At 39.1% G+C, this 246,233-nt stretch overlaps 3 protein-coding genes, 3 long non-coding RNA genes and 1 other non-coding gene across 13 annotated transcripts; 2 read left to right on the top strand and 5 right to left on the bottom strand.

Annotated features, from left to right (window-relative positions):
* Positions 1 to 13,080: 13,080 nt before the first annotated feature.
* Positions 13,081 to 42,696, bottom strand: C12H2orf73 (chromosome 12 C2orf73 homolog). The gene is made up of 5 exons (XM_045162235.1): positions 41,166 to 42,696; positions 36,942 to 37,149; positions 29,465 to 29,618; positions 16,803 to 16,918; positions 13,081 to 15,030 (listed from the first exon to the last, which is right to left on the bottom strand). The coding sequence occupies exons 1-5, from the start codon at positions 41,189 to 41,191 to the stop codon at positions 14,662 to 14,664; spliced, it is 873 nt and encodes a 290-aa protein (XP_045018170.1). The 5' UTR covers positions 41,192 to 42,696; the 3' UTR covers positions 13,081 to 14,661.
* LOC112578053 (60S ribosomal protein L23a) lies at positions 33,710 to 36,948 on the bottom strand. Its single transcript, XM_045162236.1, has one exon. It carries the CDS (start codon positions 34,973 to 34,975, stop codon positions 34,568 to 34,570), a length of 408 nt encoding a protein of 135 aa, XP_045018171.1. The 5' UTR covers positions 34,976 to 36,948; the 3' UTR covers positions 33,710 to 34,567.
* A 6,694-nt stretch (positions 42,697 to 49,390) lies between the features above and the next one.
* On the top strand, positions 49,391 to 51,200 carry LOC123464763. The gene is made up of 3 exons (XR_006639788.1): positions 49,391 to 49,498; positions 49,987 to 50,061; positions 51,062 to 51,200. It is a non-coding gene; the product is annotated as an uncharacterized LOC123464763 (long non-coding RNA).
* Positions 51,201 to 51,970: 770 nt separating this feature from the next.
* Positions 51,971 to 245,173, bottom strand: ACYP2 (acylphosphatase 2). Of its 7 annotated transcripts, XM_044925908.2 has the most exons (6): positions 244,920 to 245,173; positions 228,181 to 228,197; positions 226,402 to 226,511; positions 85,498 to 85,645; positions 68,675 to 68,779; positions 65,004 to 65,653 (listed from the first exon to the last, which is right to left on the bottom strand). In XM_044925908.2, exons 1-5 carry the CDS (start codon positions 245,059 to 245,061, stop codon positions 68,675 to 68,677), a joined length of 522 nt encoding a protein of 173 aa, XP_044781843.1. In that variant the 5' UTR covers positions 245,062 to 245,173; the 3' UTR covers positions 65,004 to 65,653. The 7 variants fall into 7 exon arrangements, with proteins under 7 accessions (XP_044781845.1, XP_044781842.1, XP_044781843.1 ...); XM_044925910.2 differs by lacking the exons at positions 65,004 to 65,653; positions 68,675 to 68,779; positions 85,498 to 85,645; positions 244,920 to 245,173 and adding exons at positions 51,971 to 54,059; positions 62,354 to 62,489; positions 244,595 to 244,913; XM_044925907.2 differs by lacking the exons at positions 65,004 to 65,653; positions 68,675 to 68,779; positions 85,498 to 85,645 and adding exons at positions 53,895 to 54,059; positions 62,354 to 62,489.
* Positions 101,238 to 101,365, bottom strand: LOC112578279. Its single transcript, XR_003102577.1, has one exon. It is a non-coding gene; the product is annotated as a U6atac minor spliceosomal RNA (small nuclear RNA).
* Positions 108,299 to 133,325, top strand: LOC123464765. Its single transcript, XR_006639790.1, has 2 exons — positions 108,299 to 108,347; positions 133,168 to 133,325. It is a non-coding gene; the product is annotated as an uncharacterized LOC123464765 (long non-coding RNA).
* On the bottom strand, positions 167,860 to 203,520 carry LOC123328481. Its single transcript, XR_006543332.2, has 3 exons — positions 202,342 to 203,520; positions 200,529 to 200,638; positions 167,860 to 168,115 (listed from the first exon to the last, which is right to left on the bottom strand). It is a non-coding gene; the product is annotated as an uncharacterized LOC123328481 (long non-coding RNA).
* Positions 245,174 to 246,233: the final 1,060 nt, after the last annotated feature.

Genomic DNA, 246,233 nt, shown 5'->3' with positions numbered 1-246,233 from the left:
GCTCCAAAATCACTGCAGACATTGACTGCAGCCACAAAATTAAAAGTCACTTGCTCCTTAGAAGAAAAGTTATGACCAACCTAGACAGCATATTAAAAAGCAGAGACATTACTTTGCCCACAAAGGTCCATCTAGTCAAAGCTGTGGTTTTTCCAGTAGTCATGTATGGATGTGAGAGTTGGACTATAAAGAAAGCTGAGCAGCGAAGAATTGATGCTTTTGAACTGTGGTGTTGGGGAAGACTCTTGAGAGTCCCTTGGACTGCAAGGAGATCCAACCAGTCCATCCTAAAGGAAATCAGTCCTGAATATTCATTAGAAGGACTGATGCTGAAGCTGAAACTCCAATACTTTTGCCACCTGATGTGAAGAGCTGACTCATTAGAAAAGACCCTGATGCTGGGAAAGATTGTGGGTGGGAGGACAGAGGATGAGATGGTTGGATGACATCACCAACTCAATGGGCATGAATTTGAGTAAACTCCAGGAGCTGGTGATGGACAGGGAGGCCTGGTGTACTGCAGTCCATGGGGTCACAAAGAGGCAGACATGACTGAGTGGCTGAACTGAACTGATCCAGTTATCTAGCACCATTTGTTGAAAAGACTATTCTTTAAATTGTTTTGGCACCTTTCTTGAAAATCAGTTGACTAGATGTATAAGTTTATTTCTGGAATCTCAGTTCTATTCCATGAGTCTGCATGTCTATCCTTGTCCTAATCCACACCATTTTGATTTACTGTAGCTTTGTGTTAAGTTTTGAAACTAGGAAGTGTGACTACTCCAACTTTGCTCTTCTTTTTTAAGGTTGTCTTGCCTGTTCTAGCCCCCTTGCATTGCCATATGAATTTTGGAATCAGCTTTGATTTCTTTAAAACAAAACAAAACAGGCACCTGGGATTTTGAAAAGTATTGTATTTTCTCTGTAAACCAGTCAGGGTATTTTGCATTTTAACAATATCAGTTGTTCCAGTCCTTGAACATGCACTGTCTTTCCACGTATTTAGATCCTCTAATTTCTTTCAACAATATTTCATAATTTTCAGTTTAAAAGACTTGCAGTCTTTGAAACACTTATTCCTAAGTGTTTTATTCTTTTTGAGAGTGGGATGGAAATAGAATGAGTTAAAATACCATAGAGCTTACTGTTCTCACAGAGATTGTCATTTTTACTGAATGAATGTTCTTCTGGTTATAGTAAGCTTTTGGTTAATTTTCAAAGTTTTGAAGTAATTGATTTCAACCACTTTTGCCAGTGTCTCATTTCTTTCATGGAGAAATGAATTTTCCCAAAGTCTTTTCTACCAGAAATCAGAACTATTATTTATACCACTGCCTTATTTTGGTTAACCTTCTGGTCTCTGTGGAAATTTGAGACACAGAGACAGGTGACTCAAAAAAGAAGTATGAAGCAGAAGTTTATTGGGTCACAGGGCATCTTGGAGGCTTTATTAACAGACAGATAAATTGGGTTAAAATTGCCATTACTTGGACCACAGAGTGGTGTAACTAAGACGTGGTGTAACTAGATGTGGTTGCTCCATGAACCAGAAACGAGAGAGCCATCAAGTGTCCAATAATAAGGCATGTTTCTTTGTACAGGTTCAAACCAGGAGGAATATCATTACGTCCAAAATCTAAGAATGACAAATGTATTTTAAGTGTCAACTTTAATCAATTTACAGTTATAACCTGGTGTTGAGAAGATTCTGTGATCATATGTGACAGTGCCTATCACTGTATGAATCTAGTCCAGCTAGAAAATAATGACCACTGAAATAGGGTGAATGTGGAGAACAAAGGGATAATTTAGGAAGCTGTGGGCAGAGTTAAATGAAGTTAATAAGGAGCATGCTGTACCATAGCCAGAAATAGTGATGACCACTTCAAGGCCAAAAGGACCTTTGATAGGATTGATTAAAGAAATGAGAGTTTTATTGACTGATACACAGATCTTCTTTTTTGCCATTTCTTTACCACAACTGAGATTAGTTGTAGTAAAATCAAGACTTTGTCCTTTAAAATTTCAGAATTTCTTCTTGAAAATGCTTCGTTATACTTTTAGAGCTAAATAAATTAAATTATTACATTCTTCTGTCAAACATTCCAACTCTATCTAATGTAGTGAGAGGTGCTATATTACCAGGCCATTTCTCTATAGACCTAATTATCTTGCTTAATCCTCACAACAGTATTGCTTTGTTTGAGGGCCTCTAAGATTGTTCTCACTTCTGACACTAACTGCAAGTTCTAGGGTCCCCAAGATCACCTTTTGTTGTTCAGTCATGCCTGACTCTTTGTGACCCCATGGACTGCAGCATACCAGGCTTCCCTGTCCATCACCAACTCCCAGAGTTTGTTCACACTCTTGTCCATTAAGTCAGTGATGCCATCCAACCATCTCATCTTCTGTCCCCACCTTCTCCTCCCGCCCTCAATTTTTCCCAGCATCAAAGTCTTTTCCAATGAATTGGTTTTTCTCATCAGGTGGCCAAAGTATTGGAGCTTCAGTTTCAGCATCAGTCCTCCCAATGAATATCCAGGGTTGATTTCCTTTAGGATTGACTGGTTTGATCTCCTTGCTGTCCAAGGGACTCTCAAGAGTCTTCTCCAGAATTACAGTTCAAAAGCATCAGTTCTTCAACATTCAGCCTTCTTTATCATCCAACTCTCACATTCATACATGAGTACTGAAAAAACCATAGCCTTGACTATCTAGACCTTTGTCAGCAGGGTGATATCTTTGTTTTTTAATACAGTGTCTAGGTTTGTCATAGCTTTTCTTTTAAGGTGCAAACGTCCTTTAATTTCATGGCTGCAATCACCATCTGCAGTGATTTTGGAGCCTGAAAATAAAGTCTGTCACTGTTTCCATCTTTTGCCCATCTATTTGCCATGAAGTGATAGGACTGGATACCATGATCTTAATTTTTTCAATGTTGAGATGTTGAGTCTTAAGTCAGCCTTTTTACTCTCATCTTTCATCTTCATCAAAGAGGCTCTTTAGTTCCTCTTCACTTTCTGCCATTAGGGTGGTATCATCTGCATATCTGAGGTTGTTATTTCTTCCAGAAATCTTGATTCCAGCTACTTCTTCATCCAGCCTGGCATTTCGCATGATGCTGCTGGTGCTGCGAAGTAACTTCAGTCATGTCTGACTCTGTGCGACCCCATAGACGGCAGCCCACCAGGCTGCCCCGTCCCTCAGATTCTCCAGGCAAGAACACTGGAGTGGGTTGCCATTTCCTTCTCCATTTTCATGATGCACTCTGCATATAAGTTAAATAAGCCAGGTGACAATATGCAGCCTTGATGTACTCCTTTCCCAGTTTTGAACCAGTCCATTGTTCCCATGTCTGGTTCTAACTGTTGCTTGTTGACCTGCATACAAGTTTCTCAGAAGGCAGGTAAGGTGGTCGGATATTCCCATCTCTTGAGGAATTTCCTACAGTTTGTTGTGATCCACCCTTAGGTCTAATAATTTGCTAGGAGTCACAGAATTCACTAAAGCTCTTATACTCATGGTTACAGTTTATTACAGTGAAAGGATACACATTAAAATCAGCAAAATTAAAAGGTGCATAGGGCAGGTCCAGGAGAGATCCAAACATGAGTTTCCAGTTGTCTCCCCATGGAATTGTGGACAGAACTAACTTCTCTCGGTCCTATGTTAGAGACACATGAAATATTATCACCTGGGATTTTGTGTCCAAACCTGGGTTTTGGTGTCTAGCATTTTTATTGAGCTTGGTCATACAGCCATGGTTGACTACCTCCATCGCTGACCTTTGTCTCCAGAGCCAATAGTGGTCAAACTAAAACTGCATGGCCCAGGACCCATCCCCAAATAATCATATTGTTGCAGTGACTATCTGGCATGGCCCAAGGTCCTTAGGTCAACAAAGACACACTTATCAGTCAGGGTATTCCAAAGTCTTAGAAGTGACCTCATAGGAGCCAAGGGTAAATGTCAGTCCTCTGTTTAGGCAGGGTTAATACTTTATTATACAAACATGTAGGGTTATAGAATCCTGATTTTAAAAACAGAATGGAGGAAACCCTTAAGGCAGGCAGACATCTGATCGAGATTTTTCTTTTGTCCTTGTAGCTCAATGATACTTTAGTGTATATAAAAATTACTATACCACAAATTTCATGTTCTAGACATCCTAAATGATGTGAAGGACTTTCAAAGGACTTTTTTACTTTACAGCTTGACTTTTAAAAATACCTTCTCATTATACCCAGCTCCCACCACAATGAAATACTGAAGCCTCTAAATACCAAAGCAGAAATAAGCATAAAGAAACAGAAACAACCTAAATAATGAAATTTTTTTTTTTTTCAGAAGAGCTTAATTTGGAAACGCAGCATCCGTTAGAGCTGCAATTAAGATTCTAGCCTTAAAAACTCCATTAGGTAGTAGGCTTCTTCAACTCATTTGCTTGTGATTGTGAAACAAAGAGCTGAGAACTCTGGGCATCATTTTTGGCATGTTTCCTTCTAGTGCAAAGCTGACTAGAGAATGAGGAAATGTGATTACCTAAGAGTAAAATGTTAGGCATTCTTTATTTACAGAATTTAAAAAGATAGTTTACAGAATCATTTGAAGAAAGTTTTATAATAAAGAAGTTAATTGGGCTTCCCTGGTGGTCCAGTGGTCAGGAATCTGCCTGGCAATGCAAGGGACACCAGTTCATCCCTGGTCCAGGAAGATCCCACATGCTGCAAAGCAGCTAAGCACATGTACCACAATTACTGAGCCAGCGCTCTGGAGCCCACGAGGTGCAACTACTGAGCCCTCGAGCTGCAAGTACTGAACTGTGCACCTTAGAGCCTGTGCTCCACCACAGGAGAAGCCATCACAATGAGAAGCCTATGCCCCACAACTAGAGAGTAGCCTGTGTGCAGCAACTAAGACCCAGTGCAGCGAAAAAATTGAGTACATAAATCTTTTTTCTTAAAGTTTCCCAAAAAAGTTAATCATCACAAACAAGCAAAAAGTAATAGGAGGAGAAGGGGATGATAGAGGATGAGATGGTTGGATGGCATCACTGACTCAATGGACATGAGTTTGAGCAAGCTCCAGGAGTTGGTAATGGACAGGGAAGCCTGGCATGCTGCAGTCCATGGGGTCATAAAGAGTCAGACATGACTGAGCGAATGAACTGAACTGAAAAAGTAACCTATTTTCTCTCTTCCTCACAAAGTTCACTCTTTCAGAGGTGTGCAGTCTGGTTATACATCTTTGACTTTGTTGTACATATAACAGCACTGGGCTCTGCCTTCCTGGATGAAATACTAGAGATCATCTTGATATAATTTATCAGCCAATGGCATTCTCTCCATAAATCTTAATAAATTAGTAATGAATTTCTGTGGTCAAAAGGGCTTTTTTCCCTTCCCTTTTTACATTTTGATTTATAGTATGCCCTTTCCTGGGTGATTCTCCCTAATGGTTACATGTAGCCTGTGTCCTCTTTACACCATAAATTCAAATACCCAGTGAAATATCCTCTTACTAATAAGTATATTTTTTGTATAACACATTAGTAATTAACTTGGCTAATTTGCTTTTTCAAAAAACAAACCTTTGTTGCACAATAGATTAAACCAATAGTTTCCAGACTTTATGATTTCATAGACTAGGAAAATTCCCAAAGTTTTTTTCTGGGGGAACTAACATAGAGTTGTCAAATATTTTCTTTTGCCAAGTAAAGACTCTACAAGGAAAAAAAAGATCCCTAAAATCTAGTATGAGAATCATTTTACAAAAGAACATTTTTGTAGTTAATATATGAGTTACTCAATATGATTTACTGATTTGTCTTATTTTTCTACTTACATCCTACTTTTTATGTCCAGGTTCAAGATCATTCTTTTAGTAATAATTTCAGAGAAGGTCAGTGGGTAATACAGGGCATTACTGTAAGTGATTAAAACCATGGACTCTGGGGAACAATGCCTGTGCTTGCAGCTGAATTCTACCAAAAATTTAGAGAAGAGCTAACACCTATTCTACTCAAACTCTTCCAGAAAATGGCAGAGGAAGGTAAACTTCCAAACTCATTCTATGAGGCCACCATCACCCTAATACCAAAACCAGACTAAGATGCCACAAAAAAAGAAAACTACAGGCCAATATCACTGATGAACATAGATGCAAAAATCCTTAACAAAATTCTAGCAGACAGACTCCAACAACATATTTAAAAGATCATACATCATGACCAAGTGGGCTTTATCCCAGGGATGCAAGGATTCTTTAATATCCGCAAATCAGTCAATGTGATACACCATATTAACAAATTGAAAGACAAAACCCATATGATTATCTCAGTAGATACAGAGAAAGCCTTTGACAAAATTCAATATCCATTTATGATAAAACAAAAACAAAAACAAAAACCCTCCAGAAAGCAGGAATATAAGGAACATACCTCAACATCATAAAAGCCATATATGATAAACCCACAGCAAACATTATTCTCAATGGTGAAAAATTGAAAGCATTTACCCTAAAATCAGGAGCAAGACAAGGGTGCCCACTCTCACTGCTACTATTCAACATAGTTTTGGAAGTTTTAGCCACAGCAATCAGAGAATAAAAAGAAATAAAAGGAATTCAGATTGGAAAAGAAGAAGTAAAACTCTCACTGTTTGCAGATGAGATGATCCTCTACATAGAAAGACTCCACCAGAAAATTACTAGAACTAATTAATGACTATAGTAAAGTTGCAGGATATAAAATTAACACACAGAAATCCCTTGTATTCCTATACACTAACAATGAGAAAACAGAAAGAGAAATTAAGGAAACAAATCCATTCAACATTGCAATGAAAAGAATAAAATACTTAGGAATAAATCTACCTAAAAAAGCAAAAGACCTATATATAGCAAACTATAAAACACTGATGAAAGAAATCAAAGAGGACACAAATAGATGGGGAAATATACCATGTTCATGAATTGGAAGAATCAATATAGTGAAAATGAGTATACTACTCAAAGCAATCTGTAGATTCAATGTAATCCCTATCAAGCTACCAACAGTATTTTTCAGAGAACTAGAACAAATAATTCACAATTTGTATGGAAATACAAAACCCCTCAAATAGCTAAAGCAATCTTGAGAAAGAAGAATGGAACTGGAGGAATCAACCTGTCTGACTTCAAACTATACTACAAAGCTATAGTCATCAAGACAGATTGGTACTAGCACAAAGACAGAAATATAGGTCAATGGAACAAAATGGAAAGCCCAGAGATAAATTCATGCACCTATGGACACCTTATCTTTGATAAAAGAGGCAAGAATATACACTGGAGAAAAGATAATCTCTTTAACAAGTGGTGCTAGGAAAACTTGTCAACCACTTGTAAAAGAATGAAACTAGAACACTTTCTAACACCATACACAAAAGTAAACTCAAAATGGATTAAAGATCTAAACATAAGACCAGAAACTATAAAACTCTTAGAGGAAAACATAGGCAAAACACTCTCTGACATAAATCACAGTAAGATCCTCTATGATCCACCTCCCAGAGTAATGGAAATAAAAGCAAAAATAAACAAATGGGACCTAATTAAACTTAAAAGCTTTTGCACAATGAAGGAAACTGTAAGCAAGGTGAAAAGACAGCCTTCAGAATGGGAGAAAATAATAGCAGATGAAGCAACTGACAAAGAATTAATCTCAAAAATATACAAGCAGCTCCTGCAGCTCAATTCCAGAAAAATAAACAACCCAATCAAAAAATGGGCCAAAAAACTAAACAAACATTTCTCCAAAGAAGACATACAGATGGCTAACAAACACATGAAAAGATGCTCAACATCACTCATTATCAGAGAAATGCAAATCAGAACTACCATGAGGTACCATCTTATGCCAGTCAGAATGGCTGCTGCCAAAAAGTATACAAATGCTGAAGAGGGTGTAGAGAAAAGGGAATCCTCTTACACTGTTGATGGGAATGCAAACTAGTATAGCCACTATGGAGAAACAGTGTGGAGATTCCTTAAAAAAACTGGAAATAGAACTGCCATATGACCCAGCAATCCCACTGCTGGGCATACACACTGAGGAAACCAGACTTGAAAGAGATACGTGTACCCCAATGTTCATCGCAGCATTGTTTACAACAGCCAGGACATGGAAGCAACCTAGATGTCCATCAGCAGAAAAATGGATAAGAAAGCTGTGGTACATATACACAATGGAATATTACTCAGCCATTAAAAAGAACGCATTTGAATCAGTTCTAATGAGGTGGATGAAACTGGAGCCTATTATACAGAGTGAAGTAAGTCAGAAAGAAAAACACCAATACAGTATACTAATGCATATATATGAAATTTAGAAAGATGGTAACGATGCCCCTGTATGTGAGACAGCAAAAGAGACACAGATGTAAAGAACAGTCTTTTGAACTCTGTGGGAGAAGGCGAGGGTAGGATGATTTGAGAGAATAGCATTGAAACGTGTATATTATCATATGTGAAATAGATCTCCAGTCCAGGTTCAATGCATGAGACAGGGTGCTCAGGGCTGGTGCACTCAGATGATCCTGAGGGATAGGATGGGGTGGGAGGTGGGAGGGGGGTTCAGGAGGGGGAACACATGTACACCCATGGCTGATTCATGTCAATGTATGGCAAAAACCACCACAATATTGTAAAGTAATTAGCCTCCAATTAAAAAAAAAAATGCATGTGCTTGAATCCCCATTTGGCTACTGACTAGCTGTGTGACCTTGGGCAAGTTACTTAACCTCCCTGTGTATTAGTGTCATCATTTCTAATATGGTAAATATAAATAATATCTTAAAGTGTTATGGAGATTACTGAGTGAAAACATACAAAGCACTTAGAATAGTGCCCTGTAAAATTATTACATAGCACTTGCTGTTATTATTAATCTGTATATGTTAGAAAATGTCCATGTTTTGTCTTCATTCTTGAATTACAGTTTAATTAACCATGAAATACTATGTTGACCATTATTGCTTTCAGCATTTCAAGATACTACTCCACCATCTTCTTAACATCTGTTGTTGTGAATGCAAAGTCTGTTGCCATTGTGATTGCCTTCCCTTTATAGGCAAGAATCTCTTTTCTCTATTTGCTTCAAAGCCTTCTTTCTTTATACTTGATGTTCTGTGGTTTCATTATTATGTGTTCATGTGTGAGTTTAATTGCATTTTTCTACCTCAAAATTATTTGCTTCTACAAATTGAAGACTCACATCTTTCTTCAGTCCTAGAAAATTCTTAATCATTGTGTAAATTAGGATGAGATTCTGCTGCAAGTGACAAAAGCAAACCAAAAAACCCAGAAAAACTCTGAATCAGAGTAATGTATATAAGATAGAAGTTTCTTTCTCACATAAATTAGGCCTTCCAGGTGGTGTTTGATGATGCCAGGGGCTCAGGGACCCTTCTATTTTATTGTTCCACTGTGCTCCACAAGTAGATTCTCTGCTCAAACCTTAGCATCTGCATTCCAGTTACTAGGAAGGAAAAAGTATAAAGAAGGGCCTGCCTCCTCCCTTTAAGTATATTTCTGGAAGCTGTTCTGCCGTTATAGTTATATCTCAGAAGATAGTCATATGGTCAGTCCAGACACAAGGGAAGCTGGAAAATACTGTCTTTAGTCTAGGCAACCAAATTCCCAGATGAAAATGGGTAATTCAATGAATAAGGCAGAGGGAGAGATTGGTTACTGGAAACAAGTAGTAGTCTCCCTCATAGCCATTTTTCTGGTTGCAGATTTCTCACGTATTCCCTCTATTATGTCCTTCTGGAACTCTCCGTAACATTACATTCTGACTAACATTCTGTTCTCTTTGCCTCCTTCTAATATGTTTTAATCTTTTTATGTTATATTCTGTGAGATTTATTCAGCTTTATCTTCCAATTTACTGGTTTTCTTTTGAGCTATGTTTTGTCTACTGAGTTAAGTTTTTTTAAATGATATATATTTTATTGAAGTATAGTTGATTTCCTATACTATATTAAATTCAGGTGTACAGCATGGTGATTCAGTATTTTAACAGAGTATACTCCATTAAAAGTTATTACAAGATAATGGCTATAATTCCTTGTGCTACACAGTATATCCTTATTACTTACCTATTTGATACATAGGAGTTTGTATCTCTAAGTCCCATACCCCTAATTTGCCCCTCTGCATTACCTCTCTCCTTTGGTTACAGCTAGTTCTTTTTTTTTTTTTTTTACAACTAGTTGTGTTCTGTATCTGTGAGTCTGTTTCTGTTTTGCATATACATTCATTTATATTAGTTTTTAGATTTCACATATAAATAATATCATACAGTAGTATTTATTGTTCTTTGACTTACTTCACTTAGTATAATACTCTCTAGGTCCATCCATATCACTGCAAAAAATGATATTTTTTTATCTTTAGAATTTCTATAACTTTTTCCCTGAAATATGCCTGTTATTTTTTACTGTATAGTTTTTATTCTTTTATGTCTCAGATCATTTAAGTGTACTGTACTTACTTCATAGTCTCTCTGCCCTACTGTCTGTAATTCTTGGGGGAATGAATTCTCCTAACTTCTTCCCATAAAATAGACACACACACATGTGTTAGTCACTGATATGTGACTGATAGTCATAGTGTTAGTCACTCAATCTTGTCCAACTCTTTGCAACCCCATGGACTGTAGCTTGCCAGGCTCCTCTGTCCATGGAACTCTCTAAGCAAGAATACTGGAGTGGGTGGCCATTCCCTTCTCCAGGGGATCTTCCTGACCCGGGGATTGAACCCAGGTCTCCTGCTTTGCAGACAGATTCTCTACCATCTGAGCCACCAGCAAAGCCCTGTGTGTGTGTATGTGTTTTCATCTCATCTTGGGCATTTCTTTCTATACTGTCTCATGTATCTAGGATTGTAAAGGGTTATTATGGAGCAGTTTTGTATTTGTCTCTGCCTGCAGCCTTCAGGTTTTCGTGGTTTGTGCCAGCTTTTCTATTGCTACCTCTGTTTCAGTTTCCTGCACTATTCATGAATGCACATTTGGCCTACACACCTGTGCACAGTTCAGTTTGGGAGATACATCATGTGGGTGGTAATCATTCTGTTCTCTCCCCTAATTCTCAGGCTAATGAGAGGAGATATTCTAGAATACTTTTCAAAGCAGCATATCTCTTCTGGAATCCTGGCTGTATGTTAAGCCCAACTCCACTGCTTGGAATCTCAGCTCCCTTTTCAGCTCAGATATTAAAATCCCAGCCCTTAAGTTCAACTTCTGATTCCACTTCTTCAGTTGCCTCTTTAGCCTCACCCTTTACTCACCACTTTTTAGCATTCTCTTTATTTCTGGTATTTGAGAATTTTAATTTCTTGTTTTAGTGCTTAGTTGTGTATTTCAACTTTTGAAATATATTTTATTGAGCTTTTATCTGTGTTAGGAATGATTGGTGTTTTCCATATCAACTTAGTCCATCATAGTGATAAAAAGTCTGGCAAAGAGAATTTTAAACCCCAAAGCAATAGAATGAAAATCTTTCAATAAAAGTGTTGAAATTATTTGCCTTGATATTTCTTATACTGTCTTTGTTTACTCATTTGTGATGGGCCAGCATTGCCCTGTGGTTGACATTTCAGAATTAATGGACAAGAGCATTGGGATTAGATTCATGTCCTCGCTCTGTTGCTTGCTAATTGCAGACTTGGGGAAATTACTTAAATTCTCTGAGCCTATGATTAGCTGTAAATTTGACATATTATTATTTGCCTGCTTCATAGAAGTTTTATAAGGATCAAATGAGATAGTAGACTAAAAAATATGTTAAAGCTTAAATCACATAATGTAAATTTATGATATTATTAATAGCAGTGTCAAGGATTGAAACCATTAACACATTCGTTAAGAAGGTTTTAAAATATTATGTGAAGAATTATTGTTTGTTTGATTTGTTATTGTTGTTTAGTTGCTGAGTTGTGTCCAACTCTCTGTGACCCCCATTAATGAAAAAAAAGATCCTGTTTCCTGGTAAAAGCTATCATTCTATGAAAATACCTAATAAGGGAACTACATGGAAACATTCAAATATTCTGGCAAAATTTAAGACCAGCACTTACACTGACAGGCAGTTATAAGTTTAATAGACTGTGGAATTCATTGTGGAGACAAAGACTCTTAGCAGTTAAAAACAGAGAATTGAACCTGAAAGTCATCACTGCATTTTGTTATTGTTTATTCAAACAATGGATACTGAAAGTCCAATTACTATTTTGTGCGGAAACATAAAATCTTTATATAATGCAGAAAAGATGTCCTCATACTTGAAAATATTGAAAATGACAGACCTAGCCTATGGCAGTAGTCCACTAACTGGATCCAGACCCTCTATCCTTCACTAAAGCATATTGTCTAAGGCAGAAGGACTGTAGCAATGCTCAGTGATTATCAGTCAACTGCGAGGTCTATCTCAGAGTATCTGTGGTCTACTCATAATTAAAGTACTAAGTTTACAAATGATTTACTTAAAGAAAATTAAAGATTGACTCAAGATGGCAGACTGATCATACACCTCTATCACTGCATACCAAATCTCATGTGTGTGAGAGTCACTCAATCATGTCCAATTCTTTTGCAACCCCATGGTTGGGGCCCATCAGGCTCCTCCATCATGGGATTTTCTAGGAAAGAATACTGGAGTGGGTTGCCATTCCCTTCTCCAGGCGATTTTCCCGACTCAGGGATTGAACCCAGGTCTCCCGCTCCTGCATGGCAGGCAGGCCCTTTACTGTCTGAGCCACTGATTTGGGCTAAATCTCATAAAAATAGTTAAATATTGGAATTCTTTTAGTCTGCCTTGTAATGCGACACCAGCTATTCCAGAGTTCTGGCTTTATGCAAATTTCAGTTCCAGCTTTCTACTTTGGAGGCTACAAGGTTCCAACTCTGCTCCAATGTGAATTAAAATTCAAGTCCACAGCCTTTAAAAAAAAAAAAAAAAGTGTATGCTTTAACAAAATTTTTTTCAAGTCCATAGCCTTTAAGACTTCTCTCCAAATCTACTAACAACCTCCATTCCTTTCCCCAACATACAGTAATGAGGTAGTCTACAAATAAACTTATTTACAAAACAGAAACAGATTGACAGACAGAAAAAAACAAACTTATGGTTACCAAAGGGAAAAGAGAGTTGAGTAGGGGTAAATTAGGAGTTTGGGGTTGTATTATATCTAACTATTATATATAAAATAGACAGGGTCCTCTGGTACAGGGAAGTACATTCAATATCCTGTAATAAACCAAGATGAAAAAAGAATATGTACATGTATGTATAACTGAATCACTTTGCTGTACACCAGAAACTAACACAGCTTTATTATAAATCAGCTATACCTCAATAAAAAAATAATAAGGTAGTCTACATGTGTTGACAAGGAGAGATCGTCAAGATAGGAATTGATACATAAAATAAGCAAGTTCTCTGTTTTGGAAATGAAGGTTTCTCTGTTTTGTGAGCTGGGCTATGAATTTTATTGTTTCATTTTATTCAGCATTTCAACGTATTTGTAATGAAAAGGATTCACTATTTGGTTTAATTTGCCATGTTGTAAGAAGCAGAAGTCCCCAATACACAAATATTTAATAATGGCATTTGGTTGTTTGCAGTCTATTAAAATGTCTTTAGTGAGGGAATAAAGATATACCTAGAGTCTTACCAGTACTATAGATAATAGAGTGCAACTGATAAGTTCCCCTGGAAAGTTGTTGTGTACGTAAATACTCTTTTAGGCATCAGAGGAATACCTTACCTACTTCCACTTGTGTGCAACACAACACAGCGATACAAGCAGCTTATAATAGATAAATTTTTTGGCACAAAATGTATCAAAGAGAATAACTGGAAGAATTAACCATACCAAACTGAGCCAAAAAGGCAAAGAGTGAGTTAGTGCTAGAAATAATTTAAGTAAAATAGAAATCAGTTTAGGAAATATTTTGATATTCTAGGTACTCATGCCTTTGAATTAAGTGGGTATGTTTGTGTATCTTTTACTGGGAGGAATGTTTTTAGTTTTCACACTTTTAACTGTGCATAAAAGGGTTCAAAATTTTAGAATAAGGAGGAAAATTCAAGCATATGGGAGAATGTTATCCTTAAATTTAAATTTTATTTATAGTAATAGTGATGATGTGGTTACATTGATCACTGATCAGTGTGCATGATCTCATGCTTAATATCCTTATGAAGTTGCTATTATCCTAATTTTATGGATGAGGAAACTGACTTCTAGAGAGGTTAAGTAATTTATCCAAGGTCACGTCGCTTTTATGTGCTGGAGCCAAAATTTCAACCCCAGTTTGATTCTAAAGCCATGATTAACGACTGTCTAACAAAGCCTCTCATATTTGTTAGTTACATCCATTGTTGTACATAACAAAGTTGTTATATTTATAAATATGACATAGAAATATGTCTCATCTCTATCACTCATTGAAGACCACACTTGAATTTTTGGTGTATTTTATTATCCCTTTTTCATTTTCCCAAATTGTAATTTTTGAGGTTATTGATCAAAGAAAAAACAAATGTGAGGGCCTGTGTGATGATTCTGAAATTTCTGTACATTCAAAGGTTTATTTTTTTTTCTGAAGAAGGTAATTTATCCTGATTTGTCTTGACTTTTTATTGATGGACTTAAAGGATCATGCCTGGTGAGAAGAGCATTTACTACAGCTATTTGAAAGACTTTTGCAGTCTTCTCCCTTTTCTCAGGCCTTCTGGGGGAGGCATTGGCTGCCACTCTGATGTCTGTTTCTGATAAGTGAGTTTTAGTCTCTAACAACTCCTGGGAATTTTGTCGGCAGAGACCGGGTGAGATCATTTTGCTTTCCGCTGAGTTTCCTTTCTCTGTTTTTTTGGACTGTTCTGATGAGCATGACCCTGAAGCATTCAGTAATACCTCTGTTCTCTCAGGAACTGTTGGCCTACTCCCTGGTTTTATCTCTGTCTGCACAAAAACTCCATGTCTCTGGAAAGGAAAACAAAGTTGATGTTAACCAGGGCACACAAGTTGCTGGAAGACGCAGCTGTGACCTGAGTTCATGTATTAGCTCAAGTCCTGGTTGAAACAGGCTCTTACTTCTCTGCCTGTTCATTAGCTGTCACCTTAGTCTGAAACTGTAGACTGCAGCAGCATAATAATTATTGGTGAACCATTCAAACAAAGTATGAACAACGGTGCACCAGAAAATGAACAGGAAAGAAAAAACAAAGTCAGAAGAACATCTTATTATCTCTCATTCTCAATTTTTCTGTCATTTGGATTGTATGAGACTATTCATATCAAATTTCCTTTCTTGATCTTTGGGTTGCTATGGAAACAGTAGAAACTGCAGTTTAAAGACCTAAGGATTTATGATTGCATCGCAAATATCTATTAGTTCCAACAACTAATAGTTGTTGTGAAATGTTATTATTAGCCATCATGAAATATGAAAACAAACATCTGTAGTTGGTTAAAAAAAAAAAAATCCAGCAATTGGATATTACATTAGTTTCAATTTATAAACCTGATATGCATCCCCCTGCTACACACATACAAAAATTTATCAAATTTCTTTGCTTTCAGTTCAGTTCAGTCGTTCAGTCATGTCCAACTCTTTGCAACCCCATGAATCGCAGCATGCCAAGCCTCCCTGTCCATCACCAACTCCCGGAGTTTACCCAAACTCATGTGCATTGAGTTGGTGATGCCATCCAGCCATCTCATCCTCTGTCGTTCCCTTCTCCTCCTGCCCCCAATCTCGCCCAGCATCAGGGTCTTTTCCAATGAGTCAACTCTTCGCATGAGGTGGCCAAAGTATTGGAGTTTCAGCCTCAGCATCAGTCTTTCCAATGAACACCCAGGACTAATCTCCTTTAGAATGGACTGGTTGGATCTCTTTGCAGTCCAAGGGACTCTCAAGAGTCTTCTCCAACACCACAGTTCAAAAGCATCAATTCTTCGGCGCTCAGCTTTCTTCACAGTTCAACTCTCACATCCATACATGACCACTGGAAAAACCATGGCCTTGATTAGACGGACCTTTGTTGGCAAAGTAATATCTCTGCTTTTTAATATGCTATCTAGGTTTGTTGTAACTTTCCTTCCAAGGAGTAAGCGTCTTTTAATTTCATGGTTGTAATCACCATCTGCAGTGATTTTGGAGCCCCCCATAATAAAGTCTGACACTGTTTCCACTGTTTCCCCATCTATTTCCCATGAAGTGATGGGACCGGATGCCATGATCTTCATTTTCTGAATGTTGAGCTTTAAGCCAACTTTTTCACTCTCCACTTTCACTTTCATCAAGAGGCTTTTTAGTTCTTCTTCACTGTCTGCCATAAGGGTGGTGTCATCTGCATATCTGAGGTTATTGATATTTATCCCAGCAATCTTGATTCCAGCTTGTGCTTCTTCCAGCCCAGTGTTTCTCATGATGTACTCTGCATATAAGTTAAATAAGCAGGGTGACAATATACAGCCTTGACGTACTCCTTTTCCTATTTGAAACTTGCTTTACGTTAAGTGAGTGATTTTACTAATTTGAACCAAATTCCAAATACTGTGATCCAAAATGATGACATCATTCTTTAGTTTTGATTATGACATGTGTTTAAGATTTTCATCCTAATAACCATGTTAGTTTGTTTAAATCAACTTTGAGAAAGATGACTGTGACTTGAAAAGGCTTGGAGTTCTAGCATAAATCTATCCCCCATCATAAACTATTAAATAATTGATTCTAAATACTGTCTCACCTTTCCCCGAATGGGCTCATTGGGTGTTTTCCTGGCATCATATTGATGTATAAAGGAGATGTGTTCTTTAAAGTTCCTTTGAAGGTCTACTGATGCATCAGGAGAGACAAGTGGAACTAAGAGGGAAAAAGATTTTGTAAAGGTCAGGATACATTAGATTTGTATATGGAAACATAAGTATTTATAATATGTTGCTTTATAAAAAATGCAAATGAAACTAAATTGTTTTAAGTATGCAAGGTTACCTAAACACATCTAAATAATACTATGATAGATTTATCATTCTTTCTCTATGAGAAGAACCAAATCAAAACAACCAAATTAGCCCCACATGTGGAATTGCTAGTAATTTAAAAAGCTAATATTAATGCAATTCAGTTCAGTTTAGTCCCTCAGTTGTGTCCAGCTCTGCGACCCCATGGACTGCAGCACACCAGGCTTCCCTGTCCATCACCAACTCCCAGAGCTTGCTCAAACTCATGTCTCGAGTTGGTGATGCCATCCAACCATCTCATCCTCTGTTGTCCCTTCTCCTCTTGCCTTCAATCTTTCCCACCATAAGGGTCTTTTCCAGTGAGTCAGTTCTTCGCATCAGGTGGCCAAAGTGTTGTTGGAGTTTCAGCTTCAGCATCAATCCTTCCAATGAATATTCAGAACTGACTTCCTTTAGGATTAACTGGTTTGATCTCCTTGCAGTCCAAAGGATGCTCAAGAGTCTTCTCCAGCACCACAGTTTAAAAGCATCAATTCTTTGGTGCTCAGCTTTTTTTATAGTCCAACTCTCATATCCATACATGACTACTGGAAAAACCAGAGCTTTGATGGCTTTTAAAAACCTTCTGTTAGATCTGCTTCTTGTACATATACCAACCAAAGTGCTAGGAAAAGCATAAGTACAATTTATTTGTTGTTGTTTTTTTTTTGTTTTTTTTTTTTTTTACTACTAGAAAGGTTTTGAGAAATTTATGCACAAATTGCTCTCAGATAGCACTGACAGATGAACTAGAAGATTCCAGGGCTGCTGCACCTAGAGTTGAACACATAATTCTTTTCATTTCCCATTTACAGAGGCTCTGAAAATTTGCAAGAGTATTAAGCTCTTTAAAAATCACTTTAAAATAATCTTTTAATGTGGGTAATAGCTATCTATGTAGGGGTTCATTATGTTGGACTCTCAATGTTAAAATTTTTTAATTTTTAAAACTCACTTTATTTCTGCTTTTAGCACACACTGTTATATAAGGAGTCAGAGTAACACCCAGTTTAGTGACATAAAATTCTGTCAAGGAAAAAATTAAAAATTTCTCCTTTTTATAGAATAGCATTGAAACATGTATATTATCATATGTGAAACAGATTGCCAGTCCAGGTTCGATGCATGAAACAGGGTGCTCAGGCCTGATGCACTGGGATGACCCTGAGGGATGGGATGGGGAGGGAGGTGGGAGGGGGGTTCAGGATGGGGAACAGATGTACACCCATGGCTGATTCATGTCAATGTATGGCAAAAACCACTACAATATTGTAAAGTAATTAGCCTCCAATTAAATACATTAATTTAAAAAAAAATAAAAATTTCTCCTTTTTATAGAAAAAAACATACATAAGGTAATTACATACATATCACTACCATATCTATGGAGTGATAACAAGAAACTGATACCAGTGGTTGCTGCAGGAGGAAGGAGTTAGCAGACTGGAGGATGGAGGTGGAGAAAGGTGGATTCACTTTCACTCTTCATCCTAATGTACCATTTGAATTTTTACCATATGCATGTATTCACTATTAAAAAATAAAATTTAATTTTTTAAAAAACATGCCTTTAAAATTAGGGAGTGCATATAAAAAGGAAAAATGTTAGTAAATTTACATTTACTAAGTATTCACAAATTCAATTCAATAGTCAGACATTAATATAAACTAATTTTACTAGCAGGAATGAAGCATTCAAACATTTATGTATTACATGATGTGAGATGGCATTCTTTTCCAACTACCAGGAAAAAATGCTAATTGATAACATTTCATTGATTTCTAATTGAGATCAAATACTCAAAACTCATTTTCTACCTAATCATTACCTTTCCTTTAGGATTTGCTATCACACAAAAGAGAGCAGGTGCCAAAAATTTAACAAAAATTTATGGACAACGACTAAATTGAGAAAATTCTAACCATAACATATTTTTCTACCAATTTGGAAAAGACTGTCAGTTTTGGGGTAAATGTCACGGTGCAGCTCACAGAATGTTAGTGTTTTTTCAGGAACATAGTCTGATAACTTTGTGAATAAAATGAAGCTCTTCTAAATTGAGGCATTAATTAGGTGGGATCAATGGAGTATCCAAAGCATGGGCTTTGGGAAAAGATGGATATGTTTTCAAATTCCAGCTCTCCCACATATCCCACCTGTGTCACTGTGGACAAATCACTTCTGTCTCTAAAATGAGGATAATAATACTTCCCTTTCAGAGCTGTGAGGATTAAAGACTGTGTCTATAAAGTCTCCAGGATGATGGACCAAATTAGAAAGGGATTTCCAAGTTAGGCAGCAGGAGAGCTCTTTCATATCCTAACAAAAGGGAAACCATCAAGCATGAATCCAATGAACTATCAAAAGACTGTGAGAAAACTAAAGAGTTTAGTAAACCATACGAAGGGTTGGTGGCAGTTTGGGCTGGAGGATAGGGAGATCAGAAATAGCCAGTGGAGAATAGGTTGAAGAGAGCTTTTCAAATCTGCTCTTGACTTTCCCCTACCTTGCCTTAGGAAGATCACTATTTGCCTGAAGGCAGCAGAAACTGGCAGCAACAGTCTCGCCATCTGTTGTCAACTTAGTAACATCATTGAAACAGCACAGAAATCCCTCCAGGGTAAGGAGCTGATGAAAATGGACGCATGCGGCCCTCTTGGGCATTTCCTCCTCCATCATTTCCCTGGCAACTGTCTTGATTAAAAACATCAAGAGCTTTCTCTCAGTGATGACTCTTTTCAGGAGTTAAAAGGAGAAGGGAGTGGAGCCCTGACTAGAGCATTGGTCTCAGTAGGGACAAAAAATAGAGATGGTCAAAACTGGTTTTGTGGGGCCTGACCTACAGCCGGCCCAGCCTGACCTTCATCTTCTTGCCTTAAATTCACTGGGAGGCACACAATCCAAGCCATGGCCTTTAGCCTTGTCCTCACAGAGCTTGATAATTCCCCTTGTGGAATATGACCTAAAGTTAAACTAGAGAGACACTGTAAAAGAAAGACAACAAAATTGAAAACATATATTATGTGAAGGAGAATTATTAGAACCTATGCACCAAGAATCGGAGAAGGCAATGGCACCCCACTCCAGTACTCTTGCCTAGAAAATCCCATGCACAGAGGAGCCTGGTGAGCTGCAGTCCATGGGGTCACAAAGAGTCGGACACGACTCAGCCACTTCACTTTCACTTTTCACTTTCCTGCATTGGAGAAGGAAATGGCAACCCACTCCAGTGTTCTTGCCTGGAGAATCCCAGGGATGGGGGAGCCTGGTGGGCTGCCGTCTGTGGGGTCGCACAGAGTCGGACATGACCGAAGCGACTTAGCAGCAGCAGCAGCATGCACCAAGAATAGAATAAGCATAACAAATATCCTCAGAGATATAGAAGGTATTAATATAAAGCAAGAAGGAGAACATTAAAAAGAATCATGTAAAATATTAGAAATGAAAAATTAATAGTTGAAATGGAAATAATGAGATAAATAACAACATTTATGAACTAGAAAGTCAGACTGATGCTCTCCTAGAAGACATCTGGGAAGGTTAAAAAATAAAAATTAAAAAGCTGAGAGACATGGATGATAGAAATACCAATACTAGAATTCAGGAAATCTAGAAGAGAGAAAATGAAACGTTTAAAGTAAGGATGATAAATATATCAGAATTAAAATTCAGAGGCCTCAGACTGAAAGGGGTCACAGATTAGCAAACAGGTAGCAGGGTGAGAAGATGGAGCAGGTGAGGCCCATGGGATGCAAATTTAAGGATGCACTTGCACAATGCTGGGAGTGAGTGCCTCCTTACATTTTGTACCCTAGATCTCTCATTTGGCTCACACTCCTCCAAATCCTGCATGGTAGATAAAGAAAAAAAACTTATCTTAGACATTTTATAGAGAAATTTAAAGTCATGTGAGACAAAGAAAAATTTTAAATGTTTTCAAAGAGGAGAGGTAGATTACCTACAAAAGAGTAAAAAGCAGATTTATATCAAACTTGGTAACAACAACATTGGACACATGATAACATTAATATTTTTTAAATATTAAAGGGAAAAATCCTTAAGGCTGGATTTTCTACATCCAGCCAAACTGCCATTTAATTATGAAGCCAGAATAAAAAATATTCGGAGGCAAAGAAGGCCTCAGAATATTTCCCTGTAAAACAGATCACTTCAAAAAATTTCTAGAGGAAGAACTCACGAATAGCAATAAATCAAGAAGGGTTTATGTTTAAACCCTTATGTGCCTAAGGTTTATGTTCAACTTGAGTTTAAACATCAAAGAATAAGTGAAAGTTACTATCTACTATTTAAAAATTAAAGGCTTAAGGAAAGAAATATCTTTAAATTTATAATGTTAAAACTAGAATATTAATTTAAATCATAAGTAGCTATAAACTCTTTCTGTATACACAGACTCCCTTAAAACATAAAAAAGATCTACTGAAACATGAGCCCTTCAAAGGATTAACAACTGGCTTACTTGCACACTTCACATAACAATAGAATCCAGATGACAGTGGAATAATACCTTCCTGGTGTAAAAGCTAAGTAACTGTGGATCTAGAATTTTATATCCAGCTATACTTTCATTCATTAAAGAGTGAGGGCAATTCAGTTTAGACATTTTCAAAGAGAGGTGAAGAGTTGGCCATTCCTAAATTCTAATGGAAACAACTATTTAAAGACATTGAACTAATGTGTTACATTGATGGTCCCAAAGAATCAGGCCTTCCAGTATTCACATCCTTGCGCAGTCCCTCTGTGAATGTGAAATGGACTTGTAATTAACTTCAGTCAATAGGATGAGGCAGAAGCAATATCATGCCAGTTCCAGGCATAAAGTTTAAGAAAACACTGCTTTCTTGAGAGTGTCATGAACTGCCATGTAAGAAGTCCATCTACCCTGCTAGAGAAACCACATTCAGAGACCAAATGCAGAAGGAGAGGCCCAATCATTCCAGCATCCTAGCTGAGTCCAGTCCTCAGATGACCTGTCAACTAAATTAAGCCACTCAAGTGCCCACCGATAAGACCAGCCAAAGAACTGCCCAGCTGAGCACAGCTCAGATTGCAGAATCATGAGCAAATAAAATAATTGTTGTTTTAAGCAACTAAATGTTGGAGTGACTTGTTAGGCACATAACAGCCAGAAAGACTTCAGAAGAAAGTTAATTAAATCAATTAAAATAAATCATTTTTTATATAAGACCTCCCAGAATCTTAAAAGTAGTAACTTAAAAAAATATCTTCATGGAGACTAATAAAGGGGCAGGGAAGGCAATCTAGAGTACAGAAAGAAGTTCCTTACCCAGACATTATTAAAAGTAGACATAACTACCATATTCATTTATGCAAATGTATGAGATTTTAAAAGAAGCCCAACAATAGTGAAGATCATCTAAGTGGGAAAACATCAAAGAAGATATTCAAGTTCTTAGTGGTTACTTAAGAATTCAAATTGGACCCAAAATAATTACTTAAAAGAAACCTTGTTAGATGAGGCTTCCAAAAGTAAGGCAAAGTCTATGAAAAATATTTGAAATCCACTCTCTGTTTCTTGGAAACTTCTAATTAAAATAGGAATTTTCCAAACAAGTTGGTGTCTAGCCATCTATATTTTATCAACAAAGGCAGGATTTGTTCAAGCACACAACTTGCTCCTCATATTAATGGGAACTTAGCAGTTTTTACTTTGAAAATTTTTCTTAACTTTTTGTTTGTATCTACTTAAGAAAGCATTCCTCAGTATAATTTTTCTATTAGAAACCCCATTCTTCAAAGTAGGATTTATTTTCATCTTAAATAAAAGATTATTAATGTAAAAACAACAGTACATATTTTCAAAATACAGTGGAAAAAAAAGAAACTTGAATACAATTATAGCAAGAAATCATTGTTATACCCTGATACAAAAGAAGCAACACAAACTAAAACCTATTTTAGAAAAATATTTTTAGCACTGTATCTGAATTTGCAAGAATGTTAAAATATCAAGTAATTTATAACCAGTCAAAATTTCATTTAAGTTCAAAACACCTCCCTTTAAACTAGATCAGCTTTTCCAATTTATAAAGTTTTATTATATAAAACCAAAAGCGAACACTTACTCCTACAGTAACTGGGATATGATGGAGTATAGCCATTTGTTGAACTGACCATGGATGGCAGCCAGGAAATTGTGTGGTGGTACAAGACATAAAGGGCACTTTCATTATCAGCACAAGATGCCATTACTAAAATGCCAAAAGCCATGCGTAATTAAGTGGGCTGATGGAAAAGAATAACTATGAGATGACTTTTGTTAGTAATGCATGTTTATATACACGTTTTCTGTCTGTATGCATATATATAAATATGTACACATGTATATATACATTAAAAATCTGACATACCGACTGGTTTATATACACATTTTAAAATGTTACATAAACTAAAATCATTCTCATCTAGTATCCAAACACCATCTAAACTATGAATAAATTGCAGGTTTATATTGTGTGTTATTAGTTTAAGTTATATTATGACTTTAAATAATCTACTGAATAATATGAATTATCATTTAACTTAATCAATAAATAATTGTTGAGTCTGGGCATAGTGGTAGGACCTGGAATATAGTAATGATCTTGGCAATGAGAAATACCAATAAAAGAACAAGAGAGAGAGGAAGAGACAGAAAGAGGAAAAAGATAGTACAGTGATAGTAAAGAAATTAAAATGTCTTAAAGCCTTAAGGAAAAAAAAAAGAACTAAATATGAGCAAAGATAATAACAAATTTGGAGGTTGGAAAGCAGATGGATAAGTGGCAGTTGACTTGAGTAGATCCCAGAAAACTGGAAGCTAAGTGCTTGTGGAGGAGGAGGTAGGGTGAAAATCAAATCTAGTTCCTGCCCCAGTGTTTGGCATCAGATGCTTCTGAGGCCAGGAGCGTGCAAAGTGGTTCAAGTTGAAGCTGTAAACTGAAGATAGTTTGAGGGACTCCCAGATTTTCTCTCCCCTACTCCAGGCAGAGCTTGGAGGATTCCTCTTTGAGAAAACGGACAGACCTATAGACAGTGATTATGGTTGTTCCTTTATGAAATGGCCAGGTCCTGCTTGTTCATCCTAGAACAAAGCCTGTCTCCCTGTCTCCTCTTCCACCACGTCCCTTCTTGAACCAGAGAAGAAATAGCTGCTCCCAGAGAAAGTATTGGGACTGACTGGTTAGCTCACAAAAAAGTCGGTAAAGGCAAAGAATCACAGTCAATGATGAAACCATGTCTAGATATTTTAAGCAGTCCATTTACCAAAATTTTATTGAAGTGCAAAGGCATTTTCTTTGAGGAAGTGTCTGTTTGGAATTTCACTTTGTATTTCTTGCACAAACCACACCCTGATGCATCACAGAATGGAAACTTAAGGAAGCTTTTGAAGGAAAATGAGTACAGCGTCCTTCAAGATTTAAAAAATTCGCGCTCTCTCTTATAGTTATTTTACCCACTCTTAATTAGCATTTTTAAGTTAGTGAATGACCTTTTAGCAAGTCTTTTCTAAAGCATTCAACTTTGAATGTTTTCTAGAAAAAACTACTTAAAAAAAAAAAAAAAAAACTCAGATCCTTGGAAGGATCTTTTTAAAACATAAATGATATCACTCTCCCCAGTTAGAGCCTCCAGTTATTTCTCATTGTTTGTAGAATACATTTCAAACTCTTTGCTGTGGTCTGCATGATCCTATTTGACCTCCCAGATTTACCGACTTTATCTCCTGCTGGTCCTGATATCATGGTATGGGGATTTAGAGAAGGAGTACATAACTCAGACCAAGGAGGTAGAGAATACTCTTTAAAAGTCTTGTTTATTTCAGAACCAATTTTCGCCTGTGTACTTGGTTCTGAAACAAACATGACTTTCAGGAGATAAGTAGGTAGTGTCTGATCTGTGTGTTTGTGTTAGTCGCTTAGTTGTGTCCTACTCTTTGTGACCCCATGGACTGTGGCCTGCCAGGCTCCTCTGCCCATGGAATTCTCCAGGCAAGAATACCGGAGTGGGTTGTCATTTCCTTCTCCAGGAGATCTTCCCAACCCAGGTATTGAACCTGGGTCTCCTGCACTGCAGGCAGATTCTTTACAGTCTGAGCCACCAGGGAAGTGTTAAATTTTCGGTGTTGTGTTTATAGAGTGATGCTAAAAGTTGAAAACTACTATATAATATTTACAATATATTAACAATTATATGAGTTTTGTTCATTTAATGACCAAATATTGTGCTAGTACTACATTTCTTTCTCATTTGATCCAAACCCCGGTGCTGGGGTTAAAAGTTCTAGTGTACATGTCAAATAGAATCCTCTTTGCTAGGTTAAAAATGATTTCCCCTGAGATCTTTGAAGACATTAACTCCATTGTGCTCTTCCAGCTGTGTTAATTCCATATACTTATTCTTTAGGTGGTGACTTGGTTTTCTTTTAATGGAAACTTTTAGAATCTTTTTATAATTGTGGTTTTACAGTTTCATAGTGATGTGTAGGTGTGTCTCTTTTTTTTTCCCTTCATATTTTGAAGTACTCAGTGGACTCTTTCAGTGGCTTTCTTTTAATTGGGAAATTATTATTATTTTAGAGGCTGTGTAGAATACTGGTTATTTTTAATTTAATATTTGCTGCATGGCATATGGGATCTTAGTTAGTTAGTTAGTTAGTTCTCCAATGAGGGATCTAACCTGTGTCTCTTGCAGTGGAAGTGCAGAATCTTAACCACTGGACTGCCAGGGAAGTCCAAGTACTGGTTATTTTTACAGGTACTAGAGTCCGAGTGAGTTCAGACACCAGTTATTTGCTGTGTAGCCTTGGGAAAATTATTTTCTTAAACTCTGGTTTCTTATCTGAAAAATGAGAATAGTATTGTGCTCAGTCACTCAGTCGTGTCCAAATCTCTATGACGTAGCCTACCAGGCTCCTCTACCCATGGAATTTTCCAGGCAAGAATACTGGAGTGGGTTGCCATTTCCTCCTCCAAGGGATCTTCCCAGCCCAGGGGTTGAACTGCCTTGGGAGGCGGATTCTTTACCACTAGTGTCGCCTGTACTATTAATATTACATTCCACTATGTTGCTGTGAGAATTGAATGAGCTAACATTTAGAAGGTTCGTAAAGTACCTGGCAGATAGTATCTGCTTAATACATGTTTAGGGCTTCCCTGGTGGCTCAGATTATAAAGAATCTGCCTGCAATGCAGGAGACCAGGGGACACGATTGAGAGACCAACACTTTCACTTTCAATAAATGTTATGTGTGGATAGTTCTCTCTCTTTTATATTTACTCTTTTCTGGAGCTCCAGAAGAGTTGGAACTCCAAGAATGATTCTCTATTTTGTTTTTATTCTCTTATATTTTCTAAAGTTTTTGTCTTTAAGTTTTTTTATGCTCTGTGATATTTTCTTGACTTTAGGCTCCAAACTAAAAAATTTATAATTTGGCATAATTCTAATCTTTGGTTGTCCATTCATAAGTTAAGAATAGGAGAGAAGACCAGTTTGAAATACTGAACTACCTAGCATGGTAGTTGACATCTGGCTGAGACACTGGACTCGAGCAGCCAATGTAGGGAGAGGGTACAGTGCTCATGACTGGAGAAGTTATTTGAATAACCCTCTAATTCTCCCTCCACACTTTCCATTTCGCTTTGTCTCCTGGCTGAGCCTTCAGACACTTCTGTTTTTTTTCAGGCAGATTGTCTCTTCTTGGTTGTATCTCCTTCTATATATTCTAGATTATTGCTTCTTTGCTGTCTTTTATCCATCAACAGTCTTCCATTCCTCCTCACATGTCAGAAAGCACTTCCTTTCATTCTTCTCACTTTTATGGGTCTTTTGTGGGTTGACTGCTTTGGTATCATGTAATAGGGTTGTGGGAGGCAGGGGATTTAGATGTTTCTGCTCAGTCTACCATCTTGAATTAGAAGTGGAAACTTTATTACATTCCTAAAAGAGACACCATTGTTATAGATTATCTCATGGTTTGCCCTCCCTATTGATTGCCTCTCTTGAGGCAGAAATCATGTTAAATATGACCATTTTCTAATATCTGACCTTCAGTCTAGCTGCCTTTTGTATTCTTAACTAGACTGGCCAGTCACTGAGGCCAGAAGGCTACAACTGAGGAACTGTTGACCTCAAAGCAATCCTTCACTGCCTACTGTTGTGTTCAGAAAATTTAATATGTATCTTGTGAACTTTTGTATAGGGTGAGAACAGAGAGGGTACTCAATAAATACATTTTTGTTTGGACTTGATCCTGCACTTCTATTTGTTGTTAAGTCACTCAGTCATTTCTGATTCTTTGCCACCCCATGGACTGCAGCACACCAGACTCCCTTGACCTTCCCCATCTTCCTGAGTTTGCTCAAACTCATGTCCATTGAATTGGTGATGCCATCCAACCATTTCATCCTTTGTCGTCCCCTTCTCCTGCCTTCAGTCTTTCCAAGTATCAGGATCTTTTCCAGTGAGTTGGCTCTTTGCATCAGGTGGTCAGAGTATTGGAGCTTCAGCTTCAGCATCAGTCCTTCCAATGAATATTGAGGGTTGATTTCCTTTAGGATTGACTGGTTTGATCTCCTTGCTGTCCAAGGGATTCTCAGGAGATTTCTCCAACACCACAGTACAAAAACATGAATTCTTTGGCACTTAGCCTTCTTTATGGTCTAAATTCCACATCCATACATGACTACTGGAAAAACCATAGTTTTGACTATACAGACCTTTGTCAGCAAAGTAATGTCTCTGTTTTTTAACATGCTGTTTAGATTTGTCCTAGCTTTTCTTCCAAGGAGCAAGCATCTTTTAATTTTGTGGCTGTAGTAACTATCCGCAGTGATTTTGGAGCCCAAGAAAATAAAGTCTGTCACTGTTTCCATTATTTTCCCATCTATTTGCCATGAAGTGATGGGCCAGATACCATGATCTTTTTTGACTGTTGAGTTTTAAGCCAACTTTTTCACTCTCCTCTTTCACTTTCATCAAGAGGCTCTTTAGTTCTTATTCACTTTCTGCCATAAGGGTGGTGTCATCTGCATATCTGAGGTTATTGGTACTTCTCCTGGCAAGCTTGATGGTGGCTTGAAGACTTGCTAAATGGGGAAGGAAATGGCAACCCACTCCAGTATTCTTGCTTGGGAAATCGCATGGACAGAGGAGCCTGGCGGGCTACTAATGCAGTCCATAGGGTCAAAAAAGAGAATTATTAAAAATTGTATTCCCAAATAAACCCTTAAACATACATAAACTGCAGTTTTTTATTGGAAGTATTCTAGTTAATTAATACTGATGAAGATTCACATTCAGGACAAGAGATAACAGAAATGGTTCTTTATAGGAAATTACCTAGGCTCTTCCCAGACCATGGTAAACCGCCACTCAGCCTTGAAAATGTGAAGCACTATTATCTCTAAACATGTATTGATATTAGTGTCATTGGTCAAATACAATTCACTTAAGTGAAAGAACTCAAGTGAATTTTTTTTTTTTTTGGTAGTCATTTGGGGGAGGAGGGAGCCATGTTTTACTTCATTTCACCAGTAGAGTCAATTGACCTAGACTTTTTTAGTTGGCTTAGAAAAATAGAAATCATTTCTTATTATGATAAAAGTAAGTTAGTAAATGTGGGGGTTGAAAAAAGGCTTGCTAAAAAATCCTACTCCTGTGGCAGAGATGAGTAGGACTGGGTTGAGAAACAAATTGAATAAATGTGAAAGACTTAGATATGATAATGATGCCATCAGGTAAAACAAATTTTAGATCTCAAAATATATGAATAGTGTATAGAACAGTATTTCCTAAATTATATTTTGTGAGATACCAGTCATGTAGATGATCTTCTGAAAAGGATGAAGTTGTCTTTTACATTCAGACATAGCATACTTCATTCCTCTTCTGGGAAATTTATTATGCTTATGCTTAGGATAAGGGTTTTAAGAGTTCTGTAGTAAGACAAAAACTGTTTAACTTTCTAAATTCAGTTTTTCCCTGTTTTGTTTTTTTTTTTTTTGAGCAGTATCTGTAAACATCAGAAAAACTAGTGTCCCTCAGTGTGCACTTTGAGAAATACTGCTTGTTAGAGTTGCCTCCTATTTTAACAGTTACAGTTTTAAAAGTTTGCTGGCAATAATGTGCAGAATGCCACTAAATTTCTGACTTGGAGGCTAGTGTTATCAATGATCATTACAATTTTCATTATGTTATATTAAACATGTTTAGAGCTAAATTGTCCACCAGGAAGGGATGAGAAACAAACTTGTCAAGGGCTGCACTTGTTGCATGTATATTTTCAACTCCTGTAGAGGACTATTTTTTCCCAGGAGGTAAAAGCACATCTAATACATCTTAATTTGATAGCAGTAACTTGAGACCATGGAGACGTGCTAACCTTACCTATTCCGTAAGACGGCTTTTGCAACTTGCTGTGTTTGACTGGAGAAACCAATGGGCATGTTGGCTTCTTAAAGTCACTCCTCTGGGTGCTCTTAGTGTCATAAGGTGGTTGGATGGGATTTTCCAGCCCTTTACCATGTGGCCACCAGTCACCCTTCATGGGAAGGAAAATGGAAACATAACATTGGATATTATAAGATATTTTCATGTGCTGTTTGACGTCTGTGAATTGATTTCTGTGATTGATATCTGTGAGTAATTTGATTCAACAAGTTACTGGATTTTTCTAGTACTAAAATACAGTTCTGAAATCTAGGAATAAATATATTGAGTATTTTCACAACGCTATATTTCTTAAAAGGCATCTAAAAATGCATTATCACATACTTTTCGCTAAAATACAGCAGCTAAGTTCTTAAACTACCTTATATCCACAGATGGAGTGGTAAAAATCAACAGAATAGTTATGTTTCTATGTTTTGTACTATTGTTATATATGTATGTACACATGTATGCCTATGTATTAACACAGTAAACATGATTTAACCTAAATTTTACATTCTTTTCTTTTCCTTTCAGCAGTACAAATAATGTATTATCATCTAAGATGATGGTTTTTTAAAGTTTTTAGTCCATGACCCCTACCACAAAATACATTTTATGTCATGCAAGAGTACCCACTGCATACATTCACATAAAACTAGGTTTCACAAAACAATACTTATTTTTATTACATGCAGTGCTCTTGGTTATTTTTCTATTATATTACTTTATTTTCATTTCATAAAGCTGGTTGCAGTCCACATGGATTTATAACTCACTAATGACTCAGTTTGAAAAATTTTGTTCTAAGCAGAAATTTCTCCAGTGTTACTGAATTTTTCATAATAAAACATTACCTAAGTATGAAGCAAGTGAAGATTCTACATTAGCCCATTTGACAATTTGATCTCTTAGAAGCTGAGAAAGCAGTGAGGTGAATTGTTACTTGTCTTCAGTTCAGTTCAGTTCAGTTGCTCAGTCGTGTCCGACTCTTTGCGACCCCATGAATCGCAGCACGCCAGGCCTCCCTGTCCATCACCAACTCCCGGAGTTCACCCAGACTCAACGTCCATAGAGTCAGTGATGCCATCCAGCCATCTCATCCTCTGTCGTCCCCTTTTCCTCCTGCCCCCAATCCCTCCCAGCATCAGAGTCTTCTCCAGTGAGTCAACTCTTCTCATGAGGTGGCCAAAGTACTGGAGTTTCAGCTTTAGCATCATTCCTTCCAAGGAACACCCAGGGCTGATCTTCTGTCTTAGAACTGACTAAAAAATTTTTCATCTGGTTGATCAGGTAGAAGAGAACCTTGGGAAAAGGGAACTGTGATACCTCAGAGTTCTTGGATATTAGAGAATGAGAATAACCTTGGGTATATTCAAACAGCTACCCGAGGCTTTAAAGGAAGAGATCATCCTTTTAAAAAATCAACTATTATTGCACAGTCAGAGACTTTAAAATATGATTCAAGGGTGATAAATATGAAATTCTAGTAAGTTAAATTCTGAAAATACAATTGAAGCTGCATTGATTTAAAAAAGAAGGAGGCATCTAAAGAAACCTAAATGGCAATATTAGGGAGTTAGGTTTCAACTGAGCTTAATTTCCAAAGAGACCTGTATGTATAAAAAGGTGCACAGTAGCAGATTCAAAGAAAACATACTCTAATGGAGTCGTCTTGTCAGGAGATTCTCAAGCTTAGATAGCAGAAAGTTACGAAAATACCAAAGGAAGGAAAAGTAGGGTATTCCGGGGAAAGAAATCTGTTATAGCAAGAAATCACGGAAAGGCTTAGAATTTGGAGAAGTGTACCTTGCTTAGAGCTGAAGTCAGAGCTATTCAATCCAAGGTTCTTCCTTAAGAGAAATTATCTTCAAACTGAAAAGATGGGATGGGGACTTCCCTGGTGGTCCAGGGGTTAAAATTTCACACTGCCAATGTAGGGGGCAAGGGTTTGCTCCCTGGTTGGGGAACTAAGATCCCGCATGCTGTTTGGGATGGCCAAAAGATTCAATTATTTGTTTATTTATTTTTGACTGTGCTGGGTCTTCATTGCGGCGCTGGCTTTTCTTTAGTTTCAGCAAGCAGGGGCTACTCTCTAGTTGCAGTGCACTGGCTTCTCATTGTGGTGGCTTCTCTTGTCGTGGAGCACGGGCTCTAGAGAGGGTTCTCTACTCACGGGGTTCAGCAGTCGCAGAACATGGGTTCAGTAGTTGCAGTTCCTGGGCTCTAGAGCACAGGCTCAGTAGTTGTGGTCCATGGGCTTTGTTGCTCAGTGGCATATGGGATCTTTCCAGATCAAGGATTGAACCTGTGTCTCCTGCATTGGCTGGCAGATTCTTTACTACTGAGCCACTAGGGAAGCCCCCAAACGATTTAAAAAAAAAAAAAAAAAAAAGGATAGGATGGACATGGACCAAAGACCATGTGCATGAACTAAGCCCTGCACAGTTGAAAAGAGTTAGACCTCCCTTTGCAACTGATAATGAGAGCCAGTAACAACCTGTAACCAGAGGTAAAAATGAATACGTTTGCACAAATCAAAGAATTTTGGAGAGTAGGAAAAACCGGCTAATGCCTCATTTTTCAGAATGAACTTGAAGGTGAATTGCAAAAAAGACTACTTGATGTGGATCCTAGGAATTCTAGAACAGATCACTACACAGATGGCATCTTCTAACTCCCTGGCTCAAAATAGTTTCGTCTTACTGTTGTCAGAGTGCCTGCTTCTTGCTCTTCTCTACTCTGTGATTACTGTGGTGCTCGTGTCCCAGGGTCTAGGCCTTCTCTCTCTGATTCCCAGCACAAGGTGTTGAGGTGTGTACCAGTTCTACCAGGTGTGTACACACACTGTACAGATGAGAAACTGGTGGCAGATGAAGTAACTTCTCCAAGGGGTATCTCCACCAGGTAGCAGAGCTGCACCGATTCTGCCCCATCTGTTGGGTGAGCCTCTCATTTCTGTGCTGCACTGCTATCGCAAGTCTGCTGTGGAAGGCAAAGCCGGACAAACACCAAGTTATTTAAATTATCTCAAAAATAAAATATAAATAAAATAAAAATAAAATAAGTAAATATCTTGAGAAAGATCTTCTATGATAAGGTTTTTTTTAAAGATTATTATTATTTTATTTATTTTTTTGGCTGTGCTGATTGATTCTTCATTGCTATGCTGGTTCTTCATTGCTGTGTTTAGGCTTTCTCTAGTTGTGAACGAGTTGAGAGCTACTCTATAGTTTCAATAGGTGGTGGTGGCTTCTCTTGTTGTGGCACCCAGGCTTAGTTGCTCCACGGTATGTGGGATCTTCTCAGCTGCTACTGCTGCTGCGAAGTCGCTTCAGTTGTGTCTGACTCTGTGCGACACCATAGACGGCAGCCCACCAGGCTCCCCCGTCCCTGGGATTCTCCAGGCAAGAACACTGGAGTGGGTGGATCTTCCCAGACCAGGGATCAGACCTGTGTCTCTCACCCTGGCAAGCAGATTCCCAACCACTGGACCACCAGGGAATCCATATGATAAGGTTTTAAGGTATATTCTTTATATCATCTTCTGTAGATCAGAAATTTATTTGCTAATATCCAAGTTACTAGAGAAGGGACTCTGGAATGAGTGAACCACTATGTCTGGTAGACTTCAGTTTTTTTCCTTAAACCAGAGTATAGCGCAAAAGCTAGCCTTAATGCAGAGATTATTCACCTTTCAAGAAAACTTGAATTTAGAATTTTACCAAAATGGTCTCTCTGGTTTTACAGATGCATATAAGGAAAATAATGAGCAATTTTTCCTGTTGTGATTGATGATTTTAAGACCCTTGGAGTTGGTGAGTGTTCTGATTAGTGTCATCATTTGGATGAATCCTCACTTCAGGAGAATGAAATCCTAGAGTTCAAAAACTTTTTTTATCTTTTCTCTTTCTGGATAGTTTGCCCTATGCCCCAAAAGTCTGATTCCTTCCTAGAAGACTGAAAACGTGTATGCACCCAGATACGCATGCATGCCCATTTGATCCAAGCATTTGCTCAGATTATAAAGATTAAAGGTAAAGGTGGAGGCTTATTTTTTTTCCTTTACTACACGCTGAAGGGGAGGACTAAGGATAAAACTTTACCACTCTGTGTACAATCACTTACATTGGGTTGTGAGGGGCTGATGTGGAGTTATTTATGATAAAGGAGACTGGAAAAGGCCCTCTCTGTAATTGCTTTGTTTAGGTTTTGGGGGTCGGACCACAATCCTGCAGATTGTAGAGGGAGTTTTGCCTAAAGAAAAAGTTGTTCCCCAAACTTTGGACCCAGAGAGAGGATGAAGTCCTCCCTTCCAGTCCAGGGTCCCTGCCCCAGGATGACCAGCACTGGGGTTCCATGGTAGGAAGGTACCTGGCGATTCCTAATGACAAGACTCACTATGATGCAGGCTCCTGGAATGCCCAAGAGCTGTTGTACTGCAGGCCTCTTGGCTACCCTTGGAAACCACTGTGAGGCCATCTCTGCATTATACTTCTGTCATCCCAATATCTTCAGAAATGCATCAGTAAAATTACTTCCATTCTTTGAGAAACTAAGGGAGAATCCTGGGGGGATATAGTGAAAGCAAGTGGGATATCCTGGAGAAACTAGTTAAGAGAATGTTAGAGGTGGTAAGCCAAGCTCTAGAGCAGCCTGGCCAAGATGACTGCTGGTGATGATGGGGGTGTGGTGATGAGGGTGCTGTCTGTGGAACAAAACATTATACTGTAGGGATTCCTAGGGAAATACAGACTTTTGACAACAACTTACACATAGATAATCATATGTTTTTTAGTAGACCTCCGTGGCTTTAAAAAATTTGTTACTAGAGTTACATTGTATCCACATTCCTCTGTATTTTGTTGTGGATCAGAAAGAATGCTGAGAAATACCTCTTTTTAAGCAATTCATACTTTGCTCAATAAAGTATGAGCAATAAAGTTACTCTTTTTTTTTTTTAATAGTGAAAGCTTTTATATTTGGAATTAGCCAGCTGGACTCAGTTTAAATGATCCCAATTTTGTTGGCAACATGCAAAGCAGCATAGTCAGAAGCCAGTCAAACATGCACCTTCTCCTCTCCATCAGGCCTGCTTAGGGTATTGTGCTTAGCCATGTCGGTGTCATAGAGCTTCTTCACAGCCTGTTCAGTTTGGTGCTGGGTGGCCTTGACAGCCACAGTGAACTCCAGTGTGTTGCTGTCCTCTCTTTTCTTCACAGCTGACTTGGTGGTGAGGGGGAATCTGATGATGGCATAGTGGTCAGCTTTGTTTCTCCTAGGGGTGCTCTTCCAAGGATATTTGGGCTGCCTCCTGGGCCTCAGTGTTTTGGGCCATTGGAAGGTGGGTGACCTCCAGATCTTCTTTTGTTTGTGGCTGTGGACGCCTTTCAACACTGCTTTCTTGCCCTTTGCTTTGGCTTCAGCTTTGAGAGGGGCAGGGGCTTCCTTCTTTGCCTTCGGCACCATTTTTGGGAAAAGGCAACAGTTATCCTTGAATTGTGTTCTGTGGAATACTAGTTCTGCAGCATGTTAATAAGTATTATATAAAAGAGGTTTCCATAGTTAAATAGATTTGACAAATAAAAAGATAAGCAAGTTAAACAAGTTTACCACAGAATTTCTCAGAACCTTTATCTGCTGATGTGAATTGTGAAGCTCTCAGAAGGGTATATAAAAATACAGCTTTTCCACAGCATATTTGACTGTGAAGCTTTATTTTGTTGAGCACATAGCCAAAGGTTAGTGCTCCAAAAAATACAATTTGTAAAACACTGACCTAGTATAATTGTCTTTGAAATATCAATATTTACCAATATTTAAAAATATAAGACAACCAAATTAGTTTTTATTGGAACTAACAGAGCTGAAACTTGTTTTTACTTTTTCTAATATCACCAATTTGATGTCCCTATGTAGAACTATATAATTTATTATTTAATTTAAAAATCTTGCAAATAAGTAAAATCAACCAATCTGGTATGCTAAAGACATTTTCTTTAAAAAATACATAACAGATATATGTCAATTTAAATATTTAGGTAACTTTATTTTCTTTACTCATTTTAAAGCCATTATTACTATAAACCAGTTAATTTTTAAAAACCAAGGTAAACTTTATTTATCTATTTATCTTATTATTTATTTCACATTCACACACAGGGCTGTGGTGTGCTGTTTCATGACATGAATAGTTGATGTTATCTATGTAAAGAGAGCTCACGAAAAGCAATCTCCATTTAAATGTTAAGTTAAATCAGAACTATACCTAACCTTCCCTGGAGTAGGAAATGGCAACCCACTGCAGTGTTCTTGCCTGGAAAATTCCATGGACAGAGGAGCCTGGTGGGCTACAGTCCATGGGGTGGCAAAGAGTTGGACATGACTAGGCACACCGACCTTACATGGCAAAGGGACTTTGCGGCTATGACTAACGATCTTGGAAAGGGGAGATTATCCCAGATTATTTTTGTCTAAGGATCCCAGTATAATCACAAGGGTCCTTAGAAGAATGAGGCAGGGAAGTCAGTCAGAGATTTGAAGATGCTATGTTGTTGGCTTTAAAGAGGGGTCTGTGAGCCAAGGAATGCAGCAACCTCTAGAAGGTGGGAAAGACAAGGAAGTGGATTCTTCCTTAGAGCCTGGTGAAAGAACCAGCTCTGCCGGCGGCCAATGAGATTGACTGTGGACTTTTGAGCTTCGGAACTGTTGAGAATAACTTTGTGTTGCTTTAAGCTATGGTTTTAAGTTTGTGGTAATCATTAACAGCAACATAGGAAACTAATACAACAAACCTCAACAAACCTGATTGTAAAAAAATGATAATGGAATATATTTAATATAATAGTGAATGAAAGTGTGATTTGGCTAAACAGAGTCCTGGGTCAGAAATGTGACTGTGACATTTGCTCACTATGTAATCTCAGGTTATGTTAATTTACTATATTAGAGCATGTTTTCACTAAACTATTTCCAATAATATCTCCTAGAAATAGTTGTGCAGATTAAAGGATATAATTTATATGAAACTCTTAGCTCATTCCTAGCACATTGCACACTTTCAATAATTGGTAGCTATTATTTTATAGAAAGTATTTGAATTACTGAGTATCATGGAAAATTTTATAATATCTGTCACAAATACAATATTTTAGAAGAGATTTCTTCAATAGCCCCTCCTCTCCCTAAGCACCGCTGAGTGACTGTGATCCAGTTGAGAAAAACAGTTATTTGGATTCCTTCTATATACATACACATCGTTTGTATGCAAACATTATCTGCGAGTATTGTTCCAGATTACTGCTTTTAACTATTGGATTATAAAAAGTATTAGTCTGAGATATGTCACATCCTTTAAGTAGTCTGTGACAAAATGATCCTGCAAAACATTTCTGAATCTAAATCTATATTTGTATGTAATGAACATCAATCCAACCTGATTTTCTGGCTCTTTCTTGACATCTATGTAGGGAACTGGTTCATTGCATGTTCTTACATTTGTGTTAATGAATTTAGCATAATATACACGTCCTCTCCCAACACATGGTTTTGAATGTTGAATACTTTTTCCAGGTTTTTTTTCATGTTTGAATTCTTCTTTTTCAGTTACATACAGTATACCAGCATCTTCTATTTTATGCTGTCTGAAAAACAGAATTAAATTGTATATCCTTTATTCCAATGAACATTTCAGTGCTGATTGATAATCATATAAAATAAGATGTAAATATATTTCGGGTGTCAAGACAATTTAGGCTTTATTAATAAAAATTAGGGGCTGGTGCAATTAAAATTTGAGAAGGTATCCTCTCATTTGAAATCATATATAAGATAAAGATATTTGTTTTAATCATGATTCTTTATTACTATAATACCAATGCAGTGTACAGACATTTGCTTGGAGTAAAGAAAGAGTAGTGATTTGATCATTCTTACAAATCATGTTTACAGTATTTATTCAGGTGCCTATGTCACATGCTAATTTTAATTCATCTTCTTTAAGTTAGTTATGTAATAAATTTAGTCATCTGGACAAGGTGACAAAGCCATCTATTTAATTTTAAAGGCTCACCTAGCAGAGTTACAAAAGCTACCAAATGAGCACTATTATTTATCTTTTCAGGAAGAGACCACTGTGCAGATATCAGAACAGCTAATTCAATCTCATCATTTTTTGCTGCTTATGACTACCCTGGAATAAAAATAAAAATTACTGATTTTTTCAAATGTTATAAATAAAAATATTTTAAAGTAATAGTTTATTAAAGTTTTTCTCCTTTCAAATGAGCAATAGACTTTATAAAAGGTGCTTTTTAAAAAATTTCAGATACTTGAAAAATAAAGGTAACAAAATATTGAGTTTAGATACTTTTTATGTAGAAAAAAATCAAAGCCCTGACCCATGGAAGGTGAGTGAATAATATTCGAAATTTATAGAGAAAGTGAGTAGTTCTGTTTAGCCATGTCCATGGCCCTACCTTATTTCAAACCATAGCCAAGTCCATCGCTTCTATCTTGTCAGTTTTTCCAATTAAAACCCTCCAGTGGCACTACTGCGGAGAAGGCAATGGCACCCCACTCCAGTACTTTTGCCTGGAAAATCCCATGGACAGAGGAGTCTGGTAGGCTGCAGTCCATGGGGTCGCTAGAGTCAGACACGACTGAGCGACTTCACTTTCACTTTTCACTTTCATGCATTGGAGAAGGAAATGGCAACCCACTCCAGTGTTCTTGCCTGGAGAATCCCAGGGACGGGAAGCCTGCTGGGCTTCCGTCTATGGGGTCGCACAGAGTCGGACACGACTGAAGCAACGCAGCAGCAGCAGCAGCACCACTACTGAAGCGACTTAGCAGCAGCCCCGATGGCTTTCCATTGCATTTACGTTAAAACACTTCATCCTTATCATAGCTCTGAGACCCTGTGTGACCCTGCTCCCGCTAATCTCTTCAGCCACTCAAGCCATTCTCCCTTCCCTTCTGCAGCCAGACTGCCTACCTTCAGTTTCCTGGAACACACTGGTCTCCTCTCCCCTCAGGGCATCTGCTGCACCCCCCCACCCCCGCAGCTCCCTGCACAGTTCCTGACTCATTACCCTTTAGATCTCCAGCTGAAAAGTCGTCTCCTCAGAAGCTTTTGGGCTTCCCTAGTGGCTCAGTGGGTAAAGAATCCAGAAGCTTTTCCTAGACTTCCCCTTCCCACACCATGTATTCTCTGTTTTAGTACTTTGTTCATTTCTTTCATAACGCAAACTACGATTTATCATTTATGTACCTATTTTTGTTTAGTTGTTCTAGTAAGCACTACAAATGTCCTTTACAAGCCATTAAGTTCCATGAAGGTGATGACTGGGTTTCATTCATCATTATGTACCCAACATCCAGACAAGTGTCTTGCCACTATACTGTCTACACATTTCTGGTGAATCTGCTGGACTTGTTTGTCACTCTGGCTTTGTGTTAGCTGTTACACACCCAACCCTCACCCAGAACACATACAATATTCAGGACCCTTGGATTCCAGTTCCCTGTGTCCCAACAGAAGTTGCTCTCTGTGAAGGGTTTGGAAAAAATGATTACCGGTTAAGTGTAAATCACTTCAAAGGCTTTTCCTGTTATCTTTTCAGAAATGAATTTATTTAAAGGCCATTATTTATCATCGTAGACTTCTGGCATCAGTTTTTTCCATCTGCTTCTCATAGTTGTAACCCAGCAGTGCATTTGTACTAGAATCAGGTCCCTAAGGAAAGGACTGTGGCTGTTTGCTCACATACTGATGCAGTCATTTTATTAAGTATTTGTGGTCTGAGTGGCTCTAGATTGACTCATAAATGTGAAATATGGAGTTCTTAGTTATCTCCTACTAGAAAGAAAGCACAGTTAAAAATACTGCTGCTGCTGCTAAGTCGCTTCAGTGTATCCGACTCTGTGCGACCCCATAGATGGCAGCCCACCAGGCTCCCCTGTCCCTGGGATTCTCCAGGCAAGAACACTGGAGTGGGTTGCTATTTCCTTCTCCAGTGCACGAAAGTGAAAAGTGAAAGTGAAGCTGCTCAGTCGTGTCCGACTCGCAGCAACCCCAGGGACTGCAGCCTATCGGGCTCCTCCGTCCATGGGATTTTCCAGGCAAGAGTACTGGAGTGGGGTGCCATTGCCTTCTCCAGTTAAAAATACTAGTGGGCTCTGAAGTAAGTTAGACCTGGGTTGGAATCCCAGCTCTGCCATTTACTATCTGAGCTTTAGTTTCCAATTCTTTGCATGGTAAGGACAATAATACCTATCATAAGACATGTGAGAATAAAATTAAATAATTCATTCTTTCAATAAATGAGTTATATGCTCTGTGCTGTTTGAGGCACTGAGGATACAGAAGCAACAAACGGAGCTTACATTTTAGGAGGTGAAGGCAGTTGAGAAATAAAAAGTAAAGTATATAGTCTGTTAAGTACTGAGGACAAAAATAAATCAGGGAATGGGGGAAAGAAGTCCGTGTATATGGGAGGTAGGTGGCATTTTTAGATAAGGTGGAGGCTGCATTATGAAGATGGCAATGAAGAAAGGAAAGAGGGGAGAGAGCTAAGTGGGTATTTGAGGGAGTGCATTCTAGCAAGGGAACTGTAGCTGCCAAAGCTTTGCAGCAGAAGTACCTGACCTTAGGATGGTGCTTTTTCAAGCGTGGTTCCTGGAGTAGCAGCCCTGGCATCAGTTGTCAATTTGTCAGAAATGCAAATTCAAGGGCCCCTTCCCTAACCTACCAAATCAATCTTTGGGGCAGGTTCCCAGGAAACCCTATTATTCTTATATACATTGAAATTTGAGAACCACCATTTTAGAGACAAAAATAACAGGCTTTGGAAGCAAATAACGTGGCTCCACGACATAACAAGCTGTAACAAGCTGCTTGATTGAATAGTTCTCAAAATTTAGGGTCCATCAGAATCACCTGGAGGCTTTGTTAATACCCAATTATCATGCCCTTCTAGAGTTTCTGATATGGTACATCTGTGGAGAGGAGGGGAACCTCTCCCCACCCCCCAGAATGTGCATTTTGAATAAGTGCTCAGGTGATGCTGACGCTGTTCTGGGGACCACACTCAGAAAGTTACTGCAGATGTAGCAGGGAGGCCTCAGTGCTGGAGCAGAACCCTGTCAGAGGCAGGCAAGTGCAGACAAGGTCAAGGAAGGCAAAGGACACATTGTGTGGGCCCCAGTGGCCATTGTAGGAGCCCTGCCTTTTCCTCTGCAGTAGCCAAGGATGAACAGGAATCTAAATTTATGCTGTAAAAAGACCACGTGGAACGCTGCCTTGAGTGGGAATGATGGTAGAGATGCTGGATCGTGGTGGAGTCTGCATTTATTTTCAAGGTAAAGCCTACTGAATTTGCTAATAAATTAGATGTCAGAAGGAATGGATGATTCAAGATGGTATTGTGTCAAGAATTTTAGGCCAATGCATGTAAAATGCCTGATAGATTGTAGGCGCTCAGTAAACAGTTGGTTTTAAAATTATTGCACTCAATACTAGAAGTTAGAGTAGGAAAGGGGACTGGCAGAGGAAACTCCCTGATGGCCTGAAGACACCCTTCGGATCTCACTTAACCCTCCCCACAGGGAAGAAAACATTTTCGTAAGGGGAAATAGAAAACCAATGCTCAGCACTTACTGCTGCTTATCCTCCTTTCCCTCCATGGGCTCCTACGTCTGACTCGAGGCAATGAGGAGCCTCACGGGAAAACCATGGACTAAACCCTGCCAGGAAAGGGACGCGCGGAGAAACCACGACTGTGACTTGTGCGTTGCTAAGCGACAGCAAGCTGGGTAGGAGGCCTCGGAAAGCGTGGGAGTGGTGGGACTAGGACTGCGCAGGCGCAGTAACCCTGTCGGCTCCGCAGCCAGAGGGTGAGGCTGGTGATGGGGAGGGAGTGGCTGGCTGGATCTGACTGTGTACTTCCCAGACCCGCTGCAAGCTCCGCTCCCTATATCCGGCCGGGCGGGATATTTATCAGGGCCCAGTCTGTCTTTGGGGATCATCAAGGGGCGATTCCGGAGCCTCCCGCTCGGCCCTTGGCCCTGGTGCGGGGTGAGGTGCTGAGTTATTCGCGTCCCTGCATCTCCCGCCCTCTAGAGCCCCGCAGGACGCCACCCCGGTTTTGCCCACGTCTGCCAGAGCTGGTTCCAAAAGGGCAGGCAGGCAAGAGAGAAGCTTGTTTTCCCATGATCCATTAAATACTGTGCAAGTCATGATTTGCTGTTCCTTAGTTGCCTAGTCTTTGCGTGAGAAAGCTTGGCTGTCGCTGTTCTCCATGATTTCTGACACATCCTCCTTACCCTGGCTGGCGGCAAACAGTAAAATAAAGCAAGGGAACACTCATCTCCTACAAATGAGACTCCCCGCATTGTGGGCATCAGCTCCAGCCTGAGCGGGCTTCAGAATCAGGTAGAGGGGGCTGGAGGCTGTGGCAGCAGATCGTGGCTTGTACATATAGCCCTTATCCAAAAAGAACAAGCCTCCTGAGAGAAGCAGCTGATGACTTGCGTCCACTTTCAGGCCCTGGAATGTCTTACCTCATTTCACCATTGCTTCCCAATTTCCACTACCAGAGCCAAATGTCTTTGGTATTGCTCGGGCATCTCCCTAGATACTGGGAAGAGAAGATTCCTTTTTGAATTGAATTCTGCTGTATATTGGACTATGCATATGCATATATTTTGTAACCCAGCCTCAGTCTTAGTATGTGTTTACATTTACCTTGAAAGATATGGGACAGCAGAGGTTTGTTGAGGTAGGATCACAGGAATCATTGTACAGAAATGAGCTTAAGTCCTAAGAGGAAGAAGAGTAAATGAAAAGAAGTTTGATACATAGTGGGCTTCCCTGATAGCTCAGTTGGTAAAGAATCCACCTGCAGTGCAGGAGACTCCGGTTCAATTCCTGGGTAGGGGAGATTCCTGGAGAAGGGAAAGGCTACCCACTCCAGTATTCTGGCCTGGAGAATTCAATGGACTGTACAGTACATGGGGTTGCAAAGAGTTGGACAGGACTGAGCAACTTTCACTTTCTTTCACTTTCATTACTTGGATTCACATCAACTCATGGACCCATAAACAAAGCTGAGTGAGGAGGAATTCATGCTTTAGAACTGTGGTGTTGGAGAAGACTCTTGAGAGTCCCTTGGACTGCAAGATCAGTCAGTCAATCCTAAAGGAAATCAGTCCTGAATATTCATTGGAAGGACTGATGCTGAAAATGAAACTCCAATACTTTGGCCACCTGATGCGAAGAACTGACTCATTGGAAAAGACTCTGATGCTGGGAAAGATTGAAGGAGGAAGGAGAAGGGGACAACAGAGGATGAGATGGTTGGATGGCATCACTGACTTGATGGACATGAGTTTGAGTAGGCTCCAGGAGTTGGTGATGGACAGGGAAGCCTGGCATGCTGCAGTCCATGGGATTGCAAAGAGTTGGACATGAATGAGTGACTGAACTGACTTTCAAAGTGTAGATGATTTAACTCAGGAGCACGGAGAGGAGAGCCAAACATGTACTAAGTCCTCAGTTATTATTATTATTTTTATTGAGCAATTTGATCTGCATATGCCACCAGATGTGTTAAGACTCAGTCAACTCTCATCATTCCATCTACTTTCTATTCCAGTCCTCACCAATCTCTTGAAGCACCTAAATCCCCTCACCGTCAGGGACAATCTCAATTGCTTGATAGGAAAAAAAAGTTTTCTCAACTTTCTGTCTCTCCAAACAACATACTCACCTGCATTCATACAGGATGACAGTTGTTTGATTCTATTTTGAATCATATAGTATTAGTTTAAAATATAAATATATTTATGTCAGTCTCTTTCCAGCTGTTAAGTAGTTCGTGTATGTGTAGGTTTATTAAGGGGTATAAAAAAGATTGTTTAAAAAGAAATTGTGCCTTTTATCTAGTGTGTTTCACTTTTTCTATTTCTATTCAGTGCTTACATTTCATTTAGTCTATGTTTTCCAGTTTCTCCATCTCTTCTTGCCTTTTTTTTGTTTTTTTTTTTTTTGTTTTTTTATGTTCTTTCTCAAGTTTATCAAGCATAGGTCTTTGTATACCTATATATAGTGTATGTAACCTACTATATATATTTTAGAAAACTTATGAATTTTTGCCTAGCTAAAAAATCTATGACATTTTGATTCTACTTGTTTAACTTAGTACGAATAGAATGCTAGATTTCTAATTAAAAAAAACAGATATGCAACAAGCAACAAAGTTTTGCTATATAGCACAGGGAACTATAGTCAGTATCTTGTAATAACATATAATGGAAAATAATGTGAAAATAATATAGGTGTATGTATGTAACTGAATCACCTTGCTGTAAACCTGAAACATTGTAAGTCAACTATCTTTAATTGTGTGTGTATATATATATACACACACACATACATATATTGGAGAAGGCAATGGCACCCCACTCCAGTACTCTTGCCTGGAAAATCCCATGGGCGGAGGAGCCTGGTGGGCTGCAGTCCATGGAGTCGCTAAGAGTCAGACACGACTGAGAGACTTCCCTTTCACTTTTCACTTTCATGCATTGGAGAAGGAAATGGCAACCCACTCCAGTGTTCTTGCCTGGAGAATCCCAGGGACGAGGGAGCCTGGTGGGCTGCCGTCGATGGGGTCACACAGAGTCGGACACAACTGAAGTGACTTAGCAGCAGCAGCATATAAAGAAAAAAAGGTATTCTGCCAACCAACAAGGAAGTCATAATCTATTTATGGATATAGGAAAAAATTCTGAACCACAATGATATTATATAACTCATAGTCACAAATTTTCAATTTCAGTACTGATAATAATACAATATTATAAAAATGTGCTCATCATTTATTATTGAAACATCCTCTGCAGGACACTGAAAAATAATATGGATTTTTATAATAACTATTGACATTTTTATGTAGAAAAAAGTACTGAAGTACTATTAGTTTTTTCTACCATCAACTAGTTAACCTGACCTAGCAGAGACACTTAAACCTCTCTGCTGTAGATTATCACTTCTAACGAGAGATAGTCAGATTAGATTGTCCTTATGATCCATTCTAGCTGTAAAATACAGGATTCTGTTGGAAATTTTTTGTCTGAAATCAATGAACACACGTGGAGCTTTCTCATTTGTGTTAGGTAATTTGGATACTTGTCAGCGAAGAAGAATTCAAAGTGGTATACTTAAATTGTGCGAGATAAAAATACCAGTGCTATTTGAGCTAGAGCACCATATGTGAGGAAACACAATAGGATGCAAATTGCTCATCCAAAATGTTATAGATGCAGAAAATTGTCAACACTTTTTTTCGAACCATAGGAAAATGCCAAAAATAATGAAGGTGCGGTTGTATAACCTGATGGGAAAGCTGAGGCTCAGGAAGCTCCTGCTGCTTCTCAGTTCTTTCTTCAGTGATGGGATACAGGTGAGGATCTCAAGAAGACTGCAAATAAACAAAGCTATCTCTAACTTTATTTATTGTTTTAAAGGTAGGTTTTTTTTTGCCTCATTTACATTTGTTGTAAGGATTAAATTACAAAATACATGCAGATAACTTATCCTCATAAGCAAAGTGAAAAAAATACGAAAGTGTTAGTTGCTCAATTGTGTCCATTTGCAACCCCATAGACTGTAACCCTCCAGGTTCCTCTGTCCTTGGGATTCTCCAGGCAAGAATACTGGAGTGGGTTGCCGTTCCCTTCTTCAGGGGATTTTCCCCACCCAAGTTTCCTGCATTGCAGGCCAGTTCTTTACTGTCTGAGCCACCAGGGAGCATACATTAAAAACTGGCTGTTAGTATTCTTCCTGTTTTTATAGTTAATAGGATAGAAAATTCATGAAGTACATGCATTACATTGTCTTTATTTCATTACCTTAGACTATAAGACCTTTATTAAGCCAAAATACACATTAATTAATTTGAGGGCAATGGGAATGAGAAATGTTAGTGTTAGTTTTGTTTATCTTTGAGGATGGATAAGTTTGGATGAATTACAGATATAAAGTGAAGCGCTCAGTTGTGTCCAACTCTTTGTGACCCCATGGACTATACAGTCCATGGAATTCTCCAGGCTATAATAGTGGAGTGGTAGCCTTTCCCTTCTCCAGATATGAAAGGGACTGTTAATTTCCCTCTGGTCCAAGTTCAAAGTCAATTGATTATATAACAAGTAAGAAGTGTTGTGTCTCTTAAAAAGTAAAGATGCCTAGTATAAATCATATAGATCACTCCAATATAAGTGACCCTGGATGTATTCATGAGTGTGGATTTATTCATGTAGATGTATAATTTAAAACCTTAATTTTATGAAATTTCTTGAAATAACTAAAACAATTACAGCCTGGGTTACTCAAAAATCATTGTTAGAAATCAATAGTTAGGTAATTCACCTGACTGAAGGAAGAAGACTATATTTTATAAATTTGAAGGGTTCTATAATTTCATAACTCAAGATTCATTTTTAAATAATCCAACTGTGGTCATTCATATAGAAACTGTAACCAAGGATGAATGAAAGGCTAGTCTTGGGTGGCTAAAATAGTAGAGGGCCATTTTGGTACTGTTTTAAATAGAGTGATCATGTAGCTAAGATTTGTGAATAGTTGTGGACATATAGGCAACTTCACAGGTGACTCAGTGTAAAGAATCTGCTTGCCAACGCAGGAGATGCAAGAGATGTAGGTTCGATCCTTGGGTCCAGATGATCCCCTGGAATAGGAAATGGCACCTCACTCCAGTGTTCTTGCCTGGAAAACTCCATGGACAGAGAAGCCCAGCAGGCTACAGTCCATAGGATCACAGAGTTAGACATGACTGAACATGCATACATGCACACACACACACCACACACACCCCCCGACATAGAACCTCTTAAGGAAGGAACAATGCAAAATGAAACATGGTTGGGTGTTACCATTATCAAAAAGTTAGAAATCACTAGTCTAAGCTGTCATTTTGATGGTTTTCTGTTTTCATCTAGCTGCTTTTTAAGGCTATTTCCCTTTGTCTACTTGAAGACTTCCAGCGATACAGTCATTTTCCTTGCATGTTATTACCACATCTTACCTAATTATTGAGCTATCCAATATATATTGAGCTCCTTGTATATTCTAGCCTGTTCTCATAGGACCATGAGATTTTAGTCTATTCATTTGAGATTCTCAGCACCTAGAAAAGTACCTTGCATACAATACACCCTATGAGCAAGCTTGCCCCAGAAAAATTCTTCGTTATATAATACAAACTGTACATTACCTTTCATTTTCAAGTGTTTTATGGATACAAATTATAATTGCCCAACAAATTCCTTAGAGAATCTTGACATTTTAAAAATGGTAATTAAAATCACCTTTAAATTTAAAAGTTTTTTAAAACTGAAGTATAGTTGATTTATGATGTTTAAAACTACTTATTAAGCTAAGCAACTTAATATTCTTCAACTCCTGCCCATAAAAAAAATCTATCTTTGATCCTTTGGATGATACAAATTGCTATTCTCTGTGTTTTCCCTGGGGTAAAGAATGAATATTTATTGAACTTCAGAGTTAGTAGACCTGAGTTTAAATCCTAGCTCTGTGATTAAAGCCCTATGATTCTGGGTAAGTTATTTAAATTCTTTGAGGTTTAGATTTTGAATATGCCTCTTATTAATCTTTAAAAAATAAATGAATAAGAAAAGATCCTGAAAGATTAGGGATAAAAGCTTTTCTCTTGTAGGATTGTTATGTTAAATAAGATACGCATAAGGCATCTGGCACAAAGTGGGTGCTCAGTAAGTATGATTTCCCACCACTCTTCCCCATCTTTACCCCTTGTGGAAGATTACCCAGCTAGACAATGATACAGCTGGGATTTGGTTTCAGATCAGTCTCTTTTTTATACTACATTGCCTCTACATCTAGTTTCTCTACCTCTTCCTTTAAACCACAGCAGTAAAAATTGAACATAAGACTCTAAAAAAGGTTTTCCTAATGTCATTATGGTATTATGAGAGTAGGTAAAAATAACTGGGAAGGGTAAAAATTGGCCAGTGTTTTAGAAGTGGAAGCCTCCCAGACAGGAAGCTGCGCTTGGGGAGGAGACCATGATAACCACTCAGTTGTGGGGGAAGGGGAGTGAAAAGTGGACGTTTCCACTATCAACATGTAACATGTCACCATACACAGTGTGTTCTGGCAAGTGTGCAGCAGTTAGAGCTGATGTTTCGGTTCCATGGTTGGTAAAGCAGACCATAACAATCCAAGAATAAGCACACAATCACAGATCACCACCACTCCATGTAAACTCATGACTTTACGTGGTGCCACAATTTCAGACTATGCCAATGAACTGCTAAACAATAGTAATCATTTTTATATGGATGGATGGTCTATCATATGGACCTATGACAGATTAAAAACTACTTTCCTTCTGTACCAAAAGTGAAGAGTTAGGGGCTAACTTAAAGCTTCCATTTTAAAAAAAATTAAGGTAGGATATACCTAAAAGAAATCACAGTTGAGGTTGTAAATAGGAAACTCACTTTAAAAACACTTTTTAATTAATAAGGGTTAGTTTAGTTTACCTCAAATACCTCCTTCAGTTCAGTTTATACAGGCAAATTCATGCCCGACTCTTTGTGAGCTCATGGACTGTAGCCTGCCAGGCTGCTCTGGCAAGAATATTCTCCAGGCAGGAATACTGGAGTGGATTGCCATTCCCTTCTCCTAGACCTGTATCATTCCTTTCAAAGTGGTATGGGGGTTGGGGGAAGTTGGTATGGCAAATGACCATTTCACAAGTCATCACTCTTAAACTATTATTCTAACGTATCCTTTTCCCCTTATGTAACTATAATGGTATTATGTGCTTCAAGCTGTATTTAATTATTTCAGTATTTATAAGATTTGTAGAAGTTTGGGAACTTAACCATGTTTTTATCCTCTTATAGTAAGCCTGGGAGCAAACTATTTACCTATTTATCTGATTTAAGCTTTCTCTCTGCTTCTTTTCTTTCTTCCTTCCTTTCCTCCTTTCCTTCCTTCCTTCCTTCCTCTGCCAACCTCTGAGGCTTTAATAATGGGATGTAAGATTCAGGAAAAGAAATTTCACTGTATTTTAAGAGAAAGTAGGCAGCATTGCAAAAACTTGTTTGCCAGGTAGAGAATAGATATGGGAAATATCACAGTCTTTACTTAATATTTGGATAATGGCTACTCAAGCCCATGAGACTGCAGGGAAGACTTTTGAGCCGTTGTTGAAGGAAATGAATTACCACAATGAACAAGGGCCTGGGCTTCCTTGTTGGAAACCAAGATTGGTCAAGAGTAACCTTTCTGAGCCTCTGTGCCTTTGTCTGTACACTCAGATACTAACACCTACCCTACATGCTGCCACAGGGTTAAAGGCACATTTATACATGAAAGACCTTTGCTGAGCTTTTCTTTATTAAGTGCATCAGTTGGGCCATGCTGCTGCTGCTGCTGCTAAGTTGCTTCAGTCGTGTCCGACTCTGTGCGACCCCATAGACAGAAGCCCACCAGGCTCCCCGTCCCTGGGATTCTGTAGGCAAGAACACTGGAGTGGGTTGCCATTTCCTTCTCCAATGCATGAAAGTGAAAAGCGAAAGTGAAGTCGCTCAGTCGTGTCTGACTCTTAGCGACCCCATGGACTGCAGCCTACCAGGCTCCTCTGCCCATGGGATTTTCCAGGCAAGAGTACTGGAGTGGGTTACCATTGCCTTCTCCATAGTGGGGTCTTAACCTCACCCTCTTGGGGTTAGTTTCAAAGGATGAGGCAGCTCCCTGTGTGTTAAGTACAGTTTGTCTCAGCATGTTCTTTGGCAGCAGCCTCAGCTTAACTTTTGCTTTTTGTTTATATTTTAGGCTCTGTTTGTTTGTTGAGCCTGCTATTAATCCTCTATTTAAGCTATATTTTATCTGTGTGAGAATATTGGGCTGAGAAGCTCATACACAAGGTAATCTGCTCCAAACTCATATTTCTCCCTCTACAGACAGGCCAGAATAGTACAAAAGACAGGACCAAATAATTACCTTTAGACGTTTATTTTAACTGGAATATGAGTTAATTAGATTGGATGAGAACAGAAAGTCTCCCTTATGGGAAAAGAGAATGATTCTAAGTATGTTATTTCCCTAGTGAATGGTTGAGGTTACATAAAATAAAATATATAGAAGCTATGTAATTTTATCTTGGATATACTTCATGGGGTTATATCCCAAACTTTATTTTCTTCCTGTCATTTTCTCTTCATATATAGTAATGTGAGACTTGTGATTTTTTTTTTCTTATGGTGACTCTCTTTAAACTTTTTATTTTAACCTTCTCTAAGAATTTTTTATACTTTTTTACGTAGATTTATTACACTTTTTTTTCCCTGAACTGAATACAAGTGGGACTGAAATTCTACTTCCTATTTTTAATATTCTCTTTCCTCTCATTCAGTATTTGAAGGAATATAGCACAGTGGTTACATACTGTGTCCTGGAATTGAACTATCTCTTAGCAACATGACTTTGAGTAAGTTTTATTTTTCTGAATCTTAATTTCCTCAAAATAAAGTGGTAATAATGGCCCTCCCCTGCTTTCCTCATAGTGTTTTAGTGACACTAAAATTAGACCATCTGTAATATACTATCTGCCACGTGGTTGGTGCTCAGACACTAGTTATCTATTAGCATTACCATCAGGATATAAACGCCTCCAGAGTTGAAACTCTCATCTTCCCCTCTGTGTACCTACCCCCAGGCACAGTGCTTGGCATTCGGCAGATTCTAAGTAGATGCTCCTGAATAAGCAGCCAAAAAGTCCACAAGTTTTATGTAGTCCCTGCTCTTTCTCTTCCAGTCACTGGTTTCTCCCTGCTTCTGTAATCCTCCTAGTTACGGGTATCAGAGGCTGGACTCTTGGAGTATCCAAGACCTTCATATTTTTGGAGGTATAGTTGATATAAAATATTATATAAGTTTTAGGTGTACAACATAGTGATTCACAATTTTTAGAGGTTGTATTTGATGTATAGCTATTATAAAACATTGGTTATATTCCCTGTGTTGTATAATATATGCTTGTAGCTTACTTATTTTATACATAGTGGTTTGTACCTCTTAGCCTCCTGCCACTATCTTTCCCCTCCCCACTTCCCTGTCCTCACTGTTCATCACTGGTTTGTTCTCTATAGCTATGAGTCTGATTTTCTTTGTTGTTATACTCACTAGTTTATTTTTCTGATTACACGTTTAAGTGATAACATACAGTATTTGTCTTTCTCTGTCTGACTTATTTTACTAAGCATAATACCCTCCAGGTTCATCCATGTTATTGCAAATGGCAAAATTTCATTCTCTTATGGTTGAGGGGTATGTGTGTGTGTGTGTGTGTGTGTGTGTGTAGCATCTACGTTATCCATCTATTGATGGACACTTTAGATTGCTTACATATTTTGGCTATTGTAAATAATGCTGCTTGAACATTGGGGTGCATGTATCTTTTTGAATTAGTGTTTTTGTTTATTTTGCAGAAGAGACCTCTGTGTTTGATTGAGCAAGAAAGGTTTTTTGTTTTAATCAGACCATATATTTTTCCCTGGGTGTTATTTCAGCTGTCTCTTAGCTTCGGACTTCACACTCTCAGGAGGAATGAATCTTTGTCTTAGCACTGGCTGCATGTGCCTCACAGCCCCACAGTTTTGATCCTTTGGTCTAAATAGTGTATTCTTTTATCACAAACCATCTTCATTTCTGCTTTACTCTGTTTTGTGGATGTAGTTATGTGGTTATACTCCTCTTCCTTTGGGGAGAAGGAATTTATTTTCACCTTTGTCTGTGGATTAGAAGGAAACTTGCTGCATTTCTGGCACCCCGCGCTCCACCTGCTTTCATTGCCCTGGAGAACAAACTTGCTCAGCAGACTGTCAGGACAGGACCTTGACCGGGACAGTTTAGGGCGGGTTCACTGGATTAAAGGTCCATGCTCGGGGTGGCGCCTGCCCCTGCCCTCTCTTGTACTTCCTGTCTCCAGGAATTGGACCAACGAGACACGGTCTGTCTCAGCTGGCCTGGCCACCACAACCCTCCGTCTTCTACCTGCAGCTGGATGGACCTGACGCAGCAGTCATCCATGACCATGCAGCTATCTGGAGAGGACACAGAATTCAAGGGAGAGGGCATTGGAAGTAAGGGGGCTGACTTTGGCTTCCTGCTCTAAATGATTTTCTGTGATCCAGATTTTACTTGTAATCCACTTTTAGGTCCTTGTCCAGTTAATAAAATCAGTATTTTGTTTGCTCTTTGGCTGTGGTTTCTTGGCTGCATGCTCCTTCAGCAGAGAATTGCAGAAATGAGACCAAAGCCACATGCAAAACCAAATTGTCAACACCATTCTCCATCCAGTACAGCCTACTTCGCAGAACCCTTTTAGACAGCATTGTAAGGATCTTTTTCTCAAAATGGGTCTTTTTACAGCACTGAGGTACATAGCCTGATCTAATCCCCTCCCATTCATGTTGTTGACAAAGGAGAGAGTGCTGTCCTGGGGTTATGGGGACGGCTGAACACACGACCCTGGACACGGGACAGGACACATGAGACTGGCAGCAGTTAATTAGCCACATACGCTGGACATCACGCCATGAAGGACCGCATGGGAACAGAGTGGACAACCAGAGGCTGTGGGAGGCAGGCCTTCAGTGTCAAAAGAATATCACCCCTGGTTTCCACTGGAGGATGAGGCTGGCTGGTTTGAATAATTTTGCAGGCTGGCAGGGAACTGAAACTTGTTACTCAGGGATAAGCAAGAAGTGCATCTGGTCACTTGTAAGGAGGGTTGTTTTTCTACATGACCCTTTTCCTGGGAGCAGACTAGCAAAGAGAACTTAAGATTTATTGGCTATTTGAGACCCTCCTGATTTCATCAGATGTCAAGGAAGCACATAACATCAGGCCTTAATTCTAGGATTTACACCACAAAGACTATAGTACTATAACATTACTAATTACCTCAGAATTTCACTCTAGATGTGTGTTTGTGAATATCTTGTTTCCTATTGAAATTGTGAGCTACTCAGGCACAACCAGCATTTCAAAAACAATTCAGGTTATGGTTTGGGGAAAAAAAATAATTTGCATTAAAATGGTCTTTTGTCACATCTCAAAGTGCTATTTTCAAATTTAGTCACACAAATACCATTTAATACACCCAAGCTTTGTCTTTAGCATGGTTAGATTTTTTTAATGTAGCAAAACTTTTAGTAGTGAGGGATGTGCTGTGTAGAACTTAGACTTGTTTCTGTTAAGAGTTTGAACTCAGGCTGGCAACAATGCCCACATATACACAGATTACTGAATTAAAGACATGTGATATGCCATGGATTGACAGCTCTAATCATTTAGTTACCCACGTTTGCTGACATTTCAGAAAAGTTAATGGGTTTTTTCCCACTCTCTTTTCAAACAATGGGCGAAACAATAAAATGAATGGGACATTAACATTCTTTTAAAAATCAGAGTTAAGCTACAGCCTAAACACCAGAATGCTGATGTCTCAAATGTATTATTCAGACAGCATATTGTAGGCATGAATGGGGCCCATTAAGAGGTCTTACTGTTGCTAAATTGAAGTAGATTGGTTTGAAGAAGGAAATGTAAGGAGGTCATAGACAGATTGGAAGAATTTATAGTATATTCCCTCAACTTTCTAAAAACATCCAATATTAAATCAAATATTAATTTTATTCATCACAATTTAGGTCCATTAAACTAATTTATTTTCTATGATTATGAAAGTATTTATTAAAGTTTATACAACCTAAGTGCAAATTCTTCCCCTTTTAGTTATGATATACAATTAGACAAATGACTGGAAGTTTCAACATTTATTTGATTTTTATATTGTCAAAGAAATCCATGATGTCTCTGAGATAGAATATCTTTTCTGTATTTCTTATAAATAATCCTATTGAGATCCATCACAGAACAAACAAAATATTATTAAAGAAGCTACTGATTTCACTTTAACGTGAAAACTTAAAACTGAACTCCTTTAATTAAAAAGAGATTTCCGTTGCTAAACTCTGTTGGTATAGAAATTTCTATCCAGAGATTAAACACTACTTTTAGAGATTACGTGCTAATTCAGTTTTTAAAGCATTAGAGTTTAATTCTAAAAACTTTCTGGTGAAATCACCACTTATCAGTCCAAATTAGGTATTAGGAATTTAATGCTTACATTTTTAAATGGATGTTTTCATATTATAAAAGGAATACATAGTTATTCTAGAAAAATTTGATGGACATATATATAAATCAAAATCTTACAAGCTGGAGTCAACCACTGTCCAGTTTCAGCGGATTTGTTTCCATTTTCCCCCATCAATCTCGGGCTGTACTGTCCAATATGGCAGCCGCTAGCTGCATGTAACCTCGCCTCCCTGAGCCCCATACTCTCTCTCTCTGCTCTTTAGCAAGGCATCCAGGTGCTGTTTGAATTCCCTCTTTCTGCTCCTGCAGTCTGGAAATCACCTGTAGGCAGAAATTGTGGCAGTTTTAGGACTAACTTCATTTGCTCCTCTTTTTCTCAAGGATCACAGTCACATGCTGCCTCTTGTCCACTGTCCGACAACAGTTTGTCCAGTGTTCTGGTTGTTTACAAGGGAAGGTTAAGTCCATAGGTTTTGTCACTTTATTCTATGTGTCTATTACAATTGGCATATGTTTGGCTTATGTGAGGGCTTTTAATAAAGGAATTTGACCTATTTTTTATATATTATCATGAATATATGGTGGCATGAGTGATAAAGAATCTGCCTGCCAGTGCAGGAGACATAGGAGTTCAATCCCTGGATCAGGAAGATCCCCTGGTGTAGGAAGTGGCAACCCACCCCAGTATTCTTGTTTGGAAAGTCCCATGGACAGAGGAGCTAGGCATACTAAATCCATGGGGTTGCAAAGAGTCGGACATGACTGAGCACACACACACACATCGTGAATATGCAGTCTTAAAACTGTCATCTTAGTTTAAGCCCTGGGAGGAATATTTCTTTTCCTATATTTAATTCAACAAGTACTATTAAGTGCTTACTATGGCCATTCATTATTGTAGATGCTGCAGATAAGGAGATAAAGTAGGGTACAAACTTACACAAATTCCTGCCTTAATGTAACTTACACTGTGGTGAAAGAAAATAAGTATTAATAAAATATGGAATAGTAATTAGTTAGATGGTAAAAAGCACTGTGAAGATAGTAAAGAAGAGCATTAGATAAGGAGTTCAGGGAGTGAGTATTTGACAGTTTAGGGAAGGGAAGGGAAAGATTCACTGATAAAGTGACATTTACCCAGAGAGCAGAAGGAAGTGATGTCTGTGGATGTCTGGGAGAAGAACATTCAGTTCAGAGGAGACAGTAAGTAGAAAGACCTGGGGGCAGAGGGTGCCTGGGTGTTCAAGGAACAGCACAGAATTCCGTATGGCTAGAGCAAGGAAACATGGGAGAGAGTAGCACGAGGTAAGGTCAGCGAGGCCGGATTGTTTAGGGCCCAGGAATGATTTTGGTTTTTACTGAGAGTAAAGTAGATTACTGTCAGAGAGTTTCGAGCTGAGAAGTGACATGATCTGATTTCCATTTTAATAGTATCTCTCAGTGTTGTGTTGAGTTTGGACAGAAGAAGGGAAAAGGTGGAAGCAGGAAGTTCAAGGAAGAGGCTATTATATGGTGACTGAGATCAAGGGTATTGCCTTAGAGTTAGAGATACTTGGATTTGAGCATAAATTGTTAAACTTTTTACTATGGAATATGTAAACAAAAGGAGAGGGAATGGTCTGAGGATCTCCTATGACCCACTAAAGAGGAACTAAAGAGCCTTTTGATGAAGGTGAAAGAGGAGAGAGGGAAAAGCTGGTTTAAATCTCAGCATTCAAAAAATGAAGATCATGGCATCTGGTTCCATCACTTCATGGCAAATGGATAGGGAAAAAAATGGAAACAGTGACAGATTTTATTTTTCTGGGCTTCAAAATCAGTGCAGATGGTGACTGCAGTCGTGAAATGAAAAGATGCTTGCTCCTTGGAAGAAAAGCTATGACAAACCTAGACAGCATGTTAAAAAGCAGAGACATCACCTTGCCGACAAAGGTCCGTATAGTTAAGGCTATGGTTTTTCCAGTATTCATGTACGGATGTGAGAGCTGGACCATGAAAAAGGCTGAGCACTGAAGAATTGATGCTTTTGAACTGTGGTGCTGAAGACTCTTGAGAGACCCTTGGACAGTAGTAAGATCAAACCAGTCAATCGTAAAGGAAATCAGTCCTGAATATTCATTGGAAGGACTGATGCTGAAGCTGAAGCGCCAATATTTTGGCTACCTGATGTAAAGAGCCAACTCATTGGAAAAGACCCTGATGCTGGGAGAGATTGAAAGCCGGAGAAGGGAGTGACAGAGGATGAGATAGTTGGATGGCATCACTGACTCAATGGACATGAGTTTGAGCGAACTCCGGGCGAAGGTGAAGGACGGGCAATTTTGGTGTGCTGCAGCCCACGGCATTGCAAAGAGTCGGACATGACTTAGCGACTGAACAACAATGACCCATTTTAGTGGTTGTCAACTCATGTTTCATCTTGTTTTACCTATAGCTCAATCCACTTCCTGGCCCGTCCTTCCTCCCGCTGGATTATTTTTAAATAGGTGATGGACATTTGAAGACAACAACAGAAAGAAGCCAATGATTTTTTTTTTTTTTTGCCCTGAGTTTTTACCTTTAAGCATCTCAAAATAAAGTGTTGCCACCATCTACAAAGGTGTAGAGTTTGTAGGAGGAGCCATCGGCTAAGGTGGAATAAGTCTACGGGAGAAGTAAATTTGGAACTCAGTTTGGGACATCAAAATTTGAAATGCCTAATAGAAGTCCAGTCGGAAATGTCGAGTAGGCTCTTGGTTAGATGAACCCTAAGTTGAGAGAATAAGCCTGGATGTGACATGGCAGTTTTGTAGTTGTCCACAGGTACATAATACTTGAATTTATGAGACTGGGTGATATTGCCAAAACGATAAGTACAGATTCAGAGGAGGAGATGTCCAGGGCCTGAGTTCTCAGATTCTCCAAAGTTAAGAGATTGAAGAAATGAGGAAGAATCACACAAAAGAAGACTGAAAGGGTGTGAATACTGAGGTAAAAGGAAAGTCAAGTCAGTGTGTGATGTCCAGGAAACCAAGTGAAAACAAGTGCTGATAGTTAAAGAGGAAGACGGAGAACTGACCAGTGGACTTAGAAACTCTGAAATGAAGTCATGAGGAATGTTGGTTGACAGGTGGGGGAACATGGTGGAAACAGATTCAAGAATGGCAGGATTGGATTACAGCAGGTATAGACACTGATTTTCCGGGGGATTGTCTGTAAATGGAAGAGGTATGTGATTGTAATTCCAAGAGTCAAGAGAGGGAGAAATGACAGCACTGTGCGTCAACTACTGGGAAAGATTCATTCAGTGGGAAACAAAAACTGACGATGTGAAAGTGAGAAGGGCAGGGACAGCATCCTTGAGGTTATGGCGTCCAGGTGTCCAGACAGTTCACCTGTGGTAACAGGAAGGAAAGTAGAAGTGCTTGGGCACAAACGTGGGTAGGTAAGTAAATGCGTAGGTAAGTAGGTCAGTCAAGTAGTAGAAGCTTGTGGAAGTTCTCTTCTGCTGGAAACAGAAATCAAAGCCAAGGCTGTGAGTAAGGAGTAAGTATGGACAGGTTGTCTAGGAGGGTGGGAGAGTGAATGGATTAGAGACGCAGAACAGTTACTGGGCAGCAAATAGGTCCTTTCTGAAGTGAATGCTAGAGGGTTTTTCTTAATAATTTTTTACCCAGGCTTTATGTATGGGGCCTCTTTTCAGTAAATTTTGCATAAAACCTAAGTTGTTCCTAACAGTTTAACTTTATACTGTATAGTTTATAGTTATATATGATAACCCAAGAAAGTTTTCTTCTATCATAACTGATTTTTCCTTTTGTTTCAATTATTTTGGCTTTTCCCCCATGAATTTCTATCACTGATTTTTTGATGGGCTCATTGACCTGCTCTCTTTTTTCTATATTAATAATTTGCTTTTTCACATTTTCATCTCCTTTTCCTGATGAACTTTCTAGATTTATTCTCTGGACCAGAGGTTCCTAAAACTGCCAGCTTATCAAAATCACCCGGGTACATTTTTAAACATGCAGATTCAGGGACAAAACCCATAGAAGTCCTAAGTAATTCTGACAAGCAGCCAGGTTTGACAGACACAGGTCTATATCACTATTGAACTTTGCCAGTTACTAATTCCAGGATGTATTACAATTCTCCTGTTCCTTTTTAGGTTTCCTATAGTCTGTTCATGGCTTAGTGTGTGAGTATATGTGTGTTGCTACCTGTCTTCGGAATATAATTTTTATATCCGATCAGTCGTGTCCAACTCTTTGCCACCCCATGGACTATACAGTTCCTGGAATTCTTCAGGCTGGAGTACTGGAGTGGGTAGCTTTTCCCTTCTCCAGGGGATCTTCCCAACCCAGGGATCAAACCCAGGTCTCCTGCATTGCAGGCGGATTCTTTACCAGCTGAGCCACAAGGGAAGCCCAAGAATACTGGAGTGGGCAGCCTATCCCTTCTCCAGCGGTCGGATTACTGACCCAGGAATTGAACCGGGGTCTCCTGCATTGCAGGTAGAGTCTTTACCAACTGAGTTATCAGGGAAGCCCTTATATTCAACTAATTTTCCTTAATCCATATCTTTTTTTTTAATTTGAACATATTCTCCCCAATGGCTCCCTGCTCCTCTTGCAAAGATCAACATTCATTTTACCCTATTGAGGACATATGCAGATGTTTCCTTAAATTTTATTTTTTCCTATAGTAACACTGAGATAGGTACTTCCTCTGACTCTAAAGGCTGTTATTCCATTTACTTTGGCTATAGTGCTTTTTTGAATTTCAAGGCTGACTTTTTTTCCCATTTATTCATCTTTGAATGAAAAGAGTTTGGTTATACACTGGCATTTGCCAGAAGATGGAGTGAATCCCTCTTTGGTCTAAAACCTGAGAATGGTTGATCTGCCCTAACCCAGTATTTTATTGTTGTTTTGCTAAGAGATTTTTCAGAAACTTTAAATTAAAAAAAAAAAAAGATGAGATACATCATAGATACAGGGTATATAAAATCATGTATAAAGTCTGAATAATAATAAAAGGAGCCCTTGTAAGGTTACATTTCCTTGGCTTCCTTGCTTTAAGTAAAGGGACTACCCAGTTAGCTACTACCTGTTCCTTCTCTCTTATGTGTGCTATGATTTAGTTTTGTTATCCTAAATAATGGAGAAGGAATAGTGGTTGGGATGAGAGAAGGGTGCATTCTTTTTTTGCTACCCTGGAAAATAATACCTGAGCAGAAGGATTTCTGTGTCATCTTTTTCTGATTGGTGTAGATGTTGCAGCTTGGAAATAATTGTGCATACCATCTACCACTTTATACCAATTTCCTGGCTAAATATTGCAGGCATGATTCTTCTTAATCCAGATTGATATGCACTGAATTCAGTGGAAATTCAGCCTTAATGCAAATGATCGAATGACTGACTCTGATCCTGCTCTTTAGAATAGTTTTGAAACAGATACTCCATTTCCAATATGATGAATTTCATGCATCTTTTCCTTCTCTATGTGTCCTCTAGTATTAAAAAAAAAAAAAAAAAACTAGAAGGAAAAACAAAAAGATGCCACAATTAGAAACTTGTATTCACTGATTCTTGCATAGTTCATGGTGGCAATATGGAAAATAAAACTAATGAAAGAAAAATGTAGTTTGAGGATGAAATAAGTATCTTGGACATTCAACCAAGAATGTTTACCCTCCTTTCAGCAGAGGAGAAGTTGTAAGTCTTGCTCTCTAGAAGGGGCAAGAACCCACCTTATAGAAAAATCTGCTAGTGAGATCACAGAGTAACTAGACTTTTTAATGCTAAAATTTTAAATTTTTATCAGACTTTGGTTTTATTGAAGACCACTTGAACCTGTTAAGAAAAGGAAAATTACCTTTTATACATGATTCTAAGTGTTAGGTTGACATCTCCAAGATATCCTTATAAAGTTCGTTCAGTTCAGTTCAGTCCCTCAGTCGTGTCCGACTCTTTGCGACCCCATGAATCTCTGCACGCCAGGCCTCCCTGTCCATCACCAACTCCCGGAGTTCACTCAAACTCATGTCCATCGAGTCAGTGATGCCATCCAGCCATCTCATCCTCTGTCATCCCCTTCTCCTCCTGCCCCCAACCCCTCCCAGCATCAGAGTCTTTTCCAATGAGTCAACTCTTCGCATGGGTGGCCAAAGTATTGGAGTTTCAGCCTCAGCATCAGTCTTTCCAACGAACACCCAGGACTAATCTCCTTTAGAATGGACTGGTTGGATCTCTTTGCAGTCCAAGGGACTCTCAAGAGTCTTCTCCAACACCACAGTTCAAAAGCATCAATTCTTCGGTGGTCAGCCTTCTTCACAGTCCAACTCTCACATCCATACATGACCACTGGAAAAACCATAGCCTTGACTAGACGGACCTTTGTTGTCAAAGTAATGTCTCTGCTTTTGAATATGCTATCTAGATTGGTCATAACTTTCCTTCCAAGGAGTAAGCGTCTTTTAATTTCATGGCTGCAGTCACCATCTGAAGTGATTTTGGAGCCCAAAAAAGTAAAGTCTGACACTGTTTCCATTGTTTCCCCATCTATTTGCCATGAAGTGATGGGACCAGATGCCATGATATTCGTTTTCTGAATATTGAGCTTTAAGCCAACTTTTTCACTCTCCTCTTTCACTTTCATCAAGAGGCTTTTTAGTTCCCTTTCACTTTCTGCCATAAGGGTGGTGTCATCTGCATATCTGAGATTATTGATATTTCTCCCGGCAATCTTGATTCCAGCTTGTGCTTCTTCCAGCCCAGCGTTTCTCATGATGTACTCTGCATAGAAGTTAAATAAGCAGGGTGACAAGATACAGCCTTGACGTACTCCTTTTCCTATTTGGAACCAGTCTGTTGTTCCATGTCCAGTTCTAACTGTTGCTTCCTGACCTGCATGTAGGTTTCTCAAGAGTCAGGTCAGGTGGTCTGGTATGCCCATCTCTTTCAAAATTTTCCACAGTTTATTGTGATCCACACAGTCAAAGGCTTTGGCATAGTCAATAAAGCAGAAATAGATGTTTTTCTGGAACTCTCTTGCTTTTTCAATGATCCAGTGAATGTTGGCAATTTGATCTCTGGTTCCTCTGCCTTTTCTAAAACCAGCTTGAACATCTGGAAGTTCACGGTTCATGTATTGCTGAAGCCTGGCTTTGAGAATTTTGAGCATTACTTTACTAGCATGTGAGATGAGTGCAGTTGTGCGGTAGTTTGAGCATTCTTTGTCATTGCCTTTCTTTGGGATTACATTAAGCCACTAATTATATTTTTGTATTTCCTCTTGCATCTTTTTTTATTTTAGCAACATCAAAATAGAAAAGACAACAGAATATTAATTTCAGAAATATTTTAACTACTTTGGACCTTTATGAAGGCCACTATGAAAATTAAAAATGTATTTCTAGTACTCACTTGTCACAATAGTGAAAATGTCTGCAGGTCAAGTACACCTACCACACTGACTTGACAAGAGTGATCAAGAGAATGGGCAATGCATTTGAGTTTAGCACTTATAAAGATTTAGAAAAGACCCAAGGTACTAGATTTGGTGTCTTTGTTGTTTCTTTGTTTGAGGCAGAATTAATCTCAAACTATGTCTTCTGGAGAATCCTAATATAGGAAAGAAAGGAGAGTAGGGCTGCTCTTCTTGGGGCTCTCAGCTGTCCAGCTTCCTCATTCCCCTTCAGTAGCTTTCCTTCTACCTCCTGGGAGGTCTCTGTCTTAATGGGAATCCTGGGAGAAGTCCCAGTTCAGTCCAACTTCTTGACTTTGTGATTGAGGGCACCTAGGCACACAGTTAATCCCTGGGTGGGCTGAGCCCAGAATGCAGGTCTCCTGATTCCTAGACCAGAATACCCTCTACCATACCATGGTGCCTATTTTCAGTTCCCGAAATGAGTTCCAGACATGAAAATCTTGTCCTCTACTATATGAAAAATATTTCCAAATACAAGATAATTTTTAAAAATGGATTGTTTTTTGTCTATATGAGTTTAGAGACATGTGCTTCTGAAAGATCCCTTTGATAGAGTTGAAAATGTTTCATTGTAAAAATGGTGACCACCTTCCAGCAAAGTCAAACTACTGAGGGTTGTTGCCATATCCACACCCATCGCTTAGTTTCCCCTTTTAGTGCTCTTTGTTACCACAAGGGCCTACTTTTGAAGCACAAGCCTTCTTCAGGCTGCAAGGAATTCCCCTTTACCGAGAGATTCCCAGTCTTTGATGAAACTTCAATTGCATTTTCTCAAGCTTAGAAGCCTAATAGCTTTCCTAATAGAAGAATCTCCTGTTTCTACCACACCCTTATTGCTTCTGTGTGCCCAACTTGCTAAAGGATCCATCTTTCACATCTTCCCTGGTAGCTTAGCTGGTAAAGAATCTGCCCGCAATGCGGGAGACCTGGGTTCGATCCTTGGGTTGGGAAGATCCCCTGGAGAAGGGAAAGGCTACCACTCCAGTATTCTGGCCTGGAGAAATCAATGGCCAGTATAGTCCATGGGGTTGCAGAGTCAGACAGGACTGAGCGACTTCACTTTTCAGTTTACAGTCAAGAGCTTTACTTTTCAGATTAGCTTTTTAAAAAGGCATTTTTATATAAATATAAAACATAGTTACCTGCTTTAACAAATCATATTCCCCTAATTCCAGTGTGTTGCTTCTTGAGGAGGGTATTGGCATGTGGAGTGTAGAGACTCCCAGGTGACAGTCACTGGAGTAGAAACTCATCTTTTGCTTAGTTGTTTTATTCTTCCTTTTAAAAAAAAAAAAATGCCCAATTTTGGAAAAATTAAAGCTATCAAGGTTTGTTATGAAACAAAATATGTTTAATACGATAAATTATATAACATATTAAGATAAAATATGATATGTAAATTTAAAAGTTCCTGCATAAGTTCAGTATGAAATTTGCCATATTAACTTCACTGTTAGGATGTGCTGTCTGGTCTTGATAACACATTTTTAAAATTGCTTTACCTTTTTTCTCTTTCTATCCACTCATAACCACCCATTTTTAATCATTATCTACAACATTTTTCATCCAGTAATAGAACTTAGTTCTGTATTAATCATTAAGCAGCCTTGACTAATGTGATTCACTTTGTGCAGTCAGAAGATTGTGCTAGCAGAGTGTGATTTTCTTAGGAAGAGAGCAGGGAAGGGAACTACCAGAGGAAATCAGGGTAATAAAAAGTGACATATTGGTGTCACTTCTGAGATTGCATTTTTCTAGAAGCATTTAGCCTTTCTGTGTGTAAAGAGATACAGATTTCATTTTCAACTTGACTGTAAGAAATGTCTGTTTTACTTTAAGTCAAATTGAGCCTGCCTCAAGCCCCATTCTGGCTGGGAGGTGGGAAGTTGAATCTTTCATCCTCAAAAGGATCATGTAATAAAGAGTCTAAAGGAAACAGAACGTTGAGGAAAGACTTCTCTGGTCTCTTGTCCATACCAGTTCCATGACTGCTCTCCAGGCCACCATGTTCACTGGTAGCCAGGATGTCTTGCAGCATCTGTGGGGTAGCAATCTTGCTAGGGCTGGGAGCCCCTGCACCTTGCATCCAGCTTCTCTGCGTGGACCATAGCTATTCTCTTCTCTGTTTTGGCATCCCCTCAGAGGTGCTATTGGGGAGAAAGGGGAAGGTCTCCATCTCTTGGGACATCCATTGCCTTTGAAGTCTTGGACCATCTCCTTGTCCCCTTTGCTTTTGGCACTTCTGCTTCTCTTTTACCTGCTAAAGGGGTAGTGTTTGTCTTTTTCCTCAACTCACAACATAATGCCCCCTTTAAAATGAAATCTTGGAAGAAAAGTTGTCTTCAGGGGATCTGGCACCAAAACCCTTCTTGAGACAAAGGAACTCAATGACTTGTCTACCTTCCTTGAACCAGAAGTAGCGAAATAGAGCAAAACCCAAGTGAATAACACAACAGAGTCTCCTCTACATGATGAGGATATTAAAACAATAGGAAAGCTCTTTATTCCTTTAAGGGTATTTGGAAAGTTTAAAAAAATCTTTGTCATTCTCTAATGGCATGTTCTCTTATGTACATTTGATATCGGTATTATCATCAAATTAATCATTGTGAGTGAACAAAGGCAGCCCATGCTTCATCTCCTTGCAGCAGATAGAGAAGAGTGGCCTGAAGTCTTTCTCTATGCCATGGAGTGTAGCAATAGAATTTTGCTCCATAGATAGAAGAATGGCTTCTAGCTTGCATTCCCAAGGCATTTGAAATTATTGGACAATTGCAGGGGACGAGATCCAGGAGGCAAAGTGAGACCAAGCGTTCAGGGCTCCACAGAACCCCATTTTCAGTCATAATGGTTGCCCTTTTCCACTTGCTTTATGTATTAAATTCCATGTAAATTGGTTTAATGGATTCCATTGTTACAAAAAATTGGAAATCACTGAAGAAATATGTGAATATGTGTGTTAATCGCTCAGTCATGTCAGACTCTGTGACCCCATGGGCTGTAGCCCGTCAGGCTGCTCTGTCTATGGGATTCTCCAAGCGAGAATACTGGAGTGGGTAGCCATGCCCTTCTACAGGGGATCTTCTTTACCCAGGGATTGAACCAGGTTTCCTGCACTGCAGGCGGATTCTTCACCATCTGAGCCACTAGGGAAGGCCCCATGTAAGTATATATTGTACCTATAACATTTGAAATTCCCCAGTATTTGAGTTAAAGGTCTCCATTTCTCCAGAGTATAATTCTGTGGCGTAGAAATAAAACTTTCCCTTAAAGTACTATGTGGCTTAATTATCATCTGTATGTGAGAATCCCCAGATGACAGGCCAAATTTCGGGGATGTGATATGCTGTGCTAAATTGCTTTAGTGGTGTCCCACTCTGTGTGACCCCCATGGACTGTGGCCCACCAGGCTCCTCTGTCCACGGGACTCTCCAGGCAAGAATACTGGAGTGGGTTGCCATGCTGTCCCTCCTCCAGGGGATCTTCCCAATTCAGGGATTGAACCCACATTTCTTAAAGTCTCCTGCATTGGCAGGCGGGTTCTTTACCACCAGTGCCACCTGGGAAGTCCCCAAATTTGGGGGAACAGTGTGATTTATTTAGACTCTCAGTCCCTTTTCTGGTTCATAGGGCATCCATTATGGGTAGTTGCAAATATAAACCTTGCTGCTTGCCGTATTCTACCATTGTCCTTTCTTCACTCCTCTGTTCACCATACAGAAGATTATGGTTCCTAGAAAGCATTAAGCAGCTCCGATAGAAGTACTGAATCATGTTCTCATTCAACCAGAGTTTTTAAAGTTAACTCTTTATTGATTTTAAGACTATGCTGATCGTCATATACATTTATATCAAACTACTGGTTATTTTGCTGTTGTTAAACAAAGTATTCAACTTTAACAACAAATTATTATTCAGAGGTTTCAGAACTCAATTCAGATAATATCCCCAAATAATTTTTAAGTGGTTAACTTATTATTTTATGTCCAGCCAAATAACATGTATGTCATAATATTCATTAGAATTAAAGATTCCATGAGACAAGTTTAAACAAAATATTCATATTAAGTATTTTGTAATGACACTTAAAATTTTAGAATGCTAAATTTGGCTTGTTAAAAACATTGTTGAGTAAAACTATTTCATTGGCAACCATTTTTAGTAACATAATGTTGCAGCTTTTGGAACAAAAAGTTTCTTTTTTTATCCTATTCTGCTACTGTCACTCTAGTATGCATACTTAAGAATACAGTCTATTCTATTGTACTGTAGAATACAGTCTATTCTATTGTACCGTATAAGCATTACAATTTTAATTTCGCTCCTATTAGTATCGAATATTAAAACTAGAGTATTCAAGTTTAGAGATGGTTTTTTCATTGGAAAAGTTCGTGCGGTCAATGCGAGAACTAGGACTTCCAACCTTGCTCAGCCAGGACTTCCTACAAAAAATAAATAAATAAAAATTAGCATTTTAGTATATATGGACTAGCTGAAATGATCCCACAATGACTGTGATCCCACATAAACAATGGGAGTGTATGTTTAATAAGCAAGTTTTGCATGTAATATAAAAGATATACATGACATCTCTCTCTCAAAGTTGTTCAGTCATGTCTGACTCTTTGTGACCCCATGGACTGTAGCCCACTTGGCTCCTTTGTCCTTGGAATTCTCCTAGTAAGAATACTGGAGTGGGTAGCCATCCCTCCTCCATGGGATCTTCCCAACCCAGGGATGGAACCTCTGTCTCTCACATATACATATATATATATATAATTATATATACAGTATAAATTTTATATCAAAATATCATAGAGTTTAACATATAATCAAATGTGGGCAAAGAAGAGCTAATGACCAATTAAGCATAGTCAACTCCTGATGATTTCATTGTGGAGTAATTTCCCTCCTTTTAAAATATCCAAGGTCATTATTACTTAGCTGTTATATGCAACAACATAAAAATATTTTTTATAAAGAATAAAACAATTCACCATGGGTTTTTCTTATTACCCAGCACATGGTAGATTATATATGCAGGATGAGAGAGAGAGAATAAAAAATGTGATTTTTCTGTAAATATTTGAACAAAATTAGATGAACATCTTTTCTTAAACCATTTTGAATATATATATATATATGCAGGATGAGAGAGAAAGAATAAAAAATAAATGTGATTTTTCTGTAAATATTTGAACAAAATTAGACGAACATCTATTCAAAAACCATTTCATATCACATATTAGCAAAGTAACTGCATTAAAGAGACAAATGTTCTGAAATTTCCTTTGCTTATACAGTACAATCTTTTTTCTTAATTTAGTAGTGATACTGTTTGCCTAATTTATACATTTGGGTACTTACCTGAGATGCTTCATATAAAATAAGATTGCTGTAATATTGCTGACACCTTAGATATTTTAAGGATATTCAAGAATCTTTCTACCTATTAATAATTAGTTGGGATGAAAATTAAGTGGGACTGCAGGTTAATAATAAGCATTTTGGTACAGTTGATAGCTGTTATCCCAGTTGTTGTAGAAACAGTAAGTTTCCTCATATCCCTAAAGGCCTTTGAGGCTGTGAAACTAGTGCTGTGTATAGCTATGCAGTATTGTATGTACCAATCTCAATAACCTTGAATTAAAAATACTTCCTAAGCTACAGTTGTCTGATTAGCTGAAAATTACTCTTAACAGGCTGGAGACGAATTCCAGTGATTCAAATTGCCCTATGCTATTTATGTGTTTTTATCTTTTTGGCTGTACTGGGTTTCCATTGCTGCGCGGGCTTTTTTCCAGCTGCAGGGAAAGGGGGCTACTCTCTAGTTGCGGTGCGCTTGCTTCTCACTGCGCTGGCTCCTCTTGTTGCAGAGATGGGCTCTAGGATGCACGGGCTTCAGTAGCTGTGGCTCTTGGGCACAGGCTCAATAGCTGGAGCACACAAGCTTAGTTGCTGCGCAGCATGTGGGATCTTCCTGGACCAGGGATTGAACCTGTGTCTTCTGCATTGGCAGGTGGATTCTTTACCACTGAGCCACCAGGGACGCTTGCCCTTACGCTACTTAACTCTTCAATTACTATTGGAGTATAGTTGATTTACAATATTAGTTTCAAGTGTACAACACAGTGATTCAATATTTTTATAGACTAAACTCCATTTAAAGTTTATTATAAAATATTGGCTATGTTCCCTGTACTGTAGATTAAATCCTTGTATCTTATTTATTTTACAAATAGCAGTTTGTTGTGACCCTCTTTTTGGTTCTTACTGTGACAGTTTTTCTGGGTAAGGTGAATGTTTACTTCTTTTTCAGAAGATAAGCCATCACCACATTTTCTTTTCTTCAACTCATTTAATTGAAATCTTAAAAATCAAAATTGCATGTGTTGAAAAAGTTTAGTTATTATGAAAAGGGCTGATGGCTTCAATTTTCCCAAATTTCCTTGGAATCCTCTAGAACAGAAAGGCCAGTAACAATAAAAAGCTAACATTAATGAAGCACTGCCTGTTTGCTCAGCACTGTGCTGAATTCTTTACTGTTTCCTTTAACCCACACATTAACTCTGTAAGCTGTAGTCCATTTTCCCTATTAAGTTATTGATAAGGAAAGAGACACAGAAGAGTTAAGTAACTTGCTCAGAGTAGGAGCCGTGTTAGTGTTGACAAGGGATCAGATTCTGGATATATTGATTGTGAAGGTATATAGTCAATAGATTTGCTGACACACTGAATGTGGGTACCAGAAAAAGAAGACTGAAGGATGACACTTGGGTTATTGGTTTGAAAAGCTACTAGAATAGGATTGCCATGTACTGAAATGGAGAGACTGTGAGAAGGGCAGATTGGGGGGAAAGGTGAGAAGTTCAGTTTTAGAATGTTAAATCTGAGATGTCTATTAAACATCTGAATAAGATGCTGAGTAGGCAGCTGGACCCTGAATCTGGCTGCAGAGATAAAATTTGAATTTGTCTGCAGATAGACAGCACTGAAAGCCATAAGAATGGATGAGATCACCAAGAAAAGGAATGTAGATAGAAAAAGAAAGAGGCCTACAAACTATACCATAGGGCATCCCAGTGTTAAGAGCTCAAGAAGAAGAACCAGCAGAGGAAAAGAAAGAATCCAGTGAGGCAGGAGGAAAAGTGGGAGAGCAACTGTGTCCTGGGAGTCAAATGAAGCCCTCAGGGAGCAGGGAGAGATCAATCCGGGCAGTGATTCTGGCAGGTTAAGTAAGGTGAGCACTGAGAGTTGACTGTTGTGTTTAGCGACATGCAGGTCACTGATGACCTCGACGAGAACAGTTTTCATGGAGTGAAAGCCATATCTGAATGGACTCAAGAGAGAATAAGAAAGGAGCTGGAACCAGCGTTTGTGTGTATGAGACAGAGAGAAGTGGAGGGGCCCTCTATGCCATGGCTCCACACACACCATCCATGTTGCCTGCCCTGCCTACTCACCTAGGAGTGTTCCAGTCGTCTGTTCCTTGGAAAGATGTGCTCTTTATGTGCTGCTCTTGCCCTTGATAGGAGTGGTTCAGATCTGTAAATGGCAGAGGTGTTTTTCTGGCCAAAAAATAACCAGTCACAAATTTTTATCTAATTAGTGAGGATGAGATTGGAATGTCATAGTTTTGCAATCCCCCTTAATGTGAAAAGGAACCACATAGTCCAACAGTACCCATTAATTCATTTCAATAAATAATACTGCATGAAAGGTATATTCTAGATACTGGGATGCATACGCAGATATTTAAAATGGGGTTCTTTCCTCAACCTAGCCTTACATCTAAAGCAATTAGAGGAATAAGAACAAACAAAACCCAAAGTTAATAGAAGGAAAGAAAACATAAAAATCAGCAGAAATAAGTGAAATAGAGACAAAACAGCAGAAAAGATCAATGAAGCTAAAAGCTGATTCTTTGGAGGAAAAAAAACAACCCAACAAAAAAAAATGCTCAGAAGACCTAAATTTTCTCCAGAGAAGACATACAGATGGCCAAGAGGCATATGAAAAGATGTTCAACATTTCTAGTTATTAGAGAAAGGCAAATCAAAATTACAATGAGATATTATCTTATACCAGTCAGAATGGCCATCATCAAAATGTCTACAAACAATAAATGCTGGAGAAAAGGGTATAAAGAAAAGGGAACCCTCCTGTACTGTTGGTGGGAATGTAAATTGGAAGGAATGATGCTAAAGCTGAAACTCCAGTACTTTGGCCACCTCATGCGAAGAGTTGACTCATTGGAAAAGACTCTGATGCTGGGAGGGGTTGGGGGCAGGAGGAGAAGGGGACAACAGAGGATGAGATGGCTGGATGGCATCACTGACTCGATGGACGTGAGTCTCAGTGAACTCCGGGAGTTGGTGATGGACAGGGAGGCCTGGCGTGCTGCGATTTATGGGGTCGCAAAGAGTTGGACATGACTGAGCGACTGAACTGACTGACTGACTATGGAGAATAGTATGGAGGTTCCTTAAAAAAGTAAAAATAGAGCTACCGTGCTGTGCTTAGTCACTCAGTCATGTCTGACTCTTTGGGACTCCATGGACTGTAGCCCACCAGGCTCCTCTGTCCATGGGATTCTCCAGGAAAGAATATTTGAGTGGGTTGCCATGCCCTCCTCCAGAGGATCTTCCCAACCCAGGGATCGAACCCATGTCTTCCACATTGTAGGCGGATTCTTTACCATCTGAACCACCAGGGAAGCCATATGACACATCAATCCCTCTCTTGGGCGTATATCAGAGAAAATAATGGTTTGAAAGGATATATGCACCTGTGTTCATTGCACAGTGTTGTCTACAATAGCCAAGACACCCTAAATGTCAAGAAGCCCTAAATGTCCACTGACAGATGACTGGTATTCCATGTCATCTGTGTGCATCCTCCACACGTGGTTGTGCTTTTGTGTACTTTACAGTACTTTGGCTATGCCGCACGAGGAGCTTCCTAATGAAGACCTGATGGAATTGGAAGCCCAGAGAAAGGACAAAGAGGCACAAGGAAGAAGTAATTGAAGAATCAAAGAGACTGAGGGTACAGTCCAGTGCTTTCATGTCATCCATGGCAGGAAAAGAAGAGCTACTACCCAGACACCACTGGTTGTTTCTTCAAGAGGACATATAGAGTTGAATCCAGCAAGGAACCAGAACCCGTGCCATCAGCATCAGGTGTGAGTGACACTGCAGCTTGCCCTCCAGCTTCTAGTGCTGATGACCCTTCAGCTCTACCATCTCCCACCTCCTTTCTCTCCTCCAATCAGTAACTCTTCTTGCCTGTTCACTTGATGCCAGCCTCTGGATGCCAGCTGTTGTACCGTATTACTGTATTTTTCAAGATGCTGTACTGTTAAGAGTTAAAAAATTTTTTGTGTTTTATATGTATTATTTGTGTGAAAATTATAGTACAGCATTATATAGCCGATTGTGTTAGTTGGGTACCTAGGCTGTCTTTGTTGGACTTCCGAACAAATTGTTCGAATTTGTTCGAAAAAGTTGGACTTACAAATGCACTCTTGGAATGGAACTCACTCATAGGTAGGGGAAAGTGAAGTCCCTCAGTTGTGTCCAACTCTTTGTGACCCCGTGGACTGTAGAGTCCATGGAATCTCCAGGCCAGAGTACTGGAGTGGGTAGCCATTCCCTTCACTAGGTCTCCCACATTGTGGGTGGATTCTTTACCAGTTGAGCCACCAGGGAAGCCCAGGTAGGGGATCTACTATAATACTATTTCCAGCAACATGGATGGACCTAGAGATTGTTATTCTAAGTGAAAAACAGATATCATATGATATTGCTTACATGTGGAATCTAAAAAAAAAAAGATACAAATGAACTTATTTACAAAACAGAAACAGACTCACAGACTTATAGAATGATTTATGATTACCAAAAGGGGAATGTTGGAGGGAGGGATAAGTAAGGAGTTTGGGACTGACATATAAACACTGCTATATTCAAAATAGATAACCAACAAGGATTTACTGTATAGCACAGGGAACTCTGCTCAGTATTCTGTAATAACCTAAATGGGGAAAGAATTTGAAAAAGAATAGATACATTTACGTGTATAACTGAATCACTTTGCTGTATACCTGAAACTAACACTGTTAATCAACTATAGTCTAATATAAAATGAAAAATAATTTTTAAAAGTTATATGTATTAAAATTATTCAATATTGACTTTACTTTTCATGAATATTTATGAATAAAGGTGAAGTATTAAAAATGAATAAAGCAAGCAAATTCAATAATTGAATAATTTTTATTTATTTCTCACAAAGAACTGAGTGACTTGACCTCCCCTTTCAAAGATGCAATCTGCTGATCAATGTTTCTCAACTCAGGTCTCCCACATTGCAGACAGACTCTTTACTCTCTGAGCCACCAGGGAATCCCCCAAAATCTTCATGATACAGTGTTATCTATGATGACTCTTTGCCACCCCATGGGCCCATTGAATTCTCTAGGCCAGAATACTGGAGTGGGTAGACTTTCCCTTCTCCAGAGGATCCTCCCAATCCAGGAATCAAACTGGAGTCTCCTGCATTGCAGGCAAATTCTTTGCCAACTGAACTATCAGGGAAGCCCTTATTTCTCATAAAGCAAGACAAAAAAGAAATCTTTGTAGACTGTTTTTAAAAACACACTTGGAAACCAATTATAGTAAATTAAACCAAATTATGTCTTTTATAAAATATGTTCTCTTGACTGATGCTCTTGCATTACTTTGAAAAATTATTAAACTTCAAGAGTCCTGTATAAAAAAATAACTGTTTTGTCTACTTTTGTTCAAGTGTTTATGTTCCTCATTAAAATTTTGTTTGCTTCAATTCATACCCAGTATATTTCTTGGTAAGTTTATACTTAGATATGTACTGTTTTTTTGCTGTTTTGAACAAGATGCTTTTTAATTATCATATTTTTAAACTGGTACATACAGAAACTAGTGATCTCTCATGTTGTAATCAGATACCCTACTGAACTTCCTCGGTGATATAATAGTTTTTCCCTTTTCTTTGGAATGCCTAGGTTAACCACCCCATGTATTTTCAGTCAACTTTTAATACATAGACAGGATAATTTCAAATTGCTCTTTATTTTAGTCTCTCTAGCCACATTTTGGTGGCTCAGATGGTAAAGAATCCACCTGCAATGCAGGAGACACAGATTCAATCCCTTGGTTGGGAAGATCCCCTGGAGAAGGGAATGGCAGCCCACTGCAGTATTCTTGCCTGGAGAATTCCATGGACAGAGGAGCCTGGTGGGCTACAGCCCATGGGTCGTAAAGAGCTGGACACAACTGAGCAACTCACACTTTCACTTTTTTTTTTTAAAGCCATATTTTGGCTATTTACATGCCTTTCAGAGAATTGCTACAGAGAAAAACTGAATTATGAACAGTGCACCCAGCCAAGAGGCCAGCAAGATCATAATATACTAATACATGCTCTAATTCCAGCATATTTTACCTATCAGTTTTGTAGACTCCATAAATACTGAATGGATGGTTGGATGTCTGGGTGAGTTATACTTGCTTGAAAGATATTGAAGTCTATTATTTCTGCTGTAAATCTGAGTTGGCTTTGTGTGCATATATCTTTCAGGTATTTTTATTTAAGCAACATGATTCACTGGCAGGCTTTAAAAAACAAAACGAAAGAAAGGATGTAAACTGGAAAATTCTATTGATAAAAGTCATGTTACTTGAAAACCATGTTCTCTCTTCACTCTAATACAAATGCCTTATATAGAGATTTTGAAAATAAAACTCATTTTTGTGAAGTTTAATTCTCTTCCCCAAATCATGTTGTCTTTAACAATTATGAGGAAATAATAGAAGGAATTTTATTATGGATACATTTTCTTACGTGGTTGATGAGAACCATACACAGTTGTGAAAACAATTTTTTATGAAATAGCAAAGGACAATGATCTTGTACATATTACATTTAAGTGTTCTGCAGGCCATCTTTGCATTAAAAAGAAATTAATAAAACACAATGCTGATAAATATTAAATGACCAAGGAAAAATCTATTCGTTTAATAAATTAAGAATGCTGTGTTTTTCTGTTTCTGTTCAGAGAGTCGCCAACTCTCAGTCCCCTCCAGGTTTCCACAGCCTCGTCTCTAATTTGTGGGTGCAAATGGCACACACTTAGCCATCAAGTACAGTAAGTGCCACATATTTATGGCCTTGGCAGCCAGCAAAGAGGCCAGCTGTGGCCTTCTAAAATGCACTTAGGTGTCTGCCCTGCCAGAGACCTTTCTTTGATGGTCTGTAGCTAAACAGGGCCCCACTCCCATGCTGTTGTGAGCATCATGGGAATTAGCACATTCTATAATTGCTATGTTTATGTTTATGTATTCACTACCTGCCTCCTCCACATTAGAATGCAAATTCTAGGAAGAGAGGATCCCCACCCTCTAGCAGGATGCCCAATGAGAGTGGGCCCTCAGTATGTATTTACTGAATGAATTGAGTCTCTGTCACCTTTCTGCCCTCCCCAGGTCTGCACCTTCCATGCATGAGAGGAAGGGGCATTCCTAGGGTCTGTGGACTCCACACACAGAAAGGAACCCTGAGCATGACCTGTTAATGCTTTGATTTTTATCTCACACAAAACAAAACCCTCGTGTATTTTTTTAAAAACTCTTTGAAAGGTAAAGACATAGTTGCTTTTATTACAGAAAGTGAATAAATATTTTGCCTGTGGCCGTCCCCTATGAAATAACTCAAATAATGACAATATTCAGTCTCTTAAAGGAAGTTAGAGGCTTATGAAAGTGAAGTTGCTCAGTCGTGTCCAACTCTTTGCAGCCCCATGGACTCTAGCCTACCAGGCTCCTCTGTCCATAGAATTTTCCAGGCAAGAGCACTGGAGTGGGTTGCCATTTCCTTCTCCAGGGGATCTTCCCAACCCAGGGATCGAACCCGGGTCTCCCACATTGCGGGCAGACACTTTACCATCTGAGCCACCTAGGAACTGACCTGAATATAAGCCTGTGAACAAAGTTTATTCGTGCAATCTGTCCATGTATTTTTGCCAGTCCCTAAATTTTACTGTATTTCTTATGACTGTGAGTTTACTCACTATATGAATAAACATAGTCACTGAACTTCACTCACAGTTCACTGAACTTCACTCAAACTCTGAGTGAAGTCAGTTACTATTTGAACACCACAAGAGGGCCAAGTCCATCCTGCAAACCTGTCACGTAACATGCCACCACATTAGTCAGATTCAGCGCACAGCTGGTTGTGTATGCTCATACATACTGTGATGATCCTTAGACATTTTTCTTTATATCCCAAGTATGTAGACACCTACTATTTATGTGCCGTATTAATTTTAAAAATGTATGCTTCTTTTTAAAAAAAAAAAGAATCTTCCCAACATAATCTTGCCCCAAAGCTTAATGCTTATAGCAGGAGTGGAGTGCTTCTTTGAACAAGGGAACAGTTGGGGTGGGGGTGGGTGGTGCAGAACCCCGCCCCTCACCCCAGGCCTTTTTTTCCACCAACTGCACCTCAGGCACCGCTGGGAAATCCTAAGAGCTCTGAAGAGTACCGTTTGAAAACTTCCCTATTAACCTATCACTGAGCAAGGGTACAGAGGCATGGCAGGAGGGAGACTCCATCACAGGTAGAGGTGGAGATCAACACAGGACCATCTGTTCTGCAACTCAAGCCAGTTAGTGTTTCCTGCAAAACATAGTAAGCTTCTGGGGTGGTGGGGGAAAAAATCCCATCTAACAAATATCCTTCTCTGAAACAAAGAGGTGAATTGATCAATAAAGCATTAGAAAGCCAATACTATTAATAATTCATAGCAGTTCTATTTCCTAGGACTAAAGTGGGGCAGCATAATCCTTTCGCATATCTCTGCAGCACCAGTATAAAATGTAGACCATAGCAAGAAAGCAGACAGTAGGAAAAGACAGCTAATGAATTAAAAGCTAACGTGATACATGCTGGAAAATATTGAGTTGTCTGCTCATTTGAAGCTTTCAAACTAACATTAATAATGGAAAGACAGCATATAATATTTTTGCTATTCTCCTTATTTAGCAAGTTTCATTATTCAGTTACATGTGGACAAATAATACATATTTATTATCAATACAAGCATTTTGAAGGCATTTTGATATAATGTCTAGAGTTTCTGTTAGGTATTAGTGAAGAGTTCAGTGATTATCAGGGGAATCCTAGGATATCCATAATTAAGCTGAGACCAGATTCTTCATCTTTAAAATAGGATAATACCACTTCTCTGCTAGTGAAAGGATTAAAGAGAATGTATATAAATTGCCTAAGGCAATGTCTGACACCCAGCAGGCCCTTAAGAGCAGTTATGTTATTGTTCTCTGCCTTTGCTAAAGACCATGGACAGCCTGCTTGGCAAACTGTGACCCTCCAAGGCACACACTGCAGTGCAGCTCCACTAGTGAAAACTCGTGTTCTTGGTGGAGCTGCTTTTCAGCTGCAATGGGAAATGGCATGTCACTCAACCTCCTCATTTTGAGGAGAGTCTGCAAGAACTACCCAATATGAGCTATGCCCAGGACACTGAGAACCAGCCAGCTGAATCAAGGGCCTAGATGCAGAGAAGGCAAGAGTGAAGGCATGATCGAAACCTCCAGTTTTTCTGCCACACCACAGTTTCCAGGTCCACAAAGTAATAGGTGTGCTCATGTGTTTCATTTAGTGGCAAGAAAATCATTGCTGGAGCACAGTGGTGATGGAGTGGACTTTAGGATCATTCTGCTTGGATGTGAATCCATCTACCATTTCCCAGCTGGTCATCCTAGGTAGGTTTCTTAAACTCTCAGTGCTTCATCTGTGAAAAGGAGAGCATGTAGCCTACCTCAGAGAATCATTATGAAGGTTAAACTAGAGAATCTGTGTAAATCATTTGAAAGACTATCTAGAGAATACTCTCCCCTGGTGACTCACTGGTAAAAAAATCTACCTGAAATGTGGGAGACGTGGGTTTGATCTCTAGGTTGGGAAGATGCCCTGGAGAAGGAAATGGCAACCCATTCCAGTATTCTTACTTGGAAAATCCCATGGACAGCGAACCCTGGCGGGGCTACAACCCATGGGGTCACAAAAGAATCGGATATGACAGCAACTAAAGAACAAACGACAACAGAAGCACTTAATAACCTAGCTATTGTATCAGTCAGGTAATGAAAACCACGTTAGCTAGTTTACATGGAGTTTAATATAGGGAATTAACTCCTTACAAAACCACTGAAGGGCTAGAAGAACAGATCTGAATGGGCCTGTTGGAGCAACTCCATAGAATCGGCTGCTAAAGTATAAGCTGTTAAAACTGTGATTCTCATGCAAATACAATATGACGTGTCAAAGATTTCTATTCAATACATTAATGAGGGAACCTGGAAGATTCTGATTCAAAGGAGAATTTAGACACACACATACATGTATATATTCATGCATACAATCAGGAATGCTGAGTGTAACTTGCTAATAGATGCAGAACTTGTTAAAATTATACAAGGTGGCACTGTCCAACAGCTTCATAATGTGAGCCTCATGTATAATTAAACATGTTCTAGGATCCACGTTAAAAGTAAAATAGGTGAAACTAATTTTAGCAATGTTTTATGTAGTACAATATATACAAAATAAAGAGATATAATCTATATAAGTAATAAATGAACAAGCTATTTTACATACTTTTATGTCAAGTCTTTGAAATCTATTTTACATTTACAATTCATCTCAATTCAAACATGCCACATTAAAGTGCTCAACAGCTACATGTGGCTAGTGGTTTCTGTATTAGTGTAGTCCTCGAGGCTTTCCAGGGGGCTCAGCGGTAAAGAGTCCACCTGTCAATACAGGGGACTTAAGAAACGCAGATTTGATCCCTGAGTTGAGAGGATCCTTCTGGAGGAGGGCATGGCAACCCACTCCAGTATTCGTTCCTGGGAAATCCCATGGACAGAGGAGTCAGGTGGGCTACAGTCTACAGGATCACAAAGAGCTGGACACAACTGAGTGAGTATGCAGGCACTGCTGATATTCAGTTAACAAGAACTTCATGAAACTCTACACTGTGGGGTACAAAAGATTAGAAATATATATATTTGTTTCCCTTGTCCTGTATGATAACAGTTTTGTAAACTCTCTCTGACCCGGAGTTCTTCTTACCACTAGAACAGAATCCCAAGGAAAACCTTGACGGGCCAAGTGGCCCGTCAGAAGCAGATAGAGGACAGGTAGAAAGAGTTACCAAAGAAGAGGGAGATAACCATGAAGTGTGGTGTTAGTTTAGGGAACTGTTGACCGAAACCTCCTGCCTTGGCCAGGCATGATGGTAACCACTTGCATGAACTGTCTCCTGATAGGAGGTCCCAATAAGGAACATGGTGGTGGAGGAGCATGCCAACCCATAATATATCCTACCAAATTCCCAGAATCCTTCACACCAGAACCCATCTTGGCTGAGATATGTGGATGCCACCAGGAAGGACCCTGAGTCAGACCAATACTGGGCCAAGCAAGATGACTGGCCAGAGACAACCTGCAAACTAACTCCATTACCATAAATCCTGAGCTAGGTGGCTGAGCAGGACTCCTGGCTTCCTTTACCTTGTTGTTCTCTGCCCAGATGCCCCTTTCCAATAAAGTCTTTTACTTTGTCAGCACACGTGTCTCCTCGGACAGTTCATTTCCAAGTGTTAGACAAGAGCCCACTCTTGGACCCTGAAAGGGTTCCACTTCCTGCAACACTGGGAAAACTAAGTATACAAACTATTTTTAAGGAGAGAGATGTCAACTTCCAAGTGCTCCTGAGACCCAACTGAGATATGAACTGAAGGATACCTTGCAGACCTCTCCAAGATCAGCTTCAGTCATGTGGTGGTGTAGAATCCTGATGAGAGTGGATTTAGGAGTGAGGGGGAAGTGAAGAAATGAAGATGGCAAGAACAGATCAGTCTCTAGAGCTGTCAGATTATGGAGAAGAAGAGAGAGACAACAGCTTCACACAATGTTAAGGTTCTGTTCTTGGCAAGCCAAGCCTGCCTCTTCTCTGAAGTCAGTGTCTTCCAATATTTACAAGCATCTTGCCTCGGAACAATAGTCGAGGAGGAGTGCTTTAAGGACACACAGTCTAGGATGTTTTCTATTCCGGATGTGTTCAAATCTACTCCTACATGGAGCCAAATTAGAAGGGAGTTGGCCAGACTCGCCTGTATTCCACCCCCCCAACCCTCACCCTGACCTCTCCACTCCCCCAAAATGCTCACAAGCAAATTGAGTTGTTGGGGCGATGCCATTGGCTGATAGGCTGATAGTTTAGAGCCAAACTGTGACCCACCCAGCGCAGAGCCCATTATTTCAGACATTTTTAAAAGCTTTGTTGCTGGCTCTGTTTTATGTCCCCACCCTTGTTTTTTATCCTTTCTCACTTGTAAATGTGCACTCTCTTGTTACAGTTTTACATAGCCTTACAAATCACTTCGAGTTGTATTCGGAACAAAGTGAAGTATTAATATAAACACACAAAGCTGTGAGGGTTGTGTTATGTTTTTTTCTTTTTCTTCTTGATGCTGTTCCCTTGATTTTTATGAAGGAAATCATTGGAAGGGGGTGTGGAGATTTATTTACAGAGTTTTACTTTACAACTGACTTTGCTAGATACGTTTTCCATTACAGTGAGACACACATCGTTCTGAGGTCATAAAAACATGTATCTACAGGGCAGCCTTCTCTGCAGCTGCCCTCCTGACCCCGGCCTTGAAATTGGGACTGTGGGGGGCAGGGGAGGGCGGAGGGGGATTCTGGCGTTGCGGTCCTCCACCTCCCGGGAAAGTGGGGCTGATGGAGATTAGAGAATGTCTGGTATTAGAATCAGAATGCAGTTTAATTAATTACATCTCTCTCTTTTGAACTGAGGGGCTTCCCTGGTGGCTCAGATGGTAAAAAAATCTGCCTGAAATGTGAGAGATCCAGGTTCGATCCCTGGGTCAGGAAGATGCCCTGGAGTAGAAAATGGCAACCCACTCCAGTATGCTTGCCTGGAGAATCCCATGGCAACCCACTCCAGTATGCTTGCCTGGAGAATCCCATGGACAGTGAATCCTGGTGGGCTATAGTCCATGGGGTCACAAAGAGTCAGACACAACTGAGCGACTTAACACTTCACTTTCTTTTGAACTGAAAGTGACGTACATAGTAAGCAGCTGTCATATTTAGTTTTCCAAGTGACTTTTAGATGAGGCTATTCAAAGAAGGCATATAAATCCAAACTCAGAGTGGGATGTTTGCATTTGAATAGCATTAAAAGTTTCTGAGGTCTCAGAAGTTAGAAGCCAGAAGATGGGTCCTGCTGTGAAGGAAACCAGACTCCTTGACACTGGGTCTAGAAAGCACTATTTATTCTGGCAGTCAGCCAGGTGAGGACTCAGGTTTGGGAGCCTCTTCTCTTCACACACTATTTCCTGCTACAGCTAAACTTACATCAAAGACAGTAGCTAGCTTCCTGTAGACTCCTATGAGGCATCATTACATTGGTGGAGACGCCAGTGGTCTTCAGTGGTCTAGGAAATTGATCTTAAAAGCTTTCTCTGAAATGATCAAGTTCAGGGGAACAAATGCATAGTAACCAAATTCATAGGTCAATTTATAAAAGTGTAATACCATGTATTCATTTATATTGGGTGCTCTATTTGTCAAATATATCTTATCTATACAAGAATTTTCCATTTGGGGAAGCACACTAATGAGACAGAATTACAATAGATTGTTCTTTCTCCAGTGTAGGTGTATTTTGGCCTAGGAAACATATGTTGAAACCGTCTTCCCTAGAAAACACTGAAATGGAAATATTGATCACCTTTGAAACAACTCTGTACCACCCACTGCTTTTCTCTTAATACTTCATTGCCTCACACAGGTTAATGAGACTGTGGTTTTCTTTACAGTTCCTTTGTTCCTGAGGACACTCTCTCTTCACTTGGACTATACGGAAGCATATCCTAGTAAGTCCTTGTTTCTATGGTGGAGACAAGAAAAATCTACTACTTACTGTCCCGTGTTTACAAACCCCACCTTAAGGCAGTTCGCTTGGAGAAAGAGGTGATTTGTTCCAATTTTGGAAGGCAAAAGATTTCCTAGATTTAAGAAGGGTAAAGGAAGTGAAGGCCTTTCTAGCCAGTGGCTGCTGGAGTTGTAGGTCCTCTCCACAGAGAGAATTAGCCAGAAAAGGAATGTACTGAAGGCTCATAATATTCTCCATGGTGATCAACCAATAATAATCGCATGGCAATGTATAGCCAATGTTCTAATTAGGGAATGTTCCCATTACTACAGTGGCTTCCTCGATGGGTCCGCAGTAAAGACTGGTGCAGTGCAGGAGACACAAGAGACGCAGATTTGATCCCTAGGTGCAGGAAGATCCCCTGGAGGAGGAAATGGCAACCCACTCCAGTATTCTTGCCTGAATAATCCCAAAGACAGAAGGAGCCTGGTGGGCTATAGTTAATAGGGTTGCAAAGAGTCGCATACACAGCACTTTTTAGTATAGTTGCTACCCTCAAGCCTAGAGACTTAAAAGAATATCCTGCTTACAAGTCTACAGTGTGGATGGAATTTAGCAGGGAGAACTCATTTCTGCCATGCCTGTTGTAGAGGGCGGCTCAAAGCCTGAGGACTGGGATAACTGGATGGCTTAGTCACTCACAGGTGTGGCGTGGCATCCTGAGAGAACTCAGTCACCTGGGGTTTGGCACAGCTGAGGCTCCTCAGGCATCTCTCTCCACGCCTGTGTGCCCTTCCCAGCATGGTGCTTCAGGGTAGCTACACTTCTTAAACATCTGTCAGCTTCAGGGGTCCAAAGGCACAGCGTCCAAGAGAACGAGCCAGCCAGGCGCAAGAGAATTGTTTATTCTAACCCAGTCTTACTCCTTGGAAGGAAAGTTATGACCAACCTAGATAGCATATTCAAAAGCAGAGACATTACTTTGCCAACAAAGGTCCGTCTAGTCAAGGCTATGGTTTTTCCAGTAGTCATGTATGGATGTGAGAGTTGGACTGTGAAGAAAGCTGAGTGCTGAAGAATTGATGCTTTTGAACTGTGGTTTTGGAGAAGACTCTTGCGAGTCCCTGGACTGCAAGGAGATCCAACCAGTCCATTCTAGAGATCAGTCCTGGGTGTTCTTTGGAAGGAATGATGCTAAAGCTGAAACTCCAGTACTTTGGCCACCTCACGTGAAGAGTTGACTCATTGAAAAAGACTCTGATGCTGGGAGGGATTGGGGGCAGGAGGAGAAGGGGACGACAGAGGATGAGATGGCTGGATGGCATCACCGACTCAATGGACATGAGTCTGGGTGAACTCCGGGAGTTGGTGATGGACAGGGAGGCCTGGCGTGCTGCAATTCATGGGGTCGCAAAGAGTCGGACACGACTGACTGAACTGAACTGAACTGAACCCAGACTTGGAAGACTCTAGGGTAAGCTCCACTGCATTCTATTAGAATCCAGTCACTAAAGCTGGTCGGTCTCTCTTCAGGGTAGAGGGGAATGAGATCCCACTTTTAGTGAGAGGAATGTCAAAGAATTTGTGGACTTGTTTTAAAATTACCACAATATGTAGGTGAAGAATTATAGGAAAATACACCATTTATTTACACATTCATTCAACAAATACTTATTGACTATTACCATACACTAAGTGGAGAAGGAAATGGCAACCCACTCCAGTAATCTTGCCTGGAGCATTCCATGGACAGAGGAGCCTGGCGGGCTCGAGTCCATGGGGTTGCAAAGAGTTGGACATGATTGAGCGACTAATACACACAAACACACACACTAAGCATTGTTTTTTAACATTTAAAAAATATTTTAGATATTCTAGCTTGAGACAGCTCCCATTTGAACATGATTTTATGCATTGAGAAACTTTTATTTTAGGCCTAAAGGACTCAAACCAGCATAAAGTATCAGATGATAACGAATCATACATTTCAAGAGGAGTATCATCTGAATAGCACAAGCAGGTTTTTATTGGAACTCATTAAAAGCCTGAGCTAAATGGTATAAATCCTCAATTGATAAACAGACTCTAGAAAAGGTATTTGTGGAGCAAATTTGTATAAAAGCAAATCATCTTTCCTACCAGCTTTATACTTGTAGTGATTGACATAAGAAGTTTTCCTTTACTTCCAAAATATTTCCAGTTGGCTGCGTGTGAATGGATTGGTTGGATAGACAAAGGGTTATCAGAGACCTCCAAATCCAAAGCATATTTTTTTCCCTCAAAATATTTTCAGTTGGCATTTATCCTCTCTATCTTGGCTTCTAGAACATCATCTTTGTCTTCCTTCTATCTCTCCAGGGGATCCTTCTCTTACTTTGTTCAGTCCTTACTTAGTGATCTCTAGGTTTCTGCTCTTAGTCCTCTCCTCTCCTAATCTCCATCTACTCTTTGAATGAGTTCATCCTAGATTTAGCACAAAAGCTCCAGATTCATATAATCCACTGTCTAGTCTCCACACTTGATTGCACCACACCCACCTCCACTTATGCCCTGTATCCCCTTCCCACCCATACCTCTCTCATCCAGTGTGCTCATCTTCCTCATTCTGAACTTTGACAGAATCTAGAATTCTAGATGCTCAACATCCATGCACAGTTGACCATAATGTTCCATTGAGTCTAACAGTCTTTCATCTCTTCCATCCTTATTGCTTTTGGTCTACATCAGGCCCTTTTCCATTTGTCAGGAATATAGGTCAAGGTCAGCTCTGAGGTTTAGGGCCTTTATTTGAAAAATATTTGAGATTTTTGCCTTCTATCAATAGTATTTCACTCTGAACACCTCCAGTTGATGGGTCTCAGTGATTGGGTGCGGAGGGGTGGGGGGTGGGTGGTGGTCCTTTGTCAGGAAGAGAAAATTACAGATCATAATGTTTGCAATTTATCTTCACAATAGTTGAAGTTTATCTTAAAACAGCCACGGAAGAAGATGAAGTGACAAAATGAAAAGCCCTGAGCACATGGTTATTAGATATCTGTTGTGTGATCCGGCTACAGAGACAAATGCAGCATGATCCCTGCCCCCAGTGGACTCACAGTCTAGTGGGAGAAGCAAACGATTACAATTCAGGATGATAAATGCAATGACGGAGGAATGTGTGAGGTGTTGTTTGAGGAGAGTTTTCATTGTCTTCATTATCGTAAACCTGAAAGGCAGTGGAGGAGGGAGTGATACCCTAAGAAGATAAATGGGGCTTCCAGAAGATGTAAAACTGCTCCCTCTTACCAAAATCAAGACAGCTCTGGATCCTGACATTGGGAATTTGAGGAGTTCTGCCAGCTGTTCTCTCAAGTTACTCAACCTATTTCATTCCCAATCTCCACATCTCTAAAATGAAAAGGTTGGTTTAAATCAGAGGTTGGCAAACTTCTTCTATAAAGGGCCAGATAGTAAATGCTTCAGGATTTGTGGTCAGTATAGTCTGTCATAACTATTCAGCTCTGCTCTTGTAGTGCAAAAGCAGGCACAGACAATATGTAAACAGATGGACCTGGCTGTAATTACGTACAACTCTTAATTACAAAAACAGGCAGTGGGCTGTATTTGGCCCATGGGATGTAGTTTGCCAATGCCTGGTCTAAATGATCTCCAGGATGCCTTCCAGACTTAAATCCATTGGTTCATGAAAAGGCAGTTCTCAAATACCTGACATACTTTATATTGTTTTTTTAATTTATTTTTGTTGTTGGTTAGTTGCTGACTGGTTAGCTCAGTAAAGATGAACATGGGATTTAAAATTTAAGGTTTGGAGTTTGAGTCAGTGTGGGTCAGTTAGCTTCGTCTCTGTTCCATGACCACAAACCATACCACAGACTTCAACACATCCATGCTCCTGCTTGGAGCTAGGTAATGCTGCATGCCTGGACACTTGCCATCCTTTCCTACTTCTACCACAGCTCCTGCACTCGCTCCCCTAATGATGGTGCAGCACATCCTTTTTACATATATCCCAACATCATGGAATTGTTTTCAAAAGAGCATCATATTTTTAAGGAAATTTGTCAATTTAATAGCAAGCATTAGGGAATCCCCATGAACGGAGAAGCCTAGGAGGCTTCAGTCCATGGGGTCACAAAGAATTGGGAAATCTATAGGTAAACAGAAATGTCTCATCACCTTTTAATAAACCAAATGGGTTTTTATGGCTACTAAGCAAAAAAATCCTACAAAAGCATGCTGCTGTGCTTATAAGCAAAAGCAGAATCAAAAAACCACGTAACGCAAATGCCAACAATTCTCCCCACTTTCCCTGTAGTTGACATTGTTCATCAGTCCTAGCACTTTTCCACACAGATCCTGGATGTGCTCTCAGTATCCCTCCAAGCATACTGAACCTGGAAGCTACACTGAGTTGACCGGCATTCCTGTGCTAGATTAAAACTATTGTCCTATGCAACGAAAGTTACTATGCCTTATTTTTCCCATCACTTTTCATCCCTACCACCAAGTCGCTGCTGCTGCTAAGTTGCTTCAGTCGTGTCCGACTCTCTGCGACCCCACAGATAGCAGCCCACCAGGCTCCTCTGTCCACAGGATTCTCTCGGCAAGAATACTGGAGTGGGTTGCCATTTTCTCCTCCAACTACCAAGTTACTCTTATTTTAAAAGATATATTGAGACATATAACACTGGATGCAGCAGCTATAAAATTCATCTGTACAAAAATGAATATAAATCTCATCTAGATGGGAGCATATATCAGTAAACTTTCATAGAGAAAAACTTGACATTGTTTATTAAAAGCCTACATACTAAGTGGGTACTTGGAGCTTCATTATTCTACTTTTGGGTAGGTTTGAAGCCTTCTATTAAAAAGTCTTGAGAGAACAAGATGGTGGAGGAGTAGGTGGACGTGGAGTACATCTCTCTCCATGGATACATCAGGAATACACCTTCAGACACAGAAGTATATGCAGAACACCAGCTGAGAGCGGACAGAAGTACCTGACCAGAGGAAAAGAATATACAGAACCACGCAAAACTCAGTAGGACAAAGGAACTAGGGGGAAAAACAGGAGTGTTCGTAGGACTGGACCTGCCCTTGGTGGGTCGGGGAACTGAAGCAGGGGTCTAATCCCCACACTGGGGCAATTGTCTGAGTCAGAGGAGAAACATTTAAGGCTGAGAGTGAAACAGCTGATCTGGGGCAGCCTAAATGGAATGAGAATCAGAGGGTCCTTGTTGCAGCCATACATACCCTGTACAGGGACGAGGGTCCCCTGGAAGGCACAGTGGCTGGGAGCTGGAGTTTGGGGAGTGTGGAGCAATTCCAGGGCGAGGGCTGCTGTTGACTCCAGAGAAATGGATCGAGGGAAGGTGAGGGAGGTGACTGTGGTGGGACATGCCTGTGGAGGAAAGCCGGGCAGCCATGGAAGCAGGGTGATACCGCTGAGTCAGGTGTAGGGGGTGGAGCCATCACCATAGCCTCTCTCCCCCACACACCAGCATCTGCAGCTGAACTATAGAGAGGCTGGCCCATCAAACGCCTGATGCACTGAACTACAGAGGAGGACCCCACCCAGCGTGCCCCTTTAAGTGCCTGACGCATAGATCTACAGAGTTGGACTCCAGCCAGGGGGGCCCCTCTATGTGCCTGACACTGAACAACAGAGAAGGACCCCAGACAAGGCAAGGCAAAGTTGCTCAGTCATGTCCGACTCTTTGCGACCCCATGGACTGTAGCCCACCAGGCTCCTCCATCCATGGAATTTTCTAGGCAAGAGTACTGGAGTGGGGTGCCATTTCCTTTTCTAGGGGATCTTCCCGACCCGGGGATTGAACCCAGGTCTCCCGCATTGCAGCCAGACGCTTTACCGTCTGAGCCACCAGGGAATCCCAGGCAAGGGAGCCCTGTAACTGCCTGAATGGGTGGAGCTATGGAGAAAGACTGGCCAAAGAGGGTTCTGATCGCCAGCTACAAGAGGCTAGAAAAAGACTGATAGGGCCAGAACTCCTGTGGTGGAAGCAGTCCCGGTCCCTGCACACCTGGTGCCGCCAGGGTCCCTGTAAGCCAAGCAGCCGCACCACCTTCACACTCAGCTCTCACTGGGGCAGAGCTGCCACAGGCAAAAAGTCTTACATTTATGTATGCAGGGTCGCTTCAGTAGTGTCAGACTCTTTGCGACCCTGTAGACTGTGGCCTTCAAGGGAACTTTGTCAGGGAGAGGGGTTCTCCAGGCAAGAATACTGGAGCATATTGGCCAATACTGGTTGCTGTTTCCTTCTGCTGCTGCTGCTGCTAAGTCGCTTCAGTGGTCTCCGACTCTGTGTGACCCCATAGATGGCAGTCCACCAGGCTCCCCCATCCCTGGGATTCTCCAGGCAAGAACACTGGAGTGGGTTGCCATTTCCTTCTCCAATGCATGAAAGTGAAAAGTGAAAGTGAAGTCGCTCAATCGTGTCCGACTCTTTGCGACCCCATGGACTGCAGCCTACCAGGATCCTCTGTCAATGGGATTTTCCAGGCAAGAGTACTGGAGTGGGGTGCCATCGCCTTCTCCGGCTGTTTCCTTCTAGAGCACTGTATTTCCTGGTGCCCTAGCCGCCAACTCCTGAGTACCTGGTGCTGCCAGAACCCCTGTGACCCAAGCAGCTGCACCACCTCCACACCTGGCCCTCACAGGGGCAAACCCAAGTCCTCCAGGGCAGCCTCAGAAGCAAACCCCAGTGGATGACCCATATACAGAGGTGGAAATAAAACCACAATTGAAACCCAGGGGCAGTGTGACTAAGCAAGAAGATCCAAAATCTTCCACATGATCAACTAGGCAGACTCTGTGTCTATGGAATATATAAAAGGTCACTGAGAGCTCCCACAAAAGAAAACACACTAGTTTTGATAGCTGTGGACATTGGAGGCAAGAACACACAGGAGTAGGACCAGATTAGAATCTGAGGTGCCCCATAGCAGATCCAGAGATCAGCACAGTGTTGGAGGGCATCCTAGGGAGGTGAGGTGGACTGTGACTCCCAGCAAGGGAAAGGACTCTGATAGCAGTGACTCAAGAAAAACATTTATTATTCTTATGTCTTGACTTGCTCTGTAGATTCTTTCGAATTTTTTTTCCCTTACCCCCGCCCCCGCCCCCCGCCCTGTTGTAGTTGTTGGTTTTATTGGCACTATGAAATCTAATTAAGCTTTTGGGCTTTCTTTTTTTTTTTCTGTCATATTTTTTACTGCTGTTATAAACCTCTGCCTCTATATTGGGCCTTTGCAATTCTGTGGAGTTTTCCTTTTTATTTCTCTTTTTTAATTTTACTTTTTTAAACCTATTATTTTTTCTACATTTATTCCTTTGTTTGTTTTTCCTACTATGCATTTCCCTTTGCAGTTAATCTTTAATGTATATAAATCTTCTTTATCTACCTCTATTTAACTTTGCATATCTATTCTCTTTCTTTTCTTTCCTCTCAATGTATTTGTTAGTTTTGTCTTCATTTCATTCTCCACTTTGCACCTTGCTCCAGTTTTGTTTTCCAGTTTGTGTTTTAGTTAGTTTTGTTCTGATAGATATAATTTTTGGTTTCCTTTGTTTGCCAGGTCAATCTATTGTACTTTATTTTTGTTGGACTGTTTCGATTTTGCTTATGGGTGTATTTGTGTATACAGTCACACGTTTTTTTGTTGTTATAAACCTCTGCCTCTGTGTTGGGCTTTTGCAGTTCTGTGGAGTTTTCCTGATTTTTTTTTTCTTTCCTTTTTTCTTTCTTCCATTTCTTTTTTTCCTTTTCTCTTTTTTATAATTTTAATTTATAATTTTGTTAAACCTATTGTACTTTTTCTACATTTATTCCTTTGTTTGCCTTTCCTACGGTTCTTTTCCCCTTGCAGTTAATCTTTAATGTATATAAATCTTCCTCTGCTGCTGCTGCTGCTAAGTTGCTTCAGTTGTGTCCGACTCTGTGCGACCCCATAGACGGCAGCCCACCAGGCTCCCTCGTCCCTGGGATTCTCCAGGCAAGAACACTGGAGTGGCTTGCCATTTCCTTCTCCAATGCATGAAAGTGAAACGTGAAAGTGAAGTAGCTCAGTCGTGTCCAACTATTTGCGACCCCATGGACTGCAGCCTACCAGGCTCCTCCATCCATGGGATTTTCCAGGCAAGAGTACTGGAGTGGGGTGCCATTGCCTTCTCCGAATCTTCCTCTACCTCTATTTAAATTTGCATATCTATTCTTTCTTTCTTTTCCTGTCAACATTTTGTTAGCTTTATTTTCATTGCTTTATTCCCCAATTGGCACCTTGCTTTAGTTTTGTTTTCCAGTTTGTGCTTTAGTTTTGTTCTGGTAGATATAATTTTTGGTTTCCTTTGTTCACCGGTTGATCTATTGTACTCTATTTTTGCAGGACTGTTTTGATTTTGCTTATGGGTGTATATGAATGTGTGTATATTCAGTCACACTTTTTGTTGTTGCTGTAAACCTCTGCCTCTGCATTGGGCTTTTGCAGTTCTGTGTTGTTTTCCTTTTTTCTTTCTTCCATTTTTTTGGTCTTTTTTTGTAAATTTAATTTGTTAAAAAAACTATTATATTTTTTCTACATTTATTATATTTATCTATTTATTCCTTTGTTTGCCTTTCCTATTGTTCTTTTCCCCTTGCAGTTAATCTTTAATATATATAAATCTTCATCTACCTCTATTTAAATTTGCATATCTATTCTTTCTTTTCTTTCCTCTCAACATATTTTTTAGTTTTTTTTTTTCATTGCTTTATTCCCCACTTGGCACCTTGCTTTAGTTTTGTTTTCCAGATTATGCTTTAGTTAGTTTTGTTCTTAACTGGTAAATATAATCTTTGATTTACTTTGTTTGCTGGGTCAGTCTACTTTGTACTTTATTTTGTTGGACTGTTTTCCCTTTGCTCATGGGTATATATGTATATGTGTATATTCCATTATTTTAAATATTATTTGTCTGATTCTGTAACTGCCATTTGTCTGGGGTTCATCTTTGGCTTCTTGTTTTTGGATATTTGTTTTAATCTCACTTAATGCCATAACAAACCATTTGTGGAATCCTCGTTCCTGACCAGAGACCAAGCACTGAGCCTTTGGAGTGGGAGCACTGACCCCAAGACCCTAGACTACCAGAGAACTAACTTGAGGGGGTATCAAATAGAGAACTCACACAAAGGAAACCACTTGAATACAAGACCTGGCATCACCCAACCACCAGTAGCACCCATGCAGGATGCCTCATCTAAACAACAAACAAAACAAAATACAAACCCAGTCATCAGCAGACAGGATTACCACACCTCACTCAGCCTTGCCCATCAGAGGAAAAACAAACAAACAAAAACTCAGCACAAATCTCACCCTATATGAAACTTACACAAACCACTGGACCAACCTTAGGAAGGCAGAAACCAAAAGGAAGAAAGAATTCAACCTTGAAGCCTGGGAAAAGGGGACCTCAAACACAATAACATAAAAAAAAATAATGAAAGGCAGAGAAATACTACACAAATGAAGGAACAAACTAGAAACACAGAAGTCCAAATAAATGTAGAGGAAATAGACAAACTACCTGGAAAAGAATTCAGAAAAATGATAGTAAAGATTATCAAAAACTTTGAAAACAAAAAGGAGAAAATGCAAGAATCAATCAACAAAGTCCTAGAAGAATTAAAGAATAAACATACAGAGATAAACAACACAATTACAGAAATTAAAAATACTCTAGAAGGAATCAACAGCAGAATATCTGAAGTAGAAGAACAAATCAGTGAGCTGGAAAATAAAATGGTGGAAACAACTTCTGAAGAGCAGAATAAAGTAAAAAGAATGAAAAGAACTGAGGATAGTCTCAGAGACCTCTGGAACAATATCAAATGCACCAACATTTGAATAATAGGGATCCCAAAAGAAGAAGAGAAAAAGAAAGGGTATGAGAAAATTTTTGAAGAGACTATAGTTGAAAATTTTCCCAACATGGAAAAGGAAATGGTCAATCAAGCCCAAGAGGCATAGAGTCCCATACAGAATAAACCCAAGGAGAAACACACCAAGACACATACTAATCAAACTAACAAAGACTAAACACAAAGAAAGAATATTTAAGCAGCAAGGGAGAAGCAACAAGGGAAACCCCATATGCTTAACAGCTGATCTTTCAGCAGAAACTCTGCAGGCCAGAAGGCAATGACAGGATATATTTAAAGTATTGAAAGGGAAAAATCTACAACCAAGATTATAGCACCCAGCAAGGATCTCATTCAAAATTGATGGAGAAATAAAAAGCTTTTCAGACAAGCAAAAGTTAAGAGAATTCAGTACCACCAAACCAGCTTTACAACAATGTTAAAAGGGACTTATATAGTCAAGAAATACAAGAGAAGAAAAAAGATCTACAAAATCAACCCCAAACAATTAAGAAAATGGCAATAGGAACATATATATATATATATCAATAATTACTTTAAATGTAAATGGATTAAATGCTCCAACTGAAAGACACATACTGGCTGAATGGATACAAAAATAAGACCCATATATATACTGTCTACAAGAAACCCACTTCAGACCTAAAGACACATATAGACTGAAAGTGAGAGGATGGAAAAATATATTCCATGCAAATGGCAAGCAAAAGAAAGTTGGAGTAGCAATCCTCATATCAGACAAAGTAAACCTTAAAATAAAAAATATTATAAGAGATAAGGAAGGACACTGCATAATGATCAAGGGATCAATCTAAGAGGAAGACATAAGAGTTATAAATATCTATGTACCCAACATAGGAGCACCTCAATACATAAGAAAAACACTAACAGAAATAAAAGGAGAAATTGAGAGGAACACAATAATAGTAGGAGACTTTAACACCCCATTCACACCAATGGACAGATCATCAAAACAGAAAATTAATAAGGAAACACAAGTCTTAAATGATACATTAGAGGAGATGGATCTCATTGATATCTTCAGGACATTCCATCCAAATGCAGAAAAATACACCTTCTTCTCAAGTGCATATGTAACATTCTCCAGGATAGACCACATCTTGGGTCACAAATCAAACTTCAGTAAATTTAAGAAAATTGAAATTGTATCGTGCATCTTCTCTGACCACAACGCTATGAGACTAGATATCAATTACAAGAAAAAAACTGTAAGAAACATAAACATATGGAAATTAAACAATACATTTATAAATAACCAACAGGCTACTGAAGAAATCAAAAGGGAAATAAAAAATTTTTAGAAACAAATGGCAATGAAAACACAACTCAAAACCTATGGGATGCAGCAAAAGCAGTTCTAACAGGGAAGTTTATAGCAATACAATCCTACCTCAAGAAACAAGAAAAACATTGAATAGACAATCTAACTTTACACCTAAAACAACTAGAAAGAGAACAAAAATCCCCAAAATTAGTAGATTGAAATAAATCATAAATATCTGAGCAGAAATAAATGAAAAAGAAATCAAAGAAATAATAGTAAAGATTAATGAAACTAAAAGCTGGTTTATCTTTGAGAAGATAAACAAAATTGAGAAGCCTTTAGCCAGACTCATCAAGAAAAGAGAGAAGAATCAAATCAACCAAATTAGAAATGAAAAAGGAGAGGTTACAACAGACAATGCACAAATACAAAGGATTATAAGAGACTATTATGAACAACTATATGGCAATAAAATGGATAACCTGGAAGAAATGGACATATTCTTAGAAAAGTTCAATCTTCCATGACTGAACCAGGAAGAAATAGAAATTATGAGTAACCCAATTACAAGCACAATTGAAGACATGATCAAAAATTTCCCCAAAAAACAAAAATCCAGGACCAGATGGCTTCACAGGAGACTTCTGCCAAACATTTAGAGAAGAGCTAAAGCCTATCCTAAAACTCCTTCAAAAACTGCAGAGGAAGGAACACTATCAAACTCATTTTACAAGGCCACCATCACCCTGATACCAAAACCAGACAAAGACAACACACAAAAAGAAAACTACAGGCCAATATCATTGATGAACATAGATGCAAAAATCCTCAACAATATTTTAGCAAACAGAATTCAACAACACATCAAAAAGCTCATACACCATGATCAAGTTGGGTTTATTCCAGTAATGCAAGGATTCTTATATATATGCAAATTAATCAATGTGATACACTATATTAACAAATTGAAAGATAGAAACCATATGATCAGCTTAATAGATGCAGAAGAAGCTTTTGACAAAATTCAGCACCCATTTGTGATTAAAACTCTTCAAAACATGGTCATAGAAGGAACCTACCTCAACATAGTAAAGGCCATATATGATAAGTCTATGGCATACATTCTCAGTGGTGAAAAACTGAAGCATTACCCCTAATATCAGGAACAAGACAAGGGTGTCCACTTTCACCATTATTATTCAACATAGTTCTGGAAGTCCTACCTACAGCAATCAGAGAAGAAAATGAAATAAAAGGAATCCTGATTGGAAATAAAGCTCTCACTGTTTGCAGATGACATGATACTGTACATAGAAAACCCTAAAGATAGTATCAGAAAATTACTAGAGCCAATCAGTGAATTTAGCAAAGTTGCAGGATACAAATGCAATACACAGAAATCACTTGCATTTCTATATACTAACAATGAAAAATCAGAAAGAGAAATTAAGGAATCAATCCCATTCACCATTGCAACAAAAAGAGTTAAATATCTAGGAATAAACTTACCCAAGGAGACAAAAGAACTGTACAGAGAAAATTATAAGACATTAATGAAAGAAATCAAAAACAACATAAACAGATGGAGAGATATTCCATGTTCCTGGGTAGGAAGAATCAATATTGTGAAAATGACTATACTACCAAATGCAATCTAGAGATTCAGTGCAATCCCTATCAAATTACCTATGTCATTTTTCACAGAACTAGAACAAAAAAATTCACATTTTATATGGAAACACAAAAGACCCCACACCGCCAAAGCAGTCCTGAGAAAGAAGAATGAAGCTGGAGGAATCAACCTTTCTGACTTCAGATTATACTACAAAGCTACAGTCATCAAGACAGTATGATACTGGCACCAAAACAGAAATATAGACCAATGGAACAAGGATAGAAAGCCCAGAAATAAACCCATGCACCTATAGGTACCTTATTTTTGACAAGGGAGGCAAGAATATACAATGGAGCAAAGACAGCCTCCTCAATAAATGGTGCTGGGAAAACTGTACAGCTACATGTAAAAGAATGAAATTAGAACAGTTCGTAATACCATACACAAAGATAAATTCAAAATGGATTAAAGACCTAACGTAAGACCAGAAACTATAAAACTCTTAAGAGGAAAACATAGGCAGAACACTTGATGGCATAAATCAAAGCAATATCCTCTATGACCCACCTCCTAGAGTAATGGAAATAAAAGCAAAAATAAACAAGTGGGACCTGATTAAATTTAAAAGCTTTTGCACAGCAAAGGAAACTATAAGCAAGGTGAAAAGACAACCCTCAGAATGTGAGAAAATAATAGCAAATGAAACAACTGACAAAGGATTAATTTCCAAAATATACAAGCAGCTACTATAACTCAATGCCAGAAAAACAAACAACCCAATCAAATAGTGGGAAAAAGAGTTAGACATTTCTCCAAAGAGGACATACAGATGGCTAACAAACACATGAAAAGATGCTCAACATTGCTCATTATTAGAGAAATGCAAATCAAAACTATACTGGTCAGAATGGCCATCATTGAAAAGTCTACAAACAGTAAATGCTGGAGAGGGTGTGGAGAAAAGGGAATGCTCTTGCACTGTTGGTGGGAATGTAAATTGATACAGCCAATATGGAAGACAGTATGGAGATTCCTTTAAAAACTAGGAATAAAACTATCATAGGACCCAGCAATCCCACTCCTAGGCATATACACTGAGGAAACCAAAATTGAAAAAGACACATGTATCCCATTGTTCATTGCAGCACTATTTACAATAGCTAGAACATGGAAGCAACCTAGATATCCATCAACAGATGAATGGATAAAGAAGTTGTGGTACATATACACAATGGAATATTACCCAGACATAAAAAGGAATGCATTTGAGTCAGTTCTGATGAGGTGGATGAACACTGGAACCTGTTATACAGAGTGAAGTAAGTCAGAAAGAGAAAGATAAATAATTGTATTCAAATGCATATATATGGAATCTAGAAAAATGGTACTGAAGAATTTATTTACAGGGCAGCAATGGAGAAACAGACATAGAGAATAGACTTATGGACATGGGGTGAGGGGAGGAGAGGGTGAGATGTATGGAAAGAGTAACATGGAAACTCACATTGCCATATGTAAAATAGATAGCCAACGGGAATTTGCTGTATGGCTCAGGAAACTCAAACAGGGGCTCTTATCAACCTAGAGGGGTGGGATGGGGTGGGAGATGGGAGGGAGGTTCAAAAGGAAGGGGAGATATATATATATATATATATATACACACACACCTATGGATGTTTATGTTGAGGTTTGACAGAAAACAACAAAATTCTGCAAAGCAATTTTCCAATAAAAAAAATTTTTTTAAAGTCTTAAGAATGTCCAATGAAGATAAAACTATTAACAGTAGTTGATAAATGATATTATATAAAAGTAGGCTTCCTTGGTGGCTCAGCAGTAAAGAATGCACCTGCCAATGCAGGATACACAGGTTTTATCTCTGGGTTGGGAAGATCCCTTGGAGAAGGAAATGGCAACCAATTCCAGTATTCTTGCCTGGGAAATCCCATGAACAGAGAAGCCTGTTGAGCTACAGTCCATAGGGTCCCAAAGAGTTGGACATGACTTAGCGACTAAACAACAACAACAAAAGTTATATGGAAGTATAATCTAAATTAAGTGATAATATAGAGCTCAAAATCCTCCAAGCCAGGCTTCAGTAATATGTGAACTATGAACTTCCATATGTTCAAGCTGGATTTAGAAAACACAGAGGAACCAGAGATCAAATTGCCAATATCTGCTGGATCATGGAAAAAGCAAGAGAGTTCCAGAAAAATATCTATTTCTGCTTTATTGACTATGTCAAAGCCTTTGACTGTGTGGATCACAATAAACTGGAAAATTCTGAAAGAGATGGGAATACCAGACCACTTGACCTGCCTCTTGAGAAATCTATAAGCAGGTCAGGAATCAACAGTTGGAACTGGACATGGAACAACAGACTGGTTCCAAATAGGAAAAGGAGTACATCAAGGCTGTATATTTTCACCCTGCTTATTTAACTTATATGCAGAGTACATCATGAGAAACACTGGGCTGGAGAAAGCACAAGCTGGAATCAAGATTTCCAGGAGAAATATCAATAACCTCAGATATGCAGATGACACCACCCTTATGGTGGAAACTGAAGAAGAATTAAAGAGCCTCTTGAGGAAAGTGAAAGAGGAGAGTGAAAAAGTTGGCTTAAAGCTCAACATTCAGAAAACGAAGATCATGGGATCCGGTCCCGTCACTTCATGGCAAGTCAATGGGGAAACAGTGGAAACAGTGGCTAACTATTTTTTGGGGCTCCAAAATCACTGCAGATGGTGACTGCAGCCATGAAATTAAAAGACACTTACTCCTTGGAAGGAAAGTTATGACCAACCTAGACAGCATATTGAAAAGCAGAGACATTACTTTGCCAACAAAGGTTCTTCTAGTCAAGGCTATGGTTTTTCCAGTGGTCATGTATGGATGTGAGAGTTGGACTATGAAGAAAGCTGAGTGCCGAAGAATTGATGCTTTTGAACTGTGGTGTTGGAGAAGACTCTTGAGAGTCCCTTGGACTGCAAGGAGATCCAACCAGTCCATTCTGAAGGATATCAGTCCTGGGTGTTCTTTGGAAGGACTGGTGTTGAAACTGAAACTCCAATACTTTGGCCATCTGATACAAAGAGCTGACTCATTTGAAAAGACCCTGATGCTGGGAAAGATTGAGGGCAGGAGGAGAAGGGGATGACAGAGGATGAGATGGTTGGATGGCATCACCAACTCAATGGACATGGGTTTGTATAGGCTCTGGGAGTTGGTGATGGACAAGGAGGCCCTGGAGTGCTGCGATTCATGGGGTTGCAAAGAGTTGGACACAACTGAGCGACTGAACTGAACTGATAGAGCTCTAACTCAGTTGGTAAAGAATCTGCCTGCAATGCAGGAGACCCGGGTTCAATTCCTGGGTTGAGAAAATCCCCTGGAGAAAGAAATGGCAACCTACTCCAGTATTCTTGCCTGGAGAATTCCATGGACTGAGAAGCCTGGCAGGCTACAGTCATGGCGTTTCAAGAGTCAGTCACCACTTAGCAACTAAACCACCACCACAGAACTGAAATCACTCAATGTCACCTTATTGTAGAAGGTTTTGTGCCTATGATTATCTAGCATATATAAAATTATAAAACAAATTTCACTATTGAAACCATTTTACTAATCTCTTACTATGCATACTAGATGATGTAAAAGTTTATAAATGAATGAAATATTTCTGTGAAAATAAATGAAGATTACTAAAAGTACTACCACACAGGAGGGAGAAGAATATCTAGAGGAAAAGCAAGAGGGAGGCTTATTTTTCACTGAATATCCTATTGTTCCTTTAGAATTTTTTTACATCTAGCATGTATTGTCTAATTAGATAAATAAAATGTGACAGCCTCACACTGGTCAGAATGGCCATCATCAAAAAATCTACAAACAATAGATGCTGGAGAGGGTGTGGAGAAAAGAGAAAATCTCCTTACAGCATAAATTGGTACAACCATTATGGAGAACAGTATGGAAATTTCTTAAAAAAATAAATACAGAACTACCATATGACTCAGCAATCCCACTCCTGGGCATATACCCAGAGAAGGCCATAATTTGAAAAGATACGTGCACTCCACTCTTCATTGCAGCACTATTTGCAATAGGCAAGATATGGACGCAACCTAAATGTCCATTGACAGAGGAATGGATAAAGAAGATATCATACATATATACAATGGAATATTACTCAGCCATAAAAAGGGATGAAATGGAGCTTCCCTGGTGGCTCAGTGGTAAAGAATCCGCCTGCTAGTGCAGGAGACACAGGTTTGATCCTCAGTCTAGGAAGATCCCACACACTGTGGAGAATCTAAGCCCACGTGCCACAGCTACTGAGTCTGTGCTCTACAGCCCGGGAGCTGCAACTACTGGGCACAGGTACTGCAGCTACTGAAGACTGCCTGCCTAGAGCCTGAGCTCTGCAACAAGAGAAGCCATCGCAATGAGAAGCCCGTCCACTGCAACTAGAGAGTGGCCCCCAGTCGCCACAACTAGAGAAAAAGCCCATGCAGCAACAAAGACCCAGCACAGCCAGAAATAAATAAATAAGAGGCAAAATAATGCCATTTGCATTAACATGGATGGACCTAGAGATTGTCATACTAAGTGAAGTTAGGTAAAGACAATATGTGATACCGTTTATTTGTGGAATCTAAAATTTTTAAAAAGGTACAAAAGAATTTACTTACAAAACAGAAATAGAGTCACAGATGTAGAAAACATACTTATAGTTACCAGGCAGAAAAGGAAGGGGAGGGATAAACTGGGAGAATAGTATTGACATACATACTACTATATATAATACTGATAACTAACAAGGATGGGCGGCATCCTATTCTCCTCAGTACTTTATAATAACCTACGTGGGAAAAGAATCTTAAAAATGATGACATATGTATAACTGATTCACTTTGCTGTACAGCAAAAACTAGCACTGTAAATCAACTATACTGTAATAAAAATTACTTTTTAAAATGTGACTCAGTGATTCTCATCCTAAAGTATCATTGAGGATATCAGATCAGATCAGATCAGTCGCTCAGTCGAGACCGACTCTTTGCGACCCCATGAATCGCAGCACGCCAGGCCTCCCTGTCCATCACCAACTCCTGGAGTTCACTCAGACTCACGTCCATCGAGTCAGTGATGCCATCCAGCCATCTCATCCTCTGTCATCCCCTTCTCCTCTTGCCCCCAATCCCTCCCAGCATCAGAGTCTTTTCCAATGAGTCAACTCTTCGCATGAGGTGGCCAAAGTACTGGAGTTTCAGCTTTAGAATCATTCCTTCCAAAGAAATCCCAGGGCTGATCTCCTTCAGAATGGACTGGTTGGATCTCCTTGCAGTCCAAGGGACTCTCAACAGTCTTCTCCAACACCACAGTTCAAAAGCATCAATTCTTCGGCGCTCAGCCTTCTTCACAGTCCAATTCTCACATCCATACATGACCACAGGAAAAACCATAGCCCCGACCAGACGAACCTTTGTTGGCAAAGTAATGTCTCTGCTTTTGAATATGCTATCTAGGTTGGTCATAACTTTCCTTCCAAGGAGTAAGTGTCTTTTAATTTCATGGCTGCAGTCACCATCTGCAGTGATTTTGGGGCCCAGAAAAATAAAGTCTGACACTGTTTCCACTGTTTCCCCATCTATTTCCCATGAAGTGATGGGACTGGATGCCATGATCTTCGTTTTCTGAATGTTGAACTTTAAGCCAACTTTTTCACTCTCCACTTTCACTTTCATCAAGAGGCTTTTGAGTTCCTCTTCACTTTCTGCCATAAGGGTGGTGTCATCTGCATATCTGAGGTTATTGATATTTCCCCCGGCAATCTTGATTCCAGCTTGTGTTTCTTCCAGTCCAGCATTTCTCATGATGTACTCTGCATATAAGTTAAATAAACAGGGTGACAATATACAGCTTTGACGTACTCCTTTTCCTATTTGGAACCAGTCTGTTGTTCCATGTCCAGTTCTAACCGTTGCTTCCTGACCTGCATACAGGTTTCTCAAGAGGCAGATCAGGTGGTCTGGTATTTCCATCTCTTTCAGAATTTTCCACAGTTTATTGTGATCCACACAGTCAAAGGCTTTGGCATAGTCAATAAAGCAGAAATAGATGTTTTTCTGGAACTCTCTTGCTTTTTCCATGATCCAGCGGATGTTGGCAATTTGATCTCTGGTTCCTCTGCCTTTTCTAAAACCAGCTTGAACATCAGGAAGTTCACGGTTCACATATTGCTGAAGCCTGGCTTGGAGAATTTTGAGCATTACTTTACTAGCGTGTGAGATGAGTGCAATTGTGCAGTAGTTTGAGCATTCTTTGGCATTGCCTTTCTTTGGGATTGGAATGAAAACTGACCTTTTCCAGTCCTGTGGCCACTGCTGAGTTTTCCAAATTTGTTGGCATATTGAGTGCAGCACTTTCACAGCATCTTTCAGGATTTGGAATAGCTCAACTGGAATTCTATCACCTCCACTAGCTTTGTTCGTAGTGATGCTTTCTAAGGCCCACTTGACTTCACATTCCAGGATGTCTGGCTCTAGGTCAGTGATCACACCATTGTGATTATCTGGGTCATGAAGATCTTTTTTGTACAGTTCTTCTGTGTATTCTTTCCAACTCTTCTTAATATCTTCTGCTTCTGTTAGGTCCATACCATTTCTGTCCTTTATCGAGCCCAACTTTGCATGAAATGTTCCCTTGGTATCTCTGATTTTCTTGACGAGATCTCTAGTCTTTCCCATTCTGCTGTTTTCCTCTATTTCTTTGCATTGATCGCTGAGGAAGGCTTTCTTATCTCTTCTTGCTATTCTTTGGAACTCTGCATTCAGATGTTTATATCTTTCCTTTTCTCCTTTGCTTTTCGCTTCTCTTCTTTTCACAGCTATTTGTAAGGCCTCCCCAGACAGCCATTTTTTTTTTTTTTTCATTTCTTTTCCATGGGGATGGTCTTGATCCCTGTCTCCTGTACAATGTCACGAACCTCATTCCATAGTTCATCAGGCACTCTATATGTCAGACCTAGGGCCTTAAATCTATTTCTCACTTTCACTGTATAATCATAACGGATTTGATTTAGGTCATACTTGAATGGTGTAGTGGTTTTCCCTACTTTCTTCAATTTAAGTCTGAATTTGGCAATACAGATAAAGATTTTGCCTCAAGAATGTTCATTGTATGTAACAAGAAAATAGTTCAAGCAATTTAAATGTCCAATAATTAGGAATGTAAGTACATGACTGTATTTCCATATGAAGGACTATTAGCTGTTACAATTATTAAGATGAATTTTTTTGATAAAGATGTTTGTAATATGGAATTGTTTTATAAAAGTAAGTTGCAAAACAAGATGTATAGTATGACCTCACTTTTGTAGGAAAATATACATGGAAAAATATCTGAAAGATGTACAAAGTGGTAATGATATCTCCTGACATATGGGCCGTTTTTCTTTTCTCTCTGCTTGTTTTCAAATTATTTTCAAAATTCTCCAATGGATATGTATCAATTTTAAATTAATAAAAAGATTACAAATGTGTTTGAAAAATGCCTAAGAGAATAAAAACTTTTTTTCCCTTTCCTATGGGAAAGAACAATCTGAACACAGATCAAAATATAAATTGTGATCAAATGCTGAAATTTTATTGGCAATGTCTCTTCTTGGGAAGTAATGACATCCAGAGTTAACTACTATGCAATATTTTACCAATGGTGTTGTCTCTCTAACGGTGTGTTATAGGTAAAGATGTGTGTTAGTCGCTCAGTCACATCTGCCTCTTTGCGATCCCATGGAATGCAGCCCTACCAGGCTCCTGTGTCCATGGAATTGTCCAGGCAAGCATACTGGATTAGGTAACCATTCCCTTCTCTGGAGATCTTGCCCACCCAAGGGTTGAACCTGGGTCTCCTACATTGCAGGCAGATTCTTTACCATCTGAGCCACCACGGAAGTACCCATGTTAACTCCAACATGGTAATATGGAGTGATTTCTCCCTGTGTGTAAATAAGTTTTATAATGTTGAAAAACTGTTAGACTAACATATTTATGATGTGTTATTAACAAAGGAAAATGGTAGCTAAAGTACCCAAACTAACAACATGGAGACACCAGACATCTTGAGTAGGAGACTGTTTTTTCTTTAAACATGGTTGTTAAATGCCACGAAGTAGGTGGCAATGCCTTAACCATATGGATGCTGTGAGGCCCAAGGGCCTCTTCCATTCTTGTCTAGGAGAGTGTGCTAACCTTCTCTCCTTTCATACAACACAAGTGGGAGATTCTTATAGATTAAAATGGATTAGCGAGGCTGTGGCTAGATGGTGGAGGGTCTTGTACAGCTTGCTGAGGATGTAGAATTTTTTCTGTAAAGATGCGAACCAAGTTGTATTTCTGAATGAAGACTCAAGCTGCCTGTAGAAGATAGATTAGAGAGAGTAAATACTAAAAACAGTATACCTAGATATTTATAATTTCTTTAAAAAAATTTCTCCTATGAAGGATAAAAAAGAGCAAACATGTAAGCTATTTAAGTTTCAGCTTCAATTTTTTTTCCAGAAAAAGATGTATGATATATATAAATACAGAACCCATAGCAACTGCTATGTAAACTGCTATAATGAAAATAGCTAGTAATATGCTTAAAGTTGCATTTTACTTTGATTAAATATTAATAAGAAATTACATTAAATTGGAACTTACTTTGTCCTTATAAATACTCTATTAGACAAACCAGGCAGGGCTTGGGTGTTCATTATAAAACAGCACAGGCTGACATGCCAAATTCTCCTAAATGGAATTCACTTAATACACTAGATTCTATAAATCTGCTCAGTCATTTTCCAGAGCTTGGTATCCTTAGAAAGAGGATTGTTATTGTTAAATCCCTACATGGCTGCTCCACACTCTGAGAGCCGTCAGCCTCTCCTGGGGAGAGCCTCAGGAAGCACTTGCCAAAATAAAGCACGAGAAGATGTCCCTTTTCCTATCTTATTCCAAGATTTTTAGGGAAAATGTTTTTAAAATGGTTTTCTTTCCTGATCTAAAATCAGAAGTTAAAAATAGTCAAGTGGTATTAGTTTCCTTACAAAATTTAGATCTGTTAGAAATATATTTATGAGAGTGCCGCCTCTGTCACACAGTCCCACAAAGCTGATCCTCAGTTTCCTGTGGTTGGGAGTGGCATGGTGAGATACATGACAGATGATGAGATCCAAGTAGCCAGATGTTACTGAATAAGTAAACTCGGATCCAGGTTCACATTGGCCTGGCTCTCTTTTAGAGAATATAGCTGAGCTCACATAATTCAAGGGCTGATCTGAAATTTACCTCGAGTAAATAAAGAAGAGCAGCCCCATTCAAGTCAGCCAATAGAGCTGGATCCTTTTAACTCAAGGTCAAAATAAACTTTGTGTGTGTCCGTCGTTCAGTCCTGTCCAACTCTATGCAACCCCATGGACTGTAGCTCTGCCAGGTTCCTCTGTGCATGGGATTTCCCAGGCAAGAATACTGGAGTTGATTGCCATTCCTTTCTCCAGGGCATCTTCCTGACCCAGGAGTTGACCCCTGTCTCCTGCATCTCCTGCGTTGCAGGCAGACTCTTTACCGTCTGTAGTATTTTGTGACTCATAAACCTTCCCACAGTTATATATACACAGTCATGAGCCTCCTTAAAATTTTTTGAAGTGACTTTATCACTTTTGTACAGTATCATCTGGCAGGATTCCAATGGAGAAAGGGCGGGAGGGGGAACTAGACAACAACTCTAGAACTTGGAACAGGAAATCCTTGAGGCCTGGTGGAGTCACTCTGTTCTAGCACAGAGATAAAATTTATCAGTATATTTATTCAGATCAAGGTGCTTAGATGAGGAGGTTTTTTTTTCTTCTTTCATATCTTACCTTGCACAGAACTTTAATATTAGGAAGCCTGAAAGAAGTCTAGAGAGTTCAGGACCATCTCAGTTCAGGTTGCCATGGCATTTTCTATAACTGAGCCCTGTACCTCTTCTTGTTGATGATGTAAAAATTATGCATATGATGAATAAGTTACTACCAAAATTTAATTAACTTGATGTTTTCCTTTTGCTGTTCTGGGACAATAAAACTAAACACTATTACAAAGTGTAATATGTAAAAAAAAAAAAAGAAAGTAAAGTCATTTGTGACTTTATTGCCTGTTTCTCAGGTTACAACTGAATGCAGGTATTTTGATTTAGTTAAAGGATATGGAAAGCACCATCAATGATCTTTACTGTGGTAGCACAAGCCTGCTGCTACGATGACATCATTCTCCTTTGTATCCGTGTTAGAGAAACTGGTCTGGTCTCTGTAATGGTTTCTTTTCCAGCAATACTGAGGCTCATAAAAAACTGACTCCTTATAGCTTTTCCCTCCATATGCTTCCTTTTATTAATATATAAAAGCTTAGTTTAAAAAATTTGACATTTCAGTAATTTTTGAAAAAGATATTTCATTTCCCTAGATTTCTCTTTTAGTCTCAGACAACAGTAATTCTATAGTTCAGTATGATGCTGGTCTTTGTGAAGCTCAAGAGACAAAGCCAGACACGTGTGCATACTGCAAATTCCTGTTTTTCTTCCACAAATAACCTTTGTAACTTGGCAGCATAGGTCTCCTCTCCCTCCCCTCTTTGGCTGGGAATGGAGAGGTGGCAAGAAAGTTGTTGGGACATCTGCTCAGAAGTTTTCAGACATAAAGATTTAGAAATATTAACTAATGACTTCAATGAGATTTTAAGTTTAACATCAGTAATTACAAAATCCATAGATTCTATGCCTCCCGAAGGCTGGGTAGCTTTCTTTGGAATTTATTTTTTTTTTGGCATAAAAAGAGAACATGCTATTAATTAATATGCAAGTAATATAATTGTATCTTTTAAGGGTACATTTGAAACACTGTGTTTAAATTACAGGAACATAATATTTGGTAATTTTCTATTGCATGCCCAGAGATATTAAGATTTGCTCCGCATAGTTCATCATTTATTCAAAATTGATTTTGGACAGGCTCTAGTTTGATTACATTTGAATAGTCACAGTTTTGTCATATTGTTGCTAGACAGCAGCACAAAGATAAAAACAGCCAAAACAGCTTTGTCAGAGGACAGTCTACTTAGCACAGTTCCCAACCTGAATCCTTTCCAGGCTTTCTGCTTCCCTAACCTCAGTTGTTCTTTTCAGATGAAGATAAGCTGACCCCTGCTAAGCATCTTCTTATAAAGAGGTTCATGACAAATGCTATCTTTATAAAAAAAATTCCACAACTGCAGGGTGAAATGACCCTACAGGAACTTGTCTTCTAGCACTGAAGAACTTCTGTGAGAAGAGCATTAAGACCTTGTCTTCAGTTGATTGATCAATGCATTCATTCTGCATCAACAAATATTCATTGAGCATTTGTCATGTGCAAAGTAATAACAGTGATTCAAGAACATGCAAAATATAATCTGTCCTTGAGGAATTTACAGTCTTGAAGAAGAGTAAAAGATGTATTCAACAACAGTTTGCCTGTCAGAACTGGATCATTATCTGACTTTTGCATTGTACAGATGAAGGAATTATGGCAGAATGGTGAAATGACCTGGCCAAGCCACACCCCTGGCATAGAATCACTGGGAAAATGGCAAGACCACTGGCTATGGAGCAAGTCACTTATCCATTACTCACTGATGATACTGGACAAATTACTAAAAATCTAGTGAGCTGAGCCAGACCTCAAAAGGCTGATCTGGGTTGAAAGGCTGGTGAGAAGAGGAACACAGACTTCCTCCAGGACTGCTTTCACTCACGTTTACTGTGTGACCTGGAAGCAGGAAGTGTGAAGTGTACGTACAATATAAGGATGAAAACAAGCTGATGAAGCTTCTCCATGCCTCCCTAGGGCCTCCCAAGGGCCTCCAACTTCAGGCCCTTGGCTGAAGTTCCGTTTCCAGGGCTCCACAGAGAGTGAAAAACCTGCCAGGTCAAGGACTCCAGAACCACAAACCATGGCCTTTCACACTCAGAATACCATAGTTCGGAGAAGGCAATGGCACCCCACTCCAGTACTCTTGCCTGGAAAGACACTTCCATATTCCATTTCTCAATGCTCTTGGGGGCCTAGCACAGGCCAGCCTTCTATACCTGCTCAACTTCAGCTCCCTAACCTATGATATTTAATAGTATATCTATTCTAAGCCTAAGGCAAGATGGCCTATGTAAAGTGCCTAGTATGGTGCCTGACCCACAGAAGGTGCTTGCTAGATGGCTCTCTTAGTTGAGGAATTGACAGTAGGATTCAAGTCTGATAGAAGGATTCAAGTCTCTCTCTCAGCCTAATGCTCAGCCATTTAATACACAAATGGAAACTGCTATTTAGGAAACTTATTCACTTTCGAATGATACATTAAAGGGAGAGATAAAACTCATTATTTGCAGAAAGCACTACATGTATAGATGTCCTAAGAAATCTGTTTAAATTTATTATCCCATGAGTTTATCAATGTGATCAGGTTTATAATGAATTTACCATAATTAGATGCTTTAAGTTCAATAACTTAACAGCCAGTTCAATAACATAATAAAAAGGAAATAAATTCCATTCCAAAAAAAAAAAGAGATGGGATGAATAAATTTAACAGAATTGCCTATGAAATTTATAAAGAAGATTTAAAGACTTATGAGCCATATGTAAAGAAAACTATAAAGGTATATTAGAATGTATAAAACAAGATGAGCAAATTGAGATATATATTATCATAGGCAAACACATTTTATCAAGTAAAATTTACTATTTGTTAAATGTTAAAATTCTGCACTAACAAGCCATAAGCTATGATGCTGATCTAGTTCCTAGAAAATTCTAAAACAAAGTATAATAATTAAATGATTAAAGTAAAGAAGTGTGGGACATATAGAAATAAATTTAATGTATCATATAACTATCATAATTAAGAAAGATAATATTTATTTAATAATTGCCTAATTCTATTTCTTTTTTTCTTTTTTTTTTTAAATTTTATTTTATTTTTAAACTTTACATAATTGTATTAGTTTTGCCAAATATCAAAATGAATCCGCCACAGGTATACATGTGTTCCCCATCCTGAACCCTCCTCCCTCCCCAGTCCATCCCTCTGGGTCGTCCCAGTGCACCAGCCCCAAGCATCCAGTATCGTGCATCGAACCTGGACTGGCAACTCGTTTCATACATGATATTTTACATGTTTCAATGCCATTCTCCCAAATCTTCCCACCCTCTCCCTCTCTCACAGAGTCCATAAAACTGTTCTATACATCAGTGTCTCTTTTGCTGTCTTGTACACAGGGTTATTGTTACCATCTTTCTAAATTCCATATATATGCATTAGTATACTGTATTGGTGTTTTTCTTTCTGGCTTACTTCACTCTGTATAATAGGCTCCAGTTTCATCCACCTCATTAGAACTGATTCAAATGTATTCTTTTTAATGGCTGAGTAATACTCCATTGTGTATATGTACCAAAGCTTTCTTATCCATTCATCTGCTGATGGACATCTAGGTTGCTTCCATGTCCTGGCTATTATAAACAGTGCTGCGATGAACACTGGGGTACACGTGTCTCTTTCCCTTCTGGTTTCCTCAGTGTGTATGCCCAGCAGTGGGATTGCTGGATCATAAGGCAGTTCTATTTCCAGTTTTTTAAGGAATCTCCACACTGTTCTCCATAATGGCTGTACTAGTTTGCATTCCCACCAACAGTGTAAGAGGGTTCCCTTTTCTCCACACCCACTCCAGCATTTATTAGTTGTAGACTTTTGGATCGCAGCCATTCTGACTGGTGTGAAATGGTACCTCATAGTGGTTTTGATTTGCATTTCTCTGATAATGAGTGATGTTGAGCATCTTTTCATGTGTTTGTTAGCCATCTGTATGTCTTCTTTGGAGAAATGTCTATTTAGTTCTTTGGCCCACTTTTTGATTGGGTCATTTATTTTTCTGGAGTTGAGCTGTAGGAGTTGCTTGTATCTTCTCGAGATTAGTTGTTTGTCAGTTGCTTCATTTGCTATTATCTTCTCCCATTCTGAAGGCTGTCTTTTCACCTTGCTAATAGTTTCCTTTGATGTGCAGAAGCTTTTAAGGTTAATTAGGTCCCATTTGTTTATATTTGCTTTTATTTCCAATATTCTGGGAGGTGGGTCATAGAGGATCCTGCTGTGATGTATGTCAGAGAGTGTTTTGCCTATGTTCTCCTCTAGGAGTTTTATAGTTTCTGGTCTTACGTTTAGATCTTTAATCCATTTTGAGTTTATTTTTGTGTATGGTGTTAGAAAGTGTTCTAGTTTCATTCTTTTACAAGTGGTTGACCAGATTTCCCAGCACCACTTGTTAATTCTATTTCATAATTGCCTAATTATGCTTTAATAATTGCCAGGGTAACTGGCAAACAAACAAAACAAAAAGTGATTTAGATAAGCTCTTATAACACATTACAAGAGTAAGCCTCTAGTGGATTAAAAAGAGTAAATATTAGCTTTAATTCTTAGCAGAGCTATGAGGAAAAAAATAAAATATTAATGAAATCTTTAGAGGAATAGTATCTTTGAAAAGCTTAGGGCAGTAAAGAAAATCACAAAGGAAAAAATAAATAGCTCAACAACATCAAGTAAAACAATGGTTCTAACATAAAAAACTAACAAAATTAAAAGAAGAGAAATATAATTGGAAGTATCTGTATTGATCATGATAGAAACAGTAGTATATATAATATATAAAGAACTTACTCAAATTTTCAAAAATGTTAAAACCTCAAGAGATAAATAGTCAAAGTATATAAACATACAATTCACTTGTGAAGAAATACAAGTAAACTGTATACATTAATCATTTCTTGGATATTTATAATAGCAAAATACTAAAAACAAAAAAAATGCCCAATATAAATAACAATTCAATAGACTGTTATACAGTCATTAGAATTGTAATTATGAAAACTTAAAAATGTTATTATTTAATGGTGGAAGGAGTCAAATAATAATTCTGCTTTACAATACACATCAAAAAAGGCAACAATGGAAATCACTATTGACAAAGAATAGTGGAATCATGGGTAATAATTTTTCTGTAAATTGAGAAGGAATAAGGAAACCCCTATACTAATAGGTGAACAATACTAATTATTAAACATTACAGATTCTAACATTGGTTGTATTTTTCAACATACAGATGGAAGCACAGAGTTAGAAGAAACTAGGAGTATTAGTGTCAAATGGTAAGTTATTAAGCTTCCTACAGTAAGGATCTTCTACTGCTCCAGAACCCTACAGAGAGCACTCATGTTTCCCAAAGGCACTAGAGAACACGAGGACACACCTTGAGAATCGAGTGTGTGATTCTGCCACACCTTTGTCTGCGGAGCCTTGTTCTGTGCTGTTGATACTGTTTGTCTTCCTTATGCTGTATTTTCACCATAATACTTGCTTTAAAACTTTGCCTGAATTTGGACAAATGTCTCCTTTTTCATGTGAATTTACTTTTTGTAACTTCTAGTATATTTGTATTTATTTTTATAGTCCTTGATCTTCTCTTTCACAGCCTCCCGTGTATAAGGCATAATTTAGATTTCAGTTCAGTTCAGTCGCTCAGTTATGTCGGACTCTTTGCAACCCCATGGACTGCAGCACACCAGGCTTCCCTGTCCATCACCAACTCCCGGAGTTTACTCAAACTCATGTCCGTTGAGTTGGTGATGTCATCCAACCATCTCATCCTCTGTTGTCCCCTTCTCCTCCCACCTTCAATCTTTCCCAGAATCAGGGTCTTTTCAAATGAGTCGGTTCTTCACATCAGCTGGCCAAACTATTGGAGTTTCAGCTTGCGCATCAGTCCTTCCAATGGACTGATCTCCTTTAGGATGGACTGGTTGGATCTCCTTGCAGTCCAAGGGACTCTCAAGAGTCTTCTCCAATGCCACAGTTTAAAAGCATCAATTCTTCGGCACTCAGCTTTCTTTATAGTCCAACTCTCACATACATATATGACTACTAGAAAAACCATAGCCTTGACTAGATGGACCTTTGTTGGCAAAGTAATGTCTCTGCTTTTTAATTTGCTGTCTAGGTCAGTCATAACTTTCCTTCCAAGGAGTAAGTGTCTTTTAATTTCATGGCTGCAGTGACCATCTGCAGTGATTTTGGAGCCCCCAAAAATAAAGTCTGACACTGTTTCCACTGTTTCCCCATCTATTTGCCATGAAGTGATTGGACCAGATGCCACGATCTTAGTTTTCTGAATGTTGAGCTTTAAGCCAACTTTTTCACTCTCCTCTTTCACTTTCATCAAGAGGCTTTTTAGTTCTTCTTCACTTTCTGCCATAAGGGTGGTGTCATCTGCATATCTGAGGTTATTGATATTTCTTCCAGCAATCTTGATTCCAGCTTATGCTTCATCCAGCCCAGCATTCTGCATGATGTACTCTGCATGTAAGTTAAATAAGCAGGGTGACAATATACAGCCTTGACGTACTCCTTTGCCGATTTGGAATCAGCCTGTTGTTCCATGTCCAGTTCTAACTGTTGCTTCTTGGCCTGCATACAGATTTCTCAGGAGGTAGGTCAGGTTATCTGGTAGTTCCATCTCTTGAAGAATTTTCCATAGTTTTTTGAGTTAATAACTCAGAATAACAGACATGGATTTGAATCCTGACTCAGTTATGTGACTTTGGGCAAATTACTTATTTGTAAACCTTGGAAATTTATTTTATCTATTAGATGGAAATAATAATACTTCATAAGGTAATTATGAGGTCTAAACTAAAGGAGATAATTCATGTAGTACTTGGGTGTTATACCTACTTGGAACACTGTAAACTCCCATGTAAAGACATATAAATACGGTACCTGAAACACTAATCAAAATTTTAACTTTTTTTAAAAAAACTACAACTCACAACCTTAAAATGACTCTATTTCTTTCAATACATTTGATAGGTCAGATCTTGTTATCAGAGTCATGGCTTAATTGAAAAAAGGAATTTCCCTTATTTTTCTGTCTTGTGTTTGCCTTTTTAAAGATGCCTTAAATCCCTTACGGATTGGAGTCATGTATAAATTGATAGAGATACCAAGTTTCCTTAATCACAGCACTTAACTGAAATTTTTTATTTACTAAAATTAGAGAGAAGACAGAGAAAAATGCATTCATTCAATCTTGTCTTTATGAGTTTAGTAGTCCAACCACCTCATTTCACTACTGAAGGCTGTGGAATCATCAGAATCAAAATACCGAACTATTTGATACAGTTCATATTTAAACTTCTGCAATGAAAATGAATCTCAGTTGAAAAGTTCAAGTAGGGAAGAAGGGGCATTTTAAAGGAATTAAAATGTGGTGGCGCAGGTTCAAAGTAGCTATGGTTGGCAGAAAACCAAAGCTTTCCAAGTTGGGTCTTAGTTGTCAGTGACTGGAGTGTAGGTTTTCTGTATATGTGTTTTTTAACACTCCTTGAAATTGATAAGTATAGCAAGAACATTACTTGGACTTTATTTGATTTTATTTGAATTTCAACAGCTACCAACAGATGTGCTTAGAATGAATAGGCCCTGATTCCCAAATAGCACAGTATTTCACATCTATTTTAGACTATGAAATGAGAGCCGACTCCAGGAAGACAGCTCTGAACCTTTTTTCCAGCTGCAGAAATAACTCCTCTTGCTGCCCCCTGACCTACACCAAGGGAAGCTGCTTGAAAAGATATTCTTTTGCCAGCGATCATTCCACCATTGCAAGCCACAAATGGAAAAATAAACTAATGTGTTCTCTTCAAAAAACTTATTCTCACGGCCCCCAGAACCAGGTAGATAAATAAGGAAAACCATAGATTTATTTTTAAATTCCCTTCTCATTTTCCAAAATGGTATTTTTATTACCTTAGAAAATGGGGCTTCTTTTCTGTACAATAGAAACTAACACAACATTATAAAGCAACTATCAGATCAGATCAGTCGCTCAGTCGTGTCCGACTCTTTGTGACCCCATGAATCACAGCATGCCAGGCCTCCCTGTCCATCACCAACTCCCGGAGTTCACTGAGACTCACGTCCATCGAGTCAGCGATGCCATCCAGCCATCTCATCCTCAGTCGTCCCCTTCTCCTCCTGCCCCCAATCCCTCCCAGCATCAGAGTCTTTTCCAATGAGTCAACTCTTCGCATGAGGTGGCCAAAGTACTGGACTTTCAGCTTTAGCATCATTCCTTCCAAAGAAATCCCAGGGCTGATCTCCTTCAGAATGGACTGGTTGGATCTCCTTGCAGTCCAAGGAACTCTCAAGAGTCTTCTCCAACACCACAGTTCAAAAGCATCAATTCTTCGGCGTTCAGCCTTCTTCACAGTCCAACTCTCACATCCATACACGACCACAGGAAAAACCATAGCCTTGACTAGACGAACCTTTGTTGGCAAAGTAAGGTCTCTGCTTTAACAGACAAATTTGGCCTTGGAATAAAGCAACTATACTCCAATAAAAACTAATTAAAAAAAAAAGAAAATGGGGCCTATCAACTAACAGGTCACTGTTAATCTTCTCCAAAATAAGTTAATTCATCCAAGGACACCCCCCACCCCAAATTCCTTGGGACTTTGCTCCATCGTTAATTCCCACTTGCCTCAACCAACACTCTGTCCCTCCCCTTGGTTCTCAGTCCTTACTTCAAGATGTACAAGCTCTACTCAATGGCAAGTAAAAACCTGTAACCTGAATTCTCCTCTAGCTGTTCCCCTATCTTATTTCTTCCCTTTGAACCTGAGCTTCTGGAGATGACAAATCCCTATTGAGTTAAATGGAAACTCTGACTTTGCTTTCAGACATAATAATGACTTTATTGGGTGCCTCTCTGTGCCAGACACTCTGATAGGCCTTAACATATTTTTCTTGATTAAAAAATACATGAATAATTCATGCTCATTATAAGAAATTAAACAATTCAGAAACCGATAAAGGCAGCACCAACATCTTCCCTACGCAAGCTCCACATTATAATTGTTACAATCACCACTAGAGAGAAGACTTATTGACCATATTTCATAGATGAGAAAACTGAGGCTGAGAAAAGTTCAGAGTATACCCTGTAGTGTTTAACAGAATGAGCTTTAGAGTCTGGTTATCTGGGTTCATTTCTCAACTTTGTAATTTACTATATGTCTACTGATGCTTTCGAACTGTGGTGCTGGAGAAGACTCTTGAGAGTCCCTTAGACTGCAAGGAGATCAAACCAGTCAATCCTAAAGAAAATCAACCCTGAATAAAAATACTGGAAGGACAGATGCTGAAGCTGAAACTCCAGTACTTTGGCTACCTGATGCGAAGAGCTGACTCATTGGAAAAGACCCTGATGCTGGGAAAGATTGAGGGCAGGAGGAGAAGGGGACGACAGAGGATAAGATGGTTGGACAGCTTCACCAACTCAATGAATATGAGTCTGAGCAAACTGTGGAGATAGTGAAGGATAGGGAACCCTGGTGTGCTGCGGTCCATGGGGTCGCAAAGAGCTGGACACAACTGAGTGACTGAACAACAACAACAATGTGTCTATGAGCGAATTACTTGTTATTTCTGTGCCTCAGTTTGCCTATCTGTAAAATGAGGTTAATAATAGTATCTAGTTCATAGGATGCAGTGAGAATATAATATGCTAAAGCATAAAAATATTGCTGTTCCTTAAGAAAAAAATAAAAAAGAGAAATTATTTTAAAATAACAGCTAAGAAGAAAATGCTAACAGCAATTAGAGCAAAACTCTGTTCACCATTCTGCAACTAGTATAGAGTCTGAGTTTTTAAACCTGCTGGAAATTTCAGCCCCAAAACTACACTTGTATTGCAATGATGACACCGTCAGTGGACTTTGCTCTTTAAAATCACACTATTTTTTAAAAGATCCAATAAAATTATTTCAATTTTCATGATTAACTAAATTTCATTCATTTGTTATAGTATCAGTTTCATTATTTTTAATTTATCTCAGTCTAGAATGATTATGTATGTTTAACATTTAGATATTATTAACATTTTATATAGTGTTTTGACTCACATTTAAAATTTTTGAAATGGCTCTGTGTGTCCCTGGCTGATTTGGTTCCCCCGGCCATCTAGCTCTACCCGCCACCGTACACAGACCCCAGCCTCTTTACAGTTTCATTAGGCACTGGAATGTATATTTGCTTTCTGTCGGTGCTATAATGGTAGAAAACTACTAAATCATAATGATTAACTTTCCCAGGGTAAATCATTACCCACACCCTGTTAACTCAGATATTTTCTCCCTACTTCTCTATATTTATATGCTAGTTCTAAGAGGCAGCAGAGATGACCGCAGCTACAAAGCTACTTGGTTAATCACTCAAAACTTCTTTTTTACCATGTCCTTTGCAAACACAGTTTAATGGTCTTTCTCTGGGAAACAGAGGAAATTAACAAAGTGTACATCTCCTTCTCTTGTGTACCAATGCTCTTTTGAGTCTTTAACATAATGCACTGATGCCCTTGGCTTTCCAAACTGGGTGGCCTAGCCTGAAGAACAATATTTCTGTATGTTAAGTCACTAAACAAACACACTTGTTTAAAGAATTTAGGTCAAGAAAGAGATTCCTTTCAAAACAACTAAGAACCAAACAACAATATTTGAGGAGTCAAAGAAAAATAAGACTATACAATTCACAGGCTCTCTTCATTCATCTTATATTAAGTTTAGTTTTTGGAAACATCATGCTGTTTCTGTTTCCCAGAAAATTTAAATACTTCACAATTCGATGATGTGCAGATTTGTAGCTAAACTGTACTCCCCTCAAAAAGCCACCTTCTTTCTTTACTCATGTTTCTTCTTTTCTATCCTTTCTCTTTTCCACCCCCTGCCCTTTCTTCTTCCTGTCTCTAGTTGAGATTTTGTCCCAGCTCTCTTTGTTGTTGTTTAGTCACTCAGTCACGTCCGACTCTTTGCAACCCTATGGACTGTAGCCCGCCAGGCTCCTCTGTCCACGGGATTTCTCAGGCAAGAATACTGGAGTGGGTTGCCATTTCCTTCTACAGGGGAATCTTCCCGACTCAGGGATCAAACCTGTGTCTCCTGCATTGGCAGGCAGCTTCTTTATGAGCCACCAGGGAAGCCCACTAGCTCTCTTTACTCATCTTAAAAAAAATTTTTATAGTCAGAGTGTTTCAAGCCCCAAATAAAAATCATATTTTGTTCTTTTCAGCAGTTTCTAGTCCATACTGTAGGACACAAGAAAAATAAAAGACCCCCAAAGAGAATAACATTTCACACTGAACTCAAAGAATGTTATCACTACTAATTTTCCAATTAAAAAAACATACACATTTCTTATTTTTGATCAGCTAATATATGTGACTTTCTTCTGAACACTTTAAGGAAATATATATAATATAGGCTCTGTGACGTTAATATGAAATTCTAAAGGTACCTGCCTTCTAACTAATTTAGCCAAAGGTGGTGATGTTAGATAATTAACCTTAAAATACAGACCCAGCTTTAAATCTCCTGACATCAGTTTAGATCACCTAATGCCGTGCATGCTTGCTGCTCATGTCATTCCCCCTCATTTCTCAAGGATTCTAGCTACTGGCTTAGTCTCATTTCTTTCGGTGATTTCAGTATGCACATTGGTGATCCTTCCCACCCAGGCCTCTTGGTTCACTGACATCCTCCCCTACAATGACCTTGTCCTCAAGGTGCCTCATTAGAGGCCTAGTTGGATGGAGGAGTCAAGTCCTAACCATCTCCTGCAGTCCACTCTGAGACCACTGTCTCTCATCCTTGTAGCTTCCTTTGGTACTTGACCCCAGGGACCCTTCGATTTCCTGGGTATTGTGATCCATTGATCAGGCCACCTTTTCACTGCCCCCACTCCTATGTCTTTTATTGCTCTAGCTTAGATTCTCAGATCCATGATTATAATCATTCTCTTGCCCTTCATGCTTCAGTTCTAAATCCAGCTCTGCTTCTTCATGCTGCACCTGTAAACTGAATGTGGTTGCAGAAAAATTCACAACTACACTGATGTGCCTCATTCAAATTCATGATCTTAATGCTGTTTGACAATCACAGCACATGTCATCGTCCTGTTACTCTTCGATCCTCCAGACAAGTATTTCCTACTTGTCTCTTCCCAGAATCCTTCTGCCCCTTACCTCATCCCCTCTCTCACTTGAATTGAATCTTGCTTTCTCCTTTACTGAGTACACAGAAGCGATGTGAAGAGAATTTCATCGATTCCATCATCACTTCTACCCACCAAACAGCATCTACACCCTCATACTTTGCCTTCCTGCTGGTTCCCACAGTGACCTTGTCATGTTCCTACTAAAGGCTGACTTTTCCTCCTCTACTTCGGCACTAGATTCCATCTGCTCTCACCTATTCAAGGACATCCCTCCAATGATTCTCCTGTCTCTCTCCTACATCATTAATTTTTGCCCGCTGCTGAATCACTCACATTGTCACAATGCAAAATGCATCCAATTTTGAGTCAGCAGGCACACAAACTTCTTTTTCTCCCATTCTAAAAACCTTTTTTGGAACCACTTTCTCCACCAGCCATCATCCCATTTCTTTCGAGCAAAACTTCAAGAGTCATATATACTTGCTATTTTCACTTTCTCCCTTCTGGATTTTCTCTTAAAGACATGACAGGGCATCCCTGGTGGCTCAGTGGTGAAGAATCCACCTGCCAGTGCAGGAGATGTGGGTTCAATCCCTGGCCAAGGAGGGATTCAGACCTACATGCCTCAGATCAACTAAGCCTGTGGGCCACAACTATCGAGCCTGTGCTCTAGAGCCCACGAGCCGCAACTACCGAAGCCCGTGCACCTGGGAGCCTGTGCTCTACAATAAGAGAAGCCACTGCAATGAGAAGTCTGCGCATCACAACCAGAGAGCAGTCCTTGCTCAGCACGATGAGAGAAAAGCCCACACAGCAGCGAAAACCCAGCACAGCCAAAAAATAAATTAAAAAATGTAAAAAGCCATTACAGCCAAGCTGTCACCCCACCACTCCTCCAAAACAGTTTTTGTCAAGTGATGACTCCATTTATTTCCCTTTTGGGCAAATTCCTCAAAAGAATATCAATATTCACTGTCTCCAATTTCTTTCCTCCCATTCCCCTTAAAATCTATTCTGACCTTCATCACTTTTGTTGTAAAACCCATTGGTCAATTCTCATCTTACTTGACCCATCAGCACCACATCACACAGTTGAACTTTCTTTTACACATGTGGCTTTCGGCATACTGCATGTTTTCAGATTCTCTCCTCCTTCACTGGTCTCCCCTTAGTCTCTTTTGCTGGTTCTTCCCCTTCTTCCTGACCTTCTAATTCTGGAGCCCCTAGGGCTTGGTCTATTGCTACTCACATGCTTAGTGATTTCATCCAGCTTTAAATATTGCTTTAAATATCTGTGCTGATTACTTCCAAGTGTGTATCCCCACCCTAGACCTCTGTTGTGCTCCAGTCTCATAATGCCCACTTGTTATCTCAACTCTCATCCAAAGTCATCTCAAACTTAACATGTCCAAAAGCAACTTCTGATTTTCCTGCAAAGGTCTCTTCCATCATAACATCCCTTATATCTGCATCTGGCAGCTTCATCCTATCAGTTGCTCAGGTCAAAATTCATGGAATCATCCTTGACTTCTTTCCTTCTCTTATACCCTGTATCCAGTTCACCATGAAATCATGCTGGCTTTACCATCATACTTTATCCGCTACCCAAGTCCACTGTGGAATATCACCTTCACCTTGATTACTTTGATAGCCTTCTAAAACATCTCCCTATATCTATCATTGTCCCCACACAGTCTATTCTTCACTCAGGAGCCATGCAAAATGCAAAATGCATCCAATTTTGAGTCCTCTGCCCAAAATTCTATAGTGGTTTCCCACATCACTAAAACCAAACTTCTTACAATATCATGTAATATCCTGCTTGATCTGGCCTCTCTCATTCACCCTGCTTCAGTCACATTGATCTCTTTCTGGTTATTCCCTGAACACCCTAAGCATGTTCCTGTCCTAAGGCTTCTATTTAGCTCCCCTTTCTTCCTAGAATGCTCCTCTCCAGGATATCCACTGAGCTAAATCCTTTCTTCTTTGAATCTTTGCCAAAATCTTTTCAGTGAGGTTTCCTCTGACTGTGCTCAATCACATCCAACTCTTTGTGATCCCATAGACTGTAGACTCAGATATGCAGATGACACCACCCTTATGACAGAAAGTGAAGAAGAACTAAAGAACCTCTTGATGAAAGTGAAAGAGGAGAGTGAAAAAAGCTGGCTTAAAACTGAACATTCAAGAAACTAAGATCATGGCATCTGGTCCAATCACTTCATGGCCAATAGATGGGGAAACAATGGAAACAGTGAGAGACTTTATTTTTTTAGGAGGGGGTGGCATCCAAAATTACTGCAGATGGTCACTGCAGCCATGAAATTAAAAGGTGCTTGCTTCTTGAAAGAAACACTATGACCAATCTAGACAGCATACTAAAAAGCAGAGATACCACTTTGCCAACAAAGGTCCGTCTAGTCAAGGCTATGGCTTTTCCAGTGGTCATGTATGGATGTGAGAATTGGACTATAAAGAAAGCTGAGTGCCAAAGAATTGATGCTTTTGAACTGTGGTGTTGGAGAAGACTCCTGAGAGTCCCTTGGACTGCAAGGAGATCCAAACAGTCCATCCTGAAGGAAATCAGTCCTGAATATTCATTGGAAGGTCTGATGCTGAAGCTGAAACTCCAATCCTTTGGCCACCTGATGCAAAGAACTGACTCACTAGAAAAGACCCTGATGCTGGGAAAGATTGAAGGCAGGAGGAGAAGGGGACGACAGAGGATGACATGGTTGGATGGCAACACCGACTCAATGGACATGAGTTTGAGCAAGCTCCGGGAGTTGGTGGTGGACAGGGAAACCTGGTGTGCTGCAGTCCACAGGGTCACAAAGTCAGACATGACTGAGCGACTGAACTGAACTGAGACTGTAGCCTGCCAGGCTCCTCTGTCCATGGGATTTCCCAGGCAAGAATACTGGAGTAGGTTGCCATTCTCATCCATGGGATTTCCCAGGCAAGAATACTGGAGTAGGTTGCCATTCTCTTCTCGAGGGGATCTTCCTGACTCAGGGATTAAGCCCACATCTCCTGCGCTGGCAGGCTGATTCTTTACCACTGTGCCACCTGGGAAGCCCTTTTGTCTGACTACCCTTTCAAAACCACAGTCTGCTCCCAATTCCCTACCCCCACAACTCTCAATTCCCTTACTCAACACTATGTATTGTTTTATCCATAGCACTTATCACTTTCTAATATGTTTTACTTTTTTTAATTTAAATGTATTTATTTTAATTGGAGGCTAATTACTTTACAATAGTTAACTTTTTTATTATTGTTTTTTCCTCTGCTAGAAACTCCAAGAGTGAAGAAATCTTTGTTCTGTTTAATAATATATATCCTAAGAGCCTAAAATAGTAGTAGGCATGCCACAGGCACACAGTAATGTGTTCCTTGAAGGTTAAGGAAGTATTTGTCTCAAACCATTTAGCCTCATGCTAATTTTGTAGGAAGTTTTTTTTTTTTTTAACCCTTGATTCTGTTTATTTCTATGTCTATTTAGTTTTTTTCACTGCATTTCAATGTTGAGTTATATTTCCATAAATTCTTATATTTCATCCAAGTTTGAAAATGTACTAGTGTAAGTCTGTCCAACATGTTCTCTTATATTTCCTTAAATCAGTACTGTGACTGTATTTTCCATTCCAAATATTGTTTATTCTCTCTCCTTTTATTATTAATCTTTGGTTGATACTATTTATTGTCTTTCATTAATTTCTCCTTTTATATTCATCATTACCTTTTCTCTCCTTTCTTTGGCCTAACTCTGCTGGTCTTGTATACACTACTCAACTTAGAGTCTATGATGAGTGATACAGTGCTCACCAGTATTTTCAGCTTCCTTCTCCTTGCAATCTCAGGGAAGGTTTTACTTCTCTGACCCCTTAAAGTTAGGCAAGGCCATCTGATTAGCTCTGACCAATCACATATGTCACTTTTAATGGAAACATTTAAAACCCTATGCCTGGGGAAAGGATGTTCCCTTCAATAAATACTGCTTGGTCATTCAGACAGTCATATGGGGGAAAAATGAATCTTTCCTATCACACCATTGGCAAAAAGCAACTCCAAATGGACTGCAGATATAAATGAGAACAATAATAGAAAGGCAGGATTTCTTAACAGGGCACAAAAAGCACTGATCTAAAGGGGAAAAATGATAAACTGCAATATATGATTAAAGACTTTTGTTCATTAAAAGACATCACTGCTGTTGCTGCTGCTCCTGCTGCTAAGTCACTTCAGTCATGTCCAACTCTGTGTGACCCCATAGACGGCAGCCCACCAGGCTCTGCCGTCCCTGGGATTCTCCAGGCAAGAACACTGGAGTGGGTTGCCATTTCCTTCTCCAAGATAGTGAAAAAGCAACTCAGAGGGGAAAAGATATTTGCAATACACAGATCTGAAAAATGATTTGTATCTAGCATGTACAATGGATCCCTACAACACAAAAAATACAAAATACGCAATAGAAAACGTGGAGCAAAGACTCTTAGACTTAACACAAAGCGGATATCCAAATGGTAAAATCAAAACCACGTGAAAGATTCTCAATTCCTCAGACATTAGGTATATGCACATTAAAACCACTGTGTGACAATATCACACATGAGAATAAAAAGGATGGCAAAACCTACAGAACTAGACTAGATGAGGCGGAGTGTCTACAGACTGAGGGGTGAGTATCGGGAAGCTGAAGGGTGGGTCTCCTGAGACTGCAGGGTGGGTGGCGCAATCCACTGGTTTGCATGAATGAGTCTTTTGTGAGGAAAACAGATGCCAACAAACAGCTGGTCAGGCTGGCCTACATGAGCGTCCCTGTTAGAGCCAAGGGATCCTTCCTCCCTAAGCCCATACCTTCACTACTCCTGACCACGCCCTGGGAGAACCGGACCGCAGCAGTGCCAGAAGCTTCTAGAGGAAACCCAGGTGCTGGTGGAGGTGAGTGAGGGCAGCGTGGAGACTGTTGCGCTCCCACCGCTCCAGCTTCCGGAGGAGGGGGGCGCAGCCCAGGCCCCCGCGGACTCCAGCCCTACTCCCCAGCTCCCAATTGCTGGGGCTCACAGTCGTGGAGTGGCCCGAGTGGGACTAGAGGAGGTCGGGCCACCCAGGGAGGGCAGGGAAGCAACCTCTGCCTCTGGGGCAGCCAACGGCAGACTGGAAAATGGTTTTCAGTGTGAAACTGGTGGGGAGAAGGCCCTAGAAACCTGTGACACCAGGAGATCAGAGTCTGAGCTGACAGCTGGACGGAAGGCTGCGGAAGCAAAGACCGAAAGGGGCCCCATCTTCTCAGAAGCAGCGAACCAGGAGGAGAAGGTTGAAGTGGAGAAGCCAGGTGGGTGAGGAAAGGGAAGCAGTGGAGGAACACAGAGGGGTAAAGGAAGCAAAGGACGACGCAGGGCCCCCAACCCGGAGTGAGGGTCCCCACCTGAAGGCCCTGGACTCCAACCAGCTGGAAGTGGACGCTGGGGACGCTCAGGCTGACCCGGCCTTCCTCCGGGTGGAGCGCAGGTACAGGCGCGTGCGTGAACACTACCTCCAGTGGAGGAAGCACGTCATTCGGCACATCCCCGGCTTCTGGGTCACTGCCTTTCGGAACCACCCGCAGCTATCTGCCCTGATTAGAGGTAGAGATGCAGAGATATTCAGCTACTTAGCCAGTTTGGAGGTGAAGGAGCTCAGACATCCTAGGATGGGCTATAAATTCAAGTTCCTTTTTCGAAGAAACCCATACTTCAGAAACAAGTGGCTTGTGAAGGGATATGAGGTCACACCCTCCAGCCAAGTGGTCTCCCTTTCCACTCCAATCATATGGCACCCGGGTCATGAAGCCCAGGTCTTCCTTTATAGGAACCAAGACCTCATGTGTGGCTTTTTTGCCTGGTTTTCAGACAACAGCCTTCCAGAGTCTGACAGGATTGCTGAGATTATCAAAGAGGACCTCTGGCCAAAGGCACTGCAATACTACCTATTGGATAAAGCGCCCCATAGAGCTAGACTTCTCCAGATAAGGGAACCAGTGGAGACCCCCAGGCCCCCTGGGTTGCAATCTGGCTAACCTTTGCTCTTGGGAATACTCCCACACAGGTCCCCTGCCACCTCCTGCCCGACCTGGGCCTTGGCTACAGCAAGGGTATGCCTTTTACTGGTTTTGTGCTGACCTTTCTACACCTTCCGTGGACATTCAGTTCTCTTAGCTTTCACGACTGAGACCTTCGTGGCCATGCTGCTCCACTTCCCCATGGTCTTCTTGATGTCCTGTGTTAATACTACATGCGGTACCATGGTGGCTCACCTTCTTCTAAGTCAAACAAATGTAGATTTCTCTGCCTTTGTCAGCACTGCTTGGACACTGTTCCCAAGGCTTCTGGTCTAGTTACTACCACCTGGATTTTCAGCTATGTTTAAGAGCCTGTTTTACTCATTCTGCTTTGCACATGGCCTGTGGACAACTGCTGGGCATTAAATAAAGTCAAGAGAGAACAGCAGTGGGCTGCTTGGTCTCTGATTTATGCAACCCCATTGCTCTTCCTGCTTCTCTGATCACCTATTGCTGCCTGCAACTGGATGCAACACCCACCCCCTTAGGCTGCCCCCTGCTGGATGAACATTTTCTAGACCTCGTTAGGTCCACTTTGTAGTTTTTGGTAAACAAGAATCTTCAGAATTGGTGGTAGACCCAGGTTTCCTGTCAGCATGTAAAAGACCTTTCTATTTCTTCTCTGGGCTTTGCTGGGGGTTCAGATGGTAAAGAATCCCCCTACAATGCAGGAGACCTGGGTTTGATCCTTGGATTTGGAAGATCCCCTGGAGAAGGGAACGGCTACCCACTCCAGTATTTCTCCTCTAAAAGAACTCAATTCCTCACCATCACTCAGGAACCCTACTTTTACCGTCAGGCAAGTGGTTGAGGGGATAAGTTAGACTCATTTACATGGCAAGGATAATGATGGTGTCCTTGACAAGTATCAGGTTTTCTCAGCCTCAACCAGTAAAGCCATACAAAGGTTAGATACTTTCACTTGTCTCCCTTCTTCATCCTGAACATGATGAAGAGCCAGCAGTGCCAGGGCAGGCACAGTTCCTCTTCTCTTTCTCCCTCTCTTTCTTATATCTGTCCCATCTCTTTATTAAAAGTGGTAGCTCAGAAACATCTGCAGAAGCAGGCTTCGCAGTTTAACGTGTGTGTGTTCGTAGTCGCTTCAGTCGTGTCTGACTCTCTGCGACCCCATGGACCATGGCCTGCCAGGTTCCTCTGTCCATGGGATTCTCCAGGCAAGAATACTGGAGTGGGCTGCCATTTCCCTCTCCAAATCTGACCTGAGACAAGCCAAAACGACCGCCACAAGGAGCCGGTTTAACTTGGGTCTTTACTATTTCAAGAGGCAGAGGGATGGCCCTGTAAGGAGACTACCAGAGCCCTTACTCCTCTCTGCCGTCTTCCCAGCCCTCACCCATCCCAGCAATACCCAGACAGTTGGAAGAAAGGTAGATGTATGTGGAATGAATGGATGGGAGAACTGAAGAGACTGGGGCAACTGCCCGCCCTAAGAAAGAAAACTGAACAGACGCCCAGAGGCAGAAATGACCCAGGGAAAATATGGGCCTAGAATGAAAACTGGATTGACTGAGAGCCTGCAAGGAAGGGTATCTTCTCTTGTCAGTGGTGATGGAAGGAGAAATATTTTTCTTAGGATTGGGATGGGAGAACTGAAGGTAGTTGAAATGCTAACTATGTTGCTGAAAGATGGGTTCTTTAAAGAAATTCAAACAATGCAATTGTGTGGAAGATTAATACTGTGTCCTTAATTTCACTAGTATTTAGTAAAACCCTATTACTTTCTCTGTTTCTGTTTACTGGGAAGATGCGGCTGTATAGGTTTTCTTTTGCTTTCAGTTGAGAACATTTGAAAGAATGCTAATCTCTTTCTTGTACAATATGGAAATTTTTGTGAATATTCATGATGATTTTCAACTTGTTTCTGTTAAAACTGTATCTTTAGAAGTAAAATTGAATAACTTGGTCTTGCCAGACTCTGAAGACTTTGGAAATGATTGTCTTTATGGAAAAATAACACACAACAATTTGTGGCTCTGACTGTCTTCACAATTTATCCTGGTAACAACTTAATAATTGATGTATCTCTCTCTCTGAATGGCAGAAATACTTGGGAGGTTTCTCTGTAAAACTGGAAGTGTACCACTGGCATATTTTTCTTTCTTTATTTGCATGTTGGTAAAATAAAAGCATGTCAGTATAAAAAAAATAAACTAAAAAGATAGAAAATAGCAAGGGTGGAAAAATACACAGAAAAATCAGAATGCATGAACACTGCTATTGGAAGAGTAGCTTGGTACAAATACTTTAGAAAATTGATTGGCAGCATCTATGCACACCCTCTGATCCAGCTCTGGGAACATACCCAACAGAAATACATACATATATATTCACAAAGACATGCATGGAAGTGTTTATAACAGCACAGTTCTATTAGAGGGAACTGCCCCCAGAATCCATCAACAGCAGAGAAAGTAAGTTTTAAAATAGTCACATGATGGAATGCTATGAGAAAATTTTAAAACTTTGCTTATATGAAATATTACAAAGGGATCTCACAAACATGAGCTTGGATGAAAGAAACTAGATATAAGACTGCATGGATGCCAAGTTGCTTCAGTCATGGCCAAATCTGTGACCTTATGGACTGCAGCCCACCAAGCTCCTCTGTCCATGGGATTCTCCAGACAAGAATACTGGAGTGGGTTGCCATGCCCTCCTCCAGGGGATCTTCCCAACCCAGGGATTGAACCCGGGTCTCTTATACCTACCTGCATTGGCAGATAGATTCTTTACCACTAGATTTCTTTACTTAAGCCATCTGGAAAGCCCCAGACACAGGAGTACATGCTGTACAATTCCATTTATATATGAATTTTAAAAACAGATAAAACAAATCTATGGTGGTAAAAGTTGAAATAGTGATTCTACAAAGAACAGTGAAGAGTCTGAGATTTTATTCTGCTTACAAACTATTATTTTAGTCTGCCTAGTTAATGGATGCTGAGTCATAGACAAAGAACCTTACAACTCAAAAGTCTATGTCAATAGACTTCTTGACCCTGCTTCCTAATTTTGCAATATGAAGAAAGCCAGGTGACACCTGCACACATACTGGTGGCATCACAGGAGAGGCACCTGACTTTAGGGCCCCACAATCTTTCATAACGGGGAGTGAACATGCCTACCCTTTGCACTGAAGGGAGACATCTTTAATTCATTAAACAGTATGAAAGTGTTAGTCACTCAGTCACATCCAACTGTTTGTGGTCCCGTTGGACTGTAGCCCACCAGGCTCCTCTGTCCATGGAATTCTACAGCCATTCCTTTCTCCAGGGGATCTTCCTGACCCAGGGATCGAACCCGGATTTCCCACATTGCAGGCAGATTCTTTCCCATCTGAGCCACCAGGGAAGTCCCATCAAGCAGTATAATAAAAGACAATAGTAAGAAATACAACTTTTCTATATTTTCAAGACTTAAGCAAAACTGCCCTTTCCTGTAGAGAAAAACACTCTCTGTTGTCTTTCAAGGCTATCTAAATAAGCTTGAAGAGATACTCTGAACAAAGGCAGGCAGTATCTCTGCTCACAAAATAGGCAGAAATATCAGAGACCCATGATCACTGTCTCCCCAACAGCTGCAGAGGATGGAAGGGCTGGTATCCCAATGACTGGAAGGGAGTGTGATGGTAGATTCTGAAGGGCTGGAGATATCTGTCTTGATCTGGATGCTACATACATGGGTGTATTCAATTTTCAGTGCTTCTTTGAGTTGTGCACTTGTGAAACGTATTTTTCTATATGCATATTTAATAGAATATACCTACTTAAGAAAAACAAAAATTGAAAAGAAACCCAAAGTAAGCAAAGAAAAAAAAAAAAAACCACCATTTTTCTGGAACTTTAATGTGAGAAGATGATTGGCCAATTTAAAAGTATGTTTCAGATTTTGGGGGGGTAGGCTATAAGTCCATGTATTAGATTTCTAATAAGATCATTTTCTACACCACAAATGGTTAAAATCCATTTCCTGGGGGTAAATTTTTTATCTTGGTATGAGACATCAACCTTTAGTATTTATATTGCTCCTGCTCATTTTGTCAACTGACTTTTATTAGAGTTGAGTTGTAAACAGTTGATTAATCATGACTTGTGATAGTTCATTTTCAAAGCTTGGTTCTTCCAGCTAAATAAATGATAAAATTCACATATTACTTAACTCTGTTGTTCAGCAAAGATGATGCTATTTCTGAGACTTGGCCCCTTCATATACTTGCTTCTTAAAATGGTCTGTATCAGTTTCATATCCTTTCTTCTAAGCCCTCCCTTTATTTGAGATATAAATATTTCACTGAGTTAAAAACAGAATTTCAAACTATACCTTTGGCACATGCCATAGAAGACAGCAATATTAATAGCAACAAAATCTTCTGCAAAACTAAAGAAAGCATTTAGTTTGGCTTATATGAACAAAATCTTTCCATTTCTGTATATTACAAGATATATTGGGACAATAAGGATACTTCAGAGCTTAAAATGGCAGATTTTTTAACATGAAGGATATAAAAACATGTAATAATATATAAGATCAACTAACTGCCTTTGAAACATAAGGTAGATTTAATTAGACTTTTTACAAACTATCAATTCATATCACACATTTTAATTTTAAATGGCATCCACATGGATGGCTTGCCCTGAATTTTCCAATGGCAAAATTTTCTCTTTGCTATTGGTAGCTGGAAGCAAAAGAGACATAGGATTCAATTTCAGAATCCTAAAATTCAAGTTTAGTCTGTCTTACCAAAATAGATGAGGATGGAAGAGGCGGTGGGTTGGATTTTTCAGTTTGGCATTAAACTAGGGTCTAGAGTGTTAAACGAATAGTGCACGAGTTGTAAGTCGGGACACCTGGTAGCTGGGTTCTAAAGGGCTCTGCCATACACTAGTGCTGTGCTAAGTGCCAGTGCTAAGTCACTTCAGCCATGTCCTCTGTCCATGGGGACTCTCCAGGCAAGAATACTGGAATGGGATGCTATGCCCTCCTCCAGCTGAGCTTCCTGACCCAGGGATTGAACCCGGGTCCCCTGCATCGGTAGGCGGGTTCTTTACCACTAAGCCACCTGGGAAGCCCCCAAACTAGGCAAACCAATTATTTCTGAAGACACAGTTTTCCTCATCTTTTCAGTAAGTTTGAAATATCTTTTCTTCTAAATCTGGATTTACTTACCCTTAAATATAAGCCTTCCCCAAGATTCCGTAGCCTCCCCAGCTTACTTTATCTCTGCTCTCCCTAGGTGACCTTAGCCACTTCCAGAGCTTCTGCCATCGCCTTTGAGAAAAGGACTCAAATTGGAATCTCCAACCCTCAGTCCAAGACCAGGGTCTGACCTGTCCATTTGCACAGTGTTTCCAGAATTGCTCTCTTCCTTTCTCTGTTTTTACTTCAACATCTCTTGTCTATATTACTAGAAATCTCCAGGCTTCCCTTCTTGAATCTGATCTTTGTCTTCCCATCATTCACACTACTGACAAAGTGATCTAATCCCTTTTGCACAAATATCTTTGCACCACTGTGGAGGAGACATGGGTTAGATCCCTAATCTGTAAGATCCCACATACCACTGAGCAACTAAGCCCACGCACCACAGTGATTGCGCCTGTGCTCTAAAGCCTGGGAACCACAACCCAAGTGCCGCAACTCCTGAAGCCTGTGTGCCCTAGAACCTGTGCTCCACCACCAGACAAGCAACTGCAGTAAGGCCATGGACTGCAACTAGAGAGTTGCCCATGCTCATGGCAACTAGAGAAAAGCCCACACAGCAACGCAGACCCAGTACAGTCAGAAATAAAGTTATAAGACAAAAACACCACTGCCTACAGAAGAAAGTCTTAACACCTTATTACTGCATTCAAGGGCAGTTCCAGTCAAGCCCCTGCCCAACATTCTTGCCAGAGTCCACTCACATTGGAGTCCGTGCTGTTCCTCAAGCAGCCCATATGCAGTCCTGCCTCTGTGCCTTTGCTCATGATGTTCCCTCATCGTGGATTCTCTTCCTCACTTTCTTATGTTTGAAAATCCAACCATTCCTTCTGAATTCAATTCAAATGCCATCTCCCCTAAATAGCCTCTGAAACCTCCTACTTCCCATAGAATTTATTTCATACAAGTTTATATCTGTTAGTTCTTTATATGTGGTAGCAGTTTATATGCCCTTTTTATCAATTTTAAGGGTCAAGATCATGTTTAGCTATTTTTTTTTCTGTGATGAGTAATACATGGCCCCTGTCCTCAAGTAGCCTACAGTATTGCATAGAAGACAATGTACAGCATAAAACACTAAAATAAGGGCAAGCATAGGGTTCCACAGGACTGTGCAAGAGCACTATTTCCCACACCAAAAGGTTAGGGGTACTAAGGAAGGCATATATTATATGAAGGTGGCTTTTAAGTGCCTTCCTAGATACCATATGATAAGCTTCTTCACAGTATGGAATTTATTTTTTCATCTATATATCCTTAAGGATACATATGTTTAGGAAAAATTAGGCACTCCAAAATTACTTAATGATTATGTAAGCAAAAAATGCCTGAGTCCTTTTTAGCTCTAATGTGTAGAGTATGCATCATATTAGTCTTTTGTACTAGTTTATTCCACTGAGTGGACAATGAGAAAAAATTAATTGGCTACTGAAAACTTAATTTTAAAAAGGTGATAACATAATTTTAGGCTTGATGTTTTAGGTTAAGTGTTAATTTCCATACCTGTCCATATAATTCCCAAGAAACAAGAGCCAGGGCAGATTTCAGTCAAATCCTCACAAGTGTCTTAGTTCTAAATCTCAGAAAGGAGGTTATGTTGATAACTGAGCTGTTCTGCAATTATAGATCAATTGAGTCAAAATAGTTATATTAGTTCCATGACCTGTAATTTTATGTAATTTAAAGAAAAACAGCAGGCTTTATTATAGCCCTTCAGTCCAGTTCATTTCAGTCACTCAGTTGTGTCCAACTATTTGTGACCCCATGGACTGCAGCACGCCAGGCTTCCCTGTCTATCACCAACTCCCAGAGCTTGCTCAAACTCATGTCTATCAAGTCGGTAATGCCATCCAACCATCTCATCCTCTGTCATCCCCTTCTCCTCCCACCTTCAATCTTTCCCAGCACCAGGGTCTTTTCCAATGAGTCAGTTCTTTCCATCAGGTGGCCAAAGTATTGAAGTTTCAGCTTCAGCATCAGCCCTTCCAATGAATATTCAGGACTGATTTCCTTTAGGATGGACTGGTTAGATCTCCTTGCAGTCCAAGGTACTCTCAAGAGCCTTCTCCAACACCACAGTTCAAAAGCATCAATTATTTGGTGCTCAGCTTTCTTTATAGTCCAACTCTCACATCCATACATGACTACTGGAAAAACCACAGCTTTGATTAGATGGACCTTTGTAGGCAAAGTAATGTCCCTGCTTTTTAATATGCTGTCTAGGTTGGTCATAGCTTTTCTTCCAAGGAGCAATAATTTCATGGCTGCAGTCACCATCTGCAGTGATTTTGGAGCCCCAAAATACAAAGTCTCTCACTGTTTCCATTGTTCCCCATCTATTTGCCATGAAGTGATGGAACTGGATGCCATGATCCTAGTTTTCTGAATGTTGAGTTTTAAGCCAACTTTTTCACTCTCCTCTTTCACTTTCATCAAGAGACTCTTTAGTTCTTCTTCACTTTCTGCCATAAGGGTGGTGTCATCTGCATATCTGAGGTTACTGATATTTCTCCCAGCAATCTTGATTCCAGCTTGTGCTTCATCCAGCCCAGCATCTCTCATGATGTACTTTGCATATAAGTTAAATAAGCACGGTGACAATTTACAGCCTTGATGTACTCCTTTCCCGATTTGGAACCAGTCTGTTGGTCCATGTCCATTATGTTTTTCCATAATGCCCATGTCCATTATAGCCCTTAACAACTGGCTATACTAATAACAGTTCTCATTCATTAAGGGCTACATCATAGTTTCACTTTCCTAAGCACTTCATGTACATTATTCTCTTAATCCTTATAAAACTCTACAAGGCATTCCTGATTCCATTTTGCAGATTAGGAAAATGGGACTCATTTAAAGCCAGGATTCAAACCCAAGTCTGACTCCAGAATCCAGTAACTATACACAGGTAGAAATGCTACTAATATCTTTTTTACAGTAGAAAATAATTTGCCAAATGGATATGATTTTTCCCATTTGTATACAAATTTTCTTAGCATATAAAATGTTTACTAATTTTGATGTTTATTAATGAAAGTTATGACACATCAAAATCATAAGTACAATACTTCTGATTGCTTTTTCCTTTAAGGATTGTAAACATGTTATGACCTAATTTCCCCAGCAATATGAATACCACCTAAAAATGAATATAAGACACAGTGGCATTTTTTGACATATCTGTTGGTTCACATCTCTTTGCTAAAGCCATTGTCACAGCTGAAGCATATTTTCAGGTGTTCAAGTGGCTCCAACAAGCTTTTAGCCTTAATTCCAGGAGTAACCAGAAGTATTTGGAAGACAACACACTTTGTCCAAGAAGACCAAATAGCAGAGGTCTTCTGAGTAGGGAAGGGATTATGTCACTGTCTAAAAATCCTTAATAAACTTGGCTCCTTGGCAATGGGGAAGAATGCAGAGCCAAAGCACATATGAGGTCCCAACAATATGATGGAAATAAAGGGATAAACCGGAAAATCTCAAGCAAAATGTACAACGGAGGAGAATAATATTTATAAAAATTTTTCAGTGTTAATTTTGTGTATCCAAAAGAACACTGGTGTGAGACCTAAGATAAAATGATTTTTAGCTCCAGCTTGTTTTCTAGTCTAATTTTGTGACTTCTGGAGGAAGTGATTAAAATTTATTACTATGATTCAGTTTATTACTCATGATAGGAGTGAGGTAGACTAAAAAGTCTTCAGTTTCCTTTTAGAACTTTGATCTTATCATGCTAGGGAGACTGCAAATACACACCCCTCAATGGCACCCCACTCCAGTACTCTTGCCTGGAAAATTCCATGGACAGAGGAGCCTGGTGGGCTGCAGTCCATGGGGTCGCTAAGAGTTGGACACGACTGAGAGACTTCACTTTCACGTTTCACTTTCATGCGCTGGAGAAGGAAATGGCAACCCACTCCAGCGTTCTTGCCTGGAGAATCTCAGGGACGGGGGAGCCTGGTGGGCTGTTGTCTATGGGGTCGCATAGAGTCGGACATGACTGAAGTGACTTAGCAGCAGCACCAAGGCTTTATTATTTAGAGATAGGTTTAAATTTAATAAAGAAATTAGATGGACACTTTCTTATCTTGATAAAATATACCCTGGTCTTAAAGTGATCATCATGACTACTGGGGCAACAGTAAGGCATTCCCCTAAAGTCAGGAACAAAGAAGGATGTTCGCTTGTCACAATTATTTAACAGACAATATTGTTAATAAGAGAGAGAAACTAAAAGTATAGAAATTCAGAAAAGGAAATAAAATTTATCACAATTTGTGATCATTATGGAAAATCTGATGTAGTCAACTGGAAAAGTACTATAAACAAGAAAATTTAGTTAAGGTAGCATGATACAGAATTACTATATATAGATATCAATACATTTCAGATGAACAAACAATGAGTTTAAAAGTGAAATGGAGAAAGACTATTTACAATAGCAACAGTAAAAGATGAAATATCTAAGGAAAAAAATGTAAGAAATATGTAAGATTTACAAATACAATTTTAAAGCATTCCTGGAGGAGACAAAGAGAACAGCATACCAAGTTTTTAGATAGGATGTCTCAACCTCATCAAGTTGTCCTTCCTAAGCTAATTTAGAAATTTATTGTAATTACAATATGAAGGCCAAAAATTGAGAAAGGAGTGAGGGACAGACAAGCAAATCAAAATACAGTTTTAAAAAATGGCAAGGAAAGGCCCCAAAATAAATAGAAATGAGGGGTTTACACATTTTAATGTAAAGCTACATACAAGAGTAAACAAGTGAATTAATAGGATGGAACAAGAAGTCTAGAAATAGACCCCAGTGCATACAGAATATGGTATATGATAAATACGGCATCTGAAATCAGTGCAGAAAAGAAAAACAACTCAAAAAATTGTCTTCAGACAGCTGGAGAGTCATTTGTAATAAAATTAAGCTGGATTCATGTCTCATGCTACACAACCAGGTAAATTCCAAAGGAGCAAAGATTTAAATTTTAAAAATATAAAATCCTAAAAATACTATAAGAACAAAGGAGACCTTCTTTATTAACTTGGAGTGGGGAGATCTTTCTATTATGTAAAATCTGGAGGCATAAAAGGAAAATATTGATAAATATACCTACTTGAAAAAAGTTTTTAATCTACATGGTAAGGATAAAATCTATAAGAAAGTCAAAAGAAAAATCACAAACTGGAAATGCATAAATTCATAACAAGCAGATTTTTAGAATGGTGAGAAAGGATGTATATGAAAGGGCTGCAAATTACTGATTCAGAGATTTGCCAAAGAAGGAAGTTAACTTCAGATTATGCAGTTGGCCATCCGTATCCATCAGTTCTACATCCAAAGATTCAACCAACTGCAGACTGAAATATATATTTAATTCCAGGAAGTTCCAAAAGCAAAACCTGAATTTGCCATGTGCCAGCAACAATTTACATAGCATTTGCATTGTATTAGGTATTGCAGGTAATGTAGAGATGATCTAAAATATTCAGGAGATTGTGCATAGATTATATGCAAACACTACACCATTTTATATAAGTGCCTTGAGCATCCTCAGATTTTGGTATCCACAGGGAGCCAATCCCACTTGAATACTGAGAGCTGAATGTATACTTTACCTAAAGCACCAAGTATACATCAGATACAATCCTATTTCCCATATTAATGGAAGAAACCAATAATCACACCACCACTGGGGTAAAATGAGTAGCAAGTTTGCAACTGTCTCAAGGACATCAGTGATGGGCCGGGTCACCTCAGGATGACTAATTCTGTAAACGTATTTTACTTATCAACACCTGGTGGTTCCATCCTGTTTGGTACTATGCTGTAATTGCTGCAGACTGCAATGACTGCCCTGCAAAAGTCATTTCTGCAGTAGTATGTGTGAGTTTGCACAGATTAACTCAAATGTTATGAATATGGCCAACCAGCCATTATGTTCACCAAGCATGCAATGTCGTCATGGTGTCTGCACTTCTGTTGGGCCTGTTAAAAATACACAGGTAGCTTCTCTCATATACTATTAGCTCATCTGAAATAGCTTCATACTTCTAACAGCAATACATTCAATGAATAAATCGGTACTATATGATTTATCTCTTGAACAGAAATTTTATTTGATCATTCAGGAGAATATAACTACTTCCACTCCTCCTGATGTAAGTCTCTATCTCATAGAAGAAAAAATGTAAAACTGCAGAACTTTTTGCAGTATCTTCCCCCATGTGACTTCATGTAGAAACAACAATAATATCAGAGGTTTCAATTAAAGAAATTTGAGGGAAATCCCAGGGTTATTGCACCTGGAATATTTTCAGTTAATTTTTTTCAAGCTAGGCCTACCTCTTGAGCACCTGAGAACACATTTCAAATACATTTTACTAATAGAAGGTTTCTTAGGTTCAATATCACATTTAAAGCAGCTGGAAATTTTAGAACAGTCCAAGTATATACTTGGCTATTTCCATGGAAATTTGGATGAGGGTCAGCTGGCATAAGTCATAAATAGTTTCCCATGATATGCCAAAATTACAGATTAATTCAATTTATAATAACTGAATTGACTTAATTAAAAATCTTTCATTTGCAGGCATTTGCTCAGAGGAGGCAGAGTGCTCCACTTTGGGACTCCTTGCTCCAAGGGTGAAAAGAATATAATCCATGGACCATGTCTATGGCCACTTGTTCTCCAGCTAGCCAAAGGCAAAGAAAAGAACCAAAATAAAGTGAAGATTTTACCAAGAAAAACAAAAAGTTGTGAAACCTCTTTACTTCAATAAGAATCAAACTCATCCCTTCAGCCTGAATGTTTTCTTTCCAGAATTATTAAAATAAATTGCTAGATCTGGATTCCATGGCAAAGGTAAAAGAGATCTCATTTCGCAGCTTAAGCCATTGAAGTCAGAAAAACACAGTCAAGGTCAGGCTGTTAGGTAATAAATCCCTAGTCTAGCCCTCAGCTTTCTGACTCCTAAATCATTGTGTCCCTCAATCCATTTGTGGAAGGGCTGTTCATTTCACAGAGATGCTCATCTTAATTGCAACCATTGTGAGACTTCCCTGGTGGTCCAGAGGTTAAAACTCCAAGCTCCCACGGCAGGCGGCACAGGTTTAATCCCTGGTCAGGGAACTAAGATCTCGCATGCCATGTAGCACAACCAAAAAACAAGAAAAGACTGCATGAATTTGAATGTTCTCTGGAGAAACCCAATGCTCCATAACAACTATAAATTGCACCCTTATAAGCCTCAGTCTTGGGAATTTTTACTTGTTATGGTATTGATGAAGGAGGGAATGCTGAAATGACATCCCCTTATTGCTGAGGTCCACTAAAAATGGGAAAACTAAAAGTTAGAGAATGAGAAAAGTATTTATGTCTTTAAGTGTGTTATAGGAGCTCTGATTAGAGACAACTTTTTCAAGTTCTTAGAAAAAGAAACATCTCAACAGTGGACAAGGGAGTGATTTCTCCAGGCTACAAAAGTTTTGAAGTGTTACTTTTTGGGAAAAGGCAATTTTCTTGTATGAGTCTCTGTTTGCCATATCTTGGTATGCATGCAGGCTGACTCCTGAATGAGGTGTGTTTTCCACCATAAATTAATAAACTGATAATCTACTTTTTCACTCTTAGTTCAAGGATTGTGGCTTCATTCCTCATGTAAAATTTAACTTATAAAAATACACTACTGAGATATGGTAACACACTCCCTACCCTCCACACTTCTGTGGGTGTGCTCAATCCTACCCACCTTCATTACAATAACCCCAGACCCCTCTCAACCATCCTGGGGTCACACAGGTAGGAATACAATTTTATCTTCATTCTGAGAAGAAATTCCCACCTCTAATGACAGAACTCTCAGCCCCTGGGCTACTGGGGTTACACTTTCTTCTGGGGAATGCTCGTAATTTTTAATTGGTGAGTAAATGTACAATTTTTTATATAAATGCTTTGAATTTGGGACTTATTTTTAAGGTACATAGTTCTCACAAGAGAACTTTAAAAATAAGTTCATATGTAAACATATGACTATTTAGAAATATTTCCCAGTTTATTCTTCCCTCTTCCACCATTAAAACAGCTTTTTGGCTTTCTGGTGAGCCATGACTAAGCTCCTCTATTTAGAGCTTGTCTGCAATCCCACCTTCTTAGGTCACCATGGGTGGTAAAGTAAGAATCATATTAAATTTTAGCTCAGCTGTGATAATGCTGTGTCCCTTTCTAACCCTGGTGGCTTAGACAACCCCCTGGGGTTTCTTAGTCATTATGAGCTCAGTGCTTCTAACAGGGACAGATGGCACAGTCCCAAACACTCCTCTAGATCAGAGCAGATGCTAACAATCCTACTTCAGAGGTGAGGAATGAGAGGAGCAGTCAGGTGCTGGATGCTTTCCTCCTCAACTTTGCCACGAAGCATTTATTCACCTCATTATTCTAGACTAGAAAATACATGGGCAGTAGGGGAAGTTCTGAGTTGATAACTGTCGGTTCCATTTCTGTGTTGAAACTGACTGAAAGCACAAGCCAGAGGCCATGCTCGCTCTCTTTATAGGCAGCGAATGTGAGAGTGTGGCTTCTTTCTTTCAGGCAGGATCCCCTTGAGACATTCCTGGAAGAGCAGCATAGGCCGTGAACATCAGGAAGACATGCCCACCTCAGGCTAGAAAAATACTGGAGGTGCCAGTGAGGCCAAAATATTACTATTAGAGGAGTCAGTTCTCCAGCCAAGGAGCTTTGACCTACACTACGATTCTAAGTAGCTATAATGACAGCATATGGTGTGTAGGTCTAGGCATGGTAAGTAGATTTGTGATTTATTTAGGGAAATAAATTTACAAAAGATAAGTAGAAGATCAGAGTTAGGTTTTGGGCCTATAAAAAATGATGTGTTCACGTGAGTCCCTAAATAGCTACATAATAAACAGATACCTCGACAAACCACAAATGAAGTAGTAGCCCAGGCATTACCCAGGTGCTGGCCAATTTAGCCTTTGTACTTACAAGCATTCACAATATTTTGCAAAAATAATTAAGTTTTTTATGTGCATTTGCTGTAATTTCACTCTAAGACAAATACTTGAAGAGTTTTGAATGTACCTATTCATTAATTCACTGGAAAATAATGCATATTATTTGGTAGGTGCTATGAACACTCCCGGAGAAGGCAATGACAACCCACTCCAGTGTTCTTGTCTGGAGAATCCCAGGGATGGGGGAGCCTGGTGGGCTGCAGTCTATGGAGTCGGAAGGACTGAAGCGACTTAGCAGCAGCAGCATGAACACTTACAAAATTTGTATGTTGAAGCCCTAACTTCACTGTGATGGTATCTGGACATGGGGCCTTTGCGAGATAATTAGGTTGTATGATATCAAGAGCTGGGTCCCTAATGGTGGGATTAGTGCCCTTACAGGAAAAGGAAGAGACACCAGAGCTTGCTCTCTCTGCCACATGAGAACACAGTAAGAAGGCAGCCACCTGCAAGCCAATCCTCACCAGACCATGACCATGCTGGCACCCAGATCTTAGATTTCTAGCCTCCAGAACTTAGAGAAAATAAGTCTCTGTTGTTTAAGCCACCTAGTCTATGATATTTTGTTATGACAGTCCAAGCTGCCTAATGTAGTAGGTTTAATTTTCTTTCATTAAAAGCCTTTAAAAATTTATGGAACATATGTCTAAACTAAATGATGAGACACCAATTAATTCAAACTAATAAAAGCAATATTTCCAAACATGCTTATGTTCCATTTTGCTCTTTTAAGTGAGAATCACAGAAAGAAATGTGATCAATGACATTATCTTCACACACAAAAGAACAAAATATGTTAGAATACTTGCTTAGTTTATTTCTCCTTGTCTGCTTTCTTCACTATCATTAGAGAACTCGATCTTCTTATATTCATCATCCATTAGTCATTCATTTGTTCCATAGTTGTTTATTGAGCATTTAACTCTGCTTCAGATACTATTCCAAGGATTGCAATATAGCTGGGAACAAAAAAGTCTCCTCTCTCATGGAGTTATTTTCTAATGAAAGGAGACAGAAAATAAACAAATACATATTAAATATATAATGTGTCATATTTAATAAGTGCTGTGAATAAACTGAAACCAGGTAAAGGATTAGAGCACAATGTGGGCAGAAGAGGAAGAATCTAGTAATAACTTTGAAAACATGATCAGGGAAAGCCTCTCTGAGAAGACCACATTTTACCAGAGACCTGACTCAGGCAAAGGAATGAATCTCAGACATGTCTGGAAAAGCTTTCCAAGCTAAGGAAGCAATATATTCAAAAGTCCCAAGGCTTGCTTGTTAGAAAACCAGCAAAGTAGTTAGAAACAAGTATGTGAACAAGATAGAGAGAGGCAAATAGGTTACCAGGTATCCATTCAGGTATGACCAGAAATTGAGTGAGAAAGTCTCCAGAAGGGAGGGAAGAGAGAATGAGAAAAAAAATAGTATTTGAGAAAATAATGGCTGAGACTTTCCCAAGATTGACAAAAATCATAGATTCAAGTAGTTCTCTGAACCTAAAACACGGTAAATAAAAAGAAAAGCACCCTGCAGCACATTATAGTAAAATGTTGAAAATTAAAGAGATAATAATAGAAGAAAACTGAGAAAAAAATTAATTTCAAAGGAACGAATATTAGACTAATATCACCTAAAGAAAGTAGGTTAACTTCTTTAACCTACTTTAAAGAAAATACTAAAGATGCAGGAAGGAATGAAGAACAACAAAAAGGACAAATGTGGACAAATATAAATGAATTTTAACTGAATATAACAATAGTTATAATAATATACTAGGGGATTTTAAGTATATAATAATATATTAGGGGACTTTATATATAAAAAGAAAATGCATTAACTATAGTATACAAACCATATTTGTATCAAGCACAGAAGACTTTAAGGCAAAAACTATTACTGCTGCTGCTAAGTTGCTTCAGTCATGTCTGACCCTGTGCAACCCCATAGACAGCAGCCCACCAGGCTCCTCTGGTATATTTCAAAATGATAAAAGTTCTTTAGTAAAAGATAGTAATTCTAGATTCTTATATATCTAATAATAAAGCCCAAGGTTATATATTGAACAAATATTGACAAAACAAAATAGAGAAATTTAAAAAATAGATTTTAGCATATCTTTTTGAGGTGCAGCAGAAGAAATAACTCACAAGGATACATAAGATTTGAAGAACACAATTTGTATATGTGACCTGATAATCACAATTTATTTTTATTCAAAGTAAATTCTTTGACTACTTGGGAATTAGACTAGAAGTCAATAACAAAAATACTCTTAGAAAAATCTATAATGCTTGTAAACTAAGAAATACACCTCCTAATAACCCATGAGTCAAAGAAGAAATCACAATGAAAATTAAACATATTTTGAAGTGAATGTTCATGAAAATTTATGAGACACATTTATCCCACTTCAAGATGAAAATTTGTGTCTCTAAATATATATATTAGAGAATAAAGCTAAAAGGCAATGAGCTAAAAAAATAAGTTGTTCAAAAAAACTTATATCTACAGAAAATAAGAGGATAGAAATAAAAAGATAAAAACAGCAATAAATAAAATAGAAGACAAATATACAATAGAGAAGATCAACAAAGATAAAACATGTTTCTCTGAAGTGACAAGTAAGTTTATAAACCTTGATGGAGAATAATGAGATAAAGAAGGCAAGCTTAAATAATCAGTATCAGGAATAAAAGAGACAATATCATTACAGAGTCTTCAGATATTAAAATATAAGACTATTATGAACTTTACATCAATAAATAGTACATTTGCTTAATATTATACACATTACAGTATGTACATTATATTTCAATTAAAAAGGGCCAGAAAACATTCATCTTACAAAAACTGACAGCATAAGAAAGAAAATGTAAACAGTTCTCTACTTGAAAATCAAATTGTTAATTAAAAACCTTCCCACAATGAAAACTGTAGGCCTAGTTGGTTTCACTGGTTGATTCAAACCAAATACTTCAGGAAAAAATAGTATCTTAGACAAATTCTCCCAGACAATAGAAAAGAGAATGAAAAACATCCTCCAGCTCATTTTATGAAATCAGCTTAACTGTTATACAAAGTATGACAAGGGCGTTAGTTTATATAAAGAAAAAAATTATGGGCCAATCTCAGTTATAAACACAGAAGCCAGATGCAAGGTAAATGAATACAGAAATACGTAAGAAAAAGAGCTAATACATAATGATTACATTTGGTTTACTTTAGAAATGGAAAGTTAGTTGAACATTCAAAATTCAACCAGTAATCTGCAGTGACCAAAGATACATCAGTAGTTGCCTGGGAGCCTGTATAGAGGAATGAGTGAGGGGGCAAGGACCGAAGAGGGAATACAGAGGGACATGAGAAAACTTTTGGAGGGGAGTGACATATATGCTCATTATTTTTACTTCAGAGATGATTTTACAAGTGTGTATATATATATGTGTGTGTGTGTGTGTGTGTGAAAAATGATCAAACTATTCTATATACTACAAATATGTACAATTTATTATATGTTATTATATCCCACTAAAGCTATTAAAATCCTACTAAAGACTTCCCAGGTCTACCAGGGAAGACTACAGTCTGCTCTCCAATGGTAAAGCATCTACCTACAATGTGGGAGACCCAGGTTCGATCCCTGGGTCGGGAAGATCCCCTGGAGAAAGAAATGGCAACCCACTCCAGTATTCTTTCTGGAAAATCCCATGGACTGAGGAGCCTGGTAGGCTACAGTCCATGGGGTCGCAAAGAGTTGGACATGACTAAGCGACTTCACTTTCACTTTTCAAAGCTATTTTAAAATCAATGTAACTTATGACAATGACAATAAAGAATCCACAAGAACACAACAAATTTAGAAAAAAAATTAATAAAAGTCAGCTTTCATTCATGATTTTAAAAAATAACTTCTAGCCAACTGTAATGGCAATTTCCTTAAACTAATAAAGAATATTAAAAAAAGAACAACCTATAGTATCATAACTGAAGATGAAAATGTTGATAGCTTTCCATGTGAGATTAGAAACAAGATAAAGACATCTTTCCAGCACCACTTTACCCCTGCTCCACCACCCTCCTCCATGGGTTTGAACTAAGTAGATTAACATTATTCTTCTGTCCAGTGATTGATTGAAGGAAGGGTAGGGATAAGCCAGTCAATGCATTCCTACACCCCTAGTGCCTGTGATTATGTCAAATGCAACACAGTATCAAAATTGATCCAGTCAACAGAAGTCAAGAATTTTGTCTGGGAGAATAGGAGTTCTCCATTTCCATGGAAAATGTAAAGATATCAGGTCAGGAAGTGCTTCAGCCATTTCTAATACAATGAGGGAAGCCATGAAGGAAGACAGAGCAAAAAGAATCACAGAGAAATAGAGCCCAGTGGAAAATTACTCAGTTATATGTATGAAAAAAGAAAAAGATTCCTTTGTTTTTTGAGCCAAATCAGTTCTGATTCTCTGTTTATATTCCAAAGCCTCCTAACCTATAGTTGGCTGCAAAAAGTCATTAATGCAAAATGTGCATAGAATAAGGCAGATAAAAGTCAAAAGAATACTTATTTTAAAAGAAAACACACATAGGCCAAAGTCAAGGCAGAAAGTCAGAGACCAAAAATTATCTGAAAGGATTGCTATTATGATTAAGTGAAATAATATATGCAAATCACTCAGCACAGTACTGGATGCATACCAAACTCATTATTAACTGCAGAGAGCAACAGCTAATGGTGCAGCAGGCTGTGTGGAGTGCCCAGGGAGGCAGGAAACAGTCTTTTATATCAAAAGCATTTTCTGATAATTTTAGATTATATAACTGTCTTGAGTGGACACTTTTGAGTGGACAGTTCTGGTGCTAATGAGTGGTAACAGCTTTTACTGAAAGCCTAATGTGCAATTTTATATACATTTGTTTTTTCATAAGGACACTTCTAGATAGGTATTACCAGAGACTGAAAGAAAGTGAAAGTCGCTCACTTGACCGACTCTGTGTGACCCCACGGAGTCCAGGCCAGGATACTGGAGTGGGTAGCCATTCCCTTCGCCAGGAGATCTTCCCAACCCTGGGGTTGAACCCAGGTCACCCGCATTGCAGGCTGATTCTTTATCAGCTGAGCCACCAAGGAAGCCCAGAATAAGGTAGTGGGTAGCCTATCCCTTCTCCAGGGGATCTTCCTGACCCAGGCATCAGACCAGGGTCTCCTGCATTCCAGGTGGATTCTTTACCAGCTGATCAGCAACTGACATATCACAAAACAAACTCAGAGGTGAACTAAATTGGCAGCTCTTTAAATGGTGATACCTGCATTTAGCAAGGTTCCAACTCAAACCCATGCTCATTCTCCATCTCAGGCCAAATCTCTAATGTGAGAGAAGACTAAAAAATGCAAATTAACAATATCAATTTAGAAAATTTACGTTAATAGAAAGTAACTGCATTTCCTGGATGCATTCTGTTTTAACATTTTTTCTTTTATACATCTCAGACCCATTTCATAACAAAGCTATTTACTGGACAGACCATGAGAAGTGCACAGATTAAGCAAGAGAAGTATTTCTGGATAGAAATAACCCTCTATCATGCCAGTCATCTAGAAAATAGCCTCCTAGCACAAATAAAACTAAACCATGTTCTTAAAACATTCAGGAGAAAATTTTTAACAGCACTTAGAAGGCAATGGCAACCCACTGCAGTACTCTTGCCTAGAAAATCCCATGGACAGAGGAGCCTGGTAGGCTGCAGTCCATGGGGTCGCTAAGAGTTGGACACGACTGAGTGACTTCACTTTCACTTTTCACTTTCATGCATTGGAGAAGGAAATGACAACCCACTCCAGTATTCTTGCCTGGAGAATCCCAGGGACGGGGGACCTGGTGGGCTGCCGTCTCTAGGGTTGCACAGAGTCGGACACGACTGAAGCGACTTAGCAGCAGCGAGCAGTGGCTGTGTGGCTGCCATTGGAGTGACTAGTGGCCGTGAAGAGATTCCCCCATGTCCAAGGTCAGGAGCGGTGGCTGCGCTTCGCCGGACTGGGTGTGAGGAGATACCCCACATCCAAGGTCAGAGAAACCCCAGTATGATGGTACGCGCTGGAGCGGCTGCGAGGAGATACCCCACATCCAAGGTCAGAGAAACCCCAGTATGATGGTATGCGCTGGAGCGGCTGTGAGGAGATACCCCACGTCCAAGGGCAAAGGAGAAGCCCCGGCAAGAAGGTAGGAGGGGTGAATTCGCGTTTAGAATCAAACCCCATTCCCACCAGAGACACTGAGAGGGCTCAAACAAATCTTGTGCACACCAGGACCCAGAGACCCCACAGAGACTGAGACAGAACTGTGAGCGTCTCCTGAGGAGGTGCGGGTCAGCAGTGGACTGCTGCAGGGACAGGGGCTATGGGTGCAGCAGACCTGAGTATGGCATCAGCCCTCTGGGAGGAGGTTGCCATTAACCCCTCCATAGAGCTACCAGAACCTACACAGGACTGGGGAATAGACTCTTGGAGGGCACAAACAGAACCTTGTGCACCAGGAGCCAGGAGAAAGGGGCAGTGACCCCACAAGAGACTGACCCAGACTTGCCTGTGATTGTCCAGGAGTCTCCAGCGGAGGCGTGGGTCAGTGGTGGCCTGCTGCAGGGTTGGGGGCTCTGAGTGCAGTAGTACATGCATGGGACCTTTTGAAGGAGGTCACCATTATCTTCATTACCTCCACCATAATTTGGTCCCAGGTAAATAGTAGGGAGGGAACACAGCTCCACCCATCAACAGAAAATTGGATTAAAGATTTATTGAGCATGGCCCCACACATCAGAACAAGACCATTTCCCTTTCAGTCAGTCTCTCCCATCAGGAAGCTTCCATAAGCCTCTTATCCTTCTCCATCAGAGGGAAGACAGACTGAAAACCACAATCACAGAAAACTAACCAGTCTGATCACATGGACCACAGCCTTGTGTAACTCAAAGAAACTATGTGCCACGCTGTGTAGGGGCACCCAACACAGATGGGTCGTGGTGGAGAGTTCTGACAAAATGTGGTCCACCAGAGAAGGGAATGACAAACCACTTCAGTAATCCTGCCTTGAGAACCCCATGAACAGTATGAAAAGGCAAAAAGGGCACTGAAAGATGAACTCCCCAGGTCAGTAGGTACCCAATATGCTACTGGAGAAGGGTGGAGAAATAACTCCAGAAAGAATGAAGAGATGGAGCCAAAGCAAAAACAAGACCCAGTTGTGGACATGACTGGTGATGGAAGCAAGGTCTGATGCTTTAGGAGCAATACTGTATAGGAAGCTGGAATGTCAGGTAAATGAATCAAGGCAAATTGGAAGTGGTCAAACAGGAGATGGCAAGAGTGAACATCGACATTTCAGGAATCAGTGAACTAAAATGGACTGGAATGGGTGAACTTAACTCAGATGACCCTTGTATCTACTACTGTGGGCAAGAATCCCTTAGAAGAAATGGAGTAGCCATCATAGTCAACAAAAGAGTCCAAAATGCAGTACTTGGATACAATCTTAAAAATGACAGAATGATCTCTGTTTGTTTCCAAGGCAAACCATTCAATATCACGGTAATCAAAGTCTATGCCCTGACCGGTAATGCTATAGAAACTGAAGCTGAATGATTTTATGAAGACCTACAAGACCTTTTAGAACTGACACCCAAAAAAGATGTCCTTTTCATTACAGGGGACGGGAATGCAAAAGTAGGAAGTCAAGAAATACCTGAGTAACAGGCAAATATGGCCTTGGAGTACAAAATGAAGCAGGGCAAAGGCTAATAGAGTTTTGCCAACAGAACACACTGGTCATAGCAAACATCCTCTTCCAACAACACAAGAGAAGAATCTACACATGGACATCACCAGATGGCCAACACTGAAATCAGATGGATTATATTCTTTGCAGCCAAAGCTGGAGAAGCTCTATACAGTCAGCAAAAACAAGACTGGGAGCTGACTGTGGCTCAGATCATGAACGCCTTACTGCCAAATTCAGACTGAAATTGAAGAAAGTGGGAAAACCACTAGACGATTCAGGTATGACCTAAATCAGGTAAATGAATCAAGGCAAATTGGAAGTGGTCAAACAGGAGATGGCAAGAGTGAACATAGACATTTCAGGAATCAGCAAACTAAAATGGACTGGAATCCATTTTAAATCAAATCCCTTATGATTATACAGTAGAAGTGAGAAATAGATTTAAGGACTAGATCTGATAGACAGAGTGCCAGATGAACTATGGGTGGAGGTTCATGACACTGTACAAGAGATAGGGATCAAGACCATCCCCAAGAAAAAGAAATGCAAAAAAGCAAAATGGCTGTCTGAGGAGGCCTTACAGATAGCTGTGAAAAGAGAAGTGAAAGGCAAAGGAGAAAAGGAAAGATATACCCATTTGAATGCAGAGTTTCAAAGAATAGCAAGGAGAGATAAGAAAGCCTTCCTCAGTGATCAGTGCAAAGAAATAGAGGAAAACAACAGAATGGGAAAGACTAGAGATCTTTTCAAGAAAATCAGAGATACCAAGGGAACATTTCATGCAAAAATGGGCTCAATAAAGGACAGAAATGGTATGGACCTAACAGAAGCAGAAGATATTAAGAAGAGGTGGCAAGAGTACACAGAAGAATTGGACAAAAAAGATCTTCACAACCCAGATAATCATGATGGTTTGATCACTCACCTAGAGCCAGACATCCTGGAATGTGAAATCAAGTGGGCCTCAGGAAGCATTACTACAAACAAAGCTAGTGGAGGTGATGGAATTCCAGTTGAGCTATTTCAAATCCTGAAAGATGATGCTGTGAAAGTGCTGCACTCAATATGCCAGCAAATTTAGAAAACTCAGCAATGGCCACAGGACTGGAAAAGGTCAGTTTTCATTCCAATCCCAAAGAAAGGCAATGCCAAAGAATGCTCAAACTACCGCACAACTGCACTCATCTCACACGCTATTAAAGCAATGCTCAAAATTCTCCAAGCCAGGCTTTAGCAATACATGAACCGTGAACTTCCAGATGTTCAAGCTGGTTTTAGAAGAGGCAGAGGAACCAGAGATCAAATTGCCAACATCCACTGGATCATCGAAAAAGCAAGAGAGTTCCAGAAAAACATCTATTTCTGCTTTATTGACTATGCAAAGCCTTTGACTGTGTGGATCACAATAAACTGTGGAAAATTCTGAAAGAGATGGGAATACCAGACCACCTGACCTGACTCTTGAGAAATCTTATGCAGGTCATCAGGAAGCAACAGTTAGAACTGGACATGGAACAACAGACTGGTTCCAAATAGGAAAAGGAGTATGTCAAGGCTGTATATTGTCACCCTGCTTATTTAACTTACATGCAGAGTACATCATGAGAAACACCAGACTGGATGAAGCACAAGCTAGAATCAAGATTTCCGGGGGAAATATCAATAACCTCAGATATGCAGATGACACCACCCTTAAGGCAGAAACTGAAGAAGAACTAAAGAGCCTCTTGAGGAAAGTGAGAGAAGAGTGAAAAATCTGGCTTATAAGTTCAACATTCAGAAAACGAAGATCATGGCATCTGGTCCTATCACTTCATGGCAAATAGATGGGGAAACAATGGAAACAGAGGTAGACTTTATTTTTTGGGTCTCCAGAATCACTGCAGATGGTGACTGCAGCCATGAAATTAAAAGATGCTTACTCCTTGGAAGAAAAGTTATGAACCTAGACAGCATATTAAAAAGCAGAGACATTAGTTTGCCAACAAACGTCCATCTAGTCAAGGTTATGGTTTTTCCAGTAGTCATGTATGGATGTGACAATTGGACTATAAAGAATGCTGAATGCTGAAGAATTGATGCTTTTGAACTGTGGCATTGGAGAAGACTCTTGAGAGTCCCTTGGACTGCAAGGAGATCCAACCAGTCCATCCTAAAGGAAATCAGTCCTGAATATTCATTGGAAGGACTGAAGCTCCAATACTTTGGTCACTTGATGCAAAGAGCTGACTCATTTGAAAAGACCCTGATGCTGGGAAAGACTGAGGGCAGGAGGAGAAGGGGATGACAGAGGATGAGATAGGTGGATGGTATCGCCCACTGAATGGACATGACTTTGAGTAAACTCCAGGGTCTGGTGATGGACAGGGAGGCCTGGTGTGCTGCAGTCCTTGGGGTCACAGAGTTGGACATGACTGAGGGACTGAACTGAACAACTAGATCTAGGAAATCTTAACCTTTGGAAAGAATATACAGTTGTATAGTTTTTAGGGCTGTTATAAAATATGGAGGTAGTCAGATAAACACTACTTGCTTTTTATTTTTTTCCTCCATGGAATAAAAGACAGGACTAGCAAATGAGAACTATTTAAATAAATGATTTTCCAAACTGAATATTCACTGTGTCTTCTAAGGATACAAGTCAAGAGCTCCTCAAATTACAGATATCCTCCAATAGTTATTATAAACATCAGACACAAGTAATATGAATAATTAAACAATTTCATATTCAATTATTCTTCCTAATAATCTTCCAAATGGCTTAGCAAAATCTACAATCAACAAATTACAAAATATACTATGGTTTTTAAAAAATAATAAGAGTAACAACTTTGATTATGCCATAAGACATATGTGAAAGGATTCTATTGAATTTTTCAATTATGGTATGAAAATTCATCTCCCTGTTCCACAGTCCTTGAGTATTTCAATGTCATTGCTATATGACCTCCCACCATCTCCCACAGAAGCAGGGGCTGCGGTAGTGGAGAAATAATATTAGTAAAATTAGCCTATTGCCAGGAACTCTAACCCAGTTGGGATAATTTGTAATGGCCTACCTGGCTCCCTGCCCCTGCTTCTTTCCGTCTGAGCCGAATCTATTAAATTAACCTGACTCAAAGTTATGCATCTGACTCCAGGGCCAACTCCAGCCCTCAGCAGGGGAGATATCATAAGAAAACCTCTGTCAAGATCTTCCTGCCTCTGCCCTGAATTACTGTTTCTCTGATTTTTACTCCAGTGCACCATGATTGGGTCCTTGTCTTGCATCCCAGTTTCCTGTGGCTGGGTTTCTCACTGCAAAGTCTTAATCTCTTGGTTACAGGTCCCTAATACTTAGCAGGAGACTCCCATACCAAAGTCCTTTGGGATGAACTTTTTTTTAGGATTACCTTGATATTTAAGGTATTTGTGCCACTTCCTAAAGAATCTAGAACTTCACCTCTGTTAAGGCCATATTCCACCAATCTGCACCAAACCCTCCCCATTAACACTTATGGATGGTCTAGACTCTCAGATTCATGGGAGGCAGTATGGCATTCTGGTTAACGACATGGTTTCTGCAATCAGGTTCCCTGGATCTAAAAGCTAGCAGAGCTATGAATGACCTTGAATAAGACTCTTAATCTCTTTATACCTTGATTTCTTCATCTCCACAATAGGGATAAAGACAACATCTGCCTTTCACATGGATATCTAACCAATAGATAATATATATTACTGTATCTAATAAACATTGAGCACTCTTTAAATATTGTTGTTGTTTAGTCATTAAGTCATATCTGACTCTTTGCTACCCCATGGACTGCAGCCCTCCAGGCTCCTCTGTTCATGGGATTTCCCAGACAAGAATACTGGAGTGGGTTGTCATTTCCTTCTTCAGGGAATTTTCCCGACCCAGGTATCAAAGCTAGATCTCCTGTATTACAGGCAGATTCTTTACCGCTGAACCACCTGGGCAATACTCTTTAAATATTAGCTTGTTGCTATTATTATGGTTCTTATCTACCCATTTATAGAATTATAGTCTGTATTATTATTTTAGTCCCTGGTTAATGCTGAAGATCTGCCTGATCCTATATGTCTAATATTTTCTGACCTATTCTATACTTTATGTAAATTCCTCCTTCCTAATTTATAGCAAATTTGGAAAACTCAGCAGTGGCCACAGGACTGGAAAAGGTCAGTTTTCATTCCAATCCCTAAGAAAGGCAATGACAAGGAATGCTCAAACTACCACACAATTGCACTCATCTCACACACTAGTAAAGTAATTCTCAAAATTCTCCAAGCCAGGCTTCAGCTATATGTGAACTGTGAACTTCCAGATGTTCAAGCTGGTTTTAGAAAAGGCAGAGGAACCAGAGATCAAATTGCCAACATCCGCTGGATCATTGAATAAGCAAGAGAGTTCCAAAAAAACATCTATTTCTGCTTTATTGACTATGCAAAGCCTTTGACTGTGTGGATCATAATAAACTGTGGAAAATTCTGAAAGAGATGGGAATACCAGACCACCTGACCTGCCTCTTGAGAAATCTATATGCAGGTCAGGAAGCAACAGTTAGAACAGGACATGGAACAACAGACTGGTTCCAAATAAGAAAAAGAGTATGTCAAGGCTGTATATTGTCACCCTGCTTATTTAACTTATATGCAGAGTACATCATGAGAAACGCTGGGCTGGAAGAAGCACAAGCTGGAGTCAAGATTTCCAGGAGAAATATCAATAACCTCAGATATGTAGATGACACCACCCTTATGGCAGAAAGTGAAGAGGAACTAAAAAGCCTCTTGATGAAGCTCAACATTCAGAAAATGAAGATCATGGTATCCAGCCCCATCACTTCATGGCAAACAGATGGGGAAACAGTGGAAACAGTGTCAGACTTCATTTTTGGGGGCTCCAAACTCACTGTAGATGGTGACTGCAGCCATGAAATTAAAAGACACTTACTCCTTGGAAGGAAAGCTATGACCAACCTAGATAGCATACTGAAAAGCAGAGACATTATTTTGCCAACAAAGGTCCATCTAGTCAAGGCTATGGTTTTTCCAGTGGTCATGTATGGATGTGAGAGTTGGACTGTGAAGAAAGCTGAGCGCCAAAGAATTGATGCTTTTGAACTGTGGTGTTGGAGAAGACTCTTGAGAGTCCCTTGGACTGCAAGGAGATCCAACCAGTCCATTCTAAAGGATATCAGTCCTGGGTGTTCTTCAGAAGCACTGATGCTGAGGCTGAAACTCCAATACTTTGGCCACCTGACACGAAGAGTTGACTCATTGGAAAAGACTTTGATGCTGGGAGGGATTGGGAGCAGGAGGAGAAGGGGACGACAGAGGATGAGATGGCTGGATGGCATCACCGACTTGGTGCACAAGAAATTGGGTGAACTCCAGGAGTTGGTGATGGACAGGGAGGCCTGGCGTGCTGTGATTCATGGGGTCACAAAGAGTCGGACACGACTGAGCGACTGAACTGAACTGGATTTATAGTAAATGTGATCTCTTTCCCTAAAGAAAATAATAAGGCACTGAAATTCATTACTTCTATCTATCTTCCTTTCCTTTAAAAGAGGAAGGGGCTGTTCTATTGTTCAACCAGTCTGAGTCTGTCCATATTTCTCTTTATCTATGAGATTCTACTTTCATAGCCACTCTGGCTTATCTTGAAGAGCAGCTGGGGTTTTAGCTTTCTGAGAAGATGATTTGGAAGTTTTGCAAAAATCAAACCATAATGGTGGCAGCTTTGAGTACTGGCCTGTTCCATTCCTATAAGGCCACTTAGATCCTCAGTCCTGGAGATTTTTAGCTCTGAGCTCAGAGGTGGAATTTGAAAACAATCATGTGTGGAACTCTGCATCTCACTTCATAGTCCCAAATATTTGTGGAATTTTTATAAAATATGAAAAAGAATAAAGATTAAATGATACAACATCCATTTACACAATTCTGTTCTTATTCTACACAATGTTGGTACCAGTATTCATGCACATAACAATACCTTAGGTTAACAAAGTCATAAAATATCACTATTTCAGATATTTTAAAACTGTATCATAAAGAGTGTTACATGTGTGACAGTTTCAGATACAGGGGAGCCAGAATAAGTGTGCATATTCTATAAGTCAAGTAAGAGAAATAAGAGATAGAAAAAAGGATTTACTCCAAACTCCCAAAGAAGAATCAAACAAAAACCCCAGTCCCTAAATATCTAGTACTAAGCTAAACTGCCCCAGATTAGGGGGTTGAGGAGGAGATTGTTACTCATTGTTTGAAAAACAGATACTCTAAACACACATAAGTATTAAGGCTGGATTTAAAACTGAACGTATCCTAATACTAACGGTCCAATCTGAAACTGTGAAGCAATCAACTTCCAACTCAATCCTTATTCAGTATTTGTACCTAATGGCTTGCAGATAGATCTTCACATATATGTGCCTTCACCAAAATAACAGGCTCTTACCCAATTTCATAGACATGGGCAGTTTATCATTCTTCCAGCAAAATGTATTGATAAAAATTCTCAATCAGTGTAGAAAAATTGTATTGCATTTCCTTAAGCATCAAAATGAGTGTGCTACAAAGAGTTAGCCAGGGTAGTAGGAATGCTGCATACTTTTCAATGGTCATTTCTGAAACTCTAATGTAGGAGTAATTTTTATCCTGTGCTCTCATAGTTACTGATAAGTGTTGATTCATTATAAGGGAGTGGCAGGGCTTAGAGGAGGGAAGTGGCCTCTGCCAAATCTAAACCTGGGGCAGGAACACAGAATTGTAAAAGACTCTGTGTTCCAACCCAGGGCTGAACTCTGTCACCTCCTTCAGTATTTACTTCTCCTCTCTGTGGTTTCACTTAGGGATCGATTACTCAAACTCATCTTGTGACCTGCAGCCCATGAATTACCCCGCTGTTACTTTTCAGGAGGAGATCACAGAAAGTACATTCACAGCTGTTTAAAATTAACACTTCTTCCTTATCAGAAACAGCCCCACTCTTTTCCTGACATCAACACATTATTGAAAATTCTGTACTGTAATTCTTTGTCTTTCCTGACTCTGCCCTTTATTACTGCCTACGGCCAGTAATAACAACAGATTGTCTGTCAGAGGAAACTGTGGCCTCACCAAGGCACATAAAAATTCCAGGCGCTCAACATCTTTAAATGATGGGTCCAGACTTAACTAGGAGAATCCATTTTTACTCACTTGTATATTAAAATATTTTTGGTTTTGATTATTGAATGTGCAGTTGGCTGCCATCTCCCAAAGCATCCAGGACATCATGTGAATTTATGGTAATGTTGAGTACATGGGTCGCACTGGACTGACTGGGGTTTCTGCATAAATACAAACAACTGAGACCAGTGTGTTTAGACAAGACTTCATTTTCTCACAAACTTTCCTGTATTTTCTCTAAATATTTAAGTTAAAGTAGGCACCAAAGTGGCACTCTACTGGAATAAAACATTAATTAGATACAGTGGAGAACTTCATTCAACACCAGATTCCCCACCCTCCCCTTCCCAGCCTCCAGATTTTCTGCAGTGAGTTTTTAAGCTGAGGTTAGCTTCCCTGTATTACTTGGCATCTTCTGGAGTATGCTCCCCCTCATTGTGCTAGCCTCTGAAAATGTTCTATTGTATTATTTGTCTAAGAAAGAAATAAGTAAGGAAAAATCCTTAAAGCATTCCGGAGCCAAAAATGATTACCACTAATTGGGAGGAATCTATATCCCTGGATCCTCACTTGTTCGAATAATGGAGTATCCACTTGTTTCCTTGAAAAACTGTCAGAGATAAAAGATCACTAGCAATTTAACTTTTGAATACAAAATATGAAATTAAAATGATGCCGGAAGACTTGGTGTCCTGTAACAAGAATACAAACGAGCAAAAGAGTAGTACCTCATGGTGAGGACAATGTCCCTGAAACCTAAAAAGAGCATTTAAGAAACCTGAAAGGGGACAACCCTGTACAGAAGCAGTGGTCCTGTCACTCCCCGTCTATTAAAGGAAAAAAGGTGTTACTGCAAGATGTTGTTTGTGACTGTTTAAACACCCGTACACTTTTTCTTTTCTGTGTGATTTAAACAGTTAAACATATAAATAATGGAAATATCTAGAAACAAATAATGAAAACATGATGACCCGAACCTATGGGATGCAGCAAGAGCATTTCTAAGAGGAAAGTTTATAGCAACACAATCCTACCTCAAGAAACAAGAAATATCTCAAATAAGCAACCTAATCTTGCATACAAAGTAACCAGAGAAAGAACAACAAGCAAAATCCAAAGTGTAAGGAAAGAAATTATAAAGGTCAGAGCAAAAATAAATGAAATAGAGACTAAAAATAAATTTTTTAAAAAATCAATGAAGCTAACTGCTGCTTCTTTGAAAAGATAAACGAAAGTGATGAACCTTTAGCCAGTTTCATCAAGAAAAAAAAAAAAAATGGAGAGGACTCAAATCAGTAAAATTAGAAATGAAAAAGAAGTTACAACTGACACTACAGAAATACAAAGGATCATAAGAGACTACTACAAGCAACTATATGCCAATAAAATGGACAACCTATTAGAAATGGACAAATTGTTAAAAAAAGAGGACAAGTTTCTTGAACCAGGAAGAAATAGAAAATATGAACATATCAATCTCAAGTAATGAAATCAAAATGGTGATTTAAAATGTTCCAAGATTATTAATGATTAATAACGGAAAGAGCATGCAAGATGGAGTCACAAGAACTAGCTTCTTTACTGCTCCAGTCACACTCTGCCCATCCTTCTCCTGGCCCAGCTAGAGAGGCAGAGCTGTGTTGTCCACAGCTGGACTGCAAAGTTTTGGAAGGCAAAGGACTTTATCTTGTCAAAGTGTGTGTCCCTAATAACTAACATGGTGCCCAGCACATGGTAGATACTCAAATATTACCTGAAATGATTGGGAATGATTTCACAAAGGCAGTAAACAAGCCCTGTCAAGGCTGGGCCTCCGGCTGGTAGTCCCCTTCCTGGCCATCTTTCAACCACTGAGGATTTGAGGACTATCCCTTTTCAAACACACTGCAGGAATACATTCAAGAGCAACCTTCTTTCTCCTCCTCCATCCTGCAAACACTTTTGCCTCACAAACACAATCACTAATGTCTATAGGTTCTTTACAAAGCACTTTCACATGCAGTGTTTTATCAACCCTTACAACAACATTCTGAGTTAAGTAAGGCTTCCCTGGTAGCTCAGCGGTAAAGAATCCGCCTGCAATGCAGGAGACTCGAGTTCTATCCTTGCATCAGGAAGATCCCCTGGAGAAGAAAATGGCAACCTGCTCCAGTATTCTTGCCTGGGAAATCTCATGGACAGAGGAGCCTGATGGGCTACAGTCCATGGGGTTGCAAAGAGTCAGACATGACTTAGTTACTAAATCACCACCACCAAGGCAGATATAGTCCCCAACTAACACATAAGGAATGAAAGGTTTAGGAAAATTAAAGAGTTTGGTCAAGGTCACATAATGATAAAATGCTCTTTTTTGCAACCTCAGTATTAAGACTAGACTAACAGTAACAGACGGAGAAGACAATGGCACCCCACTCCAGTACTCTTGCCTGGAAAATCCCATGGATGGAGGAGCCTGGTGGGCTGCAGTCCATGGGGTCGCTGAGGGTCAGACATGACTGAGCGACTTCACTTTCACTTTTCACTTTCATGCATTGGAGAAGGAAATGGCAACCCACTCCAGTGTTCTTGCCTGGAGAATCCCAGGGACGGGGGAGCCTGGTAGGCTGCCGTCTATGGGGTCGCACAGAGTCGGACACGACTGAAGCGGCTTAGCAGCAGCAGCAGCAACAGTAACAGAACTTAACCCCAGTGTTCGTATGTGGACTCCTGAGACATCCCACTTCCAAAGGCCTCACATTTGGGGTCTGCCCCGTCTTTCACTGACTCTCCCTTACGACTGCTTACATGTTAGAAACACATTCTAATGCAATGCTTTGCTTAATAAAGAAAATAATATTTGCTAAATAAAAAACAGCGCCACTATAACGGAATATAAGGAAACATGAGTTCCTCAAAACACCACTAAGGCAGTATCTTCAGTAAGGTTTGACTTAAAGGAACAAACGTCTACCAAATTCCTAGGGAAACTGCTTCCTAAATAAAAGATGAACCAATTAAAATTACATTAGACATGAGTGAGAATTAAAGTTCTTTTGGTCAGCGGGTTTTCAGCTTTCTCCCCTTTAAAATAATTCTCACAGGAATTAAAACTTTAGTGGCACATGGTGTAAGACAAGACAGTCTGGGCTGGATAGAAGCCGAAAGCAGTTCTTCAACCATTTCTAACATAGGGTTGTACAACCAAGTGCTTCAGACTATTTAAATTTATACCAGCATCTATATTCTGGGCTCATAAACAAACCAAGCTCTCAAACTCCTGAAATTCGCTCTGAATAGCTAATAGGAAAAGTGGTCTGGAAAAAATCACAGAAAAAGCTTACATCCAGAATTATTCTGTAATTTTTGTAAATCACATTTTTGGAAAGAGGTAGGAAGTAAGTAAAATTCTAAAGATAGGCTTTTTCTTAGTTATGTAAAGTATTTTATTCCTAATCTGAGAAAAATAGCTCTTTCTTGTATTAGATGTTTTCAGTTCTCACCATTTAAAGTTAGTTGAACAAAATTGTTGATGTTGAAATGTCAATGAAATTCAAGTTAAAACAGAGCTAAATGAGGGCTGTCAGGCTAATTCCAAATTTTGTTTTTCCAAGAGAATGTCATCATTTTTGCTTTTAATGAGATAGAGACAAGGAAGGCACACACTAATACTCTAGCTTGGGGGAGAGATGTGACTCCTCGAGTTGTCAGGTACCTGGAGTACCATGGTTTCAAAGGGAAGGGAAACCTATTCTACAAAATATTGGAGAAGAATCTGGGGGCAGGGGGATGGGGCAGGGAGGCAGGGCATTACAATTAAGGGGCAAGGCTAAGAGGGAAAGGACATCAAATGCTTAGTGAAGGCATGTGCTGTAGAAGCTGGAAAGGATGGCTTTACACCCAGATTGACACGGCAAATGGAGGTGGCCTCCAGATAAATAGAGAAGGGGGACCATATGAGTATAAGACATGGGAATTAGATATCGTGGGGAGAGTTTCAGGCTTCCAAAAGCTATAAAACCACTTGGGTCTAAGCTAATTATAGAGAAAAGACTGAGGCAATTTCCAGGTGATATCTGATATAATACAGCAACTGATTATTAGGAATTGCACATCAATACATATTAGGTTGGAGAAGGCAATGGCACCCCACTCCAGTAATTTTGCCTAGAAAATCCCATGGACAGAGGAGCCTGGTAGGCTGCAGTTCATGGGGTCGCTAGAGTTGGACACAACTAAGCGACTTCACCTTCACTTTTCACTTTCATGCATCGGAGAAGGAAATGGCAACCCACTCCAGTATTCTTGCCTGGAGAATCCCAGGGACGGGGAAGCCTGGTGGGCTGCCGTCTATGGGGTCGCACAGAGTTGGACACAACCGAAGTGACACAGCAGCAGCACACATTAGGTAAATCAGTTTGTAAATGCTATCTTTTCTTGCACTTCTACTCTTCGAAACATGAAGAACCCAGTGATGATAATCATATCATCTCTCAAGTCAGACAGACAAGTCAAATCCTAGCTCCACCCTTTCCTAGCTGTGAGACTTGACCTAGTCACTTAACTTTTCTGAGCCTCAGATCAACAAAAAATAGGACATTACAAAATAAAGACTTACAAGAGACAAGAAAGGACATAATGATTAAGGATCAATCCAAGAAGAAGATGTAACAGTTGTAAATATTTATGCACCCAACATAGGAGCCCCTCAATACACCAGGCAAATGCTAACAGCTATAAAAAGGGGAATTGACAGTAACAATAATAGTGAGGGACTTTAACACTTCACTTACACCAATGGACATTCAGACAGAAAACTAATAAGGAAACAAAAGCCTTAAATGAAACATTGGACCAGACAGACTGAATTGATATTTATAGGACATTCCATCCAAAAGCAGCAGAATACACTCTCTTCTCAAGAGCACACGGAACCTTCTCCAGGACAGATCACATCTTTGGGTCACAAATAAAGCCTCAGTAAATTTAAGAAAATGGAAATTGTTTTCTGAATACAATTCTGTGAGATTATAAATCAATTATAGCAAATAAAATAAAAAACGAAATCAGTTACAAAAAAAAACTGTAAAAAACACAAACACATGGAAGCTAAACAGTAATGCTACTAAATAACCAATGGATTGTCGAGGAAATAAAAAAATATCTAGAAACAAATAACAAAAACATGATGAACTATAACCTGTGGGATGCAGCAAGAGCATTTCTAAGAGGAAAGTTTATAGCAACACAATCCTTCCTCAAGAAACAAGAAAAATCACAAATAAGCAACCTAATCTTACATATTGATATTTCTCCCAGCAATCTTGATTCCAGCTTGTGCTTCCTCCAGCCCAGTGTTTCTCATGATGTACTCTGCATATAAGTTAAATAAGCAGGGTGACAATATACAGCCTTAACGTACTCCTTTTCCTATTTGGAACCAGTCTGTTGTTCCATGTCCAGTTCTAACTGTTGCTTCCTGACCTGCATACAGATTTCTCAAGAGGCAGGTCAGGTGGTCTGGTATTCCCAACTCTTTTAGAATTTTCCACAGTTTATTGTGATCCACACAGTCATAGGCTTTGGCATAGTCAATAAAGCAGAAATAGATGTTTTTCTGGAACTCTCCTGCTTTTTCGATGATCCAGCGGATGTTGGCAATTTGATCTCTGGTTCCTCTGCCTTTTCTAAAACCAGCTTGAACATCTGGAAGTTCACGGTTCACGTATTGCTGAAGCCTGGCTTGGAGAATTTTGAGCATTACTTTACTAGCGTGTGAGATGAGTGCAATTGTGCGGTAGTATGAGCATTCTTTGGCATTGCCTTTCTTAGGGATTGGAATGAAAACTGACCTTTTCCAGTCCTGTGGCCATTGCTGAGTTTTCCAAATTTGCTGGCATATTGAGTGCAGCACTTTCACAGCATCATCTTTCAGTATTTGAAATAGTTCAACTGGGATTCCATCACCTCCACTAGCTTTGTTCGTAGTGATGCTTTCTAAGGCCCACTTGACTTCATATTCCAGGATGTCTGGCTCTAGGTCACTGATCACACTATTGCGATTATCTGGGTTGTGAAGCTCTTTTTTGTACAGTTCTTCTGTGTATTCTTGCCACCTCTTCTTAATATCTTCTGCTTCTGTTAGGTCCATACCATTTCTGCCCTTTATTGAGCCCATCTTTGTATGAAATGTTCCCTTGGCATCTCTAATTTTCTTGAAGAGATCTCTAGTCTTTCTCATTCTGCTGTATTCCTCTATTTCTGTGCATTGATCACTGAGGAAGGCTTTCTTATCTCTTCTTGCTATTCTTTGGAACTCTGCATTCAGATGCTTATATCTTTCCTTTTCTCCTTTGCTTTTAGCTTCTCTTCTTTTCACAGCTATTTGTAAGGCCTCCCCAGACAGTCATTTTGCTTTTATCAATAACCTCAGATATGCAGATGACACCACCCTTATGGCAGAAAGTGATGAGGAACTAAAAAGTCTCTTGATGAAAGTGAAAGTGGAGAGTGAAAAAGTTGGCTTAAAGCTTAACATTCAGAAAACGAAGATCATGGCATCCGGTCTCATCACTTCATGGAAAATAGATGGGGAAACAATGGAAACAGTGTCTAACTTTATTTTTTTGGGCTCCAAAATCACTGCAGATGGTGACTGCAGCCATGAAATTAAAAGATGCTTACTCCTTGGAAGAAAAGTTATGACCAACCTAGATAGCATATTCAAAAGCAGAGACGTTACTTTGCCAACAAAGGTCCATCTAGTCAAGGCTATGGTTTTTCCAGTGGTCATGTATGGATGTGAGAGTTGGACTGTGAAGAAGGCTGAGTGCCGAAGAATTGATGCTTTTGAACTGTGGTGTTGGAGAAGACTCTTGAGAGTCCCTTGGACTGCAAGGAGATCCAACCAGTCCATTCTGAAGGAGATCAGCCCTGGGATTTCTTTGGAAGGAATGATGCTAAAGCTGAAACTCCAGTACTTTGGCCACCTGATGCGAAGAGTTGACTCATTGGAAAAGACTTTGATGCTGGGAGGGATTGAGGGCAGGAGTAAAAGGGGACAACAGAGGATAAGATGGCTGGATGGCATCACTGACTCGATGGACATGAGTCTGAGTGAACTCCGGGAGTTGGTGATGGACAGGGAGGCCTGGCGTGCTGCGATTCATGGGGTCGCAAAGAGTCGGACATGACTGAGCGACTGAACTGAACTGAATCTTACATATAAAGTAACTAGAGAAAGAACAACAAGCAAAACCCAGAGTTAGTGTAAGGAAAGAAATTATAAAGGTCAGAGCAGAAATAAATGAAATAGAGACTAAAAAACCAATTTAAAAAAAGATCAATGAAACTAACTGCCAATTCTTTGAAAAGATAAACAAAATTAATTAACCTTTAGCCAGTCTCATCAAGGAAAAAAAAAATTGGAGAGGACGCAAATCAGTAAAATTAGAAATGAAAAAGAAGTTACAACTGACACCACAGAAATACAAAGGATCATAAGAGACTACTACAAGCAACTATATGCCAATAAAATGGACAACCTAGAAGAAATGGACAAATTCTGAGAAAAGTACAAACTTCCAAGACTGAGCCAGGAAGAAATAGAAAATATGAACATATCAATCTCAAGTAATGAAATCCAAATGGTGATTAAAAATCTTCCAACAAACAAAAGTCCAGAAACAGAGAGCTTCACAGGTGAATCCTATCAAACACTTAGAGGACAGCTAACACTTATCCTTCTCCAACTCTTCAAAAATCATTGCAGAGGGAAGAACACTCCCAAGCTCATTCTACAAGGCCACCATCACCCTGATACCAAAACCAGACCACAAAAACAAGATACCACACAAAAAGAAAATTACAGGCCAATATCACTAATGAACATAGACACCAAAGTCCTTAACAAAGTATTAGAAAACAGAACCCAACGACACATGAAAAGGATCAAACACTATAGTAAGTGGGATTCATCCCAGGGATGCCAAGGATTCCTCAGTATAAGCAAATCAATCAATGTAACACACCATATCAACAAGTTGAAGAATAAAAACCATATGATCATCTCAATAGATGCAGAAAAGCTTTTGACAAAATCCAACACCTATTTATGATTAAAACTCTCCAGAAGGTAAGCATAAAGAGAAGCTACCTCACATAATAAAGGCCATATATGACAAAACCAGAGCAAACATTGTGAAAAATGAAAACATTTCCTCTAAGATCAGGAAGAAGATAAGGATGCTCACTCTCACCACTGTTCTTCAACACAGTTTTGGAAGTCCTAGCCACTGCAATCAGAGAAGGAAAAGAAAAGGAATCCAAGTTGGAAAAGAAGAAGTAAAACTGTCACTGTTTGCAGATGACGTAATATAACGCATAGAAAATTCTAAAGATGCTACCAGAAAACTACTAGAGCTAATCAATGAATTTGGTAAAGTTGCAGGATACAAAATTAGGTACAGAAATCTCTTGCATTCATAACACTAACAACAAAATATCAGAAAGAGAAATTAAAGAAACAATCCCATTTACCTCTGCAACAAAAAGAATAAAACACCCAGGAATAAACCTACCTAAGGAGGCAAAAGACCTGTACTCACAAAACTATAATATACTGATGAAAAAAATCAAAGACCACACAGATGGAGAAATATACCATGTTCTTATATTGGAAGAATCAATATTGTGAAAATGATTATATTATCCCAAAGCAATCTTTACCAATGGCATTTTTAGATTTGAGCAAAAAATTTTACAATTTGTATGGAAACACAAGAGACTCCAAAGAGCCAAAGCAATCTTGAAAAAGAAAAAGAGCTGGACAATACAACAAAGCTATAGTAATCAAGACAGCATGCTACTGGAACAAAACAGAAATACAGATCAATGGAAGAGAATAGAAAGCCCAGCGATAAACCTACATACCTATACTCATCTAATCTATGACAAAGGAGGAATGAATATACAGTGGAGAAAAGACCGTCTCTTCAATAAGTGGTGCTGGAAAAAACTGGACAGCTATAAGTAAAGGATGAAATTAGAACATTCCCTAACACCATATAAAAAAATAAACTCAAAATATATTAAAGACCTAAATGTAAGGCTGGACACTATAAAACCCTGAAGAGGAACACAAAGGCAGAACAACCTTTGACATAAATCACAGCAAGATCCCTTTTGACCCACCTCCTAGAGTAATGAAAATAAGAACAAATGTAAACAAATGGGGCCTAATTAAGCTTAAAATTAAACTCTTGCACAGCAAAGGAAACCATAAATAAGACAAAAAGACAACCCCCAGAATGGGGAGAAAATATTTGCAAACAAAGCAACTGACAAAGGATTAATCTCCAAAATATACAAATAGGTCTTGCAGTTCAATATAAAAAAAAAAAAAACTAACCCAATCAAAAATGGGCAGAATACCTAAACAGACATTTCTCCAAAGAAGATATACAGATGGCCAAGAGGCACATGAAAAGATGCTCAACATCACTAATAATTAGAGAAGTGCAAATCAAAACTACAATGAGGCATCACCTCACACTAGACAAAATGGCCACCATCAAACAATTTATAAACAATAAATGCTGGAGAGGGTGTGAAGAAAAGGAACCCTCTTGCACTGCAGGTGGGAATGCAAATTGATACAGCCACTATGCAGAACAGTATGGAGGTTCCTTAAAAAAACGAATAAAAGAACTGCCATATGACCCAGCAACACTACTCATGGGCATATGCCCAGAGAAAACCATAATTCAAAAAGATACATGCACCCTAGTGTTCATTGCAGCACTATTTACAATAGGCAGGACATGGAAGCAACCTAGATGTCCATCAGTGGAGGAGTGGATAAAGAAGATGTGATACATGTATACATTGGAATATTACTCAGCCACAAAAAGGAATGAAATGGTGCCATATGCAGAGATGTGGATATGCCTAGAGACTGTTATACAGAGTGAAATGAGTCAGAAAGAGAAATTTGCATAATATTACTTATTATGTGGAATCGAAAAATAGAGATGAATTTATTTGCAAAGCAAATATAGAGACACAGATGTAGAGAACAAAAGTATGGATACCAAGGTGGGGAATAGAAGGTGAGTGAATTGAGAGATTGGGATTGACATATATACACGGCTATGTATAAAATAGATTAACTAACGAGAACCTACTGTAAAGCACAGGAAAGTCTACTTAATGCTCTATGGTGACCTAAATGGGAAGGAAATCCAACAAAGGGATATATGTATATTTACAGCTGATTCACTTTCTATACAGCAGAAACACAGCATCATAAAGCAACTATATTTCAATAAAAATTTTAAAAACCCAAACAAAATAAAATTAAAACTCTTTCAAAAATAAATAAAAGAGTAATACCTTACTTTAAAAAAAAGGACAATACACCTTGCAACATTTGGCATATAGTAAGTGCTCAATAAATATGTGTTTACTGATTGACAGGTTTGCTATGAAAGAAGATGTGGTATGAATGTCAAGCACATGTCTGGCCAGGCCCACAATAAATGTTAGCTGTCACTCCTATAATCATTCCCTTTAGTGATGACCTAAAATACCAACCAAGTCTGTAAAAAGGAAAGTGCTTCATATCAGGCATTTTACTTAAAATTTGCAATAGCCACTAACCACAAGAAACTCCCAATTGATTAGTATTATATGCTATTACTTTGCAACTAATAAAGCAGGCAACCGATAATCTAATCATATATTATTATGCATTTTATTAATGAAAAGATAAGGACATATTTTTTTATAGACAGTATATATCAGCTATTGCCACAATAATCCTACAGAATAAAGCACCTCAAACAAAAAGCTGGTTTATTCTCATGCTCATGGGTCTATGTGTTAACTGGAATAAGGCTGGTCCAGGCTGGGCTTGGTTAGGTGGCTCTGCTTCCGGCTGTGGGTTGGGCTCAGGTTCATTCCACCTGTGTTCACTCTGGGACCAGGCTGAAGGGACAGCAATTCCCTGGGGAAAGCCCTTCTTATGACAAATTACCAGTGTGAAAAACCAAAGCCCAATCATGAAAGCATACTTAAAAGTTTGTGTCACATCCACTAATATCCCATTGACCAAAGCAAGTCTCAAGGCCAAACCCAACATCAGTGGATGGGAGCTGGACAACAGTCAAAAAGTATCCAATAATGAATACTGAAATTTTAAGTAGTTGGGTGTAATTGCATTATAGTGATATATCTGTACTTCTACATGGATTTAAATTCATATTATGGGCTCTAAAAAGAAAGATCTTATGTAATTAAGGAGGAGATTCTGAAGGGATGAGGTACTAATGATGAAAATTTTTGATATTTCAATTACTAAATAAATGAGGTAATTCAAGCTTCAGATGTTCATTTATAATTACACAGGAAGTATTTCAAGCATGTTTTATGTTTCAATTGAATCAGTCTTTTACTCAAACTGCTATGTCAAACCATTAAAAGTAATTGATATTAAAGTAGAAGATAACATACCCTCCTATGTTGTGAGATTTACAGTTGAATAAATACATGTCATTTTTTAGAATTAATATCTGTCATTTAAAAAAATCCATGAGTATATCTAGGGAAAGCTCTAACACACCTCAATTATTCAAAAAAAAAAAAAAAAAACCTTTGCAAAATGTATTAAGATTGATTTTAAAAGGAAAATAAAACATTGAGTCAACCTAATTGCTTTGAAGTTTAAGCATTTTCAACAAATTAAAAATTTTAGGATGAAGAAATAGACAACAAAAATACACTTAGCCAAAGGAGCGCCAATCTGTTTTCAATCTACATTTTATAAATTATTCAGCACAGGCTTAGAGAAATGATTTTAATTAAGAAAGATTACACTTGGGTATTAATATGATAAAATATTCTGACATAATATTTCAAATCCATGTGAAGAAAACAGAAACAAAGAATTTCTTGGCAATATAAAAAAATAAGTTTAACAGAAAATTTGAATTTTAGAGCTCCGTTGTTCTGTATCCGGGGCTTCAAGTGAAACAGTATTAAATGTCCATTTTAGGTATTGGAGCCTCCTTAGAACCAACTGCTTTGGTAAAAAATGCTATGAGCTATCTCAACTACTGGATAGCAAGTATGGCATTATATATTAATTACTTCTAATTTACTAATCTATGAATTACTCTTTTAAACTCTAACATGTTATCATTTCTATTCTACTTTCCCTTATTATTCCTCTTTTCAGAAATCCCCAATAGATCGGCTGATATGCTGTTGCTGCTGCTGCTAAGTTGCTTCAGTTGTGTCCGACTCTGTGTGACCCCATAGATGGCAGCCCACCAGGCTCTGCCGTCCCTGGGATTCTCCAGGCAAGAACACTGGAGTGGGTTGCCATTGGCTTCTCCATTGTGTGAAAGTGAAGTCGCTTAGTCGCGTTCGACTCGTAGCGACCCCATGGACTGCAGCCTACCAGGCTCCTCCATCCATGGGATTTTCTAAGCAAGAGTACTGGAGTGGCTTGCCATCAGCTGATATGAGCAAGTCTCAAATCCACGCTCCTCATGGTGGCACACATAATCCTCCGTTATGTTGTCCCAACATATTTTCCATTGCCCCTTGGTATATAAGCATTACTCCTGCTAAGCTGGTCTAGTGATTCAAAAGTATTTTAAGTATATAATTCCTCACTTGCAAAACAGGCATCTAGTACTTCTGTATAATATTTGACCCATCTTTTACTTCATTCAAGGAGATCCAACCAGTCCATTCTAAAGATCAGTCCTGGGTGTTCTTTAGAGGGACTGATGCTGAAGCTGAAACTCCAGTACTTTGGCCAACTCACGTGAAGAGCTGACTCATTGGAAAAGACTCTGATTCTGGGAGGGATTGGGGGCAGGAGGAGAAGGGGACGACAAAGGATGAGATGGCTGAATGGCATCACCCACTCGATGGACATGAGTTTGGGTGAACTCCGGGAGTTGGTGATGGACAGGGAGGCCTGGTGTGCTGCGATTCATGGGGTTGCAAAGAGTCGGACACGACTGAGCAGCTGAATGAACTGAACTGAACTTACTTCATTCAAGTTCCACCTCTTATATTAAAGATTTCCTAGTTACCTCCATCTTGCAGGGAGCTCTTCTACTTCTAACCTTTGAAAGCATTTTATTGCCTGATTGTATATATGTAATTTATCACATAGAAGCCTTAAACTGTTGAACTTGTCACATGTATCTTACCATCCTTTTGTAGATTATAATGGCTTTATGTGTAACTTCCATAACCAAGACACAGACCCATCCAAGATTCATTCTCCTTTTTCTACTTATGAATAGAACACTATTTTTCCTTGGATGGCAATGCACCCATTTAAAAATACTCACCTTCCAAACTCCCTGGTAGATGGAAATATGTCCATGTGACCCAAGTGCTGGCTAAAGAAATAAGGCCTCTATTTATAGAGGTCTCCAGTGAAGATACTGTTCATGATAGAAAGGGACATAAACATGAATATGAGGCTTGGAGGTGGAAGAGCCTCATGTGACCACAAGGGCAAGAGCTACATCTAAGGACCAAAAAACCCTGCATCACTGACGACTTCATGACACCACTGTAACAGCCCTAGACTGTCTACCTCTACCCTTCTCATTACTTGAGAAAGACAGCTGTTGGGTTCAGTTCAGTTGCTCAGTTGTGTCCGACTCTTTGCGACCCCATGAATTGCAGCATGCCAGGCCTCCCTGTCTATCACCAACACTTAATTGGATTTTCACTACATATGGCAAAACATGTAGCTTTGTGTAAGAACATTTAAGATATACTCTCTTAGCAACTTTCGAGTGTAGAATATAGTACTGTCAACTATAGAAACTGTATTTTATATTTTTGATGAGAAGATATAAACATGTCAATCTCTCCAAATTAATCTTTACATTTAACACAATTTTAAGAAAAAAAATTCAAGTTGCAAAAAATGATTGAAACTTGACAGATTATTCTCACATTTGTTGATCTGGAAGATGACCAACTGTCAGACTAGCCAAAAAATTTTAAGAGGTTTGGCTCAACCAGACATCCACTGAAGCATACTATAAACACTCAATAATTAAAACAGTATGGATCTTGCAAAAGAATGGAATAAATCAATGAAACAAAACTTTAAGGCTTAGGAACAGATCCATTTATTTATACAGATCATTGTTTATGACAAAACTGGCAGAGGCATAACTTATTTAAAGGTTTTAGAAATAAATAGATTCCTGTCTCATAATATGTAAGATAAATTCTATATGGGTTTTAGTTTTAAAATAGAAAATACCAAAGTACTAAAAGAACACAGGCCTGAATAATTTTAAAATATTTGTATTGTGAAGGAATTACTAAGCATGATCCTAAAGGCAGAAATCATAGTGAAACCGACAGACTGGATTCATAAAGATGTAAGAATTATGTATGGTACAAACTCCAACATAAGCAATTATCAAACAAGTTTTTAATGGCCTAATTTTTAATCATCTGAGCTTTGTTAAATTTATTTTATAATCAAAACAATGGCATGTCATAAGCTATTAGTAATGATGATAGGGATATATATATTTACTGACACAAAGATATTTACAAAATAATTATACCTAATTATGTATGGCATGCTTCCAGTTTTATAAAAAATTGTGTACCTCATCATAAATTTATATATTTTATTATGTAGTTAAAATTCTGGAAGAATACATATCAAAATCTTAATATCAACTATCTCTAGATGGTATTTAATGAGTATTCTTTTTATTTAACCTATATCATCTAATTTTTCTAGAAGTAAATTTATATTACCCAGATAATTTTAAAAAATGTATTTTAAAATTTTTTCGTGGTGAAAATAGCCAAGACATAAAAAAGAGATAGTTTCTATTAAACTGTGGTTATTTCTAGGTGGTAGGATAACAGGTGACTTAAATTTTCCTCTTTACATAAAGTTTTTGAATATTTTTATACAGGAATATATTTATTCATTTAATCAAAATGAAATAAACTTGATTTTTCAAATGCATCTGACTACTGTGCAGCCACAAATTATACAACTATTGTATAAAAGGAAATCTGCTAACCCAACGGGGGAACTGACTAATGAAGAACGCAGCACATGAGCTCCTCAGTTTCACACTTATCACCAGGGTCATATGGAATAAGCTGTGTGTGCCATGTCAGAAAGCCATTTTCTGTGTACTCTTTTAGTGTTTTCACTCCTGTTTTGATGCTGGGAGCAGGGAAGTAGATAGTAAAGGCCTACAATGACAAACCACTATTAACATGATCATAACTGGGTTATTCCAGCACCAGTAAAGCACAGAGAAATTAATTCAGTCAGCAGTCCAGGGAAAAAGAGATTACATCTGAGGCTCCAGGATGATGGATGAACTCAAACTAAAATTAAAAAGCAAAACAAAGTAGAAAGTCTATGTGCAATTCGATGCATTATCTGTGACAACTGTTTCCTCTAATATGAAAGGCAATCCATCCACTACAGTTATCCAGAGATCATGCTCTCCCTAAGTGTCATTAGCCAGAGGAATTAACAAATTTTCCAAGATTTCAACATCTCCAAAAATAAATAAAAGCTCAGGTAACATGAAGATCAGTTAACAACAACAACAAAAAGTCTCCAGCTTCAAATGGAAAAACAATCTAAAACATGCCCTGCTAAAAATCTAACATGGTTACACCATCCCCCCTCTTACTACACCAAATACCAAATTCATTCATCATTCATTCATTCATTTCTTCATTTGTGTTTCCCTTCATTCACCTACAGTGAATACCTACTATGTGCCAAGTTCTAAAGCAGGCAGTAGGTGCAGCTTACAACCATCCCTTTACCAAATGTAAACATGTTAACACCCCTGATTGAAATCCTGCCATATATAAATTAGCTAAAAATAAATTAGGAAAAAAAAAGGACTAAAACAAAATTCCTGGCATCATGAGAGATACAGGTTTACTCTGACTAAATTTTCAAGCACTGATTGTTCTACCCTTCTGATAAATTAGAGATAGAAATAATGAATTTTAAAGTTGTAGAAGAAAGACAGCACTGTAATGTAGAGAAATGGTAGATGTCAAGGGTAGGGGAAAAAAACTGGTGAGCCTAGAGTTAAATTTATTCTTTAGTAAGTGAGTCACTTATAATATCTAGGAATTAAATATAACCAGTAGAACCTGGAAATTGAACATCATGTCTTCAGAGTAAAATAAAAATTATATTCTCAAACAGAAGTAACAGCACTGCCCATAGCCTGGTCTGGTTATAGAAGACATCAAAGACAGTCTTTATAGTCAGTCTTTCACCTCAGCTAAGCAGAGCATGATGCTCACAGCCTCCATAGAGCAAGAACTTCCCCTAGTTAGGCTTGTTTCAAAACCTAGGACATGCCTAAATTCTTTGTATTTCATGTCTGGTCCTGGACATCAAATGTAAATAGCAGTGTAATGTTGTACTTTAATAGTGGATCTAGAATTGAGAACCTATTTACCAGCATACTCAGATAGAAATCTGGTTCTCCCCATCAGGAACTGCTGAGTACCCTATAGCAGTATTTCTCAAACTAAGGTCTATGAATATTATTATTAAAGTCTTATGATATTAAAAAAAATTTTTTTATTTTTATGACCATTAAAAAAAAAAAGAAGTTTTAAGGATAGTCTGCCTTTCTGGGATGACCCTGTGCAACTGCGTATTGCTTTACAATTTTTATGCAGTAGTTTGTATGTGCAACTGAGTTGGTTGATTAACATCTAGGAAAGCTATAACTAGAAGGCTTTATATAAGCAAAGAGGTGGGAGAGACCAGCAACATCTCTGACTGTGCCAACTCCCATCAATTTACTAGAAATAAGTATGGTCTTCATTTTCCAAAAAGAGTTTCTGTACCCCTCATCCTTAGCAATAGTTGCATCAGATACTAACTTAATGAACGTATCAGTTAGGCTAGCTTTTTTCCCAAGTAATAAAGCTTTACACAGTGGCCAAGTGATACATCTTAATGTGCTGTTTCAAGACTACTCATTGGCAAAGGTGAGGTTTGGTTTGCCTAAGTTCCAATCAGAGACATAAAGCTTTTAATATTGTTTGAATAACATACTACGTAAACAGGCATTTGCTGAGTAAGTATTATCAAAACCCAAATGCAGAAAACAGATGAACCATGGAACCACAGTTAGGGTGACATCTCTCTGCTAAAATTCTCTATATCATTACTGCTTCAGCAAAGCAGTGTCACGCATCTCACTAAACCCATGTTGATTTAAACTCAATTATAATGTTCATCTGAACTGTAATGGTGTTGTCATATTTAATTTCTACATTTGTTTTGATTTTATTTAGCACAAGTTATAAGCATAAAATACATGTGTGCACGCTAAGTAACATACTCTGTGCATACTAAATAACATAATACAAGAAAAATGAGCAATTTAAGTAATACTGTAATAGTTTCAGTCAATACAAGAAGTCCACAGCAGTTTTATTCTTCAAGAGGATAGGATACGTCCCTCAACTTGAGGAACTCTGCTTCATGACATAGGTTAGCTTTATCTAGGATTTAAGAGAAAAATAGCTTAGTACCATGGTTCTCTACTTTTTTATTTCAAATGAAGTTGTTCTGCATCCTTGCATCTGTTCTGTTTCCCAACTTCCAAGCTCAAAGTGGCAGGCCATCTAGAGGTGGCCAGAAACGGACACCATCAGGAAAAGAAACCCTTTTGTAACAGTAACTATACTGAATATAGCTGCTGTCATTTTTGTCTAAACTGTCAATTTCTGTAGAGACAGGATGGCGTCAGAGCCTGTCACAACTGGAAGGCTTAATAAATGTTTGCAAAATGAAGGTCATTTTCTCAGCTCTTTTTACTCCAGTCTGGTTTAAACAAACTGTGTCAGAACCCTGTCTTAATACAGTTACTTTAGCTGTGTAAGAAATACTCTACAAGAAGAGGATAATTTTGTTGATGGAACATATAGTCACAATATAATAGCAAGTATTGATATCCTTAGAGACTAACCTCTATAGCAGGCTCTCTGAATGATAAGAAACAATTCTAAAATGATGCAAACAGTACATTCAAATTTTCCAGAGAAAATAAAAACATGAGTAACTTTTATCTCCTTTCCATAAAAACCATTAACTGTGAAATAATAAATTCCCCAAACAAGTCAAATCTTCAATATGGAATGAAAAAAGCAGTATATTCAAAGACAGTATTTAAAATACCTTATTTAAATATATTTAAAAAATCTACTTAGCCAGAAAAAATGAAAAAATTCCCTATCTCCGCCACAAAAAAAAAGAAATATTTTAAGAAAACAGATTTTTTTTAATTCCTGGGTGGTACTAACCTGGAAGCCAGCACACATTCCTAGCTAAGAACTGATGAAATACATCTGCAAAAATAAACAGCTTGAAAAAGCTGAGCTTGCCCAAAGAAATTAATTAAAAAATAAACCCAAAACTTGTTTTTGTCATTTCCTCAATACTTTTCTCTAATAATGGAAAAATCAAAGTATAATCAACATATACAATCACAATAGGGTATAAGGATACAATCTTACAAATGACTAATCCTATAAAATTTTATTTATGAGACTGAGTATTGCTCAATACTATATGAAAGTCACATTTTTTTATTTTTACTGTTCCCTGTAACTGGGATCTATTGCAAGACCTGGGAAAAAAAAAATCTCTTCTTCCCTTCCAAAGTCTAAACATAAATTCTTATCAGCAGGCTTCCTAATGAGTTAAGTCAATCACTAAGCCACTATTTCAATTTGTGTTTCTGCAGCAGGGCGGCTTTGGAGCTAAGAAAATCACTTCTGTTGTATCCTGCTATTTTGGACAAAAACTAATTTCCTGCCCAACCCTGGGAGTCACATGATTCCAAGCTAATGGAAAGTCTGCTTTCCATCATAAAATGAAAAGTCATGTCGAGATCAAGCTCCAACAATTAAAAAGATACACACACACGCTTAACTTCCATTCACCATTCTAGGATTTAATAACAACATTGTAGTATTCTCAGGGAAAACAAGACTGTCATATAAGTTGAAAATAAGAAGTCCAAGATTAAGGACAGTATATTATTAATATCAGGATCAGAACTGAAAGAGAAAGAAGAAAGGAGACAGAGAGATCCACTCTAGGGCTACAGGGGAAAAAAATAACTAAAAAGATTTTTAAGTGAATTGAACTATGTAAGAGGAAGAAAAACTTAGAGACAAAAATAAACAAACAAAAATATTAGAGGATGAATCCAACTAGATGACCTCTAACTGAATCATGCAAGGTCAAACAAAAAGCAAGCTCGACATCTCTCTGAGTTGGAAGCATACACCAACCACAGGAGGAACATAGCCCAGAAGATACATTTTATGGATATGTGTGAGGTCCTGGAACATTTTGTGTTGTAACAATTTTAGGATTTCAGAAATTCCACAGGATAACAAGTTTTTCAACCTTCTTTCTCTAATCCACATTTTGGCCACTATTCTAATTATGTGTTCAACAATGCCCAATTTTGAATGCACACAGAGAACTTGAAAGCTAAGCTTCAAAGGACAAACTGAAATAAAACTATTATAGATTACCTCAAAAAATATTATGGAAAAAGTCCAAACTGAAAAGAAGGATGGTTTATAATCAACAAGGATATATTGTACAGCACAGGGAACTTTATTCAATCTTCTATAATAATGTATTTGGGAAAAGAATCTGAAAAAGGGAATGGATGTAGATATGTGTATAACTGAATTATTTTGTTGTATACCTGAAACTAACACAATATTATAAGTCAATTAAACTCCAATAGAAAATAAAATTTTTAAAAAAAGAAGGATGGCATGGCTTGTATGTTTTATGTCCCACCCACTCAACTTTGGAGTACTAAAATATACATTTGAACCTTTATTACTAGAGAGTTGTACTAAATTTTGAGTCCAAGCTACTCCAAAAATCCAGCTACTATTATCTTTAATTGTGATTCATACCTACACTGACAAAAATGTGTGCAAGATGCTACTGATAATTAATTTTATGTGTCAACATGGCTAGACTATGGTGCTCAGTTGTTTGGTTAAACACTTGACTAGACGTTGCTGTAAAGATTTTTAAGATTTGATTTATATTTATAATCAGTTAACTTTAAGTAAAGCAGATTATTCTCCATAATGTGGGTGAACCACATTCAATCAGTTGAAGACGTTAGGAACGAAGACTAAAGTTTCTGAGAGAAGGAATTCTGCCTCCAGCCTGTGACTTAACTATTTTACCTGAATTGCCAGTCAGCCTGCCTGCCCTACAGATTTCAGATTTGCTAGCTCCCGCAATAATAAACCTCTTTCTCTTTTTCCATATATACACACACATATGGATGCCCATGAATGCTGTGTGCATTGTGTGTATATACATATATTAGTATACCACATACACATACTATAGATTCTGCTTCTCTGGAGCACCCTGATTAATGCAATGCCCAAAACCATAATAAAAAGTAAGTTTATTGCATTTACTCTAACATTATGCAGATTTTATAACTTGAGGAAAACACTGGCTATCAAACATACAAGATTTTCAAATCATTTGAATAACCTGTGTTAATATGGAGTAAGCCTCTGAATGTTCCCTCTATAGTGCATAGCTCTCATTACACATACTAAGAGTTTAAAACAGAGTGCACCCCCTACAGGGGAACATTTAGTTTGCATTTCCAAATTACATTTCAGAGTAAGTGAATTTCACTTACTCTACAATTGTGGAAAAGATCACAAGAGGATTCAATTGAACTAAAGTAAATGGATTGGTACACCTGTTTCAGGAAACAAAGACACACCAATACTACGGAGAATTTATATAATGCTAATAGGCAGCAGGTATAAATAAAGGATGTCATTCGTGAAAACTACGAGTCTGAGGTCTGTCAAAGCACAGAGGATAAACTATCTTGTTTTCAAAGTGCCGTTTAGTACGTTCATTTTGAGCCAGACAGAATAAAGGAAGAATTTACTAATTATACCTTTAGCAAAGTGACAGACAACTTAATTAGATGAAAACATATAATAATATGTTTGGGATATAAACATTTTATAAACATCACAAGTCTTGGGGAAAAAAACTTTTTAATTGGGTAGGAAAACAATTCAAAGTCACTCTCTAAGCATAGCCAGCAATAACGGTAAATAACAGATCTAAACTGCAATTCATGACATGTGCCTCTAGTTCACAACATTATCCATCATAAATGTTTATGAAAAATATTTGCAAGCAAATCAATTACAATGACATCTTGAGGCCAAGGTCCCAAACTTAAAAGCCAAATGTCTTCAAGGAGAGGGGATTTGACAAAAATGTGGGAAGTGTCAGGTGTAAGAGAGGTATGGTGGGGGGCACGGTTTGCATGTCCCATCAAAAGGTAAGCTTACATCTGGGACTTCCCTGATGGTCCAGTGGCTAAGACTCAGAGCTCCTAGTGCAGGGCACCCAGGTTTGTCCCTGGGTCAGGGAATGAGATTCCACATGCTGCAACTAAGTAAGACCTAGCACAGCCAAATAAATACTTTTTTAAAAAAATGAAAGGTAAGCTTACATTACAACAATACAACAGCTTTATTCTATCCCAACAGTATGCATCAGTCCCAGGTAAAATTCAACAAACTGCTGCTACCATGTGATACTTGAACTAGAGAACAGAAGTAAATTAGAACAGTAAATACATGAATTAGTTAAAGAGAATATGACCATAAATATCTAGAAAATTATCTTCTAAAAGGGAATTTGCTTGATTAGTACATTACTCATAATTATTTCGGAGAAGGCGATGGCACCACACTCCGGTACTCTTGCCTGGAAAATCCCACGGACGGAGGAGCCTGGTAGACTGCAGTCCATGGGGTCACGAAGAGTCGGACACGACTGAGCGACTTCACTTTCACTTTTCACTTTAATGCATTGGAAAAGGAAATGACAACCCACTCCAGTGTTCTTGCCTGGAGAATCCCAGGGACGGGGGAGCCTGGTGGGCTGCCGTCTATGGGGTCGCATAGAGTCAGACACGACTGAAGCGACTTAGCAGCAGCAGCAGCCAGGACAAGAACAAACAGCAGTCCTCCCTGTCAAGAATGGAGTTTTCTGCCCCTCACATGGCCTATATGCTTCTCTTTAGTGTTACCTCTTCAATGCTGACTAGTTCCTCCTGGTTCTTCATCTTGCCTTTGACTAAAATAGTCTCTTTACACCCCAATGTGTTTCAGTTTTTGAGCTCAGTTCCTGTGGGTTATTGACAATATCCACTGTGGCCTGACAGACTTCACCACACCTCAGGAGGTGTTAGGAAGAACACACTCCTTTGACCTAAAGAAGCAAAGAAACTTCATAGACATCTAATAGACTACATAACAGCTCAAACTAGGGAAACCAGAATGGACAGAACACGCACCTTCTACCAAGGCCAAGTCAATGCAAAAAACAATAACAGAGTAAGAAGAATGTTTAAGAGGCTACCCAAAGAGAATACCTATAAAAAATTTTGGAAGGGCTTAAAAAAACATGAAAGCTGGGGTTAAAATTCCAGTAGAGGAAGAAAAATGGCTAGTGATGAAAACCAAACTAGTAAACTGGAAAATGAAGTAAAGGAACTATTATATAATAAAGCAAAAAATACAAAGAAATATAAATTACTGGTAAAAATATGAGGCATTCAAGACAGATCCAGAAAGCCTAATATGCAAATATTCAGAAAAAGCAAAAAGAACAGAAGCAATGATCAAATAGAAAAACTTCTGTGCTGAAGAAAGAATTGAATTTTCAGATCAAAGGAGTTCACCAAATGCCAGGTATTTATAATTGGGGCAGGGGAAGACACATAATTGACAAATTATGATGAAGTTTTTGTAGTTTAAGAGTAATAATCAAGTCATAAAGAGAGCGAGAAAAGACTACCCACAAAGGTAAAAATAAATAGACTGCCACTGGATCGTTCATAAACCACTCAGGAACCTGAGAGATGTATATAGGTTTTAAAGAAAAAAGGACTGTATTCCAAGAACCCTATATCCAGGAAAGATATAATCTATAACGCAAATGAAAAAAATTTCAGACTTATAAGCAAATTCATAAAACAAATCACTTTTTTTTTTTAAGGAAAAAGCATTGCAAGAGTACTCTAAGCTGATTCATGTTGATGTTTGGCAGAAACCAACACAATTCTGTAAAGCAATTATCCTTCAATTAAAAAATAATTAATTTTTTAAAAAAGACAAAACAGAGTACTCTAGGTTCAATGTATTTTTTAATTTATTTATTTTTAATTGGAGGATAATTGCTTTACAATATTGTGTTGGTTTCTGCCATACACCAACATGAATTAGCCATAGGTATACGTATGTCCCCTCCTTCTTGAGCCTCTCTCCCACCCCCCACCCCTTCCCACTCCTCTAGGTTCTCCAGAGCACTGGGTTTGAGTGCCCTGTGTCATACAGTAGATTTCCACTGGCTACCTAATTTTACATATGGTGATGTATACATTTCAGTGCTTCTTTCTCAGTTCGTTCCTCTTCTTCCCCTCTGGTGCCCACAAGTCTGTTCTCTACATCTGCATCTCCACTGCTGCCCTGCAGATAAAGGGCACCAGCTGCTGCACTGCCCTGCACTTCCATCTCTCTAGATGCTGTATACATGCATTAATATATGATATTTACTTTTCTCTTTTTTATTTACTTCACTCTGTATCTAGGTTCATCCACCTCATTAGAACTGAGTCAACTGCATTCCTTTTTAAGGCCTGGTAATATTCCATTATATATATGTACAACTTCTAAAATCAATGCAATACATTATATCAATAGAAAGAAGGAAAATCAAAACACCTGACCAATTCAACAGACACAGAAAAACCAGTGGACAAAATCTAGAACCCTTTCATGATTAAAAACCACTCAACAAAATAGGAATAAAAAGGAGTCTTTTCAACCTTCTGAAAGACGTTTATAAGAAACCCATAGCTAACATTATTCTTAATGGTGAAAGAGTTCCCCCTAAGATTAAGACGAGATATCTGCCCTAACTACTACTTCTACTCAACCTTGTACTGCAGGTTCTAGTCAGGGCAATCAGGCAAGAAACAGAAATATAAGACACCCAGATTGATAGCTCAGTTGGTGAAGAATCTGCCTGCAATGCAGGAGACCCCAGTTCAATTCCTGGGTCAGGATGATCCACTGGAGAAGGGATAGGCTACTCACTCCAGTATTCTTGGGCTTTCCTTGTGGCTCTGCTGGTAAAGAATCCACCTGCAATATGCATGACCTGGATTCAATCCCTGGGTTGGGAAGATTCTCTGGAGAAAGGAAAGGCTACCCACTCCAGTATTCTGGCCCAGAGAATTTCATGGACTATATAGTCCACGAGGTCGCAAAGAGTCAGACACGACTGAGCGACAGTCACTTTCACTTTCAGATTGGAAAGGAAGAAGGAAAACTATCTCTATGTGCAGATGACATGATTCTGTAGATAGACAATCCTAAGAAATCCACTGAAAAACTATCAGAACCAATAATGGGTTCAGCAAGGCTGCACAATGCAAGATCAAATCCAAAAACCAATTGTATTTCTGTATATTTGGCATTAAAAAAATCTGAAAATAAAATTAAGAAAACAACCCTATTAACAATAGAATCAAAAGGAATAAAATACTTAGGGATAAATTTAACAAAAGAAGTGCAACACTATGCACTAAAAACTATAAAACATTGTTGAAAGAAATTAAAGAAGACCTAAATAAATAAAAAGAAATCCTATGGTTATGAATTTCAAGACTTAATGTTGTTAAGATGTCAATACTCCCAAACTGATCTACAGTTTTGGTAAAATCCCCATTAGAATTTCAACTTCATTTTTTTGCAGAAATGGACAACCTGGTCTTAAAATTCATGTAGAATTGCAAGGAACTACAAATAGCCAAAAACATCTTCAAAAATAAGACTAAAGTTGGAGGTCTCACAGTTTCCAATTTCAAAACTTACTATAACCAGTAATCAAAACTGTGTGGTCCTGGCATATGAACAAGTTATGGATCAATAGACTAGAACTGAGGGTTCAGAAATGTGTCTATGTACCCACAGTGAATTGAATTTCTACAAGGGTATCAAGATTATTCAGTGGGGAAAGAATAGTCTCCTTAACAAATGTTGCTGGGAAAACTGGATACCTAAGTGCAAAAGGATAAAGTTGGATCCCTAACCATATACCATATGTAAAAATTAACTCAAAGTGAATCAAAGACCTAAATATAAGAGCTCAACATATAAATGCTTAGAAAAAAATAGGTATAAATTTTCATGACTTTAGCTTAAGCAAGATTTCTGATATGTGACAACAAGAGCATGAGCAGCAAAAGAAACATGAACATCATCAAAATAAAAGAATAGTGTGCTACAAAGACACCATCAAGAAAAGGAATCCATAGAAGGGGAGAAAATATTTGCAAATTCTATATCTGATAGGGGTCTAATATGCAGGATGTAAAAAAAAAAAAAAGAAAGAACTCTTACAACTCAACAATTAAAGAGACAAATAACCTAAATGTTTTAAAGACAGTCAAGAGATTTGGACAGAAATTTCTCTTAAGAGTATATACAGATAGCTAATAAACACATGAAAAATGTTCAACATCATTAATCATTGGGGAAAAGCAAATCAAAACCAAATGAGATATCACCACATGCTCACTAGGGTGCCGAAATTAAAAAGACTGTAATAAGCATTAGTGAGGTTGTGGAGAAAGCTGTCATACTGCTTTGTAAAATGGTACAGTCACTTTGGGAACCAGTTTGGAAACTACTCTTCAAAAAGTTCAACATAGAGTTACCAAAGGACCCAGAAATTTTAAGAGAACTAAAAACATGTCCACATGAAACTATGTCATGAATGTCATAACAACATTATTCATAATAGCCAAGAAGTGAGAACAATCTAAATGTCCGAGAAGTGATGAATGGGTAAACAAGACGTGGTGTATTCATATGATGGAATATTATTCAGTCACAAAAAAGAATGAAGTATTCATACATGCCACAACGTGGATAAGTCTTGGAAAACATTATGCTAAGGAAAATAAGTCAGTCACAAAGGACCACATATTGTAAGATATCATTTATATGAACAGGCAAATCCATCAAGACAGAAAGTAGGTTAGTAGCTGTCAGAAGTTGAGGGTACAAGAGAAGGGGGAGTGACTTATATAATGGATATAAGGATTCTTAATGGGGTGATGAAAATATTCTACAAAAAGATAATGGTTGTACAATATTGTAAATATACTAAAAACCACTAAATTGTTCTCTGTAAATGGCAGAAGAGGACATCAGATTTGAAGCACAAAAAAGGATTCAATGCATAGTTGCTGGCTTAAAGACAGAGAGAGCCACAAGGCTCCTGAGAGTTGAGAGTTAACCCCAGAAAACAGCCAGCATGTAAGCAGAAACCTGGGCTTCCCTGGTGGCTCAGACAGTCTACAAAGCAGAATCTGTCTACAGTGCAGGAGACCAGGGTTCAATCCCTGGGTTGGGAAGATCCCTTGGAGAAGGGAATAGCAACCCACTTCAGTATTCTTGCCTGGAGAATTCCATGGACAGAGGAGCCTGACAGTCTACAGTCCATGGGGCCGCAGAGTTGGACACGACTGAGCGACTAACATAGACACACACAGAAGCAGAAACCCCAATCCTACAACCACAGAAAACTGAATTCTGCCAACAACTCAAAAGTGCTTGGAGGTGGGTTTTTCATCAGTGCCTTCAGATGAGAACTCAGCCCATTCAACATCTTGTTTTCAGCTTTGTTTTGCCCCATTCAGAGAATCCAGCAATGCCATGTGTATGATCAGGCCACCCAAGAGGGCTGTTCTCTTGTTCTCTGTACATCTCCTACTTGACCAGTCCCTGCTCCACCTACATCCTACTCACATGACTGACCTACGTTCTTAACCATGGAGCCTAGTCAGTAAGTGCCTACACACTTGTCCCAGCCCCAGCTATGATTGTTCTAATCTGTAGATGAGAACTTTCCTATGATAGCTTATCAAAGGAGTGGTGAGGGGATGTGCTCCTCTGGTTTCCCTGGTAACTGATAAGCCAGCCTGATAATGTCAATTCCTTTCCCAATCCCCTCACCTCACATCCTGCCCACCATCTGCTACACAGGGTTGGGTATTGCTCTAGGACCTTGCTTCAGACATGTAAGCTCCCCCCATCCATTAGACCACTGATGTCTCTGTTGCTGATTCTGGGCCCTTTATTCACTCTTGAGGCTGGGCAAGGACATGACTTGAAGGCCTGTGGGGTACAGTTCAACACCATGTCAAACATCTGACTGCAACACTCAATTAATAAATGGGTGTTGTTTTAAACCATTAATTTTGTCAGTCACTTCAGTTCAGTCACTTAGTCATGTCCAATTCTTTGTGACTCCATGGACTGCAGCATGCCAGGCTTCCCTGTCCATCGCCAACACCTAGAGCTTGCTCAAACTCATGTCCATCAAGTCGGTGATACTATCCAACCATCTCATCCTCTAGCATCCTCACTCCTCCTGCCTTCAATCTTTCCCAGCATCAGGGTCTTTTCTAATGAGTCAGTAATTAATTAACTTTGTAGTAATTAATAAACGAGTGTTATTTTAAGCTATTAATTTTGTAGTAATTTGTTACATGAGGATAGAAAACTAACACACTCCCCACGGAAAAAGTGGCTGGGTCTTTATGAACACCGTTCACCACTTTTATCAGTAAAGGCAAGGGAGTTTAATCCCCCTGGAGAAAACCAATGGGACAGTCGGTGGAGAAGTCTCCCAGCTTCTCCCCAGCCTAGGGAATGGGGAGAGGGAAACTGTCCTGGAGATGCATTCTTCATGGTTCTTCAGAGGGTCCTCAGAGACACAGTGCCCCTGGCCCTATGGTAACAGACCCCAACTCTACAGCAACCCTTCACTGACTTTTCTTGTTTCCCTATTTCACTCTCCTTTCTCTATTATTCTGCTTCCTGGGATCATCTCCCAGATAAATGGTCCACACCCAAGCCTGGATTGCAGACTCTGCTCCCTTGGGAATTAAGTTATGGCAGAAGTCTCTAGATGGCCCATATATACACATTCGGCCCCTTTTCTGCAGTAAGAGAACCCTAGTTTTACTTGACATGGCAATATGCCCAGCTAAAAGCATTTATTTACCACCCTTTCCTGTGACTAATGAAGCACAAGTCACTGAATGGAGCTCCTAAGAAATCGCTTTAAAGGCAGATGACCCAGTCAGGAAGCAGGTCTCTCCCTTCTTTCGTCTTGCTGCCTGGACTATGGATGCTAAAGCTGGAGCTGTGGAAGCCACCCTGCAACTATGAGGAGACACAGAGCATGAAGTCTGGATCCTTGTGACTAGAGAACTGCCACGTGAGCCTTAACTGTATCCTTAGGACATCTCTTACATAAGAGAAAAACAAATCTGTGTTTTCTTTCAGCCAGTATTACTTGGGTTTTCTGTAACATACAGCTAAATCTATTCCTAACACTTACTCAAGAAATAAAATCTATGAACCACATGAAAGATGACTAAATGTCAAAGAAGATGTTTGTTAGAAGCACTGAAGGAACTGACAATAGCAACATTCCAAAGGAACTAAGAAAGCTAACAGGAGAGAATTGCCAACTTGTAGAGTGATGCACACACTATTTTTGAAAATAAAAACCTGCCCCTGAAAATTTAATTAAAAACAAGAGAGTTATATAGCTTAGCCACTTTTGAGTTTTGAGGTTTCTAGTCTGATTTAGTTTGAGGTCCCCCAAATAAGCAAATGCATGTGGTTCTCTTCTCCTGCTTCCACTTGAATATTCATTATCAGAAAGCAAAAAAACCTAAAATAGGTTTTAGAGTTTTCACTAGTGATACTGACTGAATATTTATACTTTAAGTAACATCACAGTCAAATGACTACCTACTGCCTGGATAGCATTTTAATTAGGTGTAAAGGTGTATAAAAGAAGAAGATAATTCATTCCTAACCCAAACAGTTTTCATATCTAACTAGGGACTGAGTCCTTTACCTGTGGAATCTGATTCTATCCCAGGAGATAGTGTCAGAATTGAGCTGAATTGTCAGACACCCTGCTGGGGTCTTTTCACTGTTATACAGTGTTCCCCAAGGAAAATGCTGATGGGGTGAAGGATAATCTGTCTTGAGGATTATATATATATATATATATATATATGTATCTCATGCCTATTTAAAACTCTGATTTTCAAATCTTTTTGAACAAAGTACAAATAAAATCAAATGAATGAATTATTTTACTCTATAATTTAAAACAAATTAAGTCAACCATAAATCACAATATTTCTATTTTCTCCCAATTCATAATGTCAACTACTTTCTAACATATTATTACTTTTGTATTTTTATTGTATTGTATTTTGTATTATTATTTTTGTATTTGCAAATACAAAGAGAATATCCTAATTACAAAACACATAAATTGCTGCCATTATTCCGCTAGAATGGGCTTTCTGTGTGATAATAGTTGTCGATCATTCCAGACTACCTTCCAGACAATATAGTAGGTTAAAAAATATAAGGTTGATTTTTATCCTTAGTATAAATCCACATAATTATTAAATGAAAATTTGACCTTTTAAGCAAAACAAGAACACACCTGAAAGAAAGCAAACAGAAAGAAAAGTTTTGTTTTACCTTGAGCACTAATTGTGACTGTGTGCCAGGTTCAGGAATTATGTACATGATTCAGACTCATGGTGGAGTCAGCCCTGGGAGTGCATTTCAGTTCTACAATCTACAAGTGATGCCTGTCTCAAAAGTTTCTTCACCCTCCCTACTCTTCAGTTTCCTCAATAGTTAAACTTTAATAACCACCATTTTAGAGAGTTGGACTTGGAATTAAATGAGATAATAACTGTATTAATGTTTTAACAAATACATAAGCATTCAGCAAATGGTGCCTATTATTTCTACAGCTCCAATACTTTGGCCACCTGAATCAAAGAGCCCACTCATTGGAAAAAACCCTGATGCTGGGAAAGACTGAAGGCAAAAGGAGAAGGGGCGGCAGAGAATGAGACGGTTAGATAGCATCACGGACTCAATGGACATAAGTTTGCACAAACTCCAGGAGACAGGGGAGGGCAGAGGAGCCTGGCATGTTGCAGTCCACAGCGTTGCAAAGAGCTGGACATGACTTTGCGACTGAACAACAACAAAAATTATCTTCTATGTTATAATAAAGCTTAAATGTGCATTATTTGATAAATGGGGAATGTGGACCTTATTTTCTTTAAAGGACAGCAAAGACCTCAATAGATTAAAACTTAAACCAAGTCCTTCAACCTGAAACCAAGTGTAGGTTATGGGAAAGGCTTTTTGTTTTCACGCCTAAGTCATATCTCTAATACTTTTATTCATAATATGGCCTAGTAATTGAAACGTAGATTTCTTCTTCCATTAAAAAAAAATATTCTAAATCTCTATTTTTTTAAATAACAGGCAAATACAATGAATACAGTGGCAGCAAGGGTTTTTTATTAATAACACAACTTCCCAGGTTTTTGCTGGAGTTAGAACCTGATATCAATAAAACTGGATATGTTATCTACATTTTTATTTGGAGCCATGCTCAGATTTTTGGATTCCACCAGAGGAGTAATATTTTTAAAATTTTGAGAAGCACCATAAGTTGACAACATTTTATATTTCAGAACTATTTTAATTAAATAGAGATAGCAAGGATATTTTAAAATAGAGCAATAAAAACAGGAATACTAGGGGAAATTTTAAACTATAATCTCCTATCTAAAGCATTTAATTAAAGAAAAAATAGTTTGACACTCTAAGAGGAAAAACATACTTTTGGGTTAAGAAAAAATGTTCTTTCCCAAACAAGAATAGCTGGCTTCCGTATACTGATTTATATATGCTCTGTGTGTTTATGCTAATTTGCCTCATTTCTCCAAGGATTAGTTCTTGGATTTAAATTTGGGAATCTTCAAGTACTAACAAGATTTGACAAATTTAAGATCTTATGTCTTTAACTGCACATGCCAGATACTATTAGCCAGAACAATTCCCAGCTCTCCTTGGAACCTACATTCTAGTGGGTAGAGATCAATATCAAACAAATTAACAAACATGTTCAGATATTGATTGGTGCTAAGAAGAAAAATGAAGCCGGTTAAGACACAGAGACAGAATGGAAGGAAATGTATTCAGAGAAATCTTCAACTAGGGCACATCCAAGTAGAGATTCTAATAAAATGAGGGAGTGAGTCATTTGGAAACCTGTAGGAATAGTGATGGTTAATAGTCATAAAGCATTTTCTCCTGTGCCAGTCAGTATCCTAACTGCTTTACACAGGTAAACTCATTTAATCCTCTTAACAATTGCATAGAGGTACTATTATGATCCCTATTTTACAGATAAGGAAACGGAGGCTCAGAGAATTAAGGTAACTTGTGTAAGTCACACAGCTAGTAAATAGAAGGGTTGAATTGGGAACCCAGAGAGTCTGACTCCAAAATCTTTCTCTTAACCATCGTCACTATACTCTGCCTCTCAGGAACACCAGGGGCAAAGACCCTAAGGTGATAATGCATGTGTTTGGCATGCCCCAGAAACAGCGAGGAGAACCCCAAGTGGCTGGAGTTGGGGGTAACAAGAGAGACTGAAACACATCAGATCAGAGAGATGGCTGGTACGGTGGAGGAGGGGACCAGTTTACGTGGGACCTTGAAGTATACCATAAGGACTTTGGGTCTTATTCTGAGTGAGACGACCAGTCATTGAACCATTTTGAGCAGAGGAGAATCAAGACCCAACTTGTGTCTTATAAGGATCACTTTGGCTGCTATGCAGAGAGGAGACTATATTGACTGTGCTGTGCTGTGCTTAGTCGCTCAGTTGTGTCCGACTGTTTTGTGACCCCATGGACTGTCGCCCGCAGGCTTCTCTGTCCATGGGGATTCTCCAGGCAAGAATACTGGAGTGTGTTGCCATGCCCTTCTCCAGGGCATCTTCCCAACCCAGAGATGGAGCCCAGGTCTCCCGCATTGCAGGTGGATTCTGTACTGTCTGAGCCATCAGGTGAGCCCGGGACATAGATAAAAGCAGGAGCCAAGTCTGACAGCTCTGCAATAATCCCAGAAGATAAGTGGTGGTTTGGACTTATGTGATCACTGAAGTGGGGGGAAGATTATGGATCTATTTTGAAAGAAGAAGAGAATTTAGTGATGGATAGGAGATGGGAAGAGAAAGAAACAGAGGAGTCATGGATGACCAAGGTTGTGACCTGAGCAAATAACTGTTAAGAAAGGGGCTGGCATTGCTTGTATAGGAAATACTGGCTAAGGAACAGGTTAAAGTGAAGATGCTGATTCAGGAAGTCAGAGTGGAGCCTGAGAATCTGCACTTCTAACATGTTCCCAGGTGATGCGGACGCTGCTGTCCACGGAGCACACTTGTGAACAACAAGGCTCTACACTTTGTTTTGTTAAACAATTTCTTCCTGGTTTTAAGAGATAAAAGTTCATCTTAAAAATATGAAAATTACCATAAAATAATTCTATACCCAGAAATACTGTTAATATTTTGAGGTACATCTTTCCAGGTTTTTTGATGTTTACATGTTTATGTACATAATAGGAAATACTATTTAAGAAAATTAAAATCCCATTGTACCCTACCACTTGCTTTTTAAATATAATGAACACCTTCCAGTTTCCTTAAACATTTTAAACTATTATTTCAATCAGATCAAAACATACAAACTAAAAATATTTAACTTTATTGAGTTTCTGTGCCAGACTGTTTCTTGCTCTATAGCTCCCATCTCTAGTAATGGTGAATGGAAAATGTTACTTTTTAAAATAAGTGACATTTTAAAAAGAGGCATTTAAATATTTTCAAAATATTTTAAAGACTGTGTTTTGGGTAAACATGCTATCATTTTAAGGCTCAAACTCTACTGGGACTGTGTTTCTCTCTTCCAAAAAGCTCCCTTCCCACTCCTTTTTCCCCCAAGATGGCACCTGACGGCAAGGCAGAGTGTGTCCTGTGCTGGTGACTGAGGTGGAGAGCCTCTGGTCCAAGGGTGGCCCTGTGGGTCCTCACCAGCCTCCACTGAGATGCTCCTTGACCCTCTGGCTCACCAGGCAGTACTGCTTGCTGTGAAGCAGCTGGTTGCAGGACTAAGTGGGCACATGTAGGCCTTGGACCTTGCCTGCTGTTTCTGGTCTTTGGCTTTCTCATCCTTCCTTGGGTCTCTAGCAAGTTACTTATTCCCTCAGCTTTTCTGTAGGCAGCCCCGTCCAGCCTTGTGTGCTCAAGTTGTGGGCCCCCCAAGGCACGTCTCAAGCCTGCCACCCAAACATCTCCCTCCAGCCCTGCATTCCCAGGATTTGGGCTGCATCAGGGAAGTCCAGTACCATTCCTGTGCTCCCGATACTCCATGTCCTGCTTCCAGGTTTTTAATAAGAAGGCAATAGACTCTCCCATCTGAACCCCTGTTCCTCTCTGTACCCAGCGCGACCTGAAAGGCTTTCTTCCTTCCTCCTTCCCTCAGATGGGAAGAGCACCTACATTAGATCAAGTGCTCGCCTACTTTCTGGCTTAGAGTAAAACTATTCACTCAGACTGCTGCGTTTTTCTCCTAAGACAAAGAGGTGCTTTTGGAAATTAGAAACAAAGGCTGACTTTAAGATGGTTCCCTATGGATTAAAGAGCAATAATTTGAAATTTAAATAGCCCCTTCGTCTTCCTTCTCCCATGGTGTAGTATCTCAAAAATATTTGGTTATATGATTTTTAGTGAGTGAACAATATTTCATTATACAGATACTATAATGTAATCCTCTATGATTGAACACTACAATTGGAATTTTCCCCATTAAAAATAACTTGCTTATACATAAATCCGAGCACATCTAATTATTTCCTAGGTGTATATTCCTATAAGTGGAATTACAGACTGAAAGGAAAAGGTATGATCACTTTCAAGGTCTTTTTTGGTACATACTTCTAGTTTATCTTCCAGAAATATTTATACCAAAGCAAACTGTAGTGGCTGAGAAAGGCTATATCTCCACATACTCCCATACTAGATATTATCATTCTTTATTTCTCTCCTCTTTCAAAATTGAGTTGAATTTCACATAAAGTCAATCATTTTACTCTTGCCTGGAAAATCCCATGGATGGAGGAGCCTGGTAGGCTGCAGTCCATGGGGTTGCTAAGAGTCGGACATGACTGAGGGACTTCACTTTCACTTTTCACTTTTGTGCATTGGAGAAGGAAATCGCAACCTACTTCAGTATTCTTGCCTGGAGATTCCCGGGGACAGAGGAGCCTGGTGGGCTGCAGTCCATGGGGTTGCACAGAGTCAGACACGACTGAAGTGACTTAGCAGCAGCAGCAATAATTTTAAAGTGAACAATTCAGTGGCACTTAGAATATTCACAACATTGTGCTGGTATTCTATTTACTCTTTGCCAATTTGATGGTTGAAAAAACCTCTCTTTAAATTTGTTTACTAGGGATATGAAACATTTTGCATATATTTGCTAATCAATGCCTTTTATTTTTTGTGAACTACCTGGCTATTTTTTTCTATTTGTATTTGGGGGTGCTGTATATACTTACAACCTATATAATGCAACTATATTGACAATTTACCTTTTGACCATAAATTTTGTTTATGCTGTCCCTTAGCATATAAACTTTTAAATACTTCAAAATCATTCTGCATTTCCTTCACGTTTTATTCAACTTTATCTATAAAGCCCTCACTAACTCCAAGATTTGATATCTATATTTTCTTCCTGTTCTTTAAGGTTTCACTTTGACACTGAACTCTTAATCTGGATAGGATTTATTTGGTAGGAGGGAGGAAAACTTATGTTTCCAAATGGTCTCAACATTGTTTACTAAACAATCTGTCTTGATCGTACAGTAATTACATAAATCAGGGTCTGTTTCTGAACTTTCTGTTCTATTTCATTGACCTACCTGGCCTGTATTTGAACTATAATGCTGAAATTACTGTACTATTTTAAATTCTCTATTCTTCTAAATAAGTTTTAAAACACTCTGTTGTTTCTCTAAGAAACATTGCTGGGAGATGATTACTGTATTAGCTAAGACGTGGTAAGCTGCAAAAAGACTAAAAGTTAACTCAAAGAGGCTTAAATAAAAATGAAATTGACTGGCTTTCAGCTGAATCCAAAAGTAGATCAAATATGAGGGTTGCTTGAAACAATGGCTCATCAACGTCATTAATAACCCACGTATTTCCAGCTCCCATTTTCCGGCTCTGCTGTCCACTATCTCAACTTCACCCCATAGCTAGGTCTCCTCCTGGTGTAGGATGGCTGCATTGTATCCTCACTCGCATGTAGCAGAAGACTAGAAGCCACTAGCAAACTGTTTTTTGTGTGTTCTGTCACCATTTTTTTTTTTTAACCATTCACAACTAAGAAGGACAAGATTAAAATTATTTGCCTGGATTAATCAGGGGCAACCACAGATCTGGCATGGAATGGTGTTGAAAAGACAACAGTTTTTATTAAAATTAGAATTTCTTTAAATGCATTAATTAATTTGAAATGAACTGGTATCTTTATAAAATGAACTGGTATTTTAGAATCTTTTAATCCAAAGACATAGCATCTCCCCTATTTAATCAAGTTTTCTGCCTTTCTATCATGTATTTTAATAATGGATTCTTTATACATATTTTATACATGTATCTATTTATTCCACGAGTCTATTAAATTCTTGAGCATTTTAGGGTTCTATCATGAATACGATCTTATTTTCTATTATATTTTGTACCTAATTGTATGATTTGAGACTTATTTCTTTTTTTAGTTTTAGTTTAGTGTCCTTCCTTCCTTTCAGTTTAAACTAGCTTAAGTGGGAAAGAAAGTTTACTGGGTTATATAACTGGGACATCTTAGGCAATACTACCCTTGAAAAGTGAAAGTGAAAGTGAAGTCGCTCAGTCGTGTCCAGACTCTTTGCGACCCCATAGACACCAGGCTCCTCCGTCCATGGGATTTTCTAGGCAAGAGTACTGGAGTGGGTTGCCATTTCCTTCTCCAGGGAACTTCCTAATCCAGGGATCGAACCCAGGTCTCCCACATTGTGGACAGACACTTTACCATCTGAGCCACCCTTAGACCTCTGCATAAGGCCCCCAGCCCCGGGCTCATATCCTATAGCGCCCCCACATACAAAAAGACAAACAGATTTATTGCAGAATGAAAGAGTAGCCTCTGCTACTCAGGATATGGCACTTTAGTACTGCAAATGCAACCAGTAATGTTGAACATTCACTCTCATGACTAACCTTGTTCAGGCCCCTGGAATGTTTCTCTGTATTTCTTGCCCTGTGTCCTCAAGAAATGATTATTTGAAAATACTGTACCACTGTGACCTTGGAGACAGACCCTGATCCTAATTAAGAATAGTTTCATTGAAAACAAACTTATGGTTACCAAAGGGAAAAAGGGGGAAGGGATAAATTAGGAATTTGGGATTAATAGATACATACTACAATATATAAAATAGATAACAACAAGGGCCTACTGTATAGAAGGGAACTATACTTAATATCTTGTAATAACCTATAATGGAAAAAAAAATTTTAAAGAATATGTATAACTGAACCACTGTGCTATACACCTGAAACACAACATTATAAATCAAATACAAGATTAAATTTTCAAAGGATTAAATTTTAAATTTTCAAATTTAAGTAGTTTTCAAAAATATTTTTTAATTTATTTTTAATTGGAGGATAACTACTTTACAATATTGTATTGGTTTCTGCCATACATCAACTTGCATCAGCCATAGTTTTATTAAAATTTGGTATTAATTATAATGGTGGTTCATCATTTTAAAGATTTTAGAAGATAAGCAGCATTTTGTAAAATATTTTATAACATATAGTCTTTCAAATTTTTGCAATTACTTTAACTTACATTTTTGCTGAAATATATTCAAATTAGGTATATTTTTAAAATCTCTTTATAAATTTTTGAATATTTTAGATTACTACTGTGAATAAAGCAAAAATTAAGTGAATAAGTTTATTATAATACTACCAGTGATTTTGCTGAAACGGAAGCAGGGAAATAAATTTTAAGGAATGAATTATGACATTATTCTATATTACCACTTATCCTAAAATTCTGGCCCATCCTCAGAATGCCCAGGTTTATACTGTAAAACTCAACATAAGCGTTCCCTGGTGGTCCAGTGGCTAAGGTCCTGGTACTCCCAGTCCCGGGTCTGGGCAGGGAGCCCAGGTTTGATCTCTAGTCAGGAAACTAGATCCCACATGCCGCAACCAAGAGTTCCCACGCCACAACCAAAGATGCTATGCATGCAACTAACACCTGGCACAGCCAAATAAATAAGCACAAATAAAAATTCTTGAGAAAAAAGAATAAAATTCAACATATAAACATAGAGTCTCTAGACCCCCATTTTTACTCTTACCCAGACCCTGTAATAATTAGGGGAGGACCTGACCCTTAGTTTTTGTAGCCTATTCATGGGTGGATCCAGGGATTAAATGACATTGTCAAGGTAGGATGTCTTCTGACAGTCCAGTCATATCCCAGGCCAGTAGAAAGTGGGCTTCTTTCTCTCAGTGTTTGTTATTAATCCTGCTTGGACCACCTGCTCATCTGCCAGACGAACCATGGTACTCAGCCAAGTGGGGCCACCATCACATCAAGAGCTTCTCAGCTGGTGCTCTGTATCTGGAAGCTGGGGGGCTCATGGAGTGGGAAACGGGTGATTTCTTAAAGATGCTGGCAGTTAAAATTAAGTCCATCACATTGGAACCTAAGGTAGGTACTTAATTTTGCAAATTTATTTTATGGCGTCCCTCTTATCAAACTCTCTTACTATTTCTAACAGCTTTTCTGTTGGTTTTGTTGGTTTTCTAGGTAGATAATGTCATAAAATACAAATGATAATCTGTCTCCTGCTTTACAAGATTTTATTTTGCTTTTATTATATTGCCTTAAACTGTCAAAGCAGGGTTCAATGGTGGTGATGGCAAATCAGTTCAGTCGCTCAGTCGTGTCTGACTTTGTGACCCAATGGACTGCAGCACGCCCGGCTTCCCTGTCCATCACCAACTCCCAGAACCTACTCAAACTCATGTCCATCGTGTCGGTGATATCCCTACCTTATTCCTAACCCGAACTGGATTTGCCTTTAGCGTTTCAGCATTAATGATGTTTTCTTAAAGATATTCTTTGTTCTTTCCATGTGGGGTCTTTCCAGAACTTTATGGGCAGGTCCACCTGCCAAGTTTTGGGGATCCTGGGTCTGTGGGCACTGCTACTGTATATAAATAATAAACCAAGAAAAAAGAAACAACTCCCAAACTGGATAAACAAACTGCTCTAAGCTGAGTCACTGCTAGTCATGTAAATTTGCATGACTAAATCTCTACTCCTCCAAACCCAAAGCAATCCAAAAGAAAGGCTGTCCGAACACCAAACAGAGGTCATAAGCCTCGTATTCTATTTTTCTGCTTCTTTTGTTACCGTTAGTATAGGAATAGTAGAAGTTTTTTAACAGGCACATAAATAAGCGTTTGGGGGGACTTCCCTGGTGGTCCGGTGGCTAAGACTGTGCACTCCCAATGCAGGGGGTCCAGGTTTCATCCCTGGTTAGGGAACTAGATCCCACATGCCACAACTAAGAGTTTGCATGCTGCGACCAAGAGTTTGATGCCGCAGTGAATATCAGAAGTCCTGCGTGCAACAACTGAGACCCAGAACAGCCAAACAAACAAACAAAAGCATCTGGGGCTTTGTAAGAGAAGGCTCAGATTTTAAGATTTATGACCTATATTTTAAGCACTTTGTACATGTTTATTTCACAACAAAAATTTAACATAAAATGTCCTTACTAATGGGGTGAAAAGTTGTTACCACTAGTCAGAAAAACCAATGGCAAGAAATGGCTTGTGAGTCACAGCCAAACAAGATCACTAAGTGAACTCTGACAAAGCAGGATGGTGTCCACTTTACTCACTATGTATATTACCAAGGGCTGGCACATAGTAAGTGCTCAGTAAGTATCTGATTAGTTAAATTGATCATTGCATAATGGGCATCATAGAATTCAGGTTATATATAATTTTAAGACAAGAATACTAATGTGTATAATTTTAAGACAAGGATACTAATGTGTATTTGTGGCCTGGTAGAAAGTAATGCTTACAAACTAGGAATTTTCTCTAATTCAATTCCACAGTTACTACAAGTAGTGAGCATTATTATCATCTATGCTCAATCTGATGAAAGTGAAAGAGGAGAGTGAAAAAGTTGGCCTCAAGCTCCACATTCAGAAAACGAAGATCATGGCATCTGGTCCCATCACTTCATGGGAAATAGATGGGGAAACAGTGTCAGACTTTATTTTTTGGGGCTCCAAAATTACTGCAGATGGTGACTGCAGCCATGAAATTAAAAGACACTTACTCTGTGGAAGAAAAGATATGACCAACCTAGATAGCATATTGAAAAGCAGAGATATTACTTTGCCAACAAAGGTCCGTCTAGTCAAGGCTACGGTTTTTCCAGTAGTCATGTATGGATGTGAGAGTTGGACTGTGAAGAAGGCTGAGCGCTGAAGAATTGATGCTTTTGAACTGTGGTGTTGGAGAAGACTCTTGAGAGTCCCTTGGACTGCAAGGAGATCCAACCAGTCCATTATAAGGAGATCAGTCCTGGGTGTTCATTGGAAGGACTGATGCTAAAGCTGAAACACCAATACTTTGGCCACCTCATGCGAAGAGTTGACTCATTGGAAAAGACTCTGATGCTGGGAGGGATTGGGGGCAGGAGGAGAAGGGGACGACAGAGGATGAGATGGCTGGATGGCATCACTGACTCGATGGACTTGAGTTTGAGTAAACTCTGAGAGTTGGTGATGGACAGGGAGGCCTGGCAATTCATGGGGTCGCAAAGAGTCAGACACGACTGAGCAACTGAACTGAACTGAACTGATGCTCAGCCTGTGCTGGTGTTCATAGAGGTTAAGGAACTTGTATGAGCTGAGCTTCACATTTACTCCCTCCCTCTACTACAGAAGGATACCTTCCATATCACACAACATGAGGTGTATATTCACCCCTTACCTTCCAGTGTTAAGCGCTCTGCCGCTTTTATTTTCAGCATCTTATTTCCTTCTAGTGAGTGAAGTGAAAGTCACTCAGTCTTATGAGCCCATGGACTGTAGCCTGCCAGGTTCCTCTGTCCGTGGAATTCTCCAGGCCAGAATACTGGAGTGGGTAGCCATTTCCTTCTCCAGAGGATCTTCCCAACCCAGGGATGGAACCCAGATCTCCCACATTGCAGGTGGATTATCATCTGTGCCACCAGTTTGCATGATTATCTTGTTCATTTATTCATTTGTTAATTATCTGACTCTCGAGAGACAGTGCTATAAGAGTAGGTAAATTATTCCACTTGTTCCCAGCTATATCCTGGTGCCTGGAGCACACAGTTAAGTGCTCAAAAAAACTGAATGTGTTGAATGAATGAGTGAATGAGTGAATTGACTTAAGTACTTATAATTAGAGAAAAGTTCAACCCAATACTTCAGTGTCATCAGTGTGATATCAAGTACACGCCAGTCAGTTTAACGTTTAATGCTGGGAATGGTCAGGTAACTTGCTATCAAGAATCACGATTCAGAGTGGTCAGTTGGCATTATATAAAAAAGGCAACATTCCAGAGGCAGCTTCTACAGATCTTTTTGCCATTCAACGAATAACACTTTGCTATTATGCTATTTTATTAATAGGATTTTATTCTTGGATTAGTGGCATATTAGCACAATGTGTTCAAAATATATTATTACTGGTGAAATTAAAAGTATTCAAAGGACTTTCCTGGTGGTCCAGTGGCTAAGACTCTATGCTCCCAATGCAGGGGGCCAGGTTCAATCCCTGGTCAGGGAACTAGAGCCCATATGCTACAACTACAAGACCCCGAAGATCTCGCATGCTGCAACTACAACCTAGCACAGCCAAGTAAATTAATTTTTTAAGTATCCAAAATATGTGGATTGGTTTAAATGACTTGGAAACACCCCTCAATCACCCTTGTACAAACATAAGAATCTAGCAATTACAATGTGTGCCATTAGAGACATTAGGGGGTTGATTCTTTAATTGGTCCCATATCTAGCTACTGGCTTCAGAGAGAATTCTGACTGCATGGCTGCCCTGTCTTTCTCTAGTGGATTTTGCATGGAGGATGAAGTGTAAACACTTAAAAGAATCCCACAGAGCAGCAGAATTCCTTTGAGTTTACAGAAAGTCTGAATGAACTGCTTTGAGCCATTTGTTAATAAATACTTAGTTAATAAATACCTTTTGTGTCCCTGAGCTTTGCCTGAAGCCTGCTTTTATTATTACCTGGTAGCAAGTGTGCGAGAGAGTAGCTAAACACACCGCCTCCTTTACAGTTCTTACTCTTCACCAAAAAAGCCATGCGTGTCTAAATTGGCTTAGGCTCATTTTGCAACATGCACTCTACTAACCAGGCTGAATACAGAGGACATCAAAAGAGGATATTATTATCCTTCTGGAACAATCTACTGATTCAAGAATATTGTCACATTCTATTTTTAGGAGTACATATATTGACTTCTTCATGTAATGATTCCTCTCTTTCATTCTATTAATTAACTCATTATAAGCTGTTGGTAAGTTCCAGCCAATCAGTGTTCTTAATCAGGAGTTCATGAACTATAGCCCACAGGTCAAATCTGGCCAGCTATCTGTTTTTGTACAGCCCACAAGCTAAGCACAGTTCTGAAGTGCTAAAATGGTTAGAAAAAAATGAAAAGAATAATGTTCAGGTCATGTAAGTTATGTGAAATTCAGGTTTCAGCATTCATGAAGAAAGTTCACTGGAACACAGTTTCATTCATTAGTTTACATATCATCCATGGCTGCTTTTATACGACGGTGACAGAGTTTGGTAGTGACTGAGACTATTAGGCCCATGAAACCTAAACTATTTGCTATCTAGTTCTTTACAGAAAAAGTTTGCTGATGGGATACATTGTTGAACAAGTCAGGATATAGGCTCAATTCTCCTATGAGTGCAGGTTCCAGAGGGAGAGGAGGACAAACACAGAAATACCCAAAGGCAGGAAGTGTTATGGGAAATAAGAGTGGTGTGATAGAGACTGACACAAGGTCCACTGAGATGGAGCCCAACTGAGTCCTCTCTGAGGAAGTGATGTCTGAGTGGGGAACTGAAGGACAAGAAGACAGCCATGTGAACACGAAGACCCCTCAAGCTTGAACTAGGGAAAGGAAAAAAGGGCAAATGGGGCAGGTGTGTGGACGACAAGGGAAGAGTGACCACAGAAGAGTGGTATGTGCTCCTCTTCTTTCTAAAGACTGTCAGCAACAATAAGAATCTCCCTGGAAGTTGGTGACGACAGCTGAAGAGTCATTCATAACCACTTGGTCAACATAAAAAACTGTCAAAAGGGCAGACAAGCTGAGAGATTCTACCATTTCCCTCAGTTCACAGCCCCAGAAGAGGCAGCGAATCAACTGTGAAATTCCCCTCCCTCCTCCCACTCTTCATCTGCAACAAGGTGAGTGAGGAGAGGAAATCAAAGTAATAGAAACCTCTCAACATCAAGGTGCAGGAGCTACAGACTAGAACAGGAGCTAGAGACATTCCTGCAGCTCAATTTCCCCCCTTTCCTTCCCCCATCCTCACACTGCTCCTACTCCAGGTGAGGAAGCTTACTGTGTCTCCACACTCGTTTACAGCCGTAAGTTGTACACACTGTTGTGTGGTTGAAGATCTGGTGAAATGAAGGAAATTCAACCTTACTTCTTATAAATGTGTTCACAAATCATAACACAGGATCACTCTGAACAACTTCAAAAGCTTTACATAAAGCACCTGACTTTTGTGCTCTCTCTTTGCAAGCATTTATATGTATTTTTAATGACTATGGTTGGAGAGAATATGAATTTTTTAAAACTGATATTCCTATTGATACAAGTAAAGAAGTCAGCACTTTTTTAGAGAAAAACAAGCCTCTCCAGAGGGGAGAAAGAAATGTAATTAGAAATGTATTAAGGTTTAAAAAGCTGTTTTTAACTTGTTTCCTAAGAAACCAAAAATAGAACTGACAAGTACAACTTCCAAAGAAGCTTAGATCTACTTACTCTATTATTAAATTTTCCACTTCCAGTTTTTTAGAATAACTAATTTGAGGTTAAAAAAAAAAAAAAGCTCTTACATGAAATAAAATTAAGTTCTCCAGTTAATTGTGTTTGTGAGTCTTTTATTAGAGAAAATTGACCTCCATGAACAAAGAAATTGCCAGGGTCGCTCTCAAACAGGTTAATAATGTATTTTGCAATCATTGTAATTTTTAAATAACCATAACTGCCACCATCGTCTGCTGAATAACTTCCTGGCAGCTGAATTTATTTAATATGAAAGTAAATTAAAACTTAGTAAAGAGACAACTGTAAAGTCATTCTTCTGTAATACCATTTCATCCCACTCAGTGTCTTCAGTATGAGAAAAAACGTGATTGAAAATTGAGCTCGTATTTATTTTTAAAGTCCTAAGTAGTTGCATGAGATGAAAAGGTGCATGTTTGGGCCTGGACAGAACAGACATGAAAGAAGACCAGCAGGGAACTGAGAATATGTGATCAACCCAGGAGCCTCAAAAGTCACGTGCTTAGCCTCTTGTGCTCAGGCCCTAGGACTGAGCTGAAAAAGAGGAGCCATAAAAATTTAGCCATGAGTGAGAACCCTCTGTCCACATTTGACTGCCTAACTATGTCCCATTCCAGAAGCTCCAGGGCTTCAGATAAAGAGGTCAAGAGACCAAGAGTCTAAAGCATTTTCTCCTATCTTTTGCCTGTCTGAATCCTAACCTTTCTTTTTCAAATTCCCTCTTTTTTGTGAAGGCACATTCACAAATCCTGATCTTCAATCTAACCAGAGAAATGAACAGGTTTCCAACCATCTAAGGGACTGCGTCTGTTCTGATGAAATATTGTAATAAAAGTGTTACAGGATTTGGGAATAAAAGTTTTCCTCCTACATAGAATTGACAACCAAGTATTATCATCATCAAATTCTGAAAGGAGAAATGAACAATTGGAGCCAGATTGCTCCTTGGAACCTTAAAAGGAAGATGAGCAGTTCTGGACCTGCAAAGGCAGCCTCCTAAGTGCCATGTTCTTGGGGAGTACACTACCTCACTCAGTGGTGAACACAAAGTTCTAAGAATATAAAAACTGGCTGCTAATTCATTTAACCAGAAGTCAGGTACAACCATACTGGGGAAATGAAGGAAGCAGAGTGTGGTGTAAGTAGTAAAAGAGTTACATCTTCATCTATCATCATAGAAAGTCAATAGATAATGCCTAATATTAATGATTTAAGAGACACCAGTTTGAGAGTATTATTTTGAAATCAGGAGGCATGCCCAAAGAAATCACTAAAACAGTGATTGAGGAGTAAGAAGGGATGGGTTGGAGTGGGGTGCCTACCTTTTCAAAAAAAAATATTTTAGTACTAGTAGACTTTTTCAGCATGTGCAGGTATCAATATTATTTTATAAAAAAACAAAATTAACATATAAAAACATTTTATTTAAGGAAAAAATCTAACAATTTTTTGTGGATATTTTCTGTGTGCTATTTGTCAAAAATGCCTAGGGTAACATGGGTATATCTGATAGATCATAGTTGGTTTTAAATTCCTACAGATTGAAGTTTAGTGAGTATTCTAATGTGGGGGCCAAATTAAGAGGAGCATATCTGTATATATGTCAACAGAGCCCATAGATTAGAAATCCAAGTAGGAGTTTGGGGGGCTGGAAGGATGTCATGGACATGCTCCAAGTCACAGAAGCAGATAAAAACCAGGCAGACCTACCCAAAAAAATAGAGAAGAATAATATTCAGGGACACAAGAACACAGTAGCCATTTGGCGTTGGCACAAATGGTGCTATACATGTTAATTGGCCTTAGAAGATTCATTGCTAAAATTATAGACAGAAATCATCATCAGGGGAAGGTTAACTTCTGCTAAATAGCTTCCAGTTTTCTTCCAAGAGAAAAAGGGATGAGAGTAAAATACTTTGGAGAAAGAATACCATGTAAAATGGTTTAGGTAAAAAAAAAAGAGAGAGATTTTTTCCTGTAAGATTCCTATTTGGCTCCTCATGCAGAAAAATCAAGTTTTACAAATCCCAACAAGTTTAAAGGAGTGAAAATTGGCACCAAAATAGAGCTTTGGCTTATCTTAACGTTGGTCACTCAGGTTGATCATTTTATATGGGATTTAAGTGAACATATGCAATACAAATTTTGCCTTTATCATCCTTAGCTATCCAGAAAATGACAATACTTAAAATTTTATTTCTAAGTTATTATAGACACTCAGACTATAGAATTAATATCTCATCTATAATAATCATACTCTACACTAGCTGTATCTTCTTCTTACTCACTTTACACTTTCCCAAGAGATACTTTATATTCATTCTCACAGCTCTTCCTCTTTATTAACTTGAATTTCTCCTAATTTAATTCAATGATTAACATATACATATTTTTAAATAACTCAGCCAATATAAAACAATAGTTGACTTCTACTATACTTGTCTAAATATTATCCAATAGTGTGTCTAAAATTATGTTAATAACTATTCCTTTGGTAATATCCAACTGCTTTTCATGGTTCCTAAGTCATCATTCATGTTGCTTTTATCCTTTATTGGACAATCTGATGTAGGACATTTGACTCAGTGGTTTCGCCTGGGGCATGTTCTGATAGAGCAAAGAGGAATATGGACATTTTGACAAAACGCTTTTGAGAAATCTACACCAAAAGATAGACACAGTTTTTATTATAAGTTATAGTAACACCAGTGGTGGAGAAATGGGATGGAATGAGGCTCTCAGATGGCAGGGGGCCCAGGATCAGGTGAGGATCCTGATTTTGCACATTGCATGGTAATTTTTAAAAGTTGGCTTGTTGTTTAGAATTTATTGAAATATTCTACTCTCAAAACAATTGCATCAGCATAGACTGACAAAGACCATTTAGCTGTTATTCTGATTCTTTAAATATCGTCTACCCAACTTTCTTCCCATTGGATTTTCACAACAATCTCATGTACTATAAGATTACAGACATCACTTTTCACCCAAATAATTCGGAACACTGAATTTTAAAACACATTTTCCTACATAAGCATGATGTTACTACTAGACCTAAAAAATTTAGCACTAATTCCTTAATGTTTTTTAATACCCATGCTATATTCAAATGCCCCCTATCAGCACCTCAAATATCAGCACCTCAAACCCAGCTGGTTTGTCCCAACTAGGTAAAAAATCTGTTTGTGACAGAAATATGGAAAAATATTACAACTGAAAAATCTAGATATAGATGTTCATTATGCTATTCCCTTAATTTTGCGTGCATTTGAAAATTTTCATAATGATATAATTCTTTTAGACATTCTATCTTTGCAAATATGTCTATATACGTGAACAAGGTGGGACGTTTCTAACTCATGCTACTGAGCCCTGTCCTGTTTGATATTGTCATATTTGGACAATTATATAGAAAGGATATTTATCATGTCTCTTAGTTGATGTGTGGGGAATAATGAATGTGTTACATAGCTGAATCAAGATTCAAAAATATAACAAGGACTAGTAAAGAAATGATTGGTGATACACTGGGTATATTTTTATGTTAAGTAAGAGTCAGAGTAGAAGGTCACAGGTCACTAGATATAATGATGAAGAAGGGACCTAAGGAATACCATCTAGCTTTTGTGGCAGCTAGAGCAAATGGAATTGTTGGAGGTATTAACAAAATAGGGTTTTTCCTTTATTAAGAGGGGCTGGTGCCCTCCCTGCCTATGAGCTGTATCTGTGTTTTGTCAGAAGATGCTACCATGGGCACTGTTCCCATGAGCACTCGGGTGGTAAACATGCAAGTAGGGAAGGAGTGGGAGTGACATGGCAAGTGGGGCTACAAAAGCCAAACTGCTATAGAATCTTCAGTTTCCATTGTTGTGGAAGGCAGAGACTATATTACCTTTATATCCACAGTTTCCAGCACTCTGACATAGCAGATACTTCACAGTGTTCATGGAATGAATGAGTGCTTTCCTACAGGCTACAGGCAATAATCTATTCATCAACAGATGTAGAGATGCATAAACAGACTTAGCCATCTGGATGCTCTAAGGCAACACCATGGCCACATGGAATATACACACCTTGGTCTCTTTGGCTGCAACCAAATATCACGTCAATAATTGAGGCTGTACCCAGAGAAGAACATCAACAATGAGGCACCACTGGACCAGGCTCTAATTTTACTGGATGACTGTCTAAACCGGAATGTAAAGCCACAAACATCACAGCAGAGAGGGTCACATGAGTGTGTTTTGGCATTATTAAGACATTGTGTTTTCTACAACAATTTGAGTGGCTCAGACTCTTAATACCGTTACATGGGTTCCAAGGATTTGGGGAAAGATAATATTTTGCAAAATGGCCAGTATGTGTAAACTCATAAGCCTCACAGTTAAATCCTTACCAGTCTGGCTCTGGCTCACTTTTAAAATCTCTCCCAGTCAGAAAGTCTAAACTCCATGGTGGTGGTGGTGTTCAGTCACTCGTCATGTCCGACTCTTTGCGACCCCATGGGCTGCAGCATGCCAAGCTTCCCCATCCCTCACTATCTCCCAGAGTTTGCTCAAACTCATGTCCACTGGGTTGATGATGCCATCCAACCATCTCATCCTCTGTAGTCTGAACTATTTCCACATTCCCATGTGGTTCACTTCTGGAAGTTGCACCCTGGTCCTACCACCCTGTCTTTTATGAAGCTCCCCCTCCACTTCTTCACTCTGCTCTGAATATCCAAATTCTACTCACCCAAAAGTCCAAATCAGACTCCATAATTTTAACCTCCTTTGATCTCTTGAGGGTCTACCACACTTCTCTACCATTTAACAGAATGCTCTCTGTATAGGTAATTAAATTTCATAGGCAACGGTTTTATTTCCTCAGGTAGATTATAATCTCAATGCCAAGAATGTTTAATTTCCCGACGTGCCTAGCACAATGCTTCACGTGGGAGGGGTCCTAAATAAATATGAAGCACTCAATGAATTATTCCAAACATTTGTGAACCACTTCTTTTTGCCTGAAACTTTGTCTAAAACAAACTTCTAGTCTTTCTGGCTTCATCATGCCATGAATAAATTTCTCAGCTAAAAAAATAACTCAATCCTCAAGTGTTCCTGCTGCTGCTATAATAGAGGGTCTCGGAGACAGAACCTGGCAAACAATACCCTCTTGTCGCATTTAATAAGGGTGAGTCACTTTAAACTAGACAAGCAAGCACTGTATTCCAGAAATTGTCTCTTCCCACTGTGACTGAAAATATTCATTGATTTTAGATATATTAAACCATAAACATACTCAGAAATAAGAGGTAACTTTCATACGTGTATATGAGTATGGTTGATACCTTCCATACTCAAAATGTGCTCCATGGATAAACAGAATCCATCTCACTTGGGAGCGTGGATTAGAAATGCAGAGTATCAGGCTCTATCTCAAACTTACTGAATGAGAATCCTGTTTTTTAACAGAAACCCTAGGTGATTTAAAAAGTCTTGAACAAGCCCCAAGTGGGCAGAGCTGTTTGCACTGGAGTTTTTTATGTAGGCTCCCGAGAATATAGGCTTTCTGTCCTTTCGAAATAGTCTATACGCATGGTTCAGCACTTGCCGGACCCCACTGCCAGGGTTTCTCATTTAGTAGGTCTGGGATGGGACCCCAGAATCTCCATTTCTAACCAGATTCCAGGTGATGCCTGTGGTGATGCTGCTGGTCCAGGAATCACAACCACTGACTCACTTCACCTAAAAATCACATGTTGCATATTCAGGGGATTCTGCTTCAACTGCACTCCCAGGAGAAGGGGGAATATTAAGATAGCAGAGAGAAAAGAGCAAAAGAAGTGGCAGCAAAACGTTTCATTTGTGTTACAGGAAGATAGCAGTTAAACGTTCCTTTGTACACAGTGGGGTAAAAATAGTTGAAGAAATTACTATAGCAACAGCTGTGTTATCCTCTAGGTTTTTCTCTACTAACAATTCAGAAAAGGAAGCCTGTCTTCCCATCTTACAGAAATTGTTTCAACACTGAGCCTTATCAAAAACAAAAGCCATAGGAAACAGATCCCATTCGTTAAGGACTATGAGGTAATAATACAGATTTAAGATGCATTTGAAAATGACTCTGAGGCCTGGATTTGGATTCTTTGGTCAAGCAGTGAAACATAAGTCAGTTTTTTATATCTGTGACTCTAAAACCAGAAAAGGACAGCAGAACGATGTTGAGAACATCTTACCAATTTTTAAACTTTAAAAATAATCTCAGTTCCTATTTAAGAGTCTCAAAATTATAAATAAAACAATGTATGTATGTATAAACCAAAGAGCTCCACCTAGAGTTGAAAAAAAAATATTACTTAATGCACACAAATAGAAAAGCTCCATTCACCCATATCTTATGTATAGTCTTTTTTGTTGATGTTGAAAATAACTATTTTTATGAAATCTTTACAAAAAGGATAACTTTCTGAAATGTGAAATACTGTTAATTAAAGGAGAACTGAGTTTCAAATAATGCTGTAAACTACTTACTTCTAAAAATTTGATAGTAATATTTGTTATTATGGATGATTTAGAAGCCATTGTCTTAAAGCAAAGTATTTGAAAGTTGGGATCATGTTTAAAGCATCATAAAGAAGATTTAAAAATGGATTCTTACCTGAACTTGCTGTGTGACCTTGAGCAGCTCACCCTCCAGCTCTGAATTTTCTCACCATTGAGGATTAAACAAGATCAGCGGTTCTCAGCCTGACTGCACTTTGGAAGTATCTGGGAATATCAAGAAATCGATGCCTGGGTCCTACCCCTAGAGATTCCAATTTAGTTGTCTACTATAGGGCCTAACCTAGTCGCCTTTGAAAAAGCTCCTGGGTGATTCTAATATGCACAGAGGCTGCTTTGGATCAGCTTGCTCGATTGCACCCCCCAAACCTATTACTCTAGTTAGTGGTTCTTATGCTTCAAGTACTTCAGAGTCACATGGTAGTCTTGTCAAAACACAGATTGCCGGACTCACTGACAGCTCCCCCCAGCCCCCGCTCCCCGCGGCTAGGGCTTCTGATTCTGCGGCGGCCCAAAATTTTGTATTTCTAACAAGTTTCCGGGCTTCCCTTGTGGCTTAGCTGGTAAAGAATCCCCCTGTAATGCTGATACTACTAGTCCAGAGTCATAGTTAGAGAATCTGTTCCACATGGTTACCTCAAAACTACACTTCCCTAACTCCCCAGATTATTCCTCTATTTTATCAAACCACAGTATGATATTGTTAATTAGTCTCCCCGATTCCCGCCTCTCTACCTCCAGTTCTTAGCCTACACCACCAAGTTAATATCCTAACCCCCAAATTCTGTGCTGCTCCCTGACTGAACTTTTTCAATGACTCCCCAGTGCTGAAAGAAGACAAGACCAACTAACACAACATACAGGATTTTCACAATTTGACCCCAAACTTCCTTTCTAATCTCAGTTTCCAATAGTCCCTGACATTTGCCTGCGCTCCAGTCACTTGTATCCAAACACACACAAAGGTTCAGTGCCTTTGTGCCTGGTATTCCCTTCTCCTGGCATGTCCTTATCCCACTTCCTCTTTTCGACATGCATATTCTGTCTGTTCTGTGTGCCAGGACCTGTGCTAGGCTTGGGGAATTCGGGGAGAACAGGAAGACCCCTTCCCTTCAGGAGTCTTGTGATGTGGTGGGCATTGTTGAGCAGTGAACCCACACCATTACCCACCCCCCTCCCTCACTGTATATTTTCTCTATATTATGAGGTTTTTGACATCTTAATAAAACCTTTCTGGCTGGAGACAGGCTGCCCCTCCTGGAGGCTTGCCAATTCTTAGAGATAGCCCTGAGCTTGCCTTTAATGCAAACTGACCCCTCTGAGCCCTACCCCCTCCATTGGGCCCCGCATCCCAACAGGCAGTAATCCTTTCTCTTAAATATCCCTCAGGCTTCTCAGGTGGCTAGTGGGAAAGAACCCGCCTAGCCACAAACGAGATGCAAGAGATGTGAGTTCCATGCCTGGGTCAGGAAGATTCCCTGGAGTAGAAAATAGCACCCCGCTACAATATTCTTGCCTGGGAAATCCCATGGACAGAGGAGCCTGGCGGGCTACAGTCTATGGGGTTGCAGAGAGTCAGACAGGACTGAGCAACTAAGCACTTACTTAAACGTCCCAGGGCCAGATTCCAGGCAGCTAGGGACAACTCTACAGTCCAAAGCCCTCCAGAATGATTCCAACAGCCAACCCTAAACTTTTCACCCGCCCTGCCTTGCCTTCCTACAGATACCCCCAACAAAGGCTCTGGCCTAAACCTTCCCCTCGCTGCCTCCTGATTCCCCTGCCATTGTCTCTTTGACTGTGCAAGGCATGCCTACCTAGCCTCCAGGACCTGTGAGCATAGTAAACTTTTCTGTGAACTTTAAATAGGTGGCCCCACCAAACTGACCCTCTCATAAAAGAACACTCACCTTGGTTACCATGGCTGGGAAGCTGGTTTCAGCTAGAGATGGCCCATGTTGCACACACGGAAATGCACTGCAGGCTGGTGGGGGCAGGCAGGGGTGGCAGGGAGGTGCGAAGTTTGCTTCCCAGATGAAAGGGAATTGACCCAGGGCCATCCCCTCCCTCCAGCCTTCAGCCACGGTGCTGGAAGTCGGAGCAGTCCTTTTACAACCGTGAGGGAAAAAGATAAGAAAACCCCACAGACCCAGGCCCTGACACTGAGGACTAGCACACAGAATGCAACATCCACTGACCTCCAAGCCCCTTTATATCTAAGAACAAACCCCCCTCACCTGTTGGAGCCACTTGCTTTAAACTCGCACTACAGCTGAAAGCATTTTCTGGGGGCGAAGATAGGGGATAGCAAGTAAGTAATTACTAACAGCTGTGCTAAGCGATGTGAAGAAGCAGAGCACAGGGTGGGGGAGAGCGGAGAGTGGATAACAGCGTGAGTGGGGGGTAATCAGCGAGGCTTGGAGGTAAGGGAGGCAGAGGGAAGAGGGTCTGAGAGTCCTAAGAGAAGAAAAGCATGGTATGGAGAGGGGACTGAAAGGCCAGTAACAGGGAGAGCGGCCGATGAGGCCGGAGAGGCAAACCCAGGCCCATCCCCTCAAGGTAGGAGGGAGCACCTTCCACCGGGCACCCCAGCTCTCCAGTCCCAGGCTCCTCCCTTGTATCTCCCAACCTGTGCTGAATTCACCTGCTTCCCTCTTTCCCCCAGACAGACACTTTGGACTTTTCACAACACCTTTAACCATTTTGTACCCTCAGCAGGGAGATGGAAAGACACTAAACATTCACTGAATGAAAAAATTATCATGAGAGGCTATTGTAACTGTTTAATCCAGTAAGAGGGCTAATTTATGACTGTTTCTGAGGCCCAGTTCTGCAGTCTAACCCTACCACCCACCCAGTCTGCCATCTTTACATGACTGGATGAGATGCTTGCCCCATTCGAACTTATTGCTGTTAAACTATTAGGTGACCTTCAATGAGCCGGTCAGCTCTACAATTTCCTGACTTTCAAGTATTTTTTAAAAGCACAAAGAGCTTGATGTTAGCACCCCAGCCAAAGAAACAGAAATACTTCTATTAGGCATTGAAATATTATCCATATTTGTTTTTAAATAGCAGGTTTGGAGTGGCTTTATTTAATTTCAATTTCTTAATTTTTATAATTGACTTGATTCACTTAAAATCAGTCCAATTGTTTACTTACAAATTACAAAGGCAAACAAAACTTTCTCATCCATGAGTCCTTATTTGACTCAGTATTTATTTGAAAAATACTTCATAGACTATAATAGAAAGTGAATCACCAAGTTTAAATTTAAAATGCACTCATGTTTAGGAAACAGTTTAAAAATATAGGGCAAAGCACACACTGTGGTCGGGGAGGGCAGCAGGGAGCAGTATTTTAATGGTCTGTGTGCTAAGGCACTCAGTCGTGTCTGACTCTTTGTGACCCCCATGGACTGTAGCCCCCCAGACTTCTCTGTCCATGGGATTCTCCAGGCAAGAGTACTGGAGTGGGTTGTCATTTCCTTCTACAGGGAATGTAAACCATAGGCTTTAGTTAATAAAAATGTATCAACACTGGCCATCAATTGCAGCAAATGTATCACAGTAATGCAAGATGTTAATAACAGAGGAAGTGACTTGGGGAGAGATATATAGGCACTCTCTCTACTTTCTGTTCAATTTTTCTGTAAACCAAAAACTGCTCTAAAAAGTAAAGTCCATTAATTTTTAAAAAATGTGTTGCATTGTGCGTTTATTAAATATGATGAACTAAATTCACATATTTAAAGTGTAAACTTTAAAGCAAAAGTCATGCATCTAAGTACTTTTAATAAAGATTTTATATTGCAGAAGAAAAGCAATGACTTAGAATTTGAGGTCTAAAACCTGATATTAGAACTCTCACTCTACTGTAGATATTTTTCATGTTTCTAGTTTTCCAACAGAGTAACTGATATCAAATAAGTTACATTAAATTTTTTTTCCAAAATTACATCTTCTCAGTGAATTTTTGTTTTTCTGAAAAATGTCTGTCTTCCATATTGCCATAGAACATGTCATGAAAAACACACACACACACAGACAGAACATCTAATGGAACTTTCTTAATAACACTGCTGCTGCTGCTGCTGGGGCTGCTAAGTTGCTTCAGTCGTGTCTGACTCTGTGCGACCCCATAGCTGGCAGCCCACCATCCCTGGGATTCTTCAGGCAAGAACACTGGAGTGGGTTGCCATTGCCTTCTCCAATGCATGAAAGTGAAGTCGCTCAGTTGTGTCCAACTCTTATCGACCCCATGGACTGCAGCCTACCAGGCTCCTCTGCCCATGGGATTTTCCAGGCAAGAGTACTGGAGTGGGGTGCAATCGCCTTCTCCATCTTAATAACACTATCAGTTTGTAAAAGGATTTAAATGAATCAAGTATAAAAATACTAGCAAAGCATTTTGAGATTCTCAGATGATAAAGTTAGGAAAAACTAGCAAGTCTGTTAACAGAAATTCATGCCACTAATGGTCTGTCAGAGAAAAGTTATTTTTACAAATATTAATTAACTTTGAATCTGACACTACCTAATGATTTATGAAATCCATTGCTTCATTCCCATCCACTTCTGTAACCGCTGGAAATTTAAAACAATGGCATTTCATTGTCAGAGCAAAAGGCTGTTATAATTTGACATTCCATACAAATGCTATTTGTGAAAAAATAAATACAATTATATCGACAAATACATCTATTCTACTTCTGACTCACACTAAACACATTTAAAGTATATATATGTTATCAACTCTGTACTGAACCATAGAATCTTAGCTGGACAGGGTCTTTGAGGCCACCTACACTAACTTAATGCTTCCCAGGTGGTGCAGTGGTAAAGAATCTGCCTGCCAATGCAGGAGATGCAGGAGACTTGGGTTTGAGCCCTTGGTTGGGAAGATCCCCTGGAGGAGGAAATGGCAATCCACTCCAATATTCTTGCCTGGAAAATTCCACGGAGGAGGAGGAAAATTCCAGAGAAGCCTGGCAAGTTACAGTCCACTGGGTTGCAAAGAGTTGGACACGACTGAGTGACTGAGCACGCACACTCACAGCACATACTACCTTACTATCCAATGAGTTAGATCTTCTATAACACCCTTGACTCTTCTCTATACCAGGAGTCTGAAACACTTTCTGTCAAAGACCTGATAGTAAACACCTTGTGTCCATCCAGTCTCTGTTGCAAATGCTCATCACTGCCTTTGTAGCACAAAAACAACAGCAGACAAAACAGGAACAAATGGACATGGCTGTGCCCCCAATCTGGAGAAGGCAATGGCACCCCACTCCAGTACTCTTGCCTGGAAAATCCCACGGACGGAGGAGCCTGGTGGGCTGCAGTCCATGGGGTCGCGAAGAGTCAGACACGACTGAGCGACGTCACTTTACTTTTCACTTTCATGCATTGGAGAAGGAAATGGCAACCCACTCCAGTATTCTTGCCTAGAGAATCCCAGGGACGGGGGGCCCTGGTGGGCTGCCATCTATGGGGTCACACAGAGTTGGACACGACTGAAGTGACTTAGCAGTAGCAGTGCCCCCAATAAACTTTTATTTATAAAACAAAGAGTAGACCAGATCTGGCCAGAAGGCCACAGTATGCCAATGCCTGATGGAGATCCCTCCCAGTTACTGATAAAATTCCATTAGATATGTTTGACACCTTCAGAGGAAAATTCTCTGCTGGGGTGACTGAAATAAGCAAATTCACCCATTGCTATAAATAAATATTGCCTTCTGAAACAACACAGAACATCTATCCTTTGCCTTGTATCAGTCCTCCAAGTACTTGAAGTAAACGATCACAATTCCCTCAAGTAGTACTTTCTTCAGTCTAAATACCCCCATGCCGTCAAGCATTCCTTCTATTATGACCCAGTTTTCCAGACCACGTGACCAACTGATCATCCTGTTGTATACATACCCGAGTCCATTACCCTTTGAAGTGCAGAGTAGAGATACATGACATATGGTTTTCAAAATATGCAGTAATCAAGATGGAATTTTAATTTTAGAATTTGGCTCACTGTCTCCAAATACAAATGTTTTTAGTTTCCTGGGGGTTTTGTTTCGACAAAATTACTATTTAGTCTTTAAGAAAAATATATTTTGTGTAGATATGGCCAAAGGTTAATGCCCAGTGTCATAACTCTATATATTAATTTTAAATGATTACCAAGAAATAGAAAGTATTTTTTGTTTCATTTTGAAACCAAAAAAAGTGGGCTTAATAAAGCAATGAATTCGAAATGGTTCCTACACATCAAAAAATGTTGGCAGAACTTACCTCTACAATTGGAATCATAGTGCAATTTACAAAAGAAAACCATCAGTCATTTTTTCAGAGAAAATGAAACACAGAAGAGGAATAAAAACACACACACCAACACACACATCTGCAGTGTGTCCTTGGATGTTTCTGGCCTGTTAGCAAGAACAGGACATGGTTGCTATAGTCAGAGCCAGGATAAACCTCTAAATGATGGTCCTTGTTTTATTTCACATTTCAATAACTTGGGAAGAAAACATATCCATGTTTTAAAAGACAATTTAGTTCTAATTTCCATGACTTATTATCATAGCATTCTAAAAAATGTTTTAATAACTAGAAAAAATAATTTCATATTTATATAGCTATAAATGCACTACATTTGGTCTTTTATCACCCATTTCTGTAACTTACTGTACTTTAATTTTTTGATCATTCAGTACCTTAAAAAGTATATTGCACATAGTAGATGCTAGAGGAGTAAATTCATTGTTTAAAGTATAAATATTTTTATTTGTACCAACATCACAATTTATGTTTGTTAAGTCTGATTTAAACTCTCTGGTGTCTGCTTCCTGCTTGCTTTATCATCACAAAAGCTCTCCCTGGGTAATCCCATCCATGTACAAGACTGCAAATACTATCCACATACAGATGACAACCAAACTTGTTTCTCCAGCCCAGTTTCTCTGCAGGGATGACCCACATATCTGAGAGCCTAGTGGCACTTCCACCTGGCAGTCCAACCACCACTAAGACAGCGCGAGCAAAGATGGAACACCCTGGGTGATCTCATGAATGTGTGCTGATTACTCATTAGGTGCCATGTGCTGTGCTCAGCGCTCCATACAGATTTTCTCACTTAATCTTCACAGTGCAGTTAAACATGGCATTTCCTTTTACCTGAAACCCCATTCAAATGATAGCATCCAAAATATGAAATATGTAACCAACATCATTCATTAACTGCCTAGTATCCATCCCCTTGCCCATCTTCCTGGATGAATTGGAACAACACTTTGTTCAGAGTATCAACATGTCAAACCAATTTCTTAGTCTTCTTTGCAGCAAGGAGTAACTATAGGACCATATAGGAGCCAGTCTGTTTTGGGAAGTTCAGGAAACAGCACAATCCTTATTCTTTCCTTCCTTCCTCCTGACTTAATAGTGGATATTATGTGCAGCTTCACTTTTTCATTTTTTTGACCATCAGGGAAAGGCCAAGAGAAGCACAGAGACACTAGCCTTCATATCACTGAGCTATTGAACCAAGGCCAGTAATCATCTACCTCCATACTTGTTACTGAGAAAAATGAACTCCTGTATGTTACAAACATTTTCAGTATGGTTTTCTACCAACCCACTGCTGAAAACAGTCCTGTTAGATACAAAACTGTAATGTGAATTAGAGACTTCAACATACTAGAATGAAAGCAAGAGGAAACAAACTAGAAGAAAGAGCAAACAAACCAGGAGGAAGAGCAACTGCACAGAAAAACAAAGGATGTTACAGCCCAAGTGTTTGCAGTGTGTTAGTTGCTCAGTTGTGTCTGACTCTTTGAGACCCCATGGACTGTTGCCCACCAGGGCTCTTCCGTCCACTGGATTTCCCAGGCAAGCATACTGGAGTGGGTAGCCATTTCCTCCTCCAGAGAATTTTCCCAACCCAGGAATCAAACCAATGTCTCCTGCACTGCAGTCAGATTCTTTACTATCTGAGCCACCTGGGTAGCAAAACCAACGGAAACAAGTTGACTTACTTCATAGAACCCATGGAAGACTGGGGATTTGGAGGCACCAAGGCACCAAAGTGCTTCACTCAATATGCCAACAAATTTGGAAAACTCCGCAGTGGCCACAGGGCTAGAAAAGGTCAGTTTTCATTCCAATCCCAAAGAAGGGCAAAGCCAAAGAATGTTTAAACAACCACACAATTGCACTCATTTCAAATGCTGGCAATACTCAGAATCCTTCAAGCTAGGCTTCAGCAGTAGGTGAATCAAGAACTTCCAGATGTATAGGCTGGATTTAGAAAAGGCAGGAATCAGAGATCAAATTGCCAACATCCACTGGATCACAGAAAAAGCAAGAGAATTCCAGAAAAATATCTACTCTGCTTCACTGACTACATTAAAGCCTTTGACTATGTGGATCATAACAAACTGGAAAATTCTTCAAGAGGTGGGAATACCTGAACTCCTTACCTGCCTCCTGAGAAACCTGTATGCAGATCAAGAGGCAACAGTTAGAACCAGACAGGGAACAACAGACTGGTTCAAAATTGGGAAAGGAGTACATCAAGGCTATATATTGTCATCCTGCTTATTTAACTTATATGCAGGGTACATCATGTGAAATGCTGGGCTGGATGACTCACAAGCTGGAATCAAGATTTCTGGAAGAAATATCAACAACCTTAGATATGCAGATGATACCACTTTAATGGCAGAAAGTGAAGAGGAACTAAAGAGCCTCTTGATGAAGGTGAAAGAGGAGAGTGAAAAGGCTGGCTTAATACTTTACATTCAATAACACTAACATCATGGCATCTGGTCGCATTGTTTTATGGAAAATGTAAAAGTGGTGGAAGAGTGGAAAGCAAGACATATTTTCTTTTCTTGGGTTCCAAAATCACAGCAGATGGTGACTGCAGCCATGAAGTTAAAAAACGTTTGTTCCTTGGAAGAAAAGTGATGACAAACTTAGACAGTGTATTAAAAAGCAGAGACATTGTTTTGCCAACAAAGGTCCATATAGTCAAAGCTATGGATTTTTCCAGTAGTCATGTATGGATATGAGAGTTGGATCATAAAGGCTCAGCACCAAAGAACAGATGCTTTCAAACTGTAGTGCTGGAGAAGGATCTTGAGAATCCCGTGAACTGCAAGGAGGTCAAACAGGTCAATCCTAAAAGAAATTAGTCCTAAATATTCACTGGAAAGACTGATGCTCAAGTTGAAGCTCTAATACTTTGGCCACCTCATGCAAAGAGCTGACTCACTGGAAAAGACCCTGATGCTGGGAAAGATTGAGGGCAAGAGAAGAAGGGAGTGACAGAGGATGAATGGTTGGGTGGCATCACTGACTCAACAGACATGAGTTTGAGCAAGCTCCGAGAGACTTGAGTGAAGGACTGGGAAGCCTGGTGTGCTGCAGTTCATGGGGTGGTTGAGAGCCAGTCATGACTTAGAGATTAAACAACAACAACAAGGACTGCAGAAGACAAGACCTAAAGATTTAGCATTTGGAGCGCCCAAACAAAAAGTCAGCTCTCCATCAGTCACCACCATTCCTCAAGTCAACAAGTCTGCAATTACATGTTTGAAAATCTCCTTAAAAATCTGTTTATTCTTGGCTGTCTGTTCATATTTATGAGAAAGTCACTGAAATATAATTGTAGGGGAAGGCTGGATATGAAAGAGAGAAGCAAAACAATCAGAAAAAAAAAAAGACAAGGAGGGGTGAAAGGAAAAAAAGAGAAACTTAGAGAAAACAAAAACAAAGCAAAAAGCAGAAGAAAACTGCAAAATCACATTTTCCTCAGAGAAATACGAAAAAAAAAAAAAAAAAACCCAAGAACAAGGCACTATGAGGTAGAACAATCAAAATATTGCAGCAGAAACAAACAAAACTAATGGAAGTTTAGAAGATGAAGTTGAGACAATTTCCCAGAAAATGAAGTTTGGAGACTAGGTGAGAAAAGTCAAAAATTAGAGGATCAGGGCCACATAGAAATCTCAAAAGACGAGAACCATGAAGTGAGAGAGAGGAACTTCCCTGGAGGTCAAGTGGTTAAAAATGCGCCTTCTAATGCAGGGGATTTGGGTTCAATCCCTGATCAGGGAACTAAGATCCCACATGCTGTGGGGCAATTAAGCCTGCATACTGCAACAAATGAAGCCCACAACTAAAGAAAGCCCGCATGCCACAACGAAGACTCAGTGAAGCCAAAAAAAAATTTTTTTAAATAGTGAGGGAGAAAGAAATTGTCAAAGGAAGACAATTCTTCTCTAAGAGCCCACATCTAAAGTGGAATTAAAACATTCATGAAGGTAGATGATTGTGAAAATGCAGAAAAAGAGGAAGAAATTGAACATCTAAAAAGTTTTCTGATAGGAACAAACAGGTGTGGCTCCCAAACCTTTGTATGAAAATGACATCAAATCTCTCAACACAAGAAGTCACGGAACTATGCCTTCATAGTTCTGAATGGAAGATGATTTGGGGCATAAGATTTTATAACTCCAGCAACCGAGTATGAGGGCAGATGAAGGCAGGCAAGGACAAAAACTTTTTGTCTCTGCCGGGAGCCGGCATATTGCATATTGAGTGCATATTGCATATTGAGTGCAGCACTTTCCACAGCATCATCTTTCAGGATCTGGAATAGTTCAACTGGAATTCTATCACTGCCGGGAGCCAGCGTGAGGAACTCCGCCCATGACAAAGGTCATGAGGAAGGAGGCTCGGCATACGCAAAGGCAGGATCGAGCCTCAGGAGTCCCCCTGGAAATTCTCAAGCATCTACCCCCCAAACCAGAGTCTGCCTACTTTCTGCTTTGTGCTTTCACCTACACCTCTGACTTTACGGGGGGCTGTCCCCCACTACCTCTCTCTGAAAAAAGAATTAGCTTACAGCTCCAGTTAATAATTCCTGGGTGTGACAGTGTTTCAACCTAAAAACTCCTTTGGAAATCCTCTAGCCTGCCTGAATAGGTTTTTCCGGCCACAAGTGATTGTTCAGAGCCTCCCAACTGTGAGAGGCAGGAGATATTCTAAACTGCCTAAACACAGATTCCTTTGAGTAGTTAAAAGATTGATTAGAAATTGTATTGGTGAAGGGTTTTTCACTTGTTGGGCAAATGTTTGCTGCTAAGTCTCCATACTCCTTACCTACTGTGTCCTTGGCAGTGTATTGATTGATATAATGGGTGTATAGAAATGTAAAATGCAGCTTTGTCCAATGCTTTTTTGGAGGCTGGTGCCTGACTTTGGAATAATCACCTTTAGAGAAAAATAAGTTTCTTAAAATGTTAACAGGCCTCCGGGCCAGAAGATGATGTAATTCACTTGAACTTTTGCATACGATAAGTTTGAAAGCCTGGCTTCGATTAGGACCAGGAACTGCTGTCCTTGCATGACTCCACCCCTTCCCCCATTATCCTCTATGCACAACTTAAGGTATAAAAACTACTTTGGAAAATAAAGTGCGGGCCTTGTTCACTGAAACTTGGTCTCCCCATGTCGCTCTCTCTCTCAAGTTCTGGCTGAGTCTCCATCTGGAGCGCGGAACCCGCCATGCTTGCTAATTATGCCTGGGCTTCTAAGATCCGACCGGGGAGGCCTCAGTGTCTCCTCTCCTTCAGGACGCCTGCGGCCTACGTAAGTGGTGCAAACTTCTTGTCTTGAAGTTTTATTGGTCTCCCGCGTAAACCAAGCTACTTCAGCCTCTTTTCTCCACTGAATTTTCCTACTGAGCTATCCTCATTCTATTATTCTTTATATCCTTAATTAACGTTTAATTAAGCAGTTGTTTCCTGACCCTCGCCTATGCCGTCTCTCCTTCGAATACCCTGGAATAGCCGGGGCTGGACCCCGGCAGTCTCTTAGGAACCTTTTGGGGGGAAGCATATGGAGAATTAGGTTTCAACAAAATAAGGGACTAAATCACTAAAATAAGGGACTAAAGGGAATGAAAACACGTGACTAAGGAAAAGAGAAACCCACTCTATGAAATAGGCAAGGCACTAAACACCAGAATGACTGCTGTTTAGGAAGAGAGGAAGACAAGCTTCTGGGGAAAAGTATAACTGATAGGTTATAAGATGCACTTGGACATTTGGAGGTAGATCTTCTCTGGGGGTTAGAAAAATAGTTTGATAGGTATATGGAGTTTCTTTTAGAGAAAAACAGTAAAGTGTTAGATTGAACAACATGAAATTTCCGTTTTGTAGTTCCAAATTTTGTCCAACATTGGCTATTTTATATGGTTCAATGTAACTTACAAGTAAGTAACATGATGCAGGAAATCTGCATCAAAAACTCTAACAATAACAAAAGAAAATTTGGAGGAATATGTTAAATAAGAATGTCAGATATTGTTATTGAAACTAGGTAACAGACACATAGGGTTGGTTCATTGTCCTGTATGTATTTGAATATCCCATAAGAAAAAGGAGTAAAAACAAAAGAAAGAAAGAAAATCATGACAACAGAAAACGTGCAAAAGTTCAATAATCTTTCAAACAGCTGGAGGGATTTCCACTTACCAATGCTCAGATGAAATACAGTTACGGGACTACTGGACACAAAAAGAAAATGTCAATGAAGGCCCATCTACACTAGACCATCACTCACAGTGGGTCAGGCAATGTCAGGGATGTTTCCCATCCCCCATTCCATCCTTGAGAGCGTCCCAGGTGGCACAGTGGTAAAGAATCTGCCTGCCAATGCAGGAGACATGGGTTTGATCCCTTGATGGGAAAGATCCCCTGGAGTAGGAAATAGCAAGCCATTCCAGTATTCTTGCCTGGAAAATCCCATGGACAGAGGAGCCTTGCGGGCTACAGTCCACAGAGTCTCAAAGAGTTGGACATGACTTAGCTACTGAGCATGACGGCAGCAATTCCACCCCGTCCTTTATGTGTTGACTCCAGTGATTCTAGGATTGCTCTGCACAACACAACAGTACTGACAGCTTAGATCTAACGTTGAATAAGGCGATCATTTTTCACTGCCCATCAGTTTCCTCCCAGTTCATTTCTCTTCCTGTCCAAACCAGATTCCAGGATTTATCATTCTATTCATTCCCTGTAAATACTCTTAAGTCGTGGCTCTCTCATTTCTGGTCTTTGTAGCTGGCAACAACCAGACCTGGAATGAACCCTACCTCCTGCCTTCTCTGCATCTGTACACAGAGAACTAAATATTACTGGAGAAAATCACTTAAATCAATTGACAGGCTTAATGTTATATTTATTATTGCAAATCGTATACTGGCAAGTTTACTCTTGTTGCTGTTTTAAATGCAGCTAAGTAATTTGAAACAAAGTGTAAAAAAAGAAAGAGTGTAAAACCAACAGCCAATCTCAAAACAAAGCAATGGATGCCAAAACACTGTCATGGCATCCACAAGGAACTGAAAAAATAAATGGCAAGTTGGAATTCTACTCACAGCAAAGATATTTTTCAAGAATGAAGGTAAAATAAAAAAACATGGAGACCAAAAAAATCTAAAACAGTTTTGAATCACCAGCAGGCCTAAATTAAAGAAAATACTAAAGAACATTCTTTTGGCAGAATGGAAATATTCCTACACAGATGCCCAGAGAATTTAGGAGGGAAAGGAGCAACAAAAATGGCAAATATATGGAAAAATCCCCCAAATACTGACTTTTAAAAATAATGTCTTATGAGATCTAAAATATAAAATTAAAATATACCACAAGAGCATCCAAATAAACAGGAAGATAAATGGACATAAAAGATTCTATAGATCTAGCACGGTTGGAAAAGAGAGTAAAGACACAAATTAATATCAAATTTTGATAAGTTATAGTTGTATGTTCTATCTCCAGGGAAAGAACTAGTAAAAGAAATAGAATATACAACTTCTAAACTAATAGAGAAAAAAAGTAGAATATTAAAAAACTGTCAATTCAAATGAGGGCTAGGAAGAGGAAACAACACTGAACTGATAAAGCAAGTGGAAAGGACATAGTAAGATACAAATTTAATTCTAAATATGTCAGTAATTCCATTAAGCTTAAATGGACTAAATAGCCTAATTTAAAAACAAAGGTTATATGACTACATAAAGAAACAAAACTCAACAATATGCTGTTTACAATGGACACATATAAAACATAATGAGAAAGAAACATTGAAAATAAAACAATGGGAAAAATTCTTTGCAAATACATTTAGAAATTAAACCCATATAACTCTATTAATATCAGGCAAACACACACACACACAAAGTAACTTTAAGGCAAAAACATGATTAAAGATAGAAACACTTTACAATGATAAAAGGCTTAAGTCACCAGGAGACTACAAGTCTAAATTTGCACATGTCAAATATTGACAACATGGACTAAAAATACTATACATTTGTATATATAGTATTCTGTCAATTTATATATATATCAGTTTATATTTTTGTCAATATATTTATATATATTTATATATCTCTCTATATATATATATTTATATCTCTACCAGAGAATATATATATATATGTGTATGTGTGTGTGCATATATATATATATACATATATATATAAGTTTAGTTGCTCAGTCATGCCCGACTCTTTGCAACCCCAGGGACTGTAGCCTGCCAAGCACCTCTGTCCATGAAATTCTCCAGGCAAGAATATTGGAGTGGGTAGCCATTTCCTTTTCCGGGGGATCTTTCCAACCCCGGGATGGAACCTGGGACTCCTGCATTGCAGGCAGATTCTTTATACTCTGAGCCACCAGGTAAGCTCCAGTATACTAATATTTAAATATACTTAGTCTATGGGGTTGCAAGAGTCAGACATGACTGAGCAACTAAACAACAAAAGTAGTACCTACAAAAAAGCTTATATCAAGTGTACTGTTTACAAGTAAAATGTTGACAGTGTGATATCAGGAACAAGACACAGATGCCAGTAATCACTCCTGCTTCTGCTCAATATTGTACTTAAAGCCCTAATCAGTTTAGAGAGCAAGGAAAAGAAATAAAATGTGAAAGAATAGGAAAGTAAAAAATAAAACTCTCATTATCCTCAGATGATAAATATACAAAATTCCAGAGAATCTTCATGTAAATTATTGCAGTCAACAAGTAGGTCTAGAAAAGTCTCTGAAAATAAGGTAATACACAAAACTCAATTGTATTTCTATATATTAGCAACAAACATAAAAAATGCTTTAAAAGGTCACATTTATAATAAAATCAAAACTACCAAATACCTCAGGGGGAAATATGTAAGACCTTTATGCATAAAATTATCATATACTATTGAGAGAATTAAAGAAAAAATAAATGAGAGATTTATCATATTTATGACATAAATTCTAACTAAATTTATCTAAAAATTCAGTGCAATCCCAGTCAACAAGTTATTTTGTGGAACTTGATCTAAAACTTACATGGTAATGAAAGGCACTGAAATAGCCAACACAAAGTTGATGAAGCGTGAGTTAGAATAACTTGTCTACCAGATGCCAGGACTTAGGAGAAAGCTACAAAAACTAATATGGCAAGGCAGTGATGCAAAGATAGATAAATAGGCCAATGAAACTGAATAGAGAATCCTGAAACAGATCCATGCATATGACCCACGGACACTTGATCCAAGGTGATACTACAGGAGAAAGAGATTTCAGTTCAGTTCAGTTCAGTTCAGTCACTCGGTCGTGTCCGACTCTTTGCGACCCCATGAATCGCAGCACGCCAGGCCTCCCTGTCCATCACCAACTCCCGGAGTTCACCCAGACTCGCGTCCATCGAATCAGTGATGCCATCCAGCCATCTCATCCTCTGTCGTCCCCTTCTCCTCCTGCCCCCAATCCCTCCCAGCATCAGAGTCTTTTCCAATGAGTCAACTCTTCGCAAGAGGTGGCCAAAGTACTGGACTTGCAGCTTTAGCATCATTCCTTCCAAAGAACGCCCAGGGCTGATCTCCTTTAGAATGGACTGGTTGGCTCTCCTTGCAGGCCAAGGGACTCTCAAGAGTCTTCTCCAACACCATAGTTCAAAAGCATCAATTCTTCGGTGCTCAGCCTTCTTCACAGTCCAACTCTCACATCCATACATGACCACAGGAAAAACCATAGCCTTGACTAGACGAACTTCTGTTGGCAAAGTGATGTCTCTCCTTTTGAATATGCTATCTAGGTTGGTCATAACTTTTCTTCCAAGGAGTAAGTGTCTTTTAATTTCATGGCTGCAATCACCATCTGCAGTGATTTTTGAAGCCCAGAAAAATAAAGTCTGACTGTTTCCACTGTTTCCCCATCTATTTCCCATGAAGTGATGGGACTGGATGCCATGATCTTCGTTTTTTGAATGTTAAGCTTTAAGCCAACCTTTTTAAATCTCCATTTTCACTTTCATCAAGAGGCTTTTGAGTTCCTCTTCACTTTCTGCCATAAGGGTGGTATCATCTACATATCTGAGGTTATTGATATTTCTCCCAGCAATCTTGATTCCAGCTTGTGCTTCTTCCAGCCCCGAGTTTCTCATGATGTACTCTGCATATAAGTTAAATAAACGGGGTGACAATATACAGCCTTGACATACTCCTTTTCCTATTTGGAACCAGTCTGTTGTTCCATGTCCAGTTCTAACTGTTGCTTCCTGACCTGCATACAGATTTCTCAAGAGGCAGATCAGGTGGTCTGGTATTCCCATCTCTTTCAGAATCTTCCACAGTTTATTGTGATCCATACAGTCAAAGGCTTTGGCATAGTCAATAAAGCAGAAATAGATGTTTTTCTGGAACTCTCTTGCTTTTTCCATGATCCAGCAGATGTTGGCAATTTGATCTCTGGTTCCTCTGCCTTTTCTAAAAGCAGCTTGAACATCAGGAAGTTCACGGTTCACATATTGCTGAAGCCTGGCTTGGAGAATTTTGAGCATTACTTTACTAGCATGTGAGATGAGTGCAATTGTGAGGTAGTTTGAGCATTCCTTGGCATTGCCTTTCTTAGGGATTGGAATGAAAACTGACCTTTCCCAGTCCTGTGGCCACTGCTGAGTTTTCCAAATTTGCTGGCATATTGAGTGCAGCACTTTCACAGCATCCTCTTTCAGGATTTGAAGTAGCTCAACTGGAATTCCATCACCTCCACTAGCTTTGTTCGTAGTGATGCTTTCTAAGGCCCACTTGACTTCACATTCCAGGATGTCTGGCTCTAGGTCAGTGATCACACCATCGTGATTATCTGGGTCGTGAAGATCTTTCAACCCATACATTTATATATTATGCATTTTTCTATGTATGTGTTATAGGTGAAAGTCACTCAGCTGTGTCCACCTTTTTTGCAACCCATGGACAGTAGCCCCCAGGCTCCTCTTTGATGGGTATTCTCCAGCCAAGGATACTGGAGTGGGTTGCCATGCCCTCCTCCAGGGGGTCTTCCTAACCCAGGGATTGAACCCAGGTTTCCTGCATTGCAGGCAGATTCTTTACCAACTGAGCTACCTGGGAAGCCCCTTGTATGTGTTATAGTTCACTATTAAAAAAAAAACACGAGCATATTGATGATTAAAAGTAATGACAGTAAAGTAATACAGAAGAATAAAATCACTACAAACTACTATTACACTGCTGCTGCTGCTAAGTCGCTTCAGCTGTGTCCGACTCTGTGCGACCTCAGAGACGGCAGTCCAGGCTCCGCTGTCCCTGGGATTCTCCAGGCAAGAGCACTGGAGTGGGTTGCCATTTCCTTCTCCAATGCATGAGAGTGAAAAGTGAAAGTGAACTCGCGCAGTTGTGTCCGACTCTTAGCGACCCCACGGACTGCAGCCCACCAGGCTCCTCCATCCATGGGATTTTCCAGGCAAGAGTACTGGAGTGGGGTGCCATTGCCTTCTCTGACTATTACACTAAATAAAAGAAACCAAGTTAGTGTATAACCAATTACACTAAATTTGAAGGACTGAATTCTACCACTCAAAGAGAAAAATTTTCAAAATGTGTTAAACAACTAAACATAGCTCTATGTTGTTTATAAAAAGCACCCTTAAAATCATCAAGAAAGGATAAAAATATAAAGGTAAGCATAGAAAAACAAAAGAAATGTAAATTTAAAAGAAGGGATAGCAAGGTAGAAATTAAAAGTATTAAAATGTATAAAGACAAGCAATACATAATGAAAAAGACACTGTTTATGAAGATGACACAAGTTATAAGTCTGTATGTATCAAACACAACAGCAAAAAAATAAAATTAAATTGCACTGATAATGATGAAAATAGTTATACAGAAAGAGTTTGATACACTTCTTTCATGGGAACTCCTTGTCAATCCAGTGATTAAGACTCCAAACTTTTACTGCCAAGGGCCTGGGTTTGATCCCTGGTCAGGACACTAAAATCCCACAAGTCCCATGGTGCGGGGGAAAAAAAAAAAAATACACCTTTTTCACAATTAAATGGATTTAGTTGTCAAAGAATGGAATAATATAATCAACACATTCACAGATAAAGGGATAACTAGCTAGCCACATAGATAGACGGACATATAGATATGAAATCTTTTTGGGTCTTTCTTACAGCTAGCATTGTTAGGTATCTCCCTAACAGCCATTCCTGTCTCTCTTCCTTTAAAAAAAAATAATATTTATTTATTTATTGGCTGTATTGGGTCTTCATTGATGCTCGGCTTGTCTCTAGTTGTGGTGAGCAGAGGCCACTCTTCATTGCAGTGCAGGGCTTCTCACTGCAGTGGCTTCTCTCGTTGCAGAGCACAGGCTCTAGGTACACGCGCTTCAGTAGCTGTGGCTCATGGGCTCTAGAGCACAGGCTCAATAACTGTGGTGCACAGGCTTAGGTGCTCAGAGGCATGTAGAAATTTCCAGATTAGGGATTGAACCCATGTCTCCTGCATTGGCAGGTGGATTCTTTACCACTGAACCACCAGGGAAGCTGTCTCTTCCTTCTTGATACCAAATTCTACTTTTTAGAAGGAAAGCTAAAAATGCTAAAGTGAAAGTGAGGTCGCTCAGTGGTTTCCGACTCTTAGTGACCCCATGGACTGCAGCCCACCAGGCTTCTCCACCCATGGGATTTTCCCGGCAAGAATACTGGAGTGGGTTGCCATTTCCTTCTCCAGGGGAATCTTCCCAACCCAGGGATCGAACCCTGGTCTCCTGCACTGCAGGCAGACTCTTTACCACCTGAGCCACCAGGGAAGCTAGATAAAGATGCTAGATACTTCCCTAACACCACTTGCAGCCAGGGCACAGGCCTGAGACCTTGCTCTGTCCAGTGGGACCTGTAGGGAAATGTGCCAGGGTCTTTTAAGAATATTCTCTCTGAGAAGAGAGCATCACGTGATGAAAAAGCCTCACGTGCCTTCTGCTTTGAATTGGTCCTGTGAGGATGCCAAGGACTTGCAGGAAGGCAGAAGAGATAGAAAGTTTGCAGGGTCCCAGAGAAACTGACCCCAGAACCCTAACATAATGAAGCCACTGAACCAGCTGTGGAACTACTACCTGCCCCAGTCTTTTTGGAAAGTAAGCAGAATCAGCCCCTTCATTAAGCTACTTTTAATCAGATATTCTATCTCCTGCAGCCTACGGCATCCTAACTGGATCACCCATTCTAACTGATCTAAATAAATCATGTCATAAGAACGGTTTAACAATTTTTTAAAGTACAGATCTTTTAGGCCCCATTCTCAGATCTTCAGCAAATAACAATAGACATATGTAATAAAAGGCAACTAAAAAACATAACCACTGGAGACTTAAAAAAACCCATAAACTGAATGTCATTGGATATTTTCTCAGAGAAAATAAAACATGAAATTACAAACTATCCAGAAAACAATGAAAACAACACTTTTTAACAAAAGCTATGGAACAACACAATGTGTTTAGGTGCGTGCTAAGTTGCTTCAGTCGTGTCCAACTCTGCAACCCTATGACTCTGCTAACCTATAGAAGCCTACCAGGCTTCTTTGTCCATGGGGATTCTCCAGGCAAGAATACTGGAGTGGGTTGCCACACCCTCCTCCAGGGGATCTTCCTGATCCAGGGATCAAACCTGCATCTCTTTTGTCTCCTGCATTGGCAGGTGGGTTCTTTACCACTAGCGCCACAGAAATGCCTGCGTGCGTGCTTTAGTCACTTAAGTCGTCCGACTCTCTGTGTTCCCATAGACCATGGCCTGCCAGGCTCCTCTGTCCATGGGATTCTCCAGGCAAGCACACTGGAGTGGGTTGCCATTTCCTTCTCCAGTGATAAAGTAGGAAGTGAGTGAAGTGAGTGAAGTGAAGTCACTTAGTCGTGTCCGACTCTTTGTGACCCCATGACTGTAGCCTACCAGGCTCCTCCATCCATGGGATTTTCCAGGCAAGAGTACTGGAGTGGGTTACAGAAATGCCTAATCACCATCATTAACCTAAAAAGACTAAAACTAAAGGCAACTGCCACTCATGTTGAAGACTTAGAGGCCAAGCAATAAAGAAGTAAAAAAGAGGGAATTAATAATAAAGATAAAGGTTGAAATTAAGGAAATGGAAAACCAAAAAAGTAGAAATGATTAATAAGTTCAAAAACTGTTTTTTAAGATACACCAACAAAATAGATAAATTTCTTCTGAGACTGATTAAAAATGAAAGTGAAAGTGAAAGTCACTCAGTCGTGTTGGACTCTTTGTGACCCATGGACTATACATTCCATGGAATTCTCTAGGTGAGAATACTGGAGTGGGTAGCTTTTCCCTTCTCCAAGGGATCTTCTCAACCTAGTAATCGAACCGCGGTCTCCTGCATTGCAGGTGGATTCTTTACCAACTGAGCTATCAGGGAAGCCCAAAGAAAAATGAGGAGAGAATAAAACTTTACAAGATCAGGAATTTTCGAAGGAGATATAAACACAGATACAAAAAAGATTTTTAAAATTATAAAATCTATGACCACAAACTTGAAACCCTAGAACAACTGGATAGTTCTCTAGCAAGATATAAATGAATCTGGGAACAAGTGGCAAACCCAAATACACCAACTACAATAGATTGGAAAGGCCTATTATTAAGAAGGAACTAAGACTGAGTGATTTCAGCTAACCTAAGAACAGTAATTCAGCATTATTTAAATTATCTTAGAATGAATGAAAAGGGAAACTTAATACATTTCATGAGTCAGCAAAATTTTTAACACCAAAACCTGATACGGTAACCACCCTACACCAAAAAAAGGAAACTACAATATTACTTTTTAAGTTACAGATGAAAAATTTCCAAATAAAACATTGGGAAGCAGTATTTAGGAATGACTCAAGACAATAAACAATATGACCAACCAGAGCTTCATTCAAGGAATACAAGAGTGAAAGTCAATGTAATGAAGTATATTTGCCAAAAATCAACAGCACACATCAATATGCTTAGTGAAAAAAGAAAACCATTTTGAATAAAATAGGAAATCAGACAGGAATGCTTGCTATGGCTATTATTATTTAACACTGTCATGAGAAGGTCTGGCAAATGAAATAAACACTGGAAAAATGATACACTATTTTTGCTAATTACAGAACTGTATACTTAGAAAATCCAATAGACTGTAGTTTACAAAAAAAAAACAAAAACAGCAAACAGTCATATCTGGTAAAATTAACAAGAATATTTGATAAGGTAACTCTATGATACAAAATAAATTTACAAACATCATTAGGCTTTTAATATTCTGGCATAAACACCCAGAAACAAAAATGGGAAAAATATTCTATGCACAATAGTGAAAAAAGCAATACAATATTGTTATAGACTGAATGTATCCTCCCCAATTCAGAGGTTAATAACTTCATTTCCAATGTGACGGTATCTGGAGGTGGGGCCTTTGAGAGGTAATTAGGTCATGAGGGTAGAACCCAAATAAATTAGATTAGTGTCCTAATAAGAACAGGCCAGAGAGTTAGCTAGCTTTCTTTGTGCCAGTGGAAGGCAACAGTGAGAAATCAACTGTCTGCAACCCAGAAGAGCGCTCTCACCAGAACCCGACCATGCCTACACCCTGATCTTGCACTTCCAGCCTCCACAACTCTGAGAATTTCTGTTGTTTATAAACCACCCAGTCTAGATGCTTTGTTATAGCAGCCCAAACTGACTAAGACAAAGAGGAATAAACTCTGTAAGAAAAGCATAAAACCTATATGATGACAACCATAAAATCACACTGAAGGATAAATTTTAAAATCTGAGTGTATGAAAAGATATCTATATTCTTTTTTATATATAATTAAATTTATTTTTTAATTTATTTCTTTTCAACCAAAGGATAGTTGCTCTACAACATTGTGTTGGTTTCTGCCAAACATCAACATGAATCTGCCATAGGTAGATATCCATATTCTTAGATGGAAAGATTTAACATCAATTCTCTTAATATCATAAAAAAGTGCAGTTAAAAAGCAAGTAAGATATGGGCTCCTAAAAGAGAAAAGAGACATTAGGTATTATAAAAGCTGAGGAAATTAGAATAAACTATGGACTCTACTTAATACCAGTGCATAAGTACTGCCTCATTAATTGTAACATAGGTATCATACTAATATAAAAGGTAAATGGGAAAAATGTGAGGAGTACACAGAAATCCTCTGTACTATCTTCACAATTTTTCTGTAAATCTAAAACAGTTTTTAAAAATAAAGTTTTATTTAAAAAATATTTGTTAAGACAACTAAGTCTTTTTTACAAAAACCTATTCTAATTAAATGGATAAAGGCATCTAAAAGTTTAGAGAGAAAATAAATGCCCAAGAAAGCAAAAAAAGAATGAAAAAGAATAATGAAAGAAAATATACTATAAAGTCCCTGTAATTAAATCAATATGGAATATTAGTATAGGAATAGATACATCAAGCTATACTTGGTCATCTGATGCAAAGAGCTGACTCACTGGAAAAGAACTTGATGCTGGGAAATATTGAGGGCAGAGGGGAAATGAGGTGACAGAGGATGAGATGGTTGGATGGCATCATCGACTCAATGGACATGAGTTTGAGCAACCTCAGGGAGATAGCAAAGGATAGGGAAGCCTGGAGTAGTGCAGTCCATGGGGTCCCAAAGAATCAGACACGACTGAGCGACTGAACAACCACCACAACATCGAGATATATCAATCAGTGGACCAGAACAGAACACCCAGAAAAAAATCTAGTTTATATGAGATTTTAATAAATGAGGAAAATGTATTTCAATTCAATGGGCAAAGAGTGACTATTTAATAAATGGTGCTGGCACAACTGGCAAGCCAGCTGGTAGAAAACAGTCTTCACTCTTATAAATAAAAAACAAATTACAGATGGAATAGATGCCTATTGTAATAAATACAGCATTAAAAAATTAAAAGGAAAGCTAGGAAAAACACTTCAATCTGTTTTCTAAACCAGAAAGAAAAGACAGCCATATGTGAGTTTATAAAAATGAAAAACAATTTATGTGACAAAAGCTTTTATAAACAAAACTAATAGGCAAATAATAGATTTGGGAAAATACTTGAAAAAGAGATAACAGATAATGAGTTAATAGTCATCACCAATATACAAAATGCTCTTAAAAACTGGCAAGAGACAAACAATCCAGTGGGAAAATTGGTAAAAGATGCGAAAATGGAATCTATGAGAACAAATCCACACTGCATGAAGATGCTCCAACTAACTAGCAATTAGAGAAGTGCAAATTACAGTTAAAAAAAAAAATACATTCCTCTACACCCAATCAGATAAAAGAAAATTGAGAGAGCAACAACAGTCAACAGGATAAAGAGAAAAAATTTTGTTTACAGCTGTTGAAAAGCAGTTGGGCAAATATTTTTAAATTAAAAGTACATTGACACTTCAACCAACAAATCACACTCCTGGAAATAGATCCCACAAAAACAAAATCACAAATAATATGTTTATTACAGCATTGTTCTTACTGCAGAAAAAAATAAAAAGTAACAAAATGAGTTTGTACTATAAGGTAATAGATAACGACACATTTATACTGTGGAATGTTAAGCAGCCATCAAAAAGAATGACTTAGTGGTATATCTTTGACTTGGAGGGATTCTCCTGGGTGTATTTTTAAATGATAAAGGCGAGATGCATAGAGGTGGATACACCATGATCCCATTTTTAAACAGTAAACATTGAACAAAACCCCCAAAACATATGTGCACCTGAATGTGTGTGTGTGTGTGTGTGCATGCACGTGTGTTGTGTGAATGTGAATTTGGAGACAAACATGGAAGGAAACACACAAGTTGCTAACAGAGATGATTGACAGTGTGGTGAGGAAGAAGGGTTTCTTGGGCTGAAAAGGAAAAATGGGCAGAATATATGCTATGATTACATTGATATTAAGGAAGGTAACGGAAAACTTGCTACAACATGGATTAGGGTACATCATGATTGGCGTGAGTGTCCATCCTCCACATGGTCCCCATTCTCAAATTATTTCACAGTCATCTAGCATTTTCTCATTCATTGAACTAAAAAAAAAATTAGTTCTGCATGTCAGTGGTAAAGAATCTGTCTGCAAATGAGGTGGGTTCGATCCCTGGATTGGGAAGATCCCGTGAAGAAGAAAATGGCAACCCACTCCAGTATTCCTGCCTGGGAACTCTCATGGACAGAGGAGGCTGGCAGGCTACAGTACAAATGGTCACAAAGAGTTGGACACAACTTAGCGACTAAAAAACAATAACACAACGTAAGTATCACAGTCTTCTCATTTGTGCATTTTGTGACAACTGAAAAATATATAACTTTTTCCATTAAATATTACTCCACATGTTATCAAATTGAACTTTGGACCCCACTCTTCAAGTTAAGGTATGGTTTAAGGACAAATGCAAATATGTACTTATATATAAAGAAATTGGAAAAAATAAGGAGTTGGTAGTTATATATTTCCTGATTGTTGAATGTCCATAAAGTAAAAAAAAAAAAAAGTAGTAACAGAAAAATATGCATAAAGCTTCCTATTTCAGTAAAAACAAGCAAAACCCTAATTATAAATGTACAATTAAATATTTTAAGTGAAAAAGAAAGCTTCAGAAAGGATTCACAAAGTCAAGGGCCCAAGTTACATAAAAAGGAGGGAAGTAGAGGGGAGGGGGCAATTACTAGCTTTGCTTTTATACCTCTACGCATTTTATTACTTCATTTACTACAACAAGCAAAAAAGTATTGCTTTTGAAATCTGAAAATACTACGTAAAGAAAACAAAAATAAATTGCAAACAACAAAATAAAATAAATTGGGTATTAATGAGTACCTATCTCATAAGATCTATTGTGTAGATTAAATGAGATAACCCATGTAAAGTATTTAGCATATTACCTAATATGTTGCAAATGCTCAATAAATAGGAGCTATACTACAAAGAGCAGTGAAAATCAGGAAACTGAAAAGATAAGGTCTCTGAAAATGACATTGTGTGCACGAGACACTTTTCCTCTATGACTGAATCTGATGTCCTTTGCACTCCAAGGACTCTTACTATAGTAACTATACAGCTCATCAAACATAACTTTAATTGACAGTACAAATAAAATTACAATTAGACAAATAAGATAATTAAATAATACAAAGGAAATGGCAACCTTTTTGCCTTGCAGGTTCTTTAAGAACTTCAAGAACCATTCTGAAAGCACTATGCTCCTGCTCCTGTCACAACCACTTAAGATGAGAAATACTTCACCCTGGATGTCTCCCTTGGGTGACAGGAGACTGACAGAACACAGTTCACACAGATTGGAGAATGATGCTAAAGTCCTTTCTGAGGGTCTGCCAAGTGGGAAATCCATTCATGAAAGTAGAAATTCCACTCTCAACTGTAAGAATTTCTTTGCTGGTCTGCGTCAAAACATGTTAGTTTAGTGATAGTCTACAAACGAAAATTGGTCCATCAATTCTATTCTTACTGTCCAACCAAACACTGAAATAAGTTCATAAATCACACGAGTGTGTTACTAGCCTCGTTACTTACATGGAATTGACTTTCTCTTCAGGGCCTTGCACTTGGCCTGTCACAGTGCCTTTGCTGGTATTCTTCACCCAGCCAACCACTCCAATTTTCCTAGCCTCATCTTCAGTGTACTGGTTTCAGGAGAAAACAAGAGAGACAAAGTCCAGCGTCACACTTGATCCTAACTTTCAAAAATGTATGGTCACAAAAAAGCTGATTATTTTTTTTCTAAAATATAGTCTATGCCAAAAATTATGTAGCTAACCTCTGGTAATACCTACATTTACAAGAACCTTCATTTAAATGGTTTTTGTCTTGTTTTGCTAAATTCCACATTCAGTAAAGACAAGCACGTTGTGAGAAAATAAACTGATGGTGGGAATTATTTCAGAAAACAATATCCATGATTCCTTTGGAATCCATAAAACTCCGTTGCATTGCCCTCACAATCTCCTAATGCTAAGCTACTCTGTCAATCTGGGTTCCAAATGATGATCACTCCAAGATACTCAATCACTGAGGAAAAATATCTAGTTACAATCAATACAAAGTACTGAAAGAGAAGATTCCAACGTTTTCTCTTGACTCTGTACTTTCCAGAAATATTATAATTGTCTGAGTAAATGTATTTCTCCAATCATTCTTTTTTAAAATTCTTTTTCCCAATTCCAAATTTAGTTATGCTACTGGCACATGAAAACCCAGAAACATTCTGATTTTGAATTACTTTAACTACACCACAACAAAATTCTGTGGAACCAATCTACTAGCACTTTTTAGAAACATGTTTTTCTCCTCTTTGGAGGCCAGAGTGACCAAGAGCTGTGCCTTTTGTATGCCCAACCAAATGAAGCAATACAAACCAAGATGATTACAGCTAGGATTGCTTAAGGGCTGGTTCTGAAAATAAGTCTTCCCAGAGAATAATGAAAAAGGAAACAATCTGAATTCTAGGGGAGGGTCTATCTCAAAATACAGAGACTCAACTTATGGCAACCTGTTCAAACTCTCAGAGGTTAGGAAAAATAGATATTCTTAAAGTATTTTAAAACAAGTAGATATTTTAAAATAAATATTTAAAAAACAACAAGGGGTTTTAACTTTAAAAACCTAGGGGCTTTCCTGGTGGCTCAGACAGTAAAGAGTCTCCAGTGGGAGACTCAGGTTCTACCCCTGGGTCAGGAAGATCCCCTGAAGAAGGGAATGGCTACCCACTCCAGTATTCTTGCCTGGAGAATTCCACGGACAAAGGAGCCTAGTGGGCTCACAAAGTGTGAGGTCACAAAGAGTCGGACACAACTGAGCGACTATCACTTTCTTTCACCTTGGAGTCATTTCCTTATTCAATGGGCATTTTTCATTCTGCATTTCCAGATGTGTATCTTTTTTCGGAGAGATTCTTCCATCCAGGACAAGTGGAAGATCCCACAATTTGTATTAAACATGTGTGTGTGTTTGCTCAGTCACTTCAGCATTAAGCATATATAACCAAAATGTTTAACTGGATCACCCCCAGAGAGGTACTTTTGAAATTCACAGAAATATTAATGAAAAACTAGGAAGCCTGTAATGGACTGCTAGTTTGTAACTAGTCTATTTTTTAATAGACTGCTTTTAAAAGACAGTCTTCATAAAAATCTCAGCCAGTAATTTGAAAGAAATACAAATATTTCTTCATTTGTGGCCAAGGACAAGATTAGAACTAAGTATATAGATAACTGCTCTGTCTCTGTAACTAGAAATAACAGTGGAGGGAAGGCAAAGACAGCAGAAGATAATAAACAGATTGTACTGACTTACCATTCTGAAGCAAACACCTGTATGAAAGAAAGATGAAAAGAAATGTTAGTTTGTCTACCTTTAAAAAACTTATATATTTCCTGACTTAGCTTTCTAGTTTATTAAACAGTAAGTAAATGAAATAAACAAAACCTTTAATATCTGAATGCCTTCAGAAAGTGCTTTTTAAAAAAATTCTTTCCTTTTAAAACAAAAAGAGAAAAGGAAGACTATTTTGGAGAAAAAGAACAATGTTCTGAAACCAAAGTACAATGAAATGCCAAACTGCATATCATTCTATTAAAGTGCTAAATAAAACAAAATAATTACTACAAGAAGAGTTGAGTATGCTGGCATAAAATTTACCCACCCTCAGCTCCTAGAATGATTTCTTTAAATGCAAGGACTAAATTCAAGTTTACATGTAATAAAACATTTCTATTTTAATTCCACATTCTGGAAAAGACAAAACTACAGAGACAAGACACTGATCTGTGATTGCTAAGGGCCGGGAGTGAGGAGAAGAGGGGTGCCAGAAAGGAGCACGAGGGAACTTTCGGGGGTGATTGGACTGTTTTATGTCTCAGCTGTGCTGATGGTGCTTACATGACTTATTCATCTATGAAAATTCATTCAACTGTATACTAAAAAGGGTAAATCTTACTGAGTGTAAATTATACCTCAATTATTAAAAATTAGGAAAAATATTGGTAAATCACAGGGGATAGATCAAATCCATTTCAGAGAGGTCCATTGCTTTTCCAAACAGCAATTGAGCCTGGTTAAAATGATACAGAAGATGAGATCAGTGGCTTAGATAATTGTATATAGTTTTATAAGCGGATTTATAACAAGGAGTATTATTTGTTTCCTGAGGGGAGTGTACTGTGGTACCAGATGAATATGAAAGAAAAGAGTAGTGGTGCAATAAAGACTGAGTAGTATCACAAATGAAATGTTTATGGGGCTATAAAAAAGATTTTAAAAGAAACCTATAAAATGTGGAAGAATGATGAGTGAAGAATACTGATTTGAAGGAGAATCAGAAAGGCAATCTATTATATAGATGGAGGGAAAGACACAAGTTAGTAGATATATTTAAAAGGAATGGGTAAAAAACTCAGGAGAAACTTCTGGTCAACCAGACCATGTAAAAGAAACAAAACAGGCAGAACCGTGGAGAAGCATGCAGTCATTGTATCCTGAGAGAGAGGGGATCCCAGAAGATGCTGATGAGCAGAGTTGAAGGTTTGGGTCCAGGCATATTGTGCATATCCCTTCTGAGTTTCTCAACAGTGAACAGTCCCAAATAATGTTAGCACTAAGAAAAGAAAGCACATGCAACTAAAGTAAACAGAAACTGGAAACACAGTCCAGCTCTTTCCTACTCAAAGAGTGGTCCAGAACCAGAGGCAATAGCATCCATCACCTGAGAGGATTTTTAGAAAAATCACTTTGCCAAAGCTATCTTGAGAAACAAGAATGGAACTGGAGGAATCAATCTACGTGACTTCAGGCTCTACTACAAAGCCACAGTTATCAAGACAGTATGGTACTGGCACAAAGACAGAAATATAGATGAATGGAACAAAATAGAAAGCCCAGAGATAAATCCACGCACATATGGACACCTTATCTTTGACAAAGGAGGCAAGAATATACAATGGATTAAAGACAATCTCTTTAACAAGTGGTGCTGGGAAATCTGGTCAACCACTTGTAAAAGAATGAAACTAGAACACTTTCTAACACCATACACAAAAATAAACTCAAAATGGATTAAAGATCTCAATGTAAGACCAGAAACTATAAAACTCCTAGAGGAGAACATAGGCAAAACACTCTCTGACATACATCACAACAGGATCCTCTATGACCCACCTCCCAGAATATTGGAAATAAAAGCAAAAATAAACAAATGGGACCTAATTAAACTTAAAAGCTTCTGCACATCAAAGGAAACTATTAGCAAGGTGAAAAGGCAGCCTTCAGAATGGGAGAAAATAATAGCAAATGAAGCAACTGACAAACAACTAATCTCAAAAATATACAAGCAACTCCTACAGCTCAACTCCAGAAAAATAAATGACCCAATCCAAAAATGGGCCAAAGAACTAAATAGGCATTTTGCCAAAGAAGACATACAGATGGCTAACAAACACATGAAAAGATGCTCAACATCACTCATTATCAGAGAAATGCAAATCAAAACCACTATGAGGTACCATTTCACGCCAGTCAGAATGGCTGCGTTCCAAAAGTCTACAAGCAATAAATGCTGGAGAGGGTGTGGAGAAAAGGGAACCCTCTTACACTGTTGGTGGGAATGCAAACTAGTACAGCCACTATGGAGAACAGTGTGGAGATTCCTTAGAAAACTGGAAATAGAACTGCCTTATGATCCAGCAATCCCACTGCTGGGCATACACACTGAGGAAACCAGAAGGGAAAGAGACACGTGTACCCCAGTGTTCATCGCAGCACTGTTTATAATAGCCAGGACAGGGAAGCAACCTAGATGTCCATCAGCAGATGAATGAATAAGAAAGCTATGGCACATATACACAATGGAGTATTACTCAGCCATTAAAAAGAATACATTTGAATCAGTTCTAATGAGGTGGATGAAACTGGAGCCTATTATACAGAGTGAAGTAAGCCAGAAAGAAAAACACCAATACAGTATACTAATGCATATATATGGAATTTAGAAAGATGGTAACAATAACCCTGTGTACGAGACAGCAAAAGAGACACTGATGTATAGAACAGTCTTTTGGACTCTGTGGGAGAGGGAGAGGGTGGGAAGATTTGGGAGAATGGCATTGAAACATGTATAATATCATGTATGAAACGAGCTGCCAGTCCAGCTTCGATGCACGACACTGGATGCTTGGGGCTGGTGCACTGGGATGACCCAAAGGGATGGTATGGGGAGGGAGGAGGGAGGAGGGTTCAGGATGGGGAACACATGTATACCTGTGGCGGATTCATTTTGATATTTGGCAAAACTAATACAATATTGTAAAGTTTAAAAAAAAAAAAAAAAAATCACTTTCTCAGGCTTCTCCCCAGAACTAAAGAAACAGAAACTCTGCAGCTTGCATCCAGGAATCCAGTTTTAACATGCTCTCCAGGTAATTCCTTTGCCCACTACAATTTAGAGGTTGCTGCTGCTGCTGCTGCTAAGTCACTTCAGTCGTGTCCGACTCTGTGCGACCCCAAAGACGGCAGCCCACCAGGCTTCCCCGTCTTTGGGATTCTCCAGGCAAGAACACTGGAGTGGGTTGCCATTTCCTTCTCCAACGCATGAAAGTGAAAAGAGGTTAGCTCCTCTTTAAAGGAAGGTCTGGGAAAGGCTTGAAAAGGATTTATATTGCTGGTAAGGAATTGTATCACAAAGGGGAAAACTTCAACCTTGCAGAGTACTGCAGATCTGATGCGCTCCCCACTAATGTTGTTCAAATTCGTGTTGGTAATAAATCATATACCTGCATATCAACATTGCTTCAGCTACTTCACAATGCAACACTATTTGAAAGAAACTACAGACAAAGAAAAGGCAAGAAATCCCTGTGCTGTACTCTAACTGGACTTGGTGTTGGAGCAAAGCAGGCATAATCTATCACTCAGGCTGCTCGCTCCACCCTTAACCTCTTACTGCCAGAAACACAGGAGCTGCCAGAAAGGGAGTAACAACAGGCTGCCCATTCCCAAGCCCCACCCCACCCCACCCCACTCCTGGTGACGAGCGACATCCTGTCAACATTTATGAATCCCCAGCAGCCTTTCCACCAGCTATCTGTAAACAGATGACAAAAAGGCCATTTTCTTAAGGTGACAGGGTTTGAGGAATTTTTCTAAGAGGTATCCAACACAGTGCAAGGTGAAGGAAATTACCTACTCTAGTCTGTTAATGAAACAGTCTTTTCACACAAATAATGTAAGAATTCGGCAACACATAACAGGCACACTATTAGACATTCTAATTATCCACTTAATAAATATTCATTAATTGTCTAATTCTAAATGTGGAGAATGAGATGAGTAAATAAGATAGTCCCTGGCATCTAGGAGCTTACAGTCTAGTGGGCAAGACAGACAAAACGGCAATTAAAATGTAAACCACAACAGATCCAAAATTTCAGTTATAAAATCATTAAGTACTAGAGATATAATATACAACATGATAAATATAATTAACATATGAAAGCCATGAATAGAGTAAATCCTTAGAGTTCACATCACAAGGAAAAAAAATCTTTATCATTTCATTTTGCACCTATATGAGATGATGGGTATTCACTACTAAACTTACTATGATAATAATTTCATGATGTATATGTCACATCATTATGATGCATACCTTAAACTTATACAGTTGTTGTTGTTTAGTCTCTAAATCATGTCCCACTCTTTGCAGCTCCATGGACTGTAGCATGCCAAGCTCTTCTGTCCATGGGATTTTCCAGGTAAGAATTTTGTCATTTCCTTCTCCAGGGGATCTTCCTGACCCAGGGATCAAAACTCTGTCTCCTGCATTGGCAGGCAGATTCTTTACCACTGAGCCACCTGGGAAGCCCCCAAAATGTATACAGTACTATCAACTATATTTCAATAAAAATGGGGGAAATTTTTTAATAAATAAAACAGAACAATTATGAGTTGTAAAATGCATAAATCAGGATGCAAGTGGGAGTTCACAGGACAAACAAATGACAGTCCTTGGGTGATTTTAGGGAAGGCTTATTGAAAATATGCTTAGAGTTGAGACTTGGATGATGAGCAAAATTTAGTATGATGAGAATGGAATAACATTACAAACGGAAGAACATGTGCCAAGTCCCAAAATCAAGTACATGGGTTATTTGGATACCATACATGGTCAAATATTCAAAATCATGTCATTGCACTCATTTTACCAATTATTTCTAGCCTCAAATTTCGTTTAAGATTTGCTAAAAAAAGTTTGTTTTGACTGTTTCTAGAAAAATGGATAATAATGTCTTTACAGCCTAGTCCTAGTTATCCTAATCTCTCAACTGACCCACAGTAATGGCCCCCTACACTAGTCTCTTTACGTCTAGCTCTGCCCTCCTACAGTCTAGTCTCCATAAAGCAGCCACAGTGGTTTTCTTTCCTTAAGTGAAATCACTGCTTCCACACCTTAAAACTCTCTGGTGGCTTCCCATTACACTCAAATATAGTCTGGTTACCACAGCCTCCAGGTCCCTTTCTAATCTTTGTCTCATCTCTTAGGACTCTCCTTTGCTCATTCCATTCCAGCCAAATTTTTCTTTGTGCCCCTCAAAATGCCAAGCGTATTCCTGCCTCAGAGCCTTCGCATTTACTGTTCCCTCTGCCTGAAATGGTCTTCCCTCTGCTCTCCTCATAACTAGCTCCTTCTCATCGTTCATGTCTCTGCTCCAATGTCATCTCCACAGAGAAATATTCCCTAACCAATTTCTCTAAAACAGCAGTGCACCCCTATATGTTTCTGGGATATGCATAACACCAATTACCATATGGTATTATTATGGATTTGTTTACTTTTCAAAATTTCCTGTCTACACTGTCAGTTATATTTGGGCCAAATTTTCTCTGTCTCATTCACCACTGTGTCCCCAACATCTAGACCAGACCTTTGCACATAGTTGTATTCTGAAAACAACATAGCTGTTGAACGATAGAACAACTAGCTGATAAATATTTAAGTGAAATGTTTTATTGTCCTGTAATAGTTTATTATTAACATTGCAAATATATATGCAACTATATTGATTAGAATTTAAATTTCATTTCAAAGTGATGATGATAAATTTACTGCACTCGATGCTGGAAAAAAATTATAAGAATTCTGTGTTGATTCTAGTATAACTTTACTACTTTATCTAAAGGATAATATAGAGTGTTTGGTGTATGTGTCTGTGTATTTATATACTATATACTATAAAGGGTAGCAAAAAGTCACTAATGCTTAAGTTGACAAATCAAGAAATAGTAATATGAGTATGTTGCTTATAAATAACGGCTTAATGACCATAAAAATTGAAAAAAGAAATGTCCTAATTAGTTGTCTTATAGAACTTAAGAGGCCTTGGGACTAGGAGACTAAAGTAGGATATGGTGACTGTATTTGTAATCATGAATGGTAAGGGCACAAACACATTTATTAAACAAATCCTAATACAACAGAACTAAAGGACTGTCCTTTACATTTAAGAGAATTGTAGGCTAAGTTCATACTGCTTGACAAATTGGGTAGATAATACAAGTGTTACCCAATGCTTTAAGCAGTGATGTCACTCAGTCATGTCCGACTCTTTGCGACCCCATGAATCGCAGCACGCCAGGCCTCCCTGTCCATCACCAACTCCCGGAGTTCACTCAGACTCATGTCCATCGAGTCAGTGATTCAATATGTACTTAACAGAAATTCAGGTTGTCTTGGTTATAAATGAAATGTCTTGAGACTGAGACCATGGAGATCAAGGGCTTTCTGAAATATGCCCTTTTGCATCAAGACTTGAAAAATAATACCAAATGTAATTACTATGCTGTTAAATGTAATTAATATATGAATATCCGTGGCAGACACTGTTAGTTGCTTACACAAAACCCACTTTCCCCTTCTTTTCTAACAATTTTTATGTTACTTTGGGGCAACAACATGCTCTTCTGCATTTCCCAATCTTCCTTCTACAAGGAGGGGCCCATGAGATATAAGCTGAGGCATCGGCTGAAGCTTTCAAGAAAGCTCATTGACAAGGGCTGACTCAGCCAGGGGTCCATCTTTGTATCCTCTCCTCCTGACTATATGGTGAGCGTAATGACTGGAGCTAAAACAGCCATCTTGAAACCATGAGGGAAAGCCCAAGGAAATCGCAGAGACCTTGGCCGTGACATCCCTGAGGGATGGGGCAGGTGAGGAGTAGGGAATGAAAGGAACTGTGGGGCAGGAATTCTTTGGTGGGGGGTGATGGAAATGTTATAAATTACATAGTGATGATAGCACCAAATGCTTCCCAGATGACTCAGCGGTAATGACTCTGCCTGCCAAAGCAGGAGATGCAAGAGATGTGGTTCAATCCCCGCGTCGGGAGGATCCCTTGGAGGAGGGCACGGCAACCCACTCCAGTATTGTTGCCTGGAAAACTCTATGAACAGACGAGCCTGGCAGGCTACAGACCATGTGGTTGCCAAGAGTCAGACACGACTGACCTACTGAGCATGCACACGTGCTGTAGATTTTACAGCTTATTTCTGGAGGAGAAAGTTCCTTTGCCCTTGTAATAGTGCCTTTAATGAGGATAAATATCCATTCATGTGTCACTCCTGGCCACTCTTTACCTGTTCCTGACTCCTCGGTGAGGACACGCAGTCCAGTGGGTAAGTTTGGAAGGAGAAGCATACATAGGCCAGGTGCTTCCTCCTTTTCTTTCTGGGAACTAGATACTCAAAGGAGTCACCCCTTCTGCTCTGCCCATAGACGAAGCCCTGCTGGAGTCTGGGGTGCTGTGCTCAATTCTGCAGTATAGATCACTATAAAGTTCACTTGCCTGAAGACTGACACCACATCCCCAAAACTCTGCCTTACTCATTGTCTTGTGTGTGTGTGTGCGTGCTAAGTCGTTTTAGTAGCATCTGACTCTATGCGACCCTATGGACTGTAGCCCGCCAGGCTCCTCTGTCCATGGGACTCTCTGGCCAAGAATACTGGAGTGGACTTGTCAATAATTCACATAATGAAAAGTGGTGTTGTTTACTGGGCCCCTCAACCACAACCCTTATTTTAAAGCCTTAGAAGGAATGTGTATCAAGATGTATCAGGACCTCCAGCCCATTAGCTTTCTGAAGCAGTGAACCATGCAGAAACTAACTCTTCAAAGCTCTATAATACACTTGGAATTTTCCCAGAGTCTTTCTGAAAATCCTGATCCCTAGTTTGAAGTATACTGTGTAACAGAGGGAGGTCCATATAGAAAAAAAGTGAATGTGGCCACAGTTGATCAGCATTGGCTGGAACTGAGCACTCTCAGGCCTGGGCTTGTATTGGAGATGATGCTTCCATGAGCTTACATGGCCTCTCTGCACTGCTTCCACCCTGCTTGCTAAAGAGAAGGGAAGCTGATGTGACACATGCAGGATTTTTACAGACACATTGCTCTAGAAACTGGGACAGACATCAGCCGCTTCAGTCATGAGTGACTCAAATACAATATGCCACTCAGTCCAGGCTCAATCAGCTGCAACCGGACCTTGCTTTGTGAAAAGATGTGTCAGGCAGGAACTCTGAGGTGAATATTTGCAAAGCAAATCATATTTTCAATCCACAAAGAAACATTAGTATTTAAATAAACCATATGATGGATTTTAAACATCAGCGTCATTTCATGAAAAATCAAATTTTCATATTAAACTGTACCCCCTTCATCCTGGGATTTGACTGCGTGTGTCAATTTTGAATGCAGGAAGCCATGCAGTCATTACCTTACAAAGTAGCCCGTAATGACTTTAAACATCTTTAACTGTTAGAAAGGTCCTCCTTCTATGGAATAAAATTCTGCCTCACCTCCACCTTTCACCATCCATCTAGGATCTGTCCCCTGGAGCTACACACCATGGGATGTTTCAAATAGTCTAAACAGCCATTATACTACTGTTTCTTCTCTAAGCCAACTATCCACAAGCACTTCAATTTAATTTGAGATACATGGGAGTCCATATCAGAAGCACAGCCTGTAGGGGATATAAAAACAAGCTAGCTTGACCTTTAAAATGCCATCCTTATTGTCTCGGAGAAGGAAATGGCAACCCACTCCAGTATTCTTGCCTGGAGAATCCCAGGGACAGAGGAGCCTGGTGGGCTGCTGTCGATGGGGTCGCATAGAGTCGGACACGACTGCGGCGACTTAGCATGCTTGCATGCATTGGAGAAGGAAATGGCAACCCACTCAAGTATTCTTGCCTGGAGAATCCCAGGGATGGGGGAGCCTGGTGGGCTGCTGTCTATGGGGTCGCACAGAGTCGGACACAACTGAGGCGACTTAGCAGCAGCAGCAGCCACCTTATTGTCAAGTGAGAGACACAGATATGTGTATACAAATAAGTATAGTTGAAAAAAGAATGGATTTGGAGAAATAAAAAACAAGAAATAGAACAAAAATAAAAATCAAGAAATAGAACAGAATTACAAATGAAATGCTATAGGGAAAAAAATGAGAACGATAATTAATCATATTTCTTGACTTTAATGTATTAAAACTTTCAACCACTAAAACCCAACTTTTCCACCTACCTGTCTACATAGGAAAATCATGTACACCTAAATCATGTGGTTTCTAACCAAACTATTCAGTCAGATCAGTCGCTCAGTCGTGTCCGATTCTTTGTGACCCCATGAATCGCAGCACGCCAGGCCTCCCTGTCCATTCAGTAATTCATCTCAATTTTCATTTTAAGAAATCTTAAAGAAAATTGCTATTTATTGTTGTAGTCCAGTAAGGTACTCCCATTCTAATCTGAGTCAACACCATCAAAATGAACTGTTGAATTTCTAATGTACAGGTAAACTAACATATTGCCACAATCCACTTCTACAAGTGTTGTTAGTATTCACCTGAGCATTGGTAAAGCATCTATATACACTGCTTAATCAATTCCTCATTCAAAGTTACAGATTATATTATTCTAAATAACTAATTATGTATAGGAACATAATAAACCATGCCATAGAGATGAACGCTCTAAAAACACAGGTCAGTCCCCTACTCCCCTGTCCCTCATCCTAAAGCCCCCAGTGCAGCAGAAGTTGACGGGAAAAAACATGGAGCTTCTTGAGAATGTGTAAATAAAGTAAAGGACAGAAAGGGAGGTGGAAAAAAAGAGTAACTTAAGAGTGGACAAACACTGTCTCAGCCAGGTGATCAAGGTTTTAACATCAACAGTGGTAAGTCATGTGGACAGTGTGTACATTTGATACAGTGTGAAGAGAAAAGCACTTTGCCTCTGTGGTCTTCCTCCTGATAACCCACAACCTTGGTCTTATAACAAAAATACTAGACAAATCCCAGTTTGGGAGCATTCTACAAGGTACCTAGCCTCAAACCACTCCTCCAAACCACCAAGGTCATGGAAAACAAGGCAAGTCTGAGACACTATCACAGCAGAAAGAAAACTAAGAGGACAAAATGACTAAATGCAATGTAATAGCCTAGATGAATGCTGAACCCAAGAGGACTTTAGAAAACAGACTTTAGTTAAAAATAATATATCAATGTTGGCTCACCAGTTCTGACAAAGGTACCATACAATGGAAGAAGTTTACCATAGGGGAAACTGGATGTGGAGTATACAAGAATTCTCTGTAATATCTTTCTAACTTTTCTATAATTCTAAAACTGCTATAAAACAACAAAAAATTATTTTTTTTAAAAAAAGGGAAGGGATGGAAGTTCGGCAATGGAGGGCAGCTGAAGCCTGATGGAAGAAATGCCCACATACTGAAGTATGGGGAAGTCATGCTGGCTCATCCAAGAGTTACCTTGACTTCTATGCTAACTAAAACAGTCTATTTGTGGGTTATCAAACATAACACTGTATATGTGCTTTAACTATTAAGTAAAAGGGTGTACTACCAAGAAGTAAAATATATTCATGTTAAAAATAAAGATTAAGAGACTTCCTTGTCCATCAAGTGGTTAAGACTCTGCACTTCCACTGCAAGGGGCATGGGTTACATCCATGGTTGGGGAACTAAGATCCTGCATGCCACACAGCGTGGTCAAAAAATAATAAAATAATAAAGATGAAATCCCTCCCTTTCTGGGACACCAGTGCTGGTGGTCCTTTGATGATAAGACTTTCTTCCCAGGTGCTAAGGTTAGTGACTCACTGTGTACATGCCAATCTAGTTCTTTGAAATCTTGAAGGAATGAATCCCTAATTTGTTAGACGTTCTTTGCTTTGATAAGATATAAAACTGTGCTGGAAATCATGCTTCTCCAGAGGAGTTCCTCAGAATTATCTGAGGGACTGTCTCCCAGGCTATAGTCCTTAATGTGGCTGAAATAAAACTCTTTCCAATTCCCATTATAGATTGCTTTTTGATTATTTCTGTCAACAAGGCTACAGCTCTATGTGTGGACTTTGCAGAAGGGTCGGAGAAGTAAACCCACTATTTGTAATATTATTTCCATAAATAATTTTCCAGAGTTTCAAACAACCAACTTATAACTATTTCTTGAAATGCAATCTGTTTGCAAATTAGGGTATGTGTCTTTGAGAACAAGGAAGAGTATATTTGACTTCTGGAACATTTTGACCACCATTTTGTCACCAAGGATGATTTAAATTCAAACATTCTAAATATAAATATTACAGCACAAATTTTTGGCTAGAAAGTATTTTCTGTCATAAGCTCCATCAAGCTAATTCATTGATCAATTTTCTATCAGGACAGGACAGTCATTTTCCATTTTTTCCATATTAATTTTTATATAATTTAGGGAATTTTCATTAATAATAGTTTCATTTCAATATTTTAATGACAATTTATCAGTCTATATTTTGTCCATTTTACATGTCCTTATATCTTCCTCCATGGTAAATTTACTTTCATAACCATTATTTCTAACAAGCCAGTATTCACTAAGATTTTTATTATGCTACACTTTTAAAAGATCTCTTTATTTTTCATTTTATATTATTAAATTCATTTTTTAAGTTTTTATTATTTATTGTCAATAATTTCTACACTATTATTATGACTCAGACAAAAAGCTAATGGTTTGTATTTATTTCTTAGGTAAGCCACTGGAAAATTGTAAGCAGTTCTGTGAGACACAGAGGGACACAGGCTGGTGCCACTGCCAACAAGTAACAGAGCGGGTCAGAAACTGCAGTTCTGAGTGAGCTGACTGCTCACCGACCAGGTCAAATGTCCTTGGAGCCAAAACGACCAAAGAAACATCCTTAGGGTCATCTGGAATGATCTAGATGTCCAGGTCCAAATGTCCTACATCAGTTCATATACATGCTCAGTGCGTAGGTTAGGAGGAAGGCAAAATAAATATGGAAAGGGCATTGAGAGGAGGAGCAATAGGATATAGTGACTAAGAGCACAGGCTCTGGTCACGGTTCAAATCCCACTGCCACCACTTAACTCACTGTAACCTGGAAGAGTTATTTCACTATGTCTTAATTTCTCCATTTGCTAAATGAGGAAGCTGCTTGAGGTCATAGGGTTGAGGATTAAATGAGTACAGAGCTTGGCACACCCTAAATCCTCAGCAAATGTCAGTGTATAGACGTGCAAATATGTGACTATGGGTTTGTCCCACAAACTAGGCCTTGATAAGCCAATAGTATGCATGTACTCTCACAACTTAATGACTGAAAAACAACTTTCTTCCACTTAATACACTGTAAACAACAGAGGTCATTGCACTAAATCTGATTTTTAAACCTGACTGTTTATGTATGGGGCTTTCCAGGTGGTGCTAGTGGTAAAGAACCCACCTGCCAATGTAGGTGATGTAACAGACTCAGGTTCAATCCCTGGATCAGGAAGATCCTCTGGAGAAGGGCATGGCAACTCACTCCAGTATTCTTGCCTGGAGAATCCAATGGACAGAGGAGCCTGGCAGCCAATGGTCCATAGGGTCACAGAGTCAGACACAAACGACTAAGCCCACATGCAGTAGGATGCTCAGCACAGGGAACACTCTCAGTAAATGTCATACACGTGCGTGTGCACACACACACTCAACTACGCCCATAACTGTCTAGTAAACAAAATACTTTGTCAAGTGACCTTTGTCAGCATTTTCATATTTTATGTCATATTTTACATGCTTCAGTGACTCTTTGGGTCCATTGTCAGTGTAGATTACCATGTCCCTGGGTACACCAAAGACATGGTAAGGCATGAGGGGTACAAGGCATGAATAATTTTAAGTAATCAATTTATTTATCTTCAACTCCCATATATATTTTTTCCCCTAAAACTGACCTGCCTTAAGGAGACAACAGTAATCTGTCTTTATTTTCTTTTCTTATGTCCCTTTCCAGTTACCCTTTGAAAAAAGGGCCTATTTCTTTACAAAAGACATACTTTCACCCATTCTTTAGCTTATTCAGGTACATTGCCCCAAGGTGCAAAAACCTCTAAGTACCAAAATACAAAGATAATTTAACCCTCTAATCAAGGTTTCATAAAACACCCCTAGCTTTCTCCTGAAGACATGAATTTCCAAATAAATTTACCTTCTAAATAATGTTTATCATACTTTTAAATGTACTTATATTATTTTCATCAAATGTATTCTAATAAGAGTCACAATAGTAACTTAAGCCAGAATTAAAAAAAAAGAATAGAGCTTTATGATCAAAGGAAATTAAGAAAATATATTATACACACATATATATGTATATACATACTGCAGAAAAGTTCAGTGGGTCACCAATCAGAACCACTCAAGCATAACACTCAGGTAAAATTCTGTGGGGGAAATTGAATGGAAATCAAATTCAAACAGAAAAAAAGTATGATGCAAACTTGGGTGCAATCTCAAAAACAACAAAATGATCTCTGTTCTTTTCTAAGTCAACAGTAATCCAAGTCTATGGCCCAACCAGTAATGCTGAAGAAGCTGAAGTTGAACGGTTCTATGAAGACCTACAAGATCTTGTAGAACTAACATCCCAAAAAGATGGCCTTTTCATTATAGTGGACTGGAATACAAAAGTCAAGAACTACCTGGAATAACAGGTAACTTTGGCCTCGGAGTACAAAATGAAGCAGGGCAAAGGCTAATAGAGTTTTGCCAAGAGAACACACTGGTCAGAGCAAACACCCTCTTCCAACAACACAAGAGACGACTCTACACATGGACATCACCAGACGGTCAATACCGAAATCAGATTGATTTCTTTGCAGCCAAAGATGAAGAAGCTCTATACAGGTAGCAAAAACAAGACCGGGAGCTGACTGTGGCTCAGATCATGAACTCCTTATTGCCAAATTCAGACTGAAATTGAAGAAAGTAGGGAAAACCACTAGACCATTCAGGTATGACCTCTATCACATCCCTTATGATTATACAGTGTAAGTGACAAATAGATTTAAGGGATTAGATCTGATAGACAGAGTGCCTGAAGAACTATGGACAGAGGTTCCTGACATTGTACAGGAGGCAGGGATCAAGACCATCCCCAAGAAAAAGAAATGCAAAAGGCAAAAATGGTTGTCTGAGGAGGCCCTACAAATAGCTGAGGAAAGAAGAGAAGCTAAAGGCAAAGAAGAAAAGGAAAGATACACCCATCTGAATGCAGAGTTCCAAAGAATGGTAAGGAGAGATAAGAAAGCCTTCCTCAGTGATCAATGCTAAGAAATAGAGGAAAAAACTGAATGGGCAAAGACTAGAGATCTCTTCAAGAAAATCAGAGATACCAAGGGAACATTTCATGCAAAGATGGGCACAATAAAGGACAGAAATGGCATGAACCTAACAGAAGCAGAAGATATTAAGAAGAGGTGGCAAGAATACACAGAAGAACTATACAAAAAATATTTTCATGACCCAGTTAACCACAATGGTGTGATCACTCACCTAGAGCCAGACATCCTGGAATGCGAAGACAAGTGGGCCTTAGGAAGGAAGCATCACTACGAACAAAGTTAGTGGAGGTGATGGAATTCCAGTTGAGCTATTTCAAATCCTCAAAGACGATGCTGTGAAAGTGCTGCACTCAATATACCAGCAAATTTGGAAAACTCAGCAGTGGCCACAGGACTGGAAAAGGTCAGTTTTCATTCCAATCACAAGGAAAGTCAATGCCAAAGAATGTTCAAACTACTGCACAATTGCACTCATGCTAGCAAAGTAATGCTCAAAATTCTCCAAACCATACTTCAACAGTATGTGAACCATAAACTTCCAGATGTTCAAATTGGATTTAGAAAAGGCAGAGGAACCAGAGATCAAATTGCCAACATCTGTTGGATCATCAAAAAGGCAAGAGAGTTCCAGAAAAACATCCACTTCTGCTTTACTGACTATGCCGAAGCCTTTGACTATGTGGATCACAACAAAATGTGGAAAATTCTTAAACGAGATGGGAATACCAGACCACCTTACCTGTCTCCTGAGAAATCTGTATGCAGGTCAAAAAGCAACAGTTAAAAGTGGGTACAGTTAGAACTGGGAACAACAGGCTAGTTCCAAATTGAGAAAGAAGTACATCAAGGCTATACATTGTCACCTTGCTTATTTAACTTATATGCAGAGTGTATCATGCAAAATGCTGGGCTGGATGAAGTACAAGACGGAATCAAGATTGCCAGGAGTAATATCAATAACCTCAGATATGCAGATGACACCACCCTTATGGCAGAAAGCGAAGAACTAAAGAGACTCTTGATGAAAGTGAGAGTGAAAAAGTTGGCTTAAAACTCAACATTCAGAAAACGAAGATCATGGCATCCAGTCCCATTACTTCATGGCAGATGTATGGAAACAGTGAGAGACTTTATTTTGGGGGGCTCCAGAATCACTGCAGATGGTGACTGCAGCCATGAAATTAAGACACTTGCTCTTTGGAAGAAAAGCTATGACCAACCTAGACAGCATATTAAAAAGCAGAGACATTACTTTGTCAACAAAGCTAGTCTAATCAAAGCTATGGTTTTTCCAGTAGTCATGTATGGATGTGAGAGTTGGACTATAAAACTAAGCACCAAAGAATTGATGCTTTTCAATTGTGGTGTTAGAGAAGACTCTCGAGAGTCCCTTGGACTGCAAGGAGATGCAACCAGTCCATCCTAAAGGAAATCAATCTTGACTATTCATTGTAAGGACTGATGCTGAAGCTGAAACTCCAATACTTTGGCCATCTAATGCAAAGAACTGACTCACTGGAAAAGACTCTGACGCTGGAAGGACTGAAGGCAGGAGGAGAAGGGGATGACAGAGGATGAGATGGTTGGATGGCATCACTGGCTCTATGGACATGAGTTTGAGCACGCACCAGGAGTTGGTGATAGACAGGGAAGTCTGGCAAGCTGCAGGCCATGGAATCCCAACGAGTCCAACAGGGAGAGTGACTGAACTGAACACTTTCTGTTTTGAATGAATGATGACAAATATTAAATCACCACCATATTTATATTCCACTGGATAAATTTTTAGTGATTTTTAACATTTTAATTTAGAAATAATGATAGTTACAATAAGCCAGACATTACATCCTTTGCAACGATTTAAACTTATGACGGAACACAAAGAAGATAACAATAATGCTTTTAGGAGCTACACTGGCAAAAGTATTATCACCCTACAAAAGGAAGCCTCCAACACCATCTAGGAGTCTATTCTGCAACAATTTTACCACAGTGGTTTCAGTGGCAAGTAACGGAGATCACTAGTTCACGGACCCTCCTCTTTTCCTCCCCCACTTCAGTTTGCCTTCTCGATCGGGACCCCTCGCACTCCCTTAGATGGCCCACTACCAGCGCCCGGCTGTTCCTCCTTCTCCCGGCCTTTCTCCCTAAGGCGTCTCGGCTCTCCTCCCCCGTCCACCCCGGCTCTCCTGCGCATGCTCCCTTGGTCTCCTTCCCGCCCGCTGTGCTGTGTCATGGCCGGGCGGAAGTCCCAGCCACAACGGGGCAGGGGTTCCTAAAGATGGGCTGTGGTTGTCGCAGCTTTCTAGTCTTCCTCCCCAACACCTCTTTGATCTCCCGCTGTAGGGTGGTCCCCTACCCTGCACTCTCCCGAACACTTCGTAGTCCACGGATTTGAGTGGCCTGGCGGTAGACATGGCGGCGGCGAGCCCTCTGCCGAGGAGCCGGAGCGGGGTTCGGGGCGCGGTGACTGCGGCGGCCGCGAGAGGGAGGGGGCACATGGGACCGCTTGGCGCACCCCGCGTCTGACACCGGCCCGGGACGCGACGCGCCGGGGTCACGCGTTGGGAGGTGGCAAATGAGACGGCGGGGACTGGGAGCGAGGGCAGCCGGGGATACCTGGAAGACAGAGGCCGCTGGGCCCGCGGCGGTCGGAGGGCTCCTTTCCCTGCCCCTCCCTGCTGGGGGAACCGGGCTCGCTTCCCGGGAGGGACGCCCGCTCCGCGGCCCTGCGGCTTAATGGACCGCGGCGCTCCTTCGTCTGTGTTTGTAAACAAAAGCCGGAGGCTTGGCCCAGATGTTGGTAGTTTGGTACCCTAAAATGATTGCTTCTGAAATGAAAGATCTGCTAGCCCACTATTTCAGAGTACTTGGTTAGTAAATTTTTATTAAACGTTTAGGTAACTGCCACAGTGATTTTGAGCCGTTCTTAGGGTGGCAACAACATCTGCTTCTCAAGTCAGAAAGGCTTTGGGCCTGAATCCATATTCTAAATGGATTCTGATATATTCTAGGACAAGAAACTTTAAAAACCTAAACGTGTTAAACAAACAAAAAATCTTGTCTGCTGTTAACGGATATAGCTTTTTCTTAAGGTGTTTGTTCAGCAACACCCCCAATTGCCTGGAAGGTTAAAGCAGTATATACTTTAGAAAATTTTACTTCTTGGTGAGACTGTTATGTCTTAAAGCAACCCACCACTCCAAAGAATGTGGATGCAGCTATTGATAATCTGCTGCCTTCTAGAATTACAAATCCTTTTACTTTTGAGAATTTGCGTTTTCAACATCTTTATTGGTTTCAATACTTTGAATCTGCCACAGAGTTAAAACAATCTTCTGCAACCTGGTTCAACATTATGTGCTAATTCTATTAGTACCAAAAATGATCTAAAACTTGGTTAGAATGTGGTTAAACCATTTTAAAGTTAAATATATTCTGGAGGTGCTAATCCAGGTAATTTTATGTAATGAAGATCATGGTTTATTGCAGAATCCTCATAACTTATTCTTCCTCTCATCTCCCTTTCAGTTCATTCCATGCAGATCCTAGAATCAATGTAAGTCTCATGTCCATCTTTTCAGTGACATATCTTCAAAGTCTTTACAGTACATTTCAAATAAAACCATCCCATTCAGTAGACATGAATTTGAGCAAACCCAGGAGAGAGTGA

The sequence above is a fragment of the Bubalus bubalis genome, chromosome 12 (assembly GCF_019923935.1).
Source record: "Bubalus bubalis isolate 160015118507 breed Murrah chromosome 12, NDDB_SH_1, whole genome shotgun sequence".
NCBI classification, from domain to species: domain Eukaryota; kingdom Metazoa; phylum Chordata; class Mammalia; order Artiodactyla; family Bovidae; genus Bubalus; species Bubalus bubalis.
The sequence above is the reverse complement of the archived record's forward strand: the minus strand, read 5'-3'. Positions and strand labels throughout refer to the sequence as shown.

Coding starts and splice junctions, on each gene's coding strand:
- LOC112578053 (XM_045162236.1), bottom strand. CDS start 34,975: ATGGTGCCGAAGGCAAAGAAGGAAGCCCCTGCCCCTCTCAAAGCTGAA.
- C12H2orf73 (XM_045162235.1), bottom strand. CDS start 41,191: ATGGAGGGAAAGGAGGATAAGCAGCA. Junction 37,150..41,165: donor GGAAAGGAGGATAAGCAGCA/GTAAGTGCTGAG, acceptor TCTGTTTTTCAG/ACAGCATAAAATAGAAGATG. Junction 16,919..29,464: donor AAAGCCGTCTTACGGAATAG/GTAAGGTTAGCA, acceptor TTTCCCTCTTAG/TTCCACTTGTCTCTCCTGAT.
- ACYP2 (XM_044925907.2), bottom strand. CDS start 245,061: ATGTGCCCCCTCCCTCTCGCGGCCGCCGCAGTCACCGCGCCCCGAACC. Junction 62,490..226,401: donor GAAGAGAAAGTCAATTCCAT/GTAAGTAACGAG, acceptor TTTTTTTAAAAG/GAAGAATAAAACAACTAAGC. Junction 54,060..62,353: donor AATATGATTTGTTAAAGCAG/GTAACTATGTTT, acceptor TTCTGCCTACAG/GTGATTTCCAGACTGCAGGA.